At 43.9% G+C, this 288,358-nt stretch overlaps 1 protein-coding gene and 1 long non-coding RNA gene across 2 annotated transcripts in view; one reads left to right on the top strand and one right to left on the bottom strand.

Moving 5' to 3' along the window:
* LOC116975054 overlaps nt 1-9,485 on the top strand; it is a 13,175-nt gene extending 3,690 nt beyond the window's left edge. Inside the window, exons 2-3 of the long non-coding RNA XR_004412523.1 lie at nt 1,154-1,158; nt 9,473-9,485. This is a non-coding gene — a long non-coding RNA (uncharacterized LOC116975054). The remainder of the gene's footprint in view (nt 1-1,153; nt 1,159-9,472) is intronic.
* Nucleotides 1-12,843, bottom strand: part of tmeff2 (transmembrane protein with EGF like and two follistatin like domains 2) — an 86,236-nt gene extending 73,393 nt beyond the window's left edge. Inside the window, exons 1-4 of the mRNA XM_033023738.1 lie at nt 11,883-12,843; nt 10,479-10,588; nt 10,182-10,311; nt 9,646-9,672 (exon numbers count right to left, since the gene is read on the bottom strand). Coding sequence (XP_032879629.1) covers nt 9,646-9,672; nt 10,182-10,311; nt 10,479-10,588; nt 11,883-12,036 — 421 coding nt within the window. The 5' untranslated portion in view covers nt 12,037-12,843. The remainder of the gene's footprint in view (nt 1-9,645; nt 9,673-10,181; nt 10,312-10,478; nt 10,589-11,882) is intronic.
* Nucleotides 12,844-288,358: the final 275,515 nt, after the last annotated feature.

The raw sequence follows: 288,358 nt of genomic DNA, 5'->3' as shown, positions 1-288,358 counted from the left end.
TCTATTCTATTATACACAAGTTAAAATTTATAAGACCTGAAAGTAAATATAGAAACATAGAAAAATAGGGTAGACACAAAATGGTGGAGTAACTCAGCGGGACAGGCAGCATCTCTGGAGAGAAGGAATGGGTGGAGTAGGCTTTTCGGCTCTTCGAAAAAAAGCATCACCATTCAATATGATCATGGCTGATCATCTAAAATCAATCCCTCGTTCCTGCTCTTTCCCCATATCACTTGATTCCTTTTGCCTGAAGAGCTAAATCTAACTCACTCTTGAGTTAGTAATATGCATACTTTTTCTCAGGTTTCTTGGATTAGTGCAGGTATCAGAGGTTATGGGGAGAAGGCAGGGGAATAGGGTTAGGAGGGAGAGATAGACCAGCGATGATTGAATGACAGAGTAGACTTGATGGGCCGAATGCCCTAATTCTGCTCCTACCACTTATGATCGTATGAGAATGTGGTGTCAAAAATATTTTTGCGAGGCTAAAGAATAAACGTAATCCTCTTGAAATTCCTAATATGAATTAAAACGCCCATTACACATAAAATACCCTGGAGACACAAGGAGCTGCGGTTGCTGGAATCTTGAGCAAAACATAAAGCGTTGCAACAACTCAGCGGGTCAGGCAACATCTGTGGAAGGGTCCTGACCCAAAACATCATCTGTTCATTTTCTCCACAGATGTTGCATTACCCACTGAGTACCTCAAGCACTTTGTGTTTTTCATAAAACATCCTTACACAAGAACAATTCTTTACTTTTCATCCTGCCTCTTCTGTGCAACGTCTGTTGAGGTAGAAGCTGGCTGCACAGGACCATTGTCCTGATGGAAGATAGGCAATTGAGTGCATTCCTCAGTTTTGATTCTATGGGCCTGACCTGGACTTTTCCTCTTGAGACAAGGCTCTCATATTTTCCTGCAAGAAATACGCTCTGAATATTATGCTGCAAATCAGTGGGACCTTTGAAGGGCCAAGGGAAGGACTGTATGTATTATATTCAAGATAGCATTCATAGGGTGTAAATCCTTTGAAGATCTGCATACATTTGCTGGCCTCATTAAGGTACTTCCCATTCTGGTGTCACTCTCTTAGCCGATGAAGAGACATTGCGAAAGCCAGTGACATGACGTGACCCACATTGGGAGAAATTGTATCGCTCGAAGCAGCCAGCATCATCATGGACCCACACCACCCTGAGCCACGCACACTTATCGTTACCCCTGCCATCGGGAAGAAGGTACAGGAACCTGAAAACTGTTGACTATTGATCCACAGTGCATCTGCAACACCTGCTGCCTCACACATTCTTTTCTGGTGGTCTCCTGTTTATCAATACTACCATCCACAACCCGGATAAGCATCAATACCTACTTAAGGAGAGTTTGCACTGTTACCCCCTCCGAAGCACACTACCTACAAACGCCAACTGCCGTTGCTCATTAGTACTATGCAAGGAACCAAATGTCCAGAAAGTGAAACCTCACTTGCCAAGTCCAAGTATGTGAGCGAGAACAAGGGAGACACAAGTTCACAAAGAACCTTCAAAATGAGTGAATTCCTCTCTGTAGAGGGGTCAAACTGTGCAGCCTCATACATTTTGTGAAGACCCTGTGTGATATTATAGACATGAACTAACACTGTCCAGGTGATAAAGTTTCAGCACCTTATTGTATTTAAGTGCATGTTCTGCCTTCTTAGCATTGTGCAGACACTTCCAAATTCTATTAAATGTTATGCTTCCACATGCCATTGAACAGTGAAGTCAAAATTGAAGGTACACAAAAATGCTGGAGAAACTCAGCGGGTGCAGCAGCATCTATGGAGCGAAGGAAACAGGCAACGTTTCGGGCCGAAACCCGTCAAAATTGAGATGTATGCACCGTTATTATACCTGATTTGGTTTTTGTTAGGAAATACAGAAATATGATACTGGTTTAATTGAAAGAGGAAAAGGACTAACAACTATAAAAAAAGCCTTTATAGTTATTTTTGGACTTTTGAAGAGGAATCACTTTAGTCATATACGAAAAGTAGCACTCAGTAAGCTCTGACAAATAGCAAAGTGATAATGACCAGAAGGTCTGTTTATGTGATATTGAGTGAGAGGTAAATATTGGCCAACAAAACTCCTCTGCTCTGCTTCGTATTTTAATCCCACATGCTGTCGGAGACATGGTCTTAGTTTGATGCAGCCCTCATTCGGTATTGGATTGGAGAGCTAACCTCAATGTTTGTGCTTAAGTGAGACTTGAACCCACAACCTTCTGATTCAGGGACACGAGTGCCAGGATATGTCACAATTGACTGGAATAAAGTGGTTTTGATAAACACATGGCTAAATGCTTCACCTAGTTTAGTTTAGTTTAGAGACACCCTTCGGCCCACTGAGTCTGGGCTAATGAGTGATCTCGGCACACTAAAGGGCCTGTCCCACGAGCATGTGACTCCATGCGGCAAGCGCCACCTAAAGGGCCGGTCCCACCAGCATGCGCCTGCATGCGGCAAGCGCGACTTAACGTGGTCGCTTGAGCCGTACGGCCTAGCAGGGCCGGTCCCACTTTGATCGCCTGAGCCATATGGAGTTGTGTGGAGCTGGTCCCGACATCGCGCGGGGCTCCGAAAAACTGACCGTGTTTAATAATTCCGCCGCACGCGGCAACGGCCTGCCGGCCCGCAGCCACCTCGACACCATACGTCACGCGCGAACTTCCCGCGGACTTCGCTCGAATTTCATTTCACTCACTCGACCTCCGTGCGGCCCCCGCTTCTGGTTTGGTCGCACTTGCTGCATGCAGGCGCATGCTGGTGGGACCGGCCCTTTAGGTCGCGCTTGCTGCATGCAGGTCGCATGCACGTGGGACAGGCCCTTAACACTATCCTACACACACTAGAGATTACAATTTTACCAAGCCAATTAACCTGAAAACGTGTACGAGGAACCCGGAGCACCCGGAGAAAATCCATGCAGGTCACGGGGAGAATGTACAAACTCCATACAGACAGCACCCATTGTCAGGATCGAACCTGGGTCTCTGGCGCTGTAAGGCAGCAACTCTACCGCTGCGCCACCGTATTGTTCACTGACTAATTCACACACACTTCACCGCACCTATCCTCTCTTCAACATAGTCTGTTGACCAGGAAGTTACAACACAACCCAAAAGGGTAAAAATGTTAGCCAAGGATGGAATGCAATATTTGTGGGGAAGGCATGGGTCTGGGAGTGAATTAATACTTGAGGATCTGATTTTGCAAACAATGTGAGCAAATCAAAATGAAGGAGGTTGAAAAAAAGTGGGATAGGGATAGAAATGAGTTTAAAAGTTGGCAGTGCTTAAAAGTTGAAAGGTCACCTGGTCCAGATGGTGAGCATCCTAGGATTTTGAGGTGAGCATGGGTGGATCTGGCCACAATCCTTCAATCCTACTTGGATGGACATGGGAGTGGTGTAAGATGGCTGGAGGGTTGCACATGTTACATTCCTGTTTGAGAAAGGGGAGAGGGATGAACTAGAGCTCAGTTTGCCTTACACTGGTGTAAGAAAAAAAACCAAATCAAAAATAAAAATCACTTGTGTTAATCAATAGCAGCCAGCATGGTTGCATTAAATAAAGCTTTGATAATAATAATAATACATTTATTTTTTTATTTTAATTTTAATTTTGATGTGCTAATGGAAAAGGTTGTTGGTGGTACTTGTGCATATATATGTTGAAAGGGTTCTGATATCAAAATTTAAATCTATGGGATTAAAGAGGCAAAGCAACGTGGATATTAAATTGGTCCAGAGAAAAAAAACAAGGTTGTGGTGAACCCTTTTGTTTCATCCGAGAGGGAAACAAAAAGATTCCATATAGTATTAGGCTTGTCACACTTTTTCATTTATATTTAAAATATTTTGGATTGTCGCAGTACCTAAGATAATGATAGTAATGATTTTAGGGATTGTGGCATCTTTGAAAGCTTAGAAACACTGAACAAACAAGTGACAGATCTCAGGAAGACACATTCAGCTGGTGAAGTGGGCAGACATATGTAGATGAAATTTAATGCAGAGATGTGTGAAGTGATGCACTTTTGGGAAGAAGAATGGATACATAACTACACAGATTAAATTAAAGGGCCAGGCACAAAGACCTAAGTAATCACATAGGCAAGTATCAATGTGTCAGGACCTTAATAATGCCATTATAATTTTCAGCACAAGGAAACATCGTTTTGCTTGTTAAGTATTTATAAAATGACTGGCAAGGCCTTGACTAGAGAATTGTGTTAAATGTTGGGCGACATACACTAATGCCCCTGTCCCACTTAAGAAACCTGAACGGAAACCTCTGGAGACTTTGCGCCCCACCCAAGGTTTCTGTGAGGTTCCCGGAGGTTTTTGTCAGTCTCCCTACCTGCTTCCACTACCTGCAACCTCCGGAAACCACCAGCAACCTCCGGGAACCGCACGGAAACCTTGGGTGGGGCGCAAAGTCTCCAGAGGTTTCCGTTCAGGTTTCCTAAGTGGGACAGGGGCATAAGAAGGGCAAGAATCCGGGAAGAGTTTAGAGGGGATTTCCCAGAATGAAACCAAGACTGAACGATTGCAGTCATACAAAAAAAAAAACTAAAGACAAACTAAAGCAGTCAAGAATAAGAGACAGTTTCAAGATTACGAAAACAGGAGAACTAGCTTGCATTGCCAGGAGGGAACCAAAGAACGCAAGGATCTAGGAAAATCCACAGAAGAAGCAGTGGTGTCAGGGAATATTCTCTCGGAGTAATAAATTACACCAGAAGGCAACAGATACAAAGGCAACTTTCAAACATGATATTGTCTGCATCTAATTTCAAAGGAAAATAATGCTGAATTATGGGAAAAATGCAACAGCTGGACAAATGCAACAGCTCTTTTAGAGCAGACATGATGGCCCAACCGACCTTTCTCTCCTTTGCAAGATTCCACGATCATCTTAAATGATCTCAAGAAAATCCCGGAAAAATAGGAAAATGTGGATAAAAACATAATATGGGTGTGGATAAAAACATAGTAGTGAAAATCAAGACTGATCTATGTGAATTTTCCCTGCTTTGGTATCAGTATTCTAATTTATTATAACTAAAGAAATGATACATTGCAAGACATTTAACTTGTTTTATTTGGTGTTACAATACAGCAAATTTATGTGGTCAATTTGCTCCTTTTCTGAGGGTATACATGGCAACTCAAATCTTTCAGCGAAATGTAATGCAGTATTTTCATATTAATCCTGATATCCCCATATTAGCATATTCCTAACACTGTTCCACTGCTTTCATTACAACAGTAACTTTGTATCGCAGAACCATTAAGGACTGAGGGAGAAGGTCAATTGGCCCTCCGTGCCCACATTAGTTCTCTGAAATGGCTGCCCACCCATCCACTCATTTGCTGCCTAACCTTTAGTCTTCTAGTTTTCACATTTCTATTTGTGCCCCCCCCCCCCCATCCCTTAAAGACAATAGACAATAGGTGCAGGAATAGGCCATTCGGCCATTCACTGTGATGATAGCTGATCATCCACAATCAGTATCCTGTTCCTGCCTTCTCCCAATATCCCTGACTCTGCTATATTTAAGCTTTATCTAACTCTCTCTTGAAAGCATCCAGAAAATTGGCCTCCACTGCCTTTTGAGGGAGAGAATTCCACAGATTCACAACTCTCTGGGTGAAAATGTTTTTCCTCATCTCTGTTCTAAATGGCCAACCCCTTATTCTTAAACGGTGGCCCCTGGTTCTGGACTTCCCCGAACATCGGGAACATGTTTCCTGCCTCTAGCGTGACCAGCTCCTTAATGATCTTATACGTTTCAATAAGATTCCCTCTCATCCTTCTAAATTCCAGAGTATACAAGCCCAGTCACTCCATTCTTTCAACATATGACAGTCCCGCCATCCCTGGAATTAACCTTTTGAACCCTCGCTGCACTCCCACAATAGCAAGAATGTCCTTCCTCAGATTTGGGGACTAAAACTGCACACAATACTCCAGGTGTGGTCTCACTAGGGCCCTGTACAACAGCAGAAGGACCTCTTTGCTCCTATACTCAACTCCTCTTGTTATGAAGGCCAATTAGCTTTCTTCACTGCCTGCTGTACCTGCATGCTTATTTTCAGTGACTGATGAACAAGGACACCCAGATCTTGTTGTACTTCCCCTTTTCCTAACGACACCATTCAGATAACAATCTGCCTTCCTGCTCTTGGTAATACTAAAGGTAATACAAAATTTACTTGCACCATTATTGCAGGAAAGCATAGACAATAACTTACTAAACAAAATACCCCCCCACCTCCTTGCCAGCTTTTTAATTTAACTTCCAAAAATGTTTATTTTGGTTTTAGTCTCAATAAAATTGAATACCACAGAACTAACACAAATATCGATGTTGCTGCCTCACCTCACACTGTGGATACTTGTCTGATTTCACAGAGTCAGAGACATAGAACATAGGAACAAGCTCTTAAGTCACCATATCTTTGCCGACCATCAAATACCTATCTATACTAATCACATTTACTAGCACTTGGTCTCTGGCCTTCAATCCTTCAGCGATTCATTTGTTCATCCAAATGCTTTTTAAATGTGTAAAGCTACCAAGTAAATGGAAGCAGGCCATGACCTCTATCTCTCATTTCCCTTTCAGTCTGAAGAAGGGTCTCGACCCGAAACGTCATCTATTCCTTTTCCCTAGAGATGCTGTTGGACCCACTGCATTACACCAGCTTTTTGCGTCTATCTTCACTTTAAACCAGCATCTGCAGTTCCTTCCTCCACACTACTTCTTGTAGCATGGATCACAAGGCATTTTAGCACCGTTCAAAACAGGATGGGTGAAGCAAGTGGCTGATCAGCATTATGGATGCTTTATAAACTCGGCACTGGCAGCAGAGTCACTAAACTCTGGGTACCAACACAGCTTGAAGGCCATATTTACAGATTTCTGCCTTTCTCACTACCCTTAAAGGCCTGTCCCACGAGCATGCGACTCCATGCGGCAAGCGCAACCTAACGTGGTCGCTTGAGCCGTACGGCCTCTCGGGGCCGGTCCCACTTCGATCGCTGGAGCCGTATCGACATCGCACGGGGCTCCGAAAAACTGACCGTACAAAAATTCCGCGCGCCAACGGCCTGCCAGCCCGCAGCCGCCTCGACGTCGTATGCACCGCCTTGACGCCATACATCATGCGCGAACTTCCCGCGGACTTCGCTCGAACTTCATGTCACTCACTCGACCGCCGCTTCTGGTTTGGTCGCGCGTGCCGCATGCAGTCGCATGCTCCTGGGACAGGCCCTTTAGGTCGCGCTTGCCGCATGGAGTCGCATGCTCGTGGGACAGGCCCTTTATACTCAATCAACATTTTGATGGGACAGGAAGGTGGAAATGTGCCTGTGTAGGTCGGGATAATAACAAGGCAATATAGACTAAAGCTGGTAAAAATGTAGAACTTTTACCAACAAAAAAATCTGATGTACAAAAATGGTGGATACTTGGCTGTTTTCTAGCCTGCACAAGACTGGAGGTAGATTTCAAAAGATGCAAGTGGAAATGCTGCAGAATAGAGCAGACCATCAGCTACAGAAGCTATGATATAAACTTGATCGTATGAATTAATTTAATGTAACTACATTTTTATATGTTTGAAGGGGTTATCTAGTCCCAACCAAACCCTTTCGTTTTTCTATTATGCAAAGCACGAGGCTTGCATCCAGAAAAAGACCTTATCACCTAATTTATGCAGCTATTTCACAACCGAGTTATTAACCTTTTTAAACACTTAATGACAACTGAGGTTCAACAGCTGCTTGAAGACTGTTAAAAGATTATCCCAATTGCTTCTGCAGTTTTTTTTGTAATTTTACTGTTCCACAAATGAAATAACGTTGTAGGAAACTTACTTAAAACGAAAACTAAATATTCATTTTTACATAGTATTTATCACACCGAAACAGACTACTTGACTGGTCTGTCACTGCCTATATTCTAGATAAACAAAACCAACTCACCATCTTTCATATAACCATTGAATCCTCTCTGTATTATATACTTTACTCATTAACTCCCCATACATGCAAAGTACCTAAAGGCTCTATACAACACCATGATCCACATTTTCCCTTCTATGTACAAAGATGTTTCTATTGAATCCATTATTGGCATTATTATTTTATATTTCTAACCATAGTTATGGTGTTACCTTCAAAGTAGAACAGTTTCAACATGTCTATTGCATCACATACAAACTTTTAGATTACCCTTCCCAAATATATCAGAGAAGAAATAACTAAAAATCACTTGAAAACTTTAACATTATTAGCTCTTTGTGCAAGAAAAAAACACAACCAATGTATGTCATTAGAAGGTAAATAATTAAGCTTGTGCTGTAACTGAAATGCTTGTACAAAGGCTAGTCAATCTACACTGACCTTTAATATGAAAGCGTTAAGCAGAATGTGTTTGTAGATGTTTTCTAGTCTGTATCTCTATAATTGAGCTTAGAAATTCATTTCTCATTTGTCCTATCAGCTTCAAATGCGTGTATATCTGCTCACAATCAGATGCTCAAAGTTCACATGCACGAAAAACAAAGAGACCCATCAATATTTAAGCCAGCAAAATGTCATATGATTTTAAATGTCTATTGGTGAGTGCAGCTCGGCATAGTTGTGTTATGGTGACGTTTCAGATCAAGACCCTTCTTCAGATGTCCGAAGAAGGGTCTCGGCCTGAAATGTCACTCATTCTTTCTCTCCAGAGATGCTGCCTGTCCCAGCATTTTGTCTATCTTCGGTGTATAACCAGCATCTGCAGTTCTTTCTTACAAATAGTTGTGTTATGCTCCATTTAAAAAAATGAAACATTATGTGTGTCCAATGCAAGTTAGTGCTCGAACTAAATATCCCCTGTTGTCAAAATATTGGGTACTATGATCATTCTAACGTGAAGGTAAAATTAACTGAATTACTAAAAAGCAGAGGAACAATAGATCAAACGGCTTGTTTCTTGCTGTCTAGCTTCATGACAGCACTCTCGTATCATCATGGTAATATAAGTGGAGCAAATATGTTCCAGTGACCAAACAACTCCAGTTCAATCTGAAATCCTACAATTCACCATGTTCAGCAAGAGCAGTTTTACATGCATTTTTTTCCCGCTTGCTTAATGAAATACGTTTACTGGACTGCAACTGACTGGTAGAATGGCTTCCTCTCAACTAGAAAGCCAAGGGTTAACTTCCAAGTGTTGTGCACGCCATTAGGAATTATCCTAATTGTGCACGCATCCTTCCTCCACTTTAATTTTGGGTGCTCGACACCCGAGCATTAAGGAAAGCAGAACTCTGCCATTCGAGTTCATTCCTCTCCACACATTTACACAGCACCACTGTTGCAGAGTACAAACATGCAGTACAAAATGTTTATGCCCAATAGCAAAAGGAAGCTGCCAAAGAACAAATAGAATCTGCAGGAAAATAAAGAGAAGATTGTGTAGGAGGAAAAACAACTTAAGATGCCTATATCGTAGAATGCATCATTTGCAGATGTCATGGCAGCTTCCATAACCACAGTACTATGATTAGATTAAAACTACATTTGCAAAAAGCACTTACCTCCACCCCCAGAACCTGATCCCATATCTGTAGAGAGACAAGATCTCATTAGAAGGCACAATAGCATAAAGAATGATTTATATATATTTTTAACTTGTCAACTTCGCAACACAGGTTGTGGTCTATAGCTAAAATCTATTGATGCCGTCTGTATTAAGTCCTGAGGGAGACCCAAGCTGATAGACAAATGTGCAAGTCGGCCCATGACACCTTAAGTAACACGAACATATTTTCATTGTGGCTGGGATGGCGATTAAGTGTCCAGTCCCGGGCGCTCCTAGTTCCCATTTCCGTTCAATGTGCTTCAATAAAAGCTTTGATACGCGATAACGAGCAGTCCCCGTTGTCTACGGCTGATTAGGTTATAAACCCTTGCACACAGACTCCCAATTGGTAATTCTCAGCTTTATTTTAATGATGTGACAGACAAGAGGTTGAAGGCGCTTTCTCTCTCGCTCGCTGTGTGTGTGTGTCTGTCTCTCATTCATTCACTCACACGCAGCACTCAGTTGCAGAACATATCGCGGCGTTCATACCGTTGGAACAAGATCCTTCTCCCATCGCCTTGATTTCGCTCTGCTGCTTACAGGCAGCCTGTCGCAGGTAACACTCGTTCTGGTAGGTGTTGCCATTGGATCCGCACATTGGCATATAGTCGGTGCTGCACTAAAAAGAAACGGAATCGCCGTTAAGATCCGAGGCGGACACGCCGGGACTTTTCTGCAAGATCCACCCCACAGGCTACGTGTATCCCGACCACCGGCAGCCAGCAGCCAGCAGCCTGGCCCGGATCGGGATGCACCCGGACCAAAGGAAGAGCAGCCCCTTCTTACCTTCAGCTGGCAGTCACAGGTGATGGTCTCCCCGATCCGCAAGCACTCCCCGCCGAACTGACAGGTATTCACGTCGCAGAGGAACAGGTCGTGCTCCCTGTCGTCGAAACCTTGACAAAGGAGAAGAGAGGGGATGGCAAGTGAGAGAGGAGGACTGGAGGGAGGGAAACCTCAGACGAGGCAAAAGGCCGGGGACGAGTGGCGTCCGGGAACCCCGCTCGATCGCAGCCACCTAGTGCAGCTAGCTCCCTGCCCCTGAGGACAAGTGTCGCAAGAAGAAATCGGCCTTTTGCAAAATAAAGCACACACCCGTTTCAGTGGGAAGCCCAATCTCTCCTTTTGCATTGCATCTCCCTCCTGCTGCACATCTGCTCTGCACCACCCTCTAGTCCGGCTAACAATTTAAAATGTACAGGGATGTATGTGTAGAGTACACGTCCTCTGCATGCGCGGAGATGCACACGCGCTTATGCATATTTATAGGTAAATAAAATATAGAAAACAGATTCACAGGTCGGGAACTTGAGCAATGACATGAAGTTGCAAACAAATATAAAAGGAGCTGCATTTTAGGTGCCAGATTGTCTTCTTTTTGCAAAGATTGATGTCCTGGATCTTTCGTAAATCGCAAGTCTAAACCCGCAGACTGAAATTACAGGCAGCCCCGGGCTTTGTTTTGCCTTTTTCTTTCTGGCTGCAGTTTTCCCTGGGATTGCACCATGGAAAAGCAAATGATGGGAAAGGGAAGAGGGATGGGGTGCTGGGCAAAGGGGTGCATTAGTCTTGGTGTTGCAACTACGCTACCCCGCCCTCTGCCCAAGTCTCCGTCTCTTCCAGTACACGCTCGCTGAAGATATTGCAACAAGAACACCAGCCCGCGGAAGATCGGATACTTTCGATGGCAATGCCGAGGCGTGCTTTAAAAAAATATATTTGCACCCTCTCCAACTCCGGGATCTCGGTCAGCAAAGGGGAGAAGAGCATGCACGGGGCTGCGGCAGACGTTTCCTACCGCCGCCCCATCTCATGCCCAGAATAAATCAAATTGAGTCTGAGCGTAAATGCAAACTCAAAAAAAAATGTTGAATGCAAACACACACAAAAATGTTGTAAACAGCTCAAGCAGCCTAGATGGTGGAATACGATGTACTTTTCTGAATTCGGGCAGAATCCCGTCCTCTGATTTTTTTTTAAAGTGCCATCTGTAACATCTTTGCAACGCTACACCTGGACCCATCACCGCCAACTTTTAGCACGAGTGTCAATATTCAATTACAACTGCGAGTTAAATAGAAGACCCTGTCCGTATGAGTTAAACAGTAGACCCTGTCCGTATGCAATGCAAGCGCTCCCAGTCCTCATCACACACCCCTCTCTCTCGCGCAGTTGGGACTCTTGCCTTACCCGAACAGTTCCAGCCGGTGGGAGTCTGGCAGTCACTCAGGGAGGTAGGGTAGGCTGATGAATTAACAGGTAGTGTTGTGCATAGAGTCAGCATCGCCAGCAGAAAGTGCGGAGGAATAGCAAGTGTCCAGCCTGGCGGGTGGGACTCCACCATGACGATAGGCGGCGGATCGCGGACCTCGGCTCAATCGCAGGTTCTCCGACCCCACCATCTTACACAGGGCACATCACGCATCCTGCGCGCAGCAACGCCACCACATGTGTCCACCGTGAGCTCCCGAGCCCAGCAGCAGCAGCAGCAGCAGCAGAAGTACCAGCTCTCTCTATCTCTCCCGGGCTGGCTGGATCATACGCTCCTGCAGCTCCGTCTCTATCTCTCTCACACACACACACACACTGACAGTGGGGCTGGGCAAGACAGCTCTCGCTGACCGAGGCTGGGCAGCTCGTTGCCTGCAGCTCTCTCCTGCGCCGCACTGCCAGTGGGGCTGCCTCGCTCGCTCGCTTGTGTGCCTTCCTTCTCTCTCCCCCGCTCCTCTACAAGCTTGGGATCGCGCAGACAGACAGCTTCGCTCTGCTCTGGGCACCGGCTGTACTGGGGCAGGCTGGCGCTGTCCGGGCTCCGGCTGCACTGGGCAGGTCTGCTCCGGGTTCCGTGCACCGGGCTGCACTGGGCCACTGGTCCGTGCTCCGTGCACCGGGCTGCAGCAGGATGAGTCGCGCTGGTCCGGGCTGAGCGAGCTCCGTGCTCCGTGCACCGGGCTGGATCGCTGCTCTCCGGGCTGCAGGCGCTGGGCTGCAGGGTGAGTATGCGCTGGTCCGGACTGAGCGGGCTCCGGGCTCCGTGCACCGACTGCAATGTGGGTCTGCAGGACCGACCGACCGCCCGTTCGTCCGCTCCCGGGGAAACTTGTTATTGATGGGGCGCCCGGCGCGCCCCGGCTTTTTCTGACACATCCCTCGGCTGCGATTGGAGCGGCGGGAGGGGTCGTGTAGCATCACATGGGGGAGGGGAGGGGGTGGGGGTGCGAAGCGACCCGCCTCCGACTCCCCCCCCCCCTCCTCCATGGCACCAGTACCGGCGACTGGCAGCGCACAGCCAGCCACCAAGAGCAGCACAGGCTCCAGCTTCAGCACCGAGCCGGGGTGAGCTCGGCTCTGCTTAGCTCGGGCCCCGGGAGTGGACCAGCACAGGGACAGCGTGTCCCAGCAGCAGCATCCATCATTTTGCTGTCTCGGGGTCGGCGGGGTGCATGGACACTGGTGTTCAAGTGGGTTTAGGCGTCGGGAACGGGACATGAAGACCCCCCCCCCCCCCCTAACCCCGGGCTCGGCTCGGGGTTATGCAGCCCGGACAGGGCACAAGGTTTCAGCATCAGTTTGCATCCCTGGGTCTGCGTGGGGCTGGGGGGGGGGGGAATCCAGCTTCGGCATCGCACCAGGCGCTGAGAGGGGAGAGAGGGAGGGGGGCGTCCAACATCAAGCGCCGATCCCAGGATTTTCAGGATGCGGGACAGTGATGGGGTGAGAGCGGAGGGGAGGGTAGAGAGGGCCGTGGTGCCGAGAGGTATGGGATCGGATCTCCGCTGCTCCAGCTTCATTTTAACCCGCTGCCGAAAGGAGTGCCAGAAGCCCCGAGCTTCCCCTCTCCGCCGGCCCAGGGTCTGAGAAACTGCACCCATTGCATTGCACCGAATTGGCATAGATTACATCGGACTCAATGTAGTCTCCCTGCCCAAACTCAAACACCGTCTCCTTGCCATTCTCATTAGCAGAAGTTACAACATTTCGCTCCATTGCAATAGCGAGGAGACCAATTAATGATTTTTTTTAAAAAACATTCATCGGATCTCGCTCCCACCGAGGGAGCGAGTTAAAACGATGTTACTCATGTCAGCACTGGTTCAGGCGAAATGTGTAGGAAGGAAGCGCAGATGCTGGTTTAAACCGAAGATAGACACAGCTTTTCGTGTCTATATTCAGCACTGGTACAATTACAGTCCCCCCGCTGAGGGGGGTAGATAGCAAAGAACGCATGAAACCTCACTGCCTTTTAAACCCCAGCCGCACAGGAAAGTGGATGAAATAAGTACTTATTGAACGCTGGGCGAAATTGTATTAGATGACTAGGAAACTGCCGTCGGTGTAGCCACCGGGTGGGGTCCTGGTCACACAAAAAATGCTGAAGATGTAAAACTGAAAAAGGGGCAACAACTCTGTTAATTGTTCCATGCAAAGGTTGTAAGATCATTAAGGTCTCCAAGAACAAAGGATTAGAAGCAAGAGGACAGTAAATTCTTAGAATGCACTCTGGACACTAGGAACTGTAAATTTCGAGGCCATCGGATCAGATGCCAACCAGCCATCAGTAAATTCCGAGGACATGGAACGGGATAACAGGGGATTGTAAATCCCGAAGACGTGGTATTACGGCCAAAGGAAAACAAGTTCTTGGGGACATGGGATCAGATAACAGTGAACAGTAAATTCTCAGGAAATGAAGCTGGATACCAGCGGACAGTAAATTCTAAGTACATGGGATCAGATACCAGTGGGCAGTAAATTCTGGGGGAATAGAACCAGATTCTAAGGACAATCTATTCCGAGAACAACGGATTAGATATAGGGAGGACGAATTCACAATTCTTAGGGCGATTGTAAAGTTCGCAATAAAATAGCCGACTACATTATCAAATGCAAAGATACGGGGAATTAAAGGAACATCCGACTGGATACAATACAATAAGCTCTGAGGGCGATGAACTTGGATTACATGAAATAATTACCTTTTAAAATGAGGAACTGGGTACCTGGGACAGAAAATTCATAAACATATGTTTTTGTATATCCGCGGAAAATTCATTCTGGAATCAGCTAAAAACAGAAACCGTGGGCCAAAGAACACTTTTTAAGTTACCATCCATTGTCACGCATAATCTATGTTTCTGCTCAACTAACCTTGTTCCTTGATGAAAAGTTTTGAAATCCTTTGCTTTCTGTAGAAACATAAATCAAGTAAAACTTTAGCAAATTTAGCCTCTGTTAACAATTTATACAAGTTTTCAGGAATTAAAGGACATGCTGCGATTTAGAATTTAATTTTCCATTTAAATGCCTATCCTTGACACATTTTTAAATATTTATTTTATTGAGGCAGCTGCATAATTCTCTATTACCTGCCAGTATATCTCACTTGCCGCTTTGTGAAAGTCCTTATATGCCACATCAACTGACTTGTCCTTTAAAACGCGCCCTTCTATATGACCCTGCAATTAGTAATTCGCGCTATTTATTTAAAAATTCATCTTTAAATGCTCCGTTTTTTTAATCATTCAGTAATAACTCTAGTATTTTTCTCATTGAACAATTACCTTTGAGACACTACTTGGACAACGGTCAATTTAAACAACGCGCAAAGCCAATTAGATGAATCACCCTATATTTTTGCGCTTTTTTTCCAGCAGTGCCTTGACCTCGTGCGTCCTGAACTGCTCGTGACAACCTTGATTTAATGCCACATCTCACCACTAAAGATGCAACACTCACTATGGCTTGCACTGAAACAGGTAACCAAAGTATCTAGACACGAGAGGCCGCAGATACTGGAACCTTGAGCAAAAAGCAAAGTGCTGGAAAATTTAACAGGTACTTTGGTCCTGCTGAGAAATTTGAACCTTGGACATAATTAAAAGCTAAGTGTGCAACCGAATGAGGCTCTACCAAGACATTCCTAGATACATGGAACCCTTTCTTGGAACTTGTTAACTCTCTCAACTTGACCCCGGACTCGGAAGAGGACTGAGTGCTCTCCACCATTGTTCTGCTCTACTGCAGCTGCTCTCCCCTTAAACCCCCCCCCTCCCCACACTTATTTATTTAATTACTTAATTATTTACTCTTATTAGTGACTCCTTTAAAAAAAAATGTTTTAGTACTTTTTGTTTCGTTTATCTTACCATATTTGTGTGGATGTGTATGTATGTATGTGAGTGTTGTTTGTCCCCGTTTGGTTCCGACCTGATTCGGGTGGGTTGAAGGTGGGTAAGGGTAAGGGCTTTGAGGGTCGCTTACATACTGTTGCACAATTATGCCTTGACTGTCACTCTCTGTTATCATTGTATGTATGCAAATTGCTGTGAAATTCAAATAAAAAGATTTTAATCAAAAGCTAAGTGTGCAACCGAATGAGGTGAACATAGCTTCTATGCAACTTCATAAAACAAAATTCACTTTCTAATGGGGCTCATTCTGGACCTCTGAAGATATGCAAGATCCATAAAGAATATAATGAACCACTATCAAGTACCCTGATGCACAAGATTTACACGTGTACTGGTTCTAAGAATTTATTCAGCTTTAAAGTGGAGGTTTCTTCTCTAATTGCCATAATATCACATGACTATGTGGTTGGCATGGACTCAAGGCCTGTTTCCACACTGTATCTCTAAACTAAACTACTTAGTTCTATAATATCCCAATTCAATATTAATGTAAAACCAAACTTCTCAAAAGGATTGTACATTTTTACTTGCTGGTATTTTGCATCAGAGAAATGGTCATGTTTTCTCCCTGCTATATTTTTGCTCAGGACTAGACAGACTAGATGAAAGGAGAATGTTTCCAATGGCTGGAGTGTCACAAACCAAGAGTCACCACTTTAGGATATGGAGTATACCATCTATAAAGAAGATTCAGAGAAATCTCTTCATCGCAGGGTTGTGAACGTTGAATTATCTACCAAAGAAGGTAGTAGAGACCAAGGCATTACATATCTTCAAGGAGATAGATATATATCTTCATGCCAAAGGAATCAAGGCACATAGGGAGAAGAAGACACAAGCGCTGGAGTTACTCAGTGGGTCAGGCAGCATCTCTGGAGAACATGGACCAGTGACGTTTCAGGTTGAAGAAGGGTCCCAACCTGAAACGTCACCTATCCATGTCCAGGACTAGACAGCACTTTGTGTCTTCTTTTGTAAACCAGCATCTGCAGTTCTTTGTTTCTATATACCTGTATAGGGAGAACACTCAAACAGAATATGGATGTGAATCAATAACCATAATTGTGTTGAATAGTGGCATGTAAGAGAAGTTTGGATTGGCACATACTTATGTAAGGAATTGAGAGATATGGATCACATGCAGGTGAAGGAGATTAGTTTAACTTGGCTTCTCGTTTGCATTGGCTATTGTAGATCAAAGGGCCTGTTCCCATGTTGTTCTATGTTCTGTGAACAGGCCTGAAGGGCCCAATGACCTGCTCTTATCTTCACAGTACCCATATTATTCAAATATTTATACATCAATACCCATATTATTCAAATATTTAAACTCCATAGTACATCATATTTGTCGATGTTGAGAGACGGTTGCCACAGAAGGCTGTGGAGGCCAAGTCATTGGAGATTTTTAAAGCAGAGATAGACAGGTTCTTGATTAGTACGGGTGTCAGGGGTTATGGGGAGGCAGGAGCATGAGGTTAAGAGGGAGAGATAGATCAGCCATGATTGAATGGTGGAGTAGACTTGATGGGCCGAATGGCCTAATTCTGTTCCTATTACTTATGACCTTATGGCGAACATATCCCTCGCATGTACCAGCCCTAACCTCATTTTGCCCACTATACCCAGTACCACCAGCTATCTTCTAACTTGGCATCTGTGCAATACATTATCCCTACTCAGCTCAAACCTCACCCATTGCTTCTGTTTCTCAGATTGTGTTCTTCCTTTTCAAACCATATACAATGTCCATGTTCAATCCCTCAATTACTGCTCTATCTAACTTTTTTTTCTCTTGCTACGGTCCTGAAATATCGCAACACTACACAACCCATGTCTATGCAATTGTTTTGTATTCAAATCCCTTGTTTTCTGGCTTTTTCATTGTTCACGTTATTGAGACTTGGTGTTTAATGCCAGTTTGACATGGATATAGTTTATAACATGGTTCTAGTTTTATCTTATACCAAAGATTTTTCTCCGTTGCTGATGTAGTTAGCTCAATCGTTGAACACATTAATTCATTCTGCATCTTGATTTCTGTGACTTTAGCTACATGAATTGGGTCATTATTTGTTTCTGCATGTAAGATCCTTCATTGGCCTCAACTCCATTATTACTGCCATGCAGCATTAAGCTAAGATCAAGAACACATAATGAACACCTTAACAAAGTCAATACTGCAGCTTTGTTCATAAATTGTAATTTATGTTCTGATCCTATCCTATTTTGTTGATGCTCGATCAAGCTCAGTGACACCAACTGACTTTATCTCTGGCCTTTGTCGCTATCTCCATCCATCTACCAATCTACACCCCTCCCCCTCCAACGGTGTCCACCTATCACTTGTTAGGCTCTGCCCCATCCTAATATCTCTTTTGCCAGCTTTAAAAAAAAAAATCCAACTTGCTCTCCCCAACTCCATTGGTCTGAAGAAGAGTCCTGGCCCAAAACGTTGTCTGCTTATTCCCTCCACAGATGTTGCCTGACCTGATGAATTAGTCCAGTACTTTGTTTTTTGGTCAATCTTCCAGCACCTGCAGTCTCTTGTGTCACAACTTTAATATATTGATTAACCTTAGTTGAATTATAAATCCTTCATCCAATCCATCTGAAAAATTGACAATCGATGCTTCCAAAGTATTACTCACAATTCGTCCTACCCAGCTTTAGTAACATCTTCACATCTTCAGAATTATAGAACATTTCTGTAATTGTGTTTCTTAATCACTTAATAAATAATCTTCCAAACACCACCCTATATTCATACAGTATATCATCAAACATTATCAGTTTTATATTTAAAAACTTAGGGCTCTGAATCTGGAGTGCTGGAATTTATTAGAAGATTTAATACAATTCTATTAAAGATATAAGGCTTTACATACAATGGCTAGGAATAAAATCTATGGAGTTGATGGCAAAATGTCATAAACAAAATTATTATTACAAGAATAAACAGAAAGTATAAAAACCTTTACAAAAAGGTTGTTATAATATGGAATTCTTTAGAAAACAGAAATATTCTTTATTTTAAGGAAAACGTGTAAATATTTTGAACAGAGAAAAGTTGAAGGCTTTAAATGGAAAGATGTGTTTTGATTGTTTTAGTGACAAGCAGGCACATATAAAATAGGTTGAGGAGCCTATTCCTGTGCTTTGATGCATTGTTAAGTATGTCTAAATTAATCCTACTCTCCACTATGCTACAGATATCATCCTGAAAATGACATATTTTTCCTCATTGCAGTAATGTCAAAATTCTCATTCCTCTTCGGATCCTTCCATGGCTTTGTTCAGCATTACATAAGCAACTCCCTCAAAGTGAACATTGCTACTTGTACCTTTCAAGCACAGGTGTCTACAGTATGCTTCTGCATTCATTTATTGGTGCAGAAACACTGCAATTCTTTCTTCCAAATCCTTATTTTGGTTGCATTCACACTGAGTCTCTTCAAAACCTATTGATTTAATAATTCTTTTCTGCAACCACTCTTACCCCTTTACTTTGATGTATCTTAATGTTTGCTAATGTATTTTTGACTGATTCGGAATGCATATTCCAGGCAGAATAATCTGTTGCATGTATGTTATCCTTTAGTACATAGCATTCATAAACCTAAATCAAGCCTGCTCACAGATCTTGTTGACTCTAACTATAAATAACATAGCTCAATTTGATTTAGAGTTCAAACACCTATGGAATTGTTGCGCTACAAGTGTCGGTTCAAGATTGCTTCAAATGAAATAAATCGGAGATCTAAGTCATGCCAAGAAACATAGAAACATAGAAAATAGGTGCAGAAAGAGGTCATTCAGCCCTTCGAGCCAGCACCGCCATTCATTGTGATCATGGCTGATCATCCCCAATCAATAACCCATGCCTGCCTTCCCCCCATATCCCTTGATTCCACCAGCCCCTAGAGCTCTATCTAACTCTCTCTTAAATCCACCCAGTGATTTGGCCTCCACTGCCCTCTGTGGCAGGGAATTCCACAAATTCACAACTCTCTGGGTGAAAAATATTTTCCTCACCTCAGTCCTACATGACCTCCCCTTTATTCTAAGACTGTGGCCCCTGGTTCTGGACTCGTCCAACATTGGGAACATTTTTCCTGCATCTAACCTGTCAAGTCCTTTTATAATTTTATATTTCTATAAGACCTTCCTCACCCTTCTAAACTCCAGTGAATACAAGCCTAGTCTTTTCAATCATTCCTCATATGACAGTCCCGCCATCCCAGGGATTAATCTCGTGAACCTACGCTGCACTGCCTCAATCACAAGGATGTCCTTCCTCAAATTAGGAGACCAAAACTGTACGCAATACTCCAGATGTGATCATACCAGAGCCATATACAACTGCAGAAGAACCTCTTTACTCTTCTACTGAAATCCTCTTGTTATGAAGTCCAACATTCCATTAGCTTTCTTCACTCCCTGCTGTACCTGCACGCCAATTTTCAGTGACTGGTGTACAAGGACACCCAGGTTTTGCTGTACCTCCCCCTTACCTAACCTAACCCCATTGAGATAATAATCTGCCCCCTTGTTTTTGCCACCAAAGTGGATAACCTCACATTTATCTATATTATACTGCATCTGCCACACATCTGCCCACTCACTCAACCTGTCCAGGTCACCCTGCAACCTCGTAACATCTTCTTCACAGTTCACAGTGCCACCCAGCTTTGTGAATCCACAAACTTGCTAGTGTTGCTCTTAATTCCCTCTTCCAAATCATTAATATATGTGGTAAACAGTTGTGGCCCCAACACCGAGCCTTGCGGCACTCCACTCGCCACTGCCTGCCATTCTGAAAAGGACCCGTTCACTCCTACTCTTTGCTTCCTCTCTGCCAAACAATTTTCTATCCATGTCAGCACCCTACCCCCAATACCATGTGCTCTAATTTTAGTCACCAGTCTCCCGTGCGGGACCTTATCAAAAGCTTTCTGAAAGTCTAGATCACCATCCACTGGATCCCCTTCTTCCATTTTACTTGTCACGTCCTCAAAAAATTCCAGAAGATTAGTCAAGCATGATTTTCCTTTCATAAATCCATGCTGACTTGGACTAATACTTTTACTGCTATCCAAATGTCCCATTATTACCTCTTTAAGCAGCGGCTGCGGAGGGTTGAGGTCCCGACCACGGGGGAAAATGGAGGAGGACTGGCCAAATTTTGTGCCTTCCACCACAGTGATGGATGTTTGTGTTAAAATGTTATTGTGTTTTTGTGTGTTCTTTTTTTCATTGTACCGCTGCTGGCAAATTCATTTCACTTGCACTTTATGTGCAAGTGACGAATAAAACTGATATTGATTGATATTGATATTGAATAATTGATTCCAGCATCTTTCCCACCACCGAAGTCAGGCTAACTGGACTGTAATTCCCCGTTTTCGCTCTCGCTCCTTTCTTGAAAAGTGGGATAACATTAGCTATCCTTCAATCCACAGGAATTGATCCTGAATCTATTGAACATTGGAAAATGATCACCAATGCATCCACTATTTCTAGAGCCACCTCCCTGAGGACCCTGGGATGCAGACCATCAGGCCCAGGGGATTTTTTATCCTTCAGTCCAATTAGCCTACCCAATACTATTTCTCGTCTAATGAAAATTACTTTCAGTTCCTCTACCCCCTTAGATCATCTGTCCTCCAGTACTTCTGGGAGATTGTTTGTGTCTTCCTTAGTGAAGACAGATCTGAAGTACCTGTTCAATTCTTCTGGCATTTCCTTGTTCCCCATAATAATTTCACCTGTGTCTGCCTTCAAAGGACCCACATTTGACTTTGCTACTCTTTTTCCCTTAACATATCTAAATAACCTTTTACTGTCCTTCTTTATATTCCTGGCCAGCTTCCCCTCGTACTTCATCTTTTCAGCCCGTATTGCCTGTTTTGTTTCCTTCTGTTGGGCTCTGGCCTCCGGCTACTCTTTGCTGTGTTATACACCTTTTCCTTTAGTTTTATTCAATCCCTAACTTCTCTTGTCAGCCACAGTTGCCTCCTACTCCCCTTAGAATCTTTCTTCCTTTTTGGAATGAAATGACCCCGCGTCTTCCGGATTATGCCCAGAAATTCCTGCCATTGCTGTTCCACCGTCATTCATGCTAGGATCCCTTTCCAGTCTACCTTGGCCAGCTCCCCCCTCATGCCTTCATAGCCCCTTTGTTCAACTGCATCACTGACACTTCCGATTTAACCTTCTCCTTCTCAAATTGAAAAGAGTTCAGCATTATACTCTGGGACAGCTGACTCCTTATTAACATGAAACAGTATAAGGATGAAATGTAAAATGCTCCAAGCTAGAAACTTTGACTAACTGCAAACTTCACATCAAACCCATTGCCATCATATGACACTGGCATATGTACAGCTAAAGCAATGGCACATTATCTGATCAAGATGATCTCAGTCATCTTCACAAAATTCAATGGGAATGTCTTCACTTCAAAGGAATTTAATACAACTGAAATTGCACGCAACATTTTAGATATGGTTTGCATGATTGCTGCAAAATTGTAAATAGCTTTGAAGTATAGGTTGATCCAAGCACAATTAATTTTGGTGGCAACGTCTTAACATTGACTTCAAAATGAATTATATTTAAACAACAAAGACAGGCCTGTATTTATCATGGCAACTTTCACATCCTGGGTCATGATGTTGCACAGTGGAGATGTGCTGCTAAATTGGTGGATTAACAGTTTAGAGGCCATCATTAACACTCCAGAGATCTGAGTTCAAACCCACCATATTAGCTGTGGAAATTACTGGGAATTTAAGGATGAGCATCAAATGCTGGCCTTTCCGATGACACTCGGGTTGAAAAGAATGAAATACATTTAAATATTAGTCACAATTCTAATGAGAAATCACAGCAGCCAGGCATCCGACTTTTCCTTTCTCCTGTTTACACGGCCCTAAAGTAGTCTATTTTACAGTCCATCACAGGTACTCACCTCCCCACCGTCTATCGGGATCTATGAGAGGCACTGCCTCAACAATTACCAACATCATCCTCGCCCCACTCTCATTTCCCTCCTACCGTCAGAAAGAAGGTCGAGGAGTCTGAATACCCTGACCACCAAATTCAAGAACAGCTTCTTCCCACCAACCATCAGGCTCTTGACCACTCGACAACACTGACCTAAACTATGAACTTCGAAGGAATATCCTTGGTTGCACTAAGAACTGTGCACGAAGGATTTTGAACTTTTGTGCACTAGTATTGTGGTTTGTAATTTATTGATTTTTTGGGCATTATATATTATCCATGTTCATTGTGTTTACAGGCTTTAAGCTGATGCAGGTAAGAATGTCATTGTTCCGTTGTCGGTACATGTTTCCTTACAAAGAGAGACTGAATAATTCCCCCTATTATCCCCACATTATCTGGGACTGGGATTTATTTCAACCCACCCACACGGCTACAGAATGTAACTGCTTCTTGCTGTATTGCGGGTGTAATGTACAAAGGAGAATATAACCCCTTCGATAACTATTCGCTATTGATATACGTTAGGTTCACCCACATGCTCGCGCGTCAAAGTTCTTTCCACGATAAAACGTACAGTGTAATATAGGAATTAAACAATGGAAGGGGTCGCTGGCAACATTTCCTAGGGCATGGGCCCAGACCCACGCCAAGGCGAGAGAATATGTATGGATTGTTAGAGCCGTGCAATGTCATTGGGGAGTGTAAAGGGAACCGGCTAAACGAGAAGCCACGCCAGCGTTAACCTGATGCCAAAAAGCGAACTGCTGGAAAAGCTCAGCGGGTCAGTCATCTTCTGTGGTGAGAAATGGAGAGCCGAAGTTTCGGGTCGTTTCAGATTGAAGGGTCCCGACCTGAAACCTTGCTTGTCCATTTCCCTCCATATATGCTGCCTGGCCCACTGGGTTCATCCAGAATTTTTTTTAATGGTTGAAAGGTCCCAGTATCTGCTCCTGCCCCGTCTCCTTAAGCCCTTGTCGTCACATCGGTGTGGGCACCGAGCGAAAGAGAGCAAAGGGAATCTCATCAGTTCATTTAATTGAAAAGGGATATCGGGCAGCAGATAATTTATATAATTCAGACCCTGCAATTATTTGTATTTAAGACCACACAGTGTTTGGTCTCACTGTTGAGGAAAAAGGGAATTGTGGAAGAAAACATCAAATCAAAATCAAAACACTAAGAGCAGGAAGGAACTGCAGATGCTGCTTTAACTCATCGGGTCAGGCAGCATCTCTGAAGAAAAAGACTGACGTTTCGGGTCGAAATCCTTCTTCAAACACTAAGCTGCTGGAGTAACTCAGCAGCTTAGACAGCATCTGCGGAAGGAATGGAGAGGCGACTGCGGTTCGGGACTCTTCTGATTCTGACGAAGGGCCCAGAGGCGAAACGTCGCCTATCCATTCCTTCCACTGATGCTGCCTGACTAGTTGAGTTACTCCAGCATTGTGCTATACCCATCATTCCAGCGTCTGCAGTTCCTTGTGTCATCAAACCATGATTATCAGGTATGATTTTCTTGCCACTCCATGCCAAGTGCATTTGAGGCACATTTGTCTATGTATAAGGGAACAAAAAAAAAAGACTCAATGATTCAATTATACTTTACTGCCACAAGTACAGTGAAATACTTTATTTTGCGCACAGCCCGGTGATACGACATACTTCGCCTAGGGAGTACATAAAGAGTTGCCAAACACTGTAAAAACAAAAGCATGAATAAAAACTGCGGATTCTGGAAATCTGAAATAAATAAGGGCAAACAAAGTTGGAAGTAGTCATCTGTAGAAACTGAAATATTCATCGTCAAAACAAAACATCTTTTTTGCTGTGGTCGCATAAACCACCAAAATGAATGTATCATATAGACTAGACTTGAAACATCCAAGTCAAATGTAGTATTTTCGACCATGTGACGGGGATTGGAGAGAAAAAATAATAGTGCTGCTCTGAAGCTATTTCTGAAAGTCAATGTTTCAGCAGTGCAGCGTTACACAGCATCAGCCGTAAAAATTATCAAGGAGATCCAGTTTAACAAGCACTAAATACACGCGCGGATAATAAAGGAGTCTTGTGTTTAGATTGCGCCTTTAACATTTCAGGACGTCGCTCAACATTTTACATTTTTGTTATTTTAGAATACATTGCTGCAGTGTAGCGGAAACTACTGTGCAGAGAAGGCACTGGAGCCGGCAACGTTTGATATTGTATTCATGATTGTATTCCGGCCGGGGGCAGGAATACAATCAGTCTCAATACAGGTCCCGACCCGAAACGTCACTTTATTCATTCCTTCCACAGATGCTGCCTGACCCGCTGAGTTACTCCAGTACTTTCTGTTTGACATGAAGCATCAGACGTGTTTTGAGGCTCATTGAAACAGTGTTCTTCCGTTATTGGCAATATTGATGCGAGTGACGAAGGTGCCCTCTGACAAGTTTAACCTCTGGCAGTAGAGAGCCATCTCAATACTGCACCGAAGTTCACTAGCAGAGGTGTTGTTTCAATCTTTGAAGTGCCAATTGGACGTAAGATCTTATGACAGAGGCGACAGTACAACCACTCAACCGGTTCAGAAATACTACCAGGATTTGTGCATCCTGTGGAGGGAACTAGGGCCACGTTTCGGGTCGGGTCCCTTCTCCTGGGGCATGGGGAAGGGTGCCGATCCAAAACCTCGCCAATCCATGTCTCTTCTTAAAGTCAGTGGAATTCTCTGCCTCAGAGGGCGGTGGAGGCGGTTTCATTGGATACTTTCAAGAGAGAGCTAGATAGGGCTCTTAAAAATAGCGGAGTCAGGGGATATGGGGAGAAGGCAGGGACGGGGTACTGATTGGGGATGATCAGCCATGATCACATTGAATGGCGGTGCTGGCTCGAAGGGTCAAATGGCCTACTCCTGCACCTATTGTCTATTGTTTATTGTCTAAAGTCTATTACTTTTTGTAGTAGTCAAAATCTGTCACTACACTTTTGTTTAACAAGCGTTTCAAATTTTTATTCGAAATCCGAAGTGCCAAAGAGGTCAAAATAAGTGATACCATTGTCATATGTGGGGCAAATGCAAAAAAAGTAGGGGATATGCCTGTGAGACTCTTTTATTGCTGTGAATCGAACGACCCAGTGAACAAATGGCACGAGTCACAGCCATTCATTTTCGACGGGCATCATTGCGCACACGTCACGTACTCAGCCATTCGGGAAAGGATAGCAGCTATTTTTGCCAGGTGTGTAGGAAGGAACTGCAGATGTTGGTTTAAACCGGAGATAGACGTAACATGCTGGAGCATCTCTGGAGAGAAGGAACGTTTCGAGTCCCGAAGAAGGGTCTGAAGAAGGGTCTCGACCCGAAACGCACCATTTCCTTCTCTCCAGAGATGCTGCCTGTCCCGCTGAGATACTCCAGCATTTTGTGTCTATCTTCGGCTCTATTTGCCAGTCTGAGGCATAGCCTGCTCGTTGAAAGGTCTGAAGCGCCAGAGCTCCATCTATACTCGCATCCTCTGTGGAAATCACCGACATCCTTAAAGAGTCAGTTTCAATGCTCTAAGGCATTCAATGACCACATGTGTGTCAAATGAAATCGCCGGGGATTTCCTTTTCGTACTTTGACACATTGGAACATATCCAACTCCAGAAAAAAAAGACCGGCACCAATAAAGAGATACAGATGTGTTTAATTTTTATGAAGGAATTAGCTTTTCCTGCAACTGCCTTTGAAGTTATACACGCGTTATTTCGAGGCACAGTGCCTCTCTCGCTAATTCACGGGAACGCGGCACTTTATTTTTCATGCCACTTTTTGGACCGGTATCCTAACTCTTCCTTGGAAATTATGAATCGGAGCATTTTATTGGCAGGAACTGTATATTATGAACCCTAAATTCGCCGAGGTCCATGAGCAGAGTTCTAATGTGTTTGCTTGTGTGACTGCAGACTGTCAGACTACGCACCGCATGCTGCTCAAGTATAAAGCTACAATGCAAATGTCTAACAAGATTCACGTGCCCAAGCGTCAAAATTAAACGTACATTAAGTGATTTTAAACTTGCTGTAAACGCATATCACACTCATTAAACTCAAAAGGGTATTGCTAATCAGCAATCTAAGATGTTTCAATTTCGCATAGTAGCATCTATTGGGCGGCGTGGTTAATATGTGCGCATATACAAAATTATGGCCAAAATAATATAAATACTTCAGGGTGTATGTATGCATAGGCGCAGCTGGTGGAGCTGTTGCCTCACAGCGCCAGAGACCCGGGTTCGATCATGACCTCGGGTGCTGTCTGTGTGGAGTCTGCACGTTCTCCCTGTGACCGCATGGGTTTCCTCCGAGCGCTCCGGTTTCCTCCCACATGCCAAAGACCTGCGGGTTTCCAGGTTACTTGCCCCCTGTAATTTGCCCCTAATGTGTGAGAAGTGAGTGGAGCTAGAGTGTACCAACGGGTGATCGATGGTCAACATGGACTCGCTGGTCCGAAGGGCCTGTTTCCACGCTGCATCTCTAAACTAAACTAAAATCATATAAAAGGAAATGGAAGATAGACACGAGATGCTGGGAGAATTCAGTGGGACAGTTCCTCCAGCATTTTGTATCTATCTTCGGTTTAAACCAGCATCTGCATTTCTTTCCTACATACGAGGAAATTGAGTTATTTGCCGCCCGTTCAGTTGTCACATTCGGCTTCGCTTCGGGTTGGATTAGAGGTGCTGCGTTAAATGAAGCATCAGGTCCATTTCACTCATTGTAAGGTGTAGGATGGAACTGCAGATGCTGATTTACACCAAAGATAGACCAAGATTCTCGTGTTCACCCAACAAACGCTTACAATGGCCTGTTTCCTTTATCATCGTTAGCTTTTGTTTGCATATCTTTCATTCATTGTTCTTTATCTCTCCACACCAACGTCTATATCTCTCGTTTCCCTGGTCCCTAACTAGTCTGGTCTCGACCCGAACCATCACCCATTCCTTCTCTCCAGAGATGCTGCCTGTCTCGCGGAGTTACTCCAGCATTTAGTGTCTATCTTCACTCATTGCAAGTCTGCACGCAGCATCCTCGTTATCCCGCAGTGAAGCGCTAACTGGCTCGCAGTCTTCTCTCCGCTGAGATCAAGGGAGAAGGAGCGATGAAGCACGAGGAAGGATCTTTAAAGCGACGAGGTCTGTCTTTGATTTGGACCACTGGTTGCTGAGAAGTATTATGCGGCCCACGATCACACAGCGAGCGGCATAAACGCTGTCGGACAACTTTGGCTTGAAAGAGGATTCTAATCATCTCCCGGATATCGAGTTTGCAGCCGGCGATAAAGGGACATCGGATGCTTCATTTTTAATATTCCATTACGCACATCGCACTGATCATTAAAAATGCAATTAAGTTTTATTGCCATGATCTATATTTTCATGGCCCAGCTTCAGAAATCGGCGGCGCAGACCGACGGAATGAAAGCTGAGCTCAGAAATTGCCAGGCAGATCTCGGGGGGAAGGGTATCTTTGCAATGGGTATTATGTACTATGCTTTCACCTAAGCCACACTAACAATGTCTCTTTTATCGTCCTTACTTTTTTGCATATATTTCATTCATTTATTCCATATCTCTCTACTTCATCATTTATATATATCGTTTCCCTTTCTCCTGACTCTCAGTCTGAAGAAGGGTCTCGACCCGAAACGTCACCCATTCTTTTTCTTCAGAGATGCTGCCTGACCCGCTGAGTTACTCCAGTTTTTCGTATCTATCTTCCGTTTAAACCAGCATCTGCAGTTCCTTCCTACACATTATGTACTCTGTGCAATGGGCTATAATGTACACAGAAGTGAGACACAAAATAATGAATTTACTCAGCGAGACAGGTAACATCTCTGGAGAGAAGGAATGGGTGACGTTTCGGGTCGAGACCCTTCTTCAGACAATGTATACAGTTTGAAATGTCCCCGATGTAAGATCAGTGGGCTTGTGTTGTGTTTGTTCTTAAACGCGGTTAAAATCCACAAACCAAAGCAAAAGTTGCACAAAGAGAGAACTTACTCTTCACAAGCAACAGTCGAAGCCTTGCAGTGCAGGAGCAGTGGCGGTCAAACTGTGAACAGCAAACTGTGAGACTAATCTGGCTCAACATTGCAACTTCAAGGTTAAGTGGTGACCAGGACGGTCGGCAGAAAGTTCATCGTTTCTCTATAAAATGGCGTGGAATCGTTCACAATTACCAGCCAGGTCGATAGGACGTCGAACATTGCCACCGCACTATGTATGGACTGTACGGAAATGCTAGCCTAGATTGACAAATTATGTTTTTTCAGTAATGAGGTGTTCGCTGTCATTAATGAACGATACCGTTTCTTTCATCCCGTGCCAAATCCGCGGTGATCTAAATCACACTGCTTGACCATATTGATCCCCTGGGCAACTAAATTTGAGTCATTCTTGAATAATTGCTCCTTGCGTTTTTTCCTCCCCCTTTCCTACTTTACAACTTCAAAAGTATTTCGTCGGCTCCAAATCACTTTGGGGCGTCGAGATTGAGGTCATGAAAGGTGCCATGTAAATACAAGTCTTTTGATTAATTTTTCACGTAATATATGCAGCAAAATTCAGGAGCAAGACCGTGGGAAATCGTTTAAATGTAGTTCATTACAGGTCCCAGCTTCGGAACGAATAGTGTATTCTCCTGGATTACACGTGCCCCTATCCATTTCCTTGGATCTTAATCGAGTAGGCCAAAAGCAACCCGTATTAATGCAGAATTACTAACAGAGTAAAGATTCAAAGGTTTATCCTCGGGATATTTTCATATCACAGTGAAAGAGGGAGATGAAGATGTCAGGAAGGATGAATAAAAGCTAGTTTAAAGAAAGGCGTTCAAAGAAGAAATGGAGATGGGGGTGGAGGGGGGATTCCTGAAAAAGACAGCTGGAAAAGTAGGGGAACAAAAGCACCAAGTTGGAAATATGTTGATTTCTGGGCGATGTCAGTTTTTGTTTCGCTTGAGCCGAAGAGAGTGGGTCAGATTATGTGTTTGTAATGACGGCGAAGCTGCCAGCACTAAATGCAGTGAAACTGACAGCACTTTCTGGAAAAGGCACAGGAAGTTATTAACCAGCATCTGCAGTTCCTTGTGTCTCTAAGTTATTTCCGTGTGCACTTCGTTTCCCCACGGGAAGCGCTGTTTTGCAACCTTCTCAGACACAACGGGAGGGACGAATTGATGACAACATCGGGTATTTGCAGAATTTCTACAAATTTGCCTCAAACGTCACCTCAGAAACCTATATATAGCAGTATGAGGTTTAGGCATTTTTAAAAAAGAAAACGAAATCATAAATTCTTGATTATTCCGGGTGTTAGAGGTTATGGGAAGAAGGCAGGAGAATGGGGCTAGGAGAGATACAGACAGCCATGATTGAATGGCGGAACACACTTGATGGGCCGAATGGCCTAATTCTGCTCCTATCACGTGATTGTATGATTATATTGCCGAAGACACTTTCTGAACCTCAACACTTATTTTATACGAGCTAAACTGATTTCTTTTTCAAATACATATTTCAATAAACACTTTTCTTCAATAGAAAAAAAAAGAATAGTCGGAAGACGGGTCTTGACCAAAAAAGTAAAATATTCATGTTCTCCAGAAATGTTGCCAGGCCTGTTGAGTTACTTTAGCACTTCGTGACCTTTTACAATAGATAGATGTGGAAGAAATATGCTGAGGGTCAACTCTTAGATTGTGTAAATGCAGTGACGTTAGTGGTATTGCGAACCATCTTCCAGGCTGCAGCAGTACTAAAGGCACTATAATGGCAGTTCTTATCAATTCTCGAAGTCCAACTTTGATAGCCATTACTTCTTGGAGATGTCGTGGAGATATAGTATACGTACTCACTGCAACTCTTAAGATAGCAAAAACGAATCTTCCAAATGCTCTTGATTAATTGGGTCTTTTATTGAAGTAGTACAAAACAAAGAAATAATTCATAACTTTTCGTTCTTATTAACTGTTTCTTCTTCAGACAATACAGTCGTGACCATGCGGTTGTTACCGTGTGGTTAAAAAACTGTTTTCACACCATCCTCCGAGGCTAAACTGAACTCCTAAACTATGAGTCTGCGCTAATCTCCTCCGATGTAGACACACCCCTCTATGTATCAAATCCCACCTTCCAAAGTACAGACAGATAAAAACTAGAAATATCAAACATAGCTATAATATACTGACTTAAGCTTAAATGTCTCCTGCAAGCACATTGTGACTCCAAGGGTTACGGTATGAGTGCAGGGATGTGATGCTGGGGTAGAAGATCAACCATGTTTTTACTGAGTGGCAGAGCTGGCTCATAGAGCAAAATGGCCTACTCCTGCCCCAATTTATTATGTTCTTATATTGATAGACAGACTGGTTAGGTTCCTGTGTCGGTGCACATAAAGCTCTCCATGTGCACTGGATAATGCCCTGCCTATGGTGGAAGCCTGTGATCCTGCTGATGTCAATATCCCCACACAACTGTTCCACATACTTACTCCCAAAGGAATTGGCCAAAATTCATCGTCTTAGATGAGAAGCATGTTCAGCAACTTCTTGATGTAAAGATGTACCACAGTTTGAGTGTTCAGTTTATTTTGGAGATACTGAATGGAAACAGGCCCTTTGGCCCACCAAGTCCACGCATGAATCGTTCACCTGTTCCATTATATTCACTTTCTCTGCACATTAAAGGCAATTTTACAGGTGCCAATTAACCTAGAAACCTGCACCTCTTTGGGATGTGGGAGGAAATCGGAGAAACCAGACAAAGCCCAGATCATGTAAACTCCAAATAAACATCAGCACAGATCAGGATCAAACCCGGGGTGTCTGTTACCGTGAAGCACCAGGTTTACCAGCTGTGCCACTCTGCTGCCCTATGAGTCTGACAAAATTTAATTCTATGTACCACAGCCTAAAATGGCTCGAAGTGCAAATACCCATTGTCACAGGCAAAGACCATTGTAACCTGGCACTGGGCCACAACTGCTGTAGTAACAGATGATGGCATTTTCTGACACCTCACTGTAATATCTACCTCCTCACATATGGCTCCCTTACCAGACAGCAGGTGATATTCTAGTGGGTGGCACACTTAATACAAGTTCTTTTCTTTGTGCCAGAGTCTGTGGGAGAGTTGAGTGGGATAATCAAAAAAGTACAAATGTTCTATTTAGTCTAATAAAAATCCTAACAAATCATTGAAACCCCTGATCACATGTTTAGTTCAGTCTAGTTTAGAGTTGAGAGATTCAGCGTGGAAACAAACCCTTTGGCCCACTGAGTCTGTGCCGGCCAGCGATCACCCATACGCTAGTTCTATGCCTTACACCCTAGGGACAATATAAGAGCCCGATAAATCTACAAACCTGTAGGTCTTTGGAACGTGGGAGGAAACCGGAGCAGCCGGAGAAAACCCTCGCGGTCACGGGGAGAATGAACAAATTCCGTACAAACAGCACCCGTAGTGAGGATCGAATCCGGGTCTCTGATGCTGTAAGGCAGCAACTCTACCGCTGCTCCTGTGTGCCGTCCTACAATGCCAATATCTAAAATTATAAACTGATAGGCCTCATGTTAACTTTAAACTATCTAAACTTTCTATATATATATCATGTGTAAGAAAGAACTGCAGATGCTGGTTTGAATCGAAGGTAGACACAAAATGCTGGAGTAACTCAGTGGGTGAGGCAGCATCACTGGAAAGAAGGAATGGGTGACGTTTCGAAGAATGAATGAATGAATGAATGAATGACTGAATTAATTTTTATTTACTTATTTATTTATTAGTTATTTATTTCGGACGGAATAAAAGAATAAAAAGCAAATGTGAAACAGCATACAAAAAACAAAACACAAATATTTATAAAGTGTCATAAACAGTATCTATAAATAAATGAAATCATATGTGTCCAAAAAGGAGCAGGAAGAAGCCAAAGCTTATTAATTCCCACCCCTTATTCAACTGCTTGTAATTATCTCATACAAATTTAGCAGCTATATGTACACCATATGTACACCAGCCACTATATGTACACCAAATTATTTACATTTGAACACTAATCAAATATTTACAAAGCCATACAAAAAAGAAAAAAAGAAAAAGAAAAGAAAAAACCCGCCAATACTATACAGTATCTTAGTCATATTTACAACCCATCACTCTATAATCACCCTTCCCAATACAATCAGTATAACAAATATCACACTCACAATCACCTATCTTCATCCCAATATCCTTTTAAACAAGAATGAATGAATGAATAAGAATGAATGAATTAATGAGTTTATTGGCCAAGTATTCACATACAAGGAATTTGCCTTGGTGCTCAGCCCACAAGTGACAACATGACATACAGTGGCAGTTAGGAATGACACAGTAAAAAATTAATGGTCTCGACCCAAAACGTCGCCCATTCCTTCTCTCCAGAGATGCTGCCTCACCCATTGAGTTACTCCAGCATTTTGTGTCTACCTATAAATATATCATAACGTTTTCTCAGAAAGTTGATCTTAATGCAGCTGCACATTTAAAATCATGCAATATACTGTTGCAGGCACCAATATCTGAATATTTTAATGATAAATCTTCCACTCTCTTGCCATGAAACATTTAAAAACACATTTAGCCACCTAAAGTGCCTTTCCAGCAGACAACTATCACTAAACAATAAATGACACCACACAGACATTAAATAAAATGTTAGTTGACTTTGAACACCTGCCACAAGTAACACAGCTGTAAGAACAAACAAATATATTTTCTTCACGATGCAAAGACACAGCGATCATTCATAATTTTGAGAATTCAAATAATAATGGTGACATCTGGGCTTTCAGCATTTGATATGCCAATTATCTTGGGAACTCCATCAACTTAAGGTAAATTGTGTTTATTTATCAATTCTCAGGATCTTCCAGTCCAATTTTTAAAAATCATGACTCAGCAGGATGATGAGAAACATATCCTATGCACCATAGGATAGATATTTCAATTTGTGGGCTTCAGTGCAAGACAGTTAAGCCCCTGTCCCACTTTCCCGAGTTGCTCACAAATTCTCCCGAGTTTTCCCCTTGATTTAAACTCGTAGAATGTCCGTAGCGAGTCTGTAGCGAGTCCGTAGATATTTAGTAGAGACTCGTAATGCCAGCTGTAGGTACTCGGGGCATCAGGTAGGTCGGGACGTTTTTTTCAGCATGTTGAAAAATGTCCACGAGTAAAATAAATAGCACTGAGTACATACGGCTGGCTATTACCGTAATTCTCCGAGTTTGAATCAAGGGGAAAACTCCGGAGAATTCGTGACTCGGGAAAGTGGGACAGGCCCTTTACAAAATGATTCAGAAATCAGGTGTTTAAGAAGGAACTGCAGATGCTGGAAAAATCGAAGGTAGATAAAAATGCTGGCGAAACTCAGCGGGTGAGGCAGCATCTATGGAGTGAAGGAATAGGTGACGGTTCGGGTTGAGACCCTTCTACAGACTGATGTGGGGGTCTTCCTTTCTTCTTCCCGCCCCCGCCACCCCCACATCAGTTTGAAGAAGGGTCTCGACCCGAACCGTCACCTATTCCTTCGCTACATAGATGCTGCCTCACCCGCTAAGTTTCTCCAACATTTTTATCTACCAGAAATCAGGTGTGATGCTGCTTAAATCTAGAGTCCAGTGCTGAGGTTTACTAGGCGTCAATCTGTAGTGAGATATTCAACTCTTAAGTCAAAGTTGCATCCTTGGTTTTGCGGAGGTAACTGAATCAGCATCAGTTGCAAGTTCTCAGGATCTACAAGTCTGTCCTGTCAGCTCATTGTGGACTAACCACGACATTGTTATCAAACCTGCTGACAAGGGTGGTGTTAAGAATCATGATGGCGGAGAGGGCAGCGTGAGGAGAGGGGTTAACATTTGCAAACCGTGCTAGGTAGACCCTGAAAAAGTAGGAATGCAAGGCATGGAGAGGGATTGCTGAGTTTGCCTGCATCAGGACCACTGATCACTTCTCTTTGACTGTAAGATGTAAGGCCAGCTGGAAAAATGGTGTGGGATTCCACAGGAGGGGAGATGTGACAAAAGAACATGCACTCCCATCCCAACTAAGGTCAAGACATACAAAATAAAAAGCAAGAACTTAACAGTTCAGCACTATGCTTTAAGTACTATCTTGCAAGATTATTTTTTTCACCCAGTGCAGCCGTTTTTGTAATGCAGTAGGGTGCAGATGAAAGTCACAGGGCCCAGCAGAGCAGAGGGCACTGGAGAACAACTAATTGCAGGCTTAACCATTGAAGAATTAGATCGGCTTCACTGGAATTTTCAAATCAGTTCTGATAGAGGGTCAATGAACAATGAAACGTAGGCTTAGCGGGGATGATTGACAAAGATCTATTGCCTGGCTCATTTACAAGGATCTACATTGTGATGTAGTGGTGTCAAGGGATATGGGGAGAAGGCAGGAGAATGGGGTTAGGAGGGAGAGATAGATTAGCCATGATTGAATGACGGAGTGGACATAGAAACATAGAAACATAGGTGCAGGAGTAGGCCATTCGGCCCTTCGAGCCTGCACCGCCATTCAATATGATCATGGCTGATCATCCAACTTAGTATCCTGTACCTGCCTTCTCTCCATACCCCCTGATCCCTTTAGTCACAAGGGCCACATCTAACTCCCTCTTAAATATAGTCAATGAACTGGCCTCAACTACCTTCTGCGGCAGAGAATTCCACAGATTCACCACTCTCTGTGCGTATATTTAATGAACCATGTCCATGGTCCCATTGGCCAGTGATCCCCATACACCTGTGCTATCCTACACAATTCTTATCAAAGCCAATTAATCTACAAATCGGTACGTCTTTGGAATGTGGGAGGAAACCGGAGTTCGCGGAGAAAACCCACACAGTCACAGGGAGAACGTACTAACATCCTACAGACAGCACCCATAGTCAGGATCGAACCGGGCTCTCTGGCACTGTAAAGCAGCAACACTACCGCTGCACCACTGTGCCACTCCACTGCACCACTGTGCCACCCCTAGACATGCCAAAAAAGCCTAATTCTGCTCCTATCACTAATGACCTTATGATCTTACATTCACTGCCTGTGAACAGTACCATCACCCACACCCTTTTGTATCCTTGAGCCCCCATGTATGTTTTGAAAAGGTATTTTATGTATCCGCACCATTGTTAAAAATAATAGGTTTCCCCGAATTGGTGACTTCAAGAAGCTAAGTATCAATGATTTAGGAATGCAACTTTTTCTTACTTATAACATTTGTGTTTGAGAAACCTAGAATATATTTGAATATTTATATGGACAAAACATCCTCTCATTTCTTCACCATACAAATTGTATTCAGCATCCACCAGAAAATAATATGCATTAACACCTGCTTCCCAGGTAATTTAGTTTGAAGTAATCAAACATGACATGATTCTTTGAAGGAGAAAGAATGACAGATGGCAGATCCTCCGGAGATAAGGGCTACGTGGTGTAACCACCGTAGATGACAAAACTTCACAACCACATGCCTCAACTAAAAGCAACTATGCCCAAGAATTACACTGAGAGAAAGAAAAAGGATATTCATTCTCTTACTCCACCCTCAATGAATTCCAATGCTGACATGATGTTTAGCTGTATTTTTGCTGCCTTGACCCTAGTCAATTTCTTTGGCTAGGAGTCTTCACCCCCAACTCTCATCTTCATCAATCCTGGTCCATTTGGATCTCTCCTGGTCTCCTACCCTCTTGGGAGGTGAGTAAGCCTTCTCCATTCTCAACGTCATTTTCTCATTATAATTTATCTTGCTCTGAACACGTAGCAGTCTAACCCCAATATTGTCAGAAAACCTACTCATATGGACCGTGTTATGGAGCCATGCAGTCATACAGCATGGAAACTGGCCCTTTGGCCTAACTAATCCATGGCTACTAAGTTACAGAGATAGGTTGAATAAGTTAGGTCTTTATTCTCTGGAGCGCAGAAGGTTAAGGGGGGACTTGATAGAGGTCTTTAAAATGATGAGAGGGATAGACAGAGTTGATGTGGACAAGCTTTTCCCTTTGAGAATAGGGAAGATTCAAACAAGAGGACATGACTTCAGAATTAAGGGACAGAAGTTTAGGGGTAACATTTAGGGGTAACTACTTTACTCAGAGAGTGGTAGCGGTGTGGAATGAGCTTCCAGTGGAAGTGGTGGCGGCAGGTTCGTTGGTATCATTTAAGAATAAATTGGATAGGCATATGGATGAGAAGGGAATGGAGGGTTATGGTATGAGTGCAGGCAGGTGGGACTAAGGGAAAAAAATTGTTCGGCGCGGACTTGTAGGGCCGAGATGGCCTGTTTCCGTGCTGTAATTGTTATATGGTTATATGGTTATATTCCCATGTAGGCTAGTCTCATTTGACCGTGTATGACTCATATCCCTCTAAAGTGCTTTGATCTGGTATTTTGTTGGTTCACATGCTTGATCAATGGTGTTTTATCATTAATGTTTTATTATTATTAATGTTTAGTGTTTTCTGAGTCATTCGTAACTGTCACTGTATGTCATGTTATTACTTGTGGGCGGAGCACCAAGGCAAATTCCTTGTATGTGAATACTTGGCAAATAAACTTACTTACTTACTTAATTACTTACTTATCCTCCAGTGCTGTTGTTATATAGCCTACTATGATTCTGCCTTGCAGGGGATCTCTGACACCAGCTTGTACCTCTCTCTGGATTATTACTCTACCACAGAACATCAGACTATATATTTTCAGATGGTTGCTGACCTAATTTTCTTTGAGCAGAAGGCCAACAGTGCGGTGATACCTGGCCCTTCAGACTTCAGTGTGCCCTTCCCCAGGGATCTTTCACACCAGTGATGTCTAGTTCCTCTATATCTCACATTAGGATAGCCTATAGGTTTTTGCTTCTTCCTCAAACAGAGTCACAGTCATGCCCTTCCACCTTCCTCCTTCCCATAGCTAAACTTGTTCACGTGTTGAAAAATATTTTCCTTCATTCATTGATTGTCACTGAATAGATGTAGCTTTGGGAATTTGTTTAGATCAATGTTATGTATCTCTCTTTGTGAGATATGTGTAGCATTCCTTATCTCAGGGTAGAAACAAAGAACTGCAGATGCTGGTTAACACACAAAGGACACAAAGTGCTGGAGTAACTCAGCAGGTCAGGCAGCATTTCGAGAGAAAGTAGAAAGGTGATGTTTTGTGTATCGACCTGAAACGTCACCTATCCATGTTCTCCAGAGATGCTGCATTACCTGCTGAGTTACTGCACTCTCGCACCTTATGTCCTTTTGATTCCATGCCTCAGTCCCGCTTAGACCATCTCCTCAATCCCTTTTTACAAACAATCTTAGGAACAGTTCCAATAAAAAGTAATTGATGTGAAGCATTTGTTCTGTTCCACTTTCTCTGGAGGCAGCCTAACCCCTGAGTATTTCCTGTCTTTATTTCAGAATCACACAATCAGCAGTTTTTTGCCTTTAGAAATCACTGTTTGCCTTTAGAAAGCATCGTCACAGGTTGCGTTGCAGTAGAGCTACTGCCTTACAGCACCAGAGATCCGGGTTCAATCCTGACTATGGGTGCTTGTCTGTATGGAGTTTGCATGTTCTCCCCGTGACCTGCGTGGGTTTTCTCTGAGATCTTCATCTCTAAAGACGTAGAGGTTTGTAGGTTGATTGGCTTGGCTATAAATGTAAAATTGTCCCTAGTGTGTATAGGGTAGTGTTAATGTGCGGGGATCACTGGTTGGTGCGGACTTGGTGGGCTGAAGGGACTGTTTCTGCCGTGTAGCTCAAAGATAAACAAAACTGAACTAAATAAGGAAAAATAACATTGTAAAATAACATTTCACCACTTCAAGTTTTCAAACAGGACATTGTGTCCAAAATTGGCCATGTTATTACTAAAGATCAACCAATTAGTGTAAACAGAACTGTTTAGTGTGTTCACTGACTCTAGATGGCATGAATCACAGTCACATTTTAGCCAACTATTCCTTTGAAGACTTTTACTGAAAATCTTAAAATGATTCCTGTATAGATGTAAGCTCTAAATAGTACCCTTTGAAGCATCAAAGACCATTTAAACTAACAAGAAACTGAATATATGCATCAATAAATATTTCTGAATAGTTCTAAAGATAATTTTCTGTTCATCAATATTAGTTTAATAAATAGAGCTAGGCTCGGCACTCTTAATAAAAATGCTTATCGTTTTGTATTAACTAAATAGCTCCAGCATTAAATATAATAAGAAAGATTTGAAGTGCAATTTTAATAAGAATTCCATTTAAAAATGCTGTCTGATTTTGCGAAGTCATGATGATTTCACATATGGGCATTTTCAAATGACTTGGCGCAGAAACTCGAGGTAAACGTTTCACATTGGATAATGTGCAATTTTTGCACAATTTGCACCCTGATTATCAACTGGAATCAAAGCAGGAACTCTATTCCAAATTAATGCATTCCAGCCATTTATAATTCATCCAGCTAAATTTTAAATTGCACCTGATCTCGTGGTTGACTTGGACTCAAGGGAATTTGAACTGGGAATCTTGAATAAAATTTCACATAATACTTTGTGGAGAATAGATATGGGTGACAGAGCAAGTTAAGATATACACAAAATGTTGGAGCAACACAGGCAGCATGTCTGGGGAGAAGGAATGGGTGACGTTTCAGGTCAGGTCCTGCTTCAGACTGAGAGTCAGGGAGAGGGTGACACAAAGGAGCAGCAGTGAGCAAGGGCGTTGCAGAACTCTCATCGGAGAGAGGAGGAGAACTTCTTCAAAGTAAGCATACCTTGAGGAGATTTCGCAGTGGAGCAGACAAAATGTGTAGGAAGGAACTGCGGATGCTGGTTTACACCGAAGATTGACACAAAATGCTGGAGTACCTCAGTGGAATAGGCAGCATTTCTGAAGAGAAGGAATGGGTGACGTTTCGGTCCCACCTGCCTATGCTTGGTCCATATCCCTCCAAACTTGTCCTATCCATGTACTGTTTCTAAAACATTGGGATAGTTCCAGTCTCAACTATCTCCTCTGGCAGCTTGTTCCATTTTCACCCAAAAAGTTACCCATCAGATTCCTATTAAATCTTTTCCCCTTTGCCCTGAACCTATGTCGCCTGGTCCTCGATTCCCTTATTCTGACAAGAGATTCAGTGCATCTACCCGATCTATTCCTCTCATGATAGGATGTCAGGAGAGATACAATTGACACCATGACCACGAAATCCTCTGGCATGATCACTGAAGTCATGTCAGCATCTTCTCCAAGGTCAAGATCCCAGGCAGATAGGCTCTACTGACACTCAACTGGCTAAATTGGTCAGGCCGCATCATTCACATGTCCAAACACCACACTCCCAAAACACACAATCAACCCTGAGTTCTGTCATGACAACGTTTATTTGAAAGACTCAAGAAAGAAAAATCAAGGATGTTCTCAAAACCTCCTTGAAAAAGCATAACATCCTCATCCATACAGGAGAATCCCAGGCCTATGAGAGCTCAACATTGAGAAGGAGCAACTCAGATGATACCAAGAACAGCACACTGGGGGGAGCCCAGTGGTTTGAATGTTGAACAATGGAAGCAGCATATCAGCTCCCATTCTACCCACTATTTACCTCACCAAACACCTCCTGCCCCAACCTGTGGCGGAGTCTGAAGAACCAGTGTTGACCTCATCAGCCATCACAGAATTGGAGAGGAAGCAAGTCAACAGCACCTCGCATGACTGTCCAAATATGAATGTGAATTATCTTAAAGGTACGTGTTTGTCTTGCAATGGATATACATGCAGATCGACAGTCAAAACTAATTCCAATGAGCCTCATCACTTTTCCCTCTCTGTTAAAACGTGTGGACAGGTAATAAACCAGATCATCTACATGTCTCGTGGGCTGAATAATATGTTTTATATTGCATTGACATTCTAGAACCTGAGTTCATGTTGTTCTATTTGCTACATTCATATATTGACCAATTTTAAAAACACTTTATTGATTACAAGTACCTTTGAGCATCTCGGTGTTGAGTAAAGCACAAATAAATGGTTGGAGATCTAGACTTCGAACCTAGCCTCAAATTTATGTTAGCTTTGCACCCACAGTCCTCAGGCTCTCTTGGTTCTTGGTTCTTGGTTTCTTGGTCCTCCAAAATATTCCAAATGGAATTTAAACTGGAGGTGGTGAAGGGAGGGCTTAAGCCAGAAAGGGTTATTGGGAAGAAAGAGCTACTTTAAATTTAGTTGCATCTGGTTGGGTAACTATAGTTGGGTGGAGATTATTCCATGCTTTAAGTGTGCGGGGGAAGAACAAATTGCTGTATACATCTGTCTCTCGACCCAATATGTTACCCGTTCCATCTCTCCAGAGATGCTGCCTGTCCCATTGAGTTACTCCAGCATTTGTGTCTGTCTTTGGTTGAAACCAGCACCTGCAGTTACTTCCTATACATTTTGTCCACTCTTGCTCTCCGGGTTTTCCTTATCTTCTTGAACCAGTCAGCGCAAGGTCTATGCCATTAACTTCAGCCCGCAAGTGATTTGGCAATATAGAATCAGCTACCTTTCTTCAATCCCAAAAGGAGTGTAGGTTTAAAAGCAAAATGTTACCAATGTCAAAGTGAATGGGGTCATCTTTGTTAATTGGCTTTGATAAGACCATTGACATTTATTGAATCAGGTTGAAATGGATAGCCAGCTATGTCAAACTGACCCGTCTAGATTCATTACACTTTTTCCATGGCTGACGCTTGTGCTTTTTTTCAAGCCTCAGCGAGGATCATTTGTTTTTAAACATGACAAAATAACCCAATTTCAAAATCCATATGCAAAGAAAAACATAGATCAAGAACTCCTGAACATCGATGCTCAGTGTAGAGTAAACAAGCAGCTAACCTGCACACAGGTTGTGCAGGACGGAAATACAGATGCTGATTTACACCGAAGATAGACACAAAATGCTGGATTAACTCAGCGGGACAGGCAGCATCTCTGGAGAGAAGGAATGGGTCACGTTTCAGGTCGAGACCCTTTTCCAGATTGAGTCAGGGGACAGGGAAACGGGAGATATAGACGGTGACATAGGGAGATATAGACCAAAGAAATGAAAGATATGCAAATAAGTAACGATGATCAAGAAAGCAATCCGTTGTTAGTTGTGGGCTCGGTGAAAACCAGTTATATAGACAAATTGAAATCACCATGACGCCAGTGAAACTAGTACAATGACTGGGGTAGGGGAGGGATGGCAAGAGATGGGATGCAACGGTTACTTGAAGTTAGAGAAATCAATATTCATATGCTGGGTTGTAAGCTGTTTTCCATTTTGCCACCTCTCTTGGTCTGAGGTTGGTTACATTCCTATCCTTTAACACACAGAAGTGTGCAATGTTGGTCAGCACTTGAGAAGAATCATCATTCTGTGCAGAATCGGTTACATAAACGCCTTTTTCGGGCATTTGCTGCCGTTCATTCTGTTCTTGGTTATGCCATTTTCTTTCAGGATATATATATTAAAATGAGAGACCAGCGAGGCTGAGCATCAGAGCTGTTTAATTTCAAAAGTACTCTTCTCATTGACAGCAGTTATCCCACCAACATCACTTTCACTTGTATCATTGAAGTGCCAGAGTAACCATTGTACATTAGTTTAGTCTATTTTATTGTTATGTGTTCTGAGGTACAACAAAAAGCATTTTGTTGCACGCTAACCAGTCAACGGAAGAGTCTGAAGCAGGGTCTCGACCCGAAACGTCACCCATTCCTTCTCTCCAGACTTGCTGCCTGTCCCGCTGAGTTACTCCAGCATTTTGTGACTATCTTCGATTTAAACCCGCATCTGCAGTTCCTTCCTACACAGCTGAAAGTTTATACGTGATTACAATCAAGCTTAATATTGGACATGAATTTCAGGGAATCATCAGCCTCTGTCTCTCCCCTCTCCATCTGCCTAATGTTTCTTCCTGATCTGTTTCTGCCTATCAACCCTGCCCCCAGCTTCAAACCTCCCCCTCCCCCCATCCCCCCCTCTCCTCCACATGGCTCCATTAGCCCATCATCTCCCACTTCATCTGGTTCTGCCTATTACCTACCAGCCTCTGTCTTACCCCTTCCCCTGCCCTGCATCTCTTTATGCTGGCTCCCTCCCCTCTACACTCTCAGACCTTTTACAGAGTCTCAACCTGAAGCATTGACCATTCCTTTGCCTCCACAGATGATGCCTGACCCATTTCCTCCAGCAGTTAGTTCTTTGCTCCAGGTTCCAGCATCGGCAGTCGCTTGTGTAACCATCTTTTATCCACTATCCACAGGTTCAACTATACTTTCCTATTTGTATTTGATTCTTTCTTTTTCACTTCTGCCTCTTCCAGCTTTTAATGTCATTGTTACCTTGACAATTTAGACCTATCACATATGCTCCATCTGTTCTCATCAGCCCTCTCTACAACTTAAACCAGGCTAGTTTTCTCTCATTTCCAGTTTGGCAGCAGGGTTCTCGGGCTGATGTATGGCCTCTTTCTTTAGCTGCTGAAGCTGCCCGACCTGCTCACTGTATCCCACACTTTGTATTTCTGGTTTGGGATTTACAGCATTCGTAGTCTTTGTTTTGTTCCAGTAAAATTTGCTGGCTTTGTATTCACATTGACTCTCCCACAAGCGGAAACATCCTCTCCACATCGAGGCCTTTCACTATTTGGTAAGTTTCAATGAGGTCTCCCCTCATCCTTCTAAACTCCAGCGTGTACAGGCCCAGTGCTGTCAAATTCGCAAACGGCATGAAACATAACACTTGTTTTCCACAAGAAGTATTTGTGCAGAATACACCAGTTCTGTCTTTCTAGGTTTAGTAGGAGTTAACATTCAGGGCTGTTTAAGATGTTGGTGGAGGCAGGTGCTTAGAATAGGATTCTGGAGAACTGTGTACGTAATGGAAATGGGTGTTCACATCCATCTGATGGGAAGTCTTGAACTATTAACATGATAGGGCAAAAAACCATATAACCATATAACAATTACAGCACGGAAACAGGCCATCTCGGCCCTACAAGTCCGTGCCGAACAACTTTTTTCCCTTAGTCCCACCTGCCTGCACTCATACCATAACCCTCCATTCCCTTCTCATCCATATGCCTATCCAATTTATTTTTAAATGATACCAACGAACCTGCTGCCACCACTTCCACTGGAAGCTCATTCCACACCGCTACCACTCTCTGAGTAAAGAAGTTCCCCCTCATGTTACCCCTAAACTTCTGTCCCTTAATTCTGAAGTCATGTCCTCTTGTTTGAATCTTCCCTATTCTCAAAGGGAAAAGCTTGATCACATCAACTCTGTCTATCCCTCTCATTATTTTAAAGACCTCTATCAAGTCCCCCCTTAACCTTCTGCGCTCCAGAGAAAACGGAGAGACTTTCTAATTCATTTGCATTATTCCCTATTAGCTGAGCAATTAATGTTAAATTTGCGCTTCGTTTGTGCCATGAAGCCATTATTCTGTTGATCATATAAAACTGCCCCAACTTTATTGGATCTACAGAAGAATATTTGGATTCTGAATGAAAGAAGTCTGTGGCCTTGCATTATTGATCATAAAAGTGCTTATTGGATTCTGGTAACAACATAAACCTGTGACACAATGACATTATGTAAGAAATATAAAAACAATATAGGGCCGGAAATTCAATATCATGAAGCCAACTTTCTGTGGGTAAACATGGTCAGAGTGCACACACGTTCTGTTCTGTAATTGCCCCACTTGATAGGGTCATGCAGGCCATTATGGAGGTTCACAAGCCTGGATCTGGAACGGGTATTCATAAGCTCAAAGTTCATAGGAGCTGAATAAGGCCATTCAGCCCATCAAGTCTACTCCACCATTCAATCATGGCTGATCTATCTTTTCATCTCACCCCATTCTCCTGCCTTCTCCCCATAACCCCTGACATCCTTAAAAATATAAATTGACGGCCTCCACAGTCTTCTGTGGCAATGCATTCCACAGATTCACCATCCTTTGACAAAATAAATTCCTCTTCATCTCCTTCCTAAAGGAACCTCCTTTAATTCTGAGGCTGTGACCCCTGGTCCTAGACTCTCCCACTAGCGGAAACATCCTCTCCACATCGAGGCCTTACACTATTTGGTAGGTTTCAATGAGGTACCCCCTCATCCTTCTAAATTCCAGCATGTACAGGCCCAGTGCATCAAATTCGCAAATGGCATGATACCTTTGCAACTGGCAATAGGGAGCCTCCTGCCAGTTTGTGTTGGTCAGAATGAAATCCACTCAGATCTGGCTATGTTCAGGCAAACTGAGGTCTATCTGTGGCATGGTCAGTGGCCTGTCAATGGGCCACTGCAGGCAGCCATTGTAACATGCTCATCCTCACTCCGGTCAGTTACAGTAATCTGCTCACACTGACAATCCACCTGCCAACCAATTTGTGAGCCATAAACCTCTGGCACAGACACTTAATATGTGATGGAACAAATATTTATTAGCAACTTATGCAAATACATTGAAAGATATATAATGTGAACTTCGGCTATTTGTCCTGCTGAAAACCATTTTGCCAACTGCCATGTCCCATTAATCACTAAGACGACATTTTCTGCATGTGCGTGTGTTTAATTAGTGTTTTATGATTTGTTTGATCTTGATGGAATTAAACACCCGGTGTGTAATGAAATTCTGCAGACCACATGAATTCCATCTCTTGCCAGCCTGGGCTGGAGGTTTGCATTCCCTTTTTTTTAAGATCAGCTCAATGACTTAAATGCCCCTGTCCCACTTAGGAAACCTGAACGGAAACCTCTGGAGACTTTGCGCCCCACCCAAGGTTTCCGTGCGGTTCCCGGAGGTTGCAGGTGGTTGCCGGAGATTGCAGGTAGTGGGAGCAGGTAGGGAGACTGACAAAAACCTCCGGGAACCGCACGGAAACCTTGGGTGGGGCGCAAAGTCTCCAGAGGTTTCCGTTCAGGTTTCCTAAGTGGGACAGGGGCATTACAATGAAATGAGGGTTGAGGAAATATGGCTGAATATCAATTCCCTAACAACCACCGCCACTGTGGAGAACCAGTGGCAATTAAGCAATAAGGTGAACAGAGTTGATAAGTTGCCTGTTGACAGTGACCATTTGAAAGTATGATTATTTTAAAGTCGAGACCCCAGATTGAAGAATGATTGTGATAAAATCAACGTTTTCTTGTCCAACAATATAGAGATGTTAATCAGGAAACATGTGTCCACTTAATAACATAAATTTAAATTTGTCTCTTACTTCACCATTATTCACATATTTCTGAAGAGGGGTCTCGACCCAAAATGCCACCTATTCCTATTCTCCAGAGATGCTGCCTGACCCGCTGAGTTACTCATGTAATTTGTGTCTATCTTCAACATATCTGATGTTCCAGGCATAATTTCATTGTGCTCCAACTACAAACTTCAGATTTTCCTTTGTATAGAAAACTGTTCACACAATTTCTCCTGCTTTTATGAGAGATATAGCTTCCTGATCTATTTAGGTCATCCATATCCTCAAGAAATCCGAAGACATTTCACTGAAGGTTATTACTTTTGAAATACACATTCACATTGTAATCAAACATGGCACCCAGTTAGTGGATGAACGTATTTAAGTGGGGTGAAAGGTAGGAGAACAGCAAGAAGAGTTCTTGACTAGGGGCTGAGATATAGGGTGAGGTTGAGCAGGCTAGGTGTGTGAGAAGAAACTGCAGATGCTGGTTTAATCTGAAGATAGACACAAAAAGCTGGAGTAACTCAGCGGGTCAGGCAGCATCTCTGGAGAGAAAGAATGAGTGGCGTTTCGGATCGAGACCCTTCTTCAGACGATCTGAGGAGGTAGTTGGGACAGACACAATTGCAACATTTCAGAAACACTTAGACAGGTACATGGATAGGACAAGTTTAGAGTGATATGGGCCAAACGCAGGCAGTGGAACTATTGTAGACGGGACATGTTGGTCGGTGTGGGCAAGTTGGGTCAAAGTGTCTGTTTTCACGCTGTATTACTCTCTGCCTCCAAGGCTATAGACACCAAAGTATGCTAGATATAGGAAGGAACTGCAGATGCTGGTTTAAACCGAAAATAGACCGAAAATAAATGCTGGAGTAACTCAGCAGCACAGGCAGCATCTCTGGAGAGAAGGAACGGGTGACATTTCGGGTCGAGACCATTCCACCGAAGGGTCTTCCTCTGAAGAAGGGTCTCGACCCGAAATGTCACCCATTCCTTCTCTCCAGAGATGCTGCATGATAGACTTTTGTTTAATGTCCCAGCTGAAATATGACATGCCTATCACTGGTAACTGTGCAGACTAATACTGAGCAACGCTTCCATTGTTGCCAGCAGTCCTTTAGTTACTATATTACACATCTTAGCTTGGAAGGTGTGTGTTGACAGCCAACCCTTTTGGGACGGGAAAGATCTTCGATCACAGTGGAATCCAAACTTCTGTTCATCACACCAGAGCAGTTTCCTCCAAAAGGCCGTGCCATCTGGAACTGCTTCACCATTGGGGAAAGTATAACGTATTACCACAAATGAGCATCTATAAGCAATTAATCGTAAGTTGTAGGCCATCAGCTTGCATGAGATCAAACCTGACACAATGGAGTGTGGTTGTGAACAATTTCTAAATTCTTTTGAATTTTTGGAGTCATAGAGTCATCTACAGTGTGGAAACAGGCCCTTCGGCCCAACTCACCCACACTGGCCAACAATGTTCCAAGCCATTTAATTCGTTAATTATTTGTACATGGCTTCACTTTGTTGCTAAGCAGTCAGGGATTCAGGTTACAAGCTATTTATGTTTACAAGCCTCAAACAAATTATACTGGTTTATTTATAGACGAGCTGATAGAAGCAATCCAGAATAGGCTTTTTATCCACTGACATGCCTGGCTGACGATCTTTGTGGTTCCCTCGGATGCGAATGAAATGAGTTTAGAGGGAAATACAATGCTGTCATGCCTAGTAAGCCAGCGACTGTGAGATGGAGGAAGATAAATTGGTTGGAAGATTTTCATGTGCATAATGTGAGGTCATGATTACAATCATTGAGAATATTAGGCTTCCCTTTGTTGTTAGTGAATGAGTTTCCATTACAATACTCCAAATCTTTTTACTGTTGGCCAAAGAAGTGAGGAATGTCCCTGTGTAAATATTATCGAGCCAATTGATAATGTTGAAACAATAGTTTACAAAGTGTGCAAGACTTTCTCCAATTAGTAGGTGAGAGGCTGACAAGAGTGACACCAATAATAGGACCGATGAAACGGTTTGGGCCATGACAAAGCATTCTGAATAAATCAGTTCTCTTGTGATGGAAAGCAATGGAGACACAAAGGACTGCAGATGCCGGAATTGTGAACAAAATATGCTGGAGGAACTCAATGGCTCAGGCAGCATATGTGAAGGGAATGGACAGGGTACATTTCATGTCGAGATCCTTTTTCAGACTGATTGCAGAAGAGTCTCTATTACAATCCCCCCTACTACAATTAGGCTGAGAAAGGGTCCCGACCTGAAACGTCGCCTGTCCATTCCCTCCACAATCCTGCCTGAACCGCTGAGTTCCTCCAGCACTTTGTGTTTTGCTTCTGAAGGTAATGGATTGCCTTCCTATGGCACAGAATTGCATTTGTATTTTTTTGAATTCTGAGGCTTTCCACTACAGTAGGAATTGCAGGAGATGCATTTACAATCCTGTGACCGATTTACTGGAGCTGGCAATTCACAGGCAACGAGCAAAGTCAGAGCTGTTATGCGGGTCAAAAAGCACATCAATACAGAAGAGCCATCTTTGCACATTGTCCCTGAGATTGTGTGGGTTTCCAGGTGCTCTGGTTTTCTCCCACATCCCAAAGACTTGCAGGGTTTGTAGGTAAATTGGCCACTGTAAATTTCCCTTATTGTGTAGGGAGTGTGTGGAAAAAGTGGGATAACATAGAACCAGTGTGAAAATGGAGATTGATGGTCGGTGTGTACCTGGTGTGGCCAAAGGGCATGTTTCCATGTAGTATCTTTCAATGATTCAATGGGGTGGAAGATTGCAACCTTCACGTGGTCCGCCCTGTTTCGACTAATGCAATCAACCTAGCATGCACAATCAAATAAGATCAAATAGAACAAATTGTCCTACAACTTTAGGCTGTGCATGCCATACGCAAGTAGAAGAAGAATGGTTCAATAATCCATGTCAGTGCAAGCTTCATATGAGTATGTCCTTCTATAATGGCCTAAAATATAAACAAGGAGACTGTGTCCAGTGGTTAAATAGCCAAGCACATGGTGTAGTGAGAAATGAAGCAGGTATATCAACACGTAATGGTCCCTTTTTTCTTTTCCTTTATTATTTTTTGTTTTTTGTCCTCTTAACCTTCTATAGGCTTTTACTTATTCACTCCTGGACTGCACTATTGGTATTCTAGGGGTTTACACATTCACTATTTCTTTCACTTTCTCCCTTTCTCGCTCTTTCTCTCTTGTTCTACTTCTTTTTGGTTAAATTTAAAATGGAAGATGTACATTAGATGTATTTTGTCATATGCCGCGGTTTATACTGCTTCTAATAAAAATATTAATAAAAATATTTTAAAATTAATATTTAAATATTAATTTAAAAAAAATAGCAAAGCACAAGAAACAAGTATTGAGGCTTAGTTACACATAAAAATTCAATTGTGAATTTCAAACATCATTAATGTTGATGTTTCCCTCAACTAAATAATTGAATTTTCTGCCATCCGGGTGTCATGCTCTCTATGTACCACCAGTTTGGCTGGCTGGAATACAATTGCCATTTCAGCTTTATATTTTCTTATAAATATTTTCTTAATTTGTTTTCTTGGTTTTGCTCTCGTTCTCTCCCCGAGGATATATGGCCTTCATTGCAAGAGGATTTGAGTATAAGAACAAGGAGGTTCTACTGCAGTTGTACAGGGCCTCAGTGAGACTGCACCTGGTGTATTGTGTGTAGTTTTGGTCTCCTAATTTGAGGAAGGACATTCTTGCTATTGAGGGAGTGCAGCGTAGGTCCACCAGGTTAATTCCCGGGATGGCGGGACTGTCATATGATGACAGAATGGATCGACTGGGCTTATATTCTCTGGAATTGAGAAGAATGAGAGGGGATCTTATAGAAACATATAACATTTTTAAGGAATTGGACAGGCTAGATGCAGGAAAAACTTCCCCATGTGGGGGGGGAGTCCGGAACCAGGGGTCAAAGTTTAAGAATAAGGGGTAGCCATTTAGGACTGAGATGAGGAAAAACGGTTTTAGCCAGAGAGTTGTGAATCTGTGGAATTCTCTGCCACAGAAGGCAGTGCAGGCCAATTCATTGGATGTATTCAAGAGAGAGTTAGATAGAGCTCTTTGGGCTAAGGGAATAAAGGGATATGGGGAGAAAGCAGGAACGGGGTGCTGATTCTGAATGATCAGCCATGAGCTGAATGGCCTGCTCTTGCACCTATTTTCTATGTATCTATAATGATCGGTATCTAAGGCTACAGCTTTCCTACAACCCTGACTGCGTGCGTAAGCAGATTCAAGGGTGTGGAAATGTCACAAACAAGACTGCTTCTATCTCCTGTGTGTGCAAGTAACCAAGGGAGTTTTCTTCGTAAAGCTTACTGCGGATGACCCAAACATTCTGAAGCCCTGCCTGAAGCACATTCAGGGAATGATCGGACAGTTTGATGGTGTTATTCCTGCCCTTTTCCCAATGTTGCCATGGGACAGTTTGCAGCAGGTGATAAGGCGTTGGTTCAACATGTCACCCAAAAGACTGCACTTCAGACATTTCAGCTCCCCTTCAGTCTTGGATCAAGGATCACATCCCATCTGAAGGAGGATCTCGACCCGAAATGTCAACCATTCCTTCTCTCCAGAGATGCTGCCTGTCCCGCTGAGTTACTCCAGCTTTTTGTGTCTATCTTCACGTCCCGAAACGTCACCCATCCACGTTTTCCAGAAATGGTGTCTGACCTGCTGAGTTACTCCAGCACTTTTTGTCTTCTTTTGTAAACTAGCATCTGCAGTTCCTTTTTTCTACACTTCTTTATTTAAACCATCCCCTGATTAAAGACTGATTCAGGTGCAGCCTTTAACCACTGCCACCTCCTGCACTTCCATGATAATCCAGTTTCTATGCAGTACTTGTTGAATATCAAGTCCATTATTTCCATCCACTCATCTGTAATTTCCTCATTAGTGGTTAATGCTTTGTTAATAGTTTCAAAGTAAATGGTAAGATATTTATAGAAAGAAAGGGATTTTGCCTGTGCTACTCATTCTTTGATTTTATGGATCTTTGTTATTTAGCCATTACTGTTTGCAAATAAACTACCAGCTCCAGTTTAATGGCTTTCCTTTACTTACATCAGAGTAACTCTGTGCACTATGTGATAAGCAGCAGTCCAAGAATATGCATGATTGCTTATGTGTAGATTATGCTGTCTAATTAGTGCCTGTTGGCATATGATCAAAGATGTCCCAATAATTTTCCTTGAATTTCTCATCACAACAAAAAGCTGGCTTGAAGCAAATGAATTTATTATTTATGGTGCAATTTGAGGCCCAGCAATAATCACAGTTTCTACTGGAGAATAACTTGTGAATTTAGTCACCCAGCCTCCGATTCTTAGACAATAACTAGCTGATGAAAATTCACTCGTAAATTGTGGAGAAAGTGCACAGGTTTTCAGCCAGAATTGTGCAACCTGTCCTATTGGGAAGGGACAGAAAATTGTAATTGTTCAGTGTATCTACTCAAATCTTGTGTTTGGCTGTTTACACATATCAAAAGCGGTGTGATGGTAATTTGAGGATGCATGTGCTTTGTTCATGATTTTCCCCACATTAGTCTTGAGTCATTTGGCTCAAATGAGCTCCCTAGCCTTTTTTCTAATGAGAGCAACTTCGCTTTTATCAGCCTTATCTAAACCACTCAAATGTTGTACATTTCCACCATCTCTCAACAGGGTGGCAATATGGCACAGAGGTAGAATTGCTGTCTTACAACACCAGAGAGCCAGGTTTGATCCTGAATACGGGTGCTGTCTGTACAGAGTTTATACGTTCTCTCTGTGACCGCATGGGTTTCACCTGGGTGCTCCGATTCCCTCCCATATCCCAAACACGTGCAGGTTTGTAGGATAATTGGCTTCTGTAAATTGTCACTTTTGTGCAGGATAGACCTGGCGCATGGGTGCATCGCTGGGTGGCGCACACACGGAGATAGACCTGGCACATGGGTGCTCGCTGGGTGGCGCACACACGGAGGGCCAAAAGACCTGTTTACATTGATGTATCTCTAAACTGAGCTAAACCAAACTTTCTTTGCTCCAAGGAGGACAATCACAATTTCCTCTCAGTCTGTTCCTCCAGTTAAAATTGCCCTTTGGAATCATTCAACTAACTTTTATCTACAAGCATCCTCTGTTTGTTCCTATAATGAGGTGGATAGAATTGCATGTAAACGCCTGCTGTTTTTTTAAATTTTTGTAGGATCTGAACATCACCAACAAGCATTTATTACCCATCATTAGTCGTCCTTAAACTGAGTGGCTTGCGTGGCCATTTTGGAGAGCACATCAGAATTGGCCATATAAGATGTGTCATCATACAGGGCAGATGGGTAAACTCATAAACTAATGTTCATAAGTGATAGGAGAATTGGGCCATTCAGCCCATCAAGTCCACTCTGCCATTCAATCATGGCTCATTATCTTCCACTCTTAAATCCAATCTCCTGCCTTCTCCCCATAAACCCTGACACCTGTACCAAAAAAGAATCTATCTATCTCTGTCTTAAAAATATCCATTGAATTGACCTCCACAGCGTTCTGTGGCAATTAACTCCACAAGGATGGGTGATTTAATCCACACCAGGTCATTTTGTGATCCAGATGGGTTTTTATAGTAAACCTCCAATCTTTTGCAGTCATCAAAAATATCATTTCCAATAGTTGGTGTTTTCCAAACTATTAACTCAATCAAAATTCCATAGTTGTAGTGATGAGATGTGAATTTGGGACTCTGGATTGCTAGCCTTGCCTGCTGGGCCACTACATGACTTGAGCATTTCATGGAGACACAAGGAATTGCAGATGCTAGAAGTTGGTGTAAAAGACAAAGTGCAGGAGTATCTTAACGGGTCTGGCAGCATCTCTGGAGGGCAGACAGAAAAAGGTGGAGTAACTCAGCGGGTCAGGCAACATCTCTGATGAAAAGGAATAGGTGACGTTTCGGGTTGAGACCCTTCTTCTCTAAGCATCTCTGGAGGACATGGATAGGCGATGTTTCTGGTCGGGACACTTTGTCAGACTCATACCTATATTTCATACAGGTTGAATACAGCCATCCCCATTGATGCAGGCTTCACTTGCCCCGGTCCAACAAGGGCCTCATCTTCATTGACACTTGAATGCAATGAACTTAAGGTACCACCAGCATTTCTCAGCTTATGCATGGAATATGGAAACATCTTAATCTTCAGCCCAATGTAGAGTGACCCTCATATATTAATGCTACTAATTTAAGTCATACAATTGCTATTAACAATATATTGAAAGGTACATTGCAATAATATGAATCACTCAGCAGGCATTAACCTATGCAGCTAATACACACTATAACGATAATTATAATAACACTGTCTCATTTATATTGCTTATTTATGCATACTGCATGTAGTCTATGCACTGAAGACAACTACTCAGTCAAAATGTTTTTATCATTCAGGTTTTTCACTGCAATAAAGTCACATTAAATGGCTTTACATACCGTGTAAGAATGTTGTTACGTATTACATGCAGAGATGAAATGTTCCCGTGGAATGTTCAAGCTGACTGCATGCTTATTTACGCAGTTGGTGTTAAACATATGCCAAGTAATAAAGTAACAGAGCAAATAGCTATAAAATTATTATACATTGAATTAATGAAATCTATTAACAGCGCTACTTATTGCATCCCCCGCACAGCATGGATACTGCACATGAGAAGAAGTGACAAAAGACCACGTGACTGTGGTATTCATAACATGTTCTGTCTGGTCTTCAGGGATCAGTCTGCCAATTCCAACTATTAAAAAACATCATGATTTACTTCTAAATGCCGTGTTAGTGCTTTGAGACTGAACATTCTGGAAGGTCAAACTCAGCGGGGTTCCTTCTCCTAACAATTTCCTGTTCGAGGGTTTGAATGCTTTTGCATTTGAAGTTGATTGTGTTTCATTTCTGCAATGGGTTTAATGTTTCCATCGAGGGTTGGCCAAGTTGTGAGGTTCAGCCAGATTTGCAATTGCTTATATGTTGCAATCTATGGATAGAAACCCAAAGCAAAATAAACATTAATCGAGTAGAATCATGCATATAAATTAGCATCTGCGCAGTGTATTTCCCATCCAAAATGTGGTTATTCTGCAATACAAATGCCATATATCAGGATGCGAACGCAATTAGTGGCTGACAAACTCAAATATTAGCACTATAAACCGAGATTGACTCTCTCCCCCCTTCCAAGAGCAGAATATCAGTGTTATAACGGTATGCGATGAGAGAGCACTTTGCCTGAATGTGGAAAATTCAATGTTGCAAAGTCCCTTGTCGGATGATAAGATGTTGTTCTTCTGGTTTGCTTTGCGCCCCACTATGACAGTGGAGGGGGCTGCAGATGGACAGGTCAGAATGGGAGTGGGATTGAGAATGATGGTGGCAACAGGAAGCTCAGGTGTTCTGCAAAACAAATGCCCCGTCCACGTTTGATTTCTCCAATGTGGAGGAGACCACATTGTGAATGCCGAATGTGGTAGACTGGACAGGTCGAGCAGTCCGTGCTTAACACCTCATGTGTTTGCAAAGAGGGTCTGGAGAACGAAGGAAGGGACTTGTCACCGTTCATCCAGAACAGCTCCATAACAGGGGACACTCCGATTTACGGGCTGTTACCAGAGACACATTTGGAGACGGTCTGAAAGTGCTGCTGGAAGACCATCAGCTCGGTGAAAGACGCTCTTTGGCGTATTCATTCTTTCATTCATCCGTGGTCTGCCTGAGACTGGTTGGACTCTCAGCACAGTGAGATGTCCATCAGGGAATGGTGCTGACTGGCCCGTTCCAGACTGCAGGAGTACGTGCTGAGGGTCGCACTGAAGCTTGGTGAAGCTTGCACGAAAGCTCCGTTGGGGAAGACCACAGTCCAAGGTCCTTCTGCTGCCAGACATTGAGTATGGTATAGATACCCTCAAACAAGGGAAGAGATATCACCCCAGTGCCACATGTGTGGCAAGGGTGTTTTGTTTAAAGATAGGTGCGAAAACCAGTGACTATGACACTGTTGAATATATAGACACTGAGAATGTATAAAGAATTTATACAGTTTTTGTTTTGTATATATTTTTTATTTGGAATAAAGTTTTTTTTGGAATAAAAAAACTGTCTTAACCAATCTCCATATCATCTCTTGTGTTACACCTCATGCCTTTATAAATGAACGAATGACACTTTATCTCTTGAATTCATGTTCCAGCATCTGCAGTTTTATTTGTTTTCTTCGTCAGTAGTAAAGACTGAAATTGTAAAAACGGAAAAATGTTGGAGTTATTACGGATCTTTCCTGACATCATTGAGTTATGTTTTGAAATGCACAGCAAGCTTCCACAAAGCGCTGCGAGATGATAGTAATATGACCTGCTCCAGTAATGTTGTTTAAAGGATAATCATTTGCATGGGCATGTGGGATAAATTGTCTTTCTCTGATTTGAAATGCTTACACAATCATTCTTTGCCTCTATCTGAGAATGCAGTTGGCATCTCTTTTGAAAGACAACACCTCGAATGCCACAGTTCCTCTTGTTCACTGCTCTGGAGTATCAACCTAGATATATTTGTTCTTGACGGGATGTCACCGCTGTTGGCTGGCCTCATTAAGATAGACACAAAATGCTGGAGTAACTCAGCGGGACAGGCAGCATCTCTGGAGAGAAGGAATGGGTGATGTTTCCGGTCGAGATCCTTGTTCAGACTTAAGAAGGGTCCCGACCCGAAACGTCACCCATTTGAGTCTGAAGAAGGGTCTCGACCCGAAACGTCACCCATTCTTTTTCTCCAGAGATGCTGCCTGTCCCGCTGTGGTACTCCAGCATTTTGTATATATCTTTGTATATATTACCTACTTATGAAGGTAGAGTGGCACCCACTCGACTACATCGACACCACCCCTGTCCATGGGTTCGATGACCAGGTCAGGATTGGGGCAAAGTGAATGGTGCTGCACGTTCAGAGTGGGTGAGAATGCAATAGGGAGGGAAGTACAGATGTCAAGGCTAGGCAGTTGATGTTACACAAAATGCAAAGTGCTGGAAGTTCAGGCAGCATCTGGGGAGGGAACGAGCAGGTGATGTTTCGGGTTGAGATTCGTACTTGAGTTGGATGGAGTACAGATACCTTAGATCCTGGTTGTGCCTGAACCGGGAGGTCTAGAAACGGAACTGGAAGCCACATGGGACAAGATAGCGGCAAAGGCTAGTGCTGGGTCAGAGCATGGTTGATCATCAGGAAAGCAGCAGGAGTTACAGAGCGGGAGACAGTGAGAGAGGATCTCACAAAATATTCCATCAGAGAAAGGATGAGAACTCCTTCAAAGTAACCAATCTTGAGTAAATTTCACAGTGGAGCTGTATAATGGTGACACAAGTGATTGCACATGCTGGGAAACACAAGGAGCAAGAGGAATTAAGCAGATCAGGCAGAAACTGGTGAGGGGATGTACAGGTGACAAATAGGGTTGGGACTCTTCTTCAGAATGGTGTTGCATTGGCAAAGTGAAGTCAAGTCAAGTTGAGTTTATTGTCCCGTGTACAAGCACGGAGAGGTACTGGTGCGATGAAAACATTGCTTGCAGCAACATCGCAGGCACATTGACTCAGACAACACACAAACTTAAATTATACCTAAATTACAGATAATCTGAAAAGGTCAGAGGCTAGTAAGAGGCTAGAAGAGGACATCCAAAGGAAAGGGGAGACTGGAGACACAAGAGGCGGTGAGAGGCCAAAAGGGGGTGTCCAAAAGGAAGGGGGATTTGGAGCCACAAGAAGTGGCGATGGTTGTGAGGGGTGGGATGTGGACTCCTTGCCGAAGAAACTTTGTTTTACAGTCTCTGGAGAGCAGCTTGAACCTACAGTCCTCTGACTCAAAGGCAACTGAGCCACAGTGGAAATTAAAACAAAAGTATTGGGATTACACAGCATGGCTCTCAACATCATGACATAAGAAGAGTAAACACTTCAATGGGGTGCATGGGATAAACAGTTCAGATGGAATAACTGAACTGTGACCAATCAACCGTATCTCGCCACAATCCTTGCTTTTATCTGAGCTGTAACTGTGTGCAATTACTTTCATTAATGTTTCTACTGTGTTTATTAGGGACGATATCCTTGCAAATAGGTTTATTCAAATTTAAGGGCGATCTGGATATCTCTGCCTCAGGTTACAAATTTACCACTTCACAGCCTAAATTACACACATTCACATCCTCCCTCATTCCCTCAAACCGATGCTTGACTTTCTATCAAAACAAAGCTGGGTAAACACAAGATAATAGATCCTTTCTCCCGCGGCGCTCATTGTTATTCTCCCGTTTGTATGCACAGTACTGTTCTGAGGTATTTAATTTAAGTTATGGTGGTATGGTCTGACGACATAAACATAAGACTACTTCAGCATTGTTTCAAATAATTGAAAATACATCTGCTAATGAGAATCTGCAATTTTTTGTTGCCAAGGCCACCCTCGCAATTAGTAGCTATTTATAATCTCACTTTAATACCTTTCTAAACGATTCATCAGGTGAACCCCGATCAATGATTAATGGAAGAAAGAAGAGCAGGCCCTTCGGCCCACAATGTCTGTGCCGAACATGAAGTTGTGTTGAAGTGATCTCGTATGTCTGCACGTGATCCATATTCCTTCTTTCCCTGCATATTCATGCACTTATCCAAAAGCCTATCTTACCTGCCTCCCCACCTCCCATGGAGTGTGTCCCAGGCACCCACCACTGTCTGAGTAAAAAAACATTGTCCCACACATCTCCTTTAAATGTTGTCCTTCTCACCTCAAAGCTATCTGCCTCTAGTCTTTGACATCTCCACCCTGTGAAAAAGTTTCTGATATCTACCCTGTCTGCTCTATGTGTTCTACCCTTTCTATGCCTCTCACACATTTTACATACACCCCTTAGCCTTCGATGCTCTGGAGAAAACGTTTGTACAATCTATGCTCATAGCTAATGCCTTCTAATCTGGGCAGTGTTCTTGTAAACATTCTCTGCACCCTCTCCAAAATCTTCACATCCTTCCTGTAATGAGGTGACCAGAACTGCACACACCATTCCAAATGCGGCCTAACCAAAGTCTTATAAAGCTGCAACATGACCTCCTGACTCTTGCACTTAATGCCCAGACTGATGATATGCCTTCTTTACTACTTCTTCTTCTTGCGTATGGCGTGCACAGTCTAAAGTTGTAGGACAACTTGTTCTATTTGATCTTATTTGATTATGCACGCCAGGTTGATTGCATTCGTCGAAACAGGGCGGACCACGTGAAGGTTGCAATCTCCCACCCTTTCTTTACTACTCTGTCTACTTGTGCCTCCACTTTTAGTGAGCTATGGACTTGCACTCCAAGATCCTTCTGTACATCAATGTTGTTGAGGGCCTTGCTATTAACCGTATACTTTTCTAATACATTCGACTTAGAAACATAGAAACATAGGTGCAGGAGTAGGCCATTCAGCCCTTTGAGCCAGCACCGCCATTCAATATAATCATGGCTGATCATCCAAAATCAGTACCTGCTTTTTCCCCATATCCCTTGATTCCGTTAGCCCTAAGAACTAAATCTAACTCCCTCTTGAAAACATCCAGTGGTTTGGCCTCCACTGCCTTTGGTGGCAGAGAATTCCACAGATTCACAACTCTCTGGGTGAAAAATGTTTTCTTCTTCTAATTCCTAAATGGCCAACCCCTTATTACTTCCCAAAGTGCAACACCTTACAATTGCTCCGATTAGATTTCAATTAATAATTAATATCTGCTTCATGCCCACAGAAAAAGCTTGCATTTCTGTTTTTCTGTGGCCACGTCTAAATGGAAAGTGTTGTCGGCCGAGCAGAGGGGAATGAAAGCTATTCTCTATGGTTAGACACCGCAGGGTGTTTTTTGATAGGTTTGTAATAGTTTAAGTATGAGTTTTCTTTCCCATAAAGATAATGATGGTTGGCCTTTCTCTGTGAGTGTTTCACACGTTTCTGACCTCAAAGCAGCGGTTTATTAGGATGAGTTTCTTCATTATGGAAATGAAGAAAATAATAACGCGCCCCACAAAATTGTCTGCAGCTTTTGATCTTGGTTTTGAATAACACTGAGAGCACAGAAATAGTTTGATTCCCAGCCATGGATCAAAAAAACGGTCAAACAATTCTATTAAAGGAACAGATGATAAAATGGCGAATACTAATTCAATTATGTAACATGGTCACAAATGATTTTGTAGTTGCAGCCTAATCTTTCATGACAATAAGGTGACCTTCTATTAATGAGTACGTATGAAATGTTGGAAAGTAGGAAATGTGGCAGCCAATTTGCACTCGACAAAGTCCCACAAAATACAATGTGACAATCACCAGACATTTGTGTATGCCGTTAAAGTTGTCTGTGTGATCAAGTGGATATTATACTAAAGAATCGTCTACCATGAGATCCTTTTTATCCACCCGACAGGTCAGGTGAGGCTTTGAGTTACTGTCTCCTCTGAAGGACAGCATCCTTCAGAATTGCACCAGAGTGTCTGGAGAAGACCTTGAGTTTAAACTCGCCAGGTTCGGAGGGGGGGGGGGGGGGGATGCTACTAGTGAGCCACAGCTGACAGCTAAAAATGTGGAGGTGTATGAAGCATCAAACATTCATGTAATATTGTGCCACGCATATCAAAAATTCCATTGTGCGATACTAAGAGGAAACTCATTAATACACCGAAGATAGACACAAAATGCTGGAGTAACTCAGCAGGCAGCATCTCTGGAGAGAAGGAATGGGTGATGCTTCGGGTCGAGGCCTTTCTTCAGATATTTGAAATACCTCAGACTGTTGTTGGAATGGTTAAGGAAGTGAGAACTGTGCTTATGCAGCAAGTCTCAATTCCTCAGGATGTCCTAACAAAATGATATGGTTTTGAAATATAGTTAAAGGAACAAAGTTGGCAAAGCTGCAGCTATTTGCGGTAAATTTTCGCACACGACATAGAAAACAATGATAACATAATCTAAGATGTTTCATTGATACTTAGACCAATACTTATACTTAACTTTATGTATTTCCCTTCGCTCTACCCATTGTACTTGAGTTAGTCTTGACTGCATTTATGCATAGTATGTTTATGTAGTATTATGTATAGTATTACCCGATTTGATAACATACGAAACAAAACAACAATTTGTTAGCATGCAAAACAAAGCTTTTTACTGCACTTCATGTACACGTGACAATAATAAACCTAAACCTAAATATGTTACAAGGTTCTCTTCATACAGTCAAGCGACTCAGGAGAGTTTAACAGTTACCAGACCAGGTGGGACCCGTTGGGTCCCGTCCCCTCAACGCGCGGTTGTGGGGGAGCGGGAGGCAGCTCGTGGGGGGGGGGCGGCAGCTCATGGGGGCAGCAGCTCGCGGGGGGGGGGCAGCTCGTGGGGGGGGGGGCGGCAGCTCATGGGGGCAGCAGCTTGCGGGGGGGGGGGTTAGCAGCTCGTAGCGCAGACGCAGCATGCAGACCCCACAGCACGCAGAGCCATTGTGATGTCATCAGCCAAAGCCGCTCGGTTTTATTTTCAAAGACATTTCAGATTCTTGAACATTTTTAATAATAACTGAAGAAATAATGCACAAAATATTCAGGTAAACCGGTTTTTCACTCCAGGGGATAAATATCTACCGGAATATCTAAACATTTTCCCGTTAGCGTGTCGTTTCTTCGATTGGATGTGGTCGAACACACACACACACACACACACACACACACACACACACACACACACACACACACACACACACACACACACACACACACACACACACACACACACACACACACACACACACACACACACACATTATGCATCGGTGCTACATCGTACACCCATGTAGAACGACTGCATCGGTGCTACCTCCTGCACACATGCAGAACTCATGGACTTCATTAACTTCACCACCAATTTCCATCCTGCACTCAAATTCACTTGGATCATCACCAACACCTCCCTCCCCTTTCTTGATCTCACAATCTCCATCACAGGAGATAAACTATGGACTGACGTCTATTACGAATCGATAACTATCTCGATTACATTTCTTCTCACCCTGCTTCCTGCAAAGACTCCATCCCCTTCTTCCAATTCCTCCATCTACGTTGCATCTACACACAAGATGAGGTGTTCCATACAAGAATATCCGAGATGTCCTCATTCTTTAGGAAATGGGGGTTCCCTTCTTCCATTATAGATGAGGCTCTCACTCGTGTCTCCTCGGTACCCCACAACTCCACCCTTGCTCCCCCTTCCCCTATTCGTAACAGGGAAAGAGTACTAATCCTTACCTTTCAGCCCATCAGCTGTCGTATACAACACAAAATCTGCCTCCAACGGGATCCTACCTCTAGTCACATCTTCCCATCTCCACCCCTTGGTTAACTCATCCCCTGCCACCCAAACTGTCCCCTTCCCAGGCACCTTCCCCTGCATCCGCAGAAGTTGCGACACCTGTCCCTATAATACCTCCCTTGACTCTGTCCAGGGACCCTGACAGTCCTTTCAGGTTAGGCAGAGGTTCACTTGCACCTCCTCCAACCTCATCTACTGTATCCGTTGTTCGAGGTGTGGACTCTTATACATCGGCGAGACCAAACGTAGACTGGGTGATTGTTTTGCTGAACACCTTCGCTCAGTCTGTACATAGTGCAAACTTATATAATGCTCACAGAAGTTCAACACTGAGGTAATAATAATAATAATGGATGGGATTTATATAGCGCCTTTCTAATACTCAAGGCGCTTTACATCGCATTATTCATTCACTCTTCAGTCACACTCGGTGGTGGTAAGCTACTTCTGTAGCCACAGCTGCCCTGGGGCAGACTGACGGAAGCGTGGCTGCCATTCTGGTTGGTTTGTTGTCAGTCATAGAGTGATACAGTGTGGAAACAGGCCCTTCAGCCCAACTTGCCCACACCGGTCAACATGTCCCAGCTACACTAGTCCCACCTGCCTACACTTGGTCCATATCCTGCCAAACCTGTCCTATCCATGTACCTGTCTAACTGTTTCTTAAATGTTGGGATAGTCCCAGCCTCAACTACCTCCTCTGCAGCTTGTTCCATACGCCCACCACCCTTTGTGTGAAAATGTTACCCCTCAGATTCCTATTAAATATTTTCCCCTTCACCTTAAACCTCTGTCCTCTGGTCCTCGATTCCCTTACTCTGGGCAAGAGATTCTGTGCATCTAATGGTATCTGGAAATAACCAGGAGGTAATGGTTCGCAGACCTTTGCACCTTCTTGCTGATGGCAGCAGCAAAATGAGAGCATGGCCAGGGTGGTGTGGGATGTTGCTGTTATTAACTACTTTCTTGAGGATCCCTGTGATGGTTGAAAGTATTTTCAAAGTACTTCAATACTTTTAATGGTGCTGTGGTCTTTGAGGAGCTGTTCAATTGAAGCTAACAAAGGAGCGGCACATTTTCAATTTAATTGTATTATTAATACACGATTAAACATGAGTGGAAAGAATCGCACCACAGGTGGTAAGAGTTTCACCATGTTTTGATAGGAAATTTTGTACTACAGAATCAAAATCTCTGGGACCAAGCTTAATTTATGTTCTGCTAACTCAAGGCTAGAGTGCCACACTTAATGTTGAATCCATTGAGTTAAAAGTTTAATTAAAATAAGGTACAAAGACATTTCAGATACTTTCTTCAGTAATACTACAAAGTGCAATTTTGTTGCAGCTCTGACTAAAAGCTTTAATTGCACCCCTATGTAGTGTTCCTAAACAAATCTCAAGTTGATTACCATTACCGTATGTTAACAGGAGCTACCGATAGCTATTTTTGTGGCACATTCTGCAACACTACTGCTCTGTAGGAAGCCAATACTGAAAGCTTTTGAAGGTTATTGGAAAGATTTACGAGGAAAATAAGTGCAACTAGTTTGTCTTTTATACAGGAAGTTGCACTTTATGAGCTTTCAGAATGCTGGTGTGGTGTAAAGTCTCTTTATAAAAACCATGGAGCCTAAATTTTTATATTCTTGCAACTGATTCAATTCCTTTGGATATTTTTTTTTTGCCAAAGGCATTTATATGTTATTAGTTTAACTATTAGAACCCTACTTGGTTGAAGTTAACATGATCTGTTTGTTCCCTTCTCTACACTGCGTGAGGCAAATAAACCTCAGGGTTACATTACTTTACAAGGCCACTCAAATGGCAGGAATATTTTGAAGTTTAAACATTAAAAACATAATTTCAGATCAGATCTGTCTTTGACATGAAGGGGCTGCAGATGCATGATGCAAACAGCTAGTGCATTCTGCATGTTAGTTTTCCCTTTCCCACTTGGAGAGTCATTTCTCTTTTCTGCTCTCCACCCCTCCACTACTTTTAAATTCTTCTACTGCTTTTCAGATGGTTCTTACTGGATGAGCAGAAATTTTCTCCAACTTAAAATGATGGCGCTAATCTCTGTGGGCCACTCCATAAAGTCTGTATCCCTGCTATTAATCACTGAGCTGAAACCAGTCCATACACAATCCTAGTGTCACATTTATCTCTATGTTGAGCATTTTACCATGAAGTGGTGCCTGCACGGAGAAATTCTAGTATCACCTTCATAATATTGCCCAGGTTCCTCCCTTCTGTTGCTGAAATGCCATTCTTACATTTGGATGATTTAGTCCACAATTTATCTATATGCATTCCTTATTTATTTTTGAAATGTTGGCCATTCCTAGCCTTGTATCCAAATAAGCTACATTTAAGATAGACATAAAATTCAGGAGGAACTCAGGCAGCATCTCTGGATAGAAGAAATAGGTGGAGTTTCGGGTCGAGACCTGTCATGTCCTGCTGTCCCGTTGAGTTACTCCAGCATTTTGTGTCTATCTTCGGTGTCAACTAGCATCTGCAGTTCCCTCCCACACATTTCGTAAGCTACATTCAGTTTGACGTGCATTTGTTGTTCATCATTTCTCGTGGTTCTTTAATCCCACGCTCGTCTGTATTGCTGAGATGCTTCACTGAACATTCTAGCAATTCTACAAACATGAATTAAAAGAGGCGATGGTCAAATTTCAAAATCATTAGTGTATGAAGGAACTGCAGATGCTGGTTTACATCAAAGGTAGACACTAAATGCTGGAGTAACATCAGCTGGACAGGCAGCATCTCTGGATGGAAGGAATGTTTTGGGTCGAGACCCTTCTACGGGTCTGAAGAAGGGTGTTGACCTGAAATGTCACCAATTCCTTCCATCGAGAGATGCTGCCTCCCTCTGAGTTCCACCAGCATTTTTTTCAAAATCATGTTTTGATATTAAATATTGAATGTTATTTTGACTCATAGATGCTGTAGTTGGCATGAGGAACCATGCCTTGCTGCACTGATCTTCCTTCTGTCTCTTCATCTACAATGTCTGCATCTTTTCCTCTCTGTTCTGGTACCACTGGGTATTCCAACCAGCCATTCCCAATGCTTAGAGATGCATTTCATTACACCATGAAAACGATAGCACATTTGGTATTTTCAAGCATGCATTATTTAGTTGTTTATTAAATAGCCCTGCTGCAAAATACCTGGGAAATGCTGCAATTTATGAGTAGGAAGGAACTGCAGATGCCGGTTTACACCGAAGATAGACATAAAATGCTGGACCAACTCAGCGGGACAGGCAGCATCTCTGGAGAGAAGGAATGGGTGATGTTTCGGGTCGAGACCCTTCTTCAGACTGCAGTTTATGAGCTTTTATTTTGTGTTTTATGGGAACTTCTTCTTGCTGTCTTGCCTCAGTCTCGCAGAGCATAAAACGGCATTAATTTGCTCTTTATTTAAGTGATGTGCAAATTAAATCCTCAATTGCAAGTCACATACATTCCAATGTAAGTAGTATTTGAATGAGGTGCTATAGTTGTTAATGCTCATCAACCTTCTAAGACTGACAATTAGTTATTCCCAGTAGGGTTTCATTCCCAAAAGTCTTAATTGTGGTTAGAGGCCTTAAAAATGTACAGTAAAAAATGTTATTGCTCTCTTTCTTTCAATCCAATCCTTTATTTCTCTTTTGTCCTTAATTTTAAATTAATGTAACTTTCTCAAACTGATGTGTAGGAAGGAACTGCGGATGCTGGTTTGAACCGAAGATAAACACAAAAAGCTGGAGTAACTCAGCGGGACAGGCAGCATCCCTGGAGGGAAGGAATGGGTGACGTTTTGGGTCTCGAACAGAAAAGTCACCCATGCCTTCTCTTCAGGGATGCTGCCTGTCCCATTGAGCTACTCCAGTTTTTTGTGTCTTTCTCAAATTTATGATGTCTCCTTTGTTAATTTCAGTTTTTTTCAAGCTATATAGGTAAGGGGATCCATTGGTTACTTGAGGTTAGAGCAATCAATATTCATACCGCTGGGTTAGAAGCTGCCCAAGAAAGAATGACTACTCTAATTTTCACCTTCTCAACTACAGTTGATGAACTCTGCATTAAGGCCATCAACAACCCGACTGTGAGAAGTATTTAAAAGAGACAGAACAAGGTTGAGGAAGAAAGACAAGACAAATATGCACATACACCATACAACATTAATCAAAAAGTCAGTTACTTCCCCGCTCCATCAAGTTCTGGGAGATCAGATTTTGTGATTATGATGTTATTGGCTCAATCATGGCCACTTGAAGTAGAAAAATTGATTTAATGGCAGATTTGGTTTGATGCTCTATGGAAAAGTTATAATTAACACAATGGATCCACTGAAATCCAGATATTTTCAATAATGTCTATTTAAATCCAGATACACTAAATAATGTCTATTTAAATCCAGATACTTTAAATACCGCTAACTTAAACCCTATCCACTCCAATGTTTTGGTGCATGAAACTAAGTTCATATATATAATTGCCATCATAATGATGGCATTGAACACTATAAGCATTAACTACTCACAAGGTTTAATGAATATGGTCAGGGTCAGTGTCATTGAGTCCTGGTGAAGATCTGGCCTGAAACGTTAATTTATTTTTTCCATCTACAGTTGTGCCAGAGATGCATTTCTACAGCCACTAAATTGCTTTGTGCTTATTATAACACTAAAATGTTCTCAGGCTATTAATTAAGCTTGTGTATTCCAATATGGGGTATGCAAGCTCTTGTGTACTTGGTTACTTTGTGAGTCTCAGGGAAGCTGTAAGCTTTCTTCTGAATCTAATCCATCAGTTGCTCTCTGTGCAACATTTTCCATGGATTAAACGATCACTGTCTTTGATTTTTAAATATATAAGGCCTGCTCAAGGTTCAAGCTCTCAACGACCTTTTACGTGTGATTAAAAAACAATTGCGTAAAATTTGCAATCTCATGATTTGGCACTTACCCCTGATTACATACCCTACCTGGCAGACAAGAAACAATGTGTAGGGAGGAACTGCAGATGCTGGTCTACAGTGAATATAGACACAAAATGCTGGAGTAACTCAGCGGGACAGGCAGCATCTCTGGAGAAAAGGAATGGGTAGGTACAGAGATAAAATGTCGGATGTTGCTGAACTCTCATCGGAGAGAGGAGGGGAGAACTTCTTCAAAGTAGACACACCTTGAGGAAATCTTCAAACTGAGAGTCAAGGGAGAGGTCTGAAGAAGGGTCTCGACCCGAAATGTCACCCATTCCTTCTCTCCAGAGATGCTACCTGTCCAGCTAAGCTACTCCAGCATTTTGTGTCTACCCGGGAAATTGGAGATATGGATGGGTACAAAGAGAATGTAAGGTGTGAAAATGACAGATCAAAACAGAGGATGATCAAGGAGATGTGGAATGATTAATTGTTGGCTGAGGGGAAGGTGACAACGAGGCAGTGTTAGCTGTGAGGAGGATGCTAGGAGGCTGCAAGGTGACTTGGATAGGCTGGGTGAGTGGGCAAATGTTTGGCAGATGCAGTATAATGTGGATAAATGTGAGGTTATCCACTTTGGTGGCAAAAACAGGAAAGCAGACTATTATCTAAATGGTGGCCGATTGGGAAAAGGGGAGATGCAACGAGACCTGGGTGTCATGGTACACCAGTCATTGAAAGTAGGCATGCACGTGCAGCAGGCAGTGAAGAAAGCGAATGGTATGTTAGCTTTCATAGCAAAAGGATTTGAGTATAGGAGCAGGGAGGTTCTACTGCAGTTGTACAGGGTCTTGGTGAGACCACACCTGGAGTATTGCGTACAGTTTTGGTCTCCAAATCTGAGGAAGGACATTATAGCCATAGAGGGAGTGCAGAGAAGGTTCACCAGACTGATTCCTGGGATGTCAGGACTTTCATATGAAGAAAGACTGGATAGACTTGGCTTATACTCGCTAGAATTTAGGAGATTGAGAGGGGATCTTATAGAAACGTACAAAATTCTTATGGGGTTGGACAGGCTAGATGCAGGAAGATTGTTCCTGATGTTGGGGAAGTCCAGGACAAGGGGTCACAGTTTAAGGATAAGGGGGAAATCCTTTAGGACCGAGATGAGAAGAAACTTTTTCACACAGAGAGTGGTGAATCTCTGGAACTCTCTGCCACAGAGGGTAGTTGAGGCCAGTTCATTGACTATATTTAAGAGGGAGTTAGATGTGGCCCTTGTGGCTAAAGGGATCAGGGGGTATGGAGAGAAGGCAGGTACGGGATACTGAGTTGGATGATCAGCCATGATCATATTGAATGGCGGTGCAGGCTCGAAGGGCCGAATGGCCTACTCCTGCACCTATTTTCTATGTATCTATGTATCTATGCATATAAACAGTAAAATTAATCAAGAGGACAGTGAAACTAGTGGGGGAACTAGGGTGGTGGAGGGACGGAGAGAGGGGGAAAGCAAATGTTACTTGAAGTTAGAGTAATCAATATTCATACCGCTGGGTTGTAAGCTGCCCAAGAAACAATGATTGCTCTCATGTTCACTTTCTTGAATACAGTTGATGAACTCTGCATAAGGCATTCAACCGGACTGTGAGAAGAATTTAAAAGAGACCGAACAAGGTTGAGGAAGAAAGACAAGACAAATATGGCCTAACACCATACAACATTCATAAGAAAATGCATGCATTTAACTTGCGTGGCTCTGGGGAGTGTTGTAGAGCAGAGGGATCTAGGAGTGCAGGTACATAATTCCTTGAAAGTGCAGCACAGGTAGATAGGGTGGTCAAAAAGGCTTTCGACACATTGGCCTTCATCAGTCAGAGTATTGAGTATAGAAATTGAGATATTATGTTACATTTGTACAAAACATTAGTGAGGCCACATTTGGAGTATTGTGTTCAGTTTTGGTCATCTGGTTATAGGAAAGATGTTGTTAATGTGGACAAGGTGCAGAGAAGATTTATGAGGATGTTGCCAGGACTTGAGGGCTAGAGCTATAGGGAACGGTTGAGCAGGCTATTCCTTGGAGCACAGGGGGATGAGGGGTGATCTTATAGAGGTGTATAAGATCATGAAGGAATAGCTAGGGACAGGGTATTTTATCCAGAGTAGGGGAATCATGAACCAGAGGACATAGGTTTATGGTGAGAGAGGAAAGATTTAATAGCAACCTGAGGGGCAATTTGTCACACAAAGAGTGGTGGGCACAAGCTGCCAGAGGAAATAATTGAGGAAGGTGCTTTCATAACATTTAAAAGACATGCGGACAGGTTTCTCGAGAGGAAAAGTTTAGAAAGATCAAACGCAGACAGCTGTGACTAGTATAGATGGGGCACTTTGGTCGGCAAGGGCAAGTTGGGCTGAAGGGCCTGTTTCCATGCTCTATGACACTATGACTAACTTCATATAGCTTGGACAGGCAGATGGATACAGAAGGTGTAGAGGGATATGAGCCAAATGCAGGCAAATGGGTCAAGAACCAAGAGTGCTTAGTTATCACATGTACCAAAACGGAACAATGAAATGTTGACTTGCAGCAGCGTAACAGGTGTGTAAACATAGTTCTCAATAGATAACATCATAAAACAGCCAAAAAAAACAAAACAAATTAAAAAAAACAATATTCATGCAAAACATGACAAAAGTCCCTAGTGCATCAAGTTTGAAGTTTAGTTGGTCTTCTTGCATATGGAGTGCACAGCCTAAAGTTGTTGATGCCAAAACACTACATCGATTTGTTTGTGCACATCGGGTTGAGTGCATTAGTCGAAACAGGGTGGACCAACTAAACGTGAAGGTTGCAATCCCCCACCTCAGTTTGGTTGGTGTCTGTAGTGTTCAATAGCCTGATAGTTGGGAAGAAGCTGTTCCTGAACTTGGAGGTCATGGTTTCATACTCTTATACCTTCTTCCCGATGGCAGAGGTGAAATGAAAGCGTGGCCAGGGAGGTGTGGGACTAGCTTACTTGGGGTATCTTGATCGGCAAGGATGAGTTGGGCCAAAGGGCCTATTTACATGCAGTATGAATCTATGACTCAATTACTTCATATCACACATTTCACATGAGCAACATGAATCTGCATTACTCTGTGAGATATTTTTTTTTAAACATACGCAAGCACATCACAGCTTCTTTATTTTGAATATATATAAACACCAATGGAGTATCTGTTAAGGGCCTGTCCCACGGCTGCGACCTAATTCGCGAGTTTAGAAGAGTTTGCCCTTGACACATACTCGCAGCATGGTCGACACAAGGTCCTAGGAGGTCTATGTAACACTCATTCATGTTTGAGAGTAGTCCCCGCGTACTCGAGGCCTCAGTTAGGTCGCGGCGTATTTTTCAACATGCTGCAAAATGCCAGCGAGTAAAAAAAGGTTGCATGGAAAAAATCGATATTTTTTACTTGTAGGTTTTGTCGAGGTAGGTCGAAGTAGATCGTAATGTTATCGTAGGTAGTCGAAGGTAATCAAAGGTAATCAAAGGTAGTCAAAGGTAATAGCTCGTTGAGAATAAAAAGGTAAGTAAACCGACCGGTAATGTTAAATGCCCGCTAAACTTTATTAAAAGTTGTCTGGCTTCTTTAAAGTGTCCCCACTCCTTCTTCCCCCGTTCTCTCCCCTTCTCTCCCCTTCTCTCCCCCCTTCCTTTCCGCGCTCTCTAAAGGACTTACCTTAATTGTGCCAGCCGTATTTTACCTTCCTGTTCATCGCGGGTGTGAATTTCAGACAGTGCTCTCCCGCTTTCCCTGGCCCCCACCTTTCGATGTGTGTGTGTGTGTGTGTGTGTGTGTGTGTGTGTGTGTGTGTGTGTGTGTGTGTGTGTGTGTGTGTGTGTGTGTGTGTGTGTGTGTGTGTGTGTGTGTGTGTGTGTGTGTGCAGACGGTCGATATGGCTCGCGGTTTCATCACTGACGGTCGATCCAGCTCGAGGTTTTTCAGGCGAGTGCCCTCGAGCTTGAAGGTTGAAGACAGTCGCTGAAAAGTCGCGTAAGTGGGACAGGCCCTTAAGTGAAAACATTTGGGAAAATTATGATTTAGCATCAATATTTTGATTTAATTGTCTTTTATATATATTTCTAGCTTTTTAAAATGTATTTGTAATAGCCTAGAATGTTTATCAGAGTTATAAATAAATATAAGTTCAGGGTGTTATTTTTGGAAACACATGTAATAAATGAACTTACTATGGAACTGGTAATAGATCTAATGATGAAAATCTGCATAGAGTACATTGACTGGTCTATTTGGGTTGGTACACAAGGGAAGTATAGCAACCAGTCACGGCTACTTAAAATATTACCATGTTAAATTAAGTTTTTGGCTGAAATAAATCACCTTATTAATTCAAATATTTGATGTTATTAATGCATGTTAAAATTCATTACCTTTTCTGTTTTTCATCCACGAAATCTTTCTTCTATCCGACCCAGATGTATATGGTGTTCCCTCTAAATTTGTAGCAGCAAACGCAATGATCCTTTACAGTAGGTAGACACAAAAATCTGGCAGGTCAGACAGCAACTCTGGAGAAAAGGAATAGGTTACGTTTTGGGTCGAGACCCTTCTTCAGTCTGAGTCAGCGGAGAGGGAAACGAGAGATATAGACGGTGATATAGAGAGATATAGAACAAATGAATGAAAGATATGCAAAAACGTAAAGATGATAAAGGGAACAGGCCATTGTTCGCTGTGGCCTCTACCTTCATTTGTTCTCTAAAATCTAATCGTTTTAGCTGCAAAATAATATTCTTTGACTTTATTTTAACCATTCGTCCCTGTAGTAAGACAACTTATGGAATGCATATCAATGTTTGTTTATCTTCTTTGGTGCTGCACATTGTAAGCCAATGGTATGCTGCTTTATCATAAAGTAGGTTATTCTGTCGCTAAGGCACAGCTGTATTTAATTTGACTTGTTTTAAGGCCCTTTAAGGCCTCCTGATATCCTGCGGTCCATGAGAGGTTAATTGCTGTTGGTGAGGGATACTTGTAAATTGGCAGCAACTGCATAGAAATTACCAGTCCCAACCCATAAGAAACCAATCTGTCTTTTGTTTGATGTCTGGACACAGGACAGCCTAAACGATTGAAAATTATTAAAAATGCTGCAGGTCTCCATGGAATTGTTCATGTTTTTCTGCATAATTGTGATATTGGGCGAATGAATTGCTTATAAGTTGGAGACATTGGAAAAGAATATCAGCGAGGATGTCTGATGGCCAATTGATCTGATACCATCCTTTACATAAAATCGCTAGAAGTTGGTAGGATACCTAAATGGTTGAAGATGCTTTAGGACACCTTGCAGGAACATATGGATGGCACAATATTACAGCTGGTAGAGCTGCTGCTTCTCAGAGCCGGAGACCCGGGTACGATCCTGACCTCGGTGCTGTCTGTGTGGAGTTTGCACATTCTTCCTGTGACTGCATGGGTTTCCTCCAAATGTCCCAGTTTCCTCTCACATCCTCAAGACATGCTGGTTTGTAGGTTAATTGGCCCTCCGTAAATTACCCAAAGTGTGTAAGGAGTAAATGCGATAGTGGTATAACATGAGTGTGAATGGGTGATAGATGGTCGGTGTTGACTTGGTGGGCTGAAGGAAGCTGTTTCCATGCTGTATCTTTCAATCAATCAGACATTAAGTTGCTATTTAAATGCATATTTTTTTGTGAAATGAATGCCAAAAGGATAGGTTACAAAATCACGCAATCTGAAAGTCAGAAATGAAAGACAACCCACTTTTTTATCACTTGAATTCGATTTACAATATATTACTTTTTTATCCTCTTCCTAATCATCAAGCAGCACATGGAAATAATTTATACCATGGTTAAATACTGATGGTTCATAGCATGGGTCTTATCTGTACAATTACAGTATATCATTCCAAGATGAAAATATTTGCAAAAGACAACTTCTGAGAATTTATGGTTATTAGTCAGTCTGCCACATTGCCCATGGCACTTGGCTCTAATTCCTTTGTCGAGTTCCTCCTCACTGTCATTCCTGGTGTCTCTGTTTCTCTCTGATTTGACTGTTTGTTTTTCTTTTTGCTTTTCACTCAGTTTTATTTTCCTTCTTTGGGCAAAGTGGCGCAGCGTTTGGTCTCATCACCGAAGGAAGGTCCTCAGCAGTCATCAGCACATGGTTGCACTACAGTCATGTCTTCAGCCCCCATCCTCTCCATTAGTCCCTTGTAAATCTCTGCTCCCTTGTTCTTCAACTGGTAAATGCAGTGAAAGCATTCAAATACGGAAAGAAAAGGGAAGTCAATAACTAAATGGATTTGTTATTATGGAATGTGAATTTATGTTTTATTTAAAGTCACATTTTGGTTTTGGAAGTTTCCGTTACTGAAGGGAAAATGGTGCTTTAATTCAATTTTAGAAAGCAGTGAATTATGGAAAACGGCTGGCTGTGTAGAAAAAATTCAAGCTTCCATTATACAATAGCATTGCCTGTACGTCACAGAATGTGATGTATTTAACTTTGAACATAGTTATCCTCATAAGGCCTACTGTAGTTATATAAATTGCCCTTCATCTACAATGAGCTTTCAATGAAATGTGTGCTTTTAACAATGAATATTGTCATATATAATAGATAATAACCTGCAATCTCATCCAAATCCATTAAAGCAACCTCAGCATACTATCCAACCTTTCCTGGATCTAGGATCTAGGTACACTCAGCCAGCTCCTGAAAATAGTCGATATGGTTTGGATGCCTGACACCACAACAGGTCTCTGATCCAAGCTTCATTGTGGCAAATGATTAACAGGAGGGCAGAGGAAATGCTTTGGAAATGTCTCAAAAACCCCTTGAGAAATTAAAACAACCTAGTCAACTCACTGGAATACCTAATATAGACACAAAATGGTGGATTAACTCAGCGGGAGGGGCAGCATCTCTGGAGAGAAGGATTGGGTGGCGTTTCGGGTCGAGACCCTTCATCAGCCTGGAATACCTGGAATACCTGGCCCATGGCTGATCAAAATGGCGAAGGAGCATCTGGAAAGTCAAGGAGAAACTTGGGGTTCCAGAAACTGCGAGTCCCAGAGAAAAGGACAAAAGAGCATATATCATCCAATACTATTCACTCAACTTCCCATCAAGCATGTCCTCCCACAGTTGTGACGGTCTGTGAACTACACGTTGGAATCATCAGCCATCATAGAAGCCACAGAAATGGAATGGAAGTAAGTCAGCCTTGACCCTAACTGACTGCCTGAGAGAAGTTACGTACATTAAGTTCATGCATATTTCAAGGCGTTCAAATAAATGTCCCTTACTTCAAGTAGACTTGAAGCAGTCTACTTAGATGCAGACGAGGCTCATTCTAAGTATGTGATGAGTGAAAATGCACCTTCTGGAATTTTGAAGTTATAAATTGTAATCAAAGTTAAAAGTCTGGACATGAGAAGTAAGCATGCAAGTACAGCAGGCAGTGAAGAAAGCTAATGGCATGTTGGGCTTCATAGCAAGAGGAGTTGAGATTAGGAGCAAAGAGGTCCTTCTGCAGTTGTACAGGGCCCTAGTGAGACCACACCCGGAGTATTGTGTGCAGTTTAGTTCTCCAAATTTGAGGAAGGACATTCTTGCTATTGATGGAGTGCAGCATAGGTTCACGAGGTTAATTCCCGGGATAGCGGGACTGTCATATGTTGATAGAATGGAGCGGCTGGGTTGTATACTTTGGAATTTAGGATGAGAGGGGATCTTATTGAAACATATAAGATTATTAAGGGATTGGACACGCTAGAGGCAGGAATCATGTTCCCGATGTTGGGGGAGTCCAGAACCAGGGGCTACAGTTTAAGAATAATGCCCCTGTCCCACTTAGGAAACCTGAACGGAAACCTCTGGAGACTTTGCGCCTCACCCAAGGTTTCCGTGCAGTTCCTGGAAGTTGCAGGTGGTTGCCGGAGGTTGCAGGTAGTGGGAGCAGGTTGCGAGACTGACAAAAACCTGCAGGAACCTCCGTGAACCGCACGGAAACCTTTGGTGGGGCGCAAAGTCTCCAGAGGCTTCCGTTCAGGTTTCCTAAGTGGGACAGGGGCTTAAGGGCTAGGCCATTTAGAACAGAGATGAGGAAAAACCTTTTCACCCAGAGAGTTGTGAATGTGTGGAATTCTCTGCCTCAAAGGGCAGTGGAGGCCAATTCTCTGGATGCTTTCAAGAAAGAGTTAGATAGAGCTCTTAAAGATAGTGGAGTCAGGGGATATAGTGAGAAGGCAGGAACGGGGTATTGAATGTGGATGATCAGCCATGATCACAGTGAATGGTGGTGCTGGCTCGAAGGGCCGAATGACCTACTCCTGCAACTATCGTCTATTGTCTATAAAATATTGTGACTTGATTATAAACAGTGTGTTCTAATGACAGTCGCATTATAACCCTTGCAAGATGTTAATTCAAGAGGATTTTTTGTTGTTGCAGAAATCCCCCCCCCCCCACTGTCAATTATATCAGTTTCAAAAGAAACATTGTCCTTTGAAGAACTAAATAAACTGAAGGTAACATTGCCAGCACCTCCGTGATTGACGAGTTAATTCTCTGATGAGCCATCATCAGCAATCATCATATATTTTCGCATTCCAGAGCTGAGTAATTGAGTCTCAATTTTTTTTTAATAACTGCAACCATATGCCAATCTCAACACTTTATTTAATACTTAAGGTCAGCCCTCTTCACCCAACTGTTAAATAAATGAACGCAATGATTTTTTTCTTTCATCATTCTGATGATTTGCCTTCTACTTTATTTCAAAGACAGATTGCATTATCCCAAATTGTTTTTTCTCGAATCATTTTTATTTAGATCAACACATTCAGCATTTACTCATCCCCTAACTCGAGTTGTTTTGCTTTGGTAAGATGGTTGGTAAACGGTCAACCAATGTGTTGTACTGCATCTTCCCTCCACCCAGGCAGCTGCAGCTGCCTTTGAGATTATACAGTTTAGGCTGTCAGTTTCTGAGCTTACATCTGCAAGCATCAGAGTTAGCTCCTATTTAAAGGGATGTGAGATAATTGACATGCTGGCTCAAGGCAGGGTTTGTCTGCTGTGATCGCATTTGGCAGGCACATTTCAGTAATGGCAAGCTCCAAGAGAGCTGCCGTTGCTGAATCTTTGGAGGGGCTCTCCATTATCTTTCATTTTTCATCGCGCGCTGAGCTTTTTTTTCTGAGTTTAAGGGAAAATGTGGCATATTCCAGACAGCCTTCAAAGAGTGCAGCAACATCTGTGAATATCCTCAATGGGGACGAGAGTTCCAAAAGTGATTTTTGATGATTAATCACAAAAAGTTATAGAACATAGAAGAGTGCAGCACAATGTCTATGCCAAGCATGATGCCAGTTGAACTAATCCCCACTGACTATATTCGATCCATATCCCTCCATTCCCTGCATGTGCCTTTCTTATGCCCCTGTCTCACTTAGGAAACCTGAACGGAAACCTCTGGAGACTTTGTGCCCCACACAAGGTTTCCGTGCGGTTCCCGGAGGTTTTTGTCAGTCTCCCTACCTGCTTCCACTACCTGCAACCTCCGGCAACCACCTGCAACCTCCGGGAACCGCACGGAAACCTTGGGTGGGGCGCAAAGTCTCCAGAGGTTTCCGTTCAGGTTTCCTAAGTGGGACAGGGGAATTAAAGCATCTTCAATGCCACTATTGTTTCTACTTTCACCACACCATCCCTGACAAAGCTCTCCTGGCATTTATCCGTGAATTTATATCAATAATTTAACTGATGACCTCGCACCCCAACAAATCCACTTGATCTTCAAAGAAGAAAAGTCATAAAATGGAGTTGCATCATCAAAATCATCCTTTCACCATGGGACCTCTGGCAATGATTGAAGACTACATCAGTGCAAACCTATTTCTGCCATTTTACGTTCATTTTCACTGAGCATCAGACTCATTTTGAAAAGACCACAATCAGGTATGAAAAATAACAGTGGTAATTCTCAGCCTAAGGTCAGCTGGAAATATTCATTTCAAAGTCAAGAGGCTCAAAAGATGGTCCAATGATTTAATACTGAGGGCTTTAGTTCTGAGATGAAACATGGAATGCTATTTACTGTCATTCAAACCTAGGTTTGAACAAAATTTCATTTCTACAGTTTTTTACATTACAAAAAAACCCAAGACCCACACTTAACACAGTTCACATAAACATCCATCACAGTGAATCTCCAACACCTCCTCACTGTGATGGAAGGCAAAAGTCTTATCTCTTCCCTTTGTTCTTCTCCCGCGGTCCAGCAGTCCAACTGCAGCGTCTAGGCGAACTGGGGCTCCGATGTTAAAGCCCCCGGCAGGCGATGGTAAGGCCTGTGGCCGCTTAAGCCGCGCCGGGCGATGTTAGGCCCCGCTCAGAGTCCTTTAAACCCCGCGATTCCAGCGGGGGAAGTGCCGTTGCGGAGCTCGCAGGTCCCGGGTGGGAGACCGCTTTTCTGAGCTCCGCAACAGTGTTACTGTCCACCGGGCTTGCGGCCGGAGCCTCCGAACTCCAAAGTCGGGTCGCAGCCATGCTCCACCACAGCTCTTCCCGCTCCGAAGACGGCCAGCTCCGCGATGTCAGTTCCGCAGGCTCCGTGACTGGAGCCCTCAGGTTAGTCCCTGGCCGGCTCCTTGATGTTAGGCCCAACGACATCCGAGACCCGACAGGGAAAAAGTCGGGTCCCCGCACAGGGAAGAGATTAAACGATTTCCCCTACAGCCCCCCCCTCCCACACCCCACATATACACAGCTAAAAAATAAAAAATAAACTAGCTGAAGACATACATTTAACAAGACAAAAATTAAAAAAAGACAGACGACTGTAGTCGAGCCGCTGCCGTTAGGTGCCGCCACTCCACATTAAACAGAGATCCTGTCTCGTCTTTTGGAGATGGATGAAAATACCTTTGGGATAATTTTGGAGAAGTGTAGGAGGCTTTTATTTGCAATGCTGGCATAAAACCATTGACACAAACATCGTATGAGAGCACAAGGGACTGCAGATGCTTGAAACTGGAGCAACTGGTCCAAATGAAGGACCAGTTGCATTGACTGCCCATTTGCCACCATCTGCTGAGCTTTTTCCAGCAGCTCTCTTTCATATTTGTTCCCAATACATATTAAATGATTGGAGTTATGCAGCATTAAAACAGACCCATTGGCCCACCGATTCTGCACCCATCTAGTCTGCGCCCACCTTCAGGCACCCATTCACACTAATCCCAGTCTTATTTTCTCCACACTTCACACACGCTACCACTTGCCTGCACATAATGGGCAATTTACAGTGGCCAATTAACCCTGCCACCCATATATCTTTGGGGTCTGGGAGGACAATGCAGGGCAAATGTCTGCGTTCACAGGGATGACGTGCAAGCTCCACACGGACAGATCTGGGTTGAGGAATAGACTCGAGTCGCTGGATCTCAACAGCTATACACAGATTGTTGGGTACTGAAGATGTGAGGCGTGCAATACTTTCCTTTTTGTTGGTGTTTTCACTCCTTCACTTTGATCTATTAGGGCATAAAGTTACAAGGGGTAATTGGATGAGTCTGCACAGTCATTGCATTTCCCTGCTGGCCAACATATTGGGAATTGTCAGCAGTATTTGTTTGAGTGTCTCTTGTCTGAGTACAAGGCATCTTGCCAGGCAGAGAGATTTGCAACTCGTTTCTGCAGGCGAAGTTGTCACCTTATTGTGGTTTAACATCACACCCGTCTGTAAGTTCATGTTGACTAATCTTCCCATCAGCAGCAGGTTGTGTGCTGCATTCTCAAGGAAACTTTGGAGACTCAGGAAATGAATGGCTGCATACAATGCAGGCACGTCGGCTATTCAATACTTCACCAAATTGTCTCTGGCACTGTTACACCACAATGCTGAGAACTACTGTATATTCTGTATCCTGTATCTTATCCTTCATTCTGCCTATTATACTTGAGTTTGGCCTGATTGTTGGATTTATGTCCAGTATTATCTGATTTGATTGGATAACATGCAAAACAAAGCTTTCACTTTGAGTATAAAAGTTGGGGGGTTCATGTTGCAGTTGAATAAGACGTTGGTGAGGCCACATTTAGAGTATTGTGTTCACTTTTGGGCACCATGTTATGGGAAAGATGTTGTCAAGCTGCAAAGGGCACAGAGAAGAGTTACGAGGATGTTATGAGGACTCGAGGGCCTGAGCTATAGGGAGAGGTTGAGTAGGCTGGGACTCTATTCCCTGCGGTGTAAGAGGATGAGGTGTGATCTTATAGAAGCGTATAAAATAATGAGAGGAATAGATAGGGTAAACGCACAGAGTGTCTTGCCCAGAGTAGGGGAATCGAGAACCAGAGGACATAGGTTTAGGATGAGAAGGGGGAAGATTAATAGGAACCTGAGGGATAACTTTTTGCCACAATTTGTGGTGGGTGTATGCAACGAGCTGCCGGAGGAAGTAGTTGAGGCAGGTACTATAGCAATGTTTAAGAGACATTTAGACAGGTACATGGATAGGATAGGTTTAGTGGGATATGGGCCAAATGCAGGCAGGTGGGACTAGTGCAGATGGGACATGTTGGTCAGTGTGGGCAAGTTGGGTTGATGGGCCTGTTTCCACACTGTATCACTCTATGACTCTACACTTTACATTGATACACCGGAAATGATAAGCTAAGACTAAATTGTTTCTGATAGTGGTGAGAAGCAAAGTTTGGATGCACAATGGTCAGACTGTGAGCAGAGTCCATGCAAAACTCTTCCACTGTTGCAACCTTGAGGCTGAAACTGTCTTGAGGCGGGTGAGTATTGACATGCAGAGGGTGAGTTGTGGGACAAATGGGTGCCATCCTGCGCCTCTTTTATTGTGCCAAGGTAGGAATAGATGGAGTTGCATCAGGGGTGAAGGCCAACAGGGAGAGGAGGGACAGCTTCACACAGGGTAACAATGGATGAGATATTCCTTTGGTCCCAGGAACAAGGAATGCCTGGAACAAGAATGCCAGGAACAAGGATTCCTGGGATGGCAGGACTTTCATATGAAGAAAGACTGGATAGACTCGGCTTGTACTCGCTAGAATTTAGAAGATTGAGGGGGGATCTTATAGAAACTTACAAAATTCTTAAGGGGTTGGACAGGCTAGATGCAGGAAGATTATTCCCGATGTTGGGGAAGTCCAGAACAAGGGGACACAGTTTAAGGATAAGAGGGAAGTCTTTTAGGACTGAGATGAGAAAATAATTTTTTACAGAGAGAGTGGTGAATCTGTGGAATTCTCTGCCACAGAAGGTAGTTGAGGCCAGTTCATTGGCTAGATTTAAGAGGGAGTTATGTGGCCCTTGTGGCTAAAGGGATCAGGGGGTATGGAGTGAAGGCAGGTATGGGATATTGATTTGGATGATCAGCCATGATCATAATGAATGGCGGTGCAGGCTCAAAGGGCCGAATGGCCTACTCCTGCACCTATTTTCTATGTTTCTAAAAGAGTTTCTCCTGACCCCATAATGGTAAGAGCTTTACATTTCTGATGTTTAGGCTGCATTGTACCTGGAATGATTCAAGGTTGTGCTCTCTGTTTGTTTGTACCTCGACACTTCCAAATGCATTTTGTTGTCTCTGTACTGTACACTGACAATGACAATTAAAATTGAATCTGAATCTGAAATTAATAAAGCAAAACAAAGGAAAATGTTTGCAATGATACATTTCATAACCTCAAAACATCTCAAAGTACTTCGCAGTCAATGGAACATTTGGGGTGAGGTCATGTTATAATGGGGTGCACATGGATAGATTCTTGGTAAGCAAGTGAGTGTAAGATTATTGCGTGTAAATTGGAAAGGTTGGTTTAATGTTACAATCAAATCAAGTTTCATTGGCGTGAATATCACCAACAATTTGCCCTGGACCTACCACATTGAAGATACAGCCAAGAAAGCCTTTATCTCCTCTGGAGACCCCCTGGCGTACAGTACAACACACTGTGAGCAGCAATACAATAGATTATGTCAGAAATAAGGCGAATCACTCTATCACCGGGAAAGAGTGTTTGGGGCATGAGATGGTGGAATAAAAGAGGAATCAAGTATTTGTAGGAAGGAACTGCAGATGCTGGTTTAAACCGAAGATAGACACAAAAAGCTGGAGTAACTCAGCGGGACAGGCAGCATCTCTGGAGAGAAGGAATGGGTGACGTTTCGGGTCGAGACCCTTCTTACGTAACTAATTTCTGCCTGCCTGGTGAGTTACTCCAGGATTTTGAGATGCTGCCTGGCCCGCTGAGTTACTCCAGCATTTTGTGTCTATCTTCAGACTGAAGCATTGTTTGTCTTGTGAAAATTATATGCTTGAATTGTAAAGGATTTGAAAGAGGAATCGGTGGTAAGCAGACATAATTTTAATCTTAATTGGTGGTAAGCAGACATACATTTAATTTTAATTTCAATTGGAGGTACGCAGACATAATTTTAAAATGGAAGCTTGCCCATTGAGAGAAAAATCACCAACCATTGTTCCACAGGCCATTTGATTTTTTCCCAGTAATGCCAGGGATAAATGTACAGTTACAGATAAGCTCTGATCAAATTGAATGGCAATATGAGACTCGATCAGGAGGAGCAGCTTCCTAATACTTTTAATGCCCACAACAGAGAGTATATTCCAGGAATAAGTGATTAAACACAAAATATCAGAACAGCAAGTGGAAATAGTAAAACACAACAGGGTCCTCCACCTGTGGTAATGGGGCAGCAGCAGTTTTTAAACAGCATTTAATCCTCCAACATTTCATTTAGTTTTAGTTTTTGAGATACTGCGCGGAAACAGGCCTTTCGGCCCACCAGGTCCGCACCAACCAGCGATCCGCGCACATTCACACTATCCTACACATACTAGGGACAATTTTACATTTACTGAGCCAATTTACCTACACACCTGTACGTCTTTGGAGTGTGGGAGGAACCTCCCCCCCTCCCCCCACCCTCACCTACACCCATTTATTACTTGCCAGGCTTAGTCCTGCCCCCACCTTTCTCCTCCCAACCCCACAAACAGTCTGAAGAAGTGTCCGACCTGAAATGTCACCTGTCCAAGTTCTCCAGAGATGCAGTCTGACCCACTGATGATTTACTCCAGCACTTTTCGTCTTTAATTTGAAATGGTAAGTATTTATTTCTTACTGAATGAGTGAATGTGTCGCTGCACTGGTGGTAAACAACATCCTGCAAAGACATATTGGACACAAGGATAAGTTGGAGTAACAGTGCAGCAGAGATAGACACCAAGGAAAATATTTCTTATTAATGTTGGGACGTATAAAATGGGGTCGTAAGGTCATAAGTGATAGGAGTAGAATTAGGCCATTCTGCCCATAAAGCCTACTCCACCATTCATTCATGGCTGATCTATCTCTCCCTCCTAACCCCATTCTCCATAGAAATTACTTGGTTAGAAAGCCCAGTGGTACAGTTGGTAGGGCTACTACTTCATACAATACAATACAATACAATACAATTTTATTGTCATTTGAGCCTCAGTGAGGCTCAAACGAAATTTCGTTTCCACAGCCATACAAACAAAGACAATTTCTAGACATACACACAATTTAGTTCACACAAACATCCATCACAGTGAACCCACTGTGATGGAAGGCAAAAGTCTTTTCTCGCCCCTGCTCTCCATGTCTCTCCCGATGTCGAAGCCCCAGGCGGGCGATGATAAGTCCCACGGCCATTTTAGGCCGTGCCGGGCGATTTACGGCCCCGCTCCCGGTCTAGAAGTCTCAAAGTTGGAGCCCCACCATAGTTTCAGTGTTCCAGGTTCGATTCTGACCTTGGATGCTCTCTGTACAGAATCTGCACATTCTCCCTGTGACCATGAGGGGTTCCGCTAGAGGTGCTTTGGTTTCCCTAAAACATCCCAAAGACATCCGGGTTAATCAGTTAATTGGATGCTGTAAGTTGCCGCTACTGTGTTGGTGAGCGGGGGAGATGAATAAAATGTTGGGAGAATGAAATGGGGTTAAGGTAGGGTCAATGCAAAATGGGTGGGTGATGCTCAGTGTGAACTCAATGGGCTGAAAAGAGAAATCCCACCTATTCACAGGGAGCATGTGCAGATTCCACACAGACAGCACCTGAGGTCATTTATACTGCACGCTGCCTCAGCAAGGCAAACAGCATAATCAAGGACGAGTCACATCCTGGCCACTTCCTCCTCTCCCCTCTCCCGTCAGGCAAAAGGTACAGGAGTGTGAAAACGCACAACACCAGATTCAGGGACAGTTTCTTCCCGGCAGTTATCAGGCAACTGAATCATCCTACTGCATTCTGCCACAACCAGAGAGCAGTGCTGAACTACTATCTACCTCTTTGATCACCCCAGGACTATCCTTGATCAGATTTTGCTGGCTTTACATTGCACTAAAGGTTATTCCCTTATCATGTATCCATACACTGTAAATGGATCGATTGAAATCATGTACAGTATTGTCTTTATGCTAACTGATCAGCACGCAACAAAAAGCTTTTTCACTGTACCTCGCTACACGTGACAATAAACTGAACTGACCTGAACTGAAGCTTGTTTTTTATTTCTACGCTGTGTCTCTCTATGACTCTACAAAGGTAATGTACACCAGGAAGTAATTGCCAGAGGGGAAATCACCTTGTATCGATCCCACGATTTAGTTTAAAGGTGAACATTGTCATTGACAATGAGGCACGCCATGGAAACTGGTGGAATATATAACAAACTGTTTCTCCATTGTATGCAGTCAATGAAAGAATGTTGACAGAAGTGGAGCCCACAAATAAAACTATGAAAACATTAGAAAAAGGTGCCCGTGAAACTTGCTTTAACATTTATGTTCATAAGTTCATAAATGATGTGAGCAGAATTATGCCATTCGGCCCATCAAGTCTACTCCGCCATTCAATCGTGGCTGACCCTCTATCTTTTCCTCTTAACTACATTCTCCTGTCTTTTCCCCATAACCTCTGACACCCAAACCAATCAAGAATCTATCAATCTATCTGGGGTCGGAGATTGCAACCTTCACGTGGTCCACCCTGTTTCAACGAATGCAATTAACCTGGCGTGCACATCAAATAAGATCCAATAGAACAAGTTGTCCTACAACTTTAGGCTGTGCATGTCATGGGCACGAAGAAGATCTATCTATCTCTGCCTTAAATAATATCCATTGAGTTAGCCTCCACAGCCTTCTTCAAGATCATGGCTGATCTTCCACATTGCCAATTGTCACCAATATCCCACAATTCCCTTGATGACCAGAAATCTCTTGACCGCTATTTTGAAAGGGACCAAATCATTCAGATACCACGGCCATCTGGGGAAGAGAATTAACCATGAGCAAAGAGATTTCTCCCTATCTCCATCCCAAACAGCCGATCTCTTATTCTCAAAGTGTGCTGCCTGACGGCAATGCACTACAATTCTGAGAACTATACATTTGCACTTTGAATCTTCCCCTTTGCTCTACCTGTTGTACTTGACTTTCACTTGATTGTATTAATGTATGCTACATCTTCTCTGTTTGGATAGCATGCAAAACAAAGCTTTTCACTCTACCTCAGTGCACACGACGATAATAAACCTAAACCAATATCTGGTCCTTGACTCCTTATTCAGGGGAAATATTCTCCCTGTTTCTTGCCTGTCAAACCCTTTAACAATTTTGTACGTTTATTGAGAACTCTCCTCATCCTCCTTCTTTGGGACTGTGGAAATTGGAGGACAGAACCGGACTCACATGGACTATATTAATCATCAATATCTGATACATTATTAAGGATCTTACTTCTGCTATATTTACTCATGGCACTACTCAACTTCCGAATGTCACGTTTTTGATTTATTTTGTTCCATTTATTATTTCCCCAGTCCATTTTTATTGTCGCCCAGATTTTGCGGCTGTAATGACAGGGAAACTATTGGCGTTTCCTGTCATTGAAGAGTGAGGCTGACTGCAGCTGCTGGACTGCCGTGCACGCATTGTTTTTTTTTAACCAAACATCATTTAAATCAATTATTTACAAAAATGATATGTACAGTACAAAGATACAAACAAACCTGCCGCCATAATACAAAGTAAAGTAAATATTCTTAAATACTGAATAAACTGCTATACAACTATATCACCATCCTTATTGATGATGCATTCCACCCCCCGCGGTGCCCAGCGGTTCTAGAAATCCCCCAAGGCCCCCGTGGACAGCACGTAGTGCCTTTCTAGTACCACCCGGGCGTAAGCCTGGAAAAGAGTCAGGCAGCCAGCTCAGGCAGAGCCTTCTTCCGCCAGGCACCGTGACTCGCGGATGGCCAGTGTGGCCAGGCCTAGGAGCAACCCAACCAGGACATCTTTGGCCTTATCCTCTCCCCTACGCACAGGATGTGCATGCATTGTTTATCATGGAACTTCTGAAGCCCCTGTCAGTGGTTCAGTTCTCTTCTGCAAAGCAGTGATGTTTCCGTTTTCTGACCCACGCCAAGCGAAACCAGTGAATTCACAAATATCTCTGGTATTTATGGCAGAAATTGTTGCAAGTAGATGTTAAATGGCAGTTCAACTCTTGACCACAGTACACAAAATTCTGTGTGCCCATACTAAAAATGTATGCATGTGGACTCTAATCTTCTTGCAAATATTCTGAAGTATAAAGCCTTAAGATTGAAATTAATTTAAATGTATTTATATGTCAGCATCTACCTTAATTAGATGCATGTTCCAAACGTAATGTTTAGATCTTTTAAGGTTTAATGAATAATATCTTCCCCCCCCTTGTTGGGTGTCTGAGAAAATTCTTGAATATAATTAATTACTCAGCCATCCTAATAAAATTGAATTCTCCAGGTGTAGGGAACACCCCTCTCATTCCTGTGTATCCCACCACCTTCCTATTTTTCCTACTATCCCACCCCCTTGTCCTCCCTCACTCCATCTCCTTCCCTACACCGATATCCTTCTCTTAGTGTTTACAATGTATTCCTCTGGACTTTATCCATCTATCTGCCGTAACCCCTCCCCACCCAATCCACCTATCTCTTGCCAATCACCTGTCACAGCCTTCTCTATCTTTCAGTCTGAGGAAAGGTCTCAAACAGAAACATCACCTATTCCTTTTCTCCAGAGATGCTGCCTGACCCACTGAGTTACTCCAGCTTTTTGTGTCTGTCACTTGCCAAGCATTGTCTGTTCTCACCTTTTCCAGCTATCTCCTTCCCACTGCATTCAGTTTAAAGAAGGGTCTTCTAGATAGGCAAAGGGACATTGCCTCTCCATTTACCTCTGCAGATGCTGCCTGATCCGCTGAGTTACTCCAGCACTTTGTGTTTTACTCCAGATTCCAGCACTTCCTTGTGTGTCTGTAACAAAATAACAAAGGTGGCCGCGAACAGCAAGGGGTCGCATTGAGAAATAACCGATGGAAGGAGCAATGGAAACCCGCAGCACAAGAGATCTCTGTGGGAGGTTTTGTTCCAGGTCAGCCATTGCTTCAATAATGACTGCACAATCTGGGCTTATGGCTTTTGCCCATGTAAACTTGGAATGCTTTGTGGCCGAAGATCAACACAACATGCTGAAGTAATCCAGTGGGCTAGGCAGCATCTCTGGAGAAAAAGGATGGGTGACGTTTTGGGTCGGAACCCTTCTTCAGACTCAGAAGGGTTCTGACCAGAAACATTGCCCATGCTTTCTCTCCAGCGATGCTGCCTAACCCGGCGAATTACTCCAGCACTTTGTGTCTATCTTCGGTATAAATCAGCACCTGCAGTTTTTTTTCCAGCTTGATGTTTTCAAGGAGAGTTAGTTTTAACTCTTAGGGCTAACGGAATCAAGGGATATGGGGGAAAAGCAGGAACGGGGTACTTATTCTGGATGATCAGCCATGATCATATTGAATGGCAGTACTGGCTCGAAGGGCCGAAATGCTTACTCCTACACATATTTTCTGTGTTTCTATGTTGTTTCTATGTTTCTACACATGCTTTGTGTCCAATCTGTAACCTCTGCAGAATCCTGCCACGAACACTGCTTGTTTAATTTATTTCAGATAACTTTGGCTGTAAGTTTTAGTTTTGTTTTCTTCTGTTTAGCAGGCCAATTTTAAATTATTTCCTTCACTTTGTTTTGCAGAGCGCTCTCTTGCCACTTGAACTTAAAACCTATGTCACCTTTATTCCATATCTGTTTGAGACATGCAATTGCTAATCTCCAGTCTATTATCACCTGCACTGTCTGTGGCACTTCTGAATGGAATTTCCCAAATGTCATGTCATAGAAAATACAGTGAAAAATAATTTGATAAAATGTTTTTTTCGTTTTTTTTTTAGTTTTTAGTGAGTCCTGTTTTTTTGTTTGTAGGGGATATGGTCTTTTAATGTGGGGGGGTAGGTGTTACTTTATTTATAGGTCCCTACCTGGTCGGTGTGGCAGCCTTTTTTCCGGGCTGCCCGTCGACCCGTCGTCGTGGCCTACCAGCGGGCTTGGAGCGCCGTTTCTTGGCGGGAACCACCCAGCACCTCGGCCTGCGTGGCGGCATTGCATTGGAGCGCTGGAGCGGAGCGGAACGGAGTGGAGCGGGCGATGCCTTGCCTGGGTCGCCGCGCTGGAGCTCTGGCGAGCTGGACCGCCGTGAGCAACATCTCCGGGCTGCGGGTTTGCGGAGCGGAGAGGCGGCAGTGCGGAGAGACGGCGTGCGTAGAGGCGGCAAGGCGGCAGTGAGGAGAGCGGGCGCCGACTTTTTCATCTGGAGCCTAGGAGCGCCAAACCGGCGCGGCCTTGTCGGCTTCGGCAGCCGCGGGCTCCAACCAGGAAGCGGCCGTTCCAAGTGGCCCAGCCGCCGAAAGGACTCTCCCGACGCCGGGGCAAGACCACCCGGTGAGAACGGCCAGGGACATCGGGCCTCCGTAGAGGCAACTGCGGTGGCCCCAATAGGCCTGACTTTGGGGTGAACATGGGGTGGGGACTGGACATTGTGCCTTCCTCCACAGTGCTATCCACTGTGGGGGGATGATTTTTTTTGTCTAACTGTAGTCTTGTAGGTCTGTGTCCAAGATGGCTGCCGTGAAGAGAGAGTGGACGCTGGCACGATTTGGTTGCCGCTGCTCTCTCTTCACACTGTGTTTTTGATTTTCTGTTTTTGGATTGAATTCTGTTTTTAATTTGTGTCACTGTGATGTCTTTAATTACTTGTTTTACTCCGATTATATGTTTTTATTCCGATTACTATGTAAGGTGTCCTTGAGATGTATGAAAGGCGCCCATTAAATAAAATTTATTATTATTATTATTAATCTGTAACCTCTGCAGAATCCTGCCACGAACACTGCTTGTTTAATTTATTTCAGATAACTTTGGCTGTAAGTTTTAGTTTTGTTTTCTTCTGTTTAGCAGGCCAATTTTAAATTATTTCCTTCACTTTGTTTTGCAGAGCGCTCTCTTGCCACTTGAACTTAAAACCTATGTCACCTTTATTCCATATCTGTTTGAGACATGCAATTGCTAATCTCCAGTCTATTATCACCTGCACTGTCTGTGGCACTTCTGAATGGAATTTCCCAAATGTCATGTCATAGAAAATACAGTGAAAAATAATTTGATAAAATGTAGTTGAACCGAATGAAAGTAATTTCCCGAACCTGCTGCCTGAGAGCTACAGCTATATTTGCCCTGGTGAAGAGAAGCACTGACCAGTTCAGATCTGCTGAATGCTGTGCTAATGGAGTATAGACTGCCAATGAATCGGAACATCCTATATCCTATCATATTTGAACTTCAGTCCAGTGGTTGTATTATGTCTTTGCCTTGGTCAAGTTTAGTTTAGTTTATCATCATTACTTTTTTGCAAATATTTAATTCATATGTTCTATATCTCTCTACATCACCGTCTATATCTGTCATTTCCCTTTCCCCTGACTCTCAGTCTGAAGAAGGGTCTCGACCCGAAACATCACCTATTCCTTTTCTCTAGAGATGCTGCCTGATCCGCTGAGTTACTCCAGCTTTTTGTGTCTATTTTTAGTTTAGTACAGTTTAGTTTTATTTAGTATAGCTTATTATCATCACATACACCGAGGTACAGTGAAAAGCTTTTTTGTTGCATGCTATCCAGTCAGTCAAAAGACTATACATGATTACTATCAAGCTGTCCAGAGTGCACAGATAGAGGATAGAGTGAATAATGCTTAGTGCCAGATAAACCAACATGTTTAAACTAAACTAAACTAAACTAAATTAAATTAAACTAATGTGCCTTCCCTCATAATGGGAACCATTGTGGGGGGATGTTCTTTATGTTTAAATCTCTTATTAATGTTATGTCTGTATTCATTCTTTATGTGCTGCATTGGCAAGAAGCATTTCACTACACCTAGGTGTATGTGACCATTAAATAACCTTTGACCTTTGAAATTAAACTATGATAGCCTAAGCAATGTTCCAGTCTTCTGGAACTATTCCGGACTCTATTGATTCTTAAAAGATAATTGTTCATGTCTCCACGATCTCAACAGCTATCTCTTTCAGAACTCACTAATCCAGGCAATTTATCCACTTCAGACCTCCACCCTCTCTCCCCCCTTCTCCTTCAAACTCCATCCTCACTCTTCGCTTTACCTCCACCCTTTCTCCTCCTCCACACTCATTCCTCCCTCCACGGTAAATGTAGGTGTGCGGGTACCGTAGGCAACAATTCTGGTGACAGGCCCTGGGGCCAGGTAAATCTAAGCTAATACATGTGTTTAATATGGAGGCGCAGAACTGATCTCGATTAACCACCTGTGGGCTGACAACTTTTTCCTCTAGCTGCTACATTCCCCGTGTCAGGTCGTCTGCTCTTCCTCACTCTAGGGTGGGAGAAGATACTTCATATTTCCCCGAAGAAAACACATAAAGCTGGAGTTACTTAGCGGGACAGGCAGCATCTCTGGAGATAAGGAATGGGTGACGTTTCGGGTTAAGACCCTTCTTCAGGTTAGGGATAAGGGAAACGAGAGATATAGATGATGATGTGGAGAGATAAAGAACAATGAATAAAAGATATGCAGAAAAAGAACAATGATAAAGGAAACAGTCCATTATTAGCTGTTTGTAGGGTGAAAACGAGAAGCTAGTGTGACTTGGGTGGGGGAGGGATATAGTGAGAGGGAATGCCAGGGAGACCTGAAGTGAACGAAATCAATATTCATACCACTGGGCTGTAAGCTGCCCAAGTGAAATATGAGATGCTGTTCCTCCAATTTGCCTTTAGTCTCACTCTGACAATGGAGGAGACATAGGACAGAAAGGTCTGTGCAGGAATGAGAGGGAGAATTAAAGAGTCCGGCAAACAGGAGACAATAGACAATAGGTGCAGGAGTAGGCCATTTGGCCCTTCGTGCCAGCACCGCCATTCAATGTGATCATGGCTGATTATCCCCTATCAGATCCCCGTTCCTGCCTTCTCCCCATATCCCCTGACTCCGCTATTTTTAAGAGCCCTATCTAGCTCTCTCTTGAAAGCATCCAGAGAACCTGCCAGAGGGCGATGGAGGCACTGGAGGTAGGTTCAGGTGGGCTGAGCGCTTTATCAATGCTCGGTGCCTTCCTGTTGGAAACAGCAATTCTTTCAACAGTGCAACAAACTGCAGTCATTTATGGGAGTCTGGTTGGGCTACACGTTAAAGGAGTCTGCCAGATTTAGCCAGGCAGTTAGAATAGGACTTGTGAATTCCTATGGCGTGCTCTGCAGCACTTCTTGTAGTGGCATGGTCTTTATTGTAGCTCTTATCCTCTCGGTCTACAGAAGGCTGACTGGAATCATTAACCATGACTGCAGGATGTATCCCTGATTGCCAATCAACCATCTGGATATATCGCTTCAAGTCATGAAAGCTAACATGATGGATTATCAGATGATGAGATTGTCATGGAATCTACCTGGGCGCCTGGCATTGCCATGCAGGCTAAGGTTATTTGTACTGCAAGCGGGCTGAGCATTAATAAACTGAAGGTATTCCTTTAAATAGATGGGTGTGCACATGAGCCTTAGTGTGGCTTATGCGTTCCATCAATTGCTCTTTGCACCTGTGGGAACCTCTGGAGCTAGATAGCTTTCTCTTTGTTTGCCTGCTTCCATTGGGGAGGATATAAATAGCACAGTCTTCCTAAATAGAGCATCGGTGACCTTCTAGTTGGAATACTGAGCAACTGCCGCCTTAATGGGATGGGTTTCATTTGTTGTTTTATGGAAGGGTGCAGGAACATGGAAGCAGTGACCTTAACTGCTAGGGGCTTGGTGTCTAACAGCTGGATGTGGAATATCAATCTACAGCCCACTATTAACATATTTCCCCAGTAACCTCGGAGCAAGGAGGAAGTCCAGCCTTTCGTGGCACTGACTGTTAAAACAGCCTCAGGAAGATTTGTGTCGGACGAAACTGCAGATGCTTGTTTACTCCGAAGATAGACACAACATGCTGGAGTAACTCAGCGGGTCAGCCAGCATCTCTGGAGAAAAGGAATGGGTGACGTTTCGGGTCGAGGCCCTTCTTCAGACTGAGAGTCAGGGGACAGGGAAACTAGAGATATGAAAAGGTACAGAAAACAAATGAATGAAAGGTATGGAAAAGAACAAATCAAAAGCAAAGGACAAATCTGGTCTTTCATCTTGACAAGTGGGTGTATATCATAGAGGAGTGAGCCTTCAGTCTAGGCTTCATTTTATCTCCCAATGGTAGCCTGAGGATAAGGGGGAATCCATATTCCTTATGAAAGGCAGTGCATTCAGAAGAACTTCTGTATAAATTGAGACAGAAGAGACCACAGATATTAGAATCTTGAGCAAAAAACAAATTGTTGGAAGAGCTCAGTGAAACCCTGTCTTACCTGAAACACCATCTGTACATTTATTTTCACATTGTTGAGCTCCTCCAACAGTTTATCTTTTGTAAGATAGACACAAAAAGCTGGAGTACCTCAATGGGTCAGGCAGCATCTCTGGGGAAATGGAATAGGTGACTTTTCTGGTTGACAGTTCCTTTTCTCCAGAGATCCTGTCTGACCTGTTGAATTACTCCAGCTTTTTGTGTCTATCTTTAGTTTAGTTTGGTTTAGGTTAGTTTAGGTTAGTTTAGTTTAGTTTGGAGATACAGCGTGGAAACAGGCCCTCCGGCCACCGAATCCGCACCAGCCAGCGATCCCCGCACATTAACACTACCCTACACACACTAGGGACAACTTTACATTTATACCAAGCCAATTAACCTACAAACCTGTTTGTCTTTGAAGTGTGGGAGTAAACCGAAGATCTCGGAGAAAACCCACGCAGATCATGGGGAGAACGTAGAAACTCTGTACAGACAGCACCCATAGTCAGGATTGAACCCGGATCTCTGGCACTGCAAGGCAGTAGCTTCCCGTTGTGTCACTGTGCTGCCCCGGTTTAAACCAGCATATGCAGTTCCTCCCTACAGTTTGTTTTTTCGCCTTGTTTATATATTGATTCAGTTCAGGGATCTGAATGAGTCGGGCAAAGTCACCATTTCCTGCCCACCCCTTATTGCTACTGAGAAGGTGGTGATCAGTTGCAGCCTTCTAGGAAGGCACAGGTCACCCCCACGTTATGGCAATTCGGGTTCAGAAATTTGCCCTGATAGAAGTCGCAAATCAACTACCAAAATATCCGGTGTACAGAATAAAAGTCCCTCTCATGTCATTTATTTTGCAACAGGAAGGTTATTGATGAAGCAGCTGTAGATGTTGTGCCTGAGTTATTGCTTTGAGGAACTCCTATATTGATCTCCTGGGAATGATATGATTTATTTCCAACAACCCCAGTCTCTGATGTGAGATGACTGTAACCACTGGAGTTATTTATCCTTGATGCCCATTGATTTTAAATTTAGCTGGCCTCTTCGATGCCACACTGTCAATCTCTGCCTTCATGCCAAGGGCAGGCCCTCTAACATCAGCTCTTTGGTTTGACCCATGCTAGCTGAGTACAATAAATAGCAAAGATCCAGCCTCAACCTCCGAAATATCATGAATTTACTATTCAGTTAAAGCACAACAAACCCTCTACAACTTTGTACAGAATATCCTCCTGAATGCAATAATTATCATTATCAACCTGTATTGTCATCTTGCAAAGCAACAGTTGTACAGTGCAAAATGAGAAGATGTTTCCCAGGGAATACCGGAACATTGCACATAAAAAAAACATTTCACGCATAAAATAAAAACGATAAAAAACAATCCAGTTCCTGATAAAACAGTACGAATAGTTTAAAAAAAAGTACAGGTAAAAACAGCACCATTAAAATACAAGTAAAAACAATCATAAAATGTCCAGGGCAGCTGATTTAAGTGGCCTGAGCCAGTGCCAGAGTTATTACTCAGTGCCAGTTATTAAATTGTCAGTGCAAAAGCAGCAGAATCAGGTGGAATGACTGTTTAGCAGCCTCACAGCCTGTGGCAGGAAGCTGTTTAGCAGTCTGGTTGTCCGGGCTTTGATGCTACGGTATCTCTTTCCTGATGGCAGGAGATCTAGATGTGTGTGGAGTGAGTACAATCTGTCCTTTGCTATACTCAGTGCTTTTTTCAGGCAGCGGCTCTGGAACAGTTCTTGTACCGAGGGTAGCGAGACGCCAATGATCCTCTCTGCTCCCCTCACTACCCTCTGCAGAGCCTTCCTGTCTGAGCAGTTACAGTTGGAGTACCACGTGTTCATGCAGTACGTAAGTACAGACTCCACTGTGCACCTGTAAACAGTCCTGGGGATGTTGGTGGGAAGTGAGACCTGTTTGAGTTTCCTCAGGTAGTGATTTGCACTCCGAGGAACTTTATGCTCTTCACTCTCTCCACCGTGGTGCCACTGATGTTGAGGGGTGTGTGTTTGGGCTGCGACCTCCGGAAGTCGACAATCATCACCTTTGTTTTGTCTACGTTTAATTCTAAATTGTTGTTGCCGCACCAGTCCACTAGTTGTTTCACTTCCTCCGTGTACATTGTTTCATCCTTTTGAATAATTAAAGGTCATTATTCTTTCGTGCAAGTGCAAGTTCAAGTTCCATTTATTGTCACATGCACCAATTGGTACAGTGAGATTTGAGTTACCGTACAGCCATGCGAATAAAAAGGACACAATACACAATAGAATTTAACATGAACATCCCCACGCAGCGGAATCAAGGTTTCCCATTGAGAGCCAAGGCAATAAAGTTCCTCTTTGTTCACCCGTGGTCTATTCACCCTATTTCTAACGTAAATCCATCTCTTATTTAAGATGTCGTTGGGCTGCCAGTTGGGGGAAATTGATTTGAAGGGGTTAGTTATCTCCTATTGATGGGAATTATTGTCCATCTGGCACGTTTACGTCGAGGAACTTTCGATAATAGTTTTGAATTGCAAAAAGATGTGAACATTGCCCAGGTCGATCACTGGCTCTGATCTCCCCACCGTACACGATAGAAGGGATTTACCGGAGTCGCTGCCTCAAAAAGGCAGCCAGCATCATCATAGACCCACACTACCCTGGCCACACACTCATTTCACCCCTGCCTTTGGGAAGAAGGCACAGGAGCCTGAAAACTGTAACATCGACGTTCAGGAACAGCTTCTTCCCTACAGCCATTTAGCTATTAAACATTACAACCTCAAATAAGCTCTGAACTACATAAATTATTATTGTCATTATTGCACTATTAATGATTGTTTTTTTGTGTGTACACAATATATATATACGTGTATTTGTGAGTATGTGTATATATACACTAACTGAACTTTTTTTTCACTCTCGTTTATTATATTGTTTACAGTGTACTATGTTTACATATTCTGTTGTGCTGCTGCAAGTAAGAATTGCATTGTTCTATCTGGGACATAGGACAATGAAACCCTCTTGACTCTTGACTTTAATTGTGGATTTGAGGCATAGCCACCAAGAACTCAATCTGGTCCAATTATCACGCCCAATACACCACTAAGTGGTTAAAAATTTAGTTGAGAATCCAAGCATGGAATTGACAAAATAAAAATAAAAGTTAAGCCTGATTTTAGAGGCTAAATTTCTTCCTCTTGTAATGCTTCAGTTGTGCCGCACCATTAACCCTACTTTTTCTGAGGACTTTATTTATTGGTGACTGCTTCCACTCAGCACTACAGGAGACGGAGTTATATTATGGAGAGACTGACAGAAGATACGGATGCAGAAGAGGGAATCGGCCACTAGTCTACCTTTCAATGTCACAAAGGCAGATTTGCCACTTTACTCCACCAGCTACCTTAGTCTCTTGTTGCTTAATAGCCACGGTTAACAAAAATCCTTCATAGATACATTTAAACATGAATTAAGTCTACATTTGCTGGATTTTTTTTGTGGGAGAGTGTTCGACAGCATTGACTTCCTTTGCAAGAAATGTTGAGGATGACACAGTGGTGCAGCTGGTAGAGCTGCTATTTATTAGTGCCAGAGGCCCGGGTTCGATCCTGACCTAGGGTGCTGCCTGTGTGGAGTTTGCACATTCTCTCTGTGACCGCATGGTTTTCCTCTGGGTGCTCCGATTTCCTCCCACATTTCAAAGATGTGTAGGTTTGTAGGTTAACTGGCTTGTGGAATTTGTCCCAAATGTGTAGGGAGTGGATGAGAAAGTGAGATAATATTGAACAATTGTGATCTGGTGATCGATGGACATCGTGGGCACAGTGGGCCGAAGGGCCTATTTATATAATCATCGTGGGCACAGTGGGCTTATTTCTATATCTATAAACTAAACTAATCTAAACTAAGCTAAAGAAAACTAAACAAAACTAAAACACATCCTAATTTCTCTCCCGAATCGTGTAGCTTTGATCTGAAGCTTATTTCATCCAAGTTGGACCCAACATTTGGGCAAGAGGTTTCTCTCATTTGCACCTATCAGTTTGATTCCAAATGTTGAATGGGATCAATCAAATCATTCTGTATCCTTCTGCACTTGAATGAATGAATGAATGAATGAATTAGTTTATTGGCCAAGTATTCACATACAAGGAATTTACCTTGGTGCTCTGCTCACAAGTGACAACATGACATACAATGACATACAGTTCTGTACTTCAAGGAATATGAAGATCAATCTAATACTACTCCATCATTTGATCCTTAGAAATTACCGAACATGCTACTGAAACTGCCTGGCAACCTATTCCTTTGAAGAACAATCTATTCTTTTCAAACATGGTGCTCAGATTTGTACACAACATTACAGATGCGCTCTAACTATGGATTGGTATGGTTGTGGCAAACCCTCTCCATTGTCCGCAGTTCCCCTGGTTGTAAAGGCTACTCTCCCATTGACTTCCGTGATTCTTTTAAAGAAGTCTCCTGACCCAAAATGTAGTTTGTTCATTCCCTTCCACAGACGCTGCCTGACCCGCTGAGTTACTCCAGCACTTTTGTGTTTTGCTTAACATTTAAATAACCTCTAAATGTTGTTGGCAATATCTCTTTGGGCTTCCCCATTCCTAACTTTAAAAGAAAACATACTTTCTTTTTTGGTCCAAAATGGATGACTGCTTATTTAGCTGTTTTCAAATACATTTGCTATACTCTGCCCACTCATTTAATCTATCAATGTCTCCGAGATTTTATGGTCCCGTCTGCACTATTTACTATGCCACCAATCTTTATGTCACTGGCAAACCTGGATATATGACTCTCTACTGTTTTGTGCTTCCACTAGAGAGAAAGGCCAAAATTAGAGGCTGTAAATATAAAATGCTCGCTAATGAATGCAAGTGGGGATACAGAAAAAACGTTACCCAGTGAGGGATTGTGATGTGGAACCAGCTATGACAATCGGCATTTAAGACACGTCATATGAATGCATTGAAGGGGAAGGTAGATGAATTCATGAGGGAGGAAAGCATAGGAGTTTGTGCTGGTAAGGTGGATGTAGATGGAATGATTATGTGGGACATATAGACCAGGGGCGGGGAACCTTTTTCATGTTGGGATGCCACATTAAGTTAGCTGTAATCTAATAAGGTCGCATCCAAGAAACTTCAATTAGATATTCTTCAAAAATGTACATTATTTTGTACAAATCTGACTACTATGTACTAACGTCAAGAAAATAAAAAAATGTTGTTAATTCTAAAATTAACTAACCTTTTAATGACTTTGTAAGGGCGCCCTGATTTGGGTTAGGTAGGAGAATGTAGATTTGCAGCAATAAGTGGCTGAAAAGCAGGAAAGCATTTATCGTGCATGTTGCCGAAGACATGGGCATTCTATTGCATTTTTCCATATTTCAATCGGATCTTTCTTAGCGTCAAATAAGGACTTTAAAATGCTATCTTCTGAGAGCTCAATCAATTCCATCTGTAGTTCTTTAAGAGGCTGTCCCACTTGGGCGACCTAATCCGCGAGTTCTGGCGAGTTTGCCCTCGACTCATACTCGCAGCATGGTTGACACGAGGTTGTAGGAGGTCTTCGTAACTCACCTTCAAGCTCGAGAGTGGACTCCGCGTACTCCAGGCCTCAGCTAGGTTGCAGCCTTTTCTCCATTGTTAAAAATTGCCCGTGAGTAAAAAAAGGTCGCCATGGAAAAAAGTGATACTTTTTTTACTCGTAGGTTTAGTCGTAGTAGGTCGTAGTAGGTCGGCATGTTAGTCGTAGGTAATCAAGGGTAGTCGAAGGTAGTCATAGATAGTCTTCATCATAGTCGAAGGGAGGCCGAAGGAGATCGAAGGAGGTCGTCTTCACTCTCCACTATTCGGTGTCCAATTCTTCCGAAGTTAGTCGTAGCTAGTCGTAGCTAGTCGAAGCTGGTTTTCAACATAGTCGAAGAAGGTCGAAGGAGGTCTTCTACATAGTCGAAGGAGGTCTTCAACGTCATTTTATTCAAACTCTTCTAAACTCGCCAATTAGGTCGCCCAAGTGGGACAGCCCCTTTCGGAGCTTTGGAGACATCGACTTGGTGAGGTTAAAATGCTAATTTGAATGCTAAAAAATGCTAATTTCGTTCAATCTTCTTTTACTCTTTGGTATTTTAAATACTTTCATTTTAAGATTAAAATAAAAATAATAAAAGACGAACAAAAACATATTAATAAAAATAAAAGGATTTGTTCTACAAAATTTGGATTCATTCAAAAGGCCGCACTTAATGGCTCAGAAGGCTGCATGCGGCCTTAAGGCTGCAGGTTCCCCACCCCTGATATAGACCAACACAATCCCACCTGGCTCAATGGTTCCTATCTGTTATGTACATGCCATGCAGTTTTATATAATGGTTCACCCTCGTGATCTATTTTTACTTAGACACATTGGTTGTGCATCAGCTCATATCATTGTATGTGATCACGATAGAAAAGCCTTAATGTATTAGCAATGTTTCAGCACATTGGCCTTCAGTCATGGTATTGCATATAGAAGTTGAGAGGTTATGTTGCAGATATACAAGACGTTGATGAGGACACATTTAGAGTATTCTGTTCAGTTTTGGTCACCGTGTTATAGGAAAGACGTAAAGCTTGAAAGGGTATAGAGAAGATTTACCAGGATGATGCCAGGACTCGAGGGGCTGAGCTAAAGGGAGGGGTTGAACATTCTAGGATTTTATTCCTTGTAGTGCAGGAGGATGAGGGGTGATCTTATTGAGATTGATTGATTATACCTTTAATAATCCTTTACAGGAAATTACAGAGATCTACAAAATCATGGGAGGAATAGATCGGGCAAACGCACAGAATCTTTTGCCCTGAGTAGGAGAATCGAGAACCAGAGGACATAGGTTTAAGGGGAGGGAAGAAAGATTTTATAGGAACCTGAGGGACAAACTTTTTACGCAAAGGGTGGTGGGTGTATGAAACAAGCTGCCGGAGGAGGTAGTTGAGGCAGGGACTGTTGCAATGTTTAAGAAACATTTAGAAAGGTACAGAGATAGGGTAGGTTTAGAGGAGTATGAGTCAAAAGCAGGGAGGTGGGACTAGTTAAGATGGGACGTGTTGGTCAGTGTGGGCAAGTGAGGGGCCTGTTTACACACTATATGACTATGTGGTTTCAAATGACTGGGTGGCTCAGTTATTTGTGCCTTGCCTATTTTGGCCTGGCCTTGCGACATGAAGTCTGTGTGTAATAGCTATGTTAGCATGAAGTAAGTTTGGAGTTGTTGTTGAATTAGGTCATTGTAACACAGGTCTGTCTATTGCAAGACTGCAGGTACCATACTTCAAAGTGAGCTGTGTGTCAACTGCTGAGCTACACAGACCATTTCCTGGGTACTCCTCATCTAAGTGAGTTATATAATACTCTCCAGTAGAGGCATGAGAACCCTCCCAGTACCATACACCATGCACATTGAAATCTTTATTTTCCACTGCTGCCATCATGGCTTTAAACAGCATTGAGATTTCCTAAATTAGAGACTTGGATTAGAGTGATTGCAATGCAGCTATCACTTTTGATGTTTTTTTTAAACAAAAATTCCCAACTGATCACTTCACTTCTGTGGCTGCAAGGGATGAAAAGAGAGCGATCCAAAAGGCCAGGATAGATTAAGAAACTGGCCCGACCTGATCTGCAGATCTAGTTATAGACTGCATACGAATTAGTTTTAGTTTTAGAGATACAGCATTGAAACAGGCCCTTCACCCACCGAGTCCACGCCGACCATCGATCACCCATTCACACTAATTCTATGTTATCCCACTTTCTTATCCACTCCCTTATACACAAGGGACAAATTACAGTTAACCTACAAACCTTCATGTCTTTGGGATGTGCGAGGGAGCCGGAACATCCAGAGGAAACCCACGCAGCCACAGCGAGAATGTGCAAACTCCACAAAGGCAGCATCCGAGGTCAGGATTGAACTTGGGTTTAGTTTAGTTTAGAGATACAGCATGGAAACAGATCATTTGGCCCACGGGACAATTTACATTTATACCACACCTACAAACCTGGACATCTTTGGCGTGTGGGAGGAAACCAAAGATTTTGGAGAAAACCCAGGTAGGTCACAGGGAGAAGGCACAAACTCTGTACAGACAGCACCTGTAGTGGGGATTGAACCTGGGTCTCTGGCGCTGAAAGTGCTGTAAGGCAGCAACTCTACCGCTGCGCCACCGTGCCGATGGGTCCCTGGTGCTGTGAGGCAGCAGCTCTAATAGTTGCACAACTGTGCCACCAGGCCTGCTAGATAGCCTTAAAAAGCACTGAACATCCAACAATCTGTGTCGTCAACAGTTCTCATGCATACAAGCGATGCTGAGATGATGCATACAGCATGCAGATGCTGAGATGATTCAAGAGACAGAATTACTGGAGTAGAATGAAAACAGTTGTGTGATGGCTGAGGCCAAGCAACCCAAATGCATAATATTACATGACCATACATGAGTTTTGTCAATGATTTCTGGACTCATGTATATTTTGAAGGAACTTAAAAAAAAAATGTGAGAGCTTGGTGCTGCAGACATGGTTAGTATTAATTGTCCAGCTCTAAATACCCTTGAGATGGAGGTGGGGGTCCACCATGTTAGTGGGGAGGGAAGTCCAGGTTTCTGATCCAGTGATGATGAAGGACCAGTAATGTATTTCCAAGTAGAATGGTGTGCAAGAGAGGGAGCGGCAGTGTACTCTTGTATGCCTGAGGACCTTGTCCTTCTTGATGGTGGATGTCACAGGGGTGCAGTTAGAGTATTCTAGGTGAATAACTGCAGTGTGTTTCATAGTTTGTGCAGACTGCAGCCACTGTGCACCGACGATGGAGAAAATGAATATTTATGGCGCTGACTGGGATGACAATCAATTGGCTTGCTTGGTCCAAAAGGGTGTTGCACTTCTTGACAGTTGTTGATGCTGTATTCATCCATGCAAGCACAGAGATCACACTCCTGACCTGCCATGTACATGGTGGAAAAGCCTAGTTGTGCCAGGAGATGAGTCACTCATTGTGAGGTACCCAATTCTTGATCTGTTCTTGTAGCCATGATCTTTATGTGACTTCTCCATGTGATTTAAAAAAAAATGTTTTTTAATATTTATTTTATTAGAAACAATTGTACAAAGAGAAAGTAATCGACATAACAGTTATACAATTTTCGTACTGCTTCAATTTTAACATTTTATAAACTAATAACTAAATCGGAAAAAAGGAAAAAGGAAAAAAGGGAAAGAAAAAAGAAAAGAAAAAAGAAAAGAAAGAATTTCGAGAAAGACACGAAAAAGAAAAAAGAAAATCCCCAGAAATAACGAAGAAGTGAAAGAAGTGGAGATATATCCCACTGCCCTTCCATACGCCCGCTCACCCGACCCTAGCGTCGGTTTTGAGTTAGTGTTCAACCATTATGTTGTTGAAGAAATTCAATAAAAGGAGACCATATTTTGGAAAATTGATCTGGTTTGTCAGTCAAGACAAGCTTTATTTTTTCTAGATGTAGTGTCTCAGTCATTTCTGTGATCCACATCTTCACTGTGGGGACTGTTATTTTTTTCCAGAATTTAAGTGTAAGTTTTTTCGCAGTTATTAAACCATAGTCAAGGAAGCGTCTTTGAGATATCATTAGATTAGAGCAGCCCTCTAACGTTCCTAATATTATTAGTTTTGAGTCTGGCTCCAATTGAATTTTGAGTGTTTTGGAAATGTTATTGAATATTTCCGTCCTGAAGTTTTGTATTTTTATACAGGATACAAAAGAATGAGTTAGGGTGGCTTCTTGAAAGTGACATTTATCACAATGAGGAGGGACTGGTGGGAAGATCTTGTTCAATTTGGTCTTTGAGTAGTACAACCTATGCAATACTTTAAATTTTATCAGGCAATGCCTGGCATTTAACGAACAGTAATGTATGTATAGTAGGCTTTCCTCCCATATATCTTTCGAAATGGGTAAACCCAGCTCGTCCTCCCATGCTCGCCTATAAATCTCAGAGGGTGGGGTGTCAATATTTAGAAGAGTGTTATAAATGTAAGATATCAACTTACTTGTATCGGCATGTCTATTCAAACAATCGTCTAATATATCTGGACCCATAAGAGGACAGTCTTGTGTATATGTTTTCACATAATCTCGGATTTGAAGGTATCTAAAAAAATTATTGCCATTCATGTGATATTTCTCCTGTAGTTCTTTGTAATAATAGAGTCCCCTTCTTATAGAGGTCTCCCACAGTATTGATTCCCAGGTTCTTCCATTGAACAAACACCATATCTAAAGTAGACGGTTTAAACGAGCGATTATTTGCAATAGGAAGAAGGAGAGACACATTTCTCAATTTAAGACTAAATTTCAGCTGTTTCCAGATACGGATAGTACTATGTAATATCAGATTTTGCTCATACGTTGACTTATTCAAATGTATTGGAGATAGGAGGATCAAGCCTATACTAAAAGGCAAACAATCTTCCCTCTCCATTTTTAACCAATTTACATGTTGACATGTATCGTCCAACCAGAAAGTTATATTTTTAATATTAGTTGCCCAGTAATAAAAAGAAAATTAGGTAAAGCTAATCCTCCATTTTCTTTGGATTTGCACAAATGTCTTTTGTGTATTCTGTGGGTTTTGTAGTCCCAAATAAAGTTAGTGACAGAGTCAATTTTTTAAATAAAGCTTTTCGGGAGCTATATCAGTATTGATAAGAATAAGTATAAAAGTTGCAGAAGGAAGATCATCTTTATGGCATTTAATCTACCAATAAGGGAGATAGGATGTGTTTTCCAAAATTGGATGTAGGCATATAGCTTAGTGATTAATGGTGGGAAGTTTATTTTAAACAAAGAGGAATACTTTGTAGACACATAAATTCCAAGATATCTGAACTTTTCAGTATCAATTCTGAAAGGAAATTGTTGGAATTGAGAAGGGTCTTGTTCTTTTATTGGCATGATTTCACTTTTATTACAATTTATTCTGTATCCAGAAAAAGAACCAAATTGTTCTATAATGTTTAGAACATTTGGAATACTAACAGGGATTAGTAATGTATAAAAGTTCATCATCTGCATATAACGAAATTTTATTGAGCTATATTTGGTATTATATCCATAAATGCCTGAATGGGACCTGATACTCTCGGCAAGAGGTTCTATAGCTAAAGCAAATAACATTGGAGAAAGGGCACTTCCTTGTCTGTTACCCCTAGATAAATAAAATTTAGGTGAAAGCATTTGATTTGTCAGCATTCTAGCTGTCGGATTAGTGTATAAAAGTTTCACCCATAAAGTAAAGTTTTCTCCCAATTGACATTTTTCCAACACTGTGATAAGATAAGACCATTCCACTTGGTCGAAAACTTTTTCTGCATCTAGAGAAATAATTGTTAGATCTTCATTTGGCATTTTCTGCGAATATATTATGTTAAACAAACTTCTCAAATTATAAAACAAGTGTTGTTTAGGTATAAACCGGGTTTGATCTGGATGTATTAGTTTACCGATAACTAGGCTTAACCTATGAGCCAAAGTCTTAGCTAGTATCTTCTGATCCGTATTTAAAAGAGCTATTGCCCTGTAGGATCCAGGCTCCTCGAGATTTGTATCTTTTTTTGGAATTAATGGAATAGTTGATTCGGCAAGAGTTTGTGGTACAGTCTGTCCTTTAAATGCTTGAATATAAAGGGCTTGTAAGCGTGGAGAAATTAAATCATTACATTTTTAATAAAATTCGTTATTAAGCCCATCCGGGCCAGGAGTTTTTCAACTTTTCAATGATTTAATAGTCTCTACAATGTCTTTTGTTGTTATCTCTGCACCTAATGCATCCAGTTCCCCCTCATTAAGAGATGGGAGATTGCAATTCTCAAGAAAGCTTTCCATCTTTGCAGAATCGACTTGTTTGTGATGAATATAGTGCTTGGTAGAATTGTAAGAATCTTTCAATGATATCTATAGGCAATGTGAACAAATCTCCCTTTTCTGATCTAATTTTGTGTATAGTATGGCCATTCTCTAATTTGCGGAGTTAGCGTGCTAGTAGCTTGTGTGGTTTATCACCAAATTCCAAATTTTCTGATACATGGTGAGCAAGGTTCCAGTGACAATTATAGGTCAAGAGCTTTCGATCAGATTCTCTTGTTGGAGATGCTCATGGCTTGATAATGTTACTTGCCATTGATAAGCCTGTGTCTATATGTTGACAGGGTTTTTGTCATTTGGTTGGGAAGAAGTGAATGGAATTGAACATTGTGTAATCAATAACAACATCCTGGCAAGGGTGGCATGGTTGCACAACGGTAGAGTTCCTGCCCCACAGCACCAGGGACTTGGGTTTGATCCCAACTGCAGGTGCTTGGCTCCATGGAGTTTGTACGTTCTCCCTGTAACCTGTGTGGGTTTTCTCCGGGATCTCCAGTTTCCTCCCACACTTCAAAGATGTGCAGGTTAATTGGCATGGTACAATTGTAAATTGTCCCTATTGTGTGTAGATTGCGTTAACGTGCGGGGATCACTGGTCGGTGTGGATTCGTTGGGCCGAAGGGCCTGTTTCCACGTTGTATCTCTAAACTAAACCAAACTAAATCCCATCAGTACCACATTTATTCAGAAAGAAAGGTGAAGTACCTGAAGATGGTGGGCACCAAAACACTTCTGTACGGTGCTCCTGCACGGATGTCCTGGGGCTGGGCTGAATGATCTCTGACAGTCTGTGGGAGTTATAGAGTGATACAGTCTGGAAACAGGCCCTTTGGTCCAACTTTCCCACAACGGCCAACATGTCCCAACTACATCAGTCCCACCTGCTTGTGTTTGGCCCATATCCCTCCAAACCAGTCCTATCCATGTACCTGTCTAGCTGTTTCTAAAACATTGGGATAGTCCCAGCCTCGACTACCTCCTCTGGCAGCTCATTTCATACACCCACCACCCTTTGTGTGAAAAAGTTACCCCTCAGATTCCTATTAAATCATTTCCCCTTCACCTTGAACCTATGTCCTCTGGTGATAGAGACAACTCCAGCTATGAGAGTGCTTTCTCTTTGGTGTTCAGAGACTGCAGTGCCTTGATGTCACGCTCAGTCAAATGTGGCCTGAATTTATTCCAGATGCAAGTTAGTCTGACCTCCAAAACGCAGCACATTGGACCAGGGCTGTGAAGAGGTCTGAAGCCAAGTGGTCCTGGCATCGGTGAATAGGGTGTTGGTGAGCAAGTGCTCACCACATAATGGCACAGTTGCTCAGTTGAGAGCTGTTGTCTCCCAGCGCTGGAGACCCATGTTCTATTCTGACTTCTGGTGCTGCCTGTGTGATGTGTGCACATTCTCCCTGTGACCACATGGGTTTTCTCTGAGTGTTCTGGGTTCTTCCCACGTCGCAAAGACATGTGGGTTTGTGGGTTAATTAGCCCTCTGTAAATTGCCCTGGGTGTGTAGGGGGTGAATGCACAAGTGGAATAACATAGAACTAGCACGATTGGTGGTCAGCATGGACTTGGAGGGTCTAACGGGATGTTCCCATGGGTGCATCTTTCAATCAATTGATCACTAAAAGTGCCACTTTTAATTTATTGTCACGTACACCAAAGTGCAGTAAAAAGCTTTTGTTTATGCGATAATCAGTAAAAAAAAGACTATATATATGAATATAATCAAGCCATCCACAGTGCCCAGTTAGATGCAGCATTTAGTGCAAGATATATCATTGAAGTCTGATAAACCTTGATGAAGGTTTGTTCAAAGGTCTGTAATGTGGGAGAACACCAGGACCACACCCTAGATGACGAGAGGACCATTCAGTTGCCTGATAACAGCTGGGAAGAAACTGTTCCTAATTCTGAAGGTATGTTTTTTCAAACTTCTGTACCTCTTGCCTGATGGGAGAGGGAAAAAGAGGGAGTGACCAGTCCTCGATGATGCTGGCGGCCTTGCCGAGGCAGCGGGAATTGCAAATGGAGTCAATGGAAGGGAGGCTAGTTTGTGTAGGAAGGAACTGCAGATGCTGGTTTAGACCGAAGGTAGACACAAAATGCCGGTGTAACTCAGCGGGACAGGCAGCATCTCTGGAGGACCCGAAACGTCACCCATTCCTTGCTGGTGTAACTCAGCGGGACACGAAACGTCACCCATTCCTTCTCTCCAGAGATGCTGCCTGTCCCGCTGAGTTACTCCAGCATTTTGTGTCTATGTCGGTTGTGTGATGGTCTGGGCTACGTCCACAATTCTCTGCAATTTCTGCATTTGGAGATACAGAATGGTAGCAGGCCCTTTGGCCCATTGAGTTTGTGCCGACAGTCAACCACTCTCATCAGCGCTCTAGCCATTACATCTGCTGCTGCTGCCTCTTCATTCGGAGGAATTTTCCATTTCTCATTACTGTTTTATTGCTCTTGCTGGTAATCCCCATAATCACCAGCACCCTGGATGTTGATTCCTTACCTGTTCCTGCAGTCTTTTCTCCTGGCGATTATCCTAATGAATTTTTGTTTCATTTTGAGATACAGCAGGGAAACAGACCCTTCGGCCCACCGAGTCCGCGCCGGCCAGCGATCCCCGCACACTAACACTATCCTACACACACAAGGGACACGATTTTACCAAGCCAATTAACCTACAAACCTGTACGTCTTAGGATTGTGGGAGGAAACCGGAGGTGCCGGACAAAACCCATGTAGGTCAGGGAGAATGTACAAACTCTGTACAGACACTACCCGTGGTCAGGATTGTACCCGGGTCTCTGGTACTGTAAGGATGTGCCACCATGCACAATGATTTGACCCCTCCTCTAATTACCTGTGAAACCACAGCCCTGCTACCACTGATGCTTCCCCTGGTATACTGGTTAGTTGACAATCTGTGACTTGGCTGTTTTAGTTGGTTCCTTCTTGTTGACCGGTGGCAGCCAGCTATGGTTCAGGCGGCTGGGTTAGCCACAGGTTATTGGAGATCTGCGTTGGCGGCTTGGTTATTCGGCAATGCCAGTTGTGCGCTGAACCCAAAACGTCACCACCCATTCCTTCTATCCAGAGATGCTGCCTGTCCCGCTGAGTTACTCCAGCATTTTGTGCCTCTCTTTGATTTAAAACAGCATCTGCAGTTCTTTCCTACACCTCTTGGTATAAGCAGCTTTCTGGTGGATACTTTTGGATAGCTTCTACTCGTGGCTGTCTGGCTTTGCGAAGTCATTTGCCAGGATCCATTCTACAACCAGCTGGTCCAAATAATGGGGTGCTGATTGAGTTTTCAAAGTTACCTCCCATTGGAAATTAGTTGCAGGATAGCTAGTACTTCAATTATTTCCTGGATTGTCACCAATTTCAATGGGATGTAAACTCAGGCTGGTTCTACAACAAATGGGCAATATGTCTCCTGGATTACGTTATAGGAAGTTATATTATTATCATTATTATTATTAATATTAATACAATTATTAAAGACATGGCGTGGAAACAGGCCTATCGTCTAACTGAGTCCACACTGACCATCGATCATCCTTTCACACAGGATCTGTTATCCCACTTCCCCATCCACTCTAGATGGGATAGATAATTGGCAATGTTCAAAAATTTCCTTAAAATAAAATAGTTCAGTCCCATTACATGCTTTATTATAATTCAATCAGATATAATTCTCACATTTTTCTCATTGATATCTTACTTTTAAGGCGATTAAATCTATGCCCATGTTATATGTTAGCAACTGAACCCCAGATCAATCACCCCTTTCTAAAATGCTTCTATTATGAAAACTATATTAAGCCAGTAAATGGCACTTACTGCAAAACTACATATTGGACAAATCTTCATTATCCTTTCCAACCCATAAATCTATAAATCATTGGATTTATTGGTTGATGAATAATGATCAGTAATAGGAAGCTTAATATTTAATGAAAGTGATGTGATATTTCTTCTCTTAATTCCTAGAATCGATTGGACTTCCCCTTTGTTTGTGGTTGACAGGATGGATATTTGGAAGAGTCCTACACAGCATTTATTCTTGACATTTTGCTGAGAACCAGCTCAAGGCTCAAGTATAAGTTTCAGGGTCGACCTGAACAATAGTGGATTTGAGCAATTCTTTGCTTTTCTGTATTTGTTCATCCAGGAAACAAGTGAAGAAAATGCAACTGAACTCATCTCCTGACAGAGACACAAAATGCTGGAGTAACTCAGCGGGACAGGTAGCATCTCTGGAGAGAAGGAATGAGTGACATTTCGGGTTGTGACCCTTCTTCAGACATCTCCTAAAGGGCCTGTCCCACGAGCATGCGACTGCATGCGGCAAGTGCGACCAAACCGGAAGCGGGGGCCGCGCGGGGGTCGCCCGGAGGTTGAGTGATCCCCGTACAGGGCCGGTCCCACCAGCATGCGACTGCATGCGGCGAGCGCGACCAAACCAGAAGCGGGGGCCGCGCGGAGATCGAGTGAGTGACGTGAAGTTCGAGTGAAGTCCGCGGGAAGTTCGCGCGTGATGTACGGTGTCAAGACGCAGCGTACGGTGTCAAGATGCTGCGTACAGCATCGAGACGCTGCGCATGCCCGTCGAGGCGGTGCATACGGCCTTAATGCGGCTGTGGGCCAGCAGGCTGTTGCCACGCGGTATTTTTGAACACTGTCAGTTTTCAGGAGCCCCCAGCTCCGCACAACTCCATACGGCTCCAGCGATCAAAGTGGGACCGGCCCCGCGAGGCCGTACGGCTCAAGCGACCACATTAGGTCGCACTTGCCGCATGCTCGTGGGACAGGCCCTTTATAGCCTTTCCACTCTGTCTCACAACTCTACTCACCAATCCTATCTAATCCTATCAGATTAAAGTAAGAAAACAAAGCAAAGGAAGAACTTGCTGTTGTACTTTGGTAACATGTACATATGTTAAAGACAATGTCTGAGTCTATTGTGAGGCAAGGCAAACTAGGCTGAAGTTATTAAATAGTTGGGCTTAGATAGAAACATAGAAACATAGAAAAATACTGCAGGAGTAGGCTATTCGGCCCTTCAAGTCAGCACCACCATTCAATAAGATCATGGCTGAATGTCTAAAATCAGTACCCTGTCCCTGCTGTTTCCCCATATTCCTTGATTCCTTTGGACCTGAGAGCTAATTCTAACTCTTTCTTGAAAACATCGAGTGAATTGGCTTCCACTGCCTTCTGTGGCAGAGAATTCCACAGATTCACAACTCTCTGGGTGAAAAGGATGCTGTTCAAATTGAATGAGGCATCAAAACATTAAGTGCTGAGGAACTCGGCGGGTCAGACAGTATCCGTGGAGGGAATGGACAGAGGATGTTGGGTCCTAACTGCAGACTGATTGGAGTAGGAGGGAGAAAGCTGGATTAGAGAGGTGAGGGCAAGGGACACCCAGGCTAATGATTAGGAAAGAACTGCAGATGCTGGAAAAATCAAAGGTAGACAAAAATGCTGGAGAAACTCAGCGGGTGAGGCAGCATCTATGGAGAGGCGGAATAGGCAAAGGGGGGAGGGGAGGGGGGGGGGGGGGCGCGGGAAAGAGAAAGGAAGAGGCGGAGACAGTAGGCTTGTGGGAGAGCTGGGAAGGGGAGGGATAGTTGAGGGATAGGGTAAATGATAGTTGATGCAAGTGAGGGTCGGGTTTGTGTGGCGGAAGGGTAAAGCAACAAAGCAAGGAGACATGATGACACATCTCCTACTCCCGAATCCCCCTTTTCTCTATTATCCCCCACTTTTCCCTCCTCTCTGTCCCCTTCCATCCATATCCCTCCCTCCAGTTCTACATTTTATTCCTCCTCTTCTCTCCTTGTCTGACCCCATGGTCGAAGCTCCAACCGCGGGAGCCTGCGGACTTAGCATCGTGGAGCTGGCGGTCCCTTTATCCAAGCAGCAGGAGCTTCGACCCCCCCCGATCGCGGGAGCTTCGATCGCCCCGACAGCAGATGGCTCGACTGCCCCGACCGCGGGAGAAAAGGAGGGAAGACGATAATACGTTATTGCCTTCCATCACGGTGGATGTTTATGGTAATTTTTATGTAGTTGTGTGTCTGGTTACTTTTTTGGTATGACTGTATGGCAAATCAAATTCCTTGCATGTTTTTACATACTAGGCTATAAAATTAATCACAATTACCATTACAATTGTGTTTCCTCCAGCCTTCGTCACTTACTCCATCCATCTGCCAAACAGATTTTAGTCTAATTTTAATTTTAGGCAACTAACTAACCAACGAACAACCCCCCCCAAACCCCCACCCTGATTTGATTGCAACCTCCACACCACATCTCTAACTCCCCCAATAATTTTTCATCCTTTTCTTGCAAGGAATCTTCCTGACCTTGTATTAAAATTATTCAAAGATTCTGCTTCCACCACCCTTTGGAAGAAAAAGTTTCAAAGTTTCATAACCCTCTGGAAGCATCTCTGTTTTAAATGAGTAATGGGCAAAAAAACGGCGACTGGAACGGCGGCTGTCAGAGTGGAACACACACACACACATCGCTTCCTTCACCAGCCAGTTATGCAGGCGTGGGACAGGGCGAGTGGGGGGAGTGCTGTCTGAGTGAAATTCACACGGTGCAAAGCCAATGTGATACAGACACACGCCGCGATGAACAGGAAGGTTGGCGCTGTCATTAAGACAGTGAAAGTACAGTGCACGGGAAGGGTCACGTAAGTTCTTTAAAAGAAGGCGGGGGGTGGGGGGGGAGAAGGGGAGATGGGGTGGAGAGAAGGAGTGGAGACAACTTTTAAGAAGCCAGAAATACACGGCTGTGAAGCTCGGCGGACATTAACATTACCGGTCGGTTATCCTTGGTTCTGAAAACTACAGCTTCAGATTCAGATTCAGATTCAGAAAACTTTATTGTCTGTCGTAACAGAAAATCTTCTTTGACGTGGCTCAACATACAACCAGGACAATGTACTGATAAGCAGTCATACAACACAGATTTCTGCGAGCACACACAGTGTGTATAGATCTTAAAAGCAAGTATAAAGATTAGAAACTATAAAAATAGACAAGATAAAAGTTGTGGATACGTGTAAAGTGGCAGTGCGTCAGGGTTAATTTGTCTCTTGTTCATTTTTTATTTAAGCTGTTTATGGCAATGGGTATGGATGAGTTTTTGTGGATGTTTTTCTTGGATAGGGGGACTTTATATCGGCGGCCTGATGGCAGAAGTTGGAAGGACTTGTGCTCATTTTTTCCCCAATGAGCCAATGAAATTTCACCGGTCAGCACCGGCTACAACCTACGACAACCAATGACAACCTATGACCTCCTGGCGACCCACTATCACTGCACCTATGGCACGAGATTTCTCGCTACTCTCCATGGCGGCATCATTCTGGTCGCTGGTAATTTTTCAACATGTTGAAAAATTCGCAGCGACCATAATGAGGCCATGATTAGTTCCCAGAATGCGGGAACTCCTCACAACCATGAAGGCGACTCCTTGGCAACCACCCGCGAACATGTGGCGACCATGTGACGACTGCATACCTCCTGCAGTCGCCTAAATAGTCGCCTATGTGGTAAAAGGCCCATAACCCTTTATACTTAAACGGTGACTGCTGGTTCTAGGTTCACTCACAGGAGGAAACATCTTCTCCACGTACACCCTCAGGAAATTTAGAAACGTAGAAACATAGAAATTAGGTGCAGGAGTAGGCCATTCGGCCCTTCGAGCCTGCACCGTCATTCAATATGATCATGGCTGATCATCCAACTCAGTATCCTGTACCTGCCTTCTCTCCATACCCCCTGATCCCTTTAGCCACAAGGGCCACATCTAATTCCCTCTTAAATATAGCCAATGAACTGGCCTCAACTACATTCTGTGGCAGAGAATTCCAGAGATTCACCACTCTCTGTGTGAAAAATGTTTTTCTCATCTCGGTCCTAAAAGATTTCCCCCTTATTCTTAAACAGTGACCCTTTGTTCTGGACTTCCCCAACATCAGGAACAATCTTTCTGCATCTAGCCTGTCCAACCCCTTAAGAATTTTGTAAGTTTCTATAAGACCCCCCCTCGATCTTCTAAATTCTAGTGAGTACAAACCGAGTCTATCCAGTCTTTTCTCATATGAAAGTCCTGACATCCCAGGAATCAGTCTGGTGAACATTCTCTGTATCCCTCTACATAGGTGTAGGAGTAGGCCATTCGGGCATTCGAGCCAGCACCGCCATTCAATACGATCATGGCTGATTTCCAAATTAATTTTATTTCCAACTTTGGGGACAAGATACTATTTGTGCAGATTTAATTCATAAACAATGTCAGAACTAAGTTAATTAGTACATATTGCAGATGCAGAGACGAGGAGGAGGGGCAGAGGGGCGGGGGTGAGTGGGGGGGTGGAGGGGGTGCCTTGAACAAAGAGGGACCATTGTGGACTAGAGTGAAGACTTAGTCACTTTGTCAGCATCCTATATGTGACGACTCTTTGTAGACCTTGTGCATGGGATACAAAACAAAGAATTTCACAGTGACACGTCACATGTGGTAAATCGATCAAATACTCGAGAATGTAATTGCAATGAAATTTCATCGTCGTCAAACAGTAATTGTTTCTTCTTGTGCAGATGATGTTGGATTTGCTGAGCGCCTCCAGCGTTTATTCTTTTTATTTCAGATGTTCAGCATCTGCGGATGTTGCCAACTGGCCCATTCCAGACTGCAGGAGTACGTGATGAGGGACTCGCTGAAACTTGGCGCAGCCAACGCCAAGGCCCTGTGGGGGAGGACCACAGTCTAGGGTCCCTCTGCTGCTGAACATTGAGGAGCAGAACACCACTGAAACGAGGGAAGGGTGATCGCCCAGGAGGTCACATGGATAGCAAAGGTATTTTGCCCATAGATGGATGCGAACAATACTGAGTATGACGCTAATGAATGTATAGATGCTGACAATGTCTGAAGAGCTGTACGCAGTTTTTGTTTTGTGTATATTTTTATTCTGAATAGAGTTTGTTTTTGGAAAAATATGTTGAATTTTACCATTGCGGAAGGATTGCAAAACGTGCTTCTATTTCAGAGCATTAGCACCTCCATTGGAATCTGGAGGGATATGGGGCAAGCGCAGGCAGGTGGGACTAGCGTAGCTGGGACATGTTGGCCGGTGTGGACAAGTTGGGCCGAAGGGCCTGTTTCCACACTGTTTCCATTCTATGACTCTATTGGTTTGGACCAGAATCTTAAGTCTCTTCTGCTTCATGCATTGGCCTTAGGTTTCCTGTACACTGTTCTCGTTTTAACCATAGACCACGGCTTTAAGCTGCTGATCTACACAAGAGGCACACAGAGATAAATGGCTCAGAGTAAAGATCTCACGTTAAATGTCATTTGAATTTGCATTGCTCTCTTTCGATGTTACAAAATGATCAAATGATGACAAAGTATTGTAATACTGCTCGATACACTCATGAAGAAAGCATAATCCTCATTTATTTTCCACCCATTATAAACAGATAGGAACTATTACAGATCACATTCTTGCATAATTGGAATGATGGATTGAATTATCATGTAAACATCCATTAAACTTATTTTAGCAGTAGCTGTGGAGCTAATTCTCAAACATTACCATACAATTTACAGATGTTTGGATCTTAATTTCCCAATGCAGTAAATTAAACTGTTATAATGCAAATTAGTGAGATGAAAACCAAAGAAAAAAGCTTAGCCATTGGGTGATGGCATTTAGATTACAAATTTAACTAGGTTATAGTCCCCAATTTTAGGCATTGACATTTTTCTAAGGCACAAGGAAGGATTCTAGGAAGCAAACGTACTTTCGATATGACGGGTGCAGGATAGCTTGCTGGCTTCATGCTGCAAATGTGCAAAACCGGCAATCACCGTCAGTGTATATACAAGCAACTGCAGATGCTGGTTTACACAAAAGGGCACAAAGTGCTGGAGTAACTCAGCAGATCAGGCAACATCTCTGGAGAACATGGATAGACAACGTTTCAGCTCAGGACCCTTCTTCGGACTCCCTGCCAACCCTGTACATCATCAATGTACAGGATAGGCAGACAATGATGTCCATTGACACAGATGCACCACACTTCACCGTACAGCCCTGTTTTAATGTTGCACAGCTAAACTGAGCATTAAACGCCATGGAGAAACCCAACTCTCTGCACCCCACATCTTTATTCAAAGGTAATGTGGACCACCGACAGGTTGGCTTTTGGGATGACTTCTTCTGTCTGTCGGTGCAGTTATGCATGTTTTAGAGCTTTCTTAGGCTCAAAGTTTCAATAGTTAACAAGAGGTTCAAAAGTACCTTTTGATGCTATTTAAAAGCTTGTACCAAACTAAATTGCTTCCAGACAAAGATGACTGCTCAGACGTCCTGTTGGAATTGAGCATGACCTGAAGATTGAGTGACAATGGCACGGGGATGACAATTCACCTCAAGGGAGAAAAGGGGGAGACAAAAACGTTTCAGTGGCACCTATATGAGCAGATACAATGTACACCCAAATGTAGCAACTCTTTATTTGGTTACGGTAAAATGCCGCGGATGCTAGAAAAATGAGCAAGTCAGGCAGCATCTGGAGAGAGAGAAACAGGGGATTGTGTTTCAGATCAATGGTCTTCCATTAAAACTGGCAGGTTGGAGCTGAAGTAGGGAGATGGATGTGGGAAGGAGAGAAAGGAAAGATCTAATCTAAAAGAAAATTTCCTAATCTGAGGAAAGACATTCTTGCCATAGAGGGAGTACAGAAAAGGTTCACCAGACTGATTCCTGGGATGGCAGGACTTTCATATGAAGAAAGACTGGATAGACTCGGCTTGTACACGCTGGAATTCAGAAGATTGAGGGGGGATCTTATAGAAACTTACAAAATTCTTAAGGGGTTGGACAGGTTAGATGCAGGAAGATTATTCCCGATGTTGGGGAAGTCCAGAACTAGGGGTCACAGTTTAAGGATAAGAGGGAAGTCTTTTAGGACCGAGATGAGAAAATCATTTTTTACACAGAGAGTGGTGAATCTGTGGAATTCTCTGCCACAGAGGGTAGTTGAGGCCAGTTCATTGGCTATATTTAAGAGGGAGTTAGATGTGGCCCTTGTGGCTAAAGGGATCAGGGGGTATGGAGAGAAGGCAGGGATGTGATACTGAGTTGGATGATCAGCCATGATCATATCGGAATGGCGGTGCAGGCTCGAAGGGCCGAATGGCCTACTCCTGCACCTATTTTCTATGTTTCTATGTAATGAGGTGTATGTTAAGAATATTAAATTGGATGCAGTGCGACAGATCATGGATCAACCAATGCTGGATCTAATTTTGCATTTTGTTTTGTTTTATAATTGTACTTATTTGTCCCAAATTACTTTACAGTTAATCACTTACCAGTGAAGTATGTTCACTGTTCATGATAAATGAAATATGAGAGCAAAGGTACCTGCCTGTTGGCCCCAAACCAACTCTGAAGGAAAATAGGTTGGGAACATAGAAACATAGAAAATAGATGCAGGAGTAGGCCATTCGGTCCTTCGAGCCAGCACCGCCATTCAATGTGATCATGGCTGATCATCCAAAATCAGTATCCCGTTCCTGGTTTTTCCCCATATCCCTTGATTCCATTAGCCCTAAGAGCAATATCTAACTCGCTCTTGAATTGACCTCCACTGCCTTCCGTGGCAGAGAATTCCACAGATACACAACTCTCTGGGTGAAATTTTTTTTCCTCATCTCAGTCCTAAATGGCCTATACCTTATTCTTAAACTGTGACCCCTGGTTCTGGATTTCCACAACATTGCATCTAGCCTGTCCAATCCCTTAACAATATTATATGTTTCTATCAGATATCCTCTCATCCTTCTAAATTCCAGTGAATATGAGCCCAGTCGATCTATTCTTTCATCATATGTCAGTCCCACTATCCCGGGAATTAACCTGGCGAACCTACGCTGCACTCCCTCAATAGCAAGAATGTCTTTCCTCAAAGTAGGAGACCAAAACTGCACACAATACTCCAGTTGTGGTCTCACCAGGGCCCTGTACAACTGCAGTAGGACCTCCCTGCTCTCACACTTAAATCCTCTCGCAATGAAGGCCAACATGCCATTTGCTTTTTTCACTGCCTGCTGTACCTGCATGCTTACTTTCAGTGACAGTGAAGTACAAGGACACCCAGGTCTCATTGCACCTCCCCTTTTCCTAATCTGCCTCCTTGCCCCTTGATAATAATCTGCCTTCTTGTTCTTGTCACCAAAGTGGATAACCTCACATTTATCCACATTATACTGCATCTGCCATGCATCTGCCCACTCACCCAAACTATCCAAGTCACCCTGCAACCTCCTCGCAGCTCACACAGCTACCCAGCTTTGTGTCATCCGCAAACTTGGAGATGTTGCATTTAATTCCTTTGTCTCAATTGCTAATTTATATTGTCAACATCACAACACCCCAGGAAACGCAATGAAAGTTGACAGGGCCTCAGTAAAGGAATCATGCAAAAGAAAGCATATGCAAGAGTACCATACTCCCTCCGTTCTGAAGATGAATACAAATGCTGGAGTAACTCAGCGGGTCAGGCAGCATCTGCAGAGAAATCTCCAGAGATGTTTCAGATCGGAACCCTTCTTCAGACTGAAAGTAGAGGGCAGGGAACTAGAGGTAGGAAAAGGCCAGAACAATTCAGGGCCGGCAACAGGTAACCAAGGAAGGGTGGAGCCCACAATAGCTCATGGTTGGCGGGGGAAGAGATGATAACGAAGGGATACAAGGATGCGAATAATGGAACTAGAAGGACGACTCGGGTGGGGGAGGGGGTGAGAGGGAATGCAAGGGTTACTTGAAATTAGAGAAATCAACATCATATCACTGGGTTGTAAGTTCAAGCGAGATATGAAGTGCTGTTCCTCTAATTTACGTGTGGCCTCACTCTACGCAATAGGTGCATGAATCCTAGTTCAATCATCTAATTCAGAGATCTTAATTCACAAGGTTCAAGGCATGACATCCTGCAATATGTTAGTTTTGGTTTAAGACAAGATTTCCAGAGCGCTCCTAATCTGGTCCAGATACAGCCTTTGCCCGATCATACGTTTTGAATTTACCACAACAAAGAAAAAAACGAATATAGTTCAATAGGACGTTTATGTTTGAAAAATTCCATTGAATAGCAGATGCAAAGCTTAGTAATGGGTATCTTTAATTGATTTTGTTTAAATTAAAGTAAATGTATTAATCTGCACAAAACACTCGGACTGAATAAGTTTGCATGACCATAGAAATTAATAAACCTCATTGCAGTTGTACATGAAACCATATTTTGAAAGCCAAATAGAATATGCTTGCACTACTATTTAGCGTTGTCAACCAGGAATAGATTTATAGTGTTTGTTATTTTAATATATCACTAATTTACAATCATAATTATCTATTTCCCATGCACGTGAACCTTACCTTCTCAATCCTCATCTAATGCATCCGGTCTTCATGATGTGGGCTCCTGTACATCAGGGAGACCTATCGTACACTCAACGACTGTTTCGCTGCACACTTGTGTTGTCAAGGCCTACTGGATCTCCAGGTTGCTAACCATTCTAATTCCCCTTCCCATTCCCATGTTTACCTTTCTGTCCTGGGCCTCCTCCATTGCCAGAGTGAGGTCACACACAAACTGGAGAGACAACACCTCAGATTCCGCTTGAGTAGCTTACAACCCAATGAAATGAACGCTGAATTCTTCCATTTTAGGTCATCTTCTAACACCTTCCCTCACACCCCTCCTTCTCCCCCACACACCCTTTCTCCTCCCCCCTCCCTCTTTCCTTCCCTGTGCACAACCTATTTCTCCCATGCTACTTTCCTCCCTCTAGCTTTGCAATTCATCAAACCTGTTCCATGCTTTCTGCTTTTATCTCTGGCATTTGTTCCAACCATCTGCCTACCCCCCCCCCCCCCCCACTTGCCTGCATGCACCTTTGCCCAGCTTTGTCCACCTGTCATGCTTAGTCCAGTATCCTTCCTCTTTCAGCTATCTTCTCTTCCCGCCCTACGATCAGTCTGAAGAAGGGTCTCGACCCAAAGTGTCATCTAACAATGTTCTCCAGAGATGCTGCCAGACCTGCTGAGTAACTCCAGCACTTTGTGTCCTTTTCTGGGGTACTGCATACAGTTCTGGTTGTGCCATTGCAGGAAGGATGTGGAAAGTTTGGAGAGGATGCAGAAGAGATTTACCAGAATGCTGCCTGAATTGTGGGGTATTAGATAAGAGGAGAGGTTGGACAAACTTGGATTGTTTTGTCTGGAACACCGGAAAATGCGAGGATGCCGTCTGGAGCTATGCTCCTGGTAGGGCCACCCATGGCGGTAAGGTCGAGGGGGAGGTCTCTGACAAAGAGCAATCCAACCAAGACCGCAACGGTGGAGCAGGCGGAGGATTATGGCTGACCTTAGTGGAGTGTCACAACGGCTCGGAAGGCGGATGAAGGCTGCAGCAGAAAAGGGTCTCCGGTCGTCTTGGACTCCATGCCACTGGATCCCGACCCAGATCTGTCAAGGACTGTGGGGTGGCTGTCTGTGCACAAGTCTCCCCACATTAAACAAAGTCATGCACAGGCATCCTCCATATAGGGAATAGCACCCTGGAGACACCCATGGTCAGCCACGACCGAAGGGGGCCTATCCCAGGGAGAACCTTTATCCCAGGGTAGAAATGTCCGTGTCTGGAGGATGTCGCTTTAAGATGAGAGGGGAAAAGTTTAAAGGAGATGTGAGGGGGATTTTTATTTACACATAGAACTGGTGTGTGCCTGGAATGCCACCCCATTAAGAGGCTTTTAGAAATGCACACAGATATGCAGCAATTGGGTGGATATAGATCACATGCAGGAGGATGAGATTAGTTTACCTTGGCATCATATGTGGCACACACAATGTTGCCAAAAGGGCTTGTTCCTGTGTTGCACTTTACTATGTTCTATGTTCTAAGGAACAATTTACAAGCCCCCTTTCAAAAGGCCAAACAGCCCAAAGGGGAATGTGAAATATATGTGCAAGATCCAAAAGACCAAAATGTTAATTATCTGAAGCTCCTGTGTTTATCTGAAATTGTTTGGTTTATTGTAAAAAGGTCATCATCACAGTGATTTGTTTGCTTAAAGATCACGATTGTTTTCAATTTTCAGTTTGGCATTGTTAAAAATTCTAATTAAAACTCAATGACAACTGAGCAATTTTGGAATACAAAGATTTAAAAAAAGGTTTATTTTCAGAAGAGTGAGAGGCGGTGCTATTGAAATTGTGCAAGATCCTGATGGGACTTGAGAGGGCGTGTGTGGAGAGAATGATTCCTCCTGTGGCACCTCCAAAGGAGATGAGGTGAGATTGTTTTCCAAAGAGAACTGTAACACTTTGGATGTCTCTTCCTCAAGGAGCAATGAAAACAAGTCATGAATATTTTTACGCCAAAGGTAAATGAAAAACACAAAAACTCCTTGAAGAAGTGTAAGATCTTCAATAACATGAGGGAATTCAAAATGTCATTGGAGCATCTGTTTTGCAGGAACACTCAGTGGCTCAGTGCATATGGCATGAGGAGTGCCTCACCTTGTAAACTGCCCAAGCAATCGAGCCTCTTCCCTTTCAGCTACGGCTGAGTCTGTATTACAAACTTCATCAGTCACATCAGAACCTCATAGAACTGGAAATAAAGTGAGGCATACAGCAAAGAAGTAGGCCCTTTGACCAAACCTGTCTATACTGACTATCCACTTGGTTCATAGCCCTAAATTCCATGACAATTCAAGTACTCATTGAGAAGCTTCTGAGATGTTGTGAGAGTCTCTGCCTTCACCATGACCTTAGGCAATGTGTTCCAGATTCCAACCATTATCTGGGTGAGAAAGTTCTTACTCAGATCCCCTCCAACCCACTTAACCCATATGCTCCACAGTTTTAGATATCCTTGCTGCTTGCAAAGGTTTCCTACTCTCCATATATCTATGCGCCTCATAATTTTGTATGTCTCTGAAAGGTTCCCATTCAGCCATCTTCACTCTGATTAAAACAAACCGAGCCTATTAGTCTCATAACCATAATAGTTCCTCCCAGGCCACATCCTGGGAATACACTCTCTGTGCTCTCTGGTGCAATATAGTGACCATATCTCTGTGGCTTAACCAATGTTTCATAACATTGGGTCACAACCCCTCTGCCCTTATGGATAGATAGATAGATCCTTTATTGTCATTCAGACCTTTCGGTCTGAACGAAATTATGTTGCCTGCAGTCATACACAGAATCAATAATAACAAAACATACAATAAACACAAATTAAACATCCACCACAGTGAGTTCACCAAGCACATCCTCACTGTGATGGAGGCAAAGTCTTAGTCTCCGTCTCTTCCCTCCTTGTTCTCCCTCGGCGCTGAGGCGATCGATCCAGGCCGAAGATGCCGCTCTCCAGTCCAGCGGACCTCCGTGGTGATGTCGCCGCCGCCGAAAGCCGGAACGCCGTCTCCGCTCCGAGACGGCCTGCACAGCATCAGCTCAGCTCCGGGCAGCCGCCCAGCTCCGGGCAGCCGCCCCGCTCGGGTCCCGCAGTCGCCGCTCCAGGTCCCGCAGTCTCCGCTCCGGGTCCCGCAGTCCTCGCTCCGGGCCGCCACCCCCAGCTACGGGCGGCGCCCCAGCTCCAGGCCGCTGCCCCAGCTCCGGGTTCCCGCAGTCTCCGCTCTGGGCCGCCGCCCCAGCTCCAGGCCGCCGCCCCAGCTCCGGGTCCGCAGTCTCAGCTCCGAGCCCCGCTGCACCAGCTCCAGGCCGCCGCCGAAAGCCAGAACGCCGCACCAGCAAGTCGGGCCACCGCTGCCTTAGCCCCGAAGACGGCCAGCTTCTCGTTGGTAAGTCCTGGCTGGCTCTGCCTCCGGAGCCTCGGGGTCAGCCGCAGGTTGGAGGCCACCAGCTCCGCCATTAAGCCTCAGCGCAGACGGAGGCAGAGAAGGGGGATACGACACGAAAAAGTCGCATTCTCCCGAAGGAAGAGACAGAGAACATGTTTCACCCCCCCCCTAACACAACCCAACAAACTAAAACTTAACCAAAACAAGACAAAAAAAACAACAGAAAAAAGTAAAGACAGACGGACTGCAGGCGAGCCGCAGCTGTTAACAGCGCCGCCACTTCCGGAGTTATATTCCAAGCTTTGACTGATGGTGACCCTGTATGTTGTCTTCATCTTATTTAGCTGTTCTTCCATCTTCAGAGATCCTTGTACTTGTATACGGACAACCCTCTGCTTGATTTACCAATGCTCTGTCCCTCTTACCAACTGATCAATAACATCCTATAGTCTACAATTATCTTTTGCACTATCAACAACATTATCGCTTTTTGTGTTGTCTATAAAAGTGCTAATCAGACCTCATACATTCATATCTAAATCATTAATGTCATGGTCTACCACGAGAGACCGCCCAAGAGAAGCATAGCTTTGCACGGGTTGTATTGGACTGAGAGAAACCAGCATCACCAACAGTAGCCTTGTGTTAACCAGGCCGTCAAGGAAACAAAGAACTGCTTTAGAACCACCTTTATATTAGAACAATCCACAAAGCTGAGTTTAATATAGATTAAACGTTTGATAACGGACCTAATGTAACAAAGGACTCGGCAAAGAATATATTCTCTTGCGTTTTCCTTCCTTTTTCAGCATCTAATAAATGTTAAGTTTAACATTATAACCAATTGATCGCAGTTGCTTGGAGAGGTGGAAAAGTTGGTGCATTACTAATTTATAGATTATCTCATGAATGCAGCTGCCTCGTGATGCTTATACCTCAAGGCTACCGTGAGCTGGGCTGCTGTGCTGTTAACATTGAGGAACCTAAGTTGAAGGAAGCCATCTAGGGAGGGGAAGGGCGGGTGAGATTTTGGTAGCTGCTATATCTCAGGCTGGAGAACGAGGAGGAAACTGGTGCCAAAGATGGGAACAGGAAACTTACAAATAAGATTGGAGACCATGAAACATTTTTAAGAGAAGGTTTAACACGATGGGCAAGAAGGAACTGCAGATGCTGATTTAAACCGAAGATCGATAAAAAATCTGGAGTAACACAGCGGGACAGGCAGCATCTCTGGAGAGAGGGAATAGGTGACGTTTCGGGTCGGGGAGAAGGGTCTCCATTCCTTCTCTCCAGAGAATCTGCCTGTCCCGCTGAGTTACTCCAGCTTTTTGTGTCTAACATGATGGGTAGTTTGGTTCAGAGGGATACAGGGTCAATGATTAGCTTGACTGCTAGTCTGTGTACTCTGGTAACACATTCATGGAAAACAAAGTCACTAACTCATAATAAAAGTAATAGATAAATAGCAATTCTTTAATGTATTATATTTACGAATTAATGCTGGTCTGTCCGGACAACTAAATCTTACTGAACATTCCAGGAAGCTACTATATTATTTGGATTAATTGTTAAATGAATGGGATGCCATAGAATTCTACCCTGCACTCCAGATGCAATATTAGTTAGTCTGAAGTCTGAAGAAGGGTTTCGGCCCGAAACGTTGCCTATTTCCTTCGCTCCATAGATGCTGCTGCACCCGCTGAGTTTCTCCAGCATTTTTTTTTTTGTGTACCTTCGATTTTCCAGCATCTGCAGTTCCTTCTTAAATGCAATATTAGTTATTCTGGGAAGAGCTTTCTTTAAACAGTTTTTAATAATTCCTCAGACTCCTTGTCTTGCAGAGGTTTACTGCAAATCATCATCCATGCTGAAGCCCAAGGATAACAGCAAAAAAAAAATTGAATGTCCCAGTAATTTATTTTTGACAATGATTTGACACGAGATTGATAGAATAACCTGGACTGGACGTCAAGGCGGTGAGCTGCAGAGAGGGAGATTCACTTGAACTACCTTAGGGGCTGTGGATTTCTGTTATTAGGCATGATAAAGTAAGGAGGGAATTATTGTAATGCTGAATTTATTTCTCAATTAATTTTTCATCTACTTGAGGTCATTACCATTGACTGTCACCATCTGTTGAAGTACAGGAATCTTGAAGATGCATAATATTTGTTCTCAATGCTGAAAGAGTGAAGGTAATTGATGTTGAAAGGATAGTACGAGAATCGAAGCCGGCACAAAAACTTTGATTGTTTAGGCAATGTTATTAACCTGCTTTTTGTGCTTGGATAATGGACCTAATCCAATCTGTATCCTGTTGCTGTTTATTGTGAGATTCAATCTCATTCAGGAAAGCAGACCGGGCAAGCTGTGACATGAACTACATCAGGAGCCTCTGTGGCTGGAGCTGTTCAACATATGTAAAGACCCAACTCTAATGAGGTGGCTGCAAAGAATTCCATGTGTAAGGAGTAACATTCTACGAAGAAAAGAGGCTTCATAAAACATTCCGAAGAACGTACTCTGACCAACCTTGCAAAATTCTGTTGAATAACAATAGACAATAATAAGTCCAACAATAAGTGCAGGAGTAGGCCATTCAGCCCTTTGAGCCAGCACCGCCATTCAGTGTGATCATGGCTGATCATCCCCAATCAGTACCCCGTTCCTGCCTTCTCCCCATACCCTCTGACTCTGCTATCTTTAAGAGCCCTATCTAGCTCTCTCTTGAAAGCATCCAGAGAACCTGCCTCCACCGCCCTCTGAGGCAGAGAATTCCACAGACTCACAATTCTCTGTGTGAAAAAGCGTTTCCACGTCTCCGTTCTAGATGGCTTACCACTTATTCTTAAACAGTGGCCCCTGGTTCTGGACTTCCCCAACATCGGGAACATGTTTCCTGCCTCTAGCGTGTCCAAACCCTTAATAATCTTATATATTTCAATAAGATAATAATAATAATAATAAATTTTATATTTAATGGGCGCCTTTCATACAAAATCTCAAGGACACCTTACATAGTAATCGGAATAAAAACATATAATCGGAGTAAAACAAGTAATTAAAGACATCACAATGACACAAATTAAAAACAGAATTCAATCCAAAAACAGAAAATCAAAAACACAGTGTGAAGCCCTCTCATCCTTCTAAATCCAGAGTATACAAGCCCAGCTGCTCCATTCTCTCAGCATATGACAGGCCCGCCATCCCAGGAATTAACCTTGTAAACCTACACTCCCTCAATACCAAGAATGTTCTTCCTCAAATTAGGGGACTAAAACTGCACACAATACTCCAGGTGTGGTCTCATTAGGGCCCTATACAACTGCACAAGGCTACTTTAATATCTTTTGGGGTATTTTAAGTCGCATGCATGCAGATAATTGTATTGCATTACATGTCGAATTAGCAACGTAGGAACTGGAGTAGCCAACTCAAGCCACTCCACTTTTCAAGCAGATCATGTCTACAGTGTGTGTCAAATCCATTCGCCTGCCCAAGCTCCATAATTCTTGGTTACCCTTTTCTTAACAAAAAAATCTATTAATCACTGTTTTCAATGCTACAATTGTCCCAGCACTTTCTTCAGTTTGGCACAAGGTTTTTTCAATCACAAGTTCTCAAAAGTCTTTTCAGATTTCGTTTCTGAATAGAATGGGTCTAATTTTACGATCCCTTGAACAATACCCCCATCAGAGATATTAGTTCCCCTGTGTCTTCCTAATTAAATCTCTTTAATATTTTACAAGTTTGACCAGATCATTTCTCAACCTTCAATTATCGAAAGAAAAACCGATGAGTGCGATGTTCTGATTAAAAAAAACTAGTTATTGCCATCAAGTGGAAGAACACCCTTTTCTAATTCAGCTTAAAATACTTTCTGAGTTTAGATGTGGGGTCAGATATATTACTTTTCCATTTAGTGTAAAATACAGGGGACAAGGACATTAACTGGATGTCATTGTAAGTGACATTCCTTTATGTTGTTGGCTGATATTCTCCTATATTCCTTACTGACATTTTATTTATGTCCATTCACAAAAGCACAGGGACATCTGTTCCCAGACGTTTCTGCTTCTTTTCTCTTTAGGAAGGGCTTAGGTCATTATTTCTGTAATAACGTTGTTTCATAAACTGTGTCACATCATAGTTCTGATTTGATTTCTCTGCATTATTACAACTTTTATTACTTGTTAATTTGTTCACTGTGCACATTACCAATTTAAACCACAATTTCCTGTTCTTTTCTGCGAGGGTTCCCTGTGAAGCCAAATCATTTCCTTGTGAACTGTAAGGAATATACTAATTCCTTCCACTTGCAAGAATTGGAGGTGAAAACTGTACTAACCCATTTTATTGCATCCAGCTGCACCTGAGGACTTTAAGTGATCACAAAACAATGTGATTATAGTGAGTGTTTACAGATGAGAGAACTCCAGAGATGTAAATGGCTGCCACAACAAATGCATTTGCAGTGCAAAAGTACTTGTACGTTCCTGGAATATTTGAGGAAGTTTCAATTCTTTCAGTTGCACTCATTATAATTTGAATAAATATGTTCTCGAAACATTGAGCTATGTTTTATCGGGAAATAACTGAACAATTAATTGTTTTCATGTGCTATGGACTGCTATCATTGAATGCTTGGAATCAAGATTTCAAAATATAAAATCACTGAGTTTTCATTTCATTGATATGTTTCATATGCATTTCCTTTTGTTAACAGATATGTAATACTGAGGCTCTATACGGTGATGGTCAGGCCGCATTTGTAATACTGTGAGCAAATTTGGGCCCCATACCTGAGGAAGGATGTGCTGGCTCTGGAGAAGGACCAGAGGAGGTTTACAAGAATGATTCCAGGAATGAGTGGGTTAGCATTTGATGAGCGTTTGACAGCACTGGGCCTCTACTTGCTGGAGTTTAGAAGGTCGAGGGGAGACCTCATTGAAACTTACAGAATAATGAAAGGCATAGATAGAGTTGATGTGGAAAGGATGTTTCCATTGGTTGGAGAGTCTAGGACCAGAGGTCATAGCCTCAGAATTAAAGGGATATTTTTAAACCAGAGATAGACAATTCTTGATTAGAACGGGTGACAAGAGTTATGGGGAGTAGGCAGGAAAATGGGATTAGGACACCGAGATCAGCCATGATTGACTTGCAGAGTAGACTTGATGGGCCAAATGGCCTAATTCCACTCCTACAACTTGTGAACTTGAACTTGTTAGCAGTATGATGTTGTCACAGATATTTAATATATGTTTAAGCGCTAGTCATTTGGGGCTCCCCTTGCAGGATTTGGATGATGGATTGGAATAGTTGAAACCATTGGGTGAAGGAAATGTCCTCAGAAAAGTGGAATCCCGTTGGCTAATATTACTTAGTGTGTCAGGCAGCTTTTCTGGATGGTCACACATGGATAGGCGACCTAAAAAGGGTCCTGACCTGAAACATTGGCTATCCATGTCTTCCAGAGATAGTGTCTCACCCGTTGAGTTACTCCAGCACTTTGTGTTTATTTTCTGTATACTAGCTGCTATACTTTCTTGTGTTTATTCTGGCTAATATTACATGCTCTACTTGGCAAGACCCATTCATAAAATGTGCAGTATGGATGTAGTAATGTAGGCACTTCCTCCAAATGCAAATAATTATTCAGATTTGAAATTGCAGTGGATCAAAACCAATTTAGTTAAGTTTAGAGATACTGCGCGGAAACAGGTCCTTTGGCCCCCTGCGTCCGCACCGACCAGTGATCCCCGCACACTAATACTGTCCTACACATGCTGGGGACAATTTACACATATACCAAGCCAATTAACCTACAAACCTGTAAGTCTCTGGAGTGTGGGAGGAAAGCGAAGATCTCGGGGAAAACCCAAACGGTCACAGGGAGTACAAGTTCTCTATAAACGTACAAGTTCCCTACAGACAGCACCTGTAGTTGGGATTGAATCTGCGTCTCAGACATTACAAGCACTGTAAGGCAGCAATTCTCCCTCTGCACCACCTTGCCACCCTGAATCAATCATATCTTTTCCTTCCACTGAAGAGCTACAGTCCCTGTCAAGTGCTTACATGGAGAATCCATAATAACTCCATCCATGTTTGGTCTGCCCAGCCACATATGTCTACAGTCTGTACTTGAAGGTCAATTACCCCACTGCAGAAAGGCATCAGTTCAAGCAGTTCTATTTAAGGGTGGCCAGAAATGCTTTGCTTCAGCTTCTATTGACTGACTGATTTTGTGAAAATGTGTAATGATGATAACAATGAGAAATGAATTGAAGATGGTCAAAGTTTGGAAATATGCAAATTCAACGGTTGATTTTGAATGTAAGTTGGATAGATTTTTGATGTAGGGAGGAACGGACAGTCCCGGTTAGGACACAAATCAACCATGACCTTATTGAAAGGTAGAAAGAACATGGTCAAGAGTTGTTCTAGTTTTTTGATAATGCAATTTTTTAACAGTGTCTTGATGAAATTGCAGTAACATTTATTGGATGTTTGTTCAGTATGCAGGAAAGGAACACACATTGAAGACCCTTGCTTCTGGTACATTTTTAGGAAAATAAAAATTTGTCAACTTTGGTTTGCTCTTCAAAGGCTAATTCAAATTTCTTGCTCCTCTTTTGTGCCAAAAATTGTCCAGTGTGTGCCAACCGGCATAACAAGTTGAATGCTGATGACTCAGCCTCCAAATCGGTACTTGCATTCAGTAAAACACAGAGTGTAGGAGTAGCTCAGTGGGTCAGGCTGCATCTGTGGAAGGAATGGACAGATGATGTTCAACCTTGGATCCTGCTTCTTAAGGGCCTGTCCCACGAGCATGCGACTCCATGCAGCAAGCGCAACCTAACGTGGTTGCTTGAGCCGTACGGCCTCGCGGGGCCGGTCCCACTTCGATCGCCGGAGCCGTATGGAGTTGTGCGGAGCTGGTCCCGACATCGCGCGGGGCTCCGAAAAACTGACCGTGCTTAAAAATTCCGCGCGGCAACGGCCTACTGGCTCGCAGCCGCCTCGACACCGTACGCACCGCCTCGACGGGGATACGCAGCGACTCGACGCCGGATGCACGTCTTGACGCCGTACCTCACGCGCGAACTTCACTCGAACTTCATGTCACTCACTCGAACTCCACGCGGCCGCCGCTTCTAGTTTGGTCGCACTCACCGCATGCTGGTGGGACAAGCCCTGTACGGGGATCACTCGACCTCCGCGCGGCCCCTGCTTCCGGTTTGGTCGCGCTCGCCGCATGCAGGTCAAATGCTCGTGGGACTGGCCCTTTACTCCTTTATTCAGACCATGAAGTCACTTGAAGAGGAATCGAGGTAGTTCCATTCATACACAAGAACGTTCATACACAAGGGCGGAATGGTGGCGCAGAGGTTGAGTTGCTGCTTTACAGTGCTTGCAGCGCCAGCAACCTGAGTTTAATCCCGACTACGGGTGCTGTCTGTACGGAGGGTGACCGCATGGGTTTTCTCCGAGATCTTCGATTTCTTCCCACACTCCAAAGACGCACAGGTTTGTATGTTAATTAGCTTGGTATAAGTGTAAATTGTCCCTCGTGTGTGGGGATCACTGGTTGGTGCAGACTCAGTGGGCCGAAGGGCATGTTTCCAAACTGTATCTCCAAACTAAACTATACGTGGGAGCAAAAGAAGACATCATCAAGCCTGCCCTGCCATTTAATATGATCATGGTCGATCTACCTCAAGTCTCAACTCCTCTTCCCTGCTGGTTCTCTAGGTCCTAATTTCCCAATCTTTCATTTATTTATCTGCGTGCTCCTTTAATGCTTTCAGGGATCCTGCATTCACAATGCTCCTATGATACACCAACCTCCCTCTTTGAAAAGGATTTCCAATTAATCTTAGTCTTAATTAATTGTTGCCCATCACCCAAAAATGGAATCATCTCAACATCTACCATGTCATGCACACGTACAGGTCTTGCATGTTTCTAGAAGCTCTTCCCCATAACCTTGCAATGTTTGCTCCAATGTGTATTCCTTCTTCTTTAAATGTTTCTAATAAGTCAATTTCCTTGCATTGTATCAAGGAGAGTGTTCCAAATCTCAACCATATAATCGCTCCTCTACTTGTGAGGTAGATGTGTAAATGGCTTAGTTTTCTCAAATGGATCCTCATGATTTGTATTCTATTATTACTATGTAGGATTCTAGCTTTCTGCTATTAAATTCCATAGGTATGACTATGCTTCCATAAATATTCAAAGCAATGGCCTTGATTTTCGACCATGCAGTGTTGTCATGTGGCATGTAATTAGAGAACAAAGGATAACATGAAATGCCTATCATCTTAAAGGGCCTACATACTTTACATAAGATATATAGAAATCCCAGCTTCCAACTGTGTAACAAGTTTGGAAGCCTAAGAGACATAAAAAACTGGAATAACTCAAAAGGTCAGACAACATATCTGGAGAAATGGAATAAGGTCATAAGTGAGAGGAGTAGAATTAGGCCATTTGGCTCAACAATCATGGTAGATCTATCTCTCCCTCCTAACCCCATTCTCCTGCCTTCTCCCAATAACCTCTGACACCCGTACTAATCAAAAATCTATCTATCTCTACCTTAAAAATATCCACTGACTTGGCCTCCACAGCCTTCTGTGGCAATAGGTGATATTTCAGGTCAAGACCTTAGTTACTACAGCTTTTTGAGTCTAGCTTCAGTTTAAACCAGCATCTGCAGCTCCTGCCTACAAGTGTTGAAACCTATGGTGCATTGTACACTTTGTACGTTTGGATCGCCAGATATTATTGCATAATTATGGTGGTGCAGAAAGAACTAGTTCAATTTCATCCAGAGCAGGATAGTTCACTACTACAATACGATAGAATAAGATACGATTCAACTTTATTTATCCCAGGAGGGAAATTGGTCTGCCAACAGTCATAAAACACAAGATACATGAAACTGTATCTGAACTGAGCTGAACTGAAGAAACGGGGAACTTTTGGAGTACAACACCAGAAGCTGGTGCTCCTAGACCAGGCACAGTACCACCCTCCATTTACTGTAGGCCAACCATGCTCCAGAAACCCACAGACATGCCGCTTCGACAAAGCAACCATGACCTTGCAAAGGATGACCCGTTTTGCTCTAACTTACAGGTGGCTAAAAGCCCACACTCTGTAGGGGGCTGTTCCCTACATCTGGAAACATGCAACTATAATAATGGCAGGGGAGATTTTATTTCATTAGCCCAGAATGGAATCCACATTTACAAGGTAAAAGGTCAGTATTACTATATTGTGCCAACTGGTCTCTGCTCCTAGGAAGTATTTACCTTCTTATTTCTTATACGAGACTAGAGTGTTCTGAAAACCAGCTGGGAAGAATTTTGTCTTTGTGATCGTCTCCACAAGTTCATGCAGCCGGAGGGTATACGAGAAGCAGATGGCTCCAATTTGACAAAGGAACACGGCAAACTGAAATCTACATTGTACTAGTTCTGCACCACCATAGTTATGCAATGAGATCCAAACGTACAAAGTGTTCCATCCATCCCGACGTCGGAGCTTCGATCATCCCAACGAAAGGGCTTATACATCGGGCCGTCCGTAGTGGCGATAGTGGAGGGTCAAGGCCCCAAACACGGGTGAACAAAAGGAGGAAGACCGTCTGAACTTTATTGCCTGTGGATATGGCAACGTGGATGTATTAAATGTGGATGTTTATGTTAAGTTCTATCGTTCTTTTAATTGTGTTGTGTTCTTTTAATTGTATGGCTGCATGGTAACTCGAATATCACCTTATGTACCTTAATTGGTGCATGTGACAAATAAATGTGAATCTGGATCTGAATCTAAATCTGAATCTAAAACTGCACTGGTCAAAGTTTGAAGAAGGTTGAGAGATGTTATCATTTATTTCCAAATACAAAATCATTGCTCTCAAGATGCCTCTCAAGTGCGGCATGGTGGCGCAGCGGTAGAGTCGCTGCCTTACAGCGCCAGGGACCCGGGCTCAATCCTGACTACGGATGCTGTCTGTACGGAGTTTGTATGTTCTCCCCATGACCTGCGTGCATTTTATATGGGATCTCCGGTTTCATCCCACTTTCCAAAGACTTCCAAGTTTGAAGCTTAGTTGGCTTGGTAAGTGTAAATTGTCCCTATGGTGTGTAGGATCGTGTAAGTGTTGGCACGGATTCGGTGGGCCATCGGGCCCGCTTCCATGCTGTATCTCTAAACTAAACTAAACTAGAAGTATAAAAGGTCACACAGCAGTATGTGAGACGCAGGCTTGCCAGTTCCTGTATGTCTGGTTTAATACTAAAGGTAAAATACTTAGTGTAGGGCTAAGTTTAGGACCAATTATGCATATCATTGGCACACTGCAGCTTATACTGGATGTTTCAGGACAGTCACATCTATGAATTTGGCTTCTAAGATTCGATTGAAAGGTCCTGACTTAAATGTCATCTGTCCAGGTGCTGCCTGACCCTCTGAGTTACTCCAGCACTTTGCGTTTTACTCAAGATTTTCCGCATCTACAGTTCCCTGTGTCTTTATACTTATGGTGATGGTTGCAAGAAAATGGAAATGGTGGAAGTTTCAATCTCAGGCTCCAGTTCATTTGAAAAGCAAGGCCCCCTTTCTATGTTCTCACCATTGCCAAACAGTGTATCTACATCCTGACTGCTTAGTTTAGTTTAGAGATACAGCACGGAAGCAGGCCTTTTGGCCCACCTTGTCCACACCGACCTGTGATACCCGCACATTAACACAATCCTACACACACTAGGGACAATTTACATTTATTCCAAGCCATTTTACCTACACATCTTTATGACTTTGGAGTGTGGTAGGAAACCGAAGATCTCAGAGAAAACCCACACAGGTCACGGGGGGGGGGGGGGGGGGGGGGGGGGGCACTGGTATTCAGGAGTGAACCCGGGTCTCTGGCATTGCAAGCGCTGTAAGGCAGCAACTCTACCACTGCACCACTGTGCCGCCTTCTGGAGAAGCTATTTTCAGTTAGCTGGGCTGGATAATCCGAGCTGAGCCGAGGGCTGTCCTGTGGTTTAACTGCATTTCTTACTCGCATTGTACCATTCCCCCCAGTCATGCTCATTTTTGGCTTATTGATTGTGTCTTGGGACATCTTTTTTTTTAAACATCTAGTACCATTGCAGGAACAATGATGATAATGTACATCTGGACCTGGATCTGGATGTAGTACGCTGAAAAGCTCTCGGTAGAGCATCACTCAGCACTGGACAATTTTATACTGGACAATGTTTACATTTATCAAGCCAATTAACCTACAAACCTGTACGTCTTTGGAGTGTGGGAGGAAACCGAAGATCTCGGAGAAAACCCACGCAGATCACGGGGAGAACGTACAAACTCCATACAGACAGCAGCTGTAGTCAGGATCGAACCCAGGTCTCTGGCGCTGCATTTTTGCTGTAAGGCAGCAACTCTACTGCTGCTCCACCGTGACTGCCATGATGGGATCCAGTATGAGCTGTGTATGCCAATGATGTGCATACTGGTATCCCTGAACTCACTCATCATTGATCCGATTCTTCTTCCTGTTCCTAATAGGGTTCTCTTTAATCATCAAATTTTGAGAGAAAAAAAGCTTTTTCTGTTTTCATCCTCGAGAGCCACGTTACTCTAAAAAAAATCTATTTTTTCGCTCTAAACAAAGGTTAAGATCAAACAACTAGAACCATATCTCTGGTTTCCCTCTCCCGTGACTCTCAGTCTGAAGAAGGGTCGACCCGAAACGTCACCCATTCCTTCTCTCTAGAGATGCTGCCTGTCCCGCTGAGTTACTCCAGCATTTCGTGTCTATCTTTGGTGTAAACCAGCATCTGCAATACCTTCCTACACAAGAGAAAATCGCATACAGGTTGACAATCTAACTCAGATAAACTATTCAAATAGCTGTGAGGAAATTAAACCTTTCATGAACTGTTATTATCTCTATACAATGCTAAAGATATGGCCTGGACATTCTAATGTGTAGGATAGGCTCTTACCAAGAGGTGAAGGACAAGTTATAGGGTCTTACACGTTTGTGACTGAATTCATATAAATAAACAATAGACAATAGGTGCAGGAGTAGGCCATTCGGCCCTTCAAGCCAGCACCGCCATTCAATGTGATCATGGCTGATCATCTCCAATCAGTACCCCGTTCCTGCCTTCTCCCCATATCCCCTGACTCCACTATCTTTAAGAGCCCTATCTAGCTCTCTCTTGAAAGTATCCAGAGAACCGGCCTCCACCATCCTCTGAGGCAGAGAATTCCACAGACTCACAACTATCTGTGAGAAAAAGTGTTTCCTCGTCTCCGTTCTAAATGGCTTACCCCTTATTCTTAAACTGTGGCCCCTGGTTCTGGACTCCGCCAACATCGGGAACATGTTTCCTGCCTCTAGCGTGTCCAAACCCTTAACAATCTTATATGTTTCAATAAGATCCCCTCTCAACCTTCTAAACTCCAGAGTTTACAAGCATAGCCGCTCAATTCTCTCCGCAAATGACAGTCCCGCCATCCCGGGAATTAACCTTGTAAACCTACGCTGCACTCCCTCAGTAGCAAGAATGTCCTTTCTCAAATTAGGGGACCAAAACTGCACACAATACTCCAGGTGTGGTCTCATTAGGGCTCTGTACAACTGCAAAAGGACCTCCTTGCTCCTATACTCGACTCCTCTTGTTATAAAGGCCAACATGCCATTCACTTTCTTCACTGCCTGCTGTACCTGCATGCTTACTTTCATAGACTGATGAACAAGGACCGTTGTACTTCCCCTTTTCCCAAGTTGACGCCATTTAGATAGTAATCTGCCTTCCTGTTTTTGCTACCAAAGTGGATAACCTCACATTTATCCACATTAAACTTCATCGGCCATGCATCTGCCCACTCCGCCAACCTGACCAAGTCACCCTGCATTCTCATAGCATCTTCCTCACAGTTCACACTGCCACCCAGCTTTGTGTCATCTGCAAGTTTGCTAATGTTACTTTGAATCCTTTCATCCATCCTTGCTGACTCGGACCGATCCTATTACTGCTATCCAAATGATCGGCTATTTCATCTTTTATAATTCTCCAGCATCTTCCCCACCACTGATGTCAGGCTAGCTGGTCTATAATTCCCTGTTTTCTCTCTCCCGCCTTTCTTAAAAAGTGGGATAACATTAGCTACCCTCCAATCCACAGGAACTGATCCTGAGTCTATAGAACATTCGAAAATTATCACCCATGCATCCATGATTTTTAGAGCCACTTCCTTAATTTCCCTGGGATGCAGACCATCAGGCCCTGGGGATTTATCAGCCTTCAGTCTACCCAACACCATTTCCTGCCTGATGTGGATTTCCTTCAGTTCTTCCGTCACCATAGATCCTCTGGCCACTACTAGATCAGGAAGATTGTTTGTGTCCTCCTTAGTGAAGACGGATCCAAAGTACCTGTTCAACTCATCTGCCATTTCCTTGTTCCCCATAATAAATTCACCTTTTTCGGTCTTCAAGGGTCCAACTTTGTTCTTAACTAATTTTTTCCTCTTCACATACCTAAAGAAGCTTTTACTTTATATTCTTGGCTAGCTTACCTTTGTACCTCATCTTTTCTCCATGTATTGTATTTTTAGTTATCTTCTGTTGCTCTTTAAACATTACCCAATCCTCTTGCTTCCCGCTCATCTTTGCTACGTTGTACTTCTCTTTTATTTTTATACTGTCCCTGATGTCCCTTGTTAGCCATGGTCATCCCTTACTCCTCTTGGAATCTTTCTTCCTCCTTGGAATGAACTGATCCTGCACCTTCTGTATTATTCATAGAAATACCTGCCATTGTTGTTCCACTGTCATCCCTGTTTGTGTATCTCTCCAGTCAACTTTGGCCAGCTCCTCCCTCATGGCCCCATAGTCTCCTTTATTCAACTGTAACACTGACATCTCTGATTTACCCTTCTACCTCTCCAATTGTAGATTAAACCTGACCATATTATGGTCACTACTTCCTAATGGCTCATTAACCTCAAGTTCCAGAATTGCCTTCTCCCTGATAGGCTCCAATACAAGCTGCTCGAAGAATCCATCATGAAGGTACTCTACAAACTCCCTTTCTTGGGGTCCAGTACCAACCTGATTTTTCCCAGTCTGCCTGCATGTTGAAATCTCCCAAAACAACCACAGCATTACCTTTGCTACATGCCAATTTTAACTACAGATTCAACTTGCACCCTATGTCCAGGCTACTGTTTGGGGGCCTGTAGATAAGTCTTTAGGTTATTTTTACCCGTAGTTCTATCCATACTGACTCCACATCTCCTGTTTCAATATCACCCCTTACAAGGGACTGAATTTCATTCCTCACCAACAGAGCTACCCCACCCCCTCTGCCCACCTGTCTGTCTATTCGATAGGAGGTATACCTTTGAATATTCAGTTCCCAGCCCTGGCCCTCTTGCAGCCATGTCTCTGTAATTCCCACAACATCATACTTGCCAGTTTCTAACTGAGTCTCAAGCTCGTTCACTTTATTCCTTATACTTCACGCATTCATATACAACACTTTGACCTCCGTATTCACGTCCCTCCTCTCACCGCTCGCAATTGGCCCTGACCTTACTCTCTTATCCCTTCTCGAACTTTCCTTCCCATTATTTTAAGAATCTTTTGTAATTTTTCCTGCACTCAAATCCCCTTCAACTCCATCTTTATACTCCCAATTTGTCAATCCCTCCCCCCCACTATATAGTTTAAACCCACACGTGTAGCCATTATAAATGTCATGAATAAAATAGGATTGTCACTGACCTAAATCACAGGATGATAGCACTCATAACATGATAGACATAAAAAGTTGGAGTAATTCAGCGGGACAGGCAGCATCTCAGGAGAATAGGAATGGGTGACGTTTAGGGTCAAGACCCTTCTTCTGACTGATGTCAGGGGAGTGGTCTGTACAGAGATAAAATGTAGGCGGGACAATAAGATGGGTAGGAGAACTGGGAACGGGGAGGGGATGGAATCTGAATCAGTCTGAAGAAGGGTCTCGACCCGAAACGTCACACATTCCTTCTCTCCAGAGATGTTGCCTGTCCCGCTGAGTTACTCCAGCATTTTGTGTCTATCTTTGGTTTAAACCAGCATCTGCAGTTCCTTCCTACTCATAACATGATCTTCCTTTGAAGTTGGAATCTTTTTTCCTAGAATCCTGATGTCCATGTCCAAACCTTCTCCCTCACTCACTTTAGCAGGCTCCTACTGGAGTGAAGTGGGGGCTCTTGCTTTGATGATCTGTTCTTTGTCAGAGAGACTTCCTTAAGGGCCTGTCCCACTTGCATACGATTGCGTGCGTTTGGCGCGACCAACCGGAAGCGGAGTTTGCGCTAGGCGTACGCCGTCAAGATGCTGCGTACAACGTCAAGACGTTGCGTACGACCGCAATGCACCTGCATGCGTACGCATCTCTGGAGAGAAGGAATGTGTGACGTTTCGGGTCGAAACCCTTCTTCAGACTGATTCAGATTCCATCCCCTCCCCGTTCCCAGTTCTCCTACCTTGGCGTGCAAAGATTTTGGTCACTGCAGGAATTTCAGAGCCCCGCGCGATGTCGAGACCAGCCCCGCACAACTCCATACCCCTCAGCGCTTCTAAGTGGGACCGGCCCCGCACGGCCATACGGAGTCCGTACGCCTTAAGCAACCACGAGGTCGCGTAATTTGCGAGCCAAGGTCGCGTAAGTGGGACAGGCCCTTAAGGAGCTTGAAGGAGCTCAGACCATTCAGCTACAAACTCCGCTTTGAATTCGCCACAGAAATCCAAACTAAATGCTGGGCCCAGAGCATAAAGCCCAGCATGTCAATGTCTAACATGAAGTGCAATACAACCTACTTTTCAAAGAATAATCCTTTAATTTTTGGGCCTTCTTTCACATTATAAACTTATAGATTTAATGCTGTTTGCCTTTTCATCAAAAAACAAACAAACATTCTTTCAGTGAAGCATTGGAGGGTATTGTTAGACAACGGAAATAACTAACAGATACAGCTGTACTTTCCCATTTAATAACTTGAGAGCATGAAAATCCTATTCTTCATGTATACTTCCCCGGATATATAACTGGACACAAATGTATACGTATCACCAGACCAATTGCGTGACTGCTTGTTGTTGCCGATTAAGTTATTTTATTTACAGCAACCGTATTTAATAGTAAATTCCTGCTTGTCATTCGGAGCTCTGCCATCACCATCTCTGGACGTGATCCAAAGTAAAACATGTTAACGTGTTCATATGCAAGTCCACTCAAGAAAATAATTGAATTGTATGAATTCATGAATGCTTTAAAGGTTGAACAACAACACTTGTTAAAAAAAAGGAGACCTGCTAGAAATGTACAGCATTTGATTAGAATTTTTTTTGACATTTTTACACGCCAGAACTGTAAATGGAATGGTAAATTAGCTTCTTAATATTTAATATTCAATAAACAGTCGTTTTGATGCCTTAATCTGAACATTTTTCCCACTCTTCTTCAAGATCCTGATTCTTTCCTGCTGCACAATATTTCCCTCAGGGAATTCTTTACTAATTTTTCTTTATCACCCTACTGTCCACTTGCTTTTGCCTTCGCTTTTCTTGACCAAAACATACCTAAATATTGTTTCATCCTTTTCAGATGATATTACTTAGAAACATAGAAAATATGTGCAGTAGTAGGCTATTCAGTCCTTCGAGCCAGCAAAACCGTTCAATATGATCATGGCTAATCATCCAGAATCAGTATCCCGTTCCCGCTTTCTCCCCATATCCCCTTGATTCCATTAGCCCTAGGAGTTACTGTATATCTAACTGGTCAGCAGCGTGAAGTTCCTAGGACTCCACCTGTCAGATGACCTGACGTCCACGACCAACACCACAGCACTGGTCAAGAGAGCCCAGCAGCGACTACACCCTCTCCGAAGACTACGGAAAGCAGGTCTCCCCACTACACACCTACGAACTTTTTATAGGGGGACAATCGAGAGCACATTAACCTACGGCATCACTTCCTGGTTCGGGAGCTGCAAGGCGTACGAACGGCACCAACTAGACAGGATTGTGAAGACTGCCAGCAGGATTATTGGTGCTCCACTCCCTTTCCTGCTGGACATATACAGGAAGAGATGTATCAGCAGAGCCATCTCCATCATCAAAGACCCCTACCACCCATCGCATCACATATTCTCCATCCTGCCATCTGGGAAGAGGTACAGGAGCATTAGCTGCAAAACCAGCAGGATGCTCCTCAGCTTCTTCCCGCAGGCTATAAGACTGATAAACGGACTTTGCCCCCTGCCAAAGTATCGCGCACCAACCACCAACCTGGACACACTGCAGCAGAGCCACTGTCGTGCCGCTGCCGATCGGAACGCCTGTTGATGTTTAGTAGAGAGTAGCGTGTTTAATTTGTTCATGATATATGTATTTTTATTTCTATTTATTTTTTGCTGCACACTGAATGGACACTGGTTGAGCAACGTTTTTTTGTTTCCTCTGGGTATGTGAGTACCCTGGAAAATGACAATAAAGATATATTATACTATACTACTATACTATACTACTCTTGAATCCTTACCTTTTGTAACTTCAGTTTCACTGTGAGCACCTTTGCAATTATTGGCCTTCACATCATGACTACTCCAAACTCTGCCAAGTTAGTCTCAATTCACAACAGGCCCATTTGTGAAGAGTTAATCATTTTTGTTTCACATATTCACCATCAACAACGTTATTCATGTCTCCTCCAGTTCCAACTTGGGAAAAAAGAACTACAAGGCCATTTGTTGTCTCTTATTGCCGATCCTCCTTAATTGCCCGTTCTTCCATTTTTCACCTTTCATAAACTCATGAATTATAAGACCGGGATTAGGCTATTCGGCCCATCATCTACTTTGTCAATTCAATTTTGGCTGATCTATCTTTCCCTCTCAACCCCATTCTCCTGCCTTCTCCCCATAACCCGAGACACCCATACTAATCAAGAATCTGTCAAACTCTGTGTAGATGACATATGCATGTGACCCTTAATATAGTTACCTCATCACTACTAACCACTCCCCATATCACAAGTATAATTACAACCTCCCCACCCACATATAACTCTCTAGCTTCTGTGACAGACCACGTACAGCTAGTGCTCTCTGTAATGCCACAGTATGAATAAAGGAAGTAAAGTCACAGTGTGTTGATAACACTTCTTTACATGGTGTCAAACCTCTTACCCTTGCGCCTCATGTTTATCGGTTGTTTCTTTAATTTTGCCCCAGTTTTCTGTTACCCCCTCTTTTTTCCTCGTTATACATCCGGGAGAGGGTCTCCTCGTGTTCCACCTGCAACAGCCTCGCCCCCCACCAGCAACGACAGCCGCTTCTGCAGCAGCCTGCACCCGAACTGCCCTGGATGGCGGTTGCCACTGACATTTTCGAGTGGCGAGGCAAACACTTCCTGGTACTAGTCGACTCCTACTCCAACTGGTTCGAGGTTGACCAGCTGCACTCCCTCACCTCTTCGGCCGTTGTCGATAAGCTGCGCCGCCATTTCTCTACCTTTGGCACCCCGGCCAGCCTGCAGTCGGACAACGGCAGCCAATTCACGAGCTCCGAGTTCAGGGCTTTCGCAAACAGCTGGAACTTCCGCCACTTCACCAGCAGCCCTGAGTACCCGCAAAGCAACGGTCTGGCCGAGCGCGCCGTTCGCAGTGCAAAGAACTTGCTGGAACAATGTCGCTTGTCTAACTCCGACTTCTTCCTAGCCCTCCTTAACCTTCGCAACATATCCCGTGACCCTGCAATGGGCTCCCCTGCTCAGCGGCTCATGTCTCGCACCACCAGACCTCCTAATCCCGGTGTCCCAGCGCTCACTCATCCCCTCTGTCCTCAAGCCCGCAGCTGTTCAGGAGCGCATTGCCTTTAAGCGCGATGTCCAGAAACGTTCCCATGATCAGTCCTGCCGCCCCCTGCCGCGCCTTTTCCCCGGCCAGGTCGTCCGCATGCAGACCCCCTCCAGTCACTCCCGGCTCGCTACCGTAGTCGCCACTGCTGGGTCGCCTCGGTCCTATCTCGTCGACCATGCAGGAACCATCTATCGCCGGTCCTGCCAACATCTGCGGCTCGTCAACGAGCCGCGACCACCACCCGCGGATCCTTTTGCTCCCCCGCTGCAATTTCAGCCTCCAGGCGATGCTCAGCCCATCGCTCCTCGCATGCCACGGTCTCTACCCTCCCAGCTCTATCCGTCCGCTCCTCCTCCGGTTCACCCTCCCTCACCTGCCCGCGCGCAGTCCACTGCGAGCCCCGCATCCCCTTCTGCCCTTGTCTTCTCCGTCCCCTCCCGGCTCCCCTGTTCCAGTTCGGCCGTCTGCACCTGTTGCCGTACTGCCTCCACTTGTTCCTGCAGGGAGGGAAGATGGCAAGATGCGAACCCGGTCGGGACGTGTTGTCAAGCCGCCTGTCCGCTATGGCGATTTCGCTTAACCATTTCTAGCGCATGAGTCGTGGTCGCCCTGTCACTACTTTGTTTGTCTTTCATTTCCAAGGGGAAGGATGTAGATGACATATGCATGTGCCTTTAATATAGTTACCTCATCACTACTAACCACTCCCCATATCACAAGTATAATTACAACCTCCCCACCCACATATCGCTCTCTAGTTTCCGTGACAGACCACGTACAGCTAGTGCTCTCTGTAATGCCACAGTATGAATAAAGGAAGTAAAGTCACAGTGTGTTGATAACACTTCTTTACACTCTGCCTTAAAAATATTCATTGTCTTGGCCTCCACAGCCGTCTGTGGCAATGAATTCCACAGATTCACCGCCCTCTGACTGAAGAAATTCCTCAAAGTTTCCTTCCTAAAAGAACGTCCTTTAATTCTGAGGCTGTGACCTCTAGTCCGAGACCCTCCCACTAGTGGAAACATCCTCTCCACATCCACTCTATCCAAGCCTTTCACAATTATGTACATTTCAATGAGTTCCCCCCTCATTCTTCTAAATTCCAGCGAATATGGGCCCAGTGCCGTCAAACGCTATCTGAAGGTACGTCCTTTTATTCTAAAGCAATATTCTGAGGCAATGGCCTCTGGTTCTGGACTCTTCCACTAGTGGAAACATCCTCTCCACATCTATCATCTATTTCCATCGTTACTAAGCATTCACAATCATTGCAGCTTCAATATAACTACTTATTTGGACTCACATCCGTTGCCCACATATCTACTGCACATCGAATATACCATCAGCCCAGCTGTTCTCTGCTCTACCTGGCATGACCTCAAGAAAAAATACTGATCCTTCTCATATTTTTCTCTTTATTGAGCACTGCAATCTTCTTTTTTTTTCTATTTCCAATCTCATCCCCTTCTCTTTTCTCTCCTATTGGCCCAGACTCTCCCTCTGATTCAGGATGTTATCCATCATCCCTTTTACTCATCACCTGCATGCTGCCCCTTACTGACACAATGCAAAAAAAAATCAGTCAGTCACCTCAATCACACAGATTCACAGCTGCCAGCTACAATCCTCCAGGGTCATCTTGTAATCCCACCCAGGAACATGTATTTCAAATATGCCAGATTCTTGAAAGACGAAGGGATGTTACTTTTGTATGCAGACACAAAACGCTGGAGTAACTCAGCAGGACAGGCAGTATCTCGAGAGAGAAGGAATGGGTGATGTTTCGAATTGAGACCATGCATCGTCTGAAGAAGTATCTCGACCTGAAACGTCACCCATTCCATCTCTCCAAAGATGCTGCCTGTCCCGCTAAGTTACTCCAGCATCTTGCGTCTATTCAAATATTGTTTCATTTGATGTGGGTTTCTGCCTCCACAACACTTTCTGGTTCCAGATTACTACGCCACTGTGGGTGGAAAAAAAAAGGGTTTTATTCCTCTCCCTATAATGTTTTTACAATTTATTTCAAAGCCATGGTGTTTTACTGCACATAAATATGCGCTTTGGCCCATTCAATCAAGACGTTTGCCAGAGGGAACTGCAGATGCTGGTTTAGGCTGAAGATAGACACAAAATGCTGGAGTAACTCAGCTGGGACAGGCAGCATCTCTGGAGGGAAGGAATCGGTGATGTTTTGGGTCGAGATCCTTCTTCAGATTGAGAGTCCGGGGAGAGGGAGACACAATATGAGAGTCAGGGGAGAGGGTGACCCAGAGATATGTGTACCTGATGTTTACATCAATATGTGTACTTGAGGTAGTCCCAATTGCATGTGTTTGCCCCAATATCTATCTGAACCTTCACCATCCATGTAACTATTGAAATGTATCTTTTAAATGTATTAATTGTATTCATCTCTACCACTGTCAGATTGTATCATATATCTATTCACCTTCGGCTTTAGAAAGTTGCCTCCCAGGAAGGCAATTTCTTCAGATATGACTTTCCCTTGAGAAACTCATGATCACTTTCTGATTACTCCTTGCCTTTCCAAATGAGGGAATATCCTATTTCTTAGATTGGATTCCAACAATATGTCCACTACTACCCACCTCGTAATTACTAGGTCTATTACAACTTTTCTTTTAAATAACTGTATGTAGAACATAGGTGAGCACAGCACAGAAGCAAGTCATTTGGCCCAAAATGTTTGTGCCAAATATAATGCCAAGACAAACTCTTATCTGTCTGAAATTATTCCATATCCACGTCCATATCCAAAAGCCTATTAAATGACATTATCATATCTGCCTCCACCACAACCTTTGGCAGTGTGACCCACTTTGTAAAAACATTTCTTTGCACATCTCTTTTAAACTTTGCGCCTCTCACCTTAAAACTACTGTATGCCCTCTAGTATTTGATATCTCCATCCTGGGAAAAAGGATCAGGCCCTCTACCCTATCTATGCCTCTCATAATTTTACATACTTCATAGAAGTCATCCCTTAACCTCCAGCGTACCAGAGAAAACAATCCAAGTGGGTCAAACCTCTCCCTGCAGCTAATACCCTCTAGTCCAGATATCATTCTGGTAAACCTCCTCTGCACCCTCTCCAAAGCTTCCAAAGCTTCCACATCCTTCCTGCATTGGTACAAATGCAGACTACCAAAGAGTCCCTTAAAGCTGTATCATGACCTACTGACTCTTATATTCAATGCCTTGACCAATGAAGCAAGCATGCCATATGCCTTCTTTACCATGTCATCTGTCCTTCACTTCTCTGGCAAAAGCAGGAAGTATTGGTTTTGGATGATCAGCCATGATCATATTGAATGGCAGTGCTGGCTCGAAGGGCTCGAAGGGCTGAATGGCCTATTCCTGCACCTATTGTTTCTAATATTGGACTGATCTCATATACCTGCATTTGGCCCATCTCCTCTGACACTTCCAACAACATTTCCAATGGCCTTAGATATATTAGAAGCTGGCAACTGATCAACTTTTAAACTTGTTGCACCTCATAATAATTGGAAATAAAAAAAACTGCAGGTGCTGGAAACCTAAAATATAAGCAGAAAATGCTGGTAAAAGTTCAGCGTCAGGTTTAATTTTGTGGGGAAAAAAACAGAGTTTGACTGGAAACAGTGACTCTATTTCTTTTTCCACAGATGTCAGTAGGCCTGACCTACTGAATATTCCCGGCATTTTAATTTTTTTATTTTACACTTTACCATATATGACCATATACTGTATAATCCATCTGATAATTTGTGCCTAATGGGCGGCGGTAGAGTTGCAGTCTTGCAGAGCTTATGGTGCCGGAGACCCGGGATCGATCCCGACTACGGTGCTGTCTGTGCGGAGTTCGTACGTTCTTCCCATGACTGAGTGATTTTCTCCAAGATCTTCAGTTTCCTTCCACACACCAAAGGCGTACAGGTTTGTCGGTTAATTAGCTTATGAACGTTTAATTTGTCCCAAGTGTGTGTAGGATAGTGTTCGTATGCAGGGACCGCTGGTCGGTGCAGACTCGGTTGGCCTAAGGGCCTGTTTCCACGCTGTATATCTAAACAAAACTAAACTAAACCAGTATGCAAAGGAATTCATGTTCACATTAAACTTTACAGAATAAACAGTATATATACAGTGGTGATAAATACAACAATATATTTGATGGTGAGTACAAAACAACAGAATGGTGCAAAGTTGTAACACAAACATTTCAGTCTTGCCCTCCTTAATGCAAACGATGCATCATTAGTGGAACCAACCTCAAATAATTTATTAGGTATCTTTATTGCATTTTCTAATTTCACTCATTTTGGTTCTTGGTAGTCCTAACATTTTCCTTAGTTTTCCTTTTGATTTTTGATGAAACCATGGAACAGATTTAGATTTCCTTCATTTTACATAATGAAGTACATTTCTTCCCCTCTATTTGCTTTCCTAGTTGCCCATCTAGGTTCTACCCTTTCCAAAGATAGACACAAAATGCTGGTTTAACGCAGGCAGCATCTCTGGATAGAAGGAATGGGTGACGTTTTGGGTCGAGACCCTTTTTCAGACTCCCCCGGAAGGCCTTCTACCCTCTCTAGACCTTTTTATTTCTAACTGCCGGCGTGACATCAACCATCTCAACTTTTCCACTCTCCTAACCTACTCTAACCTCTGAACGTACAGCCCTCTGCTCTCTCTGCAGCAACCCCGGCATTATCATCAAACTCGCCGACAAGGGAGATGCTGTGGCCGTCTGGCGTGCTGACCTCTACCGGGCTGAGGCCAGGCGCCAGCTCTCGGACATCTCCTCCGACTTATCCTTGGACCATGACCCTACGGATGAGCACCGGACAATAATCTCACAGACCATTTCTGATTTAATCAATTCCAGCTCTCTGCCCTCCAAAACCTCCAACCTTATCGTTTCCCAGCCCCGCACGGCCCGGTTTTATCTTCTCCCCAAAATCCACAAACAGAACTGCCCTGGCAGTCCCATTCTGCTTGCTCATGTCCCACTGACTTGATTTCCACATACCTCGACTCCATCCAACCCCCCTTGGTCCAATCCCTCCCTACCTATGTCTAAGACACCTCACATGCCCTTTGTCTCTTCAATGATTTCAGGACCCCCACTCCCTCATCTTCACTCCACGGCCCCAGTTCTACCCTATCCGTCTGGTCTAGATTGTCTGCTGTATGCTGCTCTCGATATCTCACATAAGCTTTCCTTCTTTTGCTTTACTTAACCTTTGTGCACAGTGATATTCTGGCAGCCCTAGATTTGGCTGTCCCACCTGTCTTCTTTCAGGGAACTTGCTTCCCTTAAACACTTCCAATCTCTTTTATTAAAAGCCTCTCATTGCTGAGAATGATTTATTTAAAGAAGCTGCTTCCAGGCCGGCTTGGCTGAACCATTTCTCAGCGTAGCTAAATTGGCCGTGCCCAATTTAGAACAGTACTCATATTTTATCTTTGTCTCTTTCCATAATATTACTACGTCTAATGTAATTACCACAGAAATGCTCTCCGACTGATAGGGAATGAAGCATGCTCATCAATGAACCAGGGTGACATGGTATCACTGAAACCTAGAGCTCCAGCATTTCCAGCTGATGACTCTTCCTGCACTTAGACACATAGTCATAGATCTGTACAGCATGGGAACAGGCCCTTCAGCCCAAATTGTCCATGTCAACCGAGCTGCAATATGTTTTCAAGAGAGAGTTCGATTTAGCTCTTAGGGCTATCGGAATCAGGGGGTATGGGGTGAAAGCAGGAACGGGGTACTGGTTTTGGATGATCAACCATGATCATATTGAATGGCGGTGCTGGCTCGAAGGGCTGTATGGTCTACTCCTGCACCTATTTTTTCTAATATTGGACTGATCTTATGTACCTGCATTTGGCCCATCTCTTCCTAGACTCTTCCTATCCATACATTTGCCCAAATGTCTTTTAAACATTGTAATTGTGTGCACATCTCTTGCTTCCTCTGGCAGCCCATTCTGGATACAGACCACTCTTTCAGTGAAAAAGTTGCTTTTCCCCTCTCACCTTAAGAAGATGCCCTCTAGTTTTAGACTGCTCTATCCTGGGGAAAAGGATTGTGAGCATTCACCTTATACATGCCCCTCATGATCTTGCACCCATCAATAAGGTCACCCCTCAGCCTCCTATGCCACTCAGCCTCCTACGATCCAAAGGACAACATGTCAGCCTATTCAACCTCTCCCTACAACTCAAGCCTGCAGGCCCATCTAATATTCTGGTGAATCTCTTCTTACTTGTGACTGTGCAGAAGTCACATGGGGAGTACCCTGGTGCTCTCAGATAGCACAGGACGCGCACTTCATGGATCTGAGACGACGCTCTATTTAGTAAATTAACCCGCCCAGCAGAAATAAGGAACAGAGACTCTTTCCCATTCACTTAGATCATCAGACCATTACAATGCTGGAAATAACTCAGCAGGCCAGGCAGCATCTCTGGAGAACATGGATGGGTGACATTTTAGATTGAGACGCTTCTTCAGACTGATTGTGGGGGAAAGCGAGGGAGGGGGGGAGAAGGAAGCTCGAAAGGGGAGAGGCAGGACCATAGGTGGAAATCCTGGGGGGGGGGGGGGGGACAGGGGGACACGTCCCCCCCATGTTTTGAGAGGTGGGGGGGCAATCCCCCCCATGTTTTGTAATCTGGATTTTGAAATTTGGTGGAAAAAAAACTATTAAAATCTCCGCTTTCTGCCACTATTAAGCGCTTGTTAAATGTCTCTATTAACACTGTATTAACACAATGTGTCACCAGTTGTGTTTTGACCTTCCAAAGCTGTCTGATGCGAGTACAATTACCATTTGAACTAATTGGGTGTCTTGGTGGATGGGAAAGATTTAAACGGGTATTGTATTTAAATGGGTCTGGTCATTAAGGAATCCGCTCGAACGGGTTTCCTGGCTGGCTTGCAGGTAAGTCCCTCACTCATGTTATTTAGTATGTTTTTCCCATGTCTCTCGCTCTCTTTCCCTTCCAAGGTTGGGTCTTCTGTTTGCCTCTATTTGCTTCAGTTTTATTTGTTCGTGTTATTTTAGCATTGTAGCTTTTGAAAGATTCAAGCGGGTATCGGACACTTTCTAAGGGCTGAATCGGCCTATTGGCAGGGCCTTTCATCGCCTGACGCAGCTTAAAATCAAACTGCTACATCGAGGCAATCGAGGCTCCCGATGTTGAAGCCCCCGCCGGCCGATTTTAAGCCATGACGGGCAATGAAAGGCCCCACGAACGGGACGATTCAAGCCCCACGATTCAGGGCAGATGAAGCTGCTGTTGCTGGAGTTCGGAGTCGGTCACCAACCAAGTCAGCTCCCGATGTTACCATCCAATGGCCCATGGCCGAAGCCTCGCTTGTGTGTGTGTGTGTGTGTGTGTGTGTGTGTGTGTGTGTGTGTGTGTGTGTGTGTGTGTGTGTGTGTGTGTGTGTGTGTGTGTGTGTGTGTGTGCGTGTGTGCGGAAGACAAGAAATAGTCCCCCCTCTCCATGTTTTGATAGCGATTTTCGCCCCTTGGCGGGACAAAGCATGGCAAGTACAAGGTAGATATAGATGAGGGTGGGGGGGGGGGGGTTAGACAGGCAAATGGTTGGAACAAAGCATGAAGACAAGAGCAGAAGATGTGAGATAGGTTTGAAGAGTTGCGGATGGTGAAGTCAATGAGAGGAGAATAGTGGGAGGGAAGAAAGCAGGGGACATCAAGGTAGTTATGCCTGAGTGGAAGTTCTTTTCCTTTAAACAATGCTATTCTGTCATTTTTATCCTTCCCCAATCCCCTGCCCCAAATCTACAGTATTCTACTGGCTCGACCCCTGTCTCCTTACACTGAGTACATTTTAACTCAATTTACTAAATCATGCTGTGCAAAGAATAGTAGAATATTACACAGTCACTGGCTAACCATAACATGTACCTCTTCAACCAGTGTGCTTTGCTGACATTTGACCCTGGATTGTGTACATCTGTTCATCCTGCCTCTACTCTCAATCAATTTAAGAACGGGACTAAAGCCTTCTAGCTTTCTGTTGTTACTTGTTGGGCTTCAGGAGAGGGTTTCAATACACTCCAAAGCTGCTGTGAGTAACCTGCTTGACTTTCTGCCAGCTTTCATTTCACTGACGGCTTTAATGAGGCCTTTACTGAACTGTTGCTCACTTAGATTTCCTCTCTTCATTTTCATACACTCGTTTCCCACACTCGAAAACTGTAATCCATTAATATCAATCCCCATCTTTGTCTGGGCTTTCTTTCTGCTAATGTTACTCAGTGCCTCTATCCCATTGCTATTCCTGTTATCCTTCAAAACTCTTCCAAGGTTAAGCAGCAATTCCGTTCACCCCTCTACCTCCCCCTGCTAACAACTTTTCCATCGTTTTTCTTCAGACAATAATATGAACAAATGTGATGTTAAATTTTCCTAATGGTAGCTTGGTTTGGTTTAGTGATACAGCAGGGAAACAGCGCCATCAGCCCACCGGGTCCGCACCGACCAGCGATCCCCGCACACTAACACTATCCTACACACACTAGGGACAATTTACACTTGTACTAAGCCAATTAACTTACAAACCCGTACGTCTTTGGAGTGTGGGAGAAAACCGAAGATCTCGGAGAAAACCCACGTGGTCACGAGGAGAACATACAAGCTTCATACAGACAGCACCTGTAGTCAGGTTCGAACCCCGGTCTCTGGTGCTGTAATGCAACCAATCTACTGCTGGACCACCGTGCTACACCACGTTGTATCATACCCATTTCCTTGTTGTTTTGTTCTGTTATAATTAATAACTAGAAAATATGTTTACAGTCTAAGGAGTTTCCCTTCGTAACCATGTCACTTGAGTTTGGCAAAGATGAATGAATTAATCTGACCGGATCTCCCAACAACCTATTGAATTGAATTTCCTTTATTGTCATTCAGACATTTCAGTCTGAACGAAATTTCATGCCTGCAGTCATACATACAATAATACAATAATAGACAACAGAACAGACAGTAAACACAAATTAACATCCACCACAGTGAGTCCACCAAGCACCTCCTCACTGTGATGGAGGCAAAAATCTTAGGGCTGCTGTCTCTTCCCTCCTCTTCTCCCTCTGCGCTGAGGCGATACCCCACTGGGCGATGGTAAGTCAGCGATACCCCACTGGGCGATGGTAAGTCAGTCCCGCTGCTCACCGAGCTCCGCGAACGGGCCGGTTCAAACTCCGCGGCCCGGGGTGGTCGAAGCTGCTGCCCTCCAGTCTAGCGGACGCAGCTGTTAACGACGTCGTCCACTGGCCCGCGGCCGAACCCCGGACTATACCTTTGTCACAAACACAAATCACATAAAATTATGTCTATTTTGACACTTCTCGAAAAATGATAGTGTTTAGAGATCTTTCCAGCTTTGCATAATACTTGATCTTACTATTTTGCTGGGCATGTGAGTGTTTTCATCTCATGCCTATTACCCTCTAAGGTTCATGTTCCCCAGCAAATTCCAATCGTAATGCAGCATGTACCTTAAAAGGAGTCTCTTGGAATTATAAGTGGATTTGCTTTGTGATTTTCAGTTCGTTGGAAGCTCCATTGGGAAAACTTCCAAGGCCTGAAATAGTTGAATATTGTTGGAACGCCTATAAATCAGAAACTTGTAAATAAACTAATTTTGTTCTGTTCAACAACTTCTGACTAATGGTGAAAAAAAAATGCCGGTCATCAAGAAAGAAGAAAAACAACCTCAAAAGAGCAGATTTTCTGACGTCTTTAAATATTTGGGTCACAGGACTTGGATAATGATAACAAGAGCATGATTATTCGAAAACTAGGCAAACATGATCCAAAATATTAAATTAGTTCACAAAAATTAGTTCATCAAAATATGTTTTGACATCGATGTGGATATTTATGCATCTAAATAGAAATGGGTATTTATTATGAGATTTAACATATGACAAGATTTGTACAAAGAGAAGGAAAAGTGTTATTCAACATCCAATCCATTTATTTAAAAATAAGTATTGAATTGGTCCCATTCTGCAGTCTATTTCCATTGTTGTGTTGTTTATATCCTAATTGAAATTGCTTCCACTTACCTTTTCAAACTGGGCATTACAGACAGAAAAACCCACACTTCATTGCCCGATTATTTAAAATCCTAAACTTGCGCTCTCTGCTTGCCTCCTTTCAGTAGAAACACTCTCCTTTTTGCTTTATTAAAACTTCTCATAATTTTGAGAACTTCCATTAAAACTCCCCATAACGTTATCTTGACTTTTTTTTGTGGTTGATAAAGACAGTTCTGCAAAGGAACAGACCCTTCAGCCCACCATGTCTGTGCTGAAAACCATACCAATGTAACTCATCCATTCTGCCTACATATGGTCTGAATTCCTCCATTTCCTGCTTGTTCATGTGTTAGCCGAATGGCCTCTTAATTATCAGTATCATATTTGCTTCTACCACCTCCCCTGGTAGCATATTTGAGATACCTAACCCTCTTGCATAAAAATATTTGCTTTGCAAATCTCCTTTAAACTTTTCCCCTCTCATCTTAAACCCTCTAATATTTGGCATTTCCATCCTGGGAAAATGTGTATGACTACCTGATGTTGTTTCTCATAATTTTACATACTTCAATCAAATTGCTTCCCCGTTTCTGATGTTCCAGAGAAAACAATCCAGGTTTGTCCATCCTCTCCTTATAGCTAATGTTTTCCAATCGAGACAACTTTTTGGTGAACTACTTCTCCACCCTCTCCAAAACCTCTACATCCTTCCTGTAATACAGTGACCAAAACTGCACGCAATTCTCCAAATGTGGCCCAACTTAAAGTTTTACACAGTTGCAACATGACCTCCTGACTCTTACACTCAATACTCCAACCAATAAAGGCAAGCATTCCACATGCAATCGTCACCACCTTATCCACTTGTGTTGCCACTTTCAGGAAGTATGGACTTGCAGCTTGAGATCCCTTTGTACATCAGTGTTGCCCAGAGTCCTGCCTTCTCCATGGTAAATACCAGTCCAAAGAGATCATTATGGGAAAATGGGACCTTTTCTTTGTCGGGTCTCCCTTGTCGTTGGGGCTGCAACGAGGAGCGGCCTCCAACAGGAAGACCGGGGGCTCTGGTGCCGACTACTCACCTCACCGTCGCGGAGCTGGCCGAGTCCAGAGCGGGTGGAGCGGTGGTGGAGCGCTGCTGCGGCCCGACCTCCGGAGGCTGCAACTGCGAGTTTGGCAGACGGCGGCACTGGGAGCCCGCGGGTCCCTGGAGGGAGACCGCTTTTCAGGGCTCCCGCAACGGCGACTTCTCCCGCCCGAGTTGCGGGGTTGAGGAGCTCCTGGAGCGGGGCCTACATCACCGCCCCGCGCGGCTTGGAATGGCCGCGGGACTCTGCGAGCGCACGCCGGGGGCTCTAACATCAAGAACCCGGTGTGCGACCTTGCATCACCCGGCGTGGCTTTAATGGCCGCGGGACAATTCGCCATCGCCAGCCGGGGGCTTTGACTTTGACTCTGACATCGGGGGGGAGTGCAGTGGAGAGATAAGTTTTTTTGCCTTCCATCACAACGATGTGATGGATGTTTATGTAAACTATGTTGTGTCTCGGGTCTATTTGTTTTGTAATGTATGGCTGCAGAAACGACATTTCGTTTGGACCTCAAGGGGTCCAAATGACAATAAATTGAATTGTATTGTATTGTATTGTATTTAGGACCACCCAGTACCTCTGGCGCCAGGCATAGATTTCCCTCCTTTGGAGTTTGGTGGACCTGCCCTCTCCTATTTACCCTCTTGCTTTTTAATATGCATATTAAACATATAGTGATAAATATGTACATTAAATAAACGATTAAGAGTCAATAAATCTCTGTCAATGAGCTGAAAAATATGCCATTAAAGTATTGCTGGAAATAAACAGCAAGTGAGGTTGTATCTGCGGAGAGAGAAACAGAGTTAATGTCTCATTCAATGACCATATATCAGTAAACTGTTTTCTGAGGTAGGTGGAAATAGATTGTGTGTAAGGATGATTGAGCGTGAGACATGCAACCTCTTCTAGAAGCTGTTACATTTTGTGAATGGTTAATAAGATGGATACCTTTGAAGAATGAGGTCAAATGTGCCAAAAGCCTTTTCTAATTCGATCATTTGAAGCCGTGAAAAGTTTATTGACTTTCTTTATGATGAAATAACAGACAAAAGCATTATTAATTTGATGTGATTGATTATGTGCCTTTGGTGTCATTTCTGGCTGTGAGAGGCCTGTCAGTGATGACAGGTTGCCATTTTGAATGTTCTAAGGTTTGCAATGAATTGAACTGAATTGTGCTGCAGAACTTGAAACTGAAATTTCTGATTATGGTTCTGAACCGCTCGATCCATGGAGATCCCAGGACGAATCATAAGGTCATAAGATCATAAGTGATAGGGCCATTCGACCCATCAAGTCTACTCTGCTATTCAATCCTGCCTGATCTATCTCTCCCTCCTAATCCCATTCTCCTGCCTTCTCCCCATAACCTCTGACACCCATACTAATCAAGAATCTATCTATCTCTGCCTTGAAAATATCCATTGTCTTGGCCTCCGCAGCTTCCTGTGGCAAATAATTCCACAGATTCACCACCCTCTGACTAAAGAAACTTCTCCCCATCTCCTTCCTAAAAGAAAAACTTAATTCTGAGGCTATGGCCTCTGGTCCTAGACTCTCCCACTAGCGGAAACATCCTCTCCACATCCACTCTATCCAAGCCTTTCACTATTCTTTGAGGTCCCTCCCTCATTCTTCTAAACTCCAGCGAATATAGGTCCAGTGCCGGCAAACGCTCATCATATGATATGAACGTTGAATCCATGAACTAACCAGTTTTAGCGTAAAGTTCTGGCGGTAAAGACTATGACTGCTGTTGAATATGGGGAAGATGGATCGCCGGGTGGCTTCTCCTAGATAGTGCATCATATTAGATCAAGTCAACCTGGACAGTGATGCCTTCTGACATCTAATAATATTCCACTAATCCTCATTGACTGACTACGCAGATGAGAGGCGGCGATTTCTATTGTATAAACAAAGCATTCATATAATTGTAACCCTGCACTCATGAGAGGTGTAGTGCCTCTAAATATTGCATCCCACCTCTGCTTACGTCTGACTACATTGGTAGAATTCATGCCTCTGAGGGAAAGGGTGTGGGATCAAGGCTTGCTCCTGAGGTCTCTAAGTTACTGATTCTGACCGTCACTTCAGCACAGCGCTCCTCTTATGTGCTGAGTGTGGCCACCTTAAACTGACCTCTTCCTTGAAGCTTGTGCAAGGCTCCAGGACACTATTCAAACTGTGCTCTGACCTTCAAAGCCAAAAATTACCCACAACCAATGCCTTCTTTAACAAAATCACTCTTGAAGAATTCTTAATCGATACAGAAAGATATTCAATGCTTAAAGATTTGCTCTGCTTTAGGTAGGCTGTTGTATGGCATCTGCATATATCTTTCACTAATGGACTCTTATACTGAGATAACCAGCGTGCTCAGAAATAAAAAGAGACAAGAGTCACAAGTATAGAACCGATGATGTGTCCACTTACTCAGTGCTGATGAGCATCACTTTTTCTCCTGGTTTCCAGTTCACAGCAATTAATCATCTTCAAATTCTGAAAACTCAGCTGGTGTTGAAGTTCAAGAGAATGGACAGCTTCAAATTGACTTTAGTCCCGGAAGACTGGCGATCACTGATCATTCAATGGACCCTCTCTTGATAGAACCCATGGCTAATGTCAGCTGAAGGGCACTTTGACACATTTCAGTCAGAGCTGTTGGATATCTCGAAGGTTGTAGGGGAGATAATAAAATAATGTTTTCAGCTTCCAGTAGGAGAAATGTGTTGCACTGAATTGTTTCCCATGACATCTATGATCCAAGTGTGTTTCATAGTCTTACTTGACCATGGAGGACTTGCAAAGCAGCCAGGAGCATGTTTTAATTTACAATGGGAAAGGGACAATCCACTTCAAATGTCAGTTCTCTGCAGTTACTTAGGTAACATTACACAATTCATTTGAGAAAAAAGGGGACAGTGAAATAGCAGAGAGGGTGTGGGCTGCGCGACCAACGTTGCAGCGGCCTCTGCAGCCGTCTGTGTTTTTAAAATGTTTGTCCTGTTGAATGTATAGTTTGTTGTGGTTTTTATATTGTTTTTAGCTGTGCATATATGTGGGGGGGGCGCGGAGGTGGGTGGGGGAACCTTTTAAATCTCTTCCCTGTACGGGTGACCCGACCTTTTCCCTGTCGGGTCTCCGTTGTCATTGGGGCCTAGCACCGTGGAGCAGCCTCCAACTGGAACGACCTGGGGGCTCCAGTCGCGGAGCCTGAGGACTTGCCATCATGAGGCTGGCCAGCTTCGGAGCGCTGCTGAGGCCCGACTCCGGAGCTCGGAGGCTCCAGTCGCAGGTCTGGTGGATGGTGACGTCGGGAGCTCGCAGGTCCCTGGTGGGAGACCGCTTTTCGGAGCTCCCGCAACGGCAACTTCTCCTGCCCGAGTTGCTGGGTTGAAAATGACCCACAGCGGGACCTTACTCCGCCCGGCGCGGCTTTAACGGCTGCAGGACTTGCCATCGCCCGCCGGGGGTTTTAACATCGGGAGAAGAATGGAACACAGGGGAGAGACAAGACTTTGCCTTCCATCACAGTGAGGAGGAGATTCACTGTGATGGATGTTTGTGTAAATTGTGTTGGTTGTGTGTCTTGTCACTTTTCTTGTTGTATGACTGCAGAAACCAAATTTCGTTTGAAATTCATTTGAGGTTCAAATGACAATAAATAAATTGTATTGTATTGTATACAGGGCTGGGCACATGTTGTTAAGGAAGTGTTATAAGTTATATGAAGGATACTTCGAAATTTTTTAAGTAAGCAGACAAAAAAGCTGAACGTGAAAAGGTTGCTCTGATCTCCTCCTACATCCCAAAGATGTGTTAGCTCATGTTAATTTGCAATTTTAAATAAACTACCCCATAGACCCCCCCCACCCACCATCACCATATGGATAGGTGATGAGAAAATCAGGGTGCATGTGAATGGCATGTGAAAGTGTAGTGGCTATGGGAATGGATTTTATAAAATTTCTCAGAGAGCTGACGTAGACTTGATGGGCTGAATAGCTTCCTATGTTGCAAGACTGAGTGAAAAAAAAATTAAAAAGCTCGGTGTAGCATTTAATGCATTGTAGTGCAGTTGTACTTCTGTTATATAGGGCATTGATGAGGCTATATCTGGAGGAGTGTGTATAGTATTCTATTTATTTATGGAAGAATGTTCATGCATTGGAAACGGTTCCAAGAAGATTTACTAGGCTAATACATGGAATGGGTGGGTTGTCCAATGAGGACAAGTTGGACAGGTTAGGCTAGTATCTCTTGGTCAGAGGAATGAGAGATGACTTGATTGAAACATATTGGATGTGAATTAGGAAGAAGTGACCAATGGTGTCAACTTCTGCACATCGGCGAGACCAAGGGCAGGCTTGGCGATCGTTTCGCTGAACACCTCCGCTCAGTCCGCCTTAACCTACCTGATCTCCCAGGTGCTCAGGACTTTAAATACCCCTCCCATTCCCAATCTAACCTTTCTGTCCTGGGCCTCCTCCATTGTCAGAGTGAGGCCTAGTGCAAATTGGAGGAACAGCACCTCATATTTTGCATGGGTAGCTTACACCCCAGCGGTATGAACATTGACTTCTCTAACTTCAAATAGCCCTTGCTTTCCCTCTGTCACCATCCCCTCCCACTTCACAGTCCTCCCACCAGTCTTACTGTCTGTGACTACATTTTATCTCTGTCCCACCCAATAACATCAGTCTGAAGAAGGGTCTCAACCCGAAACATCACCCATTCCTTCTCTCCAGAGATGCTGCCTGTCCCGCTGAGTTACTCCAACATTTTGTGTCTATCGTCAGGTATTGAAAGTCAGAGGAAGAGGGAGGAAAGTTATGAGGTGAGTAAGCAAATATGGAAATCATAAAGTGAAACATGACTAACAGAGAAACTAGGATCCTGTGTTAGATGCTGAGTGTTGGAGTCAATGCACATGCTAAGTAGGACGGAGGAAGAAGGTTTTGTGAGCACAGAGAAACAGGGGCAGTCATAGTGGAATAAAGACACAAGAGTGCAGATGCTGGAGCCAGATGTTGTTATAATTTCCAGAATATTACCTCAATTTAAATTCCACAATGGCTATGCTGGGAGTTGAACTTGGTTGTTTGTTGATTACCAGTCCTTAAGCACTGCACCATTTGGCCTAGATCTGCAGTAAAGTGGAGAAAATCAAGTGCTATCACTTAAGAATATCACACTGAAAAGTTGAAATTGAGCATCTTTCCCAGATGGAACACATTTTATCTTTGGGAATGGACACTTGACATTGCACTATAAATCATGTAGAAAACAGAGATCCTTTCAAGTTCATTGAATGGCCTGCTCAATGTCTAACATTAACTTTGTAGCTGCCAATCAATGTAGTACATGTTCCAGTTTGGCAATATCCCATTTACATTGCCTGGAATAAATCCAAGTCTATTCCCATGGAGACAATGTTGTGCATACATTGTTATATGTATTCCCAGAACTCTTCCAGCACTTAACATTCAAATGTTTTGCAGAACCGAGTATTGGCAACTTCATTGTCCAAACATTTAAATTCATTCCAGATTGGTTTGTCAATTGCTGAGTCGAACCCCTTAGGTGCTTTCTGCTGGGGTAACTCCGTGGAACCTCTTAGGTGCTTTCTCACGCTGGACCTAATGGTAAACCAAAACAACATGAGACTCATTTCTCCCTAGAGTCCAGTGCACCATATTTCAGAATGTGTAGGAAGGAACTGCAGATGCTGTTTAAACCAAAGATAGATACAAGAAAGCTGGAGTAACTCAACATGGTCAGACAGCATCTTTGGAGAAAAGAAAAAGCTGAAATTTCAGGTCCAGACCCTTATTCAGGCTTATCTATCTTCTGAAGAAGGGTCTCGACCCAAAATGTCAGACATTCCTTCTCATTTTCATTTCACTTCCATTGCCATTGCATTTTCAAGCACAGGGCAGGCCAAGCCAAATGGCTCATTGCATTTTCATTTCACTTCTATTGCCATTGCCGTTTCAAGCACAGGGTAGGCGAAACCAAGCAGCCGATTGCACTCAGATTTCACTTCCATTGCCATTGCAGTTTCAAGCACAGGGCAGGCCAAGCCAAACAGCTCATTGCACTTTCATTTCACTTCCATTACCATTGCAGTTTCAAGCACAGGACAGGCCAAGCCAAACAGCTCATTGCACTTTCATTTCACTTCTATTGCCATTACAGTTTCAAGCACAGGGCAGGCCAAGCCAAACAGCTCATTGCACTTTCATTTCACTTCCATTGCCATTGCAGTTTCAAGCACAGGGCAGGCCAAGCCAAACAGCTCATTGCATGTTCATTTCACTTCCATTGCCATTGCAGTTTCAATCATAGGACAGGCCGAGCCAAACAGCTCATTGCACTTTCATTTCACTTCCATTGCATTGCAGTTTCAAGCACAGGGCAGGCCAAGCCAAACAGCTCATTGCATTTTCATATTATTTCCATTACCATTGCAGTTTCAAGCACAGGGGAGGCCAAACATCTCATTTCATTTTCATTAAGGGGTAACAAAACATTTATTGCAAGTACATTGTAGACTCACAGTTCAGTGAATCACAGCTTAGAATGAGAATCGTGGCCTCTCCCTCGTGATCTTGCAGAGTGACTGAGTCATGTCCAGGCATCCATGGTTTATAGTCCTGCCCCCCCCCCCCCCCCACCCCCTCCCCCCCCGAAGGCGGAAGGGGTGTTACCTTCATCGTGGTGATTGATACGCAAGAGGATCTCACGGTTTTTTAAACACTCATAACTTTTTTTTATTTTTCATTGATGGGAAAAATCCTGGGAGCCTGCTCAGCGGAGGAGGACTGTGAGTAAGATGGCAAAAAAATCATAGCAATATATGGTAGCGTTTTTTCTAAAATCAATATACAGTGCAGATAGGAAGTGGTCAAGATTAGACTTTTAATTATATAGATGTGTGGCAAAGTGTCCCATTGAAGTCAATCCAATGGATATCGGAGACAGTTCCCCAGCACTGTGATAATGCTTGGGTAGAGTGTCTGACTGGACGAAGCTTTAGGCCTGCGGGGATCAGGAGTACAGTGGCATTATATTAAATTAGCAGATTAACAGCACGAGTTCTGGATTACTGGTACAAATGCAAACTGACTGCTGCAATCTCACTCCCATACAGTTGAAAAAAATTCATCCTTGAGGAAAGATGATAGTGATCACTCCAGGCCATGGCAAGCAACACCAGAAGATGGACATAAAATGCTGGAGTAACTCAGAGGGACAGGTAGCATCTCTGGAGAGAAGCATGGGTGACATTTCGGGTCGAGTCCCTTCTTCAGACTGGTCTCGACCTGAAACGTTACTCCAGAATTTTGTGTCTATCTGCGATTTAAACCAGCATCTGCAGTTCCTTCATAAGCAACACCAGATACTGTCCTGGTACTTTGGGATTTGTCACAGTGCAGGCTGTGTAACACGCACCCGTGTAGGAAGGAACTGCAGATGCTGGTTTACACCGAAGATAGACACAAAATGCTGGTGTAACTCAGCGGGACAGGCAGCATCTCTGGAGTTCAGTTTAGTTTATTGTCACATGTACTGAGGTATAGTGAAAAGCTTTTGTTGCATGCCATCTAGTCAGCAGAAAGACAATACATGATTACAATTGAGCCATTTACAATGTATAGTTACACGACAAGGGAATCTATAGGAGTGGAGATTAAAGCGTTATGTGATAATGTTATATTATCACAATTATAATATGTGATTATAGATCTGCTTCTGTGGTTAGAATGCAAATAGTCACCTGGGTTGGGTGCCATTAGAGAAGGAATGGGGAGACATCACTCCATGATGTCAATAATAGTACATTGCTCATTTTTAGCATTGCAACATGATGCTCTTGGATAACGGTGCAAAAGATGACAGTTATTGGCCTTTCACACACTGACCAATTTTCACTTAAGCCTTTAGCCATGGGCCTTCGTTCCTCAAAGGCATAGGCACAATCATCATTTGTTTTCATTTTTCTTGGTGCCTGCCAGGCTTTTCTAGATTACGTTTACAATCAATATTATGTTTTTTCTTGGCCTTTCACTGTCATTTTCGCTGCAAGAAAATATTTGATTTGTTTGTTTCCTTGAGGCTATCAGTATTGTTACCAGGGGAACTTGGCAATGGACCTTAGCAAGTGGCTGGGAGGCATGAGGATCGTGTGACCAAAGGCAGGGAAACGCTCGTAACTGAAGATTCTATCCGCTGAGTTTACAGGAGCCGATATTTTCATTTAGACGCAGCGTTGAACAATGGCAATGCTTCCAAAAGATTGTTTTCACTGGGATCAGAGATGTTGTACAGCCTCAAATACAGGCTCGCGGATGTGCCCTGGACTGGCTTGACAGGCAAAGTGAAGGTTAGTGTCAAACTCAACTTGCCAGACTTTGGGTCATTCCAGATTACTGCTTATGCGTGAATCAGTTTGCTGCTCACCACAGCATAAGGGAGATCATTGATGCTCTGTACTCAAGAAGAAACAACATCGCATCAGGGTGGCGAATCTGTGGAATTATTTGCCACAGAAGGCTGTGGAGGCCAAGTGAATTGGTATTTTTAAGGCAGAGATAGATAGATTCTTGATTAGTACGGGTGTCGGGTTACGGGAAGAAGGCAGGACAATGGGGTTGAGAGGGAATGATAGATTAGCCATGATTGAATGGCAGAGTCAATCTGAATTCTGTTACTATCAATTATGAACTTATGACCATCATTCTCTTTTGGGCCAGAAAATGAGGCAAAATGGCACTGAGATTGGCAAACTTCCCCGACAGCAGCCGCTCAAACGGACTCCATACATTTATCCATTTGAGACCTCCTTCAAACCCAGAGTCATTCCTCAATTATGGGGAAATTCATCCACTCAACACATGGCTTCTAGTTGACTATGTTATATTGTAGAGAACATTCCTCACAGTTAGTTGAATGTGTCCTGCCCTGAGGTGACTCATTCGTACACAGTCACTTTTATCTATCACCTTTTAGAGCTGCATGTCCCCAGCAGATAGATTTTGGATGATGAAGAGTTATTTTTGGGCAGAAGATTCAAAGCTTGAAAGCACGTACGACCTGATTTGGGAACAGCTATATTTCTGCTATTATCAAACTCTTGAACAGATCTGTCAGATGCTAAGGATGTATCCCCAATCATCCAATCTACCTTGCGGCAGTCATTGCGCTTTTTGTTTTAAAAATGTGTACTTTCTCTGTAGTTGTAACACTATATCTCACGTTCTGTTTTCATTCTCTCTTTGTACTACTGTTCCATTTATATGTGATATGATTGCATACATGTATGGTCTGATCTGTTGGGAGAGCAAGCCAGACACTTTGTCATTGTGTCTCAGTGCACATAACACTAATAAACCAATACCAATACCAATCGCAATAGCAATACCAATACCAATGGCAAATGGTGCCAAGGGGAGACTTTCTTCGATGGGCTGCCAAAGAAATCTTAGACAGCAAAGAATGTCCAGAGAGCAAGAATCAGTTCAGGCATTCTTACCTGATGCATAAACCATTATAGAATTGAATTGAATTGAATACTTTATTATCGCATGTGACAAGTCACAGTGAAATTCTTTGCTTGCATACCCAAGGTATGCAAATTGTTGCTACGTAAAGGGCGCTTATAACATTACAAAGTTACAAAGTATCCCAAGCCAGGTCCTCCTTTGTGCTCCCACCCCTCCCCCCTCACCCCTCCCCTTCCTTCCCCACAGCAGTTCCCCATGCCGGGCCCTCCTTGTCCTCCCCATTTTTGCCTACTGCTGATATAAACAGTGCCGTTCATGAATTCTCAGGCATTTACCTACTCTAAGTAAATGGAGTTAGAAAGATAGAAAGAGCTTAACTTCAAATGAATGCTGGATTGATCTTTCTAGGAGAGATGTCTCCAGCTCTCCTGCACACACCTGTGTCTCAAGCGTACCGACTGGGCCAAATAACCACAAGATATGACTGATTGCTAGAGTGTCCATACTGTGATCTCAATCCACCACAGCCCATTCTGTGGAGGCTGATTGAAATGTTGGCATCCTCTACGCCCCCTGCCAATCATATAATTTCATTGTCAGACAAGAACTATCATGGAAAAATGCCTCTTCCATAATCCAATTTCTGGGTGCTAATTAGAAGATCGACATAAGAACCAGATGTCAACAGTTCCACACATTTTCTCTGCAAACATCTGCAATTACTTCCTACACATTCTGTCTGCTTCTCAATTGATGCTGCCTGTCCTGCTGAGTTACTCCAGCTTTTTGTGTCTATCTTTGGTTTAAACCAGCATCTGCAGTTCCTTCCTACCCATTTCAAATCAGTTCTTTTGGAATCAGCAAAATCATAAGTTCAGGTCAATTAATGATCTATGATATAACATAACAGATCTCATCTGGATGCATTGCCTTGATGAAGAATTATAAGGAACTCTTCATTTTAGTTCACCAAGACTCCCACTCACTGACCAAATGGGATAGGTTTCAATCGGAGATGAGATCTTAAGACTTACAGCAAGGGGAAAGAGAGGACAATGGTGTTCTCTCAACAATTAAAGATCTATTTAATGGAAACTGATCAAATGTGCCATTTCTGTTAAGGCTCAATTTGGGATTGTCTGACATTTTGAAATGAAGAAGGCATTATGGAACAGGCCAATTAAAGATGACTTTTATGTTTCAGTAATTAGCTTTTCAAAATGGCGAGTGGCTCTCCTATGGGGATGGGACACATTATGTTTCCACTTCAATCACTGTGGAAAGAAATGCCATCTCACGTCTCGATAGTGAGGAGACATTAAGATCCTTTTATAGTGCCACATTATGGGAAGTTATTTCCAACAATAATTGGCGGCAGCAGGAGACAGACAATAGGATTATGGATTTTTGTCTGAGTAAAGGCTTAATAGGAGGGAGGTAAATCTTGTGAGGCCTAATGACATTGCAGGCAGGAGAATCTTCTCACGCCAATGGGTGTTGGGCTGACACAGGCAACTGCAGTGAAACAAGTTTGTTTATGGATGGGAATATGCTCTTAAGGAACCATATTAGCTTAGTTTAGAGAAATGGCGCGGAAACAGGCCCTTCGGTCCAACCGAGTCTGCGCCGACCAGCGATCCCCGTTACACGAGCACACACTACACACTGGGGAAAATCTATACTGAAGCCAATTAACCTACAGACATGTATGACTTTGGAGTGTGGGAGGAAATTTGAGCACCCGGAGAAAACCCACGCGGTCACAGGGGGAAAGTACAAACTCCGTATAGACGGCACTCGTAGTCAAGATCAAACCAGGGTCTCTGGCACTTCTTCTTCTTGCGTATGACGTGCACAGCCTAAAGTTGTAGGACAACTTGTTCTATTTGATCTTACTTGATTGTGCACGCCAGGTTGATTGCATTCATCGAAACAGGGCGGACCACGTGAAGGTTGCAATCTTCCACCCCATCTCTGGCACGGTAAGGCAGCAACTCTACTGCTGCGCTTTAACTGAATCCCTTAAAGCTCATGACTTAGGTCATGTAGTGCTATCTTGTTCTCTTGCTCCCATTGTACAGAGGGATAAATTTGCTGCTTTCCATTAGCAACATTCAAGACACAATCGTGCAATAATATGCTTTCTCATGAAACACATTCAACACTCTGGCAAGTACAAGCCATTTCACACCATCACTGGATCACATTGATAAGATTTATTCAAACATTATGATTTTATACAGTTGGGACAAATGTACAAAAGTAAATATCTTGCTGCGTAGGAAGGAACTGCAGATGCTGGTTTACACCGTAGATAGACACAAAATGCTGGAGTAACTCAGAGGGACAGGCAGCATCTCTGGAGAGAAGGAATGGGTGATGTTTCAGGTTGAGCAGAAGAGCCTCGACCCGAAACGTCACCCTTTCCTTCTCTCCAGAGATGCTGTCTGTCCCATTGAGTTAAGCCCCTGTCCCACTTACGTGTCCTTGGCATGCTAATTGCGCAACCTCGTGGTCGCGTTGAGGCACGACGGTCCCGCGAAGGTCGCGCGCGATTTCATGCGCCCGCACAGCCGTCTGGAGCCTGTGACGTCATTTGAAGATGGACACAAAATGCAGGAGTAACTCAACGGGACAGGCAGCATCTCTGGAGAGAAGGAATGGGTGACATTTCGGGTCGAGATCCTCCTTCAGATGGGTCGTGACCCTTGATCCAAGACTGAAGGGGAGCTGAAATGTCTGAAGTGCAGTCTTTTGGGTGATATGTTGAATCAACGCCTTATCACCTGCTGCAAACTGTCCCATGGCAACATTGGAAAAAGGGCAGGAATAGCACCATCAAACTGTCCGATCATTCCCTGAATGTGCTTCAGGCAGAACTTGGGAATGTTTGGGTCATCCGCAGTAAGATTTACAAAGAAAACTCTCTTGGTTACTTGCACACACAGGAGATAGAAGCAGTCTTGTTTGTGACATTTCCACACCCTTGAATCTGCTTACGCACGCAGTCAGGGTTGTAGGGAAGCTGTAGTCTTAGATACCGATCATTATAGATACATAGAAAATAGGTGCAAGAGTAGGCCATTCAGCTCATGGCTGATCATTCAGAATCAGCACCCCGTTCCTGCTTTCTCCCCATATCCCTTTATTCCCTTAGCCCAAAGAGCTCTATCTAACTCTCTCTTGAATACATCCAATGAATTGGCCTGCACTGCCTTCTATGGCAGAGAATTCCACAGATTCACAACGCGTGACGTCATTTGAAGATGGACACAAAATGCAGGAGTAACTCAGCGGGACCGGCAGCATCTCTGAAGAGAAGGAACAGGTGACATTTCGTGTCGAGACTTTTCTTCAGTCTGAAAGCAGGGCCTTGACCCAAAATGTCACCCATTGCTTCACTCCAGAGATGCTGCCGGTCCCGCTGAGTTACTCCTGCATTTTGTGTCCATCTTCAATCTTCTTGGCCCCACTCTGGGAGTAGAAGTGGGGGCGGATCCGGACCGCAACGGCCATGAGCCCCAGGCCGAGCTCGGCGATCATTTGCCTGCTTATGCTGCTGTTGGAGGTGAGAGGTTGCGTCGCGCCAGGGTCTTGGGCCTGTCCCACTTTGGCCATCAGTTACGCGACAGGCCGTTGGCGCGTGAAGATTTTGTTTGCTACAAAAATTTCGGAACGCCAAGCGATTTCGCGCACAACCCCTCCGCGCTTCTTATTGGGACCGGCCCCGCATGGCCACATGATGCCTTGCGCCTCAACGCGACGAAAAGGTCACGTATTTTGCATGCCAAGGACACGTAAGTGGGACAGGCCCTTTACTCTTGCATTTTGTGTAAAAATCTTGCTGGTCAGGCAAACTAATAATAGTATTACAAGTCGAAGTGCAATTTAGTTATATATGTGATTCATTTCTAAACGTCACTGGCATCTCTTCATTTTGGTCATCTGTGCCAGCACTGCGACCTGGTAGTCCCGACTGTTAGGTTGCTGGAGCACTGGCTCTTGGGCTGACCAGGGGTATTAGATGCTCTTGATGTCCTGCCCAGTTCGAGCTCCTGCTTGGACAGGTCAGTCACAGCTACAGCAGCCTAGTGTTTGCACCAGCAGGCTGGAAAATAACTGGGTATTGCCAGCTGCATTTCAGTCCAGCGAACTCTGAAGAATGCCACTTATAATAAATAGTTTCTCATTCTAAGGAAGAGATGCAACTAATAAATATGATTTTACTTCGGAGTCACGTGAGTGACTACGTGAAAAACCCCGCCAGGACGCATGCGTGTCATATCGCTACACGCATTGCAACGAGTCACAGCAAGGGGGAATAGCGGCAAAATTTGAAAACCAGGAACAGCAGGTAAGGAGACTGCGTTCCAGAATTTGAAAGTCGGGAACAGCAGGTAAGAAGACTGTGCGTTCCTTCCACTTACCTTTTAGGTGGAGACATGGACCGGATCCATGAAGGCTGCGGGAAAGCTGGCGGGGGAGAACCGCGGAGTCGCGGGCAGCCGGCAGCAGCAGCCAAAGGCACGCTAATCTCCCGTAATGGGAACAGCTGTGCCCGACTTTCGCTCCCGACTCGCTCCCGCACCGGGCCGGGCCGGGCGGGAGAGGGAGCAAAACTAATGTTTCCCCGCGCTGGTTTCACAGGGGGGGGGGGGGGGGGGAAGCTGGACAAAATAGTGTCCACAAGTGCTGCTAGTGAAGCTGGCTGGGGAGGACCGCGGATTCGCGGGCAGCCGGCAGCAGCTGAAGGATTATCGCCTCACGCTATGCAAGGAGTCAGCACGGGAGAGGACGTCTCCCTCAAACGGCAGTATTTAAAAGCCGACAACAGCAGGTAAGGGACTCTGCGTTTTTCGACTTATTTTTAGGTGAAAGATGGACAGAGTAACGAGGAGAAAGGCTGCGAAGAAGCTGGAGGGGGAGAACCGCGGAGTTGCGGACAGCCAGCAGGAACAGCAGCAGCCGACGGCACGGGAATCTTCTGAATTGGAGTCAGCTGTGCCCGACTTCGCTCCCACTATGGCGAAATCCACTTCTCGGCCGGGCGGGAACGCGAAGAGAAAGACCCCACGAATACTGGACTCAGATGAGTCGGACTTTGAGGAGCCGCGAGCGGCCAGTGCCCGTGAGCACTGGGGCCGGTTCGAGCGGACGGGGCAGTACGAGCAGCCAGGAGCGGCCAGTGCCCGAGAGCACGGGGGCCGGTTAGAGCGGTTGCTCCAGGAGATCCTCCAAAGTGGCAGGCTCCGGGAGAGGGAGGCTAGCCACAGTGGGCACCCAATAAGCCCCACAGCGGTACCCCTTGCGGGGCTGCATAGTGTCTCCTCCTCGTCAGAGGAGAACACGGAGGATCTGTTCTGGGTAGACTCTGAACGGGTCACAGAACCACATACCCTGATTAGACTCTGAACGGGTCACAGAACCACATACCCCCAGTAGCCCTGGGGTGAAAGAAGGCATGCTGGATATGGTGAACCAATTCTTCCAGCCAGACCTAACCGGGGAAGACCTGTAGCCCAAAATAGCAGTACCTGGTGTAGGGCTGCACAGAGTTCTCACTCATCAGAGGGGAACACCGAGAGTCAATCCTGGGCAGGCTGCAGGAGCTGGAGCTGGAGCAGGAGCGGCTTCTGGAGCAGCCTCAGGAGTAATGGTGCTTTCTCACGGTGCGACCTGAAGCAAGACATAACAAGAGTTTAACATCATGGGAACCTTCTGCGATAGCAGTACGGCATTCGTGGACCACCGAGGACCTCCGTGGCGCTAACGGCAGGTAGTCGTGTAACTTTGTAAGGTCGGGAGAAAATTCAAACATTTTTGAATTTCTCCAAGAGTGACTTGAGCAGCGTTGTAACATTGTATGAACGCAGATGCCAGTGCGATATCCGTGCGATATCCGTAATGACACTTGCGGGTACCGTGGAACTCCTGCGAACGGTAAACCCGGAAGCTTGACAGAAGGGACATAAGGTGAGTAAAAAAGTGCTGTTTTTGCAGGGAACAGACAGACTTTTATAAGATAAATTAAAGGAAACTGCAAAAACAGCACTTTTACATCTGTAGCATTGTATGTTTTTAAATCATGGATAACATTAAATCGTTCTCCTGTACATAAACTAATATATTGTTATAGATACTCACTACTGGGGAGGCAATCTCAAATCCACCTTGATCACCCTCTCCCTGCTCCAAGGAGCCCACAGGCAGTGGTATCTCTGGCATCTCCTCTTGCCTCTCCACCTGTCTCTCTTGCTGAGTTTCCTCCTCATTTACCTGCATGGCTAAAAACTTTCTGACTTTCTTTGACCCCTTTCTTTGCGTTTTTCTGAGAGGCATCTCTGCAAATCTTTTTATTGTGAAAAAGATTCTCAAACAATGACAATTAGGTGGGACGTCCTCGATGGACACATGGTCCATTGGCGATATTGAGACCATCTTTTTTACTCACCTTATGTCCCTTCTGTCAAGGTTCCGGGTTTACCATTCGCAGGAGTTCCCACGGTACACGCAAGTGTCATTACGGATATCGCACGGATATCGCACTGGCATCTGCGTTCATACAATGTTGCAACGCTGCTCAAGTCACTCTTGGAGAAATTCAGAAATGTTTGAATTTTCTCCCGACCGTACACAGTTACACGACTACCTGCCGTTAGCGCCACGGAGGTCCTCGGTGGTACACGAATGCCGTACTGCTATCGCAGAAGGTTCCCATGATGTTAAACTCTTGTTAAGTCTTGCTTCAGGTCGCACAGTGAGAAAGCCCTTTCACGAGTAACGGCTTCAGGAGCAGCCGCGATGGCCAGTGACCATGTGCATTGGAGACGGTTGGGTGCCCGAGAGCATCGGGGCCAGCTGGAGCGGCTGTTGGAGCAGGTAAGTGGCAGCTCCATGACATGGAGACTAGTCACAGAGGGGGCAGCTAGTAAGTCCTACAGCAGTACCTCTTGTAGGGCTGCACAGTGTTCTCCCTCATTAGAGGGGAGAATAGGGGGTTCAAATTTGGGCTGCACTTGAACAGGGGAGCAGAACATACCCCTAGTACACATAGGGTGCAGAAAACCTATTGGAAGACACTTATCATAGAATCATAGAATCATAGAAAGTAGGTGCGAGAGTAGACCACCAGGTCCGTCGAGCCCGCACCGCCATTCGCTCATGGCTGAACACTAAACAGACACCCTTACCCACAAACAGTAGACACAAGACACAGAACACAAGACACTACCCTCCCCTTTATACCGCTATCTCCCCTCTCCACCCCAAGAACCGCGTGATCTCCTGGGGGAGGCAAAAAAACGGATAAAAACCCAGGTCCAATTCGGGAAAAAAATCCGGGAAATTCCTCTCCGACCCCAATCCAGGCGATCGACACTTGTCCAGGAGATCACTCAGGTCTTACTATACTAACCATACCTAGGTCCATATCCCTGCCCTCTCCCCGTAGCCCCTTATCCCCTTGGCAGCTAAATAACCATCTATTTTAGATTTAAATATATTTAATGTTTCTGCTTCCACTGCTCCCTGGGGCAGTGAATTCCATAAATTAACCACCCTCTGGGTGAAGAAGTTCTTCCTCATCTCAGTTTTAAAAGAGCCCCCCCTTATTCTGCAACTATGTCCCCTAGTTCTAATTTCCCCGATCATTGGGAACATCCTCGGTGCATCCACCCGATCAAGGCCCCTCACGATCTTATACGTTTCAATGAGATCGCCTCTCATTCTTCTAAACTCCAAAGAGTAGAGTTCCAGCCTACTTAACCTTTCCTCATATGTCAATCCCCTCATTGCAGGAATTAATCTTGTAAACCTTCGCTGCACTGCCTCCAGGGCTAGTACATCCTTTCTTAAGTATGGACCCCAGAACTGTACACAGTATTCCAAATGTGGTCTCACTAATACTGTGTACAGCTGCAGCAAGACCTCCGTGTTTTTATACTCAATCCCCCTAGCAATAAAGGCCAAAACTCCATTGGCCTTCCTGATTGCTTGCTGCACCTGCATACTAACTTTTAGTGATTCATGTACTACTACCCCTAGATCCCTTTGCGTTGCATTACAACGCAGCTCCTCCTCATTTAGAAAATAACTTGCCCTATCATTTTTTTTCCCAAAGTGAATGACTTCACATTTATTAGTATTAAATTTCATCTGCCAAGTTGTTGCCCACTCACCTAACTTATCTATATCCTTTTGCAGACTCTTCCTATCCTCCTCATCCCCTACTTTTCCTCCCATTTTTGTATCGTCCGCAAATTTTGATATATTACACTTGGTTCCCTCCTCCAAATCATTTATATAAATTGTGAACAACTGGGGTCCCAGCACCGACCCTTGCGGAACCCCGCTAGTTACCGGTTGCCATCCCGAGTATGAACCATTTATCCCCACTCTCTGCTTCCTATTTGTTAGCCAATCCTCTACCCATGCTAATATATTACCCCCAATCCCATAATTTTTTATTTTTAGCAATAGTCTCTTATGTGGCACCTTGTCAAAAGCCTTTTGGAAGTCCAAGTATACCACATCCACCGGTTCCCCTTTATCCACCCGGGTTGTTACTTCCTCAAAGAATTCGAGCAGATTCGTTAAACAGGACTTCCCCTTCACAAAACCATGCTGGTTCTGTCCGATGAAGTCATGTTTATCCAAGTGCCCCGTTAGTGTTTCTTTAATAATTGTCTCTAACATTTTACCCACCACCGATGTTAGACTAACCGGTCTATAGTTACCCGCCTTCTGTTTACTTCCTTTTTTAAATATAGGTGTTACATTGGCCATTTTCCAATCCACTGGGACTGTTCCTGTCTCCAGGGAGTTTTGGAAAATTATCACCAATGCATCCACAATCCCCACCGCTATCTCCCTCAAGACCCTTGGATGTAATCCATCAGGCCCAGGGGATTTATCCTCCTTCAGTCTCATTAATTTCCCTAATACCACCTCCTTGGTGATCTTAATAGTAATTAGCTCCTCCATTCCTACCGCCCCCTGTTTATCCAGCGTTGGAATATTTTTTGTGTCTTCTATGGTGAAGACTGATACAAAATACTCATTTAATGCCTTTGCCATTTCCATGTTCCCCACCAACAACTCTCCAGTCTCACCCTCCAATGGACCAACGTTCACCTTAGCCACCCTTTTTCTTTTTATATAGCTATAAAAACTCTTACTACTAGTTTTTATGTTGTTCGCTAAATTCCTTTCATAGTCTATTTTCCCCGTCTTAATTAATCTCTTAGTTATTTTTTGCTGACCTTTAAATGCTTCCCAATCCTCTACCCTCCCACTATCTCTGGCTACCTTATATGCCCTTGCCTTCAGCCGAATACTATCCTTTATAGTTTTACTGAGCCATGGCTGACTGTTCTTACCCTTACCCCTTTTTTTCTTCATAGGAATAAATTTTTCTTGAAGGTTATACAGTAGATCCTTAAACGTACACCACTGCTCATGTACCGTCTTATTCTTGAGTCTGCTATCCCAGTCAACTTTGATCAGCTCAGTCCTCATACCTTCATAATCCCCCTTATTTAGACTAAGTACCCTAGCCTGAGTTTCAACCTGCTCCCCTTCTATTTGAATATGGAATTCGACCATATTGTGGTCACTTGTTCCCAACGAGTCCCTAACTATGACATTTTTAATTAATCCTACTTCATTACACAGGACCAGATCCAAGATTGCCTCCCCCCTTGTCGGTTCTGTGACATACTGTTCTAGGAACCCGTCTCTAATACATTCTATAAACTCTTCCTCTAGTCTACCCTGCCCAGTTTGGTTTGCCCAATTAATATGAAAATTGAAGTCCCCCATGATTACAGCAGTTCCCTTTTTACATGCGTCAACTATTTGCAGATTTATGTTCTGACTAACAGCGTCACAACTATTTGGAGGTCTATAAATTACACCCACTAGTGTTTTTTTCCCCTTGTTATTCTCTATCTGTACCCAAGCTGTTTCACTATCCTGATCCTTCAACGCAATATCCTTCCTCTCTATTGCCGTTATTCCTTCCCTTACCGTCAGGGAACTGCAAAACCTGAATGTTCCCAGTATCAACCAAAACATAGTAGGGCAGGGAATTGAAATGAAAGAACGTTCTAGTCCACAGCGGGACATGATCGGCCGCACTATAAACAATAGACATGATACTAGATCACCAGGATGCACTGGCCTTATATGTTAACCTGGAACCTCCCAACCTCCAATATTAAAATTTGGAGGTATCTTATCTTAACAGGGAAATAGTAACAACCTACTACTGGTAACCATGGAGGAACGTGGGTTTGCCTCCTTACGAGGTTGGTGGGAGATAACAGATCTATCTGTATGCATAGAATTATTACTACCGACACTTAAATTTCAGAAGAAGCAACCAACTGAGGCCACTATGGCACAAAATGGTGGATACATTCATTAGGCATTGTTCCTAACCTAACATTAACAGTTACCCGTCTATGGAACCACATACTGATGGACCTTGGATTGGGATGCTACTTATTCCATCTCCAGCTGTGGGGGAGATGGAATGCACAGGAAGCGTCATTATTAGAAACGCAAGGTATAAATTACCTGGAAATGTTAAGTGCATTCCATGGCCTTAAGTCGTATTGTTTGGGATTAAATCACCAGCATGTTAGACTAGAAATAGACAACACCACCGTGGTAGCATATATCAACCATATGGGTGGAAACAATCGCGACCTGTCCCTTCACCTCCCCCCTCGACTCCATTCAAGGACCCAAGCAGTCGTTCCAGGTGCGACAAAGGTTCACCTGTATCTCCTCCAACCTCATTTACTGCATCCGCTGCTCTAGATGTCAGCTGATTTACATCGGGGAGACTAAGCGTAGGTTGGGCGATCGTTTCGCCGAACACCTCTGCTCAGTCCGCAATAACCAACCTGACCTCCCAGTGGCTCAGCACTTCAACTCCCCCTTCCATTCCCAATCCGACCTCTCTGTCCTGGGTCTCCTCCATTGCCAGAGTGAGCAACAGCGGAAATTGGAGGAACAGCACCACATATTCCGTCTGGGGACCTTGCGTCCGGATGGCATTAACATTGAATTCTCCCAATTTTGCTAGTCCTTGCTGTCTCCTCCCCTTCCTCAACCCTCTAGCTGTCTCCTCCCACCCTCCCATCCGCCCGCCCTCGGGCTCCTCCTCCTCCCCTTTTGCTTCCTTCTCCCCCCCCACCCCCATCAGTCTGAAGAAGGGTTTCGGCCCGAAACATCGCCTATTTCCTTCACTCCATAGATGCTGCTGCACCCGCTGAGTTTCTCCAGCAATTTTGTGTACCTTCGATCTTCCAGCATCTGCAGTTCCTTCTTGGACATCTTGTGACAATCTGGCCAAAACTATTTGGGAATGGTGCATCCAGAGGAATATTTGGATATCAGCTACCTATTTACCAGGTAATCTAAATTTAATGGCAGACATCAGGTCACGCTAGTCTAAAATCACTGTATGGATGTTGGATAAAATATGTATTGCTGGAACAGCACGGTATGGTACACCAGATAACGACCTTTTCTCATCCATGCTCTTACCAGTTATCAAATTATGTTCTTGTGAGCCAGAACCTGGGGCAGTGATTCAGATGTATCTTCGCTGATTGAGGGATCATTTAAGCATCCCTCCCTTTGCCTCATCAGTCGAGTATTTAGGAAGAAACTATAGACTCCACGTCTCGAATTTTGATATACCTGATTGCCCTACTCAACTAAGGGTCCTGGTGATATCAACAGGGGTCAGAACCATACATCACTATCCATCATAGACCTAACTTACTGGTTCTTCCCGCAACAAGGGGAGTTACCCATGTCACTATTATATATTTACCTATTTATTTTAGAGTTGAAAGCACCTCTTCTACACCTGGGACTGACGGACCGTATGCAGAATTATTTCAGCGGGTCACAGACAGTCCATCTAAACATCAGTACTTGGTGTCATCTAGTAATGGGAAGTACTGTCACAACAATAATCATCACCCACAGATCTATGAACATCCCGTCCATTCTGGAATTCCTGGCAAGCCTCCATTACGATGAGAGGCTCGGTCATAGTACCATCAACTGCGCCAGAAGTGCTCTGTCAACATACCTGCCGAAGGTACAGAACCGCATTCTGTTGGGACACACCCTGGTAACAAAACTCATGAGGGGCATTTTAAAATTAATCCCCAAGAACCAGGCACTCCCATAAATGGGATGTGAGCATTGTACTGACCATGTTAAGAAACTGGTCTCCAGCTACAGCTCTGTCCCTACAGAAACTGACTATGAAAACAGTCATGCTGATGACCCTGGTCACGGCACATAGGGTTCAGTCACTATAGAAAATAAGGTTGGACAACATGATTAATTCATCTGGAATTTAATTTTCACATCAATGTAATAGTCATACAGAACAGACAGGGGTCAGCAGGCCTAAAAAACAGAATTCAGGGCCTACCCTACAGATGATCGTCTCTGTATTGTAACACACTTACTATCATACATGAAGTATACAAAGATCATCAGAGGGAAGAAATGTCACTTAATCAGCTACTAACAGCCACTCAAAACAGTGACAGTCCAGATCATCTCTAGATGGCTAAAACAAGTCCTAAATAAGGCTGGAGTGGACTCTAGCATTTTAAATCTCACTCCACTAGGGCTGCAGCTACATTGGCAGCTATGAAGTTGGACGTACCAATGGACCAAACCCTCAAGACAGCAGGATGGTCAACGGAGGAAACTTTCCAACGACTTTATAACAAACCAGTCATTGAACCTGGAACATTTGCAGAAACAACTTTAAGTTCTGTATATAATTTACACCATAAATAGGGGCAATAATTGGTGTTAATATTTTTACAGTTGGGTTTCAATATCGTATTGATGTCTAATGATGTTAACTCTATCTCCCCAAAATCAAGGCAGATGTGATGCATGGACTCGTTCCACGGCATGAAATCACAGAGCTTTAAAATCTTCACGTAGTCACTCACGTGACTCCGAAGTAAAATAGTAAGATTAAACGAGAACTTACCAGTTTGAAGTTTGATCTTTATTTTATGAGGAGTAACGTTGAGGGAATACGTGCCCTTCGCTCCCACCCTTGATCATATACTCAACTGGTATCTCTTCTCTAATCTTACTATGTTTAGTCATTACAGTTATCTGTGATTTCACACCGCTGCTTTGAAGAATGACACGCATGCGTCCTGGCGGGGTTCTTCACGTATTCCCTCAACGTTACTCCTCATAAAATAAAGATCAAACTTCAAACTGGTAAGTTCTCGTTTAATCTTACTATTAAACGTTACTGCTTAGGTAATGCAGGGAGCAAACCAAGCAACAAACCAAGCCTTAGGTCCTGCTGCCAACTGATCATTTTATTTTTTTTTGTTTTTCAGTGTCTCAATATTGATACACAATAACTAATGACATTTATCCCTTAAAGCTCAATCTGCATTTCTTTCTCCTTTCCCGCTATCGAGAGCATTGTCCGGGGTGAAATATCCACACCCTTCTTCCTTTACAAAATAGCTGTTCCTGGGTTGTCAGGACACAACGATCGCCGGTGATGCAGAGATTCTATGTGTATGCATGTGCTTGGGAGAAGGTCCTGAGTTGCTGTCGGCACACCCCGGCAGCAGGCGTAGCCCACCCTAGAGTGGGAGCTTCGTGCGAGGCTCATCTCCTGCTCGCCCCTGAGGACCAGGAACCGGAAAGAAGGGTGGAGTGAGATGGTGATGGTGGCGGAAGCTGGAACCGCTGCCAATTGATTTATGCTACCTTGTAAGTTGGTGGATTGTCCTTGTGAGGTTTGTGTACACATGCCTTCAGCAACGTGTGCAAAAACCTAAAAACGCCACCTTTTAAAGGTCCAAATCCTACCTTATGTTCGCACAAGGGATATGAAGGGAAATGACAATTTCCTCAGCATTACTGGGCCATGGGACTCTGGCACAGTACTTCTACAGCAGAGCAGAATAACTTTTAGGGTGGTGCCTTCTCAGTACTGCACTGCATCAATAGTTTTGGCATCAATGTGTTGCAGTAACAGAATGAAACCCATTGCAGCCTTCAAACTCTGACACTGGCAAGACCCATGGAAGCATCAGAGGCTGCTTTGAACAGACTTCCGAGTCATTATAAGCTTGTTAAAAAGGGAACTATTACTCCAGTAACTATAAAACTCAGCCATGTCGAGGTCTCTGAATGGTTTAGATTTCTCGCCCTAGGAGATTTCTTTAGGATTATGTGCCTCTGCCAGAGAACTATAGTTGCCTTTGACTTTCACAGATTTTGACCGATAAATATCCCCTACGTGTAGAAAAAATTCTTCTGGTTTTGCAGGCTGCTTGACAATTCAATTATCGTGAATGGAGGCTAGGGAGCACTCCCCATGGTAAATGTCACACCTCAACCAATCTTTCACCCAGACTATATTAGTTTAGTTGAGGTTAGTTTTGTTTAGAGATACAGCGCAGAAACAGGCCCTTCGGTCCCCCGAGTCCGCACCGACCAGCGATTCCTGCACATTAGCACAATAGGGACAATTCCTACAATTATACCAAGCCAATTAGCCGACGAACCTATACATTTTAGGAGTGTGGGGAGAAACCGAAGTTCACAGAGAAAATCCACGCAGGAGAACATACAAATTACGTACAGACAAGCACCTGTAGCCAGGATCGAACCCGAGTCACTGGCGCTGTAAGTGATCTAAGGCAGCAACTCTACCGCTGGGCCACCGTGCTGCCCATTAAGCCGTTGATAATGGTAAAAGGGAATCATTCTTTTATTTTGGTGTCGATGTTTGGCTTGACTCTATTCTTTTACAAAAAAGCCACAAGTCAAATTGCCAGTTATGATTTTTCATGATCCCTCGTGAGTGTGGAGTTAAGCAATATTAAGGAGTTGCTTCTAGGATGATGCCGACTATTTTACAAAATGTAATTTTGGCCAGGGGTTGGAGGGGTGCAGGGTTTGGAAAATCAGAAAACTACCATCCTGAGCATCAATCAAACTGAGTGTTTGCGGCAATAGCTTAGGTGTTTGGCTGAAAATAAATGAATTGGCTTTAGTTTGCAGGTGAGGCAGTGGCCTGGAGATGTTGACGAGGCAGGCAAAATGGGATTAATGTAGATAGGCATCTAATTCAGTTTGGACAAATTGGGCCAAAGGGCTTATTTCCATTTCATTTAATTCTCTGAGTTTATGGATCCATGTTGGTCCACAGTGAAATTGCATTAGACTGTTTAGTGTAGTTGAGCAACTTAGAGTCATAGAATTACAGAGGCTGATACTTTGGCCTAACTTGTCCATGCCGATCAAGATCTATATCCTTCTAAACCTTTCCCGGTCTAAACGTGTACCTGTCCCAAAGTCTTTTAACCCGAGCCTGAACCACTTCCTCTGGCAGCTGGTTCCATATAGGTACCACCCACATGGTGAGAAAGTTGCCCGTCAGGTTCCTATTAAACCTTTCCCTCTTTAAACACTTGAAACCTGTGGCCTCTAGTTCTTGTTTAGGGGCTGTCCCACTTGCCGATTTTTTTGGAGACTGCCGGCATCACATATAAGGTCACCGAATAATTCGCGGCATGATGCGGAGTGATGCGGTGGCGACACGGTGTGATGACGTTTAACGCGCGGTGTTTTTTCAAGTGTCGCGATTTTTTTTTGTCGCCGTTGGATTTTAAAATGTTCAAAATCTTTTAACGACCCTTATATGACGCCGGCAGTCTCAGAAAAAATCGCCAAGTGGGACAGGCCCTTTTCTTCAACCCTGGGAACGAGACTGTGTACATTCATCCTATTAATTCCCCTCATGATCTTATACATCTCCATAAGATCACCTCAGTCTCCTACGCTTCAAGGAATTAAATCCTAGCTTGCCTGATCTCTCCCTGTAAAACTCACTCAATAACATATTTTGCTCTCAACTAGCCTAGCTCAGTTACAGCAGTTTGCAACTGATATTATTTGAGGTGAAGGGTTCTCAAAAGATTTGAATAATTAACAGAAGAAGGCACCTTCCCTGAAGGACATGGTGAACTATATATATTTTTGTGGCAATTCAGTAGTTTCATAGGTACTGATGAATCTGGAATTGAAAAGCTAGTTTTTATCGAGTGCCCTGTGACAAACTAGGGCTGCTCGTCAAATATTGTGAGCAGTTATAGGCCCCAAATCTGATGAGGGATGTGCTGGCATTGCGGAGGGTCAAGAGGAGGGTCACGAGATTAATCCTGGGGATGATTGGGTTTTACACAGGGGTCGGCAACCTACGGCCCATGAGCGGATCTGACCCGTAACCCGAAATCATCCGGCCCGCAGGCGTATTTTTTTTCAATTCATTTTCGCGCCCTGGGCGCTACAGCCAGTCCCGGGGACGCGAGCTCATCTGGGAACTGCAGCTGGTCACGGGGCACGCAGGCAACCTGGGTTCTACAGCCAGTCCCGGGGCAGGCGAGCTGACCTGGGAACTGCAGCCAGTCCCGGGGCACGCGAGGGACCTGGGAACTGCAGAAAACGAATTGAAAAACACGTGGAAACGAATGCGAAAAATAACACCAAGTGTCACACTATGGCGATTGATGTTGCCCGCCATCCGCTCACAGACATGGGTCCTGGCCCCCATGCAGAACAAGGTTGCCGACTCCTGGGTTAACATATGATGAGCGTTTGATGGCACTAGGCTTGTACTTGCTGGTGTTTATAAGGATGAGGGGGTACTTAATTGAAAATTACAGAATAGTGAAAGGCCTGGATAGAGTGAATGCGAAGAGGATGTTTCCACTAGTGGGAGAGTCTAGACCAGAGGCATCCTCAGAATAAAAGGACGTACCTTTAGAAAGAAGATGAGTTTCTTTAGCCTGAGGGTGGTGAATCTATGGAATTAATTGCCACAAACAGCTGTGGAGACCAAGTCATTGGGTGTTTTTAAAGCAGAGATTGACAGGTTCTTGATTAGTGAGGGTGTCAATGGTTATGGCGAGAAGGCAGGAGAATGGGGTTGAGAGGGAAAGATCAATCAGCCGTGCATGAATGGTGGAGTAGACTGGATGGGCCTAGTTCTGCTCCTATAACTTATGAAACATGCCGTCTGCTTCAGTGTCAGTCAAAGGGATGTAGGCTTTTCTATCTGCTGCCCAGGAGTCTGATACCTCAGTCCACTGTAGGTGATTACACATTCAGAATGTAATTGCCCTGTATGTACATACCCCTCGCCCTCAACCCCCAACCTTCAGAGCAGGTTTCCATTGGAGTCCCATCATCACACAGACAATTGGCATGGGCGGCACGGTGGCGCAGAGGTAGAGTAATGCCCCTGTCCCACTTAGGAAACCTGAACGGAAACCTCTGGAGACTTTGTGCCCCACCCAAGGTTTCCTTGCGGTTCCCGGTGGTTTTTGTCAGTCTCCCTACCTGCTTCCACTACCTGCAACCTCCGGCAACCACCTGCAACCCCCGGGAACCACACGGAAACCTTGGGTGGGGCGCAAAGTCTCCAGAGGTTTCCGTTCAGGTTTCCTAAGTGGGACAGGGGCATAACTACCTTGCAGTAGCAGAGACCAAGGTTCCATCCTGACTACCGATGCTGTCTGCACCGAGTTTGTACATTCTCCTCGTGATCGCGTGAGTTGTCCTCCAGTGATCCGGTTTCCTCCCACACTCTAAAGACGTACAGGTTTGTAGGTGCATTGTCTAGCAATGTTACAAAATTTTGAGATTTTAAAAATCAAGTCTGCAATTTATCCCATCAGATAAAGCATAAAAATAAGTTTAATTTGACACCTAATTAAATTTCATATCTCAAGTATTTAAAAAGTTATGGCCATTTTCATACTCGGAAATGAGCATCTTGTTCCCTATTGATTTTCTATGGACATAACAAAAAAGCTGTGATCGTGAACAGTCAAAAGCCCATAACTTTCTTAAAAATTAAGAGAACTGAATGAAATTTTCAGTTATCATAGATTGAAGCATTCTGAAACAAATATAAAATAATCTTACTTGGATGACCTGAAATTAAAGCATATAATTAGTTAGTTACCTAATTGTAGCTGATTTCAGACAATTACTAGATCTAAACATCTATCCATTTCTTAATAAATGATTAACATTTTTAAATAGCCTAAATGTCCAAATAATATTCACAAATAATTCACAATAAAACATGATTTTTAAATCTCATTTACATTAATTTATAGACCAAATGGAAGGAATTTAGTGTTCAATTGCTGTAAATAAATGCCCATTTAAATCAGCTTTCCAGTGGGTCCCTGTGGAATGCGCTGGTTTAGAACGTTCACATTGCGGTAGATTTGTGCCCCCAAATGCCGAGAAAAATACTGCGGGATATAATGGGCCCAAAATGAACTACTCGCAATATTAAACTTTGTATAAAGTGATCTTTAGAAGCCCTTTTTAATGTAAAAATATACAGCTTACCTTCAATTGTCTGCTTTATGAGACCCTGCGGTTGCTGGTGGTCACGGGTTTAGAGATTGATTTTTAAACTACTATAACTATTATTCAAGGCCTTTAAAACTAATAATAGCTTTTGTGACGGGGTCTTTCAGCGATTTTTCATTAATATTTTACAAGGCTGATTGGAACAGCCTAGAGAAAATCGCATTTTAAACCCGCCCCCTCTAAACGGCGCCAAAATCGCGCACACCCGCAGCGACAGATTTTCAGCGACACTTCAGGTAGGCTTTGCAACATACCTACATTGTCTTCGGTAAAAAAAGCAAATGATCCCTAGTGTGTAGTAATGGGGATTGCTGGTCGGCACGGTCTCGGTGGACTGAAGGGCCTGATTCCATGCTATATCTCTGAACTCTGAACTCTAAATCCTGCTTGCAGAATAAAGACACAAATTGCTGAAGTAACTCAGCGGGTCAGGCAGCATCCCTGGAAAACATGGATAGGTTACGTTTTGGGTCGAGACCTATCAATGTTCTCCAGGGATGCTGCACGGCCCACTGAGTTGCTCCAACGCTTTGTGTCTTTTTAAACTTGTAAACCAGCATCTGCAGTTCCTTATTTGCAGTTCCTGGCCTCTCTCCACTGGCTCCCTGTGCGGTTCCGTATACATTTCAAGACCCTCCTCTATGTCTACAAAGCCCTCAATGGGCTTGCCCCCTCCTACATTAAAGGTCTTCTCACCCACCACTCCACCTCCAGGTCCCTCAGATCGGCCGACTTAGGGCTGCTGAATATCCCGCGGTCTAGGCATAAGCTTAGGGGCGTCCGCAGCTCCTAGACTGTGGAACAGCATCCCCTTTCCCATCAGAACTGCCCCCTCCATCGACTCCTTTAAGTCAAGACTAAAAACTTATCTATACTCCCAAGCCTTTCCTGACGTCCACTGAGCGAGGGCTATATGTATATATGTATGTAGTTTGTTTGTTTATACTATTCTTATAACAAATGTAAAGCACTTTGGCCAACGAGAATTGTTTTTTAAATGTGCTATATAAATAAATGTGACTTGACTTGACTTATTTCTGTATTCTGATTCTTGCTTGCAGGTTTATTTTCCTTGCCTTATCCCCAACCGCCAATCGCGACATACCAGTAATATGCTGCCCTTCCTCCATATGCTCCAGCCAGCCCTTATGATCCATGAGAGCCAGAACTCTGCCACTGAGATTCACTCTCTCTAAGTCAGTGGGACTCGGTACTCGGTGTGCCCTTGTCGGGCTCCCGTCCTTTCAGGAGTTTTGTTGTTATTTATAAACTTTCCTTTGCTCTCATTTCACTTCACTGTTATACCTTTCCCTGCTTTGCGTTCCAGCTCTTGTCCCTTATTCTCATGTGGCTTGGTCCTGCCTTTGACCCATGCTGCTTGAGAACCTGCCTTGTAAATTGGTATTTGCATCCTCCAGCAGTATGAGTTTCAGACCATTTCTAATTTGACCACTTCTTATGACCCCACAGATGAGCACCAGGCCATAATCTTTCAGAGCATTTCTGATTTGATCACTTTTTACCTTTTTCAAAGGAAGTAGCCCTCCACACCCAGTGATGCCCCCCTCTCCCGTTTCCACCGGTCCCTCGCCTCTTGGACTCTCCCGGGCGGCCTTTTACCCTCTTTAGACCTCTTCATTTCTAACTGCCGGTGTGACATCAATCATCTCATCTTTTCCACTCCCCTCACCTACTCTAATCTCACCCCCTCTGAACGTACAGCCCTCCACTCGCTCTGCAGCAGCCCCGACATTATCATCAAACCCAACGACAAGGGATATGCTGTGGTAATCTGTCGCGCTGACCTCTACCGGGCTGAGGCCAGGCGCCAGCTCTCGGACACCTCCTCCTACTTATTCTTGGACCATGACCCTACAGATGAGCAGCAGACCATAATCTCACAGATCATTTCTGATTTTATCACTTTTTACAGTCTGAAGAAGGGTCTCGATCCGAAATGTCACCTATTCCTTTTCTCCAGAGATACTGCCTGACCCGCTGAATTACTCCAGCTTTTTGTGTCTACAGTATCTTCAGTTTAAACCAGCATCTGCAGTTCCTTCCTACACATGAGTTTATACCTATTTGACATTCAACTCTTTTGCAGAACCTAGTGATGTCCTTTTATATTAAAGTTACTGTACACATCATGTACCTATCTGATCCTCTCCATCCATCAGTGAATCTTTCAATCTCTTGCAAACAATATCCATATCCATTTATGGGCTCCTTATGCTGAAAATAAATATAGTGCAAGAAAAACTCAAATTACTCATTTCAATTGAGAAATAATATCGCCTTTGGCATAAAAGTGAATAATTAACAGTTTTTGAGATTGGAAACACAAAATGTAATACAAGGTGATTATATTCAGTAGTTGCATATTTCATAACACTCTCCATTCTCTTGTTGCTTAGACTTTTTGCATTACACAGAAAATTGATATATTTATTATTCCCTTTCTAGTATAGAATTCTCTTGAATTGAATAAGACCATCTATCATCATTCAGACAGAATTTCAAGCTTTGACATGCACCTTCTTTATCCTAGGTGAGACTTGATTTTTTTTATTATTAACTTCAATGTTTTCACAGTTCGTCCTTCACTCAATCCAATTTATTCAAAGAACCGTCACGTTCGCAAGACATTACAATTATTTTGGCATCCTTTATATTCTGCAAGCATTTGGAAAAATAAATCATTTTGCAATGTCTGGATAAGCAGGTTTTTGTTAGCTTTTGTGATTTTAATGCGAACTTTCTGAAAAAAATGGTTTAAAAATGGAGACGAGATTCTGAAGAATGGGTCTTGTTCAAATGGCAGCTAATATTATGTGCAATGTATTGCAGTCAGTTTTCACACAAAAAAATGATATGCCTAGATCTGATTTTGTTTTAATGCAGCCTTTAAACGCATTCACTAAAGCATAACTGCAATTACCTCATGAACCAACACAACACAGTAGAAAACTGTAATGTATTTGAATAAAAGATTTGAGGAACATTTTGAACAATGCAAATGATGATGGCCAATAATGGATGTCAACTTTTTAACCAAAAAAGTAATGAGAGATGCAATTCAAAATCTCACCCCTGGCTGTGTTATTTATGAATTGCTTTTGTATTTGTGAAATGGAAGCTTACATTTCAACATGATTGTTTTTGTTCTGGGGCAAAACACATTTTTCAATAAAACAGCTTATGATTTGTACGAAAACTCCTTTGTGTTTTGCCTCGCAGTTATACAATAATTGTGATTGATTTAAATGTAAAATAATGATAAGGTGCCAACCATTAGGCTTTGTGCATTTATCCACAATGTCAATAATGATATTAATAATCTTCAGGCCAGGCGATACAATGCAAGGCGGAGGAAGTTGAAATATATTAAAGTATTGTACTAGGTGCCGAGTGACAACATGAATGCTCCTTCATTTCCGCTTTGATGTTTAAACTGGGGCATGATAATATCAAGACCATAAAGGGCATGCTAATTTAAGGATAATTAGCTGGAATACTTGCTGGATCTTACATAATTGGCAGCATAATCCTGTGTTCATGGGAAGGGCTGTACAATTTGATAGACTGAATCAAAACTTTACTTTATCTCTGAGAAACACAAGAAACTGCAGATGCTGGAATTGTGAGCAAAAGACAAATTGCTGGAGGATTTGAGCAGGGCAGACAGCATATGTGGAGGGAATGGGCAGATAATGTTTTGGGTCAGGATCCTTCTTCAGAGTGAGTTCCTCCAGCACTTGGTGTTTTCATTAATTTATATTTCATATTGTTTTTCTGCACAGGATATCAAGGCATGCCTAGCATTTTGCTTGTGTGAGGCCTCTGAAAATTGAGCACCATACAAAAATGGAACAGATCTCCAGAAAGTTGCTGGCCGTGCTAAGATTCTGAGTTTGATGTATTTCAGGCAAGCATCTAAAAAAAATAGTACCCCATCAAACCACCTAGTATATAATGTGCTTTTGCTACAAAATTAAGAATATAGTGTAGCCCGAAGTTTGAGTAATGGAAATATGGATAATATTGAATTTATAATCAATCCAGAAAATATGAGATAGAGAAATAAAGATTCACTCATACGGAATTTATTGAAAAACAATAATTAAACTCAAAATGTGAAAGAAGCAAGAAACGTATTTAAATTTTGTCACGGGTCTGCTGCTCTGGAAATTCGCAATAAGAATTGGTTTTCTAGGAACCAACCCCCCTTCATAATGCTAGGGTGCACTGTATGTAGTTTTACTTTTTTCCAACACTGTCATTTTTGTTTATTCTAACAGGAAGACTTAACAGTTACAGCACATTTGGTGATTTAGAGGTTTGAGGTAACAATTTTTTCTGGCACATAAATAACATTTCTCATTAACACGATCACTGCAAGGGTAGCACTCCTCTGGAAATTTGTTCTGTTGCTATCTGGTGCTCAGCTTCACAGATGCTAGAACACATGCAAAATTGAAGTCATGTTTTCATGCCTCCTGCTTAAAACCTTTGACTGCTCACGAGGCTCATGAACAACACAATCCCTGCCTTCCTGACCAACAGACCACCATCAGTGTAGATAGCGAACAATCATCCTCTAGGATAATTCTCAACGCTGGTGCCACACCACGATGCGTTCTCAGCCCCCAGCTATACTCCTAATATACACACGACCATGCAGCCAAATACCAATCCAACTCAATTGGTAAGTGTAGGAAGGAACTGCAGATGCTGGTTTAAACCAAAGATCGACACAAAGAGCTGGAGTAACGCAGCGGGTCAGACAGCATCTCTGGAGGAAAGGAATAGGTCAATCAATCAATCAATCAATCAATCAATCAATCAATCAATCAATCAAAGACTATTGTCATTCAAAAATACACTACCAAATGCAAATCTGAACAAAATTTCATTGCATCTGGCTCACCGTGCAACATAAAATAACAAAAGGATAAAATAGATAAAAAGATAAAATAGATAAAAAGATAAAATAGATAAAAAGATAAAATAGATAATAGTGGCGGCACATTATATGGAATTCAAGAGTCTGATGGCTCGGGGGAAGAAGCTGTTGCAGAATCTGGCCGTTCTGCTCCTTATACTGCGATACCTTTTGCCCAAGGGCAACAGAGTGAACAGTCCATGATGGAGATGTGTGGGGTCTTTTATAATGCTGTTGGCCTTGGACAAGCAACGTTTGCACACAATGTCCCGGATTGAAGGAAGAGAAGTACCGATGATTTTTTCAGCCGTCCTCACCACTCTCTGCACGGATTTCCAGTCGGAGGCTTTGCAGTCCCCAAACCGGGCAGAGATGCAACTGGTCAAAATGCTCTCTATGGTGCCCCTGTAGAAAGTGGTGAGGACGGGATGGGGGAGGTGAGCTCTTCTCATCCGGCGCAGAAAGTGCAAACGCTGCTGCGCTCTCTTAACTAGTGATGCGATATTTTGTGACCAGGTCAGACACTTCGTGATCTGCACCCCCAGGAACTTAGTGCTACTGACCAACTCCACATCACTGTCATTAATGTGTAGTGGTGTTTGACTGTGCCGGTTTCTCCTGAAGTCAACAATGACCTCTTTTGTTTTGTCAACATTCAGGATGAGATTGTTTGTGTTGCACCAGTCCACCAGTTGTTTCACCTCCTCCCTGTAAGCCAGTTCATTGTCGTCCTGGATAAGGCCCACCACTGTTGTGTCATCTGCGTACTTCATGATGTGGTTTGTACTAAACCTGGCACAACAGTCGTGGGTCATCAGGGTAAACAGCAGTGGACTCAGGACGCAGCCCTGAGGGGAACCGGTGCTCAGGGAGATGATGTTGGAGGTGTTGTTTCCAACCCACACTGACTGGGGTCTGTCAGTGAGGAAGTCCAGTAGCCAGTTACACAAGGGGGTGCTGAGGCCCAAAGGACCCAGTTTGCTTATCAGGTGCTGAGGGATGATTGTATTGAATGCTGAACTAAAGTCCATGAACAGCGTTTGCACATGTGTGTTTTTCTCCTCTAGATGTTCCAGGCTCAGGTGGAGTACGGAGGATATAGCGTCCTCTGTGGAGCGGTTTGGCCTGTAAGCAAACTGGGATGGGTCAAGTGTGGAGGGAAGTCTGGAGGTAATATGGTCCTTGACCAGCCTCTCGAAGCAATTCATCATTATGGGAGTGAGTGCGACAGAGCAGTAATCGTTGAGATGTTATTGCAGATTTTTTTGGCACTGGTATGATGGTGGCAGTCTTGAAACACGATGGAACAATAGCCTGGTTCAGCGAGGTGTTGAAGATGTCAGTAAGGACAAGTGCCAGCTGATCAGCACATTCCCTGAGCACCCGGCCTGGTATGTTATCAGGGTCTGCCGCCTTCCGTGTGTTCACTCCTTTCAGGGTCCTCCGGACATCCACTGTATCAAGACTGGGTGATGTTTTGGGTTGAGGCTCTTCTTCAGATTGAGAGTCAGGGGAAAGGGAAATGAGAGATGGTGACAGTGATGTAGAGAGATATAGAACAGATGAATGAAAGAATGAATGTTAGACACAAAAAGCTGGAGTAACTCAGCGGGACAGGCAGCATCTCTGGAGAGAAGGAATGGGTGATGTTTCGGGTCGAGACCCTTCTTCAGACTAGTTAAGGAAGAAGGGAAGGAATGAATGATTATGTTTCATTTATTTGTTCAGTTTTTATGTCCTCTTCCACTTTAATGCAGAAAGGTTCAGGTTTTGCATAAATGATGAGGAGACTGCCAATGCTCTTCATTATTAAGGTATGGATCAAAGATCATATCTCTGATTTTAAACGTGGAAATGGAAAAGTTGCCGTCTAATTAGTCTTCTACTTCCAAAGTTTAACAGCACTGAAAGTCTCAGCAGTAAAACAGATGCATCGAGGGAGGGTGTGATGTTCACTCACTTGGAGCACACTAGCAAAAGTCAGAGTACATGTATTCAATATCTGTGAATTATAAAATGTATTAAATCTAAATTGCCACCAAACAATCATTAAGTGTTGATTTGCTTCAACAGTATTCAAACTCCATTTCTTTTGCCCTGCAGCAGAGAATTCCAAGGCCCTATAACCACCGACGGAAAACAAGGTCTAATCTACAGTATGTCGTAAATGGGCAATCTCTATTTTTTTAAGTTTCTCTCTCACAAGAGGAAATATCCTTCCCACATCCAGCTTGTAACGATTCCTGAGATGTTTTGTTTCAAATCATTGTATTCTCCCTTTTCCGAGCAAAAAAACAAGCCTAGTTTCTCTGGTCGTTCTTCATAAGACTACCTCACCATTCAAGGTATCAGTATAATAAACCTTCTCCAAGCTGTTTCTAATACTTTAACATCCTTAGCATGGCACAGTGGAGCAGCTGGTAGAGATGGTGCCTCACAGCACCCGAGACCCAGTTTTGATACTGACTTCAGGTTCTATCTGTGTGGTGTTTGCTCAAAGTCCCTGTGTAAACTAAATCGTTCCTTAAATAACAACACTTCCATTGTACACTCTACCCTGATGTGGTCTCACATTGTCCTACATAGTAGAAGCATATCCTTTCCACTTATGTATTCAATTCCCCCAATTAAAAAACCCAATAATACTCTGTTAAGTCCAAACTAAACACTTTATATCAAGTGCAGGCTCGGCGATCATTTAGTTGAATACCTCCGCTCAGTCCACCTAAACCTCCTGGTTACTAAACACTTTAACTGCTCCTCCCATTCCCTTACTGACCTTTCTGTCCTGGGCCTCCTCCATTGTCAGTGAGGCCCAGTACAAATTGGAGGAACAGCACCTCAAATTTCACTTGGGCAGCTTACACCCCAGCGGTATGAATATTGACTTCTCCAACTTCAAGTACCCCATGCTTTCCCTCTCTCTCCATCCTTCCATCTTCCTAGTTCTCCGACCAGTCTCATTGTCCCCCTGATTACATTTTATCTCTGTATGCTTTCTTGTCACCTTCTCCTAACTGACATTGATCTACATTTTCCTAGATCCTCAACCCCTTTGATGTCTCATTTTCACACCTTACCCTTCCTTATCTCTCAGTCTGAAGAAGGATCTCAACCTGAAACGTCACCCATTCCTTCTATCCAGAGATGCTGCCTATCCCGCTGAGTTACTCCAGCATGTTGTGTCTACCTTCGGTGTAATCTGCAGCATCTGCAGTTCCTTCCTAAACATTGTGTTACGTCCCTATTTACTCCCTGTATTTTATGAAAGTGACATTCAGATCTCTCTGCTTCTTAGAACCTTGTAGCCTTTCAGGTTTAGAGAATATGGGTTTCTACTTATTCCCAGGACAATGAACAATTCTCATTTTCCCACCTTATACTCCATGAGCCAAATCTTTATCCTATCACTTAATCAATCTAGGCGTAGGAAGGAACTGCACTTCGGGTGCTGTCTGTGTGGAGTTTGCACATTGTCCTTGTTTGTACATTCTCCCTGTTTCCTCCCACACTCCAAAGGCATACAAGCTTGTAGGTTAATTGGCTTTGGTAAAATTGTAAATTGTCCCTAGTATGTCGGATAGAACTAGTGTATGCGGTGATCGCTGGTCGGACTGGACTCAGTGGGCCGAAGGGCTTGTTCTACGCTGTATGTCTAAAGTCTAAAATTGATGGCTCGTTACAAAAATGTGAAGCTTTTCGTGACTGGCTGATTGAGTCAATTGAAGATAATGCGTAATAGTTGATCTTATTGTCCACTTTAATGTCATATGGCGTGTCCCATCATGACATTAACTCATAAACTATGACAAAAGATGTATTCTTTCTTCATTAGTGGTAAATGCAAGTCAAAAGCCTGACATTATTCAATATGCACAGAGACCCATTGTGCATCTCTTTGGAAAAGATGATTAATTAGTCCCATTTCCCCACTTAATTTTTCATAGCCCTACAAATATTTTCATTTCATCTAATTTCATTTTGAAATTGAATTTTCTTCCACAACCCTTTCAGGTTTTGTGTTGTGGATGCATGAACCAATACCTTCTTCTGCCTCAGCTCCTTATTCCAGTTATCTTGAGCCTTGGACCTATGGTTACTGAGGCTGCTACTGTTTCTATCAAAATCCTTCACAATTTTGGGTACTTGATTTTAAACTTCTGATTGTGTTTTTTTCTTTCTCTCTCAAGCTGTGCCAATAAAGTTGAGGCAATGTACAGAATATATTGTATTTGACCCTTGATACCCAGACTGGTCTGAGCTGGCAAATATCAACTCAGGCAATGACAGTAATTGGGTTCGGTGTCCTGGCTTAGGGATTGATGCTTCAAAATCAGCTTTGGCTCTGGTGAAATAGATTTGCTCAAAGGAGTAAGATAGGATTGTACACAGTTGTGATTTTTCTCCAACTGTGTCCTGATTACCATGGCTCTTACTTGAAGATTGGCCAATCAGCTGAGATGATTAGCGTCCATGGACCTGGGTACAGCGCAGCGACGTGCTATCAAGAATGGGAGGGTCAAAAGAAAAGCTGGTTAAACCCCCTCCGCCCCCAATTACATTCACCTCAAGTCTAATCAATACCCTCATTACAAATGTGCAGGGCTCTTCTATGGATATCATATTCCACGTTAACTGAAAATTTGTCAGAAAGGAAATGAAACACTCCAGATTGTGTCTGGTGTTAAAGGTTAAGAACAGCAATACCTGTTTCTGCATTCTTGAGTAATACAAAGGCCTGAAGGCGCACTCTGTGGGCTGAAGCCAAGAAACACATTAAAGCAAAAATATTGGAAGAGTTGGAACTGTATGTGTGAATTTATTTAATTGCCTCAGACGTTCCCAAACAGAATGAAAGGTGAGGGGACCATGGAATAAAGTGAACACAATTATAGAAAGGCTTTAATTTGTTGGTGCCATTATTTGTTGTGCATAAAACAAGCATTTTTAAATACCAAAGGTGGAATAGCACATTTGTAGGGGTTGTAAATCATAGAAATGGTGATGATTAGAATTTTTAGAATTAGATCCTTTATTTGTCATTCAGACCTTATGGTCTGAACGAAATGTCGTTACCTGCAGCCATACATATAATAATAAACAACAGAACAGACAGTAAACACAAATTAACATCCACCACAGTGAGTCCACCAAGCACCTCCTCACTGTGATGGAGGCAAAAATCTTAGGGCTGCTGTCTCTTCCCTCCTCTTCTCCCTCTGCGCTGAGGCGATACCCCACCGGGCGATGGTAAATCGGTCCCGCTGCTCACCGAGCTCCGCGAACGGGCCGGTTCAAACACGGTGGTCGAGGTGGTCGAAGCTGCCGCCCTCCAGTCCAGCGGACACAGCTGTTGATGACGCCGTCCACTGGCCCGTGGCCGAACTCCGGACTCAGGCCGCCACCGCCAGAACGCCGCCTCAACCACCGGAGCACCGTTCCAGCCCCGAGCCGGGTCACTCTCACATGAGCGTCTCAGCCCCGTGCCAGGCCCCCCCCACGGGAGCACCGTTGCCCTCGAGCTGGGCCGCCCCGACAGGAGCGCCGTTACCCTCGAGCTGGGCCGCCCCGACGGGAGTGTCTCAGCCCCGCGCCAGGCTGCCCTCACGGGAGCATCACAGCCGCTCACGGGAGCGCCGTTCCAGCCCCGAGCTGGGCCGCCCTCACGGGAGCGAGCCCAGGGCGAGTCCTGACAGGCTGCCTCCGGAGCCTCGAGGTTGATAGCTCTGCCATTAGGCCTCAGCGCAGACGGAGGCAGAGAAGGGGGATACGACAAAATAGTCGCATTCCCCCGAAGGGAGAGACAGCAAGCCCTGTTTCAACCCCCCACCCCCTCCCCCCCCCACACACACATAAACACAACCTAAAACCAAAAACTTAGCTAAACAAAACGAAAAAAAACAACACAAAAAAGTAAAAACAAACGGACTGCAGGCGAGCCGCAGCCGTTCACCAGCGCCGCCACTTCCGGAATTAATATCTTTAAAAAATAAGGAGAAACTTTCACCTGTTCCCAACAGACAGTGAAATAGATCATATGTCAAGAGGCAAGAGTGTTTTATTGCCATATGTCCCAGATAGGACAATGAAATTCTTGCTTGCAGCAGCACAACAGAATATGTAAACATGGTACACTGTAAACAATATAATAAATGAGAGAGAAAAAAAAAGTTTGGTGTGTATATATATACACACACACACACACACACACACACACACACACACACACACACACACACACACACACACACACACACACACACACACACACACACACACACACACACACACAATAATAGTGCAATTATTACAATAATAGTATGTACTGTATTTCAAAGATTTGAGGTTGTAGTGTTTAATAGCCAAATGGCTGTCGGGAAAAAGCTGTTCCCTCTCTTGAGGTCAGCCTTGAGGCCTCGAGGACAGCCTTAGGACTAATAAAAATTAGCGAGTGAGCCTTGATTGTGTTTTATTTTATATTATATTCCCGCAATCCCTGTGTAGTGGCCCTTACGAATGTTGCAGGGTAGAGCCTGTCCAATTTAGGATGCTGTACATGGAAAGGAATGGAAGAGCCAAGGTTCAGGTGAAGGTGAAGATCAAGGAGGCAAGGCATGAGATCTTTGAGGAGCATTTCTACAGTGCTTACCTGCAAGAGAATGGCACCATTAGAGGGATAACTGGATGATTTTTAAGCAACCTCCACCAGAGTATTGCTGACATGTGAGTGGAGTCCATCTAGCTTAATCAAACCCTATCTACTGTATCCATTGTTACAGGTGTGGCCTCATATATCGGCAAGGCCAAGCAAAGACTGGGCGATCGTTTTGCTGAACACCTTCACTCAATTGCCTTGGCCATTGCAATCTCCCAGTTGCTAAATACTATAACTCCCCTCCCATTCCAAAACTGACCTTTCAGGGGACCTATGTGAAGATCCTGTTTGTTGATTTTAGCTCTGCATTCAACACCATTGAGCCAGAGCTACTACATTCGAAACTTTCCGAGTTGACTGTGCCTGAACCCCTTTGTCAGTGGATCACCAACTTCCTGACAGAGTGGAAGCAGCATGTGAGGCTGGGAAAGCACATCTCGGACCCGCAAATACTCAGCATAGGAGCACCGCAAGGCTGCGTACTCTCTCCTCTCCTCTATTCTCTCTACACCAACGATTGCACCTCAACAGACACCTATGTCATGCTTTTCAAGTTTGCGGACGACACAATCCTGATTGGACTGATCCAGAATGGGGAGAAATCTGCCTACAGACAGGAAGTGTCACAGCTGGCGTCCTGGTGCCATAGCAACAACCTAGAGCTCAATGCTCTTAAGACAGTGGAATTGATTGTAGACTCTAGGAGAGCTCCCCCTCCCCTCACCCCACTCATCATCAACAACACCACAGTCACATCTGTGGAGTCTTTTAAATTCCTGGGAACTATCATCTCCAAGGACCTTAAGTGGGGGGGGGGGGGGGTACCATCGACTCCACAGTCAAAAAGGCACAACAGAGGATGTACTTCCTGCTGCAGCTGAGGAAGCACAATCTGCCACAGGCAATGATGGTCCAATTCTACACTGCCATCGTAGAGTCTGTTCTCACCTTCTCCATCATGGTCTGGTTTGGATCAGCCACCAAGCACAACACCTGGAGGCTGCAGCGAATCGTCCGATCAGCAGAGAAGATTATTGGCTGCAACTTTCCCTCCACCGATGAACTGTACACTGCAAGGGCCAGGAAGCGAGCGGGCAAGATCATCTCTGACCCCTCTCACCCTGACCACAAACTCTTTGAATCACTTCCCTCTGGAAGGCGACTCCGGACTGTCAAAGCTGCCACAGCCAGACATAAAAACAGTTTTTATCCACGAGTCATTGCTCTACTCAACAGCCTAAAATCTGTAGCCTCCCTTTGATCTGGTATTTTGTTGGTTAACATGCTTGATCAATGGTGTTTTATCTTTAATGTTTTATTATTATTAATATTTCGTGTTTTCTGAGTCATTCGTAACTGTCACTGTATGTCATGTTGTTATTTGTGGGTGGAGCACCAAGGCAAATTCCTTGTATGTGAATAATTGGCCAATAAACGTACTTACTTACTAACAGTCCTGGGCCTCCTCCATTGTCAGAGTGAGGCCAAAATGTAAATTGGAGGAACAGCACTCCCAATGTCCACCCTGCTGCGTCCATCTTGCAGCCGGTGAGGAGCTGTGAGCTTGTGAATTACTTTAATCCATCAGGATGAATTTATGGAGATTTCAGAACCAACCGGTTCACATGTTTTGATAAAGCAAGCCATCCTACTTAAGTTATAAGCACAATCAATTAAAGCAAAAGCAATTAAGCTACTTAAAGCAAAAGCAATTATTATTTTTTTCTCATCAAAAATGCTCAGTGCTCAATACTCACTATTTTTAGTTTATGTCAGTTTAGAGATACAGTGTGGAAATACAGGAATAGACACCTTCGGCCCGCACATTAACACTATCCTACACACAGTTGGGATCATTTACAATTATACCAAGCTAATTAACCCCGAAACCTGTACGTCTTTGGAATGTGGGAGGAAACCGGAACACCCGGAGAAAACCCATGAGGTCATTGGGAGAACGTGCAAACTCCATACAGATAAGAACCTGTAGTGAGGATCGAACCCGGGTCTCTGGCGCTGTAAGGCAGCAACTCTACCGCTGCACCACCATATCTTGATGGTCCGAAAGCAATGGCAGCTAACGTGTTGCCCAGCAGTAAGTAAAGTGAGTAAGAGCTGTAAGTTGTTTACAATAGCTGGACCATGGTAACTCCTTAGGGTACATCTGAGAGTAATGCCAGTGTTGACATTAAATTGGATTGGTGGAGCAATATTCATTGTAATTGACAATCCTATAAAACAAGCTCATCGAGTCTTAGAGTTATACAACAAAGAAGCATTCCTTTGTCCTAACATGCCCATGCTGACAAAGTTGCCCGACCGAGTTAGTCCCTCTTGCTTGTCCCTGGCCTACATCCCTGCGGACATTTCTAATCCATGCACCCATTCAAGTCGTTTTTAAATTGTATCCGGCTTTACCACTTCCTCTGGCAGCTCGTTTTGTATATCCACCACCTTATGTGTGAAAAAGTTGCCCTTCAGGTCTCTTTTAAATCTTTCCCCTCTCACCTGAAATTTATGCCATCTTGTCTTAGACAACAAAATACTGAGAAAAAGGCAGTGACTATTCGCATTATCTAACCCCCCCCCCACCAAAAAAAAAGAAAGCCTACAATTATGTAAATAAAAATATGATATTATGGAAAATATAACTTCAAGAGAACGGTGAAATTGATGTTCCTTTTAAAAATTGCTGAGTGATGTGCAACTGAAAAGGGCAGTCTCCCCTTCGTATAATCTTTAATTAATATGGCTTCTATTTTGGAGTCATGGTTTTCTATTTCCCCTCTTATTTATATTTCATTTCTTGGTTGTTCCTATATTAAGTACACTCCTTGAGGATGAGGATATGCCAAGTTCCCAGACTTCTGCCCAGTGTCACCCTCAAACCAAAAGTTGGAATCTGTGGAAAAGAGGGACAATCAAGCGCGGCACGGTGGCGCAGCGGTAGAGTTGCTGTCTTTCAGCTCTTGCAGCACTGGAGACTCGGGTTTGATCCCGACTATGGGTGCTGTCTGTACGGAGTTTTACGTTCTCCCTGTGGCTGAATGAATGAATGAATAAGTTTATTGGCCAAGTATTCACATACAAGGAATTTGCCTTGGTGCTCCGCCCGCAAGTGACAATGACATACAGTGACAGTTAGGAATGTTAGGCTGCGTGGGTTTTCTCCGAGATCTTCGGTTTCCTCCCGCACTCCAAAGGCTTACAGGTTTGTAGGTAAATTGGCTTGGTAAATGTAAAAATTGTCCCCAGTGTGTGCAGGACAGTGTTAATGTGTGGGGATCGTTGGTCGGCGTGGACCCGGTGGGCCGAAGGGCTTGTTTCCGCACTGTATCTCTCAACTAAACTAAAAAATTGTCTAATTGTTCCTGTGGGTAAATGTACACCCCAACCCCTTACCACCTCTAAGTAGCATTATGGAACTCTGAAAATGTGTGCAAAGATATTACCAAACTTTAAGTTGGTGTAGGCCGCAGGCCGGCGGTCGAGATTTAAAGTCTCCGCCGCAGCCAGAAGCACCGTAGACTGCAGGGCCGGCGGTCGAAGCTCCCCTCCAGGGGTGATGGTAAGCCCATGCCGGGCCCGCGGTAGAAGTTGGCCGCGGGCCGGTGGTGGTGGCTTCTTCTTCCCCCCCCCGGGTCCCCCACGAGGGATCCCGGGTTTTAGACGCCGCACCAGCTGGAGCTGTGCAGACCGCGACTTCAGGCTTCAGGCTGCCCCGGGCCAGCGAAACGGAGCGCTCCCCTCCAGCGAGCCCCAGCGAGGGCTCACCCGCTCCACGCCGAGAGTCCGCGCTGCGCCCGCCGCTGAAGCCCCGAGCGCGCCTCCGTGGAAAGGCCGCGCCGATCCTTGTTGTTAGGCCACGGGGGAGGCGACCTGGAAAAAGTCGCCTCTCCATGGAGGAGGCGACCGAAGCGGTTTCCCCCTCACCCCCCCACACCACCCCCCACACAAAACACACAAAGGAACATTAAACACATACTTTAAAACATACTAAAAATTTAAAAAAAGTTGAAAAAAACTGACGCGCTGCTGACATGGCTGCTGCCAGAGCAGCGCCCCCAGGGGAACATAGAACTGATTATTGCAAACAGCAATTATTCATCTTAAAAAAATACTATGTCGATTTTGTCTATTATTTCTTAAAAAGCGCCTTTACACTTGAAGGGTGGTGGAAAAATATTATTTATCTTTTTGTTGCAGTTACTTTTATCACTAAACATGTTGGAAACAAATAACAGAGGGGCACTTCACACGTACATTACGGGCAGTACAGATTTACAGATTATTGCCAAAATTTAATGTGGCAGATAATCATTTCATTTATCATCTTCTCCACTGCTATCCGACCCCTGAAACAACTTTCTCTTTCACATCCCATTCCTGGAGGAGCTGCAATTCCACTACTTTTACACTACCTGGTTTTTGTGATACAATCTTGCACCATTCTGTTGTTTTGTACTCACCATCGAATATATTGTTGTATTTATCACCACTGTATATACTGTTTATTCTGTAAAGTTTAATGTGAACATGAATTCCATTGCATCCTAGCTTAGTTTAGTTTAGTTTAGAGACAGAGTGCGGAAACAGGCCCTTCGGCCCACCGAGTCCGCACCGACCAGCGATCCCCGCACATTAACACTATCCTACACACACTAGGGACAATTTATATTTATACTATGCAAATTAACCTACAAACCTGTACGTCTTTGGAGTGTGGGAGGAAACTGAAGCACCCGGAGAAAACCCACGTGGTCACGGGGAGAACGTACAAACTCTGACAGACAGCACCTGCAGTTGGGATCAGACATGGGTCTCTGATGCTGCAAGGCAGCAACTCTACCTGGTGTATATAGAAACATAGAAACATAGAAACATAGAAAATAGGTGCAGGAGTAGGCCATTCGGCCCTTCGAGTCTGCACCGCCATTCAATATGATCATGGCTGATCATCCAACTCAGTACCCCGTACCTGCCTTCTCTCCATACCCCCTGATCCCTTTAGCCACAAGGGCCACATCTAACTCCCTCTTAAATATAGCCAATGAACTGGCCTCAACTACCTTCTGTGGCAGAGAATTCCAGAGATTCACCACTCTCTGTGTGAAAAATGTTTTTCTCATCTCGGTCCTAAAAGATTTCCCCTTTATCTTTAAACTGTGACCCCTTGTCCTGGACTTCCCCAACATCGGGAACAATCTTCCTGCATCTAGCCTGTCCAACCCCTTAAGAATTTTGTAAGTTTCTATAAGATCCCCCTCAATCTTCTAAATTCTAGCGAGTACAAGCCAGGAATATGACAATAAACTACTCTGTAATTTGTTAACTGTAACCTTTGCCTCATTGCCCATTCTATCCCAAGTATTTTAAGTTGATTTTGACCAAAGATAGAATGAAGGAACATTTACTATATTCATAGGTTCATACGTTCTAGGAGCAGAATTAGGCCATTCGGCCCATCAAGTCTACCCCACCATTCAATCATGGCTGATCTATCTCTCCCTCACAGCCCCATTCTCCTGACTTCTCCCCATAACCCCGGACACCCGTAGTAATTGGGCGCTGTAAGGTGGTGTAGCAGTAGAGCTACTGCCTTACAGCGCCAGAGTCCTGTCATCCTGACTACGGGTGCTTATCTGTTCGTAGTTTGTATGTTCTTTCCATGACCTGCGTGGATTTTCTCTGAGATCTTCAGTTTCCTCCCACACTCCAAAGACGTACAGATTTATAGGTTAATTGGCTTGGTATTAATGTAAAAATTGTCCCTAGTGTGTGTAGGCTAGTGTTAATGTGCGGGGATCGCTGGTTGGCGCGGACTGGGTCGAAGTGCCTGTACAATGCTGTATCTCTAAACTAAACTAAACTAAACTAAACTAAACTAAACTAAACTAAACTAAACTAAACTAAACTAAACTAAACTAAACTAAACTAAACTAAACTAAACTAAACTAATCATACAGTCAGCACCTCAGGATTGATCCCGGATCTCTGGGAGCAACTGTAAGGCAGCAACTCTACTGCTGCGCCACTGTGCAGCCCTAATTATTTATTATTATCACTTGTATCAAGATACAGTGAATTTATTTTTGTATTATTCAGTTAAATCCTACTATACATGAGTGCAATTGAGCCGTGCACAATAGGTAGTGCATAGAGAAAAGCACCAGTGCAGAATATAGCGTTACAGCGTCATGGGACAGTGCAGATAAAAGAGGTGAAAGGATCACAAAGAGGTGGAGATTGGGGATACACCTATTTAATTATTTATTTCAACAATGCCCAACTAAGCATTGTGCAACACAACGTTTTCAGTATTGCAGTTCGATGTGCACTGAAGTGTGAAGAAGGGTCCCGACCCAAAACGTCACCCATCCTTTTTCTCCAGAGATGGTGTCAGACCCGTGGAGTTACCTCAGCACTTTGTGTCTATTTCCAGTACATACCAGGACCTGCGGTTCATTCCTACACACTCTGTGTGTACTTGTTGTATCACTAGTCTTGATCCAAACGGTTAAAATAAAATCCTCCCCTGGATCAGAAGATGGTAGTCATGGACATATTAAATTACTCTTCATCTTTTCCATTTTAATTTTAAAATGCTTCCAGGGAATGGTCGAAGACAGTAGAGCTTTTCATTCCAGTCACAAGAGAATAAATCGGTTCCTTATGATCTGCTTGGCACATTTCCCTATTGCAATTACTGTCAGGTCAGTTTGAACCATCATTAATACTCTTTATCTTCATTGCAACACACTTCTTGAAAACAATACATTTTGTACCAGGGTTTCGTAAATAAAACAACTCTATTTGTTTGCACAATCCCTCCAACAAAGAGACTGAATTTCATCAAAAATCTTCCACTCAGCGGGCTTAACATTCATGAAATTGGTGAGGAAGAAGTTCTAAGAAAAGTAACTAATTTCCCAAAGATATAAAAAAAAGTTGGAATAAAGTAAGGGAGGCAATTAAACATATCAAAGGATATGTTTTGAGGGTGATGACAAGGCAGAGGCTTCTCAAGAAGAATCCTACCAAGGCTGGAATGTCCTCCACAAATGGTAGAGAGGAGGCAAAAGGATCCACATTGAAATAGGATGAGAAAAGATAGGGATGCGTGCTAGGAAATATCCAGAAATCTACAGAAGGGATATGAGGACATGAGGATGATCTTGAAATTGGTATCTGAAGAAACATGATAACCGATGTGATGGATAAAGGTAAACAATTCAGGTTGAATTGGATTTTGTGTGCAGGGATTCAATAGACAATTGGTGCAGACATTCGGCCCTTCGAGCCAGCATTCAGTTAAGGAAGGGTAGGAGATTTGGGATATGAATGGTGATTTAAGCAGCAGTGGTAGTCTGGTGGTGTTTCTTGGATAATATAAACATGAAATTAATAGATCTTGGGAATGGACTGGATTTAAGACTTAAAGCTCAGCATTGGGTCAGTCAGGATACTGACGTTGCTTACAATATTGAGAGTAGTGCAATTATTAGCTGGGAAAAGTGGTAGGATGACTACTTAAGGTGGAAGATTCCCTGTGACATTAACATTAATATTTTATTATCAATGTTACTATTTTATGTTTAACATTAAAAAGAAAGAGGCAGAATTTAGCAATTGAACTGCAGTCAATTTAAAATAAGCATGGCGATACACTCCTAACCCCTTCCCTTTATGTCTTTCTACCAGCTATCTCCCCTCTATCCTCTGAAGGTGAGTCATGACCGACAACATTGTCTGTCCATTTCTCTCCACAGGTGCTGCTTGACCCTTTGAGTTCCTCCGGCACTTTTCTTTTTTCTCAAGGTTCCAGCATCTGCAGACTGTTGCGTCTCTGTAATGCATCATTTAATTGTATTTTCAGTTTGCATATCGTAATATCTCTAAACCTCAAATTTAGTGCACATCCGATGGTGACACAAAGAACATTTTAAACAAAATTAGAAATTAGCAATAGAAATTAGAAATTAGCCCAATCAGACCAGGGCTTTGATCAAATGTTCAAGTTCAAGTTCAAGTGAGTTTATTGTCATGTGTCGCTGATAGGACAATGAAATTCTTGCTTTGCTTCAGCACAACAGAACATAGTAGGCATTGACTACGAAACAGATCAGTGTGTCCATATACCATTATATAAATATATACACACATGAATAAATAAACTGATAAAGTGCAAATAACAGATAATGGATTATTAATGTTCAGAGTTTTGTCCGAGCCAGGTTTAAAAGCCTGATGGCTGTGGGGAAGTAGCTATTCCTGAACCTGGTTGTTGCAGTCTTCAGACTCCTGTACCTTCTACCTGAAGGTAGCAGGGAGATGAGTGTGTGGCCAGGATGGTGTGGGTCTTTGATGATACTGCCAGCCTTTTTGAGGCAGCGACTGCGATAAGGGAAAACCAGCAAGAGATTACAAATGCTGTAAAAACTCAGCGGGTGAGGCAGCATCTATGGAGTGAAGGAAATAGGCAGCGTTTCGGGTCGAAACCCTTCTTCAGACCCGAAACGTTGCCTATTTCCTTTGCTCCATAGATGCTGCCTCACCCGCTGAGTCTCTCCAGCATTTTTGTCTACCTTCGATTTTCCAGCATCTGCAGTTCCTTCTTAAACAGAGATTACAGATGACTTTGTTTTCCTAATAGAGCAGGTGGCATCTGTTAATTAAATAATAAAATGTAAAGGATGGAAGAATCTGGCATCAAATAGCTTGACCCATTGGCAACTATCCCCCACCTTTGTTTACTTCTATCTTGAAGTACATATATTGCTTACTGTGCAGGCATTATTCTTCCTGTACAAGAACAGCTAATGAGAGTCACTCCTTCACTCATAATATGATGTTATCCCAGAAAGTGCTACACTCTCCTTCCAATTGACTGCCAGATGTCAGTATATTAAAATCCCAATTTATTTTCTTATCGACCAACTATAGGCCAAGAATGAGGACAAGAAATTATATTCATGTCAATCTCCTGGTAACTAAAATGGGTTGTTTCCAATAACTGTGTATTGCGGATATCATAATTTATGTAAATTAAAGGAAAAGGATGAATCAGGACAGTATTGTGGTGCAGCATTTAGCAGCCCTGCCTCATCCAATTCAATGATGACATTGGGTGCTGTCTGTGGGGAATTTGCCTTCTCTCTTTTATAGAGTTTCCTATAGGTAATCTGGTTTCCCTCTGCGTTACAAAAGACATGCATTAAGTTCATTGACTACTATAAATTACTCCTTAGTACAGCTTAATGGCAAAGAGGTCAATGATGAGTTGATTGATTGAAAGATATGGCATGGAAACAGGCCCTTCAGCCCACTATGTCTCCCATCAATCACCCTACATACTAGGGGCAATTTACAGAGGTAAATTATCCTGCCAACTCATACTCTTTGGGATGTGGGAGGAAACCACAATGGCACCCACATCTCAAAGACGTGCAGGTTTGTAGGTTAATTCACCTCTGTAAATTAGGGCGTCTGTCGCTAATGTAGGCAGTGGATATAAAAGTGGGGAAATTGCCCCTGGTGTGAGCTATGGTTGGCGTGGACTCGGTGGACTGAAGGGCCCATTTCCATGCTGCATTTCTAAACTAAACTAATCCAAATAGAGCAGCTGGAGAAAACCCACATGATCACAGGAAGGATGTGCAAACTCCACACAGAAAGCACCCGAGGTCAGGAACAAACTTGGGTCTCTGGTACTGTGAGGCCTTAACTCTACCAGCTGTGTATCTGAGCCACCCCTTAATGATTGGTGTGTGTATATGTGAGAGGGGGTACATTGCATGATAAAGTACAGTGAAATAAGGACACAGGAAGTGTGACAAATGGGGTTGTTCCCCAAGGTTCAGCATGGCCAGTATTGTGAATGGCCTGTATTCCAAGATAAGGATTCATACAGTCTTTCTGTGGACTTTATTCTGAAATTTACAGCTAATTAAATAAGTTTGAAGCATAGACACTGTGTAAAGTAGGAAATAAAGCCACCAAGTTGTAGATAACAAACTCCCATATACAGCAGTATGATGATGATGAGATCATCGGTTTGCTATTATTGATTAACTAGACTAAGTGGGACCCGTTGGGTCCCATGTTCACACGGGAAGGCTGGTCCCCCGACGCAATATTCCACCTCTCCACCAATTCCAATATTGGCGGCCAGTGGGGGGGGGGGGGGGGGGGGGGGGGTTTCTGGAGTGCTGGGTGTGGGTTCTTGGGGTGGCAGCTCAGTCCCTCAAGCCTGATCTGCTGGCAGCTCACTCACGCCTGTGGGCTGGCAGTTGACTCATGACTATTCCTTGAAATTCCATTTCAAGCAGGGTGCAAGGCCACCAAATTCAAATCCATGTTCCTACCATTTCAAGCAGCATGCAAGGCCACCAAATTCAAGTGCAGTTTCTTACCACTGTGAGCAGGGTGCAAGGCCACTGAATTCAAGTGCAGTTTCCAACCACTTCAAGCAGGGTGCATGGCCACTGAATTCAAGTGCAGTTTCATACCACTTCAAGCGGGATCCAAGGCCACCAAATTCAAGTGCAGTTTCATACCACTTTCAGCAGGGTGCAAGGCCACCAAATTCAGTGCAGTTTCATACCACTTCAAGCAGGATGCAAGGCTGCCAAATTCAAGTGCAGTTTCATTCCACTTCAAGCAGGGTCCAAGACCACCAAATTCAAATGCAGCTTCATACCATTTCATGCAGGGTGAAACCACCATAAAACACCAAACTCACAGTTCAGTAGACATTCAGTGTGTTCAGTTGATTCACAGCTCAGACAGTGTCATGACTTCTCCCTCCCCCATCATGCAGAGACTGAGCCACACCCACACTTCCGGGTTTTATAACCCCTCCCCCTCCCACCGGAAAAGGTGTGACTTTCAGGGCGTGATTGACAGGAGAGAGATTCTCAGTAGTAGTGCCTTTTAACTTCAAGCCAAAGCACCCAAGCCACCATTTGCCGTGAGTAGTGCCTTTCCACTTCAAGGCAAAGCACCCAAGTCACCATTTGCAGTAAGTAATGCCTTTCAACTTCATGCCACCATTTGCAGTAAGTAGTGCCTTTCAACTTCAAGCCAATGCACCCAAGCCACCATTTGCAGTAAGTAGTGCCTTTCAACTTCAAGCCAAAGCACCTAAACAACCATTTGCAGGCAGTGCCTTTTTACTTCAAACAAACCATATTTTCATTTTCAAACTACATTAAGGGTACTCACAGTTGTGTAGACATTTGTTCACTGTTATTCAGAGCTCAGAGAGACGTGACCCTTGGCTTCATCCATCTTGCAGAGAATGAGTGAGGCACACCACTGCCTGGTTTTATAGTCCCTCCCCCTCCCTCCAGCAGGGACAGCAGAGAGAATGGTGAATTTTTTAAACTTCAAGCCAAAGCTCCAAAGCCACCATTTGCAGTAAGTAGTGCCTTTCAACTTTAAACCAAAGCTCCCAAGCCACCATTTGCAGTAAATAGTGCATTTCAACTTCAAGCCAAAGCACCCAAGCCACCATTTGCAGTAAGTAATGCCTTTCAACTTCATGCCACCATTTGCAGTAAGTAATAATAATAATAATAAATTTTATTTATGGGCGCCTTTCAAGAGTCTCAAGGACACCTTACAAAAATTTAGCAGGTAGAGGAAAAACATGTAAGGGGAATGAAATAAATAGTAGAGACATGACTAGTACACAAAGTAAAGACAGAATTCAATACAAAACACAGTATGAGGCAATTAATGCACAGATGAAAAGGGACGGGGACGTGGGGCTAAGGATAGGCAGAGGTGAAGAGATGGGTCTTGAGGCGGGACTGGAAGATGGTGAGGGACACGGAATTGCGGATCAGTTGGGGGAGGGAGTTCCAGAGCCTGGGAGCTGCCCTGGAGAAGGCTCTGTCCCCAAAACTGCGGAGGTTGGACTTGTGGATGGAGAGGAGACCAGCTGATGTGGATCTGAGGGACCGTGAGGGTTGGTAGGGAGAGAGGAGGTCAGTGAGATATGGGGGGGCCACATGGTGGAGGGCTTTGTAGGTGAGGATCAGGATTTTGTAGGTGATCCAGTGGGAGATGGGAATCCAGTGAAGTTGTTTGAGGACTGGAGTGATGTGATGCCAGGATTTGGTGTGGGTGATGAGTCGGGCGGCTGCATTCTGGACCAGTTGGAGTCGGTTGATGTAGGTGGAGCTGATGCCAAAGAGAAGTGAGTTGCAATAGTCCAGTCGGGAGGAGATGAAGGCATGGATGAGTCTTTCAGCAGCGGGCGGTGTGAGAGAGGGTCTGAGTTTGGCGATGTTGCGGAGATGAAAGAAGGAGGGTTTAATGACATGGCGGATGTGAGGCTCAAGGGAGAGGGTGGAATCAAAGATCACGCCAAGGTTGCGGGCCTGGGGAGATGGGGAGACAGTGGTGCCGTCGATGGTGAGAGTGGGGTTATTGATTTTGCTGAGTGTGGCTTTGGAGCCTATGAGGAAGAATTCTGTCTTATCGCTGTTGAGTTTGAGGAAATTATGTTGCATCCAGGTTTTTATAGCTGACAAACAGGAGTTGATATGGGAGAGGGGGGGTTGTGGGGGGATTTGGTGCCAAGGTAGATCTGGGTGTCATCAGCGTAACAGTGGAAGTCCAGGTTGAAGTGGCGGAGTATCTGACCAAGGGGGAGGATGTAGATGATGAAGAGGAGGGGGCCGAGTACGGAGCATTGGGGAATGCCTTGAGTGACTGTGGCTGTAGCAGAGGTGTGGTTGTGGAGAGAGATGAAGTGGGATCTGCTGGAAAGGTAGGAACGGAGCCAGCTGAGTGCAGAGCCTTCAATGCCGAGGTCTTTGAGTGGTGAGCAGGATGTTATGGTTCACTGTATCGAAGGCTGTGCTCAAGTCGAGGAGGATGAGGATGTTGAGGGAACCAGTGTCAGCAGAGGTGAGGAGGTCGTTGATGGACTTTGAGGAGAGCAGTTTCTGTGCTATGGAGGGGGCAAAAGCCAGATTGGAGGGGTTCAAGTACGTTATATGCAAGGATGTGGGAATGAAGTTGCGACGCAACGATACGCTCCAGGGTTTTTGAAAGAAAGGGGAGGTTTGAGATTGGGCGGTAGTTAATGAGAGAGGAGGGATCAAGACCAGGTTTCTTTAAGATTGGTGTAACGGCAGCAGTTTTGAAAGCGGAGGGGACAATTCCTTGGGACAATGAGGAGTTGAAGAGATTAGTGAGGTAGGGGCAGAGAACGGGGAAGCAGGACTTCAGCAGGGGAGTGGGGAGAGGGTCGAGGGAGCATGTAGTGGGTTTGGAAGAGCTGATGAGTTTGGAGATTTCAATAGGGGTGACCAGGTCAAACTGGGAGAGGAAGCAGTGTGGAGGAGGGGTAAGGAGGTCAGTGGAGATGTTGAAAGGAGGGGCCTTGGTAGGTGGTGGAGTAGATGCTGGGGTGTCGGGTACAGGGGATAAAGATTGATAGATGGTGCTGATTTTATCAGCGAAAAAGTGGAGGAATGAGTTGCAGAGAACCGGAGTAGAGGTAGGGAGAGTGTTGGCTCGAGGCTTGAGGAGGTTGCCCACTGTGGAGAAGAGGGTTCTGTGGTTTAGGCAGGGATCGGTGAATATGGAGGAGTGGTAGGCAGATTTTGCAGCAATGAGAGCATCTTTGTAGTCAGTGAGGTGGAGTTTGTAAGCTTCAAGGTGGACTGTGAGAGATGATTTATTTGTAAGTTTGTTCGAGTTGGCGACCAGTCTGTTTCAGTTTACGAAGTGCAGGTGTGTACCAGGGTGAAGATGTGTTGAAAGTTACGGTTCTTGTTTTGAGGGGGGCCAGAGTGTTGAGGGAGGTAGACAAGGTGGAGTTGAGATGGTTTGTGAGATCATCAGATGAGATGGGGGTTGAGTCCAGGAAGAGAGTGATGGAGAGCAGGTCAGAGAGATGGTGGGGATCGATGGATTTTAGATTACGGAAGGTGACTTCTCGGAGGAAGCGGGAGCGAGGTGTCGGAGAAGGGATGGTGAACCGTATAAGCTTATGATCAGAGAGGGGGAAGAGGCAAGGATGGAGGTCGAATACCGGTTGATTTGTGGAGCAGACCAGGTCAAGGATGTGACCTTTGTCATGGGTGGGAAAGGTGACGTGCTGAGTGAGAGAGAAGTTGTCAAGTAAAAAGGCGAATTCAGATGCGAGCTTGCAGGCGGGGGAGTCCATGTGAATATTTAAGTCACCAAGTAGCAGCAGATGTGGGGAGAGGGATGAGGCAAGTGTGAGGAGTTCAGTGAAGTCAGATAGGAAGGAGGGGTTTGGTTTAGGTGGCCGGTAAATGAGGATGACTGTCATGGAGGAAAGGGCTTTGAAGGCGAGGAATTCAAATGATGCTACTGGGGGGAAGGTAAGTTCAGTGATACGAAAATTCTGGTTAAAAATAACAGCAAGGCCACCTCCATGGCGGGAGGGGCGGGGTTTGGAAATGTAATTAAATCCAGGTGGGGATGTTTGATTGAGGGAGAAGAAGACATTGGGTTGTTGCCAGGTCTCAGTGAGCAAAAGGAAGTCCAGAGTGTTGTCAAGGATTAGTTCATGGAGGGCAAGGGCTTTGTTGTTGAGCAACCTGGTGTTGAGGAGGGCAAAGTTGGCATTATGAGAGGGTGGAGAGATGGGGGTAGGCTGGAGAGATCTGAGGTTGTCCCGGTTGACAGTGCGTGCGGTCAGCTGGGATGGGGGGAGACGCGAGTGAGGTAGAGCATGGTAGTGAGCAGATGGATGGAATGGAATGTCCGTGGTTGAAGCAAACACGCCTGCGCCGAGAGCCTCTGTGGATGAAACGGGGTCGACGCAGAAGTCCAAGCTGTTCAATGACCTGGATGCAGGATGGGATGTGGTTGTTGCAGAAACCAGCCATCTGCAGAGTTGAGTATTTGAGCATGATGGTGAGGGTGCAGAGAGGTGTCCAGCGGTGCAGGTGCAGGTGGAGAGAGTATCCAGCGGTGAGGGAGCAGAGAGGTTGTCCAGCAGAGCGGGTGCAGCGAGGTGTCGAGCAGTGAGGGAGCAAAGAGGTTGACCAGCAATGCAGATGCAGCGAGGTGTCCAGCATTGAGGGAGCAAATAGGTTGTCAGGCAGAGCAGGTGTAGAGGTAGTCCAGTGATGAGGGTGCAGAGGTAGTCCAGTGATGAGGGTGTAGAGGTAGTCCAGTGATGAGGGTGCAGAGGTAGTCCAGTGATGAGGGTGTAGAGAGTATCCAGCAGTGCAGGTGCAGAGAGGTTGTCCAGCGGTGCAGGTGTAGAGAGGTTGTCCAGCGGTGCAGGTGTAGAGAGGTTGTCCAGCGGTGCGGGTGCAGAGAAGATCCAGCTGGTGCAGGGAGGTGTCCAGCGTCGATGGTGCACAGGCACAGGAGGTGCCCAGCATCCAGCATCCAGCATCGATGGAGAACAGGCACAGGAGGTGTCCAGCGTCGATGGTGCACAGGCACAGGTACAGGTACAGGCAGGGAACAGACAGGCAGGTAGGTAACAGGTAACAGGTAGGTAACAGATAGGGGGGGGGGGGACAGCGGGCGGAGAAGCGGCGAACAGTCAACTCCAGCGTCCTCTCCGGGCAGCGTGCAGGGATCCTAGCGGTTCTGGCGGCTAGCTCTATAGGCCACGGGAGGACGATCGTTCAACGGCCAAAAACGGCCAAAAAAGACCACAGACCACCTCAACTGGAGCGACCCTCCAGTGGTCCCACGACAGGTGGTAGATCAAGACCTCGTCCGGGATGAAAATAAACCGCAGTCGGCAATTGAAGGAGATGAAGCCGATTCGTGGTAAGGGACCGTTGTTAATTTGAATTTCCCGCCGCCGCCATTTTTTTCCCGACGTAAGTAAATAGTGCCTTTCAACTTCAAGCCAAAGCATCCAAGCCACCATTTGCAGTAAGTAGTGCCTTTCAACTTCAAGCAAAGCACCCAAGCCACCATTTGCAGTAAGTAGTGCCTTTCAACTTCAAGCCAAAACACCCAAGCAAGCATTTGCAGTAAGTAATAATAAATAATAAATTTTATATTTAATGGGCGCCTTTCATACAAAATCTCAAGGACACCTTACATAGTAATCAGAATAAAAACATATAATCGGAGTAAAACAAGTAATTAAAGACATCACAATGACACAAATTAAAAACAGAATTCAATCCAAAAACAGAAAATCAAAAACACAGTGTGAAGTAGTGCTTTTCAACTTCAAGCAAAGCACCCAAGCCACCATTTGCAGTAAGTAGTGACTTACAACTTCAAGCCAAAGCAACCAAGCCACCATTTGCAGTAAGAAGTGCCTTTGAACTTCAAACTAACTCACCCAAGCCGTCATTTGCAGTAAGTAGTGCCTTTCAACTTCAAGCCAAAACACCCAAGCCACCATTTGCAGTAAGTAGTGCCTTTCAACTTCAAGCGAAAACACCCAAGCCACCATTTGCAGTAAGTAGTGCCTTTCAACTTCAAGTCAAAGCACCCAAGCCACCATTTGCAGTATGTAGTGCCTTTCAACTTCAAGCCAAAGCACCCAAACAACCATTTGCAGGCAGTGCCTTTTTACTTCAAACAAACCATATTTTCATTTTCAAACCACATTAAGGGTACTCACAGTTGTGTAGACATTTGTTCAGTGTTATTCAGAGCTCAGAGAGATGTGACCCTTGGCTTTATCCATCTTGCAGAGAGTGAGTGAGGCACACCACTTCCTGGTTTTATAGTCCCTCCCCCTCCCTCCAGCAGGGGCAGCAGAGAGAATGGTGAATTTAAAAAAAAAATTAATATCTCTCTGATTTGTTATCGATGGAAAAACCCTCTGCACTCGTAAGCCAGAGGGGGGCTCTGAGCGAGGTGGCCAAAAATGATTGCCGTAGGTGGCGGCGTTCTGTCGGAAATCGCAGCACAGTGGGCCAAAAGCGGTCAAGATCAGAGATTTAGTAACATAAATGGTTAATGTTGGCGAATGCTGGCCAGGACATCCTTACACTTTTTTTTGAAATAGTGTCATGTAGGTTTTTTTAATAACAAGCTGAGAGGGGAATTAGAGGCTTAGTCTAACAATTCATCTAAAAGATGACACAATTCGAGAGCGTCACCAAAGCACTGAAACTTCGCAGGCTAGATTTTGTGCTTACGTCATTGAAGGACAGCTGCAAGAGATTTTTTTGTACCGTTTTTGAGTGGATCCATGAGTCTATAGGGAAAGCAGTTCATCAAAGTCTCAAGGGATGAGGAATGAGTTACAATCCTGAACACAAGTGGTCAGTCAGGGATAACAACAGTACAGACTGCATCAGGAGTTATTTTTAAGAGCTGGAGAGTTGTACATAGCAGTGAATTGGACAGTGCAGTGAAACTCTGTTATAGACTGCCTTAAGGAAGGATTTTCATTAAAAAATACCAATAGCACTAAAATCTGAGCTTAAGAGTTTTAGTCATTGGCACAAAATTGATCATTCTGTCAGTCAGGTATCAACATCCTATAGATGTACACTATATGCTGCAGTAAATCTGCGGGACAGGCAGCATCTCTGGATAGAAGGAATAGGTGACGTTTCTGGTCGAGACCCTTCTTGAGACTGAGAGTCAGGGGAGAGGGAAAGGAGAGATATGGAAGGGTAAGGTGTAAAAACGAGTAATCAAAGGGGACAAAGCTCAAGTAAAATGTAGAGCAGATCATTGTTAGCTTGGGGAAGTTGACAACGAGGCATACAAAGTAAAATTTAATCAAGAGGACAGTCAAACAAGTTGGAGAACTAGGAAGGGGGAGGGATGGAGAGAGAGGGAAAGCAAGGGTTACTTGAAGTTGGGGAAGTCAATATTCATGCCGCTGGGTTGTGATCATACCATTGATACCGATCATACCAATTGCTCGGCGATCGTTTCGCTGAACACGTCTGCTCAGTCCGCCTACCTGATCTCCCGGTTGCTAAACACCTTAATTTCCCCTCTCATTCCCACACTAACCTTTCTGTCCTGGGCCTCCTCCACTGTCAGAGAGAGGTCTAATGCAAATTGGAGGAACAGCACCTCACATTTCGCTTGGGCAGCTTAGACCCCAGCTTACATTCCTGAGGACTATCCATAAACCTAATTTTCCACAAGTCAGAAATGTACATTTTCAATGAGGGTTGATTTACTGTTACTCCAGCATTTTGTGTCTAGCTTCGGTGTAAACCAGCATCTGCAGTTCTTTCCTACACATTTTGTGTGCTCCACTGTAACACCTCCTCAAGATACGCCTACTTTGAAGAAATTCTCCTCCTCTCTCCGACAAGAGTTCTGCAACATCTCTCGTTTCCATATCCCTGTGTCCCCCTCACCCCTGGTTTCAGGTCGAGACCAAGAAGGGTCTCGACCTGAAACGTCACCCATTCCTTCTATCCAGAGATGCTGCCTGTCCCGCTGAATTACTCCAGCATTTTGTGTCTATCCTCGATGTAAACCAGCATCTGCAGTTCCTTCCTGAACATTTATTAACTGTTTTCCCCCTGCATAGTTACAAAGGTACAGAATTGGAATATCCACATCTAATGGCTTAATGTACGAGGGATATCACATTGTTTGACACAGAAGTTTACAAGTATCAATAGAAGTCAGTTTCCAAAGCAGATCTCCAACTTGACCTCCCGCTGTGAACTGGCAGACAATGGTTGCCTGACCCGCTGAGTTACTCCAGCACATTATATCTTTTTGTGTAAAACAGCATCTACAGTTCCTAGACAATGGTGTCTATTTGATTACAGTAGGGAGATTTTACATACTGTTTCTTTTGAAGGCTGGTTGTCTTTTGAGATCACTAGCTGCTATTCCATAACTCCTGATGATGATATTTGCGTTTCTGCAACACACTTTTCTATCTTGAAAGATTATTTAAAAATCCATGGAAGAATTTCTGTGGTTGAATTTCCATAAGTAAGTTCTTCCATAACCTGAGAGCCATTATATTCGGCAAATGGTGTAAGCAAATCTCTGGGAGGTAAAGGTGGAGGCGGGGATATGGAACATGGAATTTCAACTAGGACCTGTTACAAATTCTCTAAATGGTCGTGGGGTTCTATTCTTGTCTGCATGTAAAGATATCCATCTTTATGTTTTCTGGCAATGCTAAAGCAATAGAAACATAGAAAATAGGAGCAGCCGAAGGCCATTCCGCCCATCGAGCCACCGCCTCAATTCAATATGATCATGGCTGATCATCCAAAATCAGTGCCCCATTTCTGCTTTCTCCCCATATCCCTTGATTCCGTTAGCCCAAAGAGCTATATCTTTCTCTCTTGTAATCTTACAAATTACATTCTTGTTGAACAGCTAGCAGACCAGTAATGCCTGAGCATCAAACAGATAACTGAAAAACTCTTCCCTTTGTTAATTCTCAGACTTGTAGCTTTAACACCTCTTTCACAGGAATTCTTACTTTCCAGCCTTTTAATTTTTTCCACAAAAGGAGTCCTTAAAGATTGTAATGTACAAGGATCCATCTGTCTCTTCGCTCTTTGATCAAGGTCTAATTCTTTGCAGCTGACAACTTCACTGAAGTAAGGTTCTGTAGAAATGGTCTAGATTGTAAACACAGCATCTGCTGCTTCACTAACTGAATACGTTGCTTTGTGCCAGTACGGGCATGACGAACTCCAAGACATTTCAATTTCCGTTGCGTGCACATTTAACCAAGTTAGTTGAGCGAAAGATAAAGCCAACAACATCCGCGATTGCAATCAAGATATCAAAATGCACCAGAGCAGCAGGGAATATTTAATAGCCACAGCGTTGAAACAGCAGGAAGAGAGTATGGTGACCATCATGTTATCCACTGTTCAATTTATCAATGGTTGACATTATTAATGTTCATGGAAAGTCCATAGGGTTCGTTGGCAGAATCTCACTGTTGATAGGAATCAAACTAAAATTGTTCAAGTTTTATGTTTTCAATAGACACTGAATGTTGCATAAAATGTGCAATTTCTTGCTAAGCCAGGAAGGCTTTACTACATAGAAATACAAATGGCTAGGGTTTACTAGGTGCGCATTGGAGATTCCATGACTGAGGGTCACCAAATTCAGCTTCAGAGGGGCCCCATGGTACATTTAGATGTCAAATGGGCAAAGTTTCCTTTAACCTAGCTCACAGTGTCGCAGCGGCAGAGTTGCTGCCTTAAGGGCCTGTCCCACTTTCACGAGGTAATTCACAAATTCTCCCGAGTTTTCCCCTTGATTCAAACTCACAGAATGTTCGTAACGAGTCCGTAGGAGATCTTAGGAGTTCGTAGATATATCGTAAGAAAATGGTTGGGATGAAAGAAATTGCAACTTTTTACTCGTAAGGAGGGCATCAAAATAGTCGTGGGAATTCGTAGACATACTCGTAGGAGTTCGTGAACATAGTCATGGAAGGTCGTAGGAGTTCGTAGATTACCACGATCTTGATTTTTTTTTTAGGTCCTTTAAACTCGGCAGAGGTTTTGAATTAAGTCGTGAAAGTGGGACAGGCCCTTTACAGTGCCAGATAATGATTCTGATTATGTGTGCTGTATGCACATTCTCCCTGTGACCATGTGGGTTCTCCCCGGGTGCTCCGGTTTCCTCCCACTTTCCAAAGATGTGCGGGTTTGTCGATTAATTGGCTTGTGTAAAAATAGACCCTAGTGTGTAGGATACATCGAATGTACAGGGATCGCTGGTTGGCATAGACTCGGTGGGCCAAAGGACCTGTTTCCATGTTGTATCTTCAAACTAAACTATAATTACGCTAAACTGAACTAAACTAAACTAAAAGATCACTCAACCCCTGTTACATTGTGATCAAAGCTGCCACTAACCCCTTTTGAAGCCGGAGAGGAGAATTTGTTGGCAAAATAGAGCTCATGATTGATATAGCCCAGAACACAGATATTGACCAGCAATTGATACCAATGATGGATACACTGTGAATTGATAATTGTCACATTCTGCTAGATGATTTGTGTTCTCTTCCAATAGTTTTGCAAGAAAAAATCTTGCACTGAACCCGGAGCTGTTGTTCCTTGAGATTAATTGCCCATAAAACTCAACAAAGGAAGTTCAATTTTGGGGAAATAAAAATAGTGCAATACCTTAACATTCTGCAGTACTCCCATTTCTTCAGGGACTGGTTTGTCGATGGAGAGATTAAAATGGAAACATTTATACATACATTTTTCTCATACTTCATTTTTCTCTCACTATTTCCTCTCTATAAATCCAAGTCTTCCATCTCTCTTTAGCTCTTTTCTGGAACCTGGTCACCTAAATCACAAATAGTTCGAAAAATGCTGGAGAAAGCAGGAACAGGGTACTGATTTTGGATGATCACCCATGATCATATTGAATGGCGGTGCTGGCTCGAGGGGCCAAATGGCCTACTCCTGCATCTAGTTTCTATGTTTCTATCAGATATCCAGAGGTTCTCCCATTTAACCTTGATGTTACCCACTCTGATTCAGCTTTGATTCAGTCAGGGGATATGGCGAGAAGGCAGGAACGGGGTACTGATTGGGGATGATCAGCCATGATTACAGTGAATGGTGGTGCTGGCTCGAAGGGCCGAATGGCCTACTCCTGCACCTATTGTCCATTGTTTATTGTCTATTGTCTATTATAACTCCACCCCATCACAAGCTTTTACTTATTCTCTTTTAACTCTTCTATCTCGTATCTTAAACAATGATGTTCCTTTATTTTTTACGATGAAAGGTCAATGTCACCTTTCACAGATAGTGTTGACCATCTAGATTTTAACATGTCATAATGAGATCACCTCTCAGGCATCTAACATTTATGGAAAATATGTCTGGTCTACTCAATCTTTCTGCATTGTCACTGAATATATTCGAGGATGTGATAGGTAGGTGTTACATACTATGGATGAGTCCATGACTTGAATGAATGAAATCCGACTCTTAATTCTTGGGAGAGTTCCCATCTGCCCCACTCCAATTGCTAGAATCAGTTTGCTGACCATTCATTTCCTTAAAGGAAAGTATGTATTTGTTTAATTGGTAGCCAGAAATTGTACACAGTGGAGGCCCTACATGATTACAATGAGATCTCTTTAATTTTGTGCTCCAATCCTTTCATAACAAAAGTTACCATCTGCCATTTGCTTTGTAATCTGTTCTGGTCACCTTTGCCCAACCACTTTCCATTAAAATATGATTTCTATTTTTTTCTGTCAAAATGGGCATACCATCTATATTGTTGTTCACTCATGACAAATGTATCTCTTTGAACATGCATTATACTCCCTCTCCTAGTTCTGTATTACCGACAGTGTTGGGTACAATACCCTCGATTTCCACATCAAAGGCAGTGATTTGGATTGGAAGTAGTCAATCTTGGCCACCACCACCAGATCCATTGTGCCAAACCAGAAATGATCTGCTTATTCCTACTATTGATCTGTGAATCCACTAACCGAGTTTCAAACCACGCCAATGTAATATCTAAAATCAAGGAGTCCAAACTTTGTGCAAAAAGACCCTCTTAAAACATACAACATAGGAAGGTACAGCACAAGATCAGGTCCTTTGGGCCACAATGTTTGTGCAGAACATAATGCCAAGATAAACTAATCTTATCTCCCAGCACATGATCCACATCCTTCCATTCCCTGCATATCCATGTGCCTATCCAAAAGTCTCTTAAATGCCACTATTGCGTTCCAGACACACACCGCCCTTTGCGTTAAACCTTGCCCCGCTCATCTCCTTTAAACTTTGCTCCTTTCACCTTAAAACTATGTCCTATAGTCTGTCATTTCTGCACTGGGAAAAAGGTTCCAATTGTTTACCCTATCTGTGCCTACCATAATTTTATACACTTCTGTCACGTTTCCCCTCAGTCTCCGACAGTCCAAAGAAAACATTCCAAGTTTGTCCAACCTCTCCATATAGCTATTATCAGCTAATCCAGATGGCTTTCTGGTAAACCTTTTACCTTTCTGGTAAACCTGGCATCCCCTCCAACGCCTCCACGTCCTTCCTGGAATGGGGTGATCAGAACTGCATCCAATCCTTCACCTTCTTTCCATCTTACTTGTCAACCTTCTTTGTTAAAGAACAACGCTTGATTGTGGTGAGCGGCCTCTGACTGAATGCCATTTCTCCTTCCACAGATGCTATGGATTATTTCCAGCAATTTCAGAGATATTATGCTATCATCCAATTTGGCATTCAAGGTTCAGATTTACGACTGGCCTCATCTTCAGTGTGCCCTTCCAACAGTTGACAGGGCTAAACGGCTATGAATTGAAGGGGAAGGGGAAAAATGAATAATCAGGAAAAGTGCTCCCAAAACTCTCTACAACTAAATCTTTTACAATATTTTGCTCAGACCTGTAATACAGCACAGCTCGTTTGCATTTAGATTTGGAAAGATAAGCACAATCAAGAGAAAACAAACACTTTTATCTATGTTTTGTAAGTTCACAGTCAAATCAAGGTGGGATATACAAATATTGCAGATGGTTCTAATCTATCCATTCTTTGAACTTCCAACATCTCAGCACCAATTATCAACATACTTGTCAAACTGATGAATTAATTAAGATACAGTAGCTTGATGATTAAATCCTTGGATAAGCATGCAGCAGTCTCAAACACTGATCTAACTATGCTAGTTCAAATCCTATAATGGCAGCTGCGGAACTTAAACTTCAATAATGGAATACATCTGGAATAACAAGCCAGTCTCTGTAACTGTAAAAAACTCATCTGGATTCCTGATCTGCCATCTCTCTCCCCAGCCTTTTCAGCTCAAGGACCATTAAAAATGGATAATAAACACTAGCATAACCTCTAAACAGTAACAGACTTGAAAATAAAAACAGGAAGAGATGAGCAGGTGACATTAAAAGCTTCCTTAAGACAAATGCTAGTTTGATCTGTGTATCTCTTCTCCACTCACTTGCATCCTGATTCTCGTTCTCATTTTAAATGTCAATTATATCAGAATGCCTGAGAGCCAAACATCTCAAGCAGCCTTGTCAAGCTCCCTTCCTGTAGCAAGCCCTCATTCTTTTTAGTTTAGAGATACAGCAGGGAAACAGACCCTTGGGCCCACCGAGTCCGGGCTGACAAGCCTTCCCCGCACACTAACACTATCCTACACACACTCGGGACAATTCCAGGGACAATTTACATTTATACCAAGCCAATTAGCCTACAGACCTGTATGTCTTTGGAGTATGGGAGGAAACCGGAGCACCTGGAGAAAACCCACGCAGGTCACGGGGAGTACGTGCAAATTCTGTACAGACAGCACTCACAGTCAGGATTGAACCAAGGTCTCCGGCGCTGTAAGGCAGCAACTTTACTGCTGCGCCACTGTGCTGCCATTATCTCCAAAGGATTTAGAAAACCCATTTGAGCGTTTGTGCAACTGATGTACATGGATTCGCGATGAAAGCATATGATATTTGTCCCTTGGCGATATAAGGAACTGCTGATGCAGGAATCTTGAGGATAACACAAACTGCTGAAGAAACTCAGCAGATCAGGCAACATCTGTGGATTGGTATCTGTGGCTGATGAAGTAATGAGAAGATAATGTTGATGAAGCTTGTTGATGTACAACTTTTATGTGGTATTTGGGCAGGATTATTCATGAACGTTATGTACTAAAGAGTCAAGGAGGTGGTGCATATTCCCTTCGACAGGTATAACTTTTGAATGCGTGTCACAGCATTGCTAGATTTTTTTGACTTTCAGTGAACTTCCTGCCACTGCACCTGCCTCTGTATTTTGGCTGTTCAGATCTTAAGGTTTGTAAAGCAGATCTCAGGCTCTCCTGAAGGAATGAAGGAGTACTTTGTACAATGCCATTAATTTATCCAGGCATATCCATTTTCTTTAACATGCCTCTATTACGTTTCATAAAGATTCTGGTGGTTACACAGCCTTTCATTTTAATCTTTTGCCTACGTACTGCCTGTGGCTGCCTGAAATGTGTCATGCCCCACTTTTGGCCAGTGCTCAAAATAGTCAAAGATCTGGAGCTATAGATTTATGCTTGAGGTCCCAGCCACTGCTTTACGAGTCTGTGCAGAGTACAAGTAAATTGTAACTTTTCACATCTTTTCTTTATGGCAGTGATACAAAGATGCTCAATGTCCGCCAGTGGTTTTTGTCAAAATAATTCAGACACAGCAGCTCCTGAATTGAGATGGTGATGAACACGGTTGGATTCTCCTCGGTCAAGCACAATGGTTTGTTTGTCTGGTCTCTTAATGATGATTTTCTCTGTAGAAGTAGAGGGTACAATGATTGCTTCTTTCCCTTACAACAGGAATGAGCCAAATATTCCCCTGGGTGATCTTGTTGGACTTTGCTTATCCAAGATGCATCTTTCAATCAATCAGTCAGGTCATCCTCCATCCAAATCCACAATGCTGTCAATGAAGACCAATTTCTTTTACTTTTTGTGATATTTTGAACGCAATCCCAATTGCACAAAGATTACCAATTCATCGATGGATTGAAAATGTACCAGCCCAATCTTAAATCAAGGCATGTGAGATTTTGCAAGTGATATTACTTTTTTTCCTCATTTGTTTGGTTTTAAATGTTGCACCCCCCCCCCCCCCCCTCCAATGACAAATGGTATTGCTACTGGCTCTGATTTATGGAGGACAAAGCAGAGAGCAGTTTCCATCTTCTTCTTCTTTGGCAATGCCTTGGGATCGAGGACGACTTGACTGATCGATTGAAAGATGCAGCAAGGAAACAGGCCACTTCAGCCCACCGAGCCCATAACACCCAACCTTTGATTACCCATTCACACTAGTTCTATGTTGTCACACTTTCTCATCAACTTCCTACACACGAGGGGCGATTTGTGGAGGCCAATCTACGTACAAACTCACATGCTTTGGGATGTGGAAGGAAACCGAGTGCCTAGAGGAATCCCATGCACCACCGGGAAAAAGATGCAAACTCTACACAGACAGCACCCGAGGTCAGGATCGAACCAGAGTCTCTGGCTCTGTGAGACAGCAGGTCTACCAGCCACGCCAGCCACGCCACTGTGCTGCCCTTGGTTCCACTCTGATTCTGTGCATTAGGAGGTGATGAATGAGGCTTATGCAGGAACTGCAGAATACCGGCATAGTGTCAGCACAGTGGTGCAGCAGTAGAGTTGTTGCCTTACAGTGCCAGAGACTTGGGCCCTAACTATGGGTGCTGTCTGTACAGAATTTGTATCTTCTCCCTGTGACCGACTGGGTTTTCTCCGGGTTCTCCGGTTTTCTCCCACATTAAAATGACGTGCAGGTTTGTAGGTTAATTAGCTTCTGTAAATTGCACCCAGTGTGACAGCTGTGAAAATGGGATAGCATTTTTTGTGTGTACAGTTCAATCCTCTATGCTCTTTCTGGACCGATGAAGGGTCTCGAGCCAAAACTTTGTCTGTCCATTTCCTTCCACAGATGATGCCTGACCCACAGAGTTCCTCCAAAGGAAGAAGACACAAAACACTGGAGTAACTCAACAGGCCAGGCAGCACCTCTGGGCAACATGGCTGGTGAGGGTTGGGCCCCTTCTACAGGAGGGAGTAATAATGGGGAGGATTAATGTAGGATTAGTAAGGAGGAATGGTTGTTCAGCGTGAAAATAGAGGGTCTGTTTCCGTGCTGAGTGCCGTATGACTCTGTGAAACTCCATGGGCTGACAGTAAACTGGACGAGTTTAAGATCAAGATTCTGGACCTTCAGAGGCTTTGAACAGAACCATCTTTTTTGGCCTCTTGTTATTTGGATAACACTTTCTAGGAGCCGCCTATATAACAGTTTAAGCATTATCTTTTGAAAAAGGAATGCGCGGCCACCAGACAGACCAGGAGGTCCAGAAAGGTGATGCAGGAAATTCCTGAGAGCATCAAAGGTTCTCAATACATCTCTGAATACAGGAGGAGATAATGTCTGCTTCAGGTATGCAGCTATTGTTTAGGCTCCGGTAATGTGGTTGTATGGGTTGGGGAGAGAAGAGGGAGGACAACTCGAGTGGAAGGGAATTGGTTTGTTAATGGATGTAACAAATGTTGCTTGGCCAAGTTCAAGTTTGCGTTTATTGTGACTTAACCAACTAAGGTACAGTGAAATTTGAGTTACCATACAGCCACACTAAGTGAAAACAACACAATACACACATAAAATAAAATTAACATAAACATCCACCACAATGGAATCAACATTCCTCACTGCGATGGAAGGCAATACAGTTCAGTCCTCTTCCTCTTTGTTCACCCGTGTCGGGGCCTTGAACCCTCCGCACTTGCCGCTGCCGACGGTCTGATGTTCAAGCCCTCTCGTCGGGATGATCGAAACTCCGGCGTTGGGACGGATTGGAACACTCCGATCCGTCCCAACATGGAGGTCCCTGGAGTTCCCGAGCCGGCCACTTCTTACTGGAGACCGTGGGCTTTACGGTGTTAAAATCCCCGGCTCTGCGATGGTAAGTTGGCGCCGCGCCCGCGGCTTGAAGCTCCGGGCCGGTCTCCAGGAAAGGCCGCACCACTCCAGGTTGTTAGGCCGCAGGGGAGGCGGAGTTGCGACACGGAGAAAATCGCATCTCCGTCGAGATAAGTGATTGGAAAACGTTTCCCCCAATCCACCCCCGCCCCCCCCAACATAAGATGTACTAAGAAACATTAAAACAAACATTCAAAACATACTTAAAATAATAAAAACGGAGAAGTAGACAAACAGACTGCTGGCGAGGCAGCCACAGAGGAGGCTCCACCTGATAACCTGATTCCAGGATCCTATATTGCCTCTAAGGTGCCAGTATCAAGTTGCCACCGGGTAAATGCAGACCATTCTGAGGGGGAAGGTGATCACCTAGGAGTAAATAGTTGACATCTGTACCAATGACAGAGGTGACAGGAAATACAACAGACTAAATTTAACAATCTGGAGGTTTGGATCCAGTACTGGGAAAGTGGGACCGGCACAAGCCAGACAGACTATACCACAATTGGGCTGGGACCAACATCCTCGCTGGAATGTCTGCAGTGCTGTTAAGAAGGGTTTAAAAAAAGCTTGCAGGAGAGAGGGAACCACAGCAAGTTCAGAAGGGAGGGAGGGAAAGCTGGATGTGGTTTGTAGGGGTTTAATAAATGTGCCCAGAAGGCGTTGAATTAGGTTTGGTGGGGAGAGGAAACAAAGTATGGGAAACAAAAATCAAGGTTTTTTGACAAGATTTTATTTTATACTTTGAGGTATGCTGAACGTTTCATGTTTTTGCCCACTCCCTCGACTTGGCTAAATCAGCATTGAAGTTGTGTTGTATTCTCCTCACAACTCAGTGTGGCATGGTGGCATAGCGGTAGAGTTGCTGCCTTACAGTGCCAGCAACCCGGGTTCGATCCTGACTCCGGGCGCTGTCTGTATGGAGTTTATACATTCTCCATGTGTGGGTTTTCTATGGGTGCTCCAGTTTCCTCCCCCACTCTTAGGCTAATTGGCTTCTGTAAATTGTAAATTGTCCCCAGTGTGTAGAATAGTGCTTGCGTATGGGGTGGTCGCTGGTTGGAGTGGAATCACCTATTCATGTCCTCCAGAGATACTGTGGGTCAAAGTGTCTGTTTCCACGTTGCATCTCTAAATACCTTGCCAGAGTCATTGCCAGAGGGAAGACTTAATTCAAATGGATAAAATGATGAGCTGCCTTGGCACGGTAAACAGAAAGGACCTATTCCAATACTAAGAGATCAAGTAACTGAGGACACAGATTTAAATCAACTGATGAAAAGATTGGGGAGGAGTGAAGACATTATTTTTCACTCAATCAGTGATGGGCTGTGAAACTCAGTGTTTAAAAGAGTGGTGGAGGCAATACTTTTGCCACGTTTAATAAAAATTACCTGGATGAGAACTTGAATAAGCAAAATGTCCAGAACTATGATCTTAGATTAGGGAGGTGGGGTTACCCTAAAACCCATTTTGTTTAGCACAGCCATGATGGCCTTCATGGCCTCCTTCTGTGATGCAAGTATCAATGATTCTATGACCTGGTTTATGGCAGACTAGTGGCATCTAAAATACTTTTGGATAGGATTAACTAATTGGATTGGATTAACTAAATATTCCAGGATTTCGTTGCTTCAGGTGTGATAGAATTGGAGGGGCAAGAGGTGGAGGTGTTGCATTGCTTATCAGGGAAGATATTACAGCAGTGCTTTGGCAGGATAGATTTGAGGGCTCGTCTAGGGAGGCTATTTGGGTGGAACTGAGAAATGGGAAAGGGGTAGCAACACTTATAGGGGTGTATTATAGACCGCCAAATGGGGAGCGAGAATTGGAAGAGAAAATATGTAAGGAGATTGCAGATATTAGTAGTAAGCACAAGGTAGTGATTGTGGGAGATTTCAATTTTCCACACATAGACTGGGAAACACATTCTGTAAATGGGCTGGATGGGTTGGAGTTTGTAAAATGTGTGCAGGATAGTTTTTTGCAACAATACATAGAAGTACCTACTAGAGAAGGGGCGGTACTGGACCTCCTGTTAGGAAATGAGATGGGGCAGGTGGCAGAGGTATGCGTTGGGGAACAGTTCGGGTCCAGTGATCACAATACCATTAGTTTCAATATAATTATGGAGAGGGACAAAACTGGACCTAGGGTTGAGATTTTTGATTGGAGAAAGGCTAACTTTGAGGAGATGCGAAAGGATTTAAAAGGAGTAAATTGGGACAGTTTGTTTTATGGGAAAGATGTGGAAGAGAAATGGAGTACATTTAAAGGTGAAATTTTAAGAGTACAGAATCTTTATGTCCCTGTTCGGTTGAAAGGAAATCGTAAAAATTGTAAAGAGCCATGGTTTTCAAGGGAAATTGGACACTTGGTTCGGAAAAAGAGGGAGATCTACAATAGTTATAGGCAGCATGGAGTAAATGAGGTGCTTGAGGAGTATAAAGAATGTAAAACGAATCTTAAGAAAGAAATTAGAAAAGCTAAAAGAAGATATGAGGTTGCTTTGGCAAGTAAGGTAAAAGTAAATCCGAAGGGTTTCTACCACTATATTAATAGCAAAAGGATAACGAGGGATAAAATTGGTCCATTAGAGAGTCAGATTGGCCAATTAACTGCAGAGCCAAAAGAGATGGGGGAGATATTGAACAGTTTCTTTTCTTCGGTATTCACCAAGGAGAAGGATATTGAATTATGTGAGGTAAGGGAAACAAGTAGAGTAGCTATGGAAACTATGAGGATCAAAGAAGAGGGAGTACTGACACTTTTGAGAAATATAAAAGTGGATAAGTCTCCAGGTCCGGACAGGATATTCCCTAGGACATTGAGGGAAGTTAATGTAGAAATAGCACGGGCTATGGCAGAAATATTTCAAATGTCATTAGAAACGGGAATAGTGCCGGAGGATTGGCGTACTGCGCGTGTTGTCCCATTGTTTAAAAAGGGGTCTAAGAGTAAACCTAGCAATTATAGACCTGTTAGTTTGACGTCAGTGGTGGGCAAATTAATGGAAAGAATACTTAAAGATAATATATATAAGCATCTGGATAAACAGGGTCTGATTAGGAACAGTCAACATGGATTTGTGCCTGGAAGGTCATGTTTAACTAATCTTCTTGAATTTTTTGAAGATGTTACTCGGGAAATTGATGAGGGTAAAGCAGTGGATGTTGTGTATATGGACTTCAGTAAGGCCTTTGACAAGGTTCCTCATGGAAGGTTGGTTAAGAAGGTTCAATGGTTGGGTATTAATGGTGGAGTAGCAAGATGGATTCAACAGTGGCTGAATGGGAGATGCCAGAGAGTAATGGTGGATGGTTGTTTGTCAGGTTGGAGGCCAATGACGAGTGGGGTGCCACAGGGATCTGTGTTGGGTCCACTGTTGTTTGTCATGTACATCAATGATCTGGACGATGGTGTGGTAAATTGGATTAGTAAGTATGCAGATGATACTAAGATAGGTGGGGTTGCGGGTAATGAAGTAGAGTTTCAAAGTCTACAGAGAGATTTATGCCAGTTGGAAGAGTGGGCTGAAAGATGGCAGATGGAGTTTAATGCTGATAAGTGTGAGGTGCTACATCTTGGCAGGACAAATCAAAATTGGACGTACATGGTAAATGGTAGGGAATTGAAGAAGGTAGGTGAACAGAGGGATCTGGGAATAACTGTGCACAGTTCCCTGAAAGTGGAATCTCATGTAGATAGGGTGGTAAAGAAAGCTTTTGGTGTGCTGGCCTTTATAAATCAGAGCATTGAGTATAGAAGTTGGGATGTAATGTTAAAATTGTACAAGGCATTGGTGAGGCCAATTCTGGAGTATGGTGTACAATTTTGGTCGCCTAATTATAGGAAGGATGTCAACAAAATAGAGAGAGTACAGAGGAGATTTACTAGAATGTTGCCTGGGTTTCAGCAACTAAGTTACAGAGAAAGGTTGAACAAGTTAGGGCTTTATTCTTTGGAGCGCAGAAGGTTAAGGGGGGGACTTGATAGAGGTTTTTTAAATGATGAGAGGGATAGACAGAGTTGACATGGAAAAGCTTTTCCCACTGAGAGTAGGGAAGATTCAAACAAGGGGACATGACTTGAGAATTAAGGGACTGAAGTTTAGGGGTAACATGAGGAGGAACTTCTTTACTCAGATAGTGGTAGCTGTGTGGAATGAGCTTCCAGTGAAGGTGGTGGAGGCAGGTTCGTTTTTATCATTTAAAAATAAATTGGATAGTTATATGGATGGGAAAGGAATGGAGGGTTATGGTCTGAGCGCTGGTATATGGGACTAGGGGAGATTATGTGTTCGGCACGGACTAGAAGGGTCGAGATGGCCTGTTTCCGTGCTGTAATTGTTATATGGTTATATGGTTATATGGTTATATGGCATATGGAAATGCAGGGAATAGAGGGATATGGAACAGACATTATGGGTAGAAGGTAGACGCAAAATGCAGGAGTAACTCAGCGGGACAGGCAGCATCTCTGGAGAGAAGAAATGGGTGATGTTTCGGGTCGAGACCCTTCTTCAGACTGAAGTGGACAGAGGTGTTTGTCCTTGTGCTGTAATGCTCTATGTTCGTGTGCGATGTGCCCAAAGTCTGGGCTGATATTGTGGAGCCAATCCCTGGCGCATTCTGCAAGAAAACGTTCCTAACTAAGATGACCAATGCTGCCTATACACAGATTCCTGGGCACCCTTTAATCCAAGGTGTTTACATCAGAATCCATGTCTTACTGCCACGAGGCTGAAGAAGGTTTCTGTCCTGTAACATCACCTATTCATGTCCTCCAGAGATACTGCCTGAGCCGTTGAGTTACTCCAGCATTTTGTCCTTTTTTTGAGTAAACCGGCATCTGCAGTTCCTTGCGCCTCCATCTTACTGCTTCGTGCATGGCCACATTATACACAGCGAAGGGAGCCAAACAACAAGCCCTTCCCTGCAACTGAAAAAATTGATACAATCAGCAGCAGACTTGAAGTATGAGCAGGCTTGCATTGGGATGTACTGTCTTGCTCCACTGCTTTTTAACTCCCGTAAGTCCCTCATAGAAAGGAGTTGCTTTGTAAAATGATTGGTAAACTTTGCGAATGCACCAGCAGTCAGCACTTTTATGTTAGGATGTGAATGTAAATGAATCTACTAAGTGTTCGAAGGAACTGAAGATGTTTATATTCACCGACGATAGACATATAATGCTGGAGTAACTCATCGGGACAGGCAGCATCTCTGGAGAGAAGGAATAGGTGACATTTCGGATCAAGACCCTTCTTCAGACTGAGAGTCAGTGGAGAGGGAAACAAGAGGAATGAAAATGCACAGAACAGATTAGAACCAGCACCGATGACCGAAGAGCCCATGACAGGCCATTGTTGGCTGTGGAGAAGGTGATAACAAAGGAATATGTGAGGTAAAACTATCAGGATGGCTAGCCTAATCAACATATTAGTATTGTTCATTCTACTAACGTGAGTATTAACATTGTCCATTATATGTGCACAGATAAAAACAGTGAATGTGTTAACTGGATGAGAAGTGAAGAAAACAAGTTTTACATTTTGGCTGTATAAAATAGTATCATGTTCTATCCCTTATAAAAAATCTGCACAATTGATTTGGTAAGATCATAAATACAAACATAAGGCAGTAGGAGCAGTAGTGGGCCACCTGGACCTTCAAGCCTTCCTGCATGAATCAATGTGATCATAGCTGGTCTGCCCCAGGCCTTATCTCCTCTTCTGTGCTATTTCTCCATCACTCTCAAACCTCTGATCTTTCAAGAAATGTACCTGCTTCCTCTTTCAATACTCCCAATGATCTAGCCTCCGCAATGCTCCAGGGTAGAGATGTCTCGAGATTCACCGCCCTTTGCAAGAAGATTAAAGAAAAAACATTCTTTCTCCACTAATTATGAAAGCCCTCGTGTATTTGATCGAGTCCGACCTGTCCTGGCTTCAGCAAAATTAGCTCTAATTCAGAAATTGCAACCAGTGGATGAAACCAGCAAGGGGACCATGGATTCATGTGTAGGAAGGAACTACAGATACTGGTTTAAACCGAAGATAGACACAAAAAGCTGGAGTAACTCAGCAGGTCAGGCAGCATAGACACAAAAAGCTGGAGTAACTCAGCGGGACAGGCAGCATCTCTGAAGAGGAATGAGTGACGTTTTGGGTCGACACCCTTCTTCAGACTGTCTGTCTATACTATTTTTGTAGTACTATTTTGTACAGCCAAAAACTATTGAAATGTAAAACCTCTTTTTGGGTTTATTTCCTTTGGTTTTGGGTCGAGACCCTTCTTCAGACCTGAAACGTCACCCATTCCATTTCTCCAGAGATGCTGCCTGACCCGCTGAGATAGTCCAGCTTTTTGTGTCTATCTTCGGCCATGCATTCCTGTTGGTTTGAGAAAATGTGTTCTTATACTAGAATATGTATGGAAGGAATGACCTCTTATACTCAGAACAATGATATAAAAGAGTTTACAGATTCCACCCTACAGGGATTCCTAAAATATTTCTGAAAACAAGAGTAATTTTGTTCAAAGCACGACTAAGACATAAATGCCAGATGGAGATTATCCCCCCGCGAGGTCCAATTGACTGCATTTTAGCTAATCGTTGATGCCTTCAACAGATTTCTTCACAGTATTTCAAAATAAGATAAAAATAAAATAAGATTTGAAATCACTTATATTGCAACAGCTGGATCGTGTTTATATTATATACAGGACCACCATCTTAATTTAACGATGGGTTCCATGTCACCAGCTTTCTCAAGCACAGGCTTGATATTTAGGGTCACAGCTTAAGATCCAATACGACACCAAATAGTTCCATTCATGACAATGTGTGTAGGAAAGAACTGCAGATGCTGGTTTAAATCGAAGATAGACACAAAATGCTGGAGTAACTCAGCGGGACAGGCAGCATCTCTGGAGGGAAGGAATGGGTGACAAGTCTCTGTGATTCCATGACCATGACAATGAATCTATCTTATCATCACTTCTATTCACCCCATCAATGTTCTATTTTGTCAAGTTGACATCCACTGCTAGTTGAGCAGAAATACCTCCACGCTAAATTTAGTTTAGTTAGTCCAGAGATACAGCACTGAAAACAGGCCCTTCGGTCCATCGGGTTTGCGCTGACCAACGATCCCCGCACATTAACACTATCCTACACCCACAAGGGACAATTTTTACATTTACCAAGCCAATTAACCTACAGAGCTGTATGTCTTTGGAGTGTGGGAGGAAAGCGAGGTTCTCAAAGAAAACCCATGCAGGTCACGGGAAGAATGGACAAACTCTGTACAGACAGCACCCGTAGTTGGGATTGAACCCGGGTCTCCGGCATTGCTTTTGCTGTAAGGCAGCAACTCTACTGCTGCACCACCGTGACCGCACAGAAGAGTTTGATTCTCAGGCCCACACTCCTGGCCACACGCTCTATTCCTCTCCTCGCCCTGTCAATGATTCAATTATTCAACGCTACTTTCAACTATATTGTCACAGGGTACAGCGAAATGCTTTGTTTTGCATACAACCTGGTAAAATCATACAGCAGACCTCACTGAGGCTGTACACAGAGTCGCCATGTTTCTGGCACTGACAAAGTTACAAAAGTTCACCGAACAGTCCCCTCTTCCATCTGCCGCCGAACGAGGGGCCTACTGGGACACGCTTTTTTCTTGATGACCCATCTGCCGGGTCCCCCCTTCATTCTCTGGGCTGCCCCCCCCCCCACCTGGGTCCCCCTTCGTTCTTGATGATCCCCTCCAACCGCCTGGTCCCCCTTTCATTCTTGGTGGTCCACCGCCGGGTAGCTCTTAGCGGCCCACCTTACCCTCGGTGGTCTTCTCGCTCTTGGCAGTCAAGATGATGGTCCCCGTACGCTCTTGACAGTTCCCTCATTCTTGATGGTCCCCTAGTTCTCGACGGTCCACCTACACTCTCGGCAGCGGCTGGGGATGCACGGGTCCTGTTGACGCTGGTGGCTTGTGGCCGAGTTCGGAGCGTGCGGTGGGTGCGCCGGACACACTGAGGGGCTTGGTGAGTCTGTTCTCGCTGAGTGAATCCTCGGTCCGCTGCGGACGAGCTGGGCCTGCTGGCGGGCTTGGCTCCGGCTCGCCCAGATACTCCCAGTGCGTGGCTCACCCTGAAGGTCAATAAATATCTTTGACAATCCCATTGAGATTGTATTTGACCATCAGATAAACCTGACCGGCACCTCACATCATCTCCCTTTGCAAAACTCAGTTTATGCATTCACCACCTCAGTTTATCCATTCATTTGTCACCTCTGGATTTCTCTGTTCTGAAGCTCTTCTTGGTGACTTTTCATGAACTTGATCTCAACCACATTGCACTGTCCATGGCCTTGTATTGAGACTGTTTCACCCACCACTATGGTGCTTGCACCCACCACTGTATTGTCCGCCTGCAAAACACAAAGCGTTGGAGCAACTCGATGCGCCAAGCAGCATCTGGGGAGGGAATGCACAGGCAACTTTTCAGGTTGAGACCCTCTTCAGTCTGAAGAAGGATCCAGACCCAAAACGTTGCTAGTCCAATGCCTCTCTAGATACTGCCTGACCTACTGAATTCCTCCAGAACATTGTGTATCAAGAATCTAGCATCTGCAATTTTTGTGTCTCTGTATTAACAGTAACACCTGAGTTGTTAAATTGACATTTTTTCCGCAGCGCACAATTTGATCTAGTCCCACCCCGTTGCCTTGGTACCCTCTACACCTTTACTGCGGTATTTGGTGTCTGCATTTTGTAATTGGGAATGAACACTTGACAGCTGCTTTGACTTTGTGCTTTAATATGGCTCACTTTTCCTTCCTTCAAGATACTTCTCACAACTCACTGCTTTGATGAAACTTTTAGCCTTCAGTCATAATGCAGCTTGGTATTAAATTTAATTCGATAATGCTCCTCTGAAATGCCGTGGGATGTGCCTCTGTGTTTTAAACTGTTCTATAAATGCAAGTTGTTGTTAACTCTGCATGTAAGGGATGACATCTCCATTATAATCTCACACTATAGACCCCAAGCAACCAAATGCTTCTTCAACGACTTCCCTAGCAACAGTCAATTGATCCATCACCTTTGTTCGTCTGCTTCCCTTTACAAGCTTCTCCTGAGTCATTTTCCTTCCCCTGCTCTAAGCTCTCGGATTGGTATTCTGGATGTAACTAGACAGATGCTCGAGGATCAAAAACAATTGCTGCAAACGTACCATCTCAATAAACGCATCAGGGGCCAGCTGACGTTGACTCAATACTTCCTACAACAGCTGCTTCAAGCGCCTGATAATAGTCATTCAACCCTTTGGATAGTCTAGCTTCATCCTGACAGATGCTTTACATTCTGGATGGCAAAAATAGTTTAGTCCATTGTAGTCTCTCGATTTGTTGCAACTGTCCCTGACTCCTGGACAATTCTGCCTTTGGATCAATTCCATCTGAGATGCAACTACACTGGTAGAGGAGTAAAATATTACAGAACTTTGCTCCATGCAAAATGCTTAAAATATCAGTTTTATTTAAATATCCACACATATTCCTGGCTGCATTATGAATCAGAAATACTTGCAATGCAACAAAGGAGCGTGTGTGTTCATTAAATGCACCAGCTGTCTGATTGCAATGGGAAATAAACCGTGTTTATAGCCACATCTACAAGGGCCACAACCCCAAATTGTCTTTACAAAATTGCCATCCCATGGCATGCTTGTTGTTGTGATTACTTTTTGGTGAAGAGAGATTTATGCCCCTGTCCCACTTAGGAAACCTGAACGGAAACCTCTGGAGACTTTGCGCCCCACCCAAGGTTTCCGTGCGGTTCTCGGAGGTTGCAGGTGGTTGCTGGAGGTTGCAGGTAGTGGAATCAGGTAGGGAGACTGACAAAAACCTCCGGGAACCTCTAGGAACCGCACGGAGACCTTGGGTGGGGCGCAAAGTCTCCAGAGGTTCCCGTTCAGGTTTCCTAAGTGGGACAGGGGCATTAGGAAGCAATTTCTCCTGTAGATACCATTGACTTCCAGGCATATTTGTGGCAACAATACAAAGAGGGAAATAATGTTCTAAATAGGAATTAAGTGGACAAACTGCAGCATGACCTTTGATTTTATCAGCCCTCTGCCAAAATTATATATGATCACTGTGTCATTTTCATCCAAATAACTGAGTTCAAATAACATTAGCTATAAAGAATGAGCCATCTTGCATTTGTAAGTTCAAAATGATTTTTTAGTTTTCTCTAACTTTCCTGTAATTAAAGATTACCAAAATTATTTTCACGGAAAAAATAAAGAAATGTAAGTGTTTTCCAAATGTCGTATTTTGCAGAAACAATGAAGTGCTGGTTATACCAAAGATAGACACATAGTGCTGGAGTAACTCAATGGGTCAGGCACCATCTCTGGTGAAAAATGGATGGGTGACGTTTCGGGTCGGGACCCTTCTTCAGTCTAACCTGAAACGTCACCCATCCTTTTTCTCCATTGATGCTGCCTGACTCGCTGAGTTATTCGGTACTTTGTGTCTATCTTTTACAGCTGATCTTGATGCCTAGGCTGGCCCAGTATACTGGCAGCAGAATGGTAGCTTGTCACTGTGAGATCATTCACAGACTGCTCCATGCAGAGCTTTGTACTGTTTGTAAAATAGTGATTAATTTGCACCCCATCACAGTTTCAAATAAGTTCAGCACACTTTATAATGCTTTTAAATGGAATCTCTGGATCACATGTTATGTTTCCATCGGTTTCACCTAAAATGTATTAAAAAAACATATCTCCAGCCATTATATTGATTTATTAATCCACTGGATTGTATACTGGTTGTATGCAGGTCTTCTTAATGAGTCCACATCACAAGATTATAAATTGTTCAGCCAAAACTGAACACACTTCTCGGCATCTGCGTACAATTGCATCTTGCGCCTCTTGTGCTTCTTGTGCGTGGTGGTGGAAAGATTGGTGGAAACAGGGCCGCGACGTGAACGCTCTTTCCTTGACCCCTTTACGCAGGTGATCTTTAGGTTCGGGTTTAGGTTTATTATTGTCACGAGTACCAAGATACCAAGTCAGAGGGTAGTTGATCTATGGAACTCATTGCCACAGAGGGCTGTGGAGGCCAAGTCAGTAGATATGTTTAAGGTAGATATAGACAAATTCTTGAATAGAACAGGTGACAAGGGTTGTGGGGAGAAGGCAGGAAAATGGGATTCGGAGGCAGAGATCAGCCATGATTCAATGGCGGAGTAGACACGATGGGCCGAATGGCCTAATTTTACTGCTATAAGTTGCGAACATGTGATACAGTGAAACACTTTGTTGTGCATGACATTCAATCAGATCAGATAATATTATACATAAACACAATCAAGTCAGACTCAAGTACAAGAGGAAGAGCAAATGGGGAAAATAAAGAGTGCAGTATTCCTCACTGTAGTGCACCAGTTCCATAGACAAAGTCCAATGTCCACAATGAGGTAGTAGTAAAGTGGACAGTATCTTAGCTTATGGGAGGACGGTTCAAAAGCCTGATAAGGAAGATGCTGTTCCTGATTCTGGTGGTGCAAGTTTCAAGCATCTACTGTTTACTCAATGCTCAATGGGAGAGGGGAGAAGAAGGAATGACAAGGGTGGTTCAAGTCTTTGATTATGTTGACTGATTTTCCGAGACACTGTGAAATGTAGATGGAGTCAATGGTGGGGAGTCTGGTCTGTGTGATGGACCAGGCTACATCCACAACTCTCTGTAATTTCCTTGCGGTCTTGGGCAGGCAGAGCTGTTCCCAAGCCAAGCTCTGGTGCAACCCAACAGTATACTTTCTATGGTGCATCTATAGAAGTTTGTAAGAGTCATTGGAGACATGCCAAAATTGGTTTCTACACATCAGTTTTCAGTATTCAAGATGCTAAATTCCACCCCCGACCAGCAGGATTATTCTGTGGCTTCTGCTGCTTAGATGAGAACGAATGAAAACATTTAAGCTGTGACGAGGAACCTTCTCTTCCTCCACCATTCAAATGAACACAGTGCTGGAACAAGAGTAAGAAGTGCCTTACTGATCTTGTGCCCAATAACAACCTCTGGTCCCTTCAATACAGGAAAATGACCTGAGGCATTTCAGATAAAGGGTCTGTCCCACTTTCACGACCTAATTCACGACCTCTGCCGAGTTTGCCCTTGACTCATACCCGCAGCATGGTCGTCACGAGGTCGGAGGAAGTCGTAGCCGGCCGTGATGCGAGTCGTAGGTACTCGTGGCATCAGGTAGGTCGGGGCGTTTTTCTAGCCTGATGATAAATGTCCATGAGTAAAAAAGGTTGTGAATTAGATCGTGAAAGTGGGACAGGTCCTTAAGTCAACGGGAAATGTATATCAGAAAAAAAGTAGGAGGCTTTCCCAAAGTCTGGCTGGAAAGAGGAATGCCGAGGATGCTTTGGGAAGCGTGGAGCAGAGGGTAGGGAGAGGGAATGATTTTGAAGTTGAATTTAATATAATGGAACAACTGTCTGAGGGGGTGATAAGGGACATTTATTTTTGAGGGGGGGGGGGGGGGGGGGGTTGGTGCGCTGAATATTGTTGAGATGGAATGTAGATACAAAGCAGGATGGTTGGAGAAGTGGAAAGTTACTGGGGAAGCTTGTAGCTACTGGAGGAGATTAAGAGATTAGAAAGTTTCAAGGATGATTTTAAACACGACAAAGAGGCTCCTGTCATTCCCAGAATTTATTGAAATAAGTTAATGAAAGTGGTATTTACGCTGTTCAATACACAACAGCATGACTGATGACTAACGAGTGGGTGATGATGTGATCCTATGATTGTCTTTTGGAAAGCTTATCTAATAGATTATAAATGTTATTTACCATTGGTAGGAAAGTAAAGAGGATGCATTCTTTCAAAATTAAATTAGGGCTGATGGTTCTGTACTGAGTACATCCAATGACCGGATTAATTTTTACTGTTACTGTTTCTTCTCAATTTGGTTCATGTGCCATTAATGAGAAGCTTAACATTATTTTACTACTTTCAAAATATAGAATATTTCTGAGCAAGGTTAACAAAATACTGCACCAAGTAGGAAGCTTAAATAATCACCTTTGACTTGGTGGTTTCTCTCATTTAGTCAATAATTGATTTTTGTCAGAGCTAGTAAAATGTTGGCGACTCTATGATTAAAGCAGAGGAATGCCAAGTGTCAAATGGATGTAAGGAAGGAGAAATAAAAAAACTGTGGTGTCAACACTTATGTCCAGCTACATCCTTTTAAGTATTAAACACCCCAGACTTCCCCACTTAACGATTCTTTTGTTTCATTTAAACTCATTCCGATTTACTAATGGATTCACCAAGGTTTCACCAAGGTGTCATGCTTCAAGGTCAATAGCACAGATTGTTCTTTCCAGGTCTAAGTAGTGTAAATCCTACCTGAAGTGTTGAGCAAACAACATTTAATTCTCAGCATCAAGTGCAAATTAGGATGGGGGCAGGGGGTGACATTGGGGAGCGATAAGACTGCAGATTTAAACCTGTTCAGTGACACCCCCGAGTACACCCAGGTCAAGAGTATACGAGTGAAAAAAAAACATGGCAGTGAACAGGTTAAAGGGATGAAAGTGGTTGCCAAACATGGATAAAACATGGGTAAGGAGCTCTTTGGGGTTGTCACCTCACACACGACTCTGGACAAGAATCTTCAGTGGCAGTGCTGGGTACTTTGTGTCATCACAGTGATGCCCACTTTAAAAATGCTGTGGTCAAACATTAAGGTCATCCTTAGTCAGACTGGCTTTAATTTATTGGTTTAGAGATACAGCGTGGAAACAGGCCCTTCAGCCAACCGAGTCCGCTCCAACCGGTAATCCCCGTACACCAACACTATTGTACAAACTAGGAACAATTTTATATATTTACCAAAGCCAATTAACCCACAAACCTACACGTCTTTGAAATGTGGGAGGAAACTGTTTTACTCGGAGAAAACCCACGCTGGTCACGGGGAGAACGTACAAACTCTGTACAGGCGGCATCCGTAGTCACGATAGATCCCGTGTCTCCGGCGCTGCATTCGCTGTAAAGCAGCAACTCTATCACTCCGGCCTCAAGCTCCCTTCATTTCCTTGATGGAGTTCTAGTAAGATTTATCTCGTCAATCACCATTTGACGCCAGTAAATAAATTTTAACTAAATTCAATTATGTTATACTTAACTGATTTCTATGAAACCCATGACAGGATCCGGTGTTTAATGGCTGTTGAATCTGAATTAGAGCTCTAAATATTATTTTCCAATGCAAATGACCTATCGTCAAGGATAAAATGTGAACTGGAGGAACTCAGCGGGTCAGGCAGCATCTTTGGCGGAATGTACAGAAAACATTTCGGGTCAGGACCCTTCTTCAGATTGATGGAGTAAGGGGAAGAATGCTGGAAAAGAGAGGTAGGGTGGGCAAAGCGTGTGAAATGACTGTCACAGTCGGAAGAAGGGTCACCTGTTCCTTTTCTCCAGAGATGCTGTCTGGCCCGCTGAGTTACCCCAGCATTTTGTGTCTATCTCCTGTGAAAATGACAGGTGAATACAGGTGAGAGGGGTGATCACTAGATAGGTAAAGTGACAACGGTTAAACGTGAAAAAGAGCTTGGATAGTTTATAACTCAACGATATGAACATTGAATTCTCCATTTTCAAGTAGTATCACCCCCTCCCCAATCCACTCTCTTTTCCCTGCATGTAACAAAATGTAACAAAATGGAACAAAATTGTTCCACATGTACGTACACATTTCTCCCACTATCTCCCACCACCCCTGTTACCCTACCACTTTCCCTTACTCAATACTCTCATATGCCCTTTTTTCTTATTATCTCCCATCTTTCTCACCTGTCCCATTGCACCCATATTCCTCACTCCAGCTTTACATTTCACACCTCGTCTTCTTTCCGGCTATGATTTTGTTTTGTTTCCTTTTCATCTTTAGCCTTTGTCACTTACAACCCCCATCTGCCAATTCCCCCACATTCACCTGTATCCACCTATCACTCCACAGGTTTTGCCCAGGTGGACAAGCTCTCTTTCACAGCTTTCTTTTCCCTCCTCCATCAGTCTGAATAAGGGTCCCCACCCAAAATGTCATCAGGCAAGATCAAAACTTTTATTAAGCAGCATTGTGCAGACTAAAATGTCATTTTGAATGCGTGGCCACGATGTGACTGTTGTGAAAGTCAGATACAAGATCACGAAGCAGATTGAAAATGAAACACATGCATTTTGGACTGGTCAGATTCAAGCATCTGGGCAAAAATAAAATGGGAACCTTGATGCCATTCTCTTTGATGGTCCGAAGAGTACAATTAGAAAAAGTCACTGTATTTTATGGAAAGTGCCATAAAGGGACATCGTGGTGTGATTTTGGGTCCATCAGATGGCACTCTGTAGTTTACCTGCAACAATAGTTGTATTTGTCCATCAGGTACTCATGTTGAGTCCGTTGTATAGGAAACTGTGGAATAGGAAGAGGAAATGAGAAAATAAAAAATTGGAGCTAGCAAAGTAACAATGGGGAAAGGAAGTGAAGGGTAAGTCAGAGGAATGTGAATTTGGTCAAGTTATTGGAAAGAAACAGTGGCACAGTGGTAGAGTTGCTGTCTTACAGCCTGACAGCGCCAGAGATCTGGGTTCGACCCTGGCTGCTGTCTGTCCGGGTACTGTCTACGGATTTTGTACGTTGTCACCATGACCTGCGTGGGTTTTCTCCAAGAACTTTGGTTTCCCCGCACACTCCAAAGTCGTACAGGTTTGTAGGTTCATTGGCTTGATATATATGTAAAAATTATCCCTAGTGTCGGATAGTGTTACTGTGCGGGAATTGCTGGTTGGTGCGGACATAGTGGGCCGAAGGGCCTGTTTCCGTGCTGTATCCCTAAAACTAAAACTAAATTCAGGAAAGGAACCAGCCATCTTTCTCCATGACTTCAGTAGATAACTCCTCGTACACCATACTTTAAGTCCCTTTTACTTCCTTTCTGAGTGTGAGATTTGTTAACAAACAAACTCTGTCATCTTATTTGAATTGCTTCTCTCCATGACGAGTTATGGTTTCATTTCTGTCTCAATTATCTTTGTTCCATTCTCCCCTCAAGGTCTGGATGAAAAGCTCAATTATGTTCACAATCTCCTACCATTAGTAACTCAGCAGGAGCATAATCTGTTGTGGAATATGGCATTGTCTGTGGTTTACGAAAAGATGACTTCATCATTTTGCATTGTCAAACTTGAGTACCCTTATAATACCTTTCCCTTTAATGTTCCTTTGATAATTTTCATTGACACTAGATGGTATGGTGAAGCAAGTTGTAGCATTTTGTGTCATAAAGCATTCAAGAAGACATGAATGAAACTGATGAATGTTATCCAAAACTAATTATTCTGTTAACTATAATGCATAAAATACGTTTCAATTCTTTAGTAGAACACTCTATTGTAGTTCAGCTCAGAACATGTCTAACCTCAATTCATTTTGTGGAGCGAACAAAGAGTGCAAAGAAGTTAACAAACCCGCCTCCCCACCCGCACCATCCCCGTCTGCCCTCAAAATGGTCAAGAAGCATTATTTGGAAAGATCTCCCTGGCCATTTCCAGCACTGTGAAAATACTCACTCTGGTATGTTTTCACATCCTTGTTGGATATTATAGTTGATTACCAACTTGGCAAGATGTCAGTTCATTAACATGTCTGCAAATGTCTGTCTACTTTCATTGCCACAGCCATTGATGTTGCCCAGTCAGTTAGCCAAGCTACACTAACAGCTCTTCACCTGGCCCTTCAGTTCACATGAGCTCGGTGCTGGGTCAGTGTGGGTTGGTTTTGCCCCAGGCTTGATATTGATTTGAGAAATATACATCTTAAACTCCACGTAGCTATCTTTGAACATTTCTGTTTTTATTTTCCAAGGACATGCCAGAGTGATTTTGAAACCAATCCATGAATAACATCTCTTTTGGGTCTAGATTTAATTCTCTGAGCCAATTTCTGCACTGAATTGATCAGTCAAGAATGATCAACTAATAAAATCAGCAGCAATTTCTCATTAAATATTTTATCCATCTAAAACATTCAACACTTGTCCCGGATATGTTTTCAAGTTCACTCTTCCTTTTGTCAGTGGCATTTTCTGAATTTATTTGGATATCTGTAACCACGAATGAGTAATCTGTGCCTTGTCAATACGCATGTTGATATATTAATTTGATTGAAGCTGTTCTCTTCCCACCATTGATGCATGAGCAAAATTCATCATTATTCAAGTTGGGCTTTAATACTGTGTAAACCTGTGTGGTCTGAAGAAGAGTCTCGACCCAAAACGTCACCCATCCCTTCTCTCCAGAGAAGCTGCCCATTCCGCGGAGTTACTCCAGCATTTAGTGTCTATCTTTGGTGTAAACCACCATCTGCAGTTCCTTCCTACACACTGTGTGGTTTATTATTGTGAATGTTTCCCTTTTGTGAAGAATCCACATACAAGAAATGCTTTGATTCACTGGCTTGGCCTTAGACATTTAAAGATGAAGGTAACAGCCAGCTAAAACAATTTGTACCAATCTCAGATTCTGCTTTGGAATTATTTGCCACTGTTCTGTGGTTATGAACTGTGGTGGTGTTCATACCTCACTTTGAACAATATTCTTAGAGACCTATTGTTGTCAACTCTGCAGACATCACAATGCAAGATCATATGTAAAGCTATGTGTGCTTAATGACAGAATTCGTTCACTGATAAAGCTGCCAACGTGTCACCTAATGCACAGTCTCAGACAGTGCCAAAGGTGCAGAGCCAGAGCAGGTTCTTCAATGAGTCAATATCCTCATTTTGTTCCTAGTTCCTAGTTCTACATTTGTAGTTGTCTACAATTCCTGATGGTTCAGGACTAGGGTTGCCAACTGTCCCGTAATTGCCGGGACATCCTGTATATTGGGCTAAATTGGTTTGTCCCATACGGGACTGCCCTTGTCCCGTATTTGACTGCTACTACTCGGGTCGAGGGGACTGTGGGATCGGAGCGCCACGTCCGGCCCCGCCTCACCTGTCCCGACGTAGGGCAGCCCATGGAGTGCAGCAGCAGCGCCTCGCCCTTGGGCCCGTCAGTCGGCAGCCTGGCCAGCTGTCCGACTTTCTCATGGCCTATTATCGGTTCATAAGTTGGATGGGGAGCTGGACTTTGCGAGCAGCAGCACACAAAGCCCAGCTGGCGGACCAGCTGAGGAGTTTTGGCCCGGGCTCCGGACTCAGCACCTGGGCCAACTCATCATTCACCCAGCCACGGTCACGTTGGTCAACGAATTGCCCTGGACTTGGTGACTTGGTTGACGTCCTGTCACTTTCCGTACAGCAGTTGCACGCCTGGTTCGTCAAAAAGATTGAAATTCGGAGTACGGTTTCTTCTGAATGTGTATCGCTTTTGTACCATCGTAAAGTCGAAATAAAAACATAGACACACAGAAAATAGGTGCAGGAGTAGGCCATTCGGCCCTTCGAGCCTGCACCGCCATTCAATATGATCATGGCTGATCATCCAACTCAGTATCCTGTACCTGCCTTCTCTCCATACCACCTGATCCCTTTAGCCACAAGGGCCACATCTAACTCCCTCTTAAATCTAGCCAATGAACTGGCCTCAACTACATTCTGTGGCAGAGAATTCCAGAGATTCACCACTCTCTGTGTGAAAAATGTTTTTCTCATCTCGGTCCTAAAAGACTTCCCCCTTATCCTTAAACTGTGACCCCTTGTTCTGGACTTCCCCAACATCGTGAACAATCTTCCTGCATCTAGCCTGTCCAACCCCTTAAGAATTTTGGAAGTTTCTATAAGATCCCCCTCAATCTTCTAAATTCTAGCGAGTACAAGCCGAGTCTATCCAGTCTTTCTTCATATGAAAGTCCTGACATCCCAGGAATCAGTCTGGTGAACCTTCTTTGTACTCCCTCTATGGCAAGAATGCCTTTCCTCAGATTAGGAGACCAAAATTGTACGCAATACTCCAGGTGTGGTCTCACCAAGACCCTGTACAACTGCAGTAGAACCTCCCTGCTCTTATACTCTAATTGTATAATATCGTAAGACGAAGCATCGTAAGTCAAGGAGCATCTGTTTCTGTAATCGACATAGGGCACGATTACAGACAGATCCTAGATCTGATACAACAGCGTGTGTGCGTGAGTGTTGCATATGCTGTTGATGCCACGCACGAGTGATTCACCTGTCATCCAATCACAGGCAACCCTTATGCACATCAGTTGTACGCTATATTTTGCCAATTCCTGCCGAAACAAAACATTTAAGTAACGTCTGGTGGTGTTCGGTCGGTTTGGTATGTGCAAATATGGATAAATCTGCAAAAAAGAAGACTGTGCAGCTGTAACAAGCAATGGGAAGCAAATAAAGACGTGGGTTAAACCCGTCCGCGGTGAATTAGTCCTTTATTTTGACCTTTTGACCCAAAATGTTGGAGTAGCTCAGTGGGACAAGCTGCATCTATGGAGAGAAGGAATGGGTAACGTTTTGGGTCGAGACCTTCTTCAGTATCTTCTTCTTATCGAGTCCACATCACAAGATTAGAAGTTGTTCAGCCAGAGCTGAACACACTTCTCGGTATCTGCATATAATGGTGTCTGTCTTGTCACTTCTTGTGCTTCTTTTGCGCGGTGGTGGAAAGATTGGTGGAAACAGGGCCGAGACGTGGACGCGCTTTCCTTGACCTCTTCTTCAGTGTGAAGAAGGGTCTCAACTTGACTTCAGCCATTCTCTCCAGAGATGCTGTCTGTCCCGCCGAGTTACTCCAGCATTTTGTGTCTATCTTTGGTTTAAACCAGCATCTGCAGTTCCTTCCGACACCTTTAACTTTCCACGGTGTTAAAAGATTCACGTAACATGGTGTATGTTTTGGAATTTATTTTAATTAGAGTGCCTTCATGCAACATTGTTTTGTGCAAGCATGTTCTCAGCATCAGTGTCAATTCTTACAATCTTATAGACACATTTTCAAAGTTCCATGTATGAAACAAAAGGCTCAAATATCTGATCATATGCAGCAAGACTGCCAATATAACCAGCTTTAGTCTGAGTAGACATGTTGTTCTGTTCCCATGCTGACCTTGATGCAGTTTGTGCTTCAGCACTATTATACACAATGTATCTATTTCCTGCCTTTTCACTCGATTATCTTTTTTGTTTGCTGTGGGCTCAGACTAATCTCTGCTCAAAGTTAAGTTTTTATAATGAGTTGTTACAGGCTTCCAGATGCACTTGACAGTTTGCTCACACTTTATCCCTGCCCTGCGTTCTGATGGATGCGCACATACATATGTTCCTTTATGGGCCTGTCCCACTTACGCAACTTTTTCGGCGACTTCCGGCACCCGTCATAGGTCGATGCAGGTCGCCGAAATTTTCAACATGTTGAAAATCCAGCAGCGACCAGAACGACGCTACGACTCTTTGGCCGACTGAGGAGACTACTCACGGCCATTGAGGCGACACCCTGGCGACATGTCGTGGGGTGAAGCCTGTATGGTCGTGAGTAGTCGCCCAAAGAGTCGTACCTTGTTCTGGTCACCGCTGGATTTTCAACATGTTGAACATTTTCGGCGACCTGTAACGACCTATGACAGGTGCCGGCAGTCGCTGAAAAAGTTGCGTAAGTGGGACAGGCCCATTACCCCCAAATTGGTAAATGCAGAATATTTACATAGAACATAGAACAGCACAGTTTGTGCTGAATACGATGCCAAGCTAAACTGATCTCATCTGCCTGTACTTCAGAAGTCGGCAACCTATGGCCCACGGGCCGGATCTGGCCCGTAACCCAAAATCATCTGGCCTGCAGGCATATATTTTTTCAGTCATCTAGACTTCCGCCATTTTCCCCCGCTATCTAGACTTCATCTAGGACTTCCGTCATCTAGATTCCTAGAACAAGCGCAGACAATGACCGCGGCAAAACTACGATTAGCTGTGGCGGAAAGCGACTCTCTCTCTCTCTCTTACTTTGTTTTGTATCAGCAGTGTTACAAGCCCGTATATAAGTCTACATACATGTTTATATGTAAAACATAAAGAAATATCCAGCAAAGTTTAGTTAGTATGTTTTATTATTACCTCCATTTATTAACTATGGCGATAGATGTGGCCAACCATCCGCTCACAGACATGGGTCCTGGCCCCTATTCAGAACATGGTTGCCGACCCCTGCTGTACATGATCTGTATCCCTCTATTCCTTGCACTTCTATGTAACTATCTAAAAAACGCTTTAAATGCCTCTATCGTCTCTGCCTCTACCAGAGTCCCTGGCAATGCGTTCTAGGCCCCGACCAATCTCTGTGTAAAAACTTGCCCCGCACACATCCATTAAACTTTTCCCCTCTCACCTTATAGCTATGCCCTCTAGTGTTGGACATTCCCACACTGGGAAAAATAGGCTTTGATTGTCTACCCTATCTATGCCTCTCGTAATCTACATACTTCTATCAATTCTCCCCTTGACCTTTGACAATCCAGAGAAAACAATCCAACTTTATCCAACCTATAATTGTACTACATGTAGATGAAACCCTCTAATCTAGGCTACTTTCTGATAAACATCCCCTGCACCTCAAAACCTTCACATCCTTCCTGTAATGGGACAAACAGAACTGCACACAACAATCTAAGTCAAGGGTTCCTACCTGTGGTAAATTTTGCCTACCCAGGGGGTAAATTTGTTGATTCTGGATTTGTACATTTTTTCTCATTGACTGACTGTGTTTGGTTCTGGTATACCAGTATCTGTTGATCATTAGTTGTTCATAAATAAGTGAAATAACATTGTTATGTGCTATTAAAGTTGCCAGGGGTAAACGGGACGAAAAGGTTTGGGAACCGCTGCTCTAAATGCTACCTAACCAAAGTCTTATAGAGCTATATCATGAAAAACTTAATGAAGACACAAGGAGCTGTTAGAGGTAGGGCTGGTTTATTTTGTTTTCTACCAACTTTGTACAAGAGCACACGCATCACACATCCACATACATTGCCGTGAGTAGAAGTGAAGGCGGTGAAGTGGAAAGGCAACAGATGATGACATGAGCTCATCTCTGGAAGTCGAGTTGAGTTTATTATTGCATGGACAAGTACGTTGAGGTGCAATATTGAAAGTCTTGCTTGCAGTAGCATCGCGGGCACATAGACCCAGAAGACACACAAGAACATAACTTGCACTTAAAATTAAACATGAACTACACATAAATCTGCAAGACAGTAAAAAGAAAAAAAAACTGTAATGAAATAAGACATAAGTGCAAAACAAATTTACAAGAAAAAAGTCGGTTGTAGTGCATGAGGTGATCTGTTGTGTTCTGTTGCTGATCTATGATCGGGGTTGTCTGGATTGGTTCAGGAAGATTGTAGGAAACTAGTTTTTCCCGAACCTGATGGTGTGCATGACTTCTGAACTTCCTGCCCGATGGTAGCAGCGAGAAGAGGGCATGGCTCAGTTGGTGAGGATCCTCAAAGATAGAATCTGTTTTCTTGAGACAGCTAGCAGCTTCATGTGGATGCTTTTGATGGTGGAAAGGTCTGTGCCTGTGATGGTCCTGGCTGTGCCCACCACTCTCTGCATCTCACAACGTGCCGTCCACATTGCCAGGCAGTTCTGTGAACCATCTCAAACTTTCAATGCAATCCAACATTAACAATCTTCCCAAATCTGTACCATTGTCCTTCTGGAGTTCCAGAAAGCCAAGGTTTGTAATGGTCTTTAACACAAGCGTAAAGTCATACATTCACGATGATCCCATTTGCCCATACCAGGACCATATCCCTCTAAACCTTACCTATCCATGTCTATGCATTGTTCCTTGTATGTAGGATAGTGCTAATATATGGGGAATCGCTGGTCGGCATGGACTTAGTGGGCCCAATGGCCCGTTTCCACGATATATCTCTAAACTAAATTAAACTAAAGCAGAATTTGTGTCAGCCAGCTTCTGCTAATGCATAGGGGTCATGGTTAATATATGTCAATGAGGACAACATTACAATTAACCCTACTAAATATGTTTGTTTCAGGTACACGCAAAACCATTCTGCATAATCAGCACCGGGGGCAAGCATTCACAAGACCCCTGAACAAAAATATTCCAACCTACCTTCTCAAGGGCCTGTCCCACTTTCACGACCTAATTCACAACCTCTGCCGAGTTTGCCCGTGACTCCTACTCGCAGCATGGTCGTCACGAGGTCGTAGGAGATCATAGGTAGGTCATAGGAGGTCGTAGGTAGGTCGTAGCAGGTAGCTAGTCGTAGGTACTCGTGGCATCAAGTAGGTCGGGGCGTTTTTTCAACATGACGAAAAATGTCCACGAGTAAAAAAGGTTGTGAATTAGGTCGTGAAAGTGGGACAGGCCCTTTAACGGGTTAATTAATTTCCAAATGAAATCGTATTTTTACTTTTAAGTATTGAATATTTATGAACTTGGATTCTTTTAATTCAAAATTTTGTCAGAGAACATTTTAATATTATCTTTACTAAAGTTTTCATAACACCAGTGCCCATTGCCTTGAATCGCCTGTTCATTCTTCCCTATAATTCTATGGATGCAAACTGCAAAGACTGTGAACAATATTATTTTCAACAAGATAGTATCATCTTATTTAATAAGATATTAATCAAAATGCCACATACTTCCATGATTCAAATATATGTAACTTTGGTGAAAAGATTGTGCTGACTAGAGTAATATATTACTGGTTACAGGAAATTGGGTTTGAAATTGACCTTTCAAGTTAATCTAGAATTCTTGAAATGCAAGTGAATTACTCTGTCACACACGTGGCTCCTTAGAAACCATCAAAAAGTCACAACATCCATAAGTGCTTTTGAGAACAAGGTAACTTTCCAACTTAACGGCTACAGCAGGAATACCCATTGGCCAGAATATAACTGGGCCAACATCACTGCATAGAAACATAGAAACATAGAAAGTAGGTGCGAGAGTAGACCACCAGGTCCGTCGAGCCCGCACCGCCATTCGCTCATGGCTGAACATTAAACAGACACACTTACCCACAAACAGTAGACACAAGACACAGAACACAAGACACTACCCTCCCCTTTATACCGCTATCACCCCTCTCCACCCCAAGAACCTCGTGATCTCCTGGGGGAGGCAAAAAACCGGATAAAAACCCAGGTCCAATTCGGGAAAAAAATCCGGGAAATTCCTCTCCGACCCCAATCCAGGCGATCGACACTTGTCCAGGAGATCACTCAGGTCTTACTATACTAACCATACCTAGGTCCATATCCCTGCCCTCTCCCCGTAGCCCCTTATCCCCTTGGCAGCTAAAAAACCATCTATTTTAGTCTTAAATATATTTAAAGTTTCTGCTTCCACTGCTCCCTGGGGCAGTGAATTCCATAAATTAACCACCCTCTGGGTGAAGAAGTTCTTCCTCATCTCAGTTTTAAAAGAACCCCCCCTTATTCTGCAACTATGTCCCCTAGTTCTAGTTTCCCCGATCATTGGGAACATCCTCGGTGCATCCACCCGATCAAGGCCCCTCACGATCTTATATGTTTCAATGAGATCGCCTCTCATTCTTCTAAACTCCAAAGAGTAGAGTTCCAGCCTACTTAACCTTTCCTCATATGTCAATCCCCTCATTGCAGGAATTAATCTTGTAAACCTTCGCTGCACTGCCTCCAGGGCTAGTACATCCTTTCTTAAGTATGGACCCCAGAACTGTACACAGTATTCCAAATGTGGTCTCACTAATACTGTGTACAGCTGCAGCAAGACCTCCGTGTTTTTATACTCAATTCCCCTAGCAATAAAGGCCAAAACTCCATTGGCCTTCCTGATTGCTTGCTGCACCTGCATACTAACTTTTAGTGATTCATGTACTAATACCCCTAGATCCCTTTGCGTTGCATTACAACGCAGCTCCTCCTCATTTAGAAAATAACTTGCCCTATCATTTTTTTTCCCAAAGTGAATGACTTCACATTTATTAGTATTAAATTTCATCTGCCAAGTTGTTGCCCACTCACCTAGCTTATCTATATCCTTTTGCAGACTCTTCCTATCCTCCTCATCCCCTACTTTTCCTCCCATTTTTGTATCGTCCGCAAATTTTGATATATTACACTTGGTTCCCTCCTCCAAATCATTTATATAAATTGTGAACAACTGGGGTCCCAGCACCGACCCTTGCGGAACCCCGCTAGTTACCGGTTGCCATCCCGAGTATGAACCATTTATCCCCACTCTCTGCTTCCTATTTGTTAGCCAATCCTCTACCCATGCTAATATATTACCCCCAATCCCATAATTTTTTATTTTTAGCAATAGTCTCTTATGTGGCACCTTGTCAAAAGCCTTTTGGAAGTCCAAGTATACCACTGCAAATATTGGTTTCTCGCAATGAGTCTATTCCGACCACTAATAAATAGCTATTTGAGACACTTATGCTCACAACAGAGCTAGTCAAGAAAATTGATTACTCTGGGGACAGGGTGAAAATCCATCAGTACCAAGAACCATTTGATTTACAATACAAGAATTATCTTGAGTTTTTCGTCCAAGTCCATCTTCAAATTTGCTGACGACACCACTGCTGGATGAAGTACACATTGCAACAAGTAAGAGTACAAGAGTATGGCGAGATTGATTGATTAGCCAAATGATGCCAGAACAACAACCTTGCTCTCAATGTCAGTAAAACCAAGGAACTTGTTGTTGACTTTGGAAGACAAACCTGGCTACATCGACAGGACGGTGGTGGAGAGAGTCAAAACTCCTGGGCGTGCTTATCTCTGAAGATCTGTCCTGGACCCAGCACAATGATGCAATCATAAAAAAATGTCCATCAACGCCTCTACTTCCTTAGAAGATTGAGGAGATTTGGTATGTCGACAAATGCTCCCTTAAACTTTTACAGGCGCACAGCAGAGAGCATGTTGATTGATTGCATCTCGGCCTAGTTTGACAACTCGATTGCCCAGGTATGAAGAAGATTGCAAAAAGTTGTGAACACTGCCCAGTCCATAACGGGTTCTGACCTTCCCATCATCGAAGGGATTTACCAGAGTCGCTGCCTCAAAAAGGCAGCCAGCATCATCAGGGACCCACACCACCCTGGCTACGCACTCATTTCACTCCTGCCATGAGCAAGAAGGTAGATGAGTTTGAAAACTGTAATGTCCAGGTTCAGGAGCAGTACCGTCCAATTCTTTTCAAGAACCATCAGGCCATTAAACATTACAACCTCCAAAGAAGCCCTGAACTATATATAAATATATTTCCAGAGTACTATGTTTACATATCAGTTGTATTGCTGCAAGTAAGACTTTTATTGATCTGTTTCAGGACACTCTTGACTCTTGATATTTCATTTTAATTCAATTAAAGGGCCGTAAGGGCTCTCCCCTCTCTCACTGCCCTCCCATGCCAGACCTCTTTTTCCATATGGTCTTCCACACCTGGTTCCACCTGTCCATCGTTCTTCTTGTTCCAATGAGGCTTATTCTTTCCACCTCTCTCTCTCTCTCTCTCTCTCTCTCCCTCTCTGCTATTCACAGGGACCCCTCTCTTTGTAACACCATGATTCATTCATCTCTCCTCATCCACCCCTTATGTGTCCCTGGAACGTTCCCCTGCAAACGGTAGGAGGTGTAACACCTATCCCCTCATATCGTCCCTCTTCACCGTCCAGGAACCTAAACTGCCCTTTCATGCGAGGCAGAGGTTCACCTGCATATCTTTCATTCATCTGTTCTATATCTCTCTACATCACCGTCTATATATCTCTCATTTCCCTTTCCCCTGACTCTCAGTCTGAAGAAGGGTCTGAAACGTCACATGTACCTTTTCTCCAGAGATGTTGCCTGACCCGCTGAGTTTTTGTGTCTATCCACCTTTTTGTGTCTATCCACCTTTTTGTGTCTATCCTCTTCCTATCATGTCTACTGCATTTGGTCCTCGTATAGACTTGGCAACCATTTTACAGAGCATCTGCACTCTGCCTGCACAGCCATCTTGAGCTTCTGGTTGCATATCATTTTATTTCTCCTTCCCCTTTCCAAACTGACCAAGCTGTTTGTGGTCTTCTCCAATGCTACAGAGAGGCCAACCGCTAACTGGAAGAAAAAAAATCTCACATTCTGCTTGGGTAGCTTATAGCCTCTGTCTTCGTTTCGTTTATTGCCACGTATACCGAGGTACAGTGAAAAGTTTTGAAGCGTGCTATCCAGTCAGCAGAAAGACAATGCATGATTACAATCGAGCCATTATAGTGTGGTTAAGGGCCTGTCCCACGAGCATGCAACAAGCGCGACCAAACCGGAAGCGGGGACCGTGTGGAGGTCGAGTGACCCCGTATAGGATCTGTCCCACCAGCATGCGACTGCATGTGGCCAGCGCGACCAAACCGGAAGCGGGGGCCGCGCGGAGGTCGAGTGATCCCGTACTAGTTGATGTGAAGTTCGAGTGAAGTCCGCGGGGAGTTCGCGTGTGACGTACGGCATCAAGACGCTGCGTATGGTGTCAAGATGCTGCGTACGGCGTCGAGACGCTGCGCACGCCCGTCAAGGCGGTGCGTACAGCCTCAATGTGGCTGCGGGCCGGCAGGCTGTTGCTGCGCGGAATTTGTGAACACGGTCAGTTTTTCATCGCCCCGCACGATGTCGGGAACAGCTCCGCACAACTCCATACGGCTCCGGCGATCGAAGTGGGACCGGCCCCGCGAGGCTGTATGGCTCAAGCGACCACGTTAGGTCGCGCTTGCTGCATGGAGTTGCATGCTCGTGGGACAGGCCCTTAAGATACATGACGGGAGAATAACGTTTAGTGCAAGGTTAACCAGTCAAAGTCCGATCAAGGACAGTCTGAGGGTCACCGATGAGGTGGATAGTAGTCTAATATTATGAACAATTAATTTTCAAATTTCGGGTAAACTACGCACTTCCATATGCACTCACCTGTCCCCCTAGGCCTCTTCTCCTGGAAAGGTGGATAAAGAGAGTGACAGGGAGTAGGTAAACAGAGGCAAAGGGGGTTTGTGAAAGGCAGATGGTTGGAACAATGTCTGGAGATAAGAACAGAAGGGGTGAGACAGTTTTGAATAGTTGCTGATTGTGAAGCCAGGGGGGAGGAAAGCTTACTTCCTGTACCATTAGAAGCACATCAGGCACAACAGCAATAAATATACAATAAACTATCAGCTATTCCAAATAAACTAGGCCATGGTAGTACAAAAACCAAAGTGATGAAGCCTGCTGTAATAAGCTGGCCTTGTTCAAATCCCATTCTGACTTCATTTGTTGTTGTCCACTGGTTGCAATTCACACTCACGGTCGGCTGCTGTGTGGACTTTTACGTGAAAGCTAACTCCACAGCAGCAGCTGAAAATATAGTCTCCTGAAATTACTGCTGGGACTAGTAGTCAGGAATCTCACGTTATAACAGGTGGTTTCATCACCATTAATATTGACGCTAACACCAAAGCAGCGGCGGTCCAAGAGACAGCACAAGCATCAGTAACACCAGCCATCAGATTTGACCTTCATCTTTCATTCTTCCCAAAAAACAACGCATTTATGGGAATAAATCTGGTTGTTATTTTGTTAACGTGTTCATAAAATCAAAAAGAGATGTCATGGCAGTTGTCAATGCCACCTGAACCTAATTCTTATTAGCATCTGTCCTTTTTTCCCCTTGCTCTTATTTTAGCCAACATGATTTGGCTTGGCAGGGCAGCTCCTCATGCACTCACAGCAGTTTCTTGGCATTGACAGAGGTGCTAACCCTTCAATAGGACCTGCACCTGGTGCAAAACACTGCTTGTACATGTATCAATGTCACCAGCTAAAGACTGGCCCACAAAAAAAGTCTCGCAATTGCAATGATACTGTTGGTGACAGCATGATTATGAGGGAAACTCATAAATCTCCTCCCACTGCCATTTCAGCCTGTACCCGGAGACACCCACGGCATATCGGAGAGCTCAAAACTTCACAAAGGGGGCTAGATAGAGTGGTGTGTGTGATGGAGACAAATTCTATTGCGACATATTTTCCTTACAAGAGAAGAAGATAGACACAAAATGCTGGAGTAACACAGCGGGACAGGCAACATCTCTGGAGGGAAGGAACGGGTGACTCAGTCTGAAGAAGGGTCTCGACCCGACACGTCACCCATTTCTCTCCACAGATGCTGCCTGACCTGCTGAGTTACTCCAGCATTTTGTGTCTATCTTCGATGTAAACCAGAATCTGCAGTTCCTTCCAACACATTCCTTACATGCAGACTTAAGGGCCTGGCCCACTTGGTGATTTTTTTCGGCGACTGCCGGCATCATTCACTGACGTATCAGGTCACTGAAAAAGTCGCGCCGTGACGCGGCGGTGACGCGGCGCGATGACGTATTGATGCGCGGTGTTTCCGCAAGTGTTGCAACATTTTTTTGTCCCCGCTGGATTTTAGAAATGTTCAAAATCTTTCGGCGACCCTGATACGTCAGTCAATGACGCCGGCAGTCGCCGAAAAAATCGCCATGTGAGACAGGTCCTTTAGGTCAATGCAAAGAATTTTACCTCAAGGTTCTGCACGCAGTAATGTTAAAGGTTCACGGGAATGGTGAAACCCCTGTCTCACGGTGCGAGTTGACCCACGAGGTACCCCGAGTTTAAAACAAATTTAACTTGTGGTAACTGCGTACAATTAACGTAGCGGGAACGTCGGACCTCGTGGACACAACTTAGCGACTCGTGGCGCTAACGGCAGGTACCCGTGAAACTTGGTAACTCTTGGAAAAATTCAAACATGTTTAAAGTTTTCCACGAGTAAAATGTACTGCTGAAGTTAAAAATTGAAACATTTAAACTCATTTTAAGAACGTCGTGGCCCGTGCGTTTACCTTAGTGTCTCGTGAGTCTACCGTGGGAACTCTTTAACTCAGCGGGCAGGCAGCATTAGCGTTCATAGAGCGGGATCTTTTGAAGAATATCTGGGTGCGAGGATTGACCGGATCGGAAGATTTAGCGAGAGCCCAGTGCAATTAGCCATCTGGTTAGACAAGACCAGGCTTAAACCTACTGAGAAAGCTAAGCTTGCTAAAGAGTTTGAGATGTATCTATTTAATCCTTTAATCTTGGACGAGGTTTGGCAAAACACGTCGCCAAGTTTGGATGACGTTTCCAGAAAGTTTGTCAAAGATATATTACATCTTCCAATTAGTGTTGGTGATGGTCTTTTGTCCTGCAGGTTTCGTAATCGGGCCTTGATATCCCTAAATTGTTCATCATTACGATTATTAGAAAGTTGGCTTTTAATAAAATTGACCTTATTTACTTTAGATATGCGAGAGGGATATTTCTAGGGTTAGGGAACTGAAATATGTCAAGGACCATAATGGTAGGACACGTAATAGACGTCTTGAAACCATTGGTAATAACATGGCAGGGGTTAATGTCAGTGGATGGGAGTAAATGTCCATTCAGTCAACTATCCTTCCAATGCAAGTTTAGCTTATTATAAGGATAGCCTCAACTCCAACTGGTGAATTAAGCGGTTGAACTCATTTTTTAAGCCCAACTTGAAAGGTAAAGGTAATACGTTTGCTCTGTTCCCTGGATTGCAGACTTCGGGGACGTGATCTGTCGCAGATGCCGCTGTCTTCTAATGTTCGATTACAGATATCTGGATGGATGATATAGACTTTAGGGATTTGTAAAATTTTGGTAATCCACTATCTGGATATCTTGATAGTTCTCCATCGGACTCTGTTGAAAGAGAAGAGGCAACAGGATACAAGTGCTTTGCAAACTAACGCCATTTGGAAGGCAGCACCTGTGGCTCCCAGCAGAAGACGATCCTGACCACACGCCGGGGCCTCATCCCTGCGTCCCCTTCCTACTCGCTGGGGCACCCGTTCCTGCTTTAGAAATTCACCTGGTTCCGTGTCCCGCACTCTTTTTACATTTACCGGGGCACTGTTATAAAGAACAGTACAGCACAGAAAGAGGCCCTTCAGCCCATAATGTCCGTACCATTATGATGCCAATCTAACTGTACCCTACCTGCCTGCACATGAGCCTCTACTCCCTGCCCGCTCATCCATGTCTTGGTCTAAATGCCTCTTAAAAGTTGATGTTGCGTCTGCTTACATCACATTCCCCGGCAGTAGAATCCAGACGCCCACTCCAACGTGTGGAAAACACTCGGGGTCTTGCATCTAAATCCTGTGCCCTCTAGTATTTGAGAATCAGGGTCGGGTAATCCCTCTAGTTCCCCGCGCTTTCTTGAATCTTAGGGCTGATAGTAATAATTATCATTCTACCGTGTAACGTTTACACACGATAGCTAGTCCGGTACCAGGTGTTACGAGTGTAGAGAATTAAAGGAGTTTTATTGTAAAACAGCAGCCTGGAAGCAAGAGTGAACAGCTTCGAAGCATTAGCGTTGCTGGACCAACGGGTGTTTTAAATTAAGGCTCCATTACATATTGAATTCACTATTCTTTCTTTAAATGTTGCACAGAAGAATAACACATTTTGTGGTTAGAAGGAGCGTCGGACACAGACGCGGGAGAGTTTAGCTGAGCGGGAGGCTCACTCGGGAGAGGAACTTGGTAACTCGGGAGTGGAACTTGACACATCGTGGAAATGAGAAGTAAACGGCAAACTTATACACACACGTGGGAACTCGGTTAAAATCTTGATCATACACTTGGAATCTAGTACACAACCACGAGTCTTTCACTCGGGGTAGCTCGTGGGCCAGCTCGCACCGTGAGACAGGGCTATGAGGAGTAGTGAATGTCCGCAACACTTGCCGCAGACTCTGATCAAAGCATCACGGCCCAACTGCTCACAATCTATATCAGGAGTGCAATCTGACTTTCATCAGACCCACAGTTACCAACGTCGCAAACCATTTACCCACATGTTGCAGCTTGCACAGACCTCCAGCATTCCAGCCATGAAGGGCACATCACTCCACATCCCTCACTTCCCTCTCCCAGGCTGCTGCAGGATGTGGGTGCAAGGTTTGTAGTATCGATACCTGTGTGAGGGTGTGAGGTCAGATGATAGTCAGATTGCACCCCTGATTTGGATTGTTAGGAGGTCCATGCTTGGGGAGTGACCATTTGAAGAATGAAGTGCTAAGCTAGCAGCATCTGCAGTTTAGTCTGAAGAAGGGTCTCGACCCGAAACGTCACCCATTCCTTCTCTCCAGAGATGTTGCCTGTCCCGCTGAGTTACTCCAGCATTTTAGGTCCCTCTTCGGTTTAAACCAGCATCTGCAGTTCCTTTCTACACCTGCAGTTTAGTGTTTAGTTTAGTTTAGTTTGGAGATACGGCACGGACACAGGACCTTCAGCCTACCGAGTCTGTGCTGACCAGTGATCCCCGCACAATAACACTGTCCTGTATTTACAACTTTACTGAAGCCAATTAGCCTACAAACCTGTGCATCTTTGGAGTGTGGGTGGAAGCCGGAGCACCCGATGAAAATCCACACCGTCAAGGGGAGAACGTACAAATCCTGTACAGACAGCACCCATGGCCAGGATTGAACCCGGGTCTCTGGCGCTGCAAGGCAGCAACTCTCCCGCTGCATCACTGTACCGCTAGTCAAGTGGTCAACTCTTGACTCAAATCTCTCACCTTCCCGGAAATGGCCTTAAGTAGGTTGGCCATTACAGAGCCTGTGTTGGTGAAGAAGGCATCAGGGGTCATGGGGAAAAGGCAGGAGAACGGGGTTAGGAGGGAGAGTTAGAGCAGCCACGAATGAATGGCAGAGTAGACTTGATGGGCCGAATGGCCCAATTCTACCCCCATCACTTATGACCTTACGACCTAACAGCTCCTGTCACATATGACCTTATGACCTTATGAAGAGTGGGAGCACTAAAAGTGAGAATATCCACACAACAAATCCTCCTAACCACCCACCTCCCTATCCTACTGCCATCGATGCCGAGCTACAAAACACCAAGAGCCAGCAGTCACCTCTTACTCACCCCCTCCCCCCCCACCCCCCCCCCCCACCTCTCCCCTCATCATAGACCTACCCCATTGTATCTCTTTATATTTCTGTCTTTCTCCATCAGCATAATTTTCTATCATTTTCCTTTGTAAGCTTGTACTGTCTTCCTTTAAATAGATCAATATGACTCCTGTCAGCCTGAGGTAACAGGTTCCGCATGCTCACAACTGTTTAGGCAAGGAAGCTTCTTCCAAATTTTAGATTATACTTCTTGGTGATTACCTCATAATGATGGCCTCTAGTTATGCTCTTCCCACGCATGGAAATATTTTTTGTGCAACCACTATATCAAAAACCTACATCTGTTGATGATCCTTATTATGTCCCTCCTCGCAACTTTCTCCTCTCAAGTAGAACTAAGCCTGTTGGTTGTCATTTCCTGATATGTATACCCTCGCATTTCTACTATCATCATTGTATAACTTCTCTGCATCCTTTGCAGTGTCTTTCTCTAACTAATAGAATTATAAATGAAACTGCGTGATATAAAATGGTCTGATACTTTGCTACTATTCCGTCCTATCCACATTTAGTCAGCCAGCTTTGGGAAAGATGCCATTAAGCCTTCTTCTTCTTTAGAAACATAGAAACTAGCAGGAGGAGGCCATTTGGCCCTTCGAGCCAGCACCGCCATTCATTGCGATCATGGCTGATCGTCCCCTATCAATAACCCGTGCCTGCCTTCTCCCCATATCCCTTGATTCCACTAGCCCCTAGAGCTCTATCTAACTCTCTCTTAAATCCATCCAGTGATTTGGCCTCCACTGCCGTCTGTGGCAGGGAATTCCACAAATTCACAACTCTCTGGATGAAAACGTTTTTTCTCACCTCAGTCCTAAATGGCTTCCCCTTTATTCTAAGACTGTGGCCCCTGGTTCTGGACTCGCCCAACATTGGGAACATTTTTCCTGCATCTAGCTTGGCCAGTCCTTTTATAATTTTATATGTTTCTATAAGATCCCCCTCATCCTTCTAAACTCCAGTGAATACAAGCCTAGTCTTTCCAATCTTTCCTCGTGTCCACCTTCCATGTTTCAAATGTTGACATCGCTGATATCGTCCATTCTGAAAAGGACGTGAGCTTCCGGCGACAATCAGTGGGAGCCATCACTTGTTGCAATAGATAATGATGGTAGCAGAATTCGCTCGGGATATGTCCACTTTCCAGCCCCGCGACGTGGACGCTTCTGCTATGCGGCCCCCAATAAGCCGGAAACAGTGCAAAAAAGGTATACACTGATGTTGGCAGGAGTCGAGAGACTGAGTTATACGGAGAGATTGGGCAGACTAGGACTTTAATCCTCGGAGCAAAGAGGACTGAGCAGTGATTGTATAGATGTGTATAAATCCTGAGGGGATTTGACAGGGTGAATGCATATAGCCTTTATCCCAGGATCGGAGATTCAAGAACTAGAAGGCATAGGTTTATGGTGCAAGGGATTAGATTCAATAGAAACCAGAGGGACAACGTTTTCGCATAAAGGGTGGTGGGTATATGGAACAAACTGCCAGAGGAAGGCAGGTAAAATAATAATATTTAAAGAGCATTTGGACAGCTGCATGGATAGGAAAGATTCCTTTTGTTTAATTTAGTTTATTATTGTCACATTTACCGAGGAACAGTGAAAAGCTTTTTGTTGCGTGGCATCCAGCCCGCTTAACGACTAGACATGATTACAATCAAGCCGTCCATGGTGTGCAGATACAGGATAAAGGGTATAACGTTCAGTGCAAGGTAAAGACCAATAAATCTGATTAAAGAAAGTTTGAGATAGATGGGAGGTCAGGACTGATCTGTAGCAGGTGTGAGGATGGTTCAGCTGCTTAATAACGACTGGGAAGAAACTGTTCCTGAATCTGGAGGCGCGCGTTTTCAAACTTCTGTACCTCTTGCCGGATGGGAGAGGGGAGATGTTGGAGTGACTGGGGTGATTATGCTGGCAGCCTTGCCGAGGCAGAGTGAAGCGTAGATGGAGGCTGCATCCACAACTCTCTGCAATTTCTTGCAGTCATGGATGGAGCTCTTCCCACTAAGTTTAATCAAACTGATTTTCTCATTTGAAATCTACGTTGTCATCCTTCATTGATCTGTTATTCCAACCTCAAGATGGGTTTCCATTACTTTGCCTACCACCGATGCTGAGTTTATTGTCTATAATTCCAGGACATATCCTATCTATCCTCTTAAGTATAGATTTCTCATTAGCTATCCAACAGTTTTCTGGCATTATATTGTTTTATAAAGTATGCGTAGTAATTCCTCTGCTCTTCTTTCTTTAGATCCTTTTAAAATGTGTAGAATGCAATCCATCTGGGTCAGGAATTTTATCTCTTTTTAATTTTTAAATATATTTCCTATTTTTAATTTAAAAGCAGCCATTTTATTACTAATTACATAAACCACTGCAATGTTTACTTGTTTGTCTCCTCGATAGAAAATGTTCCTGTGTGTGTTCAGCAAAGGTCACAATTTGCTCTGAAAACCTTTGCTTTATGTCAGTGATGTGCAACTCGTGTTGACACCAGATGCACAAGGTGACATTGGAAAAACATCAGCTGAGCTGGAATGACTGCTTTCTCAATTTCCTGAAATTCACGATTTCACTTTGAAGTGACAGCGAGCATGATCTTACAAGGGAAAATCAATTATATGCACAATTTGCAAACAAAAAATGTGCATAGTTAGATCTAATTTCTGGGCTGGAACGTGCAAATTGGATGAGAGGCAAGGACGGTTGTTTTGATGTTCAGCCGTGTAGCCTTTGGAAAGACTGCAATCATAGTTGAAGGTAGACACAAAAAGCTGAAGTTACTCAGTGGGTCAGACAGCATCTCTGGAGAAAAGGAATAGGTGACGTTTCGGGTCGAGACCCTTCTTCGCATTTAAGAAGGGTTTCGACCCGAAATGTCACTTATTCCTTTTCTCCGGAGATGTTGTCTGACCCGCTGAGTTACTCCAGCTTTTTGTGTCTGTCTTTGGTTTAAATTAGCGTTTGCAGTTCCTTCCTACTGCAATCATAGAGGTTTTACTTTTAGTGTTTCTCCATTGAGACAAACTGTTCAAAACTCAGAACTCAAATCTCCCATAACATTTTAAAAAGTGTTCGACCCATTAAACAGATGGGCCTTTAGTTTAGTTTAGAGATACAGCACGGAAACAGGCCATTCAGCCAATTACTCCGTACCGACCAGCGATCCATTTTACATGCTACACACTAGGGACAATTTACAATTTTTTACCAAAGCCAATTAACCTACAAAAATGCATCTTTGGAGAATTGGAGGAAACCGGAGCTCCTGGGGAAAACCCACGCGGTCACACAGGGAGAACGTACAAACTCCGCACAGAGAGCACCCATAGTCAGGATTGAACCCGGGTGTCTGACGCGGTGGCAGCAACTCTACCGCTTTGCCACCATACCGACCTATGTGTAGAATTCAAGCAGGTAAACCTCTGGCATTCTTCATGGGCAGGTTTGTCAGGTGAGTACTATGCACAAGGTACACAAAATTGCTGGGGAAACTCAGCGGGTGCAGCAGCATCTATGGAGCGAAGGAAATAGGCGACGTTTCGGGCCAAAACCCTTCTTCAGACTGATGGGGGGTGGGGAAAGAAAGAAGGAAAAAGGGAGGAGGAGGAGGAGCCCGAGGGCGGGCGGATGGGAGGGTGGGAGGAGACAGCTAGAGGGTTAAGGAAGGGGAGGAGACAGCACGGGCTAGCCAAATTGGGAGAATTCAATGTTAATGCCATAAGGATGCAAGGACCCCAGACGGAATATGAGGTGCTGTTCCTCCAATTTCCGCTGTTGCTCACTCTGGCAATGGAGGAGACCCAGGACAGAGAGGTCGGATTAGGAATGGGAGGGGGAGTTGACGTGCTGAGCCACCGGGAGGTCAGGTAGGTTATTGCGGACTGAGCGGAGGTGTTCGGCGAAACGATCGCCCAACCTACGCTTGGTCTCACCGATGTAAATCAGCTGACATCTAGAGCAGCGGATGCAGTAGATGAGGTTGGAGGAGATACAGGTGAACCTTTGTCGCACCTGGAACGACTGCTTGGGACCTTGAATGGAGTCGAGGGGGGAGGTGAAGGGACAGGTGTTGCATTTATTGCGGTTGCAACGGAAAGTGCCCGGGGAGGGGGTGGTGCGGGAGGGAAGGGAAGAATTGACGAGGGAGTTGTGGAGGGAGCGGTCTTTGCGGAAGGCAGACATGGGGGGAGATGGGAAGATGTGGCGAGTACTATGCACATCCTGACACAGGGTCAACCCAATCCCACATCTTCCTACACCAGACATAAACAAGTGTAATGGCTAGATTTGATTAAGTGCATCCCACAAGAGTACTGTTCCCTCACTAAACAGGGGATGCAGATAGAGATCTCAATCTCTGACCTTTATTGATTTGCCCAGTCTCTTTGTTAAGGAAAGACTGCTCAGCTTTCCCGTGTAACTTTCAGCTTCCTCGGGAGAGATTAATTTCAGAGGGCACTAAAGCAGGCCCTTTCCCTCTGATGTGCTTTTGAACCGTTTCCAAACGAGTCGTGGTTCATTTTCCATCTCTCCCAAGTTTCATTTCCGTTTCTATCACCAAACTCAGTCTGAAGATGGGTCCCGACCTGAAACGTCACCCATCCTTTCTCTCCAGAGATGCTGCCCGCCCCACTGTGTTACTTCAGCATTTTGTGTACCAAACTTCACACCTTTGCATAAAGAAAATGTCCATTGTGCAGCCACTTCAGGGTGTAGACTGCATTTGAGAGGTTATTTTAATTTGGCCTTGACTTTGTTACTCTGCTTGATCTCACCTGCCACCTTGACTCACTCACTGTACTTCTCACTTGGCCCGCTTGCCTTTGGTCTCTCCCTGATGCTGATTGACCTCAATGTGGAGAACTCCACGCATCATATCATAGTCATAGAGTCATAGAGTGATACAGTGTGGAAACAGGCCCTTCGGCCCAACTTGTCCACACCGGCCAACATGCCCCAGATACACTAGTCCCATCTGCCTGCACTTGGTCCATATCCCTCCAAACCTGTCTTATCCATGTACCTGACAACCACCATTCCCACCTACACTAGTCCCACTTGCCTGCACTTGGTCCATATCCCTCCAAATCTGTCCTATCCCTGTATCTGTCTAACTGCTTCTTAAACGTTGGGATAGTCCCAGCCTCAACTACCTCCTCAGGCAGCTTGGTCCATACACCCACCACCCTTTGTGTGTATCCTGAGACCTTCACCCTGGAATTCTTTCTCGGACTCTCATGGGTCTTTGTGAAGGAATATCGTCCAGCAGAGGGAATATTAATAAAAGCATAATTTCTGTACCAACAGGATGGGGCATTGATGAGGGTCTGATAGAGAATCTGGTGCCATGCGAATGTCAATGCTGCAAAAGTGGGTCCAACTGTTGCAATGAGATTCATTTGCAACAAGTTGGTCAGAGCAGCAAGATGTTTTAATTGAGAGCCAAACACACAGTCTCTGCATGTACTGTAGCTCAACGGACAGTGTTTAGTGAGCCAAATGGTGTCCCAGTAGAAGTGAAACAATTGCAGTCGACTGTCAATTAACTGGTAACTAATTAACTGATTTATGAGTTCACAGTAAGAGTTCTCAGGTGCTCCTGCATTCCTTTAAAATAGCCCAAGCACTCTGCATAAAGGGCTCGCAATTTTTACATTTATAGTACTTACAGTCCCACCTGGGCTTCATGTTCCCACCTTCAGCTAACCTTCATGATTTCTAAATCTGCTGCTGGAGTACAGTGTCTACATTAACATATTGTAAAGTGATTGACCCTTTGAAACGTTAATGCTGCTTATAGTACCTACACAGCATTGCAGTATCACAGACAGTCAATTGGTTGTGAGTACATCTGTAAATGGAAATGTGAGGGTTTTGACAATTGAAAGGAAATTTGGAGTGCTTGAGATGAATTTGAGTTCAGTTTAGTTTATTGCCACATGTCCCGAGGTACAGTGAAAAGCTTTTGTTGCGTGCTAACCACTCAGCAGGAAAGACAATATATGATTACAATCGAGCCATCCACAATGTACATGATACATGATAAAGGGAATAAAGTGAACAGCGCTTAGTTCAAGATAAAGCCAGTAAAGTCCGATCAAAGATAGTCCGAGGGTCTCCAATTAGGTAGATAGTAGTTCAGGTCGTTGTGTTAGGATGGTTCAGTTGCCTGATAACAGCTGGGAAGAAATTGTGCCTGAATCTGGAGGTGTGCGTTTTCACACTTCTATACTTTTGCCCGATGGGAAAGGGGAGATGATCATCCTTGGAATATTGAGGGGAATTAGTAATTGAAAGTGTCCCAGGGGTCCGCGCGTGCTGCAGGAGTGTTCCGGGGAGCCGCGCGTGCGGCGGGAGTGTGTATCCTGAGCTGCGCGGGCCCAATCCACACGCGCCCCGGTGGGCCTGACTCGCCCCACAGGCCTTCCAGGGGCTGCAGACCAAGCCGGCGGTGAGGTCTGCCTGGGCTGAAGGAGCCTCAGCGGAGGCGCCGATGGGAGCCTCAGCGGAGGCGCCGATGGGAGCCTTGGCAGTTTTTGTCTTTGCACTTTATTGTATGTTTGTTTGTTTTTATATATTTAACTTTTTTTCCTGTTTATTATGGTGCTTACTGAGTACTATTGAACGTTCACATATTCTGTTGTGCTGCCGCAAGCAAAAATTTCATTGTTCCGTTTTGAGACAGATGACAATAAAACACTTGACTCTCTTGACTCGAGGAAACAACACCATTGTAAAATGGGCCCAAGCAGAACATACATTTGTTTTAAATACGGTAAATGATTACATTTCCTTTGATTGGCATGTCTGATAGAAAATCAGTGAAGGAGGCAAGATGGAGATTTAGACCACGGAATGTGTGATAGGTCCATTAACAAAGGGGTGAAATGCTGGGACTTACTTCTGCTAAACAGTCCATGTTGTTTTTGATACTCTGGACACCTGGAAGGGAATTTTAGTATTTCTTCTGGAGATTGATTTGGTTAAAAAAAACAACATGAAATTGGCAAGAGCAGCATTCATGGGAGAAGTTATAGCAATGTTACAAAATTTTGAGATTTAAAAAATCAAGTCTGCAATTTGTCCCATCAGATAAAGCATAAAAAGAAGTTTAACTTGACACCTAATTCACTTTCATATCTTCAGTATTAAAAAAGTTATGGCAATTTTCATACTTGGAAATTAGCATCTTGTTCCCTATTGCTTTTCTATTGACTTAACACAAAAGCTGTGATCAAGGACAGTCAAATGGCCATAACTTTCTTAAAAATTAAGAGCTGAAAGAAATGTTCAGTTATTATAGATTGAAGCATTCTGAAACAAATATTAAACAATCTTACTTGGATGACCTGAAATTAAAGCATATAATTAGCTAGTTACCTTATTGTAGCTAATTCCAAAATTCAATTACTAGATCTAAACATCTATCCATTTCTTAAGAAAAGATTTACATTTTTAAATAGCCTAAATGTCCAAATAACATTCACAGAAGAATTCACAATATAACATGATTTTAAAATCTCAGTCATAAATTTATAGACCAAATGGAAGGAATTTAGCGTTTAATTGCTGTAAATTAATGGCCATTTAAATCATCTTGCGAGTGGGATTTTGTGGAACGCGCTAGTTTGGAACATTGCGGTTGCAGTGAATTTGAGCCCCATGTCGGCATGAAAAATACTGCTGGTTCGGATGGGCTCCAAGTCACCTTCTCGCAACTTAAAATTTTGTTTAAAGGCATCTTAAGAAGTACTTTTTTACGTAAAAATAAACAGCCTACCTTGCCTTGTCCCCTACGTGAGATCCGTCCCGTTGTTGGAGTTCACGGCTTTAGAAGATGATTTTTAATTTACTCTAACAATTAAATGATCCAGCGCTAATTTTAATAAACTTAATAAAATGGTAGTCGAAGCGATTTTTCTTTAGCAACTAAACAGCCTATCAAAGATCGATTTGAATAGGCTGCAGAAAAATTGCATTCTAAACCCGCCCCCCTCTCAAAGGCGCCAAAGTCGTGCACACGGGCAGCGGCAGAACTGCAGCGCCGCTGAAGGTAAGTTTTGTAACATACCTAGAAGTTAGGTGCTGAAAAGTTGTGTACTATCATATTTACTTTGACCACCTCCCCTGGCAATGCTTTCCAGGCACCTACCACTCTCAGTAAAAAAAATAGGCATGCACATCTCTTTCAATACAATACAATACAATTCAATTTTATTGTCATTTGGATCCCTTGAGGTCCAAACGAAATGCCATTTCTGCAGCCATACATTACAAACAAATAGACCCAAGACACAACATAATTTACATAAACATCCATCACATTGCTGTGATGGAAGGCCAAAAAAACTTATCTCTCCACTGCACTCTCCCCCCCCGATGTCAGAGTCTTTCTAACTTTCTCTCTCTCTCACTTAAACATCTGTTCTCTAGTCTTTGTCATTTCCACCCTGGAAAAGAGATTCTGATTATCCACATACAGTCATAGTCAAACAGTATGGAAACAGGCTCTTTGGCCACCTTCATCAATGCTGACCAAGATGCCCCATCTAAGCTAGTCCCATTTGCCCATGTTTGGCCCATATCCCTCTAAACCTTCCTATCCATGTACCTGTCCAAACTTTGTTTAAATGTTGGCAAGGAAAAATAGATCAGCTATGATTGAATGGTGAAGCAGACTTGGTGGGCTGAATGATTTCATTCTGTTCCTATATCTTATGAACTTATGAACTAAGTTCACCTGCTTCAACCACTTCCTCTAGCAGTTCATTCAATATCGGACGACAGATGGCACAATGGGCTAAGTGTTCGGCTGGCGACAGGAAGGTAGCCGGTTCGAATCCCGCTTGGAGTGCATACTGTCGTTGTGTCCTTGGGCAAGACACTTCACCCACCTTTGCCTGTGTGTGAATGTGTGTGAGTGACTGGTGGTGGTCGGAGGGGCCGTAGGCGCAGATTGGCAGCCACGCTTCCGTCAGTCTGCCCCAGGGCAGCTGTGGCTACAGAAGTAGCTTACCACCACAGAGTGTGACTGAGGAGTGAATGAATAATGCGATGTAAAGCGCCTTGAGTATTAGAAAGGCGCTATATAAATCCCATCCATTATTATTATTATTAATATACTCACCTCCCTCTGTGATTCCTATTAATTCTTTCCCCTCTCACCTTAATGTCATGTCCTGCAGGTTTTAATTCCTGTGTCTCTTATAATTGTATATATTCTTATCATGTTGCCCCAACATTCAGCCTTCCCGAGCATTGTAAGATTATTCACACTATTTACTAATTTCAGGACGAATAAATGAAGAATGCAATCCAAAAACAAAACTGGGGATTGTCACCCCCTATAAGGAAGAAGTCCAGGAAAAACTTGCAAGACCGAACACAGAAGGTACCGGCGATGGACATTGGAAGGACTGCTATGCTACCTGCTGAGGATTTGCGATGACCTGTTGTTCTTCCTTCCTGTTCTATTTCTCAGTCAGGATATGAGGTTATTAAAACCCTTGACCGTGTCACTCCGGTTTACAGTTCTGAGTGAAGATAGAATCGAAGGATGTCGCTGCCTCCTGTTTTCCACTTTTCTCAAGGTCAGGCAGAAGAAACAGAACGAGGCCCCTGTACATCTGGTCAAGGGAACACTTCACAGCACACACTGGCACAAAGCCTGACCCGGGCACGCATTAGCTCAGATATTCCTTCCTCAGGTGAATGAAGCAGCACACAGGATGATAAATAGGCAGGAGTGAGCAGGAGCAGCTGGTGAGCATCAGTGGAGGAGGAGGAGAACCTCCTGTTTAGAGGGACAACTTCCTCTGTGCCATGTCTGCTGTCACCAGAGATTGAAACCACCCAGGAACCATTTTGAAAAGAAAGATGATTTTTTTTTGGCCCAACAAATGTTGAAGTTGGCACTTGGGAGAACGTCGAACCATGTGCTGGCAGTGCACAAAGTGAAAATACATAGAGTGACTTTGCAACTCACTAGGAAACTAACCAACGGATGTACAGTTAGAATTTATGTCAAAGGTGTTTGGGCAGCTGCCATCCACCCATAGAGTTCCAGAGAGGGACATGATTCCTGATGCAATGAAACTCAGGGCTGATTAGTAAGAGCCATCATCATCTGTATGGATAATGCCATCAGCAATCTTTGTCAGTCATACCAGGAATTGACATAGGGTGGCGTTCAATATGCAACTCCATCAAGGGGTTGTCATAGATTCATAGTCATAGGGACATACAGCACGGATACTGGCCCTTCGATTCAACATGTCCATGCTGAATATTTACGCACATTTAACCCACATCCCTTGAAGCATTCCCATTCATGTATACATTTTAAATTTATTTTTATATGTTTTTATTGTACCTGCCTCAACTACTTCCTCTATCACTTGTTCCATATAACCACTTCCTTCCGTGATAAAAAAAAAATGCTCATCAGGTTCTTCTTAAATCTTGCCTATTCTCACTTTAAACCTATGCTCTCTAGTCCTTGATTCTCTGACCCTGCGGCCCAACCTGCCCACACCGGCCAACATGTCCCAGCTACACTAGTCCCACCTACCTGCATTTGGTCCATATCCCTTCAAACCTGTCCTATCTATGTACCTGTCTAACTGTCTCAGATTATGCCGGGTGCATAATCATCAGGTGGGGGGGAGTTCCCCCCGCCACGGGCACCATGTAATCCCGTGCTACCTGCTCCATGGTTGGACAGTCGGCGACTAAACCGTCTCCCCCACCTGGTTAGCCAGGTGAGGAGGGGGCTGTGGGCCCCCAGCAGGACCAAAAACAAGACCTGTCAAAGGGCGGATGAGCTCCTAGCGAGCCAACGGCCATCCACACTTCAGTAGAAGTTGCGATCACTGTTGTACATAGCATTGTAAGGCACCGTGCCCGTTGATGTTTTCAACGATGATGATGATGATGATGCAACCCCAAGGTGATGATGAAACAAGGAACTGATACCTGTGACAATGGGGACCAGTTGACTATTATGTGGAATGGTACATAGGAGGAGTTGAAGCCAGCATCGATCAGCCACGACCATTGTGAATGGTTATGGGGAGAAGGTCAGAAAATGGGGTTGAGAGTGAAAGATAGATCAGCCATGATTGAATGGCAGAGTAGACTCGATGGGCCAAATGGCCTAATTCTGCTCTTATGACTTATGAACATAATGACAAAGCAAGCTTGAGGGGCTGAGTGGCCTGATTCTGGTCCTATGCATTGTCTTGTGTTTTTGTCACCCTGTTTGCCAGCCTTGGATCTGGAGATGGAAGCCCAGGCATGTGGATCATTAATCTATCATCTACCCACTTCTCTGAAAAGTTTGCTGGGCAATTTCAGGATATCGATAACCCTTTAAGGAGGGCTTGATTTAGGTTAGGTTGTACAGGTTTCTCAAGACACCTACAATAGAGTCGCAGAGAAATATGGCACAGAAACTGGCCTTTTGGTCCACCAATTCCGTGCTAATCATCAACCTATTCATTTTGAAATGCATTCTCGTTTAGGTCTTATAATGTCTTATTATTTTGCAGGGATAAGTCATGTCAGTGTGGCAGCAGCTGGCATCGCTGGAGACCCTCGGATGCTGCAACTTGAAAGGTCCCTGCAGTCAGGCACTTTTATACAAACACATTGAAGCAAAACCTTGATTGCCAATGGCCACTTTGTGATGTATGGTGCGTTCTCTACCAAAAGCTAAACTCACTTCAGCAGCTTTGAATGTGCAATCATTTAACTGATGCTGTAAGCTACCGTGCCATTTTAGCAAAGATTGCTTATAACCTCCAGTGTGAGGTTTAGTTTAGAGATGCGGAGAGAGATACAGCGCGGAAACTGACCCTTCGGCCCACCGAGTCCGCACCGACCAGCGATCCCTGCACATTAACACTATCCTACACATACAAGGGACAATTTACACTTATACCGAGTATACAAACCAAAGCCAATTAACCTACAACCCTGGACGTTGTTGGAGAAAACCCACGCAGGTCAAGGGGAGAACGTACAAACTCTGTACAGACAGCACCCGTGGTCGGGATCGAACCCAGGTCTCTGGCACCGCAAGCGCTGTAAGGCAGCAACTTTACCGCTGTGCCGCCTTAATGTTGATCTCTATCTTGCAATTATTCTCCTCTGTTTGATCTGTTCTTACAATACTTACCAGGTGTGGCAATATGTGCAGGGCGACTGTTGACGGGGTGCGGCTACTGTGTTTAGAGAGCAGAATGGTTAAAACAAAATCCAGCCCGCATTCCAGACATTGACCAGCACTCTGACAGTTTTTCCCTGTCCTGGGAGAACAAAAAAATATTCTGAAAAATGGACAAAGCTGTGGGAAAAGAAGGGAAAAGCACAGAGAAAAAAAAAGATGGAGAGAGACAGACGGAGATCTGAAAAGAAAGGGGGATAGTTAAAAGAGGGAGAGAAAGAGAGATGTGCCTGAAACCATGACTTCTGAATGTCCGTAGAACTATAATATACACAACAGATATTGTAAACAAGTCTGAGTTCTGTCCTCAGTAACAGTGAGAAATGTTAATGGCAAAAATTTATTGAGTCGGTTAAAGACAACTGGAAGAGATTCTGTAATGGCTGAATAACTTGATTGTTTTCATATGGCATTTCATGTCAATATGTGGTTAGCTTACTTTCAATGAATAAAGAGTAGGTGTTGGAACGCGTTTAAAGCTTATTTGACCACTGCTTTCGTGAGTATGTAATTCCTTTGAGATTACTTTCCCACTTATAAGCCGCAATGCGGATAGAGTAACCTATTATAACAATTGAAATTGTGTTGGCAATCTGGAATTTAATTCAGAATTGTGATTTTTAATAACACATTGAGAAGCACCAGTTGTGGAGATGGAAAGGAGGGAGGAGAGGGGAACTCAAGCTTGTTTGCTGAGGATAGTGGGAAAGGGGGCAGTGGCAAACCTGGCGTTCGATCAAAGGGAAGGCTGCAGATAGAATTGGTCAGCTTATAACCCGGCGAGATGAATATTGACTTCTCTAACTTCACGTAACCCTTGGTTTCCCTCTCTCTCTCTCCCTCCCCCATACTATTTCTCTGACCAGACTGACTGACCCCCTGATTAAATTTTATAATTTTATTCCGTCTGGGGTCCTTGCGTCCTTATGGCATCAACATTGAATTCTCCCAATTTGGCTAGCCCGTGCTGTCTCCTCCCCTTCCTTCACCCTCTAGCTGTCTCCTCCCATCCGCCCGCCCTCGGGCTCCTCCTCCTCCTCCCCTTTTTCCTTCTTTCTTTCCCCACCCCCCCTCAGTCTGAAGAAGGGTTTCGGCCCGAAACGTCGCCTATTTCCTTCGCTCCATAGATGCTGCTGCACCCGCTGAGTTTCCCCAGCAATTTTGTGTACCTTAAATTTTATCTTTGTATGGTTCGTTGTCAATTTCCCCTAGCTAATGTATGCTTTGTTGCCAACTACCCCTAGCCAACTACCCCTAGCTTCCCCTAGCTACATTTACCCTGAGCTTCGTCCCCTTTGATGTCTCGTTTTCACTCGGTCTGAGGGAGGATCTCAATAGAGTGCAGGAGTAGGCCATTCGGCCCTTCGAGCCAGCACCGTCTTTCGCTGTGATCATGGCTGATCATCCACAATCAGTACCCCTTTCCTGCCTTCTCCCCATATCCCTTGACTCCGCTATCTTTAAGAGCTCTATTTAACTCTCTCTTGAAAGCATCCGGAGAATTGGCCTCCACTGCCTACTGAGGCAGAGAATTCCACAGATTCACAACTCTCTGGGTGAAAAAGTTGTTCCTCATCTCTGTTCTAAATGGCCAACCCCTTATTCTTAAACTGTGGCCCCTGGTTCTGGACTCCCCCAACATCGGGAACATGTTTCCTGCCTCTAGCGTGTCCAATCCCTTAATAATCTTATACGTTTCAATAAGATACCCTCTCTTCCTTCTAAATTCCAATGTATACAAGCCCAGTTGCTCCATTCTTTCAACATATGACACTCCCGCCATCCCGTGAATTAACCTCGTGAACCTACGCTGCACTCCCTCAATAGCAAGAATGTCTCGACCCAAAACGTCACCCCTTCCTTCTATCCAGAGATGCTGCCTGTCCTGCTGAGTTACTCCAGCATTTTGTGTCTATCGTCAGACTAAACCAGCATCTGCAGTTCCTTCCTATACAGATAGAATTGTCCGTGGCCCACAAAGTAACCCATCACAAACATGGAGATGGTGCAGTCAGGGCCAATGATCTGACATCAGGAATGATGCCTCTCTGAATTGTCAGCAGGGATGGGGGATTGGGATAAGGGTAATCATATACGCTCAGCCCATGGCATAATGAATAGGAACACTGAAAGTGTATCTTAATGTTAATTGTTAAATTAAAGTTATTATGAACTCTCAGCATCAAATCAAGGTATTACATCACAGAATTAGAAATTCCATTTTCCAGTCCTTTAATTCAAAAATTACTCATCAGGAATCCTGCACAGCCGGTGGTGATTGAAATACTGGCCCATTGCAAATGGAAGCAAGCAGAAGATACCAGGTCAACATACGGCAAGCTGAGGAGGTGGGGCTCTTGGGAGTCCCTCTCTGTGAGGTGAACAGACATCTGCAGGAATAGTGGGAAAGAGCTCTAGACAGAAGTGTTTGCTTGAGCAAGAAAGTACGAGCAGCATAGGTTCACCAGGACAATTCCCGGGATGGCTGGACTCAAATATGATGAAAGAATGGATCGACTGGGCTTATATTCACTGGGATTTAGAAGGATGAGAGGGGATCTTATCTATATTACTAAAAGTCGGATCTTGACCACTTCCTGTTGTTCTGTATATTGATTTTAGAGAATACGCTGCCACTTACAGCTGTGATTTTTGGCCATCTTACTCAGAGTCCCCCTCTGCTGCGCAGGACAAGAGGATTTTTCCCATCGATGAAAAATAAAAGAGTTATTAGTGTTTAAAAAATGTTAAGATTCTCTCTCCTGAAGCCTTTGGTTTGGAAATGCTAAAGCTGTGTTGCCTTTGGTTTGGAAATGCTAAAGCTGTGTTGCCTTTGGTTTGGGAATGCTAAAGCTGTGTTGCCTTTGTTTTGGAAATGCTAAAGCCGTGTTGCCTAATTAAAGTTGCCTTGCCTAATTAAAGTTGCCTTGCCTAATTAAAGTTGCCTTGCCTAATTAAAGTTGCCTTGCCTAATTAAAGTTGCCTTGCCTAATTAAAGTTGCCTTGCCTAATTAAAGTTGCCTTATCAAATTAAAGTTGCTTTGCCTTCTATATAATTAAAAGTCTAATTTTGACCACTTCCTGTTTGCATTTTATATTGATTTTAGAAAAAATGCTACCACGTACGGCTGTAATTTTTGGCCATCTTACTCAGTCCCCCTCCGCTCATCAGGTGCCGAGGATTTTTCCCATCGATGAAAAATAAAAGAGTTATTAATGTTTTTTAAATGTTGAGATTCTCTCTCCTGTCAATCACGCCATGAAGGCCATGCCCCTTCTGGTGGGAGGGGGAGGGACTATAAAACCCAGAAGTGTGGGCGTGGCTCTATCGCTGCAAGATGGAGGAGGGAGAGGTCATGACTTGCTGTCTTTAGTGGCCTTGCACCCTGCTTGAAATGGTATGAAATTGCACTTGAATATGGTGGCCTTGCCCTGCTTGAAGTGGTAAGAAACTTCACTTGAATTTGGAGGTCTTGCACCCTGCTTGAAATGAAATTTCAAGGAATAGCAGTGAGTCAACTGCCAGCCCACCAGCCATGAGTGAGTGAGCTGCCAGCACAACAGGCTTGAGTGACTGAGCCGCCAGCCCAATAATCCATTCGGTCCACAATGTCCATACTAGCCCTCTGGAAACCAGTCTCTTCAGCCCACAACACCCATACTAGCGCTCCAGAAAGCCCCCCCCCCCCCCCCCCCCCCACCACTGGCCACTAATATTAAAATTGGTGGAGAGTTGGAATATTGCGTTGGGGGACCAGCCTTCCCGTGTGATGCTGGGACCCAACGGATCCCACTTAGTCTAGTAGAAACCTAAAATTCTTAAGGGATTGTACAGACTAGATGCAGGAAAAATGATCCTGATGTTGGGGGAGTCCAGAACCAGGGGTCACAGTTTAAGAATAAGGGGTCAGCCATTTAGGACCGAGATGAGGAAAAACTTTTGCACGCAGAGAGTTGTGAGTCTGTGGAGTTCTCTGCAAGTGGAGGCCAATTCTCTGGGTGTATTCAAGAGAGAGTTGGATAGGGCTGATGGAATCAAGGGATATGGGGAGAAAGCAAGAACGGGGTACTGATTTGAGATGATCAGCCATGATCATATTGAAAGGTGGTGCTGGCTCGAAGTGCCGAATGGCCTACTCCTGCACCTATTTTCTATGTTTCTATGTTTCTTGTATCATGAGCTGAGTGAGAGAGGATGCTCTGATAGTTGAGTTCCACTCCAGTGTGTAACGATAACAAAATCAGAAAACACTGGAAATATTCCAGGAATTAGAAATAGTTAATGTTTCGGGCTGCTTGTAGATCCATCCTTGGAGACTGTCCGCATTTAGCATACTTGACCTGAAATGTTAACTTCTCACAATCCCTTCCTGACCTTTTGTGCGTTTCCAACTTCTTCTGTTTTCATTTCAAATTTGCTACATCTGGAACGTTTTAATTTTCAACTTGTGTATAAACCTAGATGGCCAACTGGAGTCTTCTTATCGAGTCCACATCACAGGATTAGAAATTGTTCAGCCAGAGCTGAACACACATCTCAGCATCGGCATACAATGGTGTCTTGTGCTTCTTGTGCTTCTCATGCATAGGGGTGGAAAGATTGTTGGAACAGGGTGGCAAACCTGAACACTCTTACTTGACCCCGCCAACTGGAGTGATGGCTCAAAATAAACCTTATTTATAATTCCATAAGAGATTTCTCAACACTTAATGAATATAAACTTAATTTGCTTAAAATATTAGCCCCTCAATGCATCTCTGCTACCATCGTGTGATATTGTGATCAATATATGGTGATCGACACTGTTTGAGCTACAGGGCACAATCAATGTGGGGCAGAATGGTTTATGGTCTTGGCCAGCAAATGGACCTGCAAAGTGCAACTGAACTGAGGAAAGTATATCTTGTGCAGAGGATAGAGGCTAAGGAATGTGCCTCTTCAAGATCTACAGAATCAATGCCAACCTTCTTCCCCTACCCCACACCCTTTGCCCTTCTATCCAGATTCCTCCCTCTGGCTTTACATCTCAACACTTCTCCTTATCTGAAACCCTTTTATCTCCTTGTCATGTCTAATCTTTGTCACCTACTCCACCCATCTTCCAACACCCCCCCCCCCCCTCCCCTCACCAATATTCATCTATCACCTGCCAGAGTTTGTCCTGCTCCCACCTTTCTGCCCCCTACTCCAATCTGGAGAATGGTCCTGATCTGAAATGTCACCTGTCCATTCCCTCCACAGATGCTGCCTGACCCACGTCTGCAGTTCCTTGTGTCTACAGGAAATAGATAGATTGAGTATTGGGGGAAAATGGCAGAAATTTGAGTTTAATGTGGGGGTGTATGAGGCTTCAGTAAGAGGAATCAAAATGAGATTTTATCTAAATGGAGAGAGAATATAAATTAATAAAATTCAGAGGGATCTATGTGATCCAGGTGCATGAATCACAAAAAGTTAGCAGGCAAGTCCAACAGGTAGTTAAACAGGCAAACAGCATGTTGATCTTCATCGTAAAATGGTTAGAGTTTAGAATATAAATATTTTGCTGCAATTGTATAGAGCAGCCACACTTGGAATATTGTGTGCACGTTTGGTCTCCTTACCCAAAACATAGATATAGTTACATTGGAGGCCAAAGTGCATACTTGGGATGAAAGAATTCTGCTTTCCTTGGAATTTCGAAGAATGTGATGTGATTTTATTTAAGCATAGAACATCCTTAGGGGCTTGATGGTGGATGTTGAGATGTCTTCACAAGAGGGAAAGCTATGAAAAAGGGGATATAGTTACAAAGTAAGTGGCCATTTTGTAAAACTGTGGCACACAGCAATTTCTCCTCTCAGAGGGCAATGAATCTCTGGAATTCTCTGGTCTTACGGTGGTGGAGTTCCTTAGATATACTTAAGATGGCTTTAGTTTAGTTTAGTTTATGTTAGAGATACAGCGTGGAAACAGGCCCTTTGGCCCACTTAGTCTGCACTGACCAGCGATCCACGCACACTAACACTCTCCTACGCACTAGGGACAATTTACATTTATACCAAGCCAATTAACCTACAAACCTGTACATCTTTGGAGCGTGGGAGGAAACCAAAGATCTTGGAGAAAACACACGCAGGTCACAGGGAAAACGTAAAAATCCGTACAGACAAGCACCTGTAGTCAGGATCGAAACCAGGTCTCGGGCGCTGTAAGGCAGTAGCTCTACTGCTGTGCTACCATGCCATGATATGAGATAACTATTTGAAAGATTGTTTTGCAGTCCTGCACCTATTTTCCATGTTTCTATGTTTTAGAAGAGGAGATAAGGCCAACATAGATCAGCTATGATCAAGTGCAAGCTTGAAGATACTTGTGGTCTATTCCTGCTCTTATTTCCTTGTGTTCTAGTGTATTCTTGAATCACCAGTGCCAATATTTTCACCATGGTCATCAATTTCTAGGTGGTAGTCATCAATGGCTAGCCGAAAGTCATCAACCAGAATCAGCAGTGTAAAAAACTTTAGATTAAGACACAACACAGCTTTAGGCTAAACAGAGATCGTGCGTGCAGATATCCTTTTGGTACAAAACCTGTGACATTTTACACTTTCATGTATTGACCGGAATGTGCTGATGGTGATAACATTTTTGGGTGAATGTGGGGTGGTTAATACACCAGTTAAGCAAATGTTTCAAGAAAGTTGCCCAAAAGCAGCGATTTAAACATTGGGATAATTATGGGACTGCAGCCTATGAAAGGTGAGCCCGATGAATGAATGAGCTGGCACACAATGGGATAGATGGGCAACTCAGCTTTGGAAGAGCTGAAGGTTATGAAAGGTAATTGAAAGAATGTCAATAGATGCATGTCAGTCAATGGCTGGAGATGGCATGTTTCATTGACAGATAAGCTTGGATAGGATGGGTGTGACTGATATCAGGGTGGTGGAGGATGGAGAAAAGTTCATGGATCATGTTCAGGGTGCTAGAATAGGGATCAGAAGACCCAGGTGATCAGGTTTTCAGAATATTACTGGAAATGTTAGAGTGAGATTAATTGAAGTCATTCCTACTTCACAAGCGAGAGGAGTAGATTCTTTGGAGGAGGAGGATATGTTGAAGACACTGCAGAGAAAGAGAGACAATGCAATATGATCATTATATCTGTGGCTCTGATTTGCTCATCGTGGAACAATATTAACGGAGAGTAGCCGAGAATAGAATTTACATTGAAAGAGAGGTATAGAAAAGGTAGTTGGATGCTGGAGAGGCATGGTGAGGAGCATTGGAACAAATAATAAACATGCCCATTGATGCAAAGTCACAGGATGAGGATGAGAAATTTGAATATCGCAATGGCCAATATGCTTTTATTGCCTCATGTGTGAAGTGCTGACACACAGCAAAATTATTTTTTTCTTACAAAGAATGCAGCATAGTATTGCAATACATTCAACTCCCCTTAGCGAGTGTAAGTAGCATGGGTTTGGAGAAGGAATATTGACATAATTTGAAAGAGCTAGAACATTATGAGGCACTTTTTTTTCAACCGCCCCGACACGGGAGTTTCGATCACCCCGACGGTGGCTTCGATCGTCGGCTCCAGGGACTTTGATGGCCCCAACTATAGACGGTTTGACTGTCCCGACCGCGGGAAAACAAACAGGAAGAAGTTTGAACTTTATTGCCTTCCATCACAGTGAGGAATGTGGAATCCACTGTGGTGGATGTTTATGTTAACTTTTATGTGGTTGGGTGTCTTGTTGCTTTTCACTTAGAATGGTTGTATGGTAACTTAAATTTCACTGTACCTTAAAATCGTACATGTGACAATAAGCTGACCTTGAAACCTTGAAACCTTGACCTTGAAACGTTGATGCAGAAGTAGCAAAGGATTTCAGCGAAGAGCCAAGATGTAACTGGTGCTTTGGCACCCGGCGTGTTTAGTTAGGGCAGAGTGTGGCACGTATAACCAAAAGCAAAGTAATAGCAACATTTTGTATTGATATTGTCCTGCTAATGAACTTGGAGAAATCACAAAGTGATTCCTTGCAAATAAAGTACTAATGAAGTGCAGTCAATATTATAATGTAGAAAGACACGGCAGCCAATTTGTATCAGATAAGTAATTTTCCTTCAGATGGCATTGATTGATGAAAACAAGTTGACCAGTGCATCAGGAGATCTCTGTGTTTTTCCTTATGCTATTAGATCTCCTGACTCCATGTGAGGCAGCGGTGGACCTTTAGGTTTATTGCCGCATCTATAAATAAATCTATTTCTCTGCCATTGCAGCATATCTCAGTTGTGCTTTGTGATGTCAACCTAGGTTATATGCTCAAGGTTTATTATGATGAATAAATAATAGAACAGCTGTTGCCACCAATGAACAAAATCCCAAGACCAATGTCCTCAATGCATGCCCTCAGATCAAGGAGGCCAGCACACAGGTGAGGGGCGGTGAGATATGTGATCAGAGAACTGCTGTCTGATGAGTTCAATGTTAATTGTAGCTGTGCATCCTAATACATAAAGCTGTGACTACGAACTGCGTCACTCGGAGATACTGAAATTATAAACACGTCTTTTTTCATCACGACAATCCTCCTTTTGTATTCTAACAATAAATTTTATTTAGAATAATAAATATACAAAACAAAATCTGTGCAAAATTCTTAATACATTCTCCCCGCATCCATACAATCAACGTTGCTAGTGTTTTACCCAGTCGTGTTAGCACCTCCTTTTTTCTTTACACATGACTCCATTGCCACTATTGTGCCACCCTGTGGTGATAACTCCTTCCCTTGTGTGAGAGGTGGCCCCACCGGACTCAGCTCCTCAATGTCCAACAGTGGAAGGATCCAAAACAGTGGTCCTGCATCCACGGAGCCTTCATGTTGGCTGCACTAAGTTCAGTGCCATCCTCAGCACAGACTCCTCCAGTCCGGAATGGGCCAGTGGGCAACATTCCCTGACGGATATCTTCCTGTGTTGAGAGGCCAATAAGTTTTGGGCAGACCAAGATCGTCTTTCACCAAATTGATGGTCTACCAGCAGTACTTGATGTCTGTCTCCGAATATGCCTCTGGTCTTGGACACAGTCTGAGTTGGATCTCCCTGAATTCAAAGTACATCGAGTTTTTATACCCTTAAGAACAATGATAACAGCAAATGATTCAATACAATTTCATTAACTACAGTGACATTGTTTGCTTCAATATTTTGAATCTGACAAATGATCCATTGAATTACATTCATACAACAGAGCACTCTCTAACTAAGGTATATAAAGGTATTCAATTCAATTCAATTCAACAAGAAACTTTTGAATGTTCAAACACCTTTGCTGGCACAAAATAATTCACACGAGTGTTCCAAATGCTTCTGAGGACAGAGAACCCAGGCACCCAAACTTAGTATTGTGAGTGTTAACGCTTTGACTACAAAATGCGGCACGGAGGCGCAGGGGTAGAGTTGCTGCCTCACAGCGCTTGCAGCGCCAGTGACCCGGGTTCGATCGCGGATTTGAGTGCTTGTCTGTACGGAGTTTGTACGTTCTCCCAGTGACTACATGGTTTTCTCCGAGATCTATGGTTACCTCCCACACTTCAAAGACGTACAGGTTTGTAAGTTAATTGGCTTGGTATAAATGTAAAAATTGACCCTTGTGTGTGTAGGATAGTGTAAAGGGCCTGTCCCACTTAGGTGATTTTTCAGCGGACTGCCGGCGACTGTCAAGTTCGCGGCACTCGCCTGAAAAACCGGGAACTGGAACGGCGACTGTCAGAGTGGAACACAAACACATCGCAAAGGCGGGGGCCAGGGAAGGCGGGGGAGCGCTGTCTGAAATTCACATGGTGCAAAGCCAAGGTGATACAGACACACACCGCGATGAACAGGAAGGTTAAGACGGCTAGCACACTGTACGGTAAGTCCTTTAAAAGAGAGAAGGGGGGAGAAGGGTGAAGAGAAAAGGAGTGGAGACACTTTTAAGAAGCCAGACAACTTTTTATTAAGCCAGAGATACACAGCTGTGAAGTTCGGCGGGCATTTAACATTACCGGTCGGTTATCCATGGTTCTGAAAACTCCTGCTTACGTTTTTTTCCCCCCAATGAGCCAATGAAAATGGCTGGTCAGCAAAGGCGATTAACTTAAACTACCGATGACTACCTCAACTACCCATAACTACATGGCGACCCCACCACAACTGTACCTACAACTACAGGATTGTCAATTTTCTCCATGGCGACCAATCTTTGGTCGCAGAAACATTTTCAACATGTTGAAAAATTTGCGCCGACCATACTGAGGCCGCGACTATTTCCCAGAATGTGGGAACTCCTCACGACCATGAAGGAGACTCACCAGAGACCACCAGCGAACATGTGGCGACCATGTGGCGATCATGTAGCAAGCGCAGAGTCTCCTGCACTCGCCTAAAAAGTCACCTAAGTGGGACAGGCCCTTTAGTGTGCGGGAATCGCTGGTCGGTGCGGATCCGTTGGGGAAGGATTTATTTCCATGCTGTATCTCTAAATGAAAGTGCGGCTTCAATGTCTTGTACAACTGTAATATATCGTCGTTGAGGCTGGGACTATCCCAACATTTAGACAAGTACATGGATATAGTTTGGAGGGATATTGGCCAAATGCTGGTAGATGGGACGTATAGCTGGGACATGTTGGCTGGTGTGGGTAAGATGTGCTGAAGGGCCTGTTTCCACACTGTATCACTCTATGACTATGACTATAGCCCTGTCTAACTTCACCCTTCCTTGCTGCGCCTCGGAACTTTGTTCCTTGACCTGATTGCTGCTCTTGCTCGCCTCTGAAATGCCATTTCCTCTCCCCCCTCCCCCCCCCACACCTCACACCGCAACAGTATCGAGAAGGCTATACCTGCTTGTGAGGGGAATGGCCACAGTGTATTTCTACATTCCCTGCCTACCCCCTTTACCATTCCTGGTGGGCACCCAACTACTTTCTGCCTTCACGTTAGGTGCGACCACGTCACTTTAACTTCTATCCATGCTTCCTGGGTCATCCTCTGGTCATCCAACCTTACCCAGATTGTCACTGGACGCACTTCTCATAGATATCGTCCTCAGGGTACTGGCTCATCACATCCTGCAGGAGGAGCATACCAATGCCAGAACTGACAACCCAACCACTCTTAGACTAAAGAAGAAAGTTGCAACGAAAGACATTACCTTATCATGCGGCCACTATCTGCTCAGCCTCCTCGCCTAAGCCTTTGGAGACAAAGCCTCTTCATTTACCTGTACATCACCTCAGAACACAGCCTCTCCCAAAACAGCCACTCCCAAATGGCGGCTTGGCTTAAGCTTTCCTTTTATACACCGCTGGGAACAGTCACTCCTGCACACTGCATTGTTTGTTTCCGCAGCTGCCCTTTTAATTTTGAAACTGATTGCTGCTTGCAATTTACGTCAGAACAGGTATTCTGAAGACTAGATTTTTGTTTGCATTAAAGCCAACCACCTAAGGTCATAAGGGATAGGAGTAGAATTAGGCCATTCAGCCCATCGAGTCTACTGCATCAGTCAATCATGGCTGATCTATCTCTCCTTCCTAACCCCATTCTCCTGCCTTCTCCCCATAACCTCTGACACCCGTACTGATCAAGAATCTTCTATAGATCCTGAATAATCCCGACCACACACCATGCTCAAGTTGCGTTAGTGGTGGGGCATGTGGGTGCTAAAGGTAGAGTCAGCAGTCCCAGCCAAAACATTTGATGGAATGAAACATGGTGAGTAACTGTGGGACATAATGAGGATTGCTTCCTGCTGAGAGAGATTTTTAGTTTTATACAAATTAAACTTAAATCCATCAGCTACTTTAGTGAGATTCAATTTTACGTCACTGTCTATTAGTTTAGTTTAATTTAGAGATACAGTGCGGAAACAGGCCCTTCGACCCACCGAGTCTGCACCCACCAGCGATCCCCGCACACTAACACTATCCTACACACACTAGGGACAATTTTTACATTTACCAAGCCAGTTAACCTACAAACCTGTATATCTTTGGAGTGCGGGAGGAAACAGAAGATGTCGGTGAAAACCCACGGGGTCACGGGGAGAACGTACAAACTCTGTACAGACAGCACCCGTGGTCGGGATCAAACCCAGGTCTCTGGCGCTGTCAGGCAGCAACTCTATCACACCGCTACCATGCCGCCCATTATTATTCTAATGTTTTGAAAAAAAGGTTATTCTATTGCAATTAACTAGACGCCTAGAAATGTACCTGACAGATCAAGAAACAACTTCACTGATTGTTGAACTGGCAGCTGTTCCTGTGTACGTGTTGTCATTGGATGTTTGCTGTCTACCGGCCTCCTCCCCATCCTCATGTGCTGCATTTGGCTCAGACCCACAAAGATGTTTGTTTAGCTTCCTCCCACACTTGCACAAACTGTTGCTTAGCAGGTTATTCAGAATCAGATTAGTTATTGTCAGAGACACCAGGGTGCCACAAAAATCTCTTGCTCAAATGAAGCTCATAGAATAAAGAGTATAACACAAGGTTCAAAGGTTATTTTATTGGTCACATACACCTAGGTGTAGTGAAATGCTTCTTGCCAATGCAGCACATAAAGAAAGAATACAAACATAACAGTAATAAAGACATTTAAACATAAAAACATCCCCCCACAATGGTTCCCATTATGAGGGAAGGCACAAAGTCCAGTCCCCATCCCATGTCCACCCATAGTCGGGCCTATTGAGGCCTCCACAGTTGCCTTTACGGAGGCCCGATGTTCCAGGCCGTTCTCGCCGGGTGATGGTGCTCCGGCGTCGGGAGAATCCTCTCAGCAGCGTGGGACACCTGGAACGGCCGCTTCCCTTACCGGAGACCGTGGCTTTCGAAGCCAACAAGGCCGCGCCGGAAGGAGCTTCACCACTGGCGATCTCGGCGAGAGATCCCAGGCTCTCGATGTTAAGTTCGGCACCGCCGCCCGCAGCTGGCCGCTCCACAGACCCGCAGCTCCGCGATGTTTTTCTCGGCCGTCTTCAGCTCACCGGTGCTCCAGCGCAGTGACCCGGGCAAGGCATCGCCCGCTCCACTCCGCGATAGCGCTCCAGCGCTGTGCCGCCGCCGAAGCCGAGGTTCTGGGCGGTCCCCGACAGGAAACACCGCTCCAGGCCCGCTGGTAGGTCGCGAGGACGGGTCGAAATTGCAGCCCCGAGAAAAGCCGCCTCTCCGACCAGGTAGGGACTCTGAAAAGTAGTTTCCCCCTTCCTCCCCCCACCCCCCACATAAAAAAGACTAGAACTCCAAAAACAAAACACTAAAACTCACTAAAAATAAAAAAAAGAGTGAAAAACTAACAGCTGCAGGCTGGGCAGCCATACCACACAGGACGGCGCGCCATACGACGACACAGTAATGAACACAATAAATAGTGCGCAACACCAGATTGGGGCCAGAGTATAGTGCAATCTGAAGTAGGAAAATAAATTAAAGTTCAATGCAGGCACCCCCGGCATATCTGTAAGGGTAATGTTTCGTGAACCCTCACCGAAGTCAGATTTTACGCAAGTCAGAATCACCGACTCTCACCGTTGGGCCACTTTCTGCAGTCTTCTGGGTAAGCACCGCCATCATTGGCAGCTTGTTTCCGATGTAAGCTTGGGTGATCACACAGAGTGGAAATCACAAACTGCCTTGTATGTACCTGCGACTGAGTACAACTGTAACCTGAGTGTGTTGACTTAAGTCTTCCACTGCGTGAGTCGGGGGGGCGGGGGTGGGGGGGGTCTCTAATGGAATTACTAAATGAGGCAGGGTTAAGAGTAAAAGTGGGAGCACATCTGGGAAGAGAGACTGAAAGAGGTAACTGTTTCACGACTGGTGAAAGCAGTGGGGTAGAAGCTGTTCTTAAATCTGAAATTCTGGGCTTTCAAGCTCCTTTATCATCTCATAGAGTCATAGAATCATAGAGTGATGCAGTGGAAAACAGGCCCTTCAGCCCAACTTGCCCTCACCAGCCAACATGTCCCAGCTACACTAGTCCCTCCTGCCTATGTTTGGTCCATATCCCTCCAAACCTGTCCTATCCATGTACCTGTCTAACTATTTATTTTTCATTGCGATAGTCCCAGCCACAACTAACACCTCTGACAGCTCGTTCCATACACCCACCACCTTTTGTGTGAAAAGGTTACCCCTCAGATTGCTATTAAATCTTTTCACTTTCACCTTAAACCTCTGCCCTCTGGTCCTCGATTCCCCAACGCAGGGCAAGAGACTCTCTCTGTGCATCTACCCGATCTATTCCTCTCCTGTAAAGGTAAAAGAGAGAAAAGGGATCAGAGAAGCTGGAAATATCGTCACGGGTGGACTGGATGGAAGTGGGAAGTTGCGATGGTCTGGGCTGTGTTCACCACTCTCTGCAGCATCTGGCATTCAAGAGCAGCTGATATACCAGGCTGCGATGCATCCCGTCAGAATAGTTTCTGCTGTTCAAGAGAATCCTTACAGATTCACCTGGTTACGTGCAGATCTTTTGTGGATCTTCAGTGTTTTCTGTATTGATCATTAAAATAAAATCCAGATTCCCAATTTCAACCTTTCCTTATCTGAGTTGATAAATATTATCAGCTGGTAATTTCTTTCCATTGCTAAGACCATATTTCTTTCTCTTAAACACCAGAGAAACCACATAAAGGTTTGACGCATTGGAAGAAAGTGGGCATAATAAACTGGGATTACATCTAAATGGGTGCTCAGTGTGGCCTTAATGGGCCAAAGGGTCTATTTCTGTGCTGTGTGATTATATGATTCCTTGACTCTATGTAGGGTGTTTAGTCCCAGGTAGTTCCCTGACCTTGAAAGACAAAGTGGGGCTGAGAGGGTGTTATTATTATCCACAGTATTAAACCAGACTGGTGTTGAACCGTGTTCACGGTCCGCTACACCAGCTATGAGATTTGATCATCAATAGATAAATATCACTGAAGGTCACTCCATCTTTCAGTGTTCAACAATACTCAATTGCTCTCACGCTGTGCAAGCTGCCTTTCCTTTAGGGCAGAGTTTGTTTCCATTTGACACAATGCATTTTAAAAAAGTGTCAACCTCTCAAAGGAAGAACCTCTCTTGAGCAATTTGCCACTCACAATAATGCGAATTGATTGCATGCAAAACTTAAGGTATTCAAGACAAATTGTGGTTCAAACCCAGCACAGGAGAATGCTGATGCCTTTTTGATGTTTGTCAGAAGGTGACAAACAGATGACCATCTCGCCAGATAAGACAAAGCGGTCTCGAAAGCAATCTTCCCTGACCCTGTGGAAAATGTATTGGAAACAGGGAGAACTTGATACGGCCGCAGCTGCTCTTTATTGAATGGGGCTGCAGCCTGATCAGCAGTGAATTAGTTAGGAAACAACCCTGTCCCTGAAGCTCCAGTTGACTGACTGAAAGTGGCAGCTGTTTTGCCGGGCTTTCTTGAGAAATTCTGGGGGCAGCGTAAGCATGGCTTCAGTGATGGCCAGCCAGAATGAGAACACAGTTTATGCACAGGAGGGGCATGCTGCTTCAACGACAGGTAGGGAGTCAGATGCTGATTCCTTCGACTGATTAAGCAACTGGCAATTTTTCTTTCTTGAACTGCAGCACTCTCTCACTTCATTGTGGTAACCACGATAACGCAGCCTCCAGCCCATGAATTTACTTTTTGATAAATGCGGAAAAGAAAAGTTGTTTCATTGATTGACCAATGATTAATTATTTAGAGGCACAGAGTGTCTCTGCACTGGGCACTTGCACAGAGTCTCCTACTATCCATCAATAAAGGTCAGAGAACAAGATCTCTATCAACAAACAACGCCTCATAAAAAACAGTTGCCTTCTTGGCTCAGAGTTAATAGAACATGGCCTTTTTTTCTGCATTAATGTGCATCCCCCATAAAAGAACATACAAATACCTTGTCCCCTGCGATACAAAGTTCAAACACACCAGCTGCCCATTTTGACTGTAAAGATTCATTCGCTGGGATCTCTTGCAATCCTAATATTATAATATCCAACAGATCTTGGCATTACGTGATCTAAATATTGTTGGAAATTTGTTTCTTTTCAGAAACATGAAGCAAAACTGCAAAATTAATTTGGCAGCAATAATATTCCAACATTTATCTTCACTACACAGTGTGTTGCTTTTCTGCTGAAGATTGCTTTCATCTGTATCCAGAAATACATAAAACTTTAGGAATATACATTTATAACTAGAAGCACGCAATCCATGAAAACAATGTATACTATCAGCCTTTGGATGCTTAGTTCCCCGAATTTCCTCCAGAATGGCATCATGGCATGAAGCAATAACAAGGAAATTGGACTAGATTAGTTTAGTTTAGTTTAGAGATACAGCGCTGAAACAGGCCCTTCGACCCACTGAGTCCGCGCTGACCAGCGATCCCCGCACACTAACACCATCCTACACACACCAGGGACAATTTACAATTATACCAAGCCAATTAACCTACAAACCTGTATGTCTTTCGAGTGTGGGAGGAAACCGATGATCTCAGAGAAAATCCACGCAGGCCACGGGGAGAACATACAAACTCCGTACAGACAGCACCCGTAGTCGGGATCGAACCCGGGTCTCGGGCACTGTAAGCGCTGTAAGGCAGCAACTCTACCGCTGCACCGCCATGCAGACGACTAATGCCCCTGTACCACTTAGGAAACCTGAGTTCCCGGAGGTTCCCGGAAGTTTTGTCAGTCTCCCTACCTGCTTCCACTACCTGCAACCTCCGGCAACCACCTGCAACCTCCGGGAACTGCACGGAAACCTTGGGTGGAGCGCAAAGTCTCCAGAGGTTTCCGTTCAGGTTTCCTAAGTAGGACAGGGGCATAACTTTGTCTACATACAAATAAACGATGAACAATACAAGCCTATTAATGTTATTACATTTACAGCATGGCGATGTTGTGGAACTTTTTGTTTGCTGCTATGAAGATACATTTGATCAATAGGGTGCAGCAATGGTTCATGTGTTTGCCTCATACTCCATGACATTAATTTTGTTTGTGTTAAGGTTATCAGTTCTCAGCTGAGACATAAGTGGACCATCTCACCAGGGGGAAGCTAACACTCCATTAATCTTACCCCTTGGGAATCTATGAATGGATATCTTGAAAGCTGATCCTCACATCTCTGTTAGTGTCTCAAGACAAATAAGGTATTGTGCCGGGCAGATGGGTTTCCTTTCCCCCTTTCCTGAGGGAAAATGATCTGGTGCATAACATGAGGAACACTCTGGATTAACGATAGACACAAAATGCTGGAGTAACTCAGCGGGACAGGTAGCATCTCTGGAGAGAAGGAATGGGTGATGTTTTGAGTCGAGACCCTTCTTCAGACGGATTCACTTTGGAATATAAGGAGGAAAGGGTGACTGTGCTTGGGTCAGTAGGTGACATTTTTACTTCCGAGTTCAATTTGATCCAGCATTTTATACTTCATTTGGTTAGACAAATACCATGGTAAATTATCCCTGTTTACAATCCACCATTACACGTGAGAATTATCTGCCACTGTTTCTGTTCTCACGCCATTGTTTCTGGCACATTGGACACAGTGGCGCAGTGGTAGAGTTGCTGCCTTACAGTGCCAGAGACCCGGGTTCGATCCTGACTACGGGTGCTGTCTTTACGGAGATTGTCTGTTCACCCCGTGACCTGCGTGTGTTTTCTCCAGGTCTACCTGGAGATCCCTGGAGAGAAGGAATGGGTGATGTTTCAGGTCAAGACCCTTCTCCAGTCTAAAGAAACGTCACCCATTCCTTGTCTCCAGAGATGCTGCCTGAACCATTGAACCATGAGGATGAGTCCAGAAAATAGGCCAAAAGCAATTTGGATCGTAGTATTTGGAACATAGGCGACACAAACTTAGAGGTAATAAATTTCTACAAATGAAGAGTGTCTTTGTGGACAACCAATTTCAAGCAAGTCAAGTCAAGAGAGTTTATTGTCATGTGTCCCAGATAGGACAATGAAATTCTTGCTTTGCTTCAGCACAACAGAATATAGTAGGCATGAATACAGAACAGATCAGTGTGTCATATCAGAAACAACATTGAAATTATAAATAGGATACAGCAAAGATTCACCAGTTTTACATTAGGATTGAGAACTGATAAGTGCGAGGTGAGACAGACACTAACAGTTTCCACTAATGCAGAGAAGACTTATACAGTCACTTTATACGGGAAGTGTTTATCAGTGTTTAAAGGTTCAAAGGTTCAAAGGTTGATTTATTGTCACATACACCTAGATGTAGTGAAATTCTTTTTGCCAATGCAGCACATTAAAAAGGAATACAAACATAACAATAATAAATAGCTTTAACATAAAAAAACATCCCCCCACAATGGTTCCCATTATGGGGGAAGGCACAAAGTCCAGTCCCATCCCCAATGTCCACCCATAGTCGGGCCTATTGAGGCCTCCACAGTTGCCTCTACGGAGGCCCAATGTTCCAGGCGTGTGGTTAGTAAAGGGCCATTCTTTTCCATCTGAGGAAGGACTGACAGAGAGGAATCATTTAAAAGTCTTCCTGAGAGGTACCTTTTCATTTTAAGTTATTATATTGCAGATTTTTCCAACAAACAATAGCCCAGTGGCAGGATTTACACTTTTTAAAGAGATGGATAAATATTTGAAGTAGATTAAGATACATGACAATAGGAAGAGAGCAAGGCAGAGCAATTAATTTTACTAACTCTGTAAAGAGAAAGCAGGAAATCAATAACCAAATTGCCTCTTTCTTAGTCATACGTCTAATTGCTCCAGAAACAATTGGGGTGATCATATGGTCATAAGGTCATAATGAATAGGAGTAGAATTAGGCCATTTGGCCCATCAAGTCTACTCCACCATTCAAACATGGCTGATCTATCTCTCCCTCCTAACCCCATTCTCCTGCCTTCTCCTCATAACCTCTGACACCTGTACTAATTGAGAATCTATCTATATCTGCCTTAACAATATGCACTGACATGGCCTTCATAGCCTGCTGTGGCAAAGAATTATACAGATTCACCACCCTCTGACTAAAGAAATTTCTCCTCGTCTCCTTCCTAAAATAATGTCCTTTAATTCTGAGGCTATGACCTCTAGTCCTAGATTCTCCCACAAGTGGAAACATCCTCTCCACATCCACCCTATTCAAGCCCAGCTGGTAGTGGCAAAACTGGGAATTCTGCTTTCTCTCAGTGCCAGAGATCCAGGCTCAATTCTGACCTTGGTTGCTGTCTGTGTGGAGTTTGCATGTTCTCCATGTGACCGCGTGGGTTTCCTCCGGGTACTCTGGGTTCCTCCCACATCCCCAAAATGCATGGGTTTGTAGGTTAATTGGCCTCTGTAAATTGCCCCTAATCTGTGGTGAATGGATGTGAAATTGAGATAACATAGAACCAATGTGAACAGATGATCGTAGTTGGCTAAGTGGGCTGAAGGGCTGTTTCCATGCTGTATCTAGAAGCCAAACCAACCACAATAGAGAGAATAAAGATAAACCTAATACATTTTTGCTGCTAAAGTACACCATTCTTTCATGTTACCAATATAAACAGGAATTGAAAATGATATAGTTGGTAAAAATGACTTACAATTTTCGATGCCAACAGCAATCACCTCTTAATTTTTCCTGGGAAGATCATGTGGCCATCACAAATGTTGTGTTATGATATTTAAAATAGAAATTGATGTCTGCTTAAGCTAGCATGTGCAGAGAGTTTGAAACTCACTATAACAGAAGGTGGAAGCTAGGTTGTAAGGGGGTGAAATAAATGGGTGAAGATAAACCTGGATGAAGAATTGTCGGCTTCAGTATCACGAGGTTTAACAATGCTTACAGCTGTAAATATTATATTTAATTGGTGCTGTCTACTTAGAAACTATAATGTGGTAATAGGATGAAATAGATATATGGGAGCCAGGTTATATTGGCTTGCAAGGAAGAATAATTGGGCTTTGATTAAGTCACAATAAATGAGTGGCTTTAGTTATTTAACAAATCCTTTTATTTTGTTGAGCTAAGGTTACTGTACTTGCCACAAGAGATACACAATGTAAAATGCAATGTAAAACATCATTATGCAGATTGTACAACAGTATATTTAAAATTTATGATTCAATGCTGCTGGATAGGATTGTTTAACTTTCATCTTTAGTTGTACACAATGACTAGGAAGATTCTGCACAGTCACCATTCTTAATTCAAGGTACTTGAATTGGAAATTTGGTTACAACCACTTCATGTGGGCGCATTCTAACATATTTTCTTTCATAAGGATGACATAGTTGGTCCTTGCGGGATACACCATTCACTTATAGTTTAGGAGGCAATAGTAAATGCCTACTATTTTCTGTGTGCTTAAGCAAAGCAAGAATTTCATTGTCCTATACAGGGACACATGACAATAAACTCACTTGACCTTGAACTTGAGGAGTCGAAGCAAGCACTTCACAGAAGAGAGAAGAAGCAAATCACAATGAGATGAATCAACCGAATGAGTAGAACCGAATAAGATCAGAAGGGACTCGACCCGAAACGTCGCCTATTCCTTCTCTCCAGAGATGCTGCCTGACCCACTGAGTTACTCCAGCATTTTGTGTCTTTCTTCGGTGTAAACCAGCCTCTGCAGTTCCTTCCTACACAAGACAAGAGACAAGAGACATTTATTGTCACATGCACCAATTGGTACAGTGAAATTGGTGGTCACCATACAGCCAAACAAATAAAATAAAGAACACAGAACACGATAGTCTAAAACATAGACATCCCCACACAGCGGTATCAAAGTTTCCCACTGTGAGGGAAGGCACCAAAGTTCAGTCCTCCTCCTCTGTTGTCCTACGTTGACACAAGTAGACAGTTTCAAATGTTTCTCAGCTGCAAAGACCATGATTTTTAATACAGGAACTATAAGTTCAAAAATAAATCATTAAAAAACAAACGCTTCATCCACCCTCCGATAGCATTCAGTATCGTGCATCAGACAATCTGCAGGAGTGCCTCTCTGTCATCAGCATGATGTTAATTGAGGGATAAAAAAACCTCTTTTATAGGACAGGGGAAAAAACTAATCTCTGGAAATAAGGTGTGGCTTGCTGTTCGGCAATTTTAGAGAGCTAATGGTTGCACATACACTTCAACAGCCAGGAGTGGAACTGCTCCCGATGAGAAGATAGACACAAAACGCTGGAGTAACCCAGTGGGACAGGCAGCATCTCTGGAGATAAAGGATGGGTGATGTTTCGTGTCGAAACCTTTCTTCAGACCAAACTGACTGGACAATAGCTTTCACATTGTAATTCAGGGATCTCCTCCCTTGTAAACTCTGTTCCCATGTATTCCTGATCTGAACACAAAGGCTCCACACAAATTTGGTGCCAAATGCCTGAGGTGAAAGTGAACCTGCTTGTCTTCCACCTGAAAACCTGCACCTCATGGGCGGCGGCACGGTGGCACAGCGGTAGAGTTGCTGCCTTACAGCATTGCTGTGCCAGAGACCTGGGTTCGATCCCGACCACGGGTGCCGTCTGTGTGGAGTTTGTACGTTCTCCCCGTGATTATGTGGGTTTTCTCCGAGATCTTTGGTTTCCTCCCACACTCCAAAGATGTACAGGCTTGTACAAGATAATTGGTTTGGTATCAGTGTAAATTGTCCCTAGTGTGTGAAAGATAGTGTTAATGTGCGGGGATCGCTGGTCAGTGCGGACTCGGTGGGCCGAAGGGCCTGTTTCCACACTGTATCTCTAAACTAAACAAAACTAAACTCCAAGTCTTAAGTAAACATGCAAACCTTTCCCATTCGGAGAAAATCAAATCAAAACTGCAGATGCTGAAACTGGAAATAAAAGGAAGAAACAGAAAACATTGTAAACACTGAGCAGGTTAGGCAGCATCAGTGGACAGTGAAGCAGTTAATGTTTCAGAATGAATTGGCATCTTCAACCTGAAGTGTTAACTTTGTTCCTCTTTTCTGACCTGCTGTTGTATTTATGGTACTTGAAGACATAAGGGAAAGCCGATGCTAGAATCTTCAGCAAAAAAAACAAACTGCTAGAGGAATTCAACGGGAAATGGACAGATGACATTTTGGGCTGGGACCCTTCTTCAGTCTTGACCTGCTGATTTCCTGTAGCAGCTTGCTATTTATATCACTTTTTGCTGTAATCTCATGCTGAGAAATATGTTTTTGTGCCATCAACACAAATGCAGGAAAATAAATGGGGTGCCAGAGAGGGTGAGAGAATGGCAAGGGAGCACAGACAGTTTAGTTTAGTGTAGAGATACATTGCGGAAACAGGCCCTTCGGCCCAATGGGTCCGCAGTTGACCAGTGATCCCCCTACACTAGCACTATCCTACACACTAGGGACAGATTACAATTTTTACCAAAGCCAATTAACCCACAAACCTGTGCGTCTCTGGAGTATGGGAGGAAACTGGGAGGAAGGACCATCTATCAATCTTTATCCCCTGTACCCGACTCCCCAGCATCTACCCCACCACCTACCAAGGCCCCTCCTTTCAACATCTCCACTGACCTCCTTACCCCTCCTCCACACTGCTTCCTCTCCCAGTTTGACCTGGTCACCCCTATTGAAATCTCCAAACTCATCAGCTCTTCCAAACCCACTACCTGCTCCCTCGACCCTCTCCCCACTCCCCTGTTGAAGTCCTGCCTCCCCGTTCTCTGCCCCTACCTCACTAATCTCTTCAACTCCTCATTGTCCCAAGGAATTGTCCCCTCCGCTTTCAAAACTGCTGCCGTTACACCAATCTTAAAGAAACTTGGTCTTGATCCCTCCTCTCTCATTAACTACCGCCCAATCTCAAACCTCCCCTTTCTTTCAAAAACCCTGGAGCGTATTGTTGCGTCACAACTTCATTCCCACCTCCTTGCGTATAACCTACTTGAACCCCTCCAATCTGGCTTTCGCCCCCTCCATAGCACAGAAACTGCTCTCCTCAAAGTCCTCAACGACCTCCTCACCTCTGCTGACACTGGTTCCCTCAACATCCTCATCCTCCTCGACCTGAGCGCAGCCTTCGATACAGTGAACCATAACATCCTGCTCACCAGACTCAAAGACCTCGGTATTGAAGGCTCTGCACTCAGCTGGCTCCGTTCCTACCTTTCCAACTGATCCCACTTCATCTCTCTCCACAACCACACCTCTGCTACAGCCACAGTCACTCAAGGCGTTCCCCAAGGCTCCGTACTCGGCCCCCTCCTCTTCATCATCTACATCCTCCCCCTTGGTCAGATACTCCGCCACTTCAATCTGGACTTCCACTGTTACGCTGATGACACCCAGATTTACCTTGGCACCAAATCCCCCCACAACCCCCCCCCCCCCCCCCTCTCCCATATCAACTCCTGTTTGTCAGCTAGAAAAACCTGGATGCAACATAATTTCCTCAAACTCAACAGCGATAAGACAGAATTCCTCCTCATAGGCTCCAAAGCCACACTCAGCAAAATCAATAACCCCACTCTCACCATCGACGGCACCACTGTCTCCCCATCTCCCCAGGCCCGCAACCTTGGCGTGATCTTTGATTCCACCCTCTCCCTTGAGCCTCACATCCGCCATGTCATTAAAACCTCCTTCTTTCATCTCCGCAACATCGCCAAACTCAGACCCTCTCTCACACCGCCCGCTGCTGAAAGACTCATCCATGCCTTCATCTCCTCCCGACTGGACTATTACAACTCACTTCTCCTTGGCATCAGCTCCACCTACATCAACCGACTCCAACTGGTCCAGAACGCAGCTGCCCGACTCATCACCCATACCAAATCCTGGCATCACATCACTCCAGTCCTCAAACAACTTCACTGGCTTCCCATTTCCCACCGGATCACCTACAAAATCCTGATCCTCACCTACAAAGCCCTCCACCATCTGGCCCCCCCATATCTCATTGACCTCCTCTCCCCCTACCAACCCTCACGGTTCCTCAGATCCACATCAGCCGCTCCATCTCTCCATCCACAAGTCCAACCTCCGCAGTTTTGGGGACAGAGCCTTCTCCAGGGCAGCTCCCAGGCTCTGGAACTCCCTCCCCCAACTGATCCGCAATTCCGTGTCCCTCACCATCTTCCAGTCCCGCCTCAAGACCCATCTCTTCACCTCTGCCTATCCTTAGCCCCACGTCCCCGTCCCTTTTCATCTGTGCATTAATTGCCTCATACTGTGTTTTGTATTGAATTCTGTCTTTACTTTGTGTACTAGTCATGTCTCTACTATTTATTTCATTCCCCTTACATGTTTTTCCTCTACATGCTCAATTTTTGTAAGGTGTCCTTGAGACTCTTGAAAGGCGCCCATAAATAAAATGTATTATTATTATTATTAAGGACAATTATGTAAAGACAGAAGTGAACTGCTATCTAAACACCCATAATGCAATAGGGAGAGTAAAACGAACGCCACCTAAACAAATTAAAAGCACATTTAATGAACAAATTCCAGAGATCCGATAAGTAAGTTTGAGCTGAATCTGTTTTATATGGATAAGAAGTACTACCAAAACACCAGATAATTGTTTGTGACTTTGGTATTGGACTTTTTGTCAGTTAGTTGCCTGAAGAGATGAAGCAAGATTCTTACATGTTCACCCATCTCAGTATAATGTGAACAAATTTTGATGAACTTCATGAATCAGAGGTTGTTTGATTGCTCATTCAGATCTCTTAGGCATGCTCCTACAATGTCTTGATATGCTGACAGACTGCACCATCACTCACTCAGTAAAAGGGTTGAATGCAGCAATAATTCGAGTGAAGCGTTAAACCAGGCTTTAGCTTTTGTTGGCCTTTACTGGCGGGTCTTTCGTTGTAGTCGGATAAACAATAAATCCTAATTCCTCTCTTATAGTAACTCATAGCCTTATTGGGATTGTGTCTAGAAATTCATCCCGTCATTTACTTGAAATATTGAATTGCAATCTTGTCAGTGAGTTGAATTCCTCCAAAATTCATTCTAGAGAGCAACTTAATAGACTTTAAGTGAATGGAAGGAACTTTGCAAGCTGTTTAGCAGTGCAACTCTACAGCATGCAGAGCAGTACAGAGTGGGAGTACGCTTCCGGTCATGGAACATAGAAAAGTACAGCTTAGGAACAGGCCCTTCGGCCCACAATGTCTATGCTGAACATGATGCCTAGAAAAACAAATCTCATCTGCCTGCCCATGATCCATATCCTTCCATTCCCTGTGCATCCATGTTACTGTGTAAAATGCCTGTCTATGGTCATTCAGCTTTTCTTCTGATT

Source organism: Amblyraja radiata, chromosome 7 (genome assembly GCF_010909765.2).
Source record: "Amblyraja radiata isolate CabotCenter1 chromosome 7, sAmbRad1.1.pri, whole genome shotgun sequence".
Classification (NCBI taxonomy): Eukaryota; Metazoa; Chordata; class Chondrichthyes; order Rajiformes; family Rajidae; genus Amblyraja; species Amblyraja radiata.
Note: the sequence above shows the minus strand (reverse complement) of the source record. Positions and strands in the feature narration are given on the sequence as shown.